This window comes from Sabethes cyaneus, chromosome 2 (assembly GCF_943734655.1).
Source record: "Sabethes cyaneus chromosome 2, idSabCyanKW18_F2, whole genome shotgun sequence".
Taxonomy (NCBI): Eukaryota; Metazoa; Arthropoda; class Insecta; order Diptera; family Culicidae; genus Sabethes; species Sabethes cyaneus.
In genome coordinates, this window is record NC_071354.1 from 197710167 (window position 1) to 197953959 (window position 243793).

General features: G+C 40.5%; 10 protein-coding genes across 12 annotated transcripts; 3 read left to right on the plus strand and 7 right to left on the minus strand.

Moving 5' to 3' along the window:
* Window positions 1-102392: 102392 nt before the first annotated feature.
* Window positions 102393-103707, minus strand: LOC128734143 (signal recognition particle receptor subunit beta). The gene is made up of 4 exons (XM_053828182.1): window positions 103466-103707; window positions 103018-103324; window positions 102834-102959; window positions 102393-102777 (listed from the first exon to the last, which is right to left on the minus strand). The coding sequence occupies exons 1-4, from the start codon at window positions 103569-103571 to the stop codon at window positions 102588-102590; spliced, it is 729 nt and encodes a 242-aa protein (XP_053684157.1). The 5' UTR covers window positions 103572-103707; the 3' UTR covers window positions 102393-102587.
* A 1578-nt stretch (window positions 103708-105285) lies between these two features.
* On the plus strand, window positions 105286-106956 carry LOC128734142 (vacuolar fusion protein CCZ1 homolog). Its single transcript, XM_053828181.1, has 3 exons — window positions 105286-105462; window positions 105529-105626; window positions 105693-106956. The coding sequence occupies exons 1-3, from the start codon at window positions 105379-105381 to the stop codon at window positions 106840-106842; spliced, it is 1332 nt and encodes a 443-aa protein (XP_053684156.1). The 5' UTR covers window positions 105286-105378; the 3' UTR covers window positions 106843-106956.
* Window positions 106957-112870: 5914 nt separating this feature from the next.
* Window positions 112871-141082, minus strand: LOC128738003 (spectrin alpha chain). 2 transcript variants are annotated; one of them, XM_053832800.1, is made up of 8 exons: window positions 140959-141082; window positions 128877-129005; window positions 124710-128751; window positions 124382-124423; window positions 115476-117399; window positions 114809-115412; window positions 113578-114178; window positions 112871-113512 (listed from the first exon to the last, which is right to left on the minus strand). In XM_053832800.1, exons 3-8 carry the CDS (start codon window positions 128694-128696, stop codon window positions 113384-113386), a joined length of 7287 nt encoding a protein of 2428 aa, XP_053688775.1. In that variant the 5' UTR covers window positions 128697-128751; window positions 128877-129005; window positions 140959-141082; the 3' UTR covers window positions 112871-113383. The 2 variants fall into 2 exon arrangements, with proteins under 2 accessions (XP_053688775.1, XP_053688776.1); XM_053832801.1 differs by lacking the exon at window positions 124382-124423.
* On the minus strand, window positions 131295-132059 carry LOC128736526 (protein sarah). The gene has a single exon (XM_053831009.1). It carries the CDS (start codon window positions 132057-132059, stop codon window positions 131295-131297), a length of 765 nt encoding a protein of 254 aa, XP_053686984.1.
* Window positions 141083-141274: 192 nt separating the features above from the next.
* On the plus strand, window positions 141275-142140 carry LOC128734855 (ragulator complex protein LAMTOR4 homolog). 2 transcript variants are annotated; one of them, XM_053829233.1, is made up of 3 exons: window positions 141275-141402; window positions 141575-141882; window positions 141935-142140. In XM_053829233.1, exons 2-3 carry the CDS (start codon window positions 141734-141736, stop codon window positions 142110-142112), a joined length of 327 nt encoding a protein of 108 aa, XP_053685208.1. In that variant the 5' UTR covers window positions 141275-141402; window positions 141575-141733; the 3' UTR covers window positions 142113-142140. The 2 variants fall into 2 exon arrangements, with proteins under 2 accessions (XP_053685208.1, XP_053685207.1); XM_053829232.1 differs by having other exon boundaries at window positions 141303-141402; window positions 141580-141882.
* Window positions 142141-142151: 11 nt separating this feature from the next.
* Window positions 142152-143057, minus strand: LOC128734854 (39S ribosomal protein L46, mitochondrial). Its single transcript, XM_053829231.1, has 2 exons — window positions 142860-143057; window positions 142152-142798 (listed from the first exon to the last, which is right to left on the minus strand). Exons 1-2 carry the CDS (start codon window positions 143040-143042, stop codon window positions 142181-142183), a joined length of 801 nt encoding a protein of 266 aa, XP_053685206.1. The 5' UTR covers window positions 143043-143057; the 3' UTR covers window positions 142152-142180.
* Window positions 143058-150259: 7202 nt separating this feature from the next.
* On the plus strand, window positions 150260-152769 carry LOC128736892 (exocyst complex component 7). The gene is made up of 5 exons (XM_053831392.1): window positions 150260-150372; window positions 150430-150595; window positions 150653-151241; window positions 151300-152523; window positions 152580-152769. The coding sequence occupies exons 1-5, from the start codon at window positions 150325-150327 to the stop codon at window positions 152680-152682; spliced, it is 2130 nt and encodes a 709-aa protein (XP_053687367.1). The 5' UTR covers window positions 150260-150324; the 3' UTR covers window positions 152683-152769.
* A 4957-nt stretch (window positions 152770-157726) lies between these two features.
* Window positions 157727-159398, minus strand: LOC128737083 (isovaleryl-CoA dehydrogenase, mitochondrial). The gene is made up of 3 exons (XM_053831640.1): window positions 159125-159398; window positions 158983-159062; window positions 157727-158921 (listed from the first exon to the last, which is right to left on the minus strand). The coding sequence occupies exons 1-3, from the start codon at window positions 159272-159274 to the stop codon at window positions 157877-157879; spliced, it is 1275 nt and encodes a 424-aa protein (XP_053687615.1). The 5' UTR covers window positions 159275-159398; the 3' UTR covers window positions 157727-157876.
* A 672-nt stretch (window positions 159399-160070) lies between these two features.
* On the minus strand, window positions 160071-161554 carry LOC128737718 (uncharacterized). Its single transcript, XM_053832414.1, has 3 exons — window positions 161367-161554; window positions 160766-161310; window positions 160071-160703 (listed from the first exon to the last, which is right to left on the minus strand). The coding sequence occupies exons 1-3, from the start codon at window positions 161530-161532 to the stop codon at window positions 160575-160577; spliced, it is 840 nt and encodes a 279-aa protein (XP_053688389.1). The 5' UTR covers window positions 161533-161554; the 3' UTR covers window positions 160071-160574.
* A 5610-nt stretch (window positions 161555-167164) lies between these two features.
* LOC128734164 (bromodomain-containing protein 4) lies at window positions 167165-237356 on the minus strand. The gene is made up of 9 exons (XM_053828207.1): window positions 237240-237356; window positions 210860-211182; window positions 210612-210795; window positions 179334-179483; window positions 179109-179165; window positions 178538-178638; window positions 178231-178275; window positions 167770-167911; window positions 167165-167699 (listed from the first exon to the last, which is right to left on the minus strand). The coding sequence occupies exons 1-9, from the start codon at window positions 237354-237356 to the stop codon at window positions 167559-167561; spliced, it is 1260 nt and encodes a 419-aa protein (XP_053684182.1). The 3' UTR covers window positions 167165-167558.
* Between the last annotated feature and the right edge of the window lie 6437 nt (window positions 237357-243793).

The window sequence follows — 243793 nt, forward strand, 5'->3', positions numbered from 1 at the left end:
TTCGCGCCTTGGACTTTTCGGCGTTCCGAATTTATCATCCGTTTTGGGGCGATCATAAATGAAATTTTTATTCTAAACGTCGGTATCAGTGACGGTACGGCTGCGGGAACAATAGAAACCAAGGTGTCAAGCTGACGGCTATGAGGCGGCTGTTTTGTTTTTGAGGTCCAAACGTGGGAAATAGCGGCCATTTCGAGAGGTGTAATTTTGTCACTTTATGTTACTAACCATGGGCATTCGGGCAGAGATAATTTACAGCTCAATTTTCGGCTGATGTGATGAATGAGCACCGAGCAGTAACAATAAACCGTAGCCAACTCGTAAAAAAATCGGCAAAGAAATTTATTATTCAAAAATACAATTTAAGGAAAATTGCGCCGCTCCATGCGAAGGCCGAAGAAACGGAACCGTGTCAATTATTTACGAAGCAAGCAGAACGGATGTAGTTTTCTGGTGGTTTAGATTAGGATGCAGTCGGCTGAAGATGAAGCAAACTAACCAGTCCTAGAAGGTCTTGACCTTCTGGTGTAAATCGAAATAAAAAATAATAATTACGCTTCCTTATGGTTAGCAGCGTTGTGGTTAGCGGCGGCATTGAGTTAACCATACACTTAGAAGCATCGTGTTAAAGTTATGAAAGCATTATGTGCCAAAATTATTACCAAGGATTCAAATTAAAAAAAAAACTCTGTGCTCCATCGTTTGAGACTATTACCGATGCCGAAAGTGAGTATTATTATGTTTTCATGTACCGTATAAGAATTAAATAAAATAACTTCTTGGTGAGCGTAAGTCTTAATAAGCAAAGCTGATCTCATAAAAAAAAGTTCACTCAAAAGACCTTCGCGGAATTATCAAATATGTATAATCCTATGCTGTAAACATTCGCATAATCCATTCGCCAGATTTTCCCACAACCTTTTTTTACGGCAGAACATCAAATGCCCATATATCATTGGATCCCTCAATCGACAACCGGATAGTGCACGACGTCGGACGGCTCCAGTCGACCTGAATACGGAACAGATTGAGATAACACCACACGCAGTTAACATGTGTCACGAATCCATCGAATCACGACTCGACCCGAACCAGCCATAAACTATCACGCTAAAACGCTATCGACTTTGACGGATTTATTATGGCGAAACCAATAAATTTGTTCAAATGTTCCCATATATTCTCATAAATCAAGCTAAGGCTAACCTCTCCCGGCTCGACTGTGTCCAGTGTCTGCTGCACCTGTCTGTCTGCCAAACATACAAGCTAAATAATAATAATAATCGGTCTCTTTTCCATGCGCGCACTCGAACTAAAAGCGCGCGCGCAACTCACTACCGCTACCTTACGACGATCTCTGGCGAGGCGGGTCGCAAGTCTACACTAGCTAGCGGATACACATGCTCTTTGCCGTTTTGATCTTGCGCTTGCCAAACCAGAAAGGCGCACATAAGTCTAGCATGAATTCATTGCTCGACACCCGCTTCCTCGGGTATCGCCTATCCGGCTGCTGGCTGGTGTGTTCCATTACAGCGAAAAGGCGGTAAAAACCGCGGCTTCCACAGATTCGCCAAACCGCCGCGCCAACCACCTTCTGTTCTGCTGGTTGAAATTGAAAATAAAGCTCGATGAATTAAATTTATACTACAAATTATTTTTCTATTGCTTTATTTATGGTGTACAGCTTTTTCACACCTCTCTCGCATCCGCCAGGGCAGCGCAGCGCAGCGCCAGCAGCGATTAGATCTGTCTGGTACGGAGAACCAGCAAACGCGCGCGTGAGGAAGCTTGGCCCGGATCCAAAGACGAAATAAATGAAATCACGTAACCTATAAATCTATATGGCAGAGGTGATGTTTTGTGCGTATTTATATCCGAAAGGTCTCGCTTGGTTCACCTAGTAGTGGAAGATTTTTTATTGTATATCATTTGATAAGAAGATCGTTATCATTGTTATTTGTATATTATTTTATTAGAGTTAAGAGGTAAAATAACAACAAGCATATAAGACGTAATAGATTTCGTCATAGGCATATTAGCGTTATATGGAATAGCCGAATAGTTTAGTCTGTTCCAGTATAGCCGTCTCACACGTTGGACCTCTCTCTTCTTGGTGCCGGTAAGGTTGTTAAAGAGAGCTGTTTTCGTCGCACAATCTTCTATCATCTTTACGTCATATCCGACCCACAATAGCCTACCGACCGTCTTACACCAATCAGCAAAGGTTTCCAACAGCGCTTGCAATCGGTAGCAATCAGCGATAAATTTGACAACGAGGTAGATCCTTAGATCGTCGGCATATACCAGTGCGCATCCGGAACCAAGCAGAATGGTCATGTCGTTGAAGTACAAGGCGAATAGCAAAGGCCCCACGTTACTGCCTTGTGGAACACCAGAAGTATTACAAAATGCACGTAAAACTGTGGAATACAGCTTGACACGTAAAATACGATCTGTAAGATACAAACTCAACCATGAAATCAATCTATCAGATACACCGAGTTTAGAGAGCTTGTGCAAGAGTATTCGATGATCTAGTGTGTCGAAAGCGGCCTTAATTTCTGTGTACACATCATCAATTTCAATGATCAATCAATGATTTCAAAGAGCTTTGACCGGGCAGAAAGACTAGTAATGCCTCTGTAGTTCCTTACATCTCACTTTTCTCCTTTTTTAAATACGGGAAACATATAAACTGTTTCCACAGCGTGGGAAACTTCCGTTGCTCAAACGATTTGGTGAAAATTTGACTGAGATGCACAGCAAGAGCAGTAGTGCAGCTACAGAAAATATTAGCCGGAACACCATCGGGACCAGCTGAGTAGGAGCTCTTCAATTTCTTTGCACCAGAAATGACCATCTCGGGCGTGATGTCAAAAATGTCAACATCAACAGCACCATCGGGGACACTTGACGCAGCTATTTCAGCTTCAGACTGCGTGGTACATCCACTGGCGAACACAGAAGAAAAATGATCAGCAAACAATTTACAAGATTCAGCAACAGTTCTGCCGTTCTACCCAAGAACACACTACAAGGAATAGAAGATCCTTTCTACTTAAAGTTTATGAATGTCCAAAAGCTTTTTGGATTAGTTCGCAATCTGAATTGTGTCCGCAGTACGTGTGATTTGTAGAGAGAACTCTTTAGCCTACGGTAGGCATCGCTGGCAAATTGGAACGCGCGTTTATTCTGCGGTGTTCGTTGCTTACGAAGTAGTCTCTGCTTTGCGTTTCGATGCCGTTTCAATCTGTGAAACTCACTATTACTCCAGACAGGTTTAGAAGGAGGTCTAATTCTGGGAAGATTCTCGTTCAGCCAAGTGCAAATAGCACGTTCAGCCAAGTGCAAAACGACAGTTTAGAGGCGCAATCCCGAAAGTGAAGGCTGGAACTTCAGCGGGGCATGCCAGTATAGGCAAAAATAAATCCTGTGGAGGATGGGGAAGGTCAACAAGAAGATCACTTGTTCAGGAAGGTAGTAATCGAGGTCCAGTGTTTCAAGTTCAGGAATTCCAATCCATCGACCACAGCAGCGCCAGCAGCAGCAAGCGGAGAGAATTGTCGTAGTGTACTCCATCCTTCTCATTAAACCAAGAAATTTGCGATTGGTTATAATTACCGCAAATGAGAATTATTTCGTCTGATGACCCTTTGTCACGTAATTCACGGATTGAGAGAATATGCTCATCGATTAACTTGACAACTTTACTTCTGTCAGGTGGGATGTAAACAGTAGCAAGCAAAAACTTCATTCTTTTGATGACAGCAGAAACACAGACTTGTTCGAGACCATTTCCATGTCTTAAGTTGTCCAGCGAACTAGGGAACTGTTGAGCAACGGCAATCAATACGCCACCAAAACTACTTTTGTCACTATTCTTCGAGCTACGATCACAACGATACACATTGAAAGCAGATCCAAACAGCTAAAGAGAATCGATGCAGCCATCCAAACCGGTTTCAGTGTGCATGGTTACATCGTAGTTGCAGTCATTAGATGTAAGGAATAGGTCGTCCACATTAGTCCTTAAACCTCGCACATTCTGATAGTATGCACAATTGGCGTGTGCAGAAAGCTCCGAAACAAAACTCTCTGCACGTGGAGATTCCAAGCTGGAAGCAAGAAATACATCAGCGGAAGGAATGTTCGGATTACAATTCACTTGCCTGCATAACTGGGTTGGAAGACCCTGTCACCACACCAGCACACAGGGTAGGGACGATTACTGGTCTCTGGCAGGAATTGCACAACTGTGGCTGAGGGATCGAGGTCTTCTTTAATACCAACTTCAATGTGTCCCGCGTGACATTCAGGTTATAATCGACGAGGACAAACTAATTGAGACAAACTGGCAGCAATCGATAGATCAGGAGAAGTCAAATTCAAGACAGCGTCATACTTGCCCGAGAGTGATTGTCGGGAGTTTCCGTCATCAACCACGACCGAAGGGCCAGGACGACTTTGTTGGCAGGAACTATCGGAAGATTGTCGAACTATCAGCAAGCACAACTTGGTCGGATTCCTCAGGGACTCCCTTAGTACCGTAGGCGAAGCGTCCTGACGGCGTAGATAATCTCACGTTGTCAGTAATTGGAAGTGTGGAGGTCGTTGGAGCGGCAGGAGCTTTCCGGTCTTCTGTTGGATTAGTAACTGCGTCGAATTGTCTTGATAAAGTAAATGGTCCATTGCACTCGTCGTACTCAACCGCCGGTCCAGAGTTGACATCAATCCACGGTGAAGTTTCAACTGATTGTTATGCAGCCTAGTCAAATTTGAACTTTGATTTCTTGAGACGCTTTTGATACAGTGCAAATGCTCCAGGATGTATGATTTACATCTAGCTGTTCACAAGCGAAAGATATTACTGTTCATTTGGAGTAACGCAATTAGTGCATTTTTCGGTGTTTGCTTCACATTGGCCGGCAGGATGGCCTTCAGCACACTTAGGGCAGCACACAGTTTGTAGCCCACTAAATATTCGAACTCGACAAATGCGCGTATGGCCTCCGTGAGCAGCATCAGAGTTTTAAGTCCATAAAGAACTACAGATCTAATGAATATTTAGAACATTGTGGTCGATAAACAACATGGATTTATGCCAAGGCGTTCAACATCTACCAATCTACTAACACTCACTACTTACGTAACGGATTGGTTTGACGACCGTTCTCAAAAAACGTCATCTGCACAATCCTCTCCGCTACTTTCGCCAAGCTGAATCATCAAATCACCGCCGCAAAACTGGACAAACTGGGCATTGGAGAGCCGCTGCTCCGGTGGCTTAGCTCGTATCTGTCGAATCGTCTTATTCACCGCTTTTTCCGGAGTTCCACAAGGTAACCATCTCGGACCGTTGGTTTTCCTTAATTATTTCAACGGCGTCAACTTAATGCTTAAAGGTCAGCTTGTGGTCGCCGACGACTTCAAACTGTTTTCGAAAATCAACAACTCATCGAACATCTCGCACTCCATGGATGGTTACAATCGTTTGGTACTAAACCCCGACAAGTGTGAATCGTCAAAAACTTCAATGATATTTATTGTTTGAAATCACTCTTATGTGCATTGTAGTTCGGTCGAACCTCAAATACTGTGCAGCCCGCATTTTCAAACCGTATGTCCATATTTTCAAAACGGTGTCAGCCGTATAGAGTCGGTGCAACAGAGTTTCATTCGCTTTGCCCTCCGTAGGTTACCATGAAACGTTCCGCTCCGGTTACCGAACTATGAACAGCGCTGAAGATTAATCAACTTGGACACTTTGCAAACACGTCGGGACGTAACTATTGCTGGTTTCATATCAAATATTTATCTAGATATCCTTTTTCTTCTAAAGTAAAAAAGAGAATATTCGCACCATAATTTTTTTTTTCGGAATTTTCCGGAAATTTTCTTTTCGAGAGATGATAACTTTTGATCGCATGGTCAGAATGTTGTGATATTAATATCAAAATGTCAGGAAATCTGTTCTAAACATATTTTTCATGTTGTCAATTCAAGATAAATTTCGTATGTGGCTCTGGAGTTCCAAAAGCGAAGGCCGTCTACAGACAGTCTTACCCGTTAGAGGGTTAAGTATTCAGTAGGATAGAGCAATCTATTGACAATACAATAAACAATTGTCAGCTTCGTTCGGAGGTGTATGCTTCTTGATCGTAGCGTTTCGTAGCGAAATCCAAAGTATTCTTCTAATTTCAAACTTAAATTCACCACTAATTCCTCTTACTAGTGCCTGTGGTCGCACTCAACAATTACTGTCCGTGGTAAGCACACGTTTGTTTCCTTTGAGCGTTTTCCTTTCACGAATTTAGTCTTTGACGTATTTATTTTAAACCCAATCATGCTGGATTTCGCTTTCCTGACTATGATATCAAAGTTATCTGCGAAGGCTAGGAGTTAGCAACCATTGGAGAAAATCGTGTTTCTCGTTTCGATGCCCGCTCATCGGATCAGCCTCTCAAGAGCAATGTTGAACAGCTTGCAAGACCTGGTCTCAATATTCGACGCGTCTTGAAGGGACTCGAAAGTGTCCCGGTGTGCGCCGGAAACATACCACTCGATCCAATATACCTCTGATAAGCCGCGTCAGTTTGTTCGGTAAACCGTTTTCGTGGATTATCTGCCATAGCTGGTTTTGATCGACTGTATCGCATGCTCCTTTGAAGTCAATAGAGGTCTTATGTGTTTAGTGCGTAGTGCCGCGAGCTCCTGAAGCCTGCCTGTTAATTCCCTACGAGAGCTTATACTATCAGTGACAACCCGAGTTACAGGATCTAAGAGAGTAACTTGTAGGCTTCGTTTACCAGCGTTATGCGACAATAGTTGCAGTAGGCAATGCGATCAGCCATTTTGTAGATGAGATAAACAACTCCTTCCATTCATTCTTCAGGTAGCTTCTTCTCCTCTCTTACTTACTTCTCCGGGTGCGATGTCCTCTAAGATTTTATCTGTATAACCATGTTCTCGGTATAACCAACAAACTCGGTATCGATCTCCAATTTCTCGAATTTCCCACGCTTTCCAGATCTTGCTCCTCTTGGCCTAATCAACGAGCACGCTACGCTCCTCGGTACCAACCGGATTCGAGGCGAACACCATTTTCACGAGGTTATCCGGTTGTTGTCAGGCATTCTCACAAAACGCCTCGTCCATTGTATCCTTCCAGCTTTAGCAACTTTCTGGATTCTGGGTTCGCTGAAAAACTGCGCCAGCTCGTGGTTTGTCCTTCTGCTCTTTATACCGTTCTTACATACACCACCAAAGATGGTCCTAAGCACAAGACTCTCAGAAACGGCCAGTGCTTTTAAGTCCCTGTCGAGTATTATCCACATTCCGTGCCCGTAGAGGACTACCGGTCTTATTAGCGTTTTATACATGGTACATTTGGTATATGGTACAAGACCTTTAGGGTCTTCTGGAGTCCGTAGTAAGCACGACTTCCAGCAAGAATACGTCTGCGTATTTCTCTGCTGCAGTTGTTATCCGACGTCATCAACGACCCAAGGTATACAAATTCGTCCTCCACCTCGAACTCATCCCTGTCGTCTACCACACTACTGCCTACGCGAGCTCGATCGCACTCTGTTACTCCTGCACCTTTTAGCACTTGGTTTCAGACGTATCCACAGTCTGGTATACTCCTCAGCAACTGGTTTGTACGTCCTTCCGACAATGTCCACGACGTCAGCGAAACAGATAAATCGGCTAGATTTATTGAAGATCACGCCTCACATGTTAAAACCCGCACGTTTCATAACACCTTTAAGCGCGATGTTGAACAGGAGACAGGAAATGCCATCGCCTTGTCGAAGTTCCCTGCGTGTTTCAAAAGTGGTTTGTATAATGCGTCCGATATCCTCACACTGAACTGTACACCATGCATCGTGGCCTTAATCAGTCTTGTCAACTTCCCGGAATAGCCGTTTTCGTCTATAATTTTCCAAAACTCTTCACGGTCCGTCGTAGGTGGCTTTGAAATCTATGAAGGGATAGAGTGATTCTTGGTATTCGCGACAATGGATCTGAAGAATCGGCCGCAGCACACAGATTGGTCTGTTGTCGATTGCCCGTCCACAAAACCGGCATCTACCAAATCTACTTGCTAGCAGCGATAAACGGCCAAAGATGCTCTGAAAAAGGACTTTATAGGCGGCGTTGAGAATATTAATCGCTCGATAGTTCTCAGATAGTTCCAACTTGCCGCGCTTCTTGTACATGGGGCATATTGCTCCCTTCTTCCACTCGTTCAGTAGTTATTCTGTTTCCCAGATCTTGACTATTACCCGGTGGCAGGCAGGTAGCCGACCTTATCCGGGCTCATCTTGATTAACTACGCTGCGTGGTCATCTTTGCAAACTACCTTCTTGCTCTTGAGCTTTTTTACGAGTAGGTAAATCTCCTATCAGACACCTGGGAAGACCAACACAGGTAGTGTGGGGTTGGCTAGATGCCGACCCACTAAAACCCTACTCGAGTCTCCACCCTCATTCCTCCCTGGCACCGCCTTATCGGTATTGCTTCAGAGAGGGGCTGTTGTGCTTAACGCACCCTCTTAGATAACTACTGGACTATGGTAGTTATGTTATCTACTCGCCGTTGATCGTCTCTCCAGCGGTTTTGTAGCTCAAGTACAATCTGCCCAAGCACCACAGTTTTATCATTTCTGGTTGCTGCAACCTATTTATGATTAAAATTAGTTATTAATCGGTTGCCGCAACTAGTTTATAACAACTGTGCTAGTAGGGTGGGTATCAGCCACATTGGCCGCTCCCCAGACGTCCGAGCTAGAACACATCCTTTGGACTAAATTATCCGGAGTAGTGTCCTGTCTGCTCACTGCCATCATGTTGCTTCAGGGGCCACAAAACGAGGGCATATGACGAAAGCAGGTTCTGCAGTTTCCTCTTCATCCACGCATTCAGGACACACGGGGGACTCCGCATGCCCGAATTTGTGCAGATACTGTCTAAAACAACCATGCCCTGACAGAATCTGTGTCAGGTGGAAGTTGACTTCACCGTGGCGCCTGTCGACCCACCCGGATATTTCCGGAATAAGTCGATGTGTCCACCGGCCGTTTGTGGAATTAGACCATGCCCGCTGCCATGTGATCATCGAGGCCGATCTTATGCTACTCCGTATGCCTTGGTTGAAGCACTCTACGTCCTCGCTGATGATGACTTCGTATTCCTTCTCGGCACCATTCAAGTACTCATTGTAGTACATTTCCACCTTTCGATCACCTCACGTTTATCCGGCACGATAATCCGCTGCGCTGTTGATGGCTTGAACGCTATCCCAGCAGTCCTCAAGAGGTGCTTCGTTTATCTCTCTCTCTCACTAGGCAGCGAATCTTCAAGACATTGCTCGTACTCGGTAGCTACTTCAGGTTACTTGAGTAGTACTAGATTGTACCGTGGCGGGCGATGGTACCGAATGTTGGTAACAACGGAAAGTCTTTGGCGCAATTTTGCTTAAATTTTTTATTTTTTTTGTGAAATATGGTCAAATTTTAGACGAATTGGTGACAAAACTGATATAGCAAACTTGTGTTAATGAAAAAATTGAAACCTCAAAAAAACTTTTAGTTGTCGCAGTATTAAAATGAGCCCTTGTTTTTATTCTAACTGATTGTACAATGTTTCTCCTCATTCAATAGAAAAATATTTAAAACTTCTAGCGTAGCGAGGGGAACGCGATAGTTCAATCGTAAATGCAATAGACAGATGTAAGTCACGAACGATACCCTGCCTATTGGCTATAGTCAAGATCTTTATGTGAGGTTTGCGTTACTGAAGCGAACGAGTAACTATAGTATTATACAGCTCCCGTGAGCAAAACTTTTCGAAATGGGTTTCACGTTACGACTGCAATTTATCTACCAGAAATCGTTACTTCGCTGTGATGGATATTAATTGTTCTTAATTGGTGTTGATGGAAGTGCAAAAAATAACACCATTGAACATATTAAATAAATGGTTCGTTTTCTGCACTCTGCGTAAGACGAAAGTTCGTAAAAAAATGACCCACCATTGGTAAAGTTTAGTGTGAATATCCCAAGTAACAATTTGTGTTTTATTATGCTCTTACTGGAGATATTTAAATAACTATGCAACAAACAGTATTATAACCAGCTTGAATTCTCAGTTAGTAAGGCCATATACAACGTTATGATCAGACTCTCAGTTGTCTGAGTTGACAAGTCTTGATTGATGAATCATTTAAAATCGCCGAAGAATATCTAGACAGAAAATGTTGCAAAATTATTACGAAAAGAAATAAACCTAAATCGCAACATTGCCAGCCAGCATTATTGTTTCGAAACTTTACGCAACAATCTTTTTCGCCATATGGGTCCGGCCGCAGCTACACCGTCAAGGCGTGCCCCGATAGGTCGTTCAATTTTGCGCAGCCCATCGAGATAGGTCAAAAGGCCCTGCCTGGTTCATGTAAAACCCAATCAAGCCAACCACAAATTCAACCTGCCCGAGCAGAGCTGACTCGTTCGTGGCCTCCCGCATGAGACTCGTTCCGATACATCGTTATTCATCGTTTATGACAGCATTTCAACAGGCTCGCCGCACGACGACGTTCCCCAACCTGCTGCTGCTGTCCCTGTCAGGCTTCAAGAAATGACCACAGCATAGGTGAGCGATGTGGTGCTTCGCACCATGCGAGCGCATAAGTCACCACCCCAAGTAGGGCCAGCGACCCTTTAATCCTCGCCGTGCAGCAGAGCTCTACGCCTGATTACGTCCAAGGTAGCCCGCGCAGTAGAAAAGGAACACGCACAACCGAACGGCTCAGCTCAATAAATAATATAACAGTTGAATCTTACTTTAATAGCAATTTTTCATGCCGAATGTCTCGTTATTATTACTACGCTCGCTCCGGTGGATTCGAGCCGGCAATGGCTAAAGTCAATCCGACACACTTGGAAGAAATAACTTGGCAGGCAGGCACGCGCGCCTGACACTTGAAGCAGCTAGCGAGGGGCTTGCCTATGGCAAAAGTTTACTACTTTCCCACAAAATCGTTTGCCTGCCGTCCATCGCCCGCGTGGAGGTTTATTGCAACCGACAGCAATTACAGTAGTTCAACCAACATTGAAAAGTTGCTTCGAGGGTGGGTGGGCCGATTCTCCGAACAGCAACAACAACCACAACAACGTGCCTTGCCCCAACGTGTACCTAATACCTACGACGACTAAATTGCAGTCATTGTGCAGAAACATGCGATAATCTTCGAATAGAAGTTAAACGCGATTTGTCTACGAGCCACAGATTTGTGTTGGAATTGAACTACAGATTTGGTGCTGGGTAACCTTTGAATTTGAGTTCTCGAGTGTGTTTTTTTTGTCATTGTAGCGAACAAAGACTTAATTCATATTTCGAATTACATGTACATTTCAACAAACTTTAAAACGATCAAACAAACTTGAAAACTTTAAAGTGATCAAACGTCCTGCCTGATGTTACTTAAAAATGTTCGAGTAAGAACATTGGCATGTCTAGGCTGGGCACACTGGTGCACGTGCCCCACCTTCCCTTTATAATTTAACATAGAAAACAAATTAATTTCTGTAACTCAAAAGTCCACAGTTTTTTAATTTAATTTGCCATTATTTTTCCGAGAAATAAATTAATTGTGTAAGAATAGTTCTTGTTCCAGTTTCAAGTTCATTTTTAAGTGCAGTTATAAATCAAATTTCAAGTTAAGTTTCAAACCTAATTTAGGCGCAATTTCAAGTCTAATATCAAGTTCAATTTCAATATTGATTTCCACTGACTTGGACTTCAGTCAGTTTTAAGTTTAGCTTTAAATTTGAAAATTTGAAGTGCAATTTGAAGCCAATTTACATCCAATTTTAAATGCAATTTCAATACGACACCACCTCTAGTTTTCTGATAATAAAAAACAGAAGTTGGCACTAGTGTTTCATCATGCGCCATGCGTGAGAGTATGCTTGCAACTATCAATGTTTCCCTGTTGTATACAACAGATGTCGTTACTCTGTAACGCATATTGTACATTTCGGAAACAGCTCAATTTTGCGCGACAATAAATTTACTCAACGCAGCAACATTACTCTCTCGTGCATCTCAGTTTCTTTTGTGTTTATCGCTAGTCGCAATATAACGTTTGACACCTGAACCAATAAATAGTTGGTAAACATTGTTTTTATTTAGGCCATTACAAATATTTTATAAAGTTTTTGTCCTTCCAGTGTTTGGCCACTTAAGGGAGGGAGGGCGAAAAAATAAAGAGATTTTTTCAATCGAAAGAAAAAAATGCGTTTCAAGTTTAAACGTGAAAACCAAATCAATTCTTTCTTTTCACAAACACGTTATTATTTCCCATGCAAAATCCGACAAAGAGGAAGACAAAAATGATAGAAAAAAATTTCTGTCGATTTTCGGAAATTCCATTTTTCGAATGTCCATTTCTGTTTCGTGTTAGAAGCGTTAACTCCACTCGTACACTCTTTTTTCGAGTTTTTAGGCTGCAGAGCCCACCGGCAATTGATTTTATAAAAATTTCACGGATATCATAGAAATTATATTTTTGCCCCCCGATTTTTCAAGCCAATGTCCAAGGACAATGACAATGAGCCAAGTGACAAAAACTTTAAAAATAATTTGCAATAGCCTTATTGCGTTCATGGTGCGATATTTAATTATTTCAAATTAAAATATCGCAAACATATTCAGCTCCTGGCTCTCGTACGGTATCAAATCACTTTTACGGGCTCTGGGGTAAATGGTAGTAAGATGCTATAGAGAGGTATAGGGAAAGATTGTATTGTATAAAATAAGTACCCAGGTAACCAATAAGCATTTCCAATGCACTTTAAAAGCAAGCCAATAAGCATTTAAGTTGCCTTAAATGCTACTTAAATGCTATTTTGGCAAAATTTGCGGCTACTTTACTGCTAGCCCTCTTATAGTGCTGACAATGCTTATTTGCAGCTAGTTACCAACAAGAAGAATTTAAATAGAATTTTGGATGCCAATTTGCAACAGTTATGCAGTCAAAAAGCTGATAAACAACAACCTGCAGTATAAAACGCTGGGAATGCTAATAAACGACTGATTTACTGCTTATTTTAATGCTTAATGGTTACCTGGGTAACTTTGTCGAAGATAACAACTATCTATCTCTTATGGTTGTCGAAATATAATGATTTGTATGTAAAAAGCACTTAAAAAGCACTTTTTAAAATAACTAACTTTTCAAGTTAGAATCAGATGATATAATCGGGAGTAGATAAAATCGGGTGTAGATGTAATCGGGGGCTGATATAATCGGAACCATACTGTATTAGGCAGAAGTCATGAAAATTAAGTATAACAGAGTAACTGTACCACAAATAAAATATGATTAGTGATTGTTTTTCAGGTAGGTAAACATAGATAAGTGAGAAACTTTGATTTCTACCACTAAGAAAGCGCCAACTCTTGAAAAGCAACGGTTCGAATGGTGTCCTATTCAAAGCAGCGTAGAACAAACAGTTTCTTATGAAAATGTAAGTAAATTTCTTAACTTATCTCCAGATGGATCTAGAGACAGTTCTTTTGCTGCGGAAAAAGCGCGGAAGAAAACGTAAAAAAAACTTAACAAATAGGATTAAAAAAGAGGAGAAAAAGAAAGATAACTGGCTTGTAAAACGAAAGAAAAATCGTGACACAATAAGAGGGAAAACGGGACGTAAAAAGAGAAAAAAAAGCCGAACAGAAGAAAACGATAGATAAAAAAAGGAAACTGGACAGAAATACAGGAAAATCGAGAAGGAAAATGCAGACAAGCTGGGCAGAAAAGGAGAAAAAAAACGGAACTAAAAGGCAAAAAATGGGGTAGAAAAGTAGGAAAACAAAGGAAAAAACAAAAAAAGAGGAAAATGGAGGGAGAAAAATAAAAACGGATGACAAACTTAAATTAAAAATTTAAAACGCAAACATAAAAACGAAATGCGTAACAAAAAATGTAAAATTAGGACTGAGAACGGCGAAATACGGGACAAGAAATTAGGCCATTGCAAATCGTTTTAAAAGTTTTTGTCACCCCCTTGGAAATGGGCTTAAAAAATCGAGGTGCAAAAAAATAATTTGTAGGATATGAGTTAAATTTATTTTATAAAATCAATTGTCTGTGAGCTCTACAGCCTGAAAAGCTTGAAAAATGAGTATACGAGTTGAGTTAACGCTTCTAGCATGGAATTGAAACGGAAATTCAAACAGCGGAATTCTCGAAACTCGGCCAAAAAAATTTTTTTTCGGTTTTGTCTTTTTTTCGTAGATTTTTGCATGGAAATTAACAACGTATATATTAAAAGCAAGAATAGATTTGGCTTTCACGTTTAAACTTAAAATAAAAATGCCTAAAATCCATTTTTTTGCTCGATTAAAAAATTCTCTTTGTTTTTTTTGCCCCCCCCCCCTTTCAGTGGCCCAACACCGCAGGGACAAAAACTTTTTAAAATATTTGTAATGGTCTTAACAAAAATGATTCAAAAAACGCAAGAAACGTGACAGAATGGAAGGAAAAACGATGCATGAAATAAGAAATAATATAGAAAAGAAGAAAGAAATAGGAGAAAAAAGAGGTAAGAAAGGAGACTGGATAGAAAAAGAAGGAGAACGGAATAGAAAAGAATGAAAAACGATAAATAAATCGAGGAAAACGAGAAAGAAAGGGTCTTCCCTTTCTTCTTTGACAGAAAAGGAAAAAACAAGATAGAAAAAAATCAAACAAAAAGAGAAAATCAGGAGAACCAGGAGAACACCAGGAGAACAGAAAAAAAGAAAGTGAAGCGAAAAAACGGCCTACAGAACAGATAAAACGAAAGAGAGAAACATAACGTGACAGAATAAAAGGACATAATAAGAAGAAAAACGGAACAGACGAAAACGAAAAAATAGAAAACGAGGTAAAAAGAGAGAAGAGCAAAAACTACGAATGAAAAAAAGACGAAACAGGACAAAAATGACAAGGCGAAAATCGGGGTAGAAAAAGAAGAAAAAGACGAAACAGCAGGCATAAAACACAAACCAAACGGATTACCTTCGAATGGCCGAAACACAAATGGCCGAGTTACGAATGACCGAAAAACAAATGGCATAATATATCTAATGGCCGAATCACGAATGGTCGAATCACAAAAGGCCGAAACACAAATGGCCGAACGTCATATCCGGCCGAAAATATTCACGGCCTGCAACCTGCAAAAACGTTGGGTACATGCTGTCCCTACTCGCTGTCGCTCGTTCGGACTTAACTAAGGAATAATCTCTACTAGTCAGTAAACCTAGGAAAATGCATGCACCTAAATAGAAGTGGTTTCTACAGGGAACTGCCCCCCGCAGTGGTCGGTGCTCCCGACGGCGGGTCATCGGCGTACACTCGCGGCCTACGGCCGTCTTTCCCTGAACCATCTAGGAAATAATTGCTACTAACAAGGTAAATAGGTCCCGCACCTTATAATGAACGACGTTCACTTGCCCTTAAGGAAACAAAGAACTATCAATCATCTATACTGCCGTGAATCGCATATCAGTCCCATATGGAAATTCATCAATCGGAGAAAACAGTGATGAAAGCTGTGATCATGTTTATCAAGATAAGAAAAATATCGCATAACATATCGTTATTAACTTGACTCAAGAATATGTATTACAATGTTTTTAATACTTTTGTAGTACTATACAATAAAATTATAATATTTTTGTATAAAAAAACAACAATGGGACTGATATGCCATTATTTTGCATGACAGACTGCAAAATAATTGCATATCAGTCCCGCTATGACCGGTTTCTATTTACGGTGTAACTGTCAAAGTTGATTGTTTCGCTTAAAGTGTTGTTTATTTAAAAGTTTTAATAACTCCTGAAAAATGTCCTCGTTAAGTTTGCGGTACGAAATGCCAAAAACAACGTTGAAATTATGGATATGCTTCCCGACAGTTTTTTTTACAAATGTTTTCAGCGTATCTCAATATGTTTTAAATAAGTTGAAGCCTCGACCCTATATCGACAACATCAGATACGTAGTTGTAAAAAAGGATCATACGAATTCCATTACAGCAACTCTGTGAATGGGCTAAACTAAAACCATTGTAAGATTTTTACAACGAAGCAAGAAAAAATAGTCATATCTGATGAATTTGATATTGAAAATCATTTAAAAAGACAAAATCAACCAAAATTTTGATGGATGATTGACGATGGAAGGAAAAAATCATTGATTAAAACCATCGTTCCATTAGTAGACGAAACTAAAAAACAATTTTGGATTGAATTACCAGAACAAAACCAGTGAACGCATATTTGACGAACGATCTGTGGTGTTTGCTAACATTTTATCTATAATAAGAGTAAATATGAGTAAATAAAGTACGTAAGAGTTGATAAAATTTTGTTATCATTCATTTGAGCTTTAAAGTATGGGATATACTATATCATCTTCCTGCGGCCACCGCTGTGGGACTGATATGCGATTACTTTTAAGATGGGACAAACTGACCTGATATTTTTTTTATATTTTTTGAAATGAAACTAGCTATGTTTTTCTTACAACCTAAAGAACAATGATAACTAATACTGTTTAGCGATTAAACTCAAAATCACAAAAAATACATATGGGACTGATATGCGATTCACGGCAGTATACTCTATAGTAAATAGTTGTGTTGCTTATTTTGTTTTTTGTTTGATTAAAGTTATTTGTTAACTACTGGCCAATTCAAGTTTTTTATTGAATAATTATTTAGGCATCCCGAAAAAAGTCGGCCTTTCGTGATTCGGCTATTCGTGATTCGGCCTTTAGTGATTCGGCCTTCTGTGACTGTTGTTGAAATTCGGCCATTTGAATTTCGGCTATTCGTGATTCGGTCATTTGTGTTTCGGCCATTCGGTACCAGCCCTTAAAATTATCCTATTATAACCTAATCATAGCCCAAAATAAAATACACAGTTGAAACCACGTTATCGCAAAGAGACAATTTGATTAAAACTGCACAATAACCACAGCCGACAAAATCGAAATTTATTACCTAGGGAACTAAACGTAGGTGATTTGTATATCATGCTAAATATCTGATATGGATAACAGAAACAGAAATATCTGATATGGATAACAGAAACAGAAACAGATAGTATATAAGCTTTCTTCTTAATATTAATTCATTTGTACATTTATTTACCCCAGGAAAATTATATTCTCTCACGCATTTGGCGCTATTTTCCCTACGACCTGGGATCAACATAAACAGCGTTTTATTTGTTGAGAATATCGTTCTGGAAACCATTCCCCCGTTGACTAAAATCAACATTCGTAGTTACATGCTAAAGAGATTTTCGAACACTCGACTACGGATACGAAAAACCAGTGTTATTTTTTGTTTCTGAGTTATGGGCAAAAATGTTGCGACTAACGATGACACATAACCGGCCAAGATTTTCGGCCATTACTCAGAAACGAAATATAACACCATCCTGAAATTTTTACTACTAAAAGATTAGGAATCGGCGCTCAAAAAAAAAGAATATTTTCAAAAGTTGCCATAAATATTTTTACCGAGTTACTTCTGCAGTTTTCCACAACTCTGGAGCTTCTTGGTTAAAGAGCAATGAATCTTTAAAATAAGTATTATTCATGAAAAACATAAAATATTTATTGGCAGGACCTGTGATAATTAAAAAAAATTCCTGCTGTCAAAATCGGAAACCATCAGCTATATAAAACAAATTTTGAAAGGTAGTCCAACAAATTTCGAATCCCACCGTTAATCGTTCTAGTCTTCTTTTGCCAAACTAAATACGATGTCCCTCATGGCTCTCATTTGGGAACCCTTCTCTTTGTTCTATGCTTTCACGGAAATCCAGTGTGCTGAGTACATGGAGTGCTGTTTGCATATTACCGTTGTCTTCATAAAACTATTTTCCAGACTGACAACCACAGGTTATGCGTGTGATGTCAAACGAAGTTCGAATTTACATTAGTAAGTGATTCTATTATAATTTCCATGGTCCATGGAAACAAGACCATGAGCTAGGTAGTTCTTCCCTTCTTTCAAAACTGTTCGTACATGTATTTTTACAAATCTACCAGAGTATCAAATAATTTTTGATATTGTTTGGTACTATTTACAAAGATCGTACACACAGTTCATGATCTTTCGTGTACGTCGTTGCCATATGCCTGGAAATTACTATCGAATGAATCCGAAACATTGTTTTTTTTCGAAAATGTTCATTCCTCTGTGGAACAGTAAAGTATGAACAGTAATCCAGTATCTGGCTGTCGCGTATTGGCCGACTAATTTCAAAACATTATCGAAACACTAAGCTTCATTTGCATTACAAAAATCAGCACCCGGTCGTTTTAGGCGAGCGCGCGCTGTCGGCAACTTCAACGAGAATGGTTCCCCAACGGGGCACCCAGCTATACAGGAACAAAAAAAAATGGAAATGATTCACCGCCTTCGGTTGGACAAATCCCGGCCGAACGAGCAGACATTATCATACAAGATTATTAACACAATGCGTAAAGCTTTGTCCATATATATTAATGAAATCGCCATACACCACTGATTGTGTTGTGGGAAGTTGAAGAAATTTTAATTTGTCAATCCTCGAATGTGTTAAGAAGCTTAGCTTTAGGCCTACATTTGAAACAAAAGTTGGGATTTTTTTCTGAAACCTTAAATTATGTTTTTGTATCTTGCATGGAGCTTAAAACAGATTTTTATGGTTTTTGCATGAAAAAAAGGATCGATTTTTTCAATACTTCATTAGACTAACATGGAAACCGTGGATTTTTCCAATTCCCATATTCATCCTATCACATCCAACGAAATCGGCTGAAACCCAACATAAGCAGACAATCCATTCGAACTATTATTGACTGACATCTTCGCGCATATTCTCGTCACCCAGTGCCTTCGGGAATGACACCGGGATGGGAAGAACAAAAGCTGCGCAGTGACATTTAAAATTGGCACTGCCAAGGAAAAAAGCATTTCACAGCGGCAAAGCTGTGCAGCTGCATACCCCGGAACGTTAAAATATTTCTCCCATTTCCCGTAACGACGACGACGACAGCGACGAGGACGACGACGATGCGATTGTCTTCTTCGATGGGTTTTGGGGTGCATCGAGGTACCGCACTAAATCACGAAGTCTTTCGGTCACGATGCACTGGACGGGACGGAATGGGTACCGTACCGGGCAGTGCAGCGGGCGTGTGCGTTTTGCTGTCGCTGACACGCGGTTCTGAAAATTCTTACAGGTTCAGGAAAGGATAGTGTGATAAACTCAAATGAAAAGGTCAGAATCCGTCCGGCCAAATCCACCAAAACGGACAAAGGGTTTATTTTATTTCGAACTCGAACTGCATTTTGTCAAATTATCTTCAACAGACCAATGTGAGCTTATCATTTCTCAAAAGGAAGCCAGTGCACAAGGGTCAAACAAAACGATAGTTTTTTATTACCGTCATATATCTATCCCAAGAATGGAAGCAGCACAAACTTTGAGCGACTCTCCTTCCATCGACCGGACTGTCGCCCTGAGTTTGCACAAAAAAAAATCTATACGTTAGGATCACTCTTCTGACTGGTGCTGGTGGTTCGCGTCGTCTCCCGTCATCATCGGCAGCTTCCCGAAGGGTTCGCGCAAGAATCGCGCGCGATCCGTGGCATTTCGAATCGTTTAATATCCCTTTCGTTTCCCTTGATAGTTGTTCGTTTTCGTCGTCGTTGTTCCGCCGTCACCGCATCCCGAGCGTGAATTGCATTTTAAATTCTTACCTTTTCGATTGCACAAAATCGCAGGTATTTATGACTATGTTCTTTTGCACTCGCTTGACTGTGGGACGATAGCGGTCATACACGCGCGCCCGGACCGAGGCACACGTTACCCAAAAGAGCGCTGCCGTAGCAAGTCACCGGGGCGGCGGACTGTAAGAAAGGGATTTTCAAGACCCAAAAATCCACTCCGTTGTTACCCAACGAACGAGTGCCGAGTGCGCAACATCGACCGGCGTGAGAAGCAAGAACGAACAACAAAAAAAAAAATTTATCGCAAGACGCAAGCTGCACATTCCATGATCCTGCGCGGTTGAATTATGAAATGTTTTTTGACAAAACGATCGTTTACTGATTGCTGTTTAATTGCGTTAATTTCAATTTGTACCGGTCGACCTCGATGGCATAATGGGCACAGTAATGCTACACGGCTTTCGGAATGCGCGAGAAAGGTTTGTTCAGTTATCGAAGGGATTATCTGTGCACAAAGTTTTTGTATCTGTATTGTATCTTCAAATTGTAAATCAAATTTTACTAGAAATCGGACTTGAATTTGGACTTAAATTTGACCTAAATTAGAATTAAATTAGACTTGAAATTCGGCATTGGACATCGGACATGCAATTTAACTTGAAATTAAACTTCACATTGGATATTGGATTAAACTTGAATTTGGACATGACCTCGAAATTAGACACGAAGTTTCGCCTGAAATCAGGATTGAGAGAATTACGCCTTACTCGCTCATGCGTTTTATTCCTTTTCTATTTCATTCACATTACACTTTTCTCTTTTCCAATCTTTTATTCCAGATTTTGTCCCGTTTTTTCTTCGGTATAAATTTCTTGGTTTGTACTTTCACTTTTCTTCTTTTTCCTGAAGTTAAATAAAAGAAAACTTTTTCCAAATTAAACTTTTCGTTTCTTTTCTTTTTCATTTCGTTTTTTTTTTCTCTGCTTTTGTCTCGTTTTTCTTTATTTTCTATCCGTTTTCCGTCTCATTGTTTCTTATTTTCTGTCCTGTTTTTTTCTTACTTTTCAATCATTTCTTCAATTTTTCTTCCTTTTTTCGTTTCAAGTTTTCGTCTTTTATTAGTTTTCCTCCTTCATATTTTTTGTTTTCTTCTATATACATTCTATAGATAGTTTTCCCTTTTTTAGATGCTCCGTTTTTTCTTCTTTTCAGTCACGTTTATTCATTCAGTCTGCTGTGGTTCAAAGATTCACCAATGCAATCCACAGGAGAGAGGAGAAGTGGGTTCGAAGCCGGTTATAATTGGCTCCGATCATAACTCGTTTCAATCCGCGGATCTTCCAGCTTAGGTAAATAGGAACGATACATAACCGCTCTACAGTGATCCTCCCGTCTTCTGTCTCCCGTTTTCCTCGTTTCTTTAACTGTTTAATTCCGGCTCCCACATTATCTACTTTTCTTTTCCTACTTTTCTTTACCGGTTTTTTCCTTTTGTCATCCTGTTGTTTCTCCTTTATTATTTATTTACTAGCTGACCCGACAAACTTCGTATTGCCACAAATTAAACTATGTTGTACATTAATCGTGAATCTCAGATGACCTTTGTCACAATCTCGAATTTTGCAAGTTTCTGAGGAGTTCATGGGTGTTTTAATATACAAATTTTCCTCATAGTAAAGTAGAAAACAACTCCCCCCATCGCTCAGCCTGATAAAATAAAGTGGATAGCATTTAAATATTCGCCTTCATTACGAACCATTTCGCCGAATACCATTTTGCGGAACACCGATTCTCTGTTGACCATAACCATAGAGTTTCGCAGAATACCATTTCGCGAAAAACCTTACGCGGGATGTACCATTTCACGGAAAATCTTTTCGTAGAAAGTACCATTTCGCAGGGGTGACCCAACTGAAGGAAAGTAATAGAGGTCAGTAGATCTAGGAAAATAAATAAACCTAGATTGAGGTGATCTCTAGGGGGGGCTGCCCCCCGCAGCGGCCGGCGCTTCCGACGGCAGGTCGCCGGCAACACTCGCGGCCTATGGCCGACTCGCGCTGAATTATCTAATGTTACTATTGATAGTTTTTGGTGGTCTTGTTATTGATTAATGTTTTATGAGTCTAAAATTTCTCGAGTTTGATTAGTTTTTGAGTTACGCAAAAATTTCTGTTTTATTTGTATGAGAGTCCTTATCCCCCTACCACAGTGGTGAGGGGTCTCAAACAATCATTAAAAAATTCCTGCCTCCAAACCCCCCACATGCCAAATTTGGTTTCATTTGCTTGATTACTTCTAGAGTTATGAGGAAATTTGTATTCCATTTGTATAGGAGTCCCCCCCCCTCCCCTAATGTAGGGAGAGGTTTCAATTCACCACAGAAAACATTCTTGTCTCCAAAAACACCCACATGTCAAATTTGGTTCCATTTGCTTGATTAGTTCTCGAGTTATGAGGAAATTTGTATTGCATTTGTACAGGAGCCCCCCCCCCCTCCTAAAGTGGGGAGAGGTTTCAATTTACCATAGAAAAAATTCTTGTTTCCAAAAACACCCACATGCTAAATTTGGTTCCATTTGCTTGATTAGTTCTGGAGTTATGAGGAAATTTGTATTTCATTTGTATGGGAGCCCCCCCCCCATCTAAAGTGGGGAGGGGTCTTAATTCACCATAGAAAAAATTCTTGCCTCCAAAAACACCCACCTGTTAATTTTGTTCCATTTGCTTGATTAGTTCTCGCGTTATGCAGAAATTTATGTTTCATTTGTATGGGAGCCGCCCCTCTTAGTGGGGGGAGGGGTCTCTAACCATCATAAGAACCTTCCCTGGCCCCAAAAACCCCTACATGCAAATTTTCACTCCGATCGGTTCAGTAGTTTTCGATTCTATAAGGAACATAGAGCAGACAAAAATCCATTCTTATAGGCATAGATTTGTATGGGAGCCCCCCCTCATAGTGGGGGGAGGAGTCTTTTGCCATCGAGAGAACCTTCCCTAGCCCCAAAAACCTCTACATGCAAATTTTCACGCCGATCGGTTCAGTAGTTTTCGATTCTATAAGGAACATACGGACAGACAGACAGACAGAAATCCTTTTTTAAAGGTATAGATTTCTGTTCAGTTTGCCATCATTTTCTTTTACGTTTTCTCTGGTTTTCTAACTCATCTTCCTTTTTTCTCTCGTTTTTTTCTGTTTATTTTTTCCTCGTTTTACGTCCTCCTACTGTGTCACAATTTTTCTTTCGTCTTGCTATTTTCATGTCAGTTTTTCTTCTTATGCTCTTCTTTTTCAGCCCTGTTAGTCCAATTTTTACGCGTTTACGCGTTCATTTCTCGTCTTCTCTGTAGAGCTTTACCCTTTCCTTTTTCCGTTTTTTTTTTGGTATTTTTCTGTTAAATTTTCTTAGTCTATCCCCAGTTTGTCCATTCTTTCATCTTTTATTTTCCGTTTGACTAGTTTTCACCATATTCCTCGTTTCCTTACTTGATTTTCTCTCTCTCTCTCTCTCTCTCTCTCTCTCTCTCTCTCTCACACACACACACACACACACACACACACACACACACACACACACACACACACGATTTCTGTTTGGTTTATCTTGTTTTTTGTTCCATTTTGCCAATATTGTTTTCCTCTTTTTCCTTACGTTTTTTTCCGTCGTCTCTCGATTTGTCCCCTTTACATTTTGTGTTTGTTTGGTTGGGCTGGTACCGAATGGCCGAAACACAAATGGCCGAATCACGATTGGCCGAAATCCAAATGGCAGAATTTTAACAGCAGTCACAGAAGGCCGAATTATGAAAGGCCGAATCACGAATAGCCGAGTCACGAATGACCAAGTCACGAAAGACCGATTTTTTTCGGAATGCCTAAATAACTATTCAAAAAAAATCTGAATGGCAATTAGCTTTAATCAAATAACTTTAATCAATCAAAAAACAAAATAGGCAACACAACTATTTACTATAGAGTATAGATGATAGATACTTCTTTGTTCCCCTAAGCGCAAATAAACTTCGTCCATTATAATGTACAAGACCTATTTACCGTGTTAGTAGCAAATGTTTCCTAGATGATTTAGAGAGAGACGGCCGCAGGCCGCGAGTGTGCGCCGGTGACCAGCCGTCGGAAGTGCCGGCCACTGCGGGGGGCAGCCCCCTGCAGAAACCACTTCTTTCCCTTAGTTAACTCCGAACGAGCGACAGCGAGTAAGGACAGCATGTACCCCACGGTTTTGCAGGTCGAAGGCCGTGAATATTTTTGGCCGAACATGACCTTCGGCCTTTTGTGTTTCGGCCATTCATGATTCGGCCATTTGTGTTTCGGCCATTCGTAGGTAATCCGTTTCAAATGTGCTAGTAACTCCGTAAACAATTGAACGGATTGACATGACATTTTCTTAACATATTTCTTAAACATATGTACACTGCAATCATGATATAAAAAACCAATCGATGCTTTGAAAATTCTAACTCTAAATAACCCCTTAAACATTGTTCTAACAGCGAAACAGTAGAAAATATTCTCGCATGCCAATCAATCGTTTCTCCTGTTTTGTTTAGAACCAAAACGTTCAGCCGAAACAACACCGATTTTATGACTCACAAAAATTAACGATTCAAATTGTCAAATTGTCGATTCGTTGATGATATTCAACAGCAACAAATTATTCCGACATCTTACAAACATCTTCTAAACTTAATATGAATAGCCCTATCGTAAAAAACAGGCTCATCTGCGGATCAATTCACAGCATCCGTCGCTTCCTAATTAGCTGAAAGAGCGTAGGTACCGAGGGACACACGAATCTTTTCCAACTGTACGGTAAATCGAATGCTTCCCATTAATGGGGCTCGTGAATGATTCACTCGCACCCACATTTTCTGGCTTCGAGAAATACTCCACGAGATCGATCAATCATACTTTTTGAATTTCAAGACCTTTAATTGCTTAAACATAAATTGGCACTTTCTCTCATTTTCTCCAATTTGGAAACTTCAGTTTTAAGAGCTGAAGTAGGTGGAAGCCCCCGCAAGCGCCACAAATTGCACCTACATGTTCTCGCTATTGAATGCAGAATCCCCTTACCCCAATCTTCGACCAAACTTAATTACTGACCCGCTGTGCCATATGCATAAAGAAATAAAGTCACACTTCCAAGCACCGCCAACCGAACGGCACTAATGCGGGAGTGTGGATTCCGGCTCCGGGGCATCGAAACTGCAGCGCAGCAATATTATGGGCTGCGCTCGAACCGCCCCGCTTCCTGCGGTGAGCCTGTCACATTAGAGGGCAATGGATGATGGGGTCCTCCAATTGAGCCGACGCCCGACTGTGTCCCGCCGATGGGAACCAAAGTTGTCATATTTTTCGGATTATCATAATGCTGTGTCCAGCAGCTGCAACGGAATAGCGGCCCGGCTTACCGAGTTCATTACGAAAATGAAAGCCATGAACCCGTCTGCGCGTGGAGCAGATCAACGGGGCAATAATGCAGTGCTTGGCATTCCATGTCCGAGGTCCGAAGTCTTTCGAGATAAGACGCGATATTCAACCTGCCATGTGCGTTTATGTTGTACGATATATCACCATAAAATGAAGAAAATCAAAACAGCCATAAAACGCGCAGCATCCCGCGTTCGCATCGCAACCTCGTGACCATATTTCATCAAGTCACTCCTAATCGTGGCAGTATATTGTTTTGCTGAGGTTTCTCGAAATATTGAATCCGTGTAGGATGACAGGTTTAAGCTACACAGCGACCGGCCAGAAATGATCGGAGACATTAGGCGACCGTCAACAAAAAGGTGAGAAACTGCAGCCCGACCGTAAAACTAGTTCACACGCAGCGCAGTAATGATTTAATCTCGGCATGAGACGCGGCACACGGTCAAATTCCGAATCGAAATCATCCGTAAAAGCCGTATCGCACACCAGGGGGGCACTGGGATTCACCGGGCCCCGCCAGAGGATAATAAATATGCCGAAAAATTTGTCACCGGCCAAAATTTGTGGTTCGCTTTCTGTATGTGATTACTGGCTCATTAAAAACTAGAAATGAAACTAGTTTCGGAGGGACTCGTCGGGGAAGAATATTAAAATTTTTCTTAATTTAATTTGCTTAACACATTCAACAATCCATAAATTCCGAAATTTATTGCGCTCGATGCTGAAAATTATTATGACTATTTTCTGAAGCCAAGCCGCGTGCTGAGTTTCGCTACACCATGCCGTGGATACGCACTAAAATACGATTCCGGGGCGTTGATTGGGTCCTTCGCGTGAAGAACTAGTGCCGCATCGAAATTTATTACAGCCAAAACTAATCCAACGATACGGCTGGCCAGCTGCTGCTGGTCTAGTAGTATCATTTTAGCAAATTAATGATTCCGATGCCTCCTAAATGTTTGTCATATTTAGGTCGTGAATTGAATTAGCTGCTAATTTTATAACCAAGGATACAAAATAATCACGCAACATTATGCGAAAATATATTAGCTTGGTAGTTGATATAATGGCTCCTCTGAAGTTGACAATTGTTTTCGAATAATTCAATTGACTTGGAAATACCAGCAACCAGCTAATATTTTCCACAGGCATCTATCTTGCCATCATATTAGTGAGAGTTTAAATCACAATCTTTTGTCGTTTTTTATGATTACGGAATTTCCTATGAGTTTCGTCATTTTGTTCAACCGCAGCGCAGCTGCATGCTGCTCCACAGTAAGTGCAACCGGAGATAAATTAACCTAGCCAATGCACGGTACCTGCTCTCCGAAGGTGGTTTCCACGCGAAACTGTTTTATCCTAAAACAAATCGTCGTCGTACATCGGCGCCCCTGCCTGCCATCGGACAACATGGAGAACATGGACAGCACTTAACACAGTCTCATCGTACAAGCCAATAAAATGGAAATAAACATAAATATAAACGAATTAAACCTTTATACAATTACAGTATTATCATAATCATGATCGCAATCATGGCCATTTTTTCCCGCTGCAATACATGACCCATAGAATGGGGCCTACCGCATTCGATCGGCACGATCCCTCCCGAAAGCGCCGGCGACGTCCGCTGGGAATTGCGCAGGAGCTCACTCACTCGCATATAGCGGTCGCTATCAGTTAGTATAAATCTTTTATTGACTATTTGAGTTAATTATTTCGTCTTTCGGTCTCATTGTACAACCGTGTATTTGAAAATCCTTGGAGGTCTTAGCGGTGCGTCCTTCTGCTACGCGAGGGGAGCCACGGAACAACGGTCGAACGAGCGCGCGGTGAGCTTCTTTGACGCGAATGGTTGCTCTCGAACGACAGCGAATGGTCACACGAATCGGGCGTGTGCAAGTTTCGAGTTTGGCCATTTACCCACGTGTAGGATGGCGCAGGAGGAGGAGGAGGCATTGTGGAGTGAGCTGCGGAAGGAATCGTTGATTGCTGGCGGACCACCGGAGTCGTCGTTCCCAGCGGAGACTGCCAGAAGTCGCGCAATCCGATTTTACGGTGCAATTCTGCGTTCATAAATAGCCGGAATTAATTCGAGCGAGAGGTAAAACAAAGCCGGACGGTAAAACAGCCGCCATGGTGACGTCGACATTCGAAGAAAACATGTCGCCGGGGAGCTGGCGAAGATGTACGTTTTTGTCACATCTGGCAGATCTCGCAAAACCAGCGCAGGATGGGCGTTTATTGTTTTGTAAAATGAATTAAATAATTTGAGTAGAACCAATTTCCTGAAACGCCCTGTGCTACCCAAATTGGCAAAAATAATTTCGATCATTCTTGATGATACACGTATTATACACTTATTAATTGCTGCTAATCTAGAATAAATAGTAAAAGTAAACCTATAAACTTTCAAATCAATAATCCGAATGATTAATATTTCCCCAGGTAGTGACGAATTCTGCGTACGTTGTAACGTCATACCATTTTATTCCTCAAAGAAGCGTTTTTGCACCTAATTTGTAACGAAAATCATAAACTTCTTTCTTTGGAAAGGAAGGAAGTGTCTGATGCAAAGAATGATCAATTGGGCGAACTGAAAATATGCGATATAGACCAAAAATATATCGGGGCAATGGTAGGTGGGACTCGCACCCACGATCTCTCGGTTGGTACCCGTGTGTTTTACTAAACTAAACTACCGCCTCTCTATATATTAGGTTGTCTACTGTCCAAGTAACAATAAGACCAATGAAGACCCTCATAAGAGTACAATAAAACTCACATTGTTGCGACTGCGAAGAAATAGATCAAGAACTGTCATGTCGAATTTCAAGTGAAATTATGAAAGTAGACTTAAATTTGGAATAAAAAATATTTAGATTCAGTTTACAGTCCAGTTAACTTTAAGTAAACTTTACTTTAAATTCTATTACATGTCAAATTTCTTGCAAACTTTCGTGTCTAATTCCGAGTTCAATTTCCGACCCAATTTAAGTTCAATTTCATGTCCATTTTCATAACTAATTTCATTTTTAATTTTAAGTCCAATTTCAAGTCAAATATTTGTAGTAAAACTTCTAACTTAAATTAATCGAAAGGTCGAGCATTTAATTAATATTTTATAACGGTAGTTTTTTTACAATTGACGAGCAGAACGGAAGAAGAAAGAGGTGACAAGGCGTGAAGGGAAACTTACAAAAATGAGGTAAACGGTGGTTATTGAAGCAACGCTTATTAAATTTGTATAACGTTCCTCTTTACCCAGACAGGAAATCCCCGAGCCAAACCAAACAAGGGAGCCAATTATAATTACATTCGAACCTAAATTTTGGACTGGATAAAAAAGAAACTCTAACAGGCACTTGCTATTTACAAAGCACTGCACATGGCGTTGTTCGTCTGCTAGTTTTTAAGTTGATAAAGCTGGTTGACTAGTTGTCGTATTGCCACAAATTAAACTGTGTTGTACATAAATCGTGAAACTCGGATGACCTTTGTCACAATCTCGAGTTTTGCAACTTCTGGGGTGTTCATGGGTGTTTTAATACACAAATTTTCCTCACAGTAAAGTAGAAAACAACTTTCCCCATTGGTTACCCTGATAAAATAAAGCGGATAGCATTTAAATATTCGCCATCATTACAAACCATTTCGCCGAATACCATTTTGCGGAACACCAATTCTCGGTTGACCATAACGCGGAATATAGAGTTTCGCAGAATACCATTTCGCGAAAAACCTTACGCGGGATGTACCATTTCACGGAAAATCTTTTCATAGAAAGTACCATTTCGCAGCGGTGACCCAACTGAAAGAAAGTAATAGAAGTCAGTAGATCTAGGAAAATAAATAAACCAAGATAGAGGTGATCTCTACGGGGGGCTGTTCTCAAGTTCAATTAGTTTTTAAGTTACGCAAAAATTTTTGTTTTATTTGTATGAGAGTCCTTATCCCCCTACCACAGGGGTGAGGGGTCTCAAACAATCATAAAAAAATCCTGCCTCCAAAACTCCCCACATGCCAAATTTGGTTCCATTTGCTTGATTAGTTCTCTAGTTATGAGGAAATTCGTCTTTCATTTGTATAGAAGTCCCCCCCCCTCCTAAAGTGGAGAGAGGTCCTAATTCACCATAGAAAAAATTTTTGCCTCCAAAAACCTTCAGATGCTAAATTTGGTTCCATTTGCTTGATTTTTTTTCCTGTATGGACTCATCACTGCGACCAGTATGGTTAGATCTATTGTGATATCGCCCGGGTGTTTGTTGTATAACCCGCACTGCATTTATTTTGGCTATAGTCGCTATTGATTGAGCGGTATGCTTATTGAATTTTTTATGCGTGCTTGTGTGTAATTGGGTACCCTTCTTTCAATGCTTTACTCTACTTTACCCACCTCGTTCCACATGACAGCGAGCAGTCCCCAATTATAGTCATCCCTGGCGTAGCAAACCAGTGCATTTTTACTATAAGGGTCTCATTTTTGCACTGTCAATAGGCCATATCGGGATAATATAGAACTCAGCATGAAGGAAGGGCGATGAGGGGCCTGAGAATAAACCCATGCTAAAGTCACTTTGACATCGAATGGCCTGATTCTACTAAGATTCGAACCCATGACCATTCGCTTGTCAAAGCAGACTCGGTAACCTTGCGGCTACAGAGCCCCCCATTTGCTTGATTAGTTCTCGAGTTATGCAGAAATTTGTGTTTCATTTGTATGGGAGCCCCCCCCCATCTTAGTGGAGGAATGGGTCTCTAACCATCATAAGAACCTTCCCTGACCCCAAAAACCCCTATATGCAAATTTTCACACCGATCGGTTCAGTAGTTTTCGATTCTATAAGGAACATACGGACAGACAGACAGACAGAAATCAATTTTTATAGGTATAGATAGCTTTGTAACACAAAAAGAAAAGCTACATTGTGTTATTGCGGTTGCAGTCATGCAGCGAAAAGCATAATCGGTTTTATTGCTGCTTTCAGCGGAGCGTAACAAAACTGCTGGAGCCTATAACCTTACTTTTAAAGAGATTATAAAAAGCTACTTAAGAAAGAGCCACTAGGCCCGTAGGCAGTTTTATAGCGGCCATCAGAAGGTTCTAGAGGACCACTAGGCAAATGTAATAAAATTTAAATTGTTACTTGAAAAGCCAAAGAAACCAAAAGCCAGAAAAGTCAGAAAAGCCCGAAAAATCAGAGAAGCCAATGAAGCTAGAAACCAGAAAGCCAAAAACCAAAATAACAAAAAAGCTTAAAAAGCAAGAAAAGGCAGAAGCCAGAGGCCACAGACAGAGAAACCATGAGCTAAAGCAGCTAGAAAGCAGAGAAGCAAAAAGCACGAGAAGTCAGCCCAGGTAGCAATTTAAATTTTATTACGTTCCTCTAGTGGTTTTCCTGACCAAATTCAAAAGACCACTAATAAAACTGTGAGCTCCACTAGAACCGTCTATAAAACTACCATCCTACCAAATGGGCCACTCTTCATAAGGTTTTGATAACCAATGAAGTAGCCTTATCATGCAGCAATAAACCCGATTATGCTTTTCGTTGCTTGACAGCCACCGCCATAATTTAAAGATACTTTTTGCTTTGTGTTACAAACCTATAAAGCATAACGCCTGCACTGGTAAAAAGCTGAATCAGTCAGCCAACTCGAACTTAAAATAAAATCCGTTTTTAAAAAAGTTGAATTTTTACAGTCATATCATCCTGATCTAGTTAGTTTATAGCGGCTATAATAAAATATCCGATAGAAAACAATAATAATAATAATAAATAATAAATTCTTCGCAGTTTCCGTAGTTGTGTAACATATGCGCATTAAATTTTATCGTACATATTGGTGGTGGATAAAATCAACGCGCCATCGAAATTTTGCAATTTTTTTGAAAACTAGTTGTTTTAATTAAATAATTATATTCAATTATTCAATCTCAATTTTTCGTAAAATCATTCTAGGTGCTTTCTGAGACATGAAAACCAATTGATACCTAATAACTTTCTTTCCATAACTCACAATTTGTATTGATAAATTTTTGTTTGCGGGCTAAAATAATACTAGTGTTCGGAACAGGAACTGACGAAAACAATAGCGGTTATCGACTCTATAGCCGATCAAAGCTAAAATATATTTTGATATGCGTTATTTTTTGTTCTACTTTCCATGTGTGATCAGTACTTACATTATTGTTTTCCTTTTGTATTTCCTATCCAAGCTTCTCTTCCTTCCTTCTACAACTGTACTCTTCTGCTTCATCTATTTACCATAAAACGCAATTGTGAATCATTTTTGATGAGATTTCAGATAATTTTAATTACACACAGTTACGGTCATAATGGGTGGCAACTTACTTTTGGAGTTTATTTCTCAGGCTGTCAAAAAAAAACTACTGGAATTAAATATACATTGACCATTGTAGAAAAAAATAGACATTTGTAAAAAAGTAAAGTAGAAAAAGTACACATTTGAAAACGGTCTGTAATCGGCTGTTCGGTGAAGCTTTCGTTGGATGTCGGAACCGGAGCATTATACGGCCGTCATGTCAACTTTCCCAATGCTTCTCTTGATTCTATCAATCAACTGTTTGCAATTCGTGGCTCTCCAGCTATTTTTGCACACCGTGGAACTCAAAATCCCGAAGAAATCTTCGATTGGGCGACACTGAGGCAGATTTGTTGGGTCGTGGTTTTTGGGTACAAATGGGCTCGAGTCGGTATTCAGGAACATTCCAAATTTTTGGCGTAATGCGATGATGCTTGATCCAGCCAAAACACGTATTGTCCATCTGCATGATGATCAAAATCTTCTTCAAAATTTTCTTCAAATATTCGTTCTGGTACACATCTTAATTGATAACCAAACCGCAGGGCTTGAACCATGGCTTGGAAATACCTCTCTCGGAAATGGCAATGTACAGCATCACTTTCTTTTCAAGCGCATTTTCCGGAATATTTTTTTTTTTTTTCAACCAGTGGCATTGGGATTTCAGCGTCGAAATCTGTCCCTCAGTGTATTTCACAGGCATTGTCTTCTTTCAGCACTTTATTTCGACTCTTTTTAATATCTTGCAGATGTACAGGTGGGAACAGTTGAACTTTTTTGCTGCATCCCATTGGCTCACGGAATCCTTGTTGTTGAAGGCACTAGAAAGATAACGAACTCCTTCTGCGTCCTTAATTTTTGCTGGTCTTCCTCTACCTTGCTTGCGAGTAGTTGTTTGGGATCTTAGGATATGGGAAATAGTCGAAGCAGCAACATTTTCGCTTTTAAAATGCTGTACCGTATACTTTTTACCGAGATCTTTGTGCAATTCGTAAGAGCGTACAACGCGCTCGCGAAATGCTTCTTGTTTGGACACCATTTTGAGCAAAACTTGGCAAGCAGAAACAAAACGAAAAATACTGTCAGAAAGAGAGAGAGACTCTCTACACATACACAGTCTCATTTCGCTCTGAGCTTGTTTGTTGTTGTGCATAGACGTCTCGAAAACTTTCCAAATTTTAGTTGCCACAGACTTGTTATAAACACCGCCCGGTGCGACACGGTTGCCACCCGTCCACATACGCACGGCAATGGGTGCTTTCGATAATAGAACGCACTGGCGTTGCTACATACTGGCACGCTCCCCGACAACGCGAAAACCCGATCGAAGTGCCTTGCCTTCGGTTAGGCACCAACGAGCACGGTACTAACGATGGGCCATCCCATATGACGGCTTGCATGATTTCGTTTTTTGCTTTCTTTCTCATTCGTTCATATTCGGTGTACGTCACTGAGTTGTCAGGACGTTCGGGTACCGTTCTCTTGCCGTGCTCTAGCAAGTGTCGGCTGGTGTACTGGCACGCCGTTTCGCTCGCAAACTAAAAAACCTTGGAACATTTAGAAACAAGTTAATTTTTCGATTTAAGGACAGTTTTTTCTAACTAATTGTTAATTCGTTTATACAAAGCATCAGATTGTGTTTTGTTCCGGAATATTTAATGTGCGAACCTGCATGTCCCATGCGGGTTAAAAGCTATCCTACTTTCTTTTATAAATCTTGATTTGGTTGCGCATTTCAATCGAAAACGGGGTTTCAATTGAGAGATGTGAATATAATATTCAAATAAAGTATGGTTTAAAAATTCGTTAATTTAATCTTTAATCGTTTTAACTTTCATGTCCATATTATTCGCTAAACGAAATGTACAGAATGTTTTCGGATAGGTAGATAATATAGTTACTATATATATAGTTCGGCGGATAGAAAACCAGGCGAATTGGCATCCCTGATTTATGAAATTAAATTTGAAATTATGGTGAAATGTGCAGGTTTTTACGAAAAATAATCACTGGCGGGTGTTGAAAATGACTAGTTCTATGAAAATAAAGTGTGTTTTTTTAACATTACTCCTGCATTTTGGATTTTGAAAAGCTTTTGGCTCCGCTTTTGACGTTTATTTGGCTCCCGATTTTCTATCCGCCGAACTATATATATAGTAACTATAGTAGATAAGTGCGCAGCGCAGCACGAAAGAAAGAAAAAAAGCAGAATATGAGTGGGGTGCTCGGCAGTCGGTGTTTCGCCCGGTGCCGCTCGGTGCCCACTCAACACATATAAAACCGAACCTAACAAAAAAAATTGGCACCGATGTGGGGAGTCATATTTGTTCGTACGAGAGTCGGCGAAGTGCACTGAAACCGGGTGCGTATGACGTATGAACGAATGAGAATGTTTTAGCACGGCGTGCGGAGCGGCGCGTGCTTTCACATGTCTTGCCACCCGTTACGCGTCTGGTAGTACGTATGGACCTAACCTCAGATTGCAGTTCACACCTAAATGATTTTATTTTATGAACTTATATAGCTCTTTTTAATTTTATCTTACACTTACTTTATTTTCTTTAGTAAAGTAATACTTTGAGTCTGATACTAAGTTTACTTTCACTACTATCTTTTATCAAATTCAACTATCAATTTCGCTTCTAAATTTTACTTCTATTCTATCCACTGACTTGTAATCTTATGACCGATCTTCTACTATCCCTTCCGGTTTGTCATTTTGACTATCGCTCGTCAGAATTTATATCGCCGCATCGGCCAAACGACAACAGCGTTAGCGGCCACAGCTGTCCGCAACAACTAGAATATGGTAATATGGTCTCGCATAAAAAATGACTTCAGTATTGTAATATACTTCACGATAGCAGTAATATATCTATTTGGTCAGGTTACCATATTAATAGCACTATAAAATTAACAGATTTGTTGCAGTTTGATAAGAAACCTCAATAAGATTTGTGTTGGTTCGCCATAATGTATTGCTACGCCTCACTTATTATGAGTTTATAAGAAAATGTGGTGCATGCAACTAGTTTTATCGTAGTAATAAAAGCAACCAAAGTAAATTTGCTTCAGTTTTATTATGGTTGTATTGCTAGCTACAATTATATTTTGACTGGTATCGATTTGATAGTGCGTAATACCATAATAAAACGGTAATGATCATTACCGCAAGAAGGGGGCACTGTAACCGCAATGTTACCGAGTCTGCTTGGACAAGCGAATGGGTTCAAATCTTAGTAGAATCAGGCCATTCGATGTCAAAGTGACTCAGGCCCCTCATCACGCTTCTTTCATACTGAATTCTATATTTTCCCGATATGGTCTATTGACAGTGCAAAAATGGCTCTTATTGTTAAATACACTGGTTTAGCTGCGCCAGAGATGGTTATAATTGGGGACAGCGCTGTCATGTGGAACGAGGTGGGTAAAGTAGAGAAAGCACCGAAGGAAGGGTACTCAATTATACACAAGCACGCATAAAATTCAGTAAGCATATCCCTAACTCAATACCGATATTAGCAAAATAAATGCAATGCAGGTTATACAGCAAACACCTGGGCGTTATCATAATAGATCAACGATGTTGGTCGCAGTGATGAGTCCAAGAAAAAAATTACCGCAAGAAAACCTTTATAAAATACAAATAAAACTAAGTGATTCTGGAATTGATAGTTGGGATACGACGACTGACCTCGAGACCAACTGGAAGGCTATAACATGCATTGCTGAATTTTTCATATGTAATGTGGGAAGCCGTCAGTAGACTGGCAATGGGTATTTGTAGCACCTACTTTCACGTTTAAATATTCGGAAGCACGCCTGGTGGCATCTCTCAGATATTTCATGTCTTGATTGACGGTCGACACTTTTCGGATGTCATCGATGTACGGTCTTTTATTGATCTACTAGAACAGTGATGGCCAAACTGCGGCCCGCGGACTGATTTGAGAAACGGTGGACTATATGAGTAAATGACACAGGGGTCACTCAGTTTAGTCCTAATGACTCGTGCATGTTGTGGATGCTTTCCGGCTCAAACCTTTCCTAAATTCCTTTCTGATGGTGATTCCTAAATGGTTTTCGCTGCAGCATATTTTATATTTTGTTATGCGCAGAAATAGTCAGAGGTCGTTGCGGCCCGCGGCACTCATGGGACGATCAGATTTGGCCCGCACCATGCCTATGCCTGGGCACCACTGTATTATAAAGTTGTCGGATCAAATATCGACTCCGACAATTATCTAGTAGAACGTGTCGCCTAAGCCACCCTTACTGATCTCGTCGCGTGTAAGACTCGAGCAAAGTTGTCGAACGCGATGAATACTCCCACTGAGAGGACGCTACGTTTCAACATCTATCTGTTGACTGCAGATGGCGTGACAGCGGAATACAGATTTGGTCAACTAATCATAGAACAGCATGAAGAAAGGGAAGGTATAAGTGGGCTGTGGAGGAACCTGCGTCAGTTACTAGACAAGTTCCGGGAGCACAACTTGTAGGCTCATCATCTGTTTGAGGAGTTTAAGGCGGCGTACGATTCAGTAAAACGAAATAAGGTGTGGCAGATATTGCTAGAATGGATGGGTCAAAATCATGCGTCGGAATAGCGAGTGAGATCTCAGCCGCTTTCGTTACGTTCGATGGACTGAAGCAAGAGAATGCATCATTTAACCTGCTATTCAACAACTTTTAATTTTAAAAGTAATTTTTCAGATGGAAGTGCTGCTTCTCTCGTTTTCCCATGTGTTGCTCCGGCCGTGGTTCTTCCGTTTTACCTATGATTTTGCTTGTTTTTTATCAGTTTTGTTTTCTTCTGCTCGTTCGTGTTTCTCAAGAATATTTACTATTTCTTGTTGGTTATTTTTATTCTACCATATCATCTTTTTTAAAGCCGGAGTAGAAACAAACTGTTGTTTTGGGTCCTATTTGATACTGTTTGTCACATTTACTTTTGTCACTTCTCAATTTTAATTACGTTTTCTGTATTTTTTTTTCTTATTCTCATTTTATTTTCTTTATTCTATGGTTTTATAATTTCAAAGTTGCTTTTGTTTTATTCAATATTTTCTTCTTTATTCATTTCATTTTCCCGATTCATTTCCCTTTTTTGTGATTTGTTCCACCCTGATTGCTCCGTTTTTGTTCCTGTTTTCCATACGTTCGATTTGTTTCTGCATGCTTTCCATTTTTGTTTTCCATCTTTCATCATTCAAACTTTTTTTTTGGAAATTTGCTCAAACTCTCTTAAACCGTTTATGGCGTCTTTGTGTTGCTTCTTTACTTACTTCATGTGCTCTTTTCGTTCCCTCTTTGTTTAGCTGTGTGGCTCTTTTGGTACTATTCTACTATTCTGATTAATTATGAACTGTGAAGTTTTCTGAGCGCTAGTCAAACCAACCAAGTTTACCAGCTCGCTAGAAATGGTAAACTTACAATAAAAAATCACTTTATTTGAAATTCATTTTACCTGACAAAATAACATCTTACAATAACCGGAGGTCGCTTCTTTGGCACGCAACGAAAGCAGATTTGTCATGCGCCTGGCATCTCTCGCTTTCACGGTTTTCATCCGTTACTTGCCAATCAGGGATCGTTTGCAATCAGGCTGTTTACTCTAATTTACATCGAACACGTTTGGCGATCATCTTGATCACCGGCGTCACATCATCGCATCGCACCGATGACATAATATTGACGACAGCTGCTCACGCGAGACCGAGAAAAAGAGTTTACTAAAAGTTTCTTCAAATCAAGCGCAAAATTTACATCGGATACAACCCATTCGGAACCGTTTTTCAAGTTGAATGTGTGCATGTCACGTACATTTCAACCCACATGTACTTAATCCGGTAATGTTTTTTTGCTAGATTCAACAAATAAACGCATAGTTCGTCACAAAAAGGTAGCATCATTATGCACAATATTGCGTTCGATGAATATTAGATAGGCAGTACGCATAATAGTATTAGCATACTTTTAACCCAAAATAGGTGCATTGTGTAAAATTTTAATTCGGCGTCACGATATCACTCGTTCAACGCAAATTTGCTTGAAATTTTCCGATACCTTGATAAGCCAAGCCTTTTATTGCTTTTTTATGCTCCGCGTAACTTGAACGTGACCTTGAAAAGGGGCGAAGTGCTAATCAAACTAACAATAAACTCCACCGCCAATGAATTATGCTATAGTTGCCAGGAAAAGCAACAACATATCAACAGACTAGCCTTCCACGGAGCAACTATAGTAATTGTGTCGTAAATGTTACCAGCAAAGTTTACAGCGGCAATTTTCAAATCACATACTTTACGAACAATATAAAAGAAATAAATAAACATGTAATGCTAATATGGGCAATTAACTTGAGGCAAACTTGGGTTTTGTATGGATAATAAAACTTCAACGCAGGCAATTCAAGGCACATGGCACGATCGGCCGTTGCATAACGGCGGAAAACTTACCATTGCCGGCGCTTAATGACACTTTTACTATCAACCTGCTATTAATTGAGTTCACTAATGTAGAACGAGCATAGCCTCTCGATCAATGGCACTTCAAATTTGACGAGGTTATTCCTCCTTCAGCTTTATAAGATATTATCAACAGGACAGCAGAAATTTCACGCCATAATTCCGTGACCAACAAACGCGCTCCACCGGTGCACCGGTAGCAAATTAACACTTCAGCAGGCCTGATTAAAAAAGCAGTTCAACAAGATTATATTTTAATTACCACTATCATTCATCATAACGCGACCGTTCAATTGCATGCCAGCCAAAATGCAGGCGAACTCACGCGAAAGAATATCCTTCGTGCGAGCGTGACTTCCCTCGACTCGAATGACCGAGCAAACCGTTTCAAAACACTAAAACGCATTGCCGGAACCTTTCTGCCGAAAATGGCTGTCGTCACGAGGGGCAACTTCCAGAGCCCCGAACGCACACACCCGAACCCGAACGAATCCCCACAAAAAATGATTTATCTCCGATCATTTCACCTCTTTCGCGGTCAAATTGAATTTTGGGCTGCCCGTCAATGCGATGGGCCAACAGCGCGAAGCGAAAAAAAGTCCCTCCGGTCAAGCGGCGGCAGACGTGTGGGATTAGGAGCACACGGAGTTTTTGCACACGGAAAAAGGTCCAAGCGGATTTATCGACTTATATGGCCACTTTCATAAATTGAATGAAGAACTATAAATCTTTGCGAAAGATCTAATTTGGATTTATGTTCGCGTTTTTTTTTCTTCGTATGTATTTATTTTTGATGTCCTACGGGGCCATTGGCGGGATGAAGGTGCCGCAAAATGCAATATCCTGTTGTTCTGAGCTGCTTTGCCGGAATGCCGTGCAACAACGAGAGTGAGCCTAGAACGGGAGATAATCTACTGCCGAGCGATGTTTACAAGTTCTCACATTATGAACAAGCAAAATTGACCAAATTTACGCTGCTTGTGAACCCTTTAATTTGGAAAAGGATTTGAAAATTATAAAATTATATATGGGCTTATAATTTTGTGTAGAAATTACAGCTCTGAGACTACGAATCAGAGAATTAGACAACAGGAATTAAAATAACAAGTGAAAAATTCAAAACGAAAACAAAAATAGAGTTGAGTCAGACAGCATAAAAATATTAAAAGAAGCCAAAATGTATATTCACAACATGAGAAAATAAACAAGAGAAAAGAATAGTATATAGGAGGCAAGTAATACCAACTAAGAAATTGAAAAAAAAAATCATAAATGTACAACATTAAAATCTTGAACAATAAATTTTGCATTTTGCAGTTTAACTATTTTAACTATGAATTTTAAATATAAAAATAAATTCAACTTTCATTAATCAAATCTCAGGACTCTGCGCTTTTCTTTTTTTGTTTTTTTTCTCCGTTCTCCATTTTCCGTTCTCCGTTCTCCGTTCTCCGTTCTCCGTTCTCCGTTCTCCGTTCTCCGTTCTCCGTTCTCCGTTCTCCGTTCTCCGATCACCGTTCTCTGTTCTCCGTTCTCCGTTCTCCGTTCTCCGTTCTCCGTTCTCCGTTCTCCGTTCTCCGTTCTCCGTTCTCCGTTCTCCGTTCTTCGTTCTCCGTTCTCCGTTCTCCGTTCTCCGTTCTCCGTTCTCCGTTCTCCGTTCTCCGTTCTCCGTTCTCCGTTCTCCGTTCTCCGTTCTCCGTTCTCCGTTCTCCGTTCTCCGTTCTCCGTTCTCCGTTCTCCGTTCTCCGTTCTCCGTTCTCCGTTCTCCGTTCTCCGTTCTCCGTTCTCCGTTCTCCGTTCTCCGTTCTCCGTTCTCCGTTCTCCGTTCTCCGTTCTCCGTTCTCCGTTCTCCGTTCTCCGTTCTCCGTTCTCCGTTCTCCGTTCTCCGTTCTCCGTTCTCCGTTCTCCGTTCTCCGTTCTCCGTTCTCCGTTCTCCGTTCTCCGTCCTCCGTTCTCCGTTCTCCGTTCTCCGTTCTCCGTTCTCCGTTCTCCGTTCTCCGTTCTCCGTTCTCCGTTCTCCGTTCTCCGTTCTCCGTTCTCCGTTCTCCGTTCTCCGTTCTCCGTTCTCCATTCTCCATTCTCCGTTCTCCGTTCTCCGTTCTCCGTTCTCCGTTCTCCGTTCTCCGTTCTCCGTTCTCCGTTCTCCGTTCTCCGTTCTCCGTTCTCCGTTCTCCGTTCTCCGTTCTCCGTTCTCCGTTCTCCGTTCTCCGTTCTCCGTTCTCCGTTACCCGTTCTCCGTATTTTGTATTTTGTATTTTGTATTTTGTATTTTGTATTTTGTATTTTGTATTTTGTATTTTGTATTTTGTATTTTGTATTTTGTATTTTGTATTTTGTATTTTGTATTTTGTATTTTGTATTTTGTATTTTGTATTTTGTATTTTGTATTTTGTATTTTGTATTTTGTATTTTGTATTTTGTATTTTGTATTTTGTATTTTGTATTTTGTATTTTGTATTTTGTATTTTGTATTTTGTATTTTGTATTTTGTATTTTGTATTTTGTATTTTGTATTTTGTATTTTGTATTTTGTATTTTGTATTTTGTATTTTTTATTTTGTATTTTTAATGTTGAAGTGTGATCGTTTCCGTTGCCTCAGCGAGTTGATTTATCCAATCGGAAAAAAAAACTTCAGGATGAATTACTCAAAAATACAATTTATTACTTCTTTATTCGACAATTTTGTGTAAACAGGCAATCGGCCAACAGGAAGCACATCAGTTAATCGTGTTATTCAATGCAGTCTCCGGCTGAAATGACTCACCTGCGCGTTCTCAGGCAAACATGACCAATCACGTTTTTTTTTTTCGTCCGCACACATCTCTCCCAGATCAGCCACAAACCGTGCAGTACAACAAATGCCGATCGTGGTGGGTGCATTATTTGCTTTCAGCCCGACGTAGATTTTCGCCAACCGATATACTAAATTTAAATTGAATTAAATTTTCAATCTCCCGAGGCTTCGGAGTCGATTGCCATGTGCGGTCAGAACGCGTGTGGTACCAGCAAAGGATGAATATGGGATAAACTGCAACAGATCGCATTATGGATGTCTCGACGGATGAGGTTGCAACATGAGATAATGGTTTAAGCAAATAATATTCCTCTGGATGCCGCGAAAGGGCGCATCTCTTTCATACCAGGCCAATCTTCCCGAGTTTGACGGTAAGTAAATTGATTTAAGTTGTTAGCCTCAAGGCAAAAATATGGAATAAAATTTGGATGTTTACTGAAGCTGCAGACTGAAGACGAAATTACTTGGCGATTTGTTTTAATACAGCAGATATTAAATTAATATGGCTTATCCCGCCTGATGGCAAACGAAGCAGGTGGCTATGCTGAATCCTTGCAGATAATTGAAAATAAAGCATCTCGTAAAATATGAAAGCTTCTTCAACTGTTTCGCATTTTTTCATCCTTCACTGTCCATTTCCAGCTCCCACTCATATCCAGTATATTACCACGACATCAAAAATGATCTTCAATCTTGACCAAAACGAAAAAAGCAACCACTCAACCGCCGCCAGGTGCATTTTGCCAACTGATTGAATTAGTTGCAATGACTGCATTCGACCGATCGATGCCAGAAGACGTCGTTCTCGCGCGTACACCTACGATTGTTGACTTTTACTTTGCAGTTGCCCATCGCATCGGTATTGAGTCCACAGGACTACTTTCCAAAAACAATCGGCTTTCGGCGGCCGTTACCATTATCGGCATCATCAACATCATCGTTGTCGTCGTCGTTGTCGGGAATGGCAGCCACTGCACACGATCTTGTAAATCGCCAATCGAATTTGCAAATCTGAGTCCGAGACAGGCTGACGTAAGTGACTTTCCAAATGATCCTACCATTGCATTGCATTGCTCGGTATGGAAGCTTGCTTCTCACGGGGCGTTCTCGGCTGCCAAGTTGTCCAGGATCCGACCAGACCTACACTTGCCGCCTCCTCCCTCCGTTCGCGCGTAGGAACCTTTATTTAGAGTTTCTAAATCTGATTTACTGCCTCATCCTTGAAGTTATCCATTCATCTTGGGCCCCCGATGAACGGCTCAGTGCAGATGCAACCGGAGATTAAAGATTATAAAAAGCTTTCGCTGCTGGTGAGACTGTCTGCAACCTTCTGCGACTGCGACTCCAACAACTGGCTTTTGCCTGACGCGCGAAGCAAATAAAACACATATCCCGAACTGGCGCGGCGCAGCGGCACACGCGGTGCCATAATTCAGAGGGATCGAGGCCAAGCCACCGATCGCGGCTGAACCGACTGAAACCATAAACATTTCAACACTCTTCACAGCCTGGTCCGGCAGGACTAGCGGCGACCAGCAGTGGCAGTGGCAGTGGGGAACCCCCGGCTAATGGTGCTTTGTTTTGGGTCAGAAAATGTTGCATCCTATCTGAAGAATGCGAATCTTCTGCGAATTTGGATCGACCACTACAGCGGGAATGAATCATCTAGGCTTCACTGTTTTGGTTTCAATGGAGGAAAAGAAAAAAGGAACCAACGCACTACTAGAATTTAGATAATAAATCCTGAAAATATGAATGAGGTTGGCAAACCCTTTGCAATTTTACAATTCCCAATTCGGTTCTGAATTCAATGGAACGATAATTTCTGCGATTTTTTGCGTCCCACCAAGCAGGTGAGGTAATTTGAAACAACCGAACAGTTGGGCAAGTTTTCAAATTTTATGCTTCATTGTGTTTGGAGTTTCGGATTTATTCCTCAACATCCGCATTGCAAGTGCATGTGCAATGTGCATGCAACCTGACGTTTTCGAAACACAAACTCGAAACACAGTTTCAACAAGTTATGGTCTTCATTAACTGGAATACATGAAATTCATCCGACGTTTAATAGCTTTGGCAACATGATCATGATCGTATGAACATAAAATTATTATTTCATTTCAATTGTGGTTGGTTCGCTTGAAAATATTTGGCAATGGGCAACATTTAGACCGTTTGTTAGTGTACCGGCACAACATAGCCGAACGATAATTAAAAATAATTGAGTTGTAAAAGAAGCTTTCATTTTCATTCTTTTCATTTCGTTGCGTCGGTACACAAACCCAAGATAAATTTCGTCCAACCATTTTGACTTCAACTCTCTATAACGTGTTAGGCAGTCTGTAGACGGACTTCAGTTTTAGAGAAACAGAGTCATCTATGAAACCTATCGAAAACGGACAATATGAAAAATGTGTTCAGAACAGATTTTTTCCATTCTGGTACCAACATTACAAAACATTATAACCATGCTTTCAAAAAAGCAGGATGGAGAAAAATTACGATGAAATTAAATTTTTGAATTAAAAGGACTTTATAAAATTTACTTTATTTGAGTTTTGTAATATATCCGACTTGAAAAAATATCTGGATCTGGAAGGATTTTTTGCATAATTCTGCGTACCCCACATATCAGTCAAAACCTCCGAGTTCCTGCAAATTTTTATCTGAATAACCAGTTCTAGAAAAATATGTCGACATAGAAGTATTCATTTGAGGATACTATGATTTTTAAGTAAAATATGCGGTGCGCAGAATTAGGAACCCTGCGCACCATTAGGTACGTTTGCGGTACTTGCTGAAGCTGCTTGATAGCTGCTTCTAGCTTGATCACATCATTTTTACGATATTGCCTGGTAGAGAGTTAACAGAGAAAAGTTTTTATGTATATTCGAGAAAATTTCTGATGAATCAGCGCTTTTCGGTAAAGCCTATTGAGGCCTATTAAAGTTCCTTAAAACGTTAATCGACATCGACAACCATTAGAAATTATTTATCGATATTATTTTTCATTACTTCACATTTTCATAATTCATTTTCAGTCACTCTTTGCCTACAAGCAAAGTAGATAGAAGTCTACCTGAACTGTCTTTCCTGCCTTATACCTTTTCCGGCTGTTACCCTTTCTATCTTCTTCCTTTTTTGAATTGTGCCTTTCCTACCTTCTGCCTTAACTTTTTCTGCCTTACCAATGCTCTGAATGCCTTATCTGGTTTCTATGTTCTTGTCTTGTGTCTTTTGATTTTCTGCTTTCTGTTTTTTTGCCTTCTGTTTTCTGCTTTTCCTGCATTCTGCCTTTCCAGCTTTCTATATCTTTGGCATTTTTCAAAATCATCTTAAAAGAGAATTTTTTTTAAATTTTATATGTGGGCATAAATAATGAACTAATGTATGGAGATAATGTTTAAATTATCTCAATAAATTAGAAATATATTGTACGAAAAAAAAATCTGGCTCCTCTGGCTTCACTGGCTTTACTGGCTTCCCTGGCTTTTCTAGCTTCCCTGGCTTCTCTGGCCGGGCAAACCAGCGAAGCCAGAACAGCCAAAAATGCCAAAGAAGCCAGATAATCCAAAACAGCCGGAAAAGCCAAAAAAGCCAGAGAAGCCAGAAAAGCAAGAGAAACCAGCGAAGCCAGGGCTTGTCTGGCTTCTCTGGGTTCTCTTGCTTCTCTGGCTTTTCTGGCTATTCCGGTTGTTTTGGATTATCTGACTTCTTTGGCTTTTTACGTTGTTCTGGCTTCGCTGGTTTGCCCGGCTTTTCAGGCCTCCTTAACTTCTGTGGCTTCGCTGGCTTTTCTGGCTTCTCTGGCATCTCTGGCTATGCTTGCCATTCTGGCTGTTCTGGTTTCTCTGATTTCTCTGGTTTCTGTAGCTTCTCTGGCTTCCCTGGCTTTTCTGGCTTCCCTGACTTTTCTGCTTTCTCTGATTTCTCTAGTTTCTCTGGCTTCTCTGGCTTCCATGGCTTCTCTGATTTCTCTGGCTTCTCTGGCTGCCCTGGCTTCTCTGACTTCTCAGGCTTCTTTGGCTTCTCTGACTTTTCTGGCTTTTCTGGTTTCTCTGACTTCGCTGGTTGTTTTGGTTTTTCTGGCTTCTCTTACTTTTTTGGCTGTTCTGGGTTATCTGGCTTTTTTGGCTTCGCTAGTTTGCTCGGCTTTTCTGGCTTTTCTGGTTTTTCTGGCATCTCTGGCTTTTTTATTTTTTTTTTTTTTGCTTTTCTGCTCAAGCAACAATGTGAGTTTTATAGTACTCTTATGGTGCTTAAATGCTATCAAAAGAGTGTAATAAAACCCAAATTGTTACTAGGGCTGGCTTTTCTGGCTTCGCTGGTTTCCCTGGCTTTTCTGGCTTCTTTTGCTTCACTGGCTTTTCTGGCTTTTCTAGCTGTTCTGAGTTATCTGACATCTCTGGCTTTTCTGGCTTTTTTTGCTTCTCTGGCTTACCTGACTTCTCTTGTATATCTGGTTTTTCTGGCTATTCTGAGTTATCTGGGTTTTCTGGCTTCGCTGGCTTCCCCGGGTTTTCTGGCTTTCCTAGCTTCTCTGGTTTTTCTGACTTCGCTGGCTCCTCTGATTTCACTGGCTTTTCTGCCTGTACTGGCTTTTCTGGCTTCGCTTGTTTTCCCGGCCTTTCTAGCTTTCCTAGCTTCTCTGGCTTGGTTGGCTTTTCTGGCTTTTCTGGTGTCTCTGGCTTCTCTTGCTTCTCTTAGTTTTCTGGCTTCGCTGGCTTCCCCGGCTTTTCTGACTTTTCTGGCTTCTTTGGCTTTTCTGGCTTCTCTGATTTCTTTTACTTCTCTGGCTTCTCTGGCTTTTTCTGGCTTTTCTGGCTTCTCTGGCTACTCTGGCTTATCTGACTTCTCTTGTATATCTGGCTTTTCCGGCTGTTCTGAGTGCTCTGGCTTTTCTGGCTTCCCTGAGTTCTCTGGATTCCCAGGCTTCTCTAGCTTCTCTGGTTTCTCTGGTATCTGGCTTTCGCTGTAGTACAACAGGTAGCTCTTGGTAGTAGGCCCTCGAAAACTAATTGCCATTATCCTACTGAAGATATCATATGTTGCAACAGCACTGCAATACGATCAACATGTCTAAAGTCCCATTAGAAAGCTGCACTTGGCGACTAAATTCAATCTTTTATAATTTTTATGTTACTCTCGTAATCTAAAAATCCATTAAATTTGATTCATTTGGCTGGGTCTACAGAAAATCTTTAAAAATGCCTAATTTCAAGATAAAAGCAAAGACTTTTCGTAGTGCTACGTAAGGCCCGCGGTCGTGCTCCTTGGTGAAGTCCTTCCTAGTGTTCGCTTAGACTTAGATGCACTATGGCCAAAAACGAGCCAAAAAACGGACACAATTAAGATACAGCCTACAGGCTCATATAACAAAGGTGATCTTATGTAAAATTTTCCGGAAAATCGCGTGGTGCCCACTTCTTTCCAGTATGCCATCGGAAAGTGCCCACCCTCCCAAGTAGCACACTTTAGGTCCATCTAGTAGAGGTAACCGGATTACAACTGAAATTAGCCATATTTCGGTTACCATAACAACTTTGTAACAACCGTGCTAGTAGGGCTACTAGCACGGTTGTTACAAAGCTGTTGTGGCAACCGATATATGACTAATTTTGGTCGTAATCCGGTTGCTTCAACTCAATGGACCTAATGTGCGCTACTTGGGCATTTTGCTCATTTTTCCTTACTTTTACACTTTTGTGACGTAGGTCTACGTCTTTGTTCACTGTACTGGAACTGGGTTACACTTTGTGAGAACAAAAATTGAAGTGTAACGTTTGAATGAAAGATTTCAAATTCTAATAACTACTAAAATACTGAACGAAAGTGAACAATTTATATGTCGTTTGATAGATAAAATGACCAGCAATTTTAAGGAGGGCGTAAGAGGGAGGGCTCCCATACAAATGAAATACAAATTCTCCCATAACTCGAGAACTAATCAAGCAAATGGAACCAAATTTGACATGTGGGGGTTTTTGGCGGCATGAATTTATTTTATGGTGGTTTGAGAGCTCTCACCCCTGTGGTAGGAGGATAAGGACACTCATACAGATAAAAAAGAAATTTTTGCGTATGTGCCATACTTTCTTCTATGTAACAAGCGGTAAGCTATGAAAGTAAACTAGTAAAACCTTCTCGGAGCAAAAGACAGTGAATCGACACCGCTAACCTACGTACCTGTTGCCCTTCATGTCAAAAGAGAAGGACATTCGAATGGCACATCATATTTGCGATGAAAGTGCTTTGACTTTAATGTTATTTGTAAATAATGGCTCTTTTAAAGGCCACAAGCGAGTTAAAGTAAGATTTTTGAAACATGTCAAGCTACGCATAATCTTACTTAATACAATAATCTGTGGACTGGTCATTCATTACTATTTCAACCTTTACGATATACACAAGTGATTTTTAAATGAAATCTCTGTCTCAATGGTTGCAGGTATTGTACTTATGGACCCCCGTCCACGTATTTTCAAAGTCACCATTATTGCAATCAATGAAGAATTGAAACTGAATATTTCACTCTTCTCTTTCGAACATTCACTTAAACAATGGCACTCACAGATTCTTATAAACATACATATGCCAGAAAAGCAGTTTACATTAGTCTTTGATCTAATGATATGATATAGTCCTACGTCACCCTTTCGTACAACCCTTAGGGTAGAATACCTTGTAGTTTTTTACCCTTATTGAAGATTATCAAACAAGTCTTTAAGAAAACTAAACTAAAATACTTAATAATATTGTGTAAAGAAGTCCGCAGAATCGAATAGGGTTGAAAGACGGTGCCCAAGATACGCGCAAGTTTGCTCGACGTAGGATTACGAAAGCTTTGCTTGATTTTATCTTTTTTTAGTCATCTCAGTTCATAATTTCAAAACAAACAGTCGCTGTCTACTGAGAGGAAACCAGTGAGCCTCGCTGTGTCAACTTCTCTTCAAGGTAGCACAATTCTCACTGCATTCGGTAGTGTATAACCGATGTCGTTGTTAGTGCTCGAAAAAACTAGCAGCCCTGCATGAAGGCGAATATAAAGCTAATTCAGTGCATACAGTTTTACCTCTGGTAGTATTCTTTTATCCGTCAACCAATGGACATGACTACTGAACTGCTGACAGTGTTAGTCTTCCACAGTTTTCTATCCTTCAAAAGAATTCATTTAGCAATTGCAGTTCTAAATGATTGCTCGACTAATCTGCCAGTCAATTTTCGTACTCTTGACTGATATTTTAGATCCCAAAGTTTAGTTTTTTAACCCGCCTACCAAAACCTGACTGAAAGAAAATTAAATAAAACTTCGGAGCAATGTTTACGTTTATTGCAACTTCGTTTGCCGTTGTCGCTAGTTGGTTGCTGCATTATCTCCTGCCGGCCGGCTGCTGGATGATCTTCAAAATAACGGAATCACATTCAATCCGCTTCTACCACATAGTAAATTTGATACGAATTTATTGTGAAAAGCATATTAAGAGCAAAAACCGAAACTAACTGCGATTGGTTGCGTTATTAGTTTACCCGGAACGATATCAATTAAAGTACAAATTGAACCTTTATTGAAAGTAAAATCATATATTTTGTTTTCGCGTTGATAATAGGAGCATAAAAAAGATCGTTTCTGTCGGTCGTTGCTGAACATCTGCTTCATGTTTCAGTCATTTTGCACTATGAATGCGTTAACCAACCTCAGACAGTATTCATTACTGCGTTTTTTTTCGTAAGGGTTGTGACAAGGAAAACCTCATAATTGAAATTTGTTATTTTCATGAATAAATTTTGCATCCTCATTTCAGAATCGCGACCAACTACCTTTTATATTGTTCCCATCAAATCGATACTAACGCCAAGCCGTTCAATGTTCGGTTTCAAAGGGGATGGTTATTGATTTTTGGACTCCTAAGATTAATGAATCAAATCGAATGCGGTCCCCTGCTAGAAGCTTGAGGTTCCCCGCTTAAATGATGAATGACGATTGCATGACTTCGATCTGTTTTCTTCAATCGTTCGTTCGTTCGTTCGGCTCGGATTCCGTTACGTTTTGCACTTATCTACGGGGCATTATGCAGATCGTGCATCTAAAAAGCCTCATCATTAGTGTCAACGCTGTTTCATTATAAATTTTCAGCCCCCCTACCTAGAGCTTAGCTGAACAACCCTTTGCCACGTTGATTAATGGGGTGAAATTTGCATGCTCATGTACTAGCTCGGATGCTCTGCTCTGCTCTGGTGTGGTGACAAACCACCTGGAAGCTGGGATTCATGGGAAGCACATACTCAGAGCTGAAATCGTTAGCTTCGCACAACTTGGGCACAGGCACAGGCCCAGACCCAGGCCGACAGCGAATGAATGGATGATCGCACCAAACTGTTTTGCATAAATTATTAGCACCTGAAACGAGGCTTACACAGGCTCAACAAGCCACTAACAATGCTCGGCTGCCTGCTTGCCTGCTCTCGGGGTATGGATTTGTTTGTTTGTTTACAAACTGTTGTTACTTAAATACCCGATTTGTTTGCACAATCTGCTTTCCGGAAAAAATGCATCCCGAGATTTTTGCATATATTATTATTAGGGTGACCTTTTTGGGTGTTGTTCATCCGCCAAAACCTGACGATCATGAACTGCTTATAACTTACTGAACCAAAAAACAACGGTCTTTCCTGGCAGAACACGTCAAGAAGTGCTTCAACCACCCTAGCCCAACCAAAGCGGTCCAGCGTTATGCTGCCCAACATGAAGTGACACCGTAAATAAGCGACTGAGAGGGAAAAACCAGACGAAGACTTGATCCCGGTGGGAAAAAGTCAATAAACTAAATAAAGACCGAAGCAGTAATTTGCATAATTGCGACCGTTTAATCATGATTAATAAAGTGGTTGTTGGGTACGTTTTATTGCATGCACTTTTCATTCCTCTAAATGGAGTGGTCCTTTGTGGCAGTGCGAGTGCGACCTCACTGGCTCCCATACCGGGCAGGAGGCGTGGGGCTGACACGTACTGTGAAATCAATTCGAGAAATGATGCGCCGGCCGTGAAAGCGTAAACACGATGCGTGTCTTCTTATTACGAATTAATTTGCAATTAACGCTAACGAACTGACGGTCATCATCACCATCATACGAGCACGGGTACATGACAGCCGATGCGACGTTTCCTAGAGCCGACAGCATCCTTGTGGCTGATTTTGGACATACGCCCCCGTGCAATTCTGGGGTAGGTTTCATTGTCCGAGTGGTGATCAGTAGAGAGAGAGCGCATGAGTGGGACACTTTGTCGTACCTTCTTGGCCATGATTTTAATTAGTTTTCATCATTCACATTCAATGAGAGGTGAACATCTTCTGGGTTTTCAGTTAGATACTAGCAATATATTTTAGGCTTAATGTTCGTTTCCTTACGAGTTTGACGGAAATATAGCTTCTAAATAAAGACACGATCAGATCAAAGTTTTTATTGATCGATTAATACTAATCTCAAAATATCCGAACATCAAATTGAAAAATTACTTTATTGAATAGTCAAAGCAAATCCATCGCGACAGCCATAGCCTTGACCTTGAACCGCTTCGTTAAGAGCAAGAAAAAAGGCACAACCGGCAGCTGCAATTCATGCCCGCGGAACGGCACATTCTGCCGAAGCCGAAGCATTCTATCTGCGCTCGCGCAGCGACGCAACTCGGAACACGCACATAAATAATCGCGTTTTATAAATTCCAAGATTTATAACCCTATCAGTCGATAATGATGACACAAATTATGATTGTATAATTCATAAAAATCAATAAAATCAAACATAAATTTTTAGTTCGTCTGCCGGTGGAAAGCAAACGGAGGGCTTAATGGTAGCGAGCGAGCGAGCGAGAAAAAAATGACAAGAATCGCGCTACCATTTGGGCTTAAGACCACAGCAGATCATCAAAAAATCACATTTTGTTGCACACCGACCACGATCAGCAGCATCAGCAGGCCATCGGCTCACAAAGGCACACGAGCACCAGGAGCGGAAGCCAACACTCACGACGACGACGGTCATCAAATTAGAGCTCAAAATATGACAGTCTTTATGTCGAAGGCCTTTGGAAATGCGTGCAGCCAGGAATCAGCGTTCGGTCGACCATTATTTCATATTTGAAATTGAACTGAAAAAATTATCCCTCCTATCAGTGGCAACAAACCACGTTAATTTCGAAATGAATAAATGTGTATTTATTTATTTTAAGTGCTTCTTTAAAAAATTCATTTCAAACGGCTTCAAGCTGTAATGAACATTTTAATGCCTATTTTCTGATTATTGCTTTGCTACATTTCGACTTCAGTCAAATATCGATGAAAGCCTTTTGAAAGGCGTTTGTATTGAATCCATCAATATATAAGTACTCCCGGAATGGCAGCATCAAATTTCTAATTTGTGTTTAAGCTTAAGGAATTTCGTACCAACGTGAAAGAAGCCTTATTCTTTCTTTTGTTTTTTTCACATTTTTTTGGTATATAAAGGTGGCTTTCTTGACATAATCCTCGTACCAGCTCCTCTCAGGAAGAACAAGCCGAAGAAAAATCAAAAAGGCAAACAACAAACAGTAATTAGTCAATGACGAACCAGAAGCCCAAGCCCTTAACGGAACGGATCCTAATGCGAAGGTCTCGTTTGTTACTAGATTCTAGCTGGGAGATTTAATCCCAGCGATAAGAGGTGACCTCCTGTGGGCTCTGTTCGGTCCTCGGCAGAACGAGCAAAAAGTTTGTTTTCTTGACTGATTATCTCCGCAAGCGTCGGGGATCAATCTAACCAAACATGAATGAGTCTTTCGGTGGCTAGACAAGCCATTAGTGTGGCAGCAAAAAAAACCTCCTTCAGGTGCCTTGTTGATCGTAGACTGCAGCCTAAGAGAAATCTGTTTCAATTTATCTCCGTCCGTACGCATCCTTTCGAGCAGTGAGTGGTTCCTTTCCGTTTCGTGTAGAAAGATAAACGCTGCGACCAATTTGGGCTGCTGTTATCTGCACACCGTAGCACGATATAGACCTGCCTAAATGTTTACAAAATACTCAACCTACCACACCGCCGGCAGGCCAGCCGAAATCCGGGCCAACTTTTTTGCCAACGGGTCAGGGCGCGTGGGGGCACACGCTGCGCCGTCGGTGTCGCCTACAGGCGAAGGCAACGACGACGGCGACGACGACGACTGACGGCATCAGTGCCAGACAGACAGTGCCGTGTGTCTGGCCGCCCGCCACAGCACCGGGCGAGTGCATCACTGTTTCTGGGTCGACCCGTTGTTGCCGGATGGCAGAGACTGAAGTGGCACCCGGTAACTGAGCTGAACGTTTATTGTAGTGTGTAGTAGGCGCAGGTGATGCGTGTCCATGCGAGTCCACGCTCGAGAATCCCATCAGTGAGCCGTTAAGGAATTTGCGTTGCACGCCAAGCCGATTGTTCGGCTTTGACTGGATGACTTTGGCTGGCCTGGTTGGTTGGCTTGGCTGGCTGCGCGAAATCAGCAACGGTTAATTGAGTTAACCATAATTGGCATCCGGAGATCGTGCTGTGACAAGTCTGGCAAATATATGACAAATGGAACAGGAAATTTCAAACAACGGATTGCGTGTTAATGGCTTTTCACGTTTTTGGTAAATGGTCATAAGCTGTTGATAATAAAATATCATCCAAAAACTTTAAAGATATTGGAATGGATGTGAATGTTATGCTAGAAACAGGCGGAGAATTTTATGTCGGCCTCAAATGGAGGTGTGACCTATTCCAATTCACTTGAACATTCCCACATATCCCAATTTAAATGTTTTTTTCACAAACATTTTAACTAAAAAATAAGAAACTAATTTTTGGTCTCAATCGCTATAAAAGAAAAAATGTTTTACTTTACACTTGTTTTAGACATGTGCGCCGCCGCGCCGCGCCGCCGCCGCCGCCGACACTTTTGCATGCGCCGCTGCCGCCGATGATTTAGAACCGGCGCGCCGTCTAGGTCCTGTTTCCCACGCCGCCGAGGCCATTTTCCCACGCCGACGATATAACCCAACATTGACAAAAATGCGGGTCAAAATGTTGACAGCACATAGTGAACCCGTTTTGTGAATTCATTCTTATATTGTACCTTTAATTTAGATTCAATTTAACTGCCGCGTAGATGTACCCTGAGTATTGCCGTGCATCCAACTGAGAGCGAATCGAAAATACCTAACTTAAATAAACTTCAGTATGACGTTTTCCGACAAACTTCTGTCTTGCTTCCCGGTGTTAATTTTTTTTTAAAAATTGCTTTTCGTTTGGGAGGTATGATTACTTTCCTTGGCCGTGAGGGTAATAACGGCAACTCTTACTTTTACTAGAATAGTATCAATTGTGTTTTTATACACTGAACTTGTTAGTATTCATTACTTTAGACATTTTAAGACGTCATGACCGATATGAATCGTCAAATATCGAAATATAAACCAAAATAATGCGAGTGCCGCCGACTGGATGTACGCGAAATGGACCCGACTGAATGGACTCGCGAGTACGTTTTAACCTCTAATTCTTGAATGATCTGCAACTCGTTTACAGTCTTTTTGTAGAGAAAACAGATGTTATTCAATGTTACGGCTGTTATGGCTACCACTTATATACCGTATATACAACTACTAGCTGACCCGACAAACTTCGTATTGCCAAAAATTAAACTGTGCTGTACATAAATCCTGGGGGCTACCCTCCGCAGTGGACGGCACTTCCGACGGCAGGTCGCTGACAACACTCGCGGCCGTCTCGCCCTGAATCATCTAGTGTTACTATAGGTAGTTTCTAGTGGTCTTGTTATTGACTAATGTTTTATCACAGACAAACAGATATAACTCTTGGAAGAAAAATCAACAAAAATTATCGTACCTCACATTTAGCCTGAACACCAGCACCATCTATGATCGACATTCCCAAATATCAAATAGCAACATGGGTATCCCTCGAAGTAGCAAGTATTTTTTTATGGGGAATTCCCCTTCTGTTGTCAAAAAGCGCCACTTTGACCAAAACGTAGACATTACCAACTAAGCCCAATTTTGAAATAACGGTTTAATCGGTACGAAGAATGGAAAACGAGTGTTATGTCTGATTGACTGTGGTTTTAAGGAAGAGCCTAAAATTTCTCCAATTCGATTAGTTTTTAAGTTACGCAAAAATTTCTGTTTCATTTGCATGAGAGTCCGCCCCCACTACTACAGGGGTGAGGGGTCTCAAACCTTCATAAAATAAATTCATGCCTCTAAAATCCCCCACATGCCAAATTTGGTTTCATTTGCTTGATTAGTTCTCGAATTATGAGGAAATTTGTATTTCATGTGTATGGGAGCCCTTCTCTTATAGGTGGGAGAGATCATAATTCCCCTCCTAAAAAGGGGAGGAGTTAGATTTGCTCGATTAGTTCTCCAGTTAAGCAGAAATTTGTGTTTCATTTGTATGGGAGCCCCCCTTCTTAGTGGGGGAGGGGTCTCTTACCATCATAAGAACTTTCCCCGACCCCAAAAATTCCTACATGCAAATTTTCATGCCGATCGGTTAAGTAGTTTTCGATTCTATAAGGAACATACTGACAGACGGACAGAAATCCATTTTTATAGGTACAGATTGTCCGGTCACCAAGCCATTTCTTCAAAAGTATCCGGGACATGTTTAGATCTAGCCAATGTTATCCCAGCTTTATTCTAGATAAACTTCTATTGAACCAATTGTTGCATCTTGGTGTGACTTGAGGTCGCATAACCCACCATGCGTTTTGAAGTCAAAGGACTGGTCACTTTCTCGGTGGATACGGAACTTACTCGGTCATTGAAACTCAAGTACATGATTTGACTTTTGTCGTGCCTGTAAACTGGCTGACAAACTTAGGTGCCAGTCTTACTCTGATACTGATTTCCAGTGTTGCAAGCCCGCACTCGTGGGGTCTAATTTTCTTACACGCGCGTTTTTGTTCTAACGAACACGCCGACATGAGCATCTCCTTGGGATTCTCGCTCTTATTTTTTCATGCCCTGCGACAAGTTTTTGCGAGTGTGTATTCAACTATCGGCCACGGTTGCCGCCTTCGCTCGTAATTGCAGTCCGAGCAGCTGACACCGATCACTCGCGAGGGCTCGCAGTCTTATCCGCGTGTGTAAATGAGGGCGCAAGGTGAACAAAAAGGAAAAAAACGCAAAATATGTATCCATATATCCTAGTATGCCGCCTGCCCACACAGGTTGTTGGCTTCTCACGAGTTGCTGGCTTTATGAGTGGGCTGTGCAGAAAGACACTTTGAAGCTATGCGCTCACTAGTAAGTAGGTAGTAGGATGCATGCACGCAGCATCGACGGTTGTGTATCGTGCGCTTGCGTCGTTGCGTAAACGTTGGATGCTACTTATACTCGCTCGCATGAGACTGCGCATACTTTAATTCTCGCTCGATTTGCAACATTGCCGATTTCACCCGCAAAGTTTTAGGTGTCGTCTATTATACGCAATGCATGTAATATCCCTTAATTAAAAAAAACACAGGCAGAAAGCAGAAATTTAAATTCGATCTATAGCAATAGGACGTTAATATGTATGGCATAAAATCGAAAGATGGGGGGCGTATCCAAACCTTTCCTGCCCTTTACGTACCCGTACCTACCATATTGCGTATTCACAAACATACAAATAAAAAATAAATCACAGATTAAAGTGTCATTAACAATCATTCACAAAATAAGCATTATTAAGATTTGTTTTACTTGTCAACTTTAGTTCGGTTTTTAAAAAGATTTTGTTTAAACTAATACGAAATGCGGTATTTTAACGGTGTGAAATACTCGCACGCCGATGCACGCCGCCGCCGCCGCCGATAGTAACGAACGGCGTCACGCCGGCGACGCCGCCGCCGCCGAATAAAAATTATTCCTGCGCCGCCGCCGCCGATAATCTGACCGGCGCACACCTCTAACTTGTTTTGATTTTACTTTAGCTAGTCTGTATTTACGTTATATGTTATCATTATAGCCTCCCAGTTGGCCTCGAGGTATGATGCTGGTCTAACAAGCCAGTCGTCGTAGGTTCGAATCTCTGCTGAGAGAGGCAGTTAGAGTCAATAGAATCGTAGCACTAGCCCCGCAATTGTCCTGTATTCTAACAGCTGGCTGCGACGTCTGTCGTATTAAAACAGAAGGTCAAGTAACGATAACGGAATGTAGCAACTAGGCATTTCTTTGTTATCATTATTCCCTAAATTCTGACGTACTATGTGGATCTGTGATTATCATCGCTTATCTCATATCATTTTATTGTAAAACAACATTAACTAACTAACTAACTACGCTAACACTGTTCCTCAGCCTTTGCACCGACTGTTTTGGAATGATTTTGGTTTTAGGATACTTTCTCAGTCTTTTCAAAAAGTTTCAGTCCCTGTTCTAACTATCATCTTTCCGGAGCGTCGGGGTGGCTCTTGTCATATCATTCCTCTCCATTGTACTCGGACTCGGACTCGTCGCCAATTCGTTGCGCGTCTCGACACACGCAAGTCGGCTTCAACCTGGCCCAGCCACCTAGCATGTTGGGCCCATCTATTGCTGGTGCCGGTGGAGTTCTTCAAGAGAACTGATTCCACTCCACAGTCATCCGGCATCCTTACGACGTGACCAGCCCATCGTAGCCTCCCTACTTACGCCAAGTGTACGATGAGAATCTCCCCAAGTTGTGCTTGCAACTCGTGGTTCATACGCCTACGCCACTCTCCGCTATCCGATTGTACTCCGCCAAAAATTGTCCGTATGCCTTCCGTAAGCATTGTTGCTGTCTCAAGTCCGTAGAGGACTACCGGCCTGATTGGCGTTTTGTACATCGTCAGCTTCGTACGGCGGCGAATGCTCGAGAGAAGTGTCTTGCGGAGGGAAAAGTAGACTCGATTTCCAGCTTGAATGCGTCGTTGAATCTCTTTACTCGTTTTAAAGGGTGTCCCACATCAAATTGCACCACGGAGGAAACGCTGTAGAAAATTACCCATTGGGTAATTTCTCTTGAAAATTTGAGTGTAAGTAGTTTAGAGTGTATTGTTTTCAATCTTTTTTTATCGGGGTCAGTTTTTTGAAAATTGGAAAAAATGGCGGCACCCGAAAAGCAACGTCGCGAATTTAATTTGCGCAAGTACCTGGAAAATCCTCAACTCTCTCATCATGGATGATAAGACTTATGTCAAGGCAGACTTACGGCAGCTTCCGGGGCTACTGTACTTCACCGCTTAGCACAAGTTTGATGTTCCGGAGGAAGTAGGGATGCAGAAACTTTCATAGTTTGTAAAGAAATACATGATTTTGGCCAAGAAATAGATCTCGTGGCAAACGGAGTGCGCCGTTCGTGACTACCGGGACTGTAAACGGGCAGAACTACCTCAAGGAGTGTCCACAGAAGCATCTGCTTCCTCTGTCGAAGCAACATGAGGGCCCTACGATCTTCTGACCGGATCTACCTTCGTGTCAATATTCAAAGGGTGTATTGGAGTGGTACGAAGCCAACGAAGTCACTTTCGTACCCAAGAATATAAACGCCTCCAACGTGTTGCAACGCACCGGAACTAAGGCCCATCGAAAAATACTAGGCTATTATGAAGCAGGCACTACAGAAGCATCCCGAGGAGGTCAAGTCTGAGGAAGACATGTTGAGTTGAGTGAAACAAATATACCAAAAGCTTATGAATTATATTTTGTTGTATGAAAGTTTGAAAAGGATCGGGCAATTAGGTAAATTTCTAGAGCGTTTTTTTCCGTGGCGCAATTTGATGTGGGACACCCTTTACAGTCGGCGGTGGCCAGAGATCCCAAATATACGAACTCATCAACCACTTCCAGTTCATCGCCGCATATAGTCATTGTCCGTGGGACGCTGCAGACGCTACTTTCTCTGTAGCCTCTTCCTAGCATATTTTTGGTTTTCGACATATTGTTTTGATAACTCTATCCTTCTAGCCTCCGTTTTTAGTCTGGCGCAGATTGCCTTCGCCGTCCCAAGGTTTCTAGTAATGATGTCGATGTCGTCTAGGAGTTGGCTACTCTTGCAGAGGATCGTTCCTCTCGTTTCGATGCCCGCTAGCCGGATCACGCTTGTATGTATGTGTATGACAAAGCCCTGGGGATGGGGATGTGTATGACAAGCGATCCAACCCTGGGGACAGTTTGGAGGGTTAATCGTCTTCAGTACGAATTTGACTCCATTGGTTTTGTACCACATATTGTTCACATAAGTATTATCATTCATGATCGCACAGCAGTTTATCGAATAACTTACAGGCTCTTGGTTTGACAGGTGCGGTTTATGTTGAACTTCGTTTCGGCTTCTTCTATTTCTTATATGAGTTTAGACCATTTCGTGCTTTGACACGACCAGCGTTACTCTTGAATACTCCCGCTAGTTTGACCACATCTCGAACGGTAGCACTCTTCATACGGATGACAGATTGTATTGGTTCAGTATTTGATCCAGAAGACCCAGATCATACCAAGATTTTTCTTAAGAAACGAACTCCTTTTCCCATTTCAACCTTCCTCCCTCTTGTAATAGACCATCTCCCTCTTTTGTCAACCCCCCTGCGCTGATTCACGCTCAATAAAAATGCTGAAAAACATTTGTTCGACAAACGACTTTTGACGAAGAATCGTCGAATCACCTCCCTTCCTAGTCAGGTCACCCTTCTGTCACGTTTATGCTAATTGTGCACCGGTTTACTCTATGAATCTATGAAAATTCCTATAACGAAAACGAAACAAAGGTTTCTTTCATATATCCCTCCTTTGTGGAACCCCCTCTTTTCTCACAATCACTTGCACAACTGCAATCGGTAAATGCAAGAGACACGCAACCCCTTATTTGGGCCTTCCCTCTTGTTAGTCAACCCGCGAGTGCTAAAAAATTCCCTAATGTTAAAGAACATGTGTGTAAAGTTTGATGAAGAATCGTCCAGGCGTATCGAAATTATGGTTTCTCCCCCCTCCCTTATTAGCCCCCTCTTTTGTCTACCCCCAAGTGTGCATTCCCTTATGTCAAGGAAGATGTATGCCAAGTTTGGTGAAGAACGGGCAAGGGGTTCTAGAGTTATGGCGGAAGTTCTAAACTTGGTTCCGAACTTGGTTCTCTGCTTGATGCACTTTAGCCACTGGTTTTCTTCCAATGAAAGTAGACAATCAGCATCCCCCCGCAAATGACGATTATTTGACACAAAATCAGACGTTTTAATACAACCAATAGTGTATGATACCAAAACGAAATCACCACCAGATTACCAGACCAGACCATAGTATACCAGATGAGCGTGAGCTTGGTTCATGACGTTTTACATGTGTATAAGTCATCCAGCTGGAGCCATGTATTGACATACAGCGGAAGCTTAGTTGCACACCTAATATCATTTTTAAATAACGCTTGACTCATTTTTTATGTCATTTTACTATGTCCTATATATTTTTTTATTTTGTTTCTTTTTTACATCATTATTGTGTTATATCTTGTATAACTTTGTAAAATTTTTGTAACATTTTTAATTAATTTTTCTATCGTTTATATATCATTTTGGCGCTATTTTTTAAATCTACTATTTAATCTTTATTTTGACAGACATGACTAATTATAAACAGAAACTCATTAGCTCCAACGTTTCATTTACCAAGTATTACTCATAGGTAGCACTCTCAATTTGATCAATCAATAGGTAATATTTAAATATAGATCAGCAGTTAAAGTTAAAATGACCCACAATTGTGTGTGACTAATGTTTTGACTGCATTCAATATTCAACCAAAGTAATCGTTTAGAACAACACATCACTGCTCACGCTCAGCGATAACTTTTTAACGACATTTCCCAAGCAACAACGTAAGTTTTATTATACTCTTATGGCAGTTTTGATTACCAGTTTTGGTCTTAAATGCCATCATAAGAATGTAATAACGGGTGACAACTAAAATTTTGGAATTTTTTTCTCAAGCTGTTAAAAAAAAGACAAAGATACATGAAGAAGATCTGATTTACCAAAATGAAAGATACATTATCCATTGTTGAAAAAAAACTAGTGTACATTTGAAAACGGTCCGTAATCGGCTGTTCAGCGAAGCTTTCGTTTGACGTCGAAACAGGAGCGATGTACGGCCGTCAGGTCAACTTTGCGAATGCATCTCTTGATTCCACCAGTCAACTGTTTGCAATTCGTGGCTCTCCAGTTATTTTTGTACACCAAGGAACTCAAAATCCCGAAGAAATCCTCGATTGGGCGCACTGAGACAGATTTTACGGGTCGTGGTCTTCGGGTAAAAATGAGATCGAATGGGTATTCAGAAACGATTGTGTTTTTTGGCGTAATGCGATGGTTCTCTATCCGGCCAAAACACGTATTGTCCATCTGCATGATGCTTTTGTAGAAACGGGGTCAAAATTTTCTTCAAACATTCGTCTGGTGCATCTTAATTGATAGCCAAACCAGAGGGCTTGTTGTTGAAGAAACGAGAAAGAGACAAAGGTGTCCTTCTGCGTCCATAATTTTGGCTGGTCTTCCACTACCTTGCTTGCGAATAGTTGTTGGGCATCTTAGGAAACAGTCGAAGCCGCAACATATTCGCTTTTTAAAGGTTGTACCGTAAACTTTTTCCCGAGATTTCTGTGGAAGTTCGTAGAAGTGTACAACGCGCACGCGGAGTGCTTCTTGTTTTGACGCCATTTTTAGCAAAACAAGGCAAGCATAAACAAAACAAAAAATACTGACAGAAAGAGGAGAGAAAGAGCTAACACATACACACTCTCATTTCTCCCTGAGCTCGTTTGTTGTTGAGTATAGGGGTTCGAAAAAAATTTAAAATTTTAGTTGTCACCCGTTAAAACCGTAATAAAAATTCTATTTCACCTCAAAAATGTGGCTTATTACACCAAACAACGTATTAATCCACATGCAGTTACTATTACTAACTTCTCTGAATTACATGTTATTGTGTTGATCACAATCGTCTGCCGTGTCCACTACCGGCGATGATATTGTTCGCACAGGACGAATAGTTTCCGCTGTTCCAATCCGTCAATCGCAATCGAATCAGTTCCATGCTAGGAGGAACCTGATGTCTGTTTGGTATTCACCCGGCATAGGTCTGAATACAAGATCACACGCCGAACGTTGGGTGCATGCAAGAAGTCACCAGGCCACGCCACGCCACGCCACGCCACGTCGTCCGTCGGTCAGAGCCGACCATCACACGGTGGTGATGGCGACTATGTTCGTCGTATGCTTTGCGCCTAGAATATCGCTGGCAGTAATAAAAACAAATACAAGCGGCCGGCCGGCCGATCGGGTCTTGGGCTGCGTGACGTGTTGGTGCAATAAAAATCCCCGCTCGCATCAGTCCCACCAGAAAACTTGAGAACGAGAATGTCAAATTAAATAAAAATAAATAAAAAGCACCGCGCAACCGCGCGTCGAAATCCGAGGCAGATGGTTGGTCACTCTTTTGGTCTGTCTGTCTGTCTGTCCGCCGCGGCGGTTCTTAGTTTCTGTTCACCGAACGGAATAGGCTTGGGCTATCTTGGTGTACATGGGGTCAGTTCCTCAGATTTATTATGGTTCGATTCGTTTATTCTCGCCTTGTCTCGCCTCGGAAGAGGGCTGTAAAATAACGAAGCATGCATACGATACTGACGAGAATCTGTATTCCACGTAGCACATCCTTAATCCAACAGACGAGATCGAAATCGTGCACGCTATCCATTTATTTTCAAAAGACCTGTTTCATGGTCCACCGATGGTACCAAAAGCAGTCTATTCTGAAGCTCGGTTTGGATTGGACCTCATCAAGAAGAAAAAAATCATTGCGCCACTGAAGCTTTGTCCGGTAAAAAGAAATGCATTTGGTCTTGTTTATGGTTTTACTGTATGCTGTTTGCTGTATCTCCTACACAGAAATGTGGTCACCAGTTCGGCGCCGCGCTCCTTTCCAAAAATGCCAAGCTCATAATACAAATTGGGAGGCATCGTAGCTAAGCGCTAGGTCGCTCAGCGCAACCCGAACTCGTGATGGTCCTTTTGAACCCGGCAATCAACGAATCATATCAAATGGTACCGATCTTTCCCATCGACGGACGACGCGAGCGGCTAAAATGTGGGTGGATTTATTGTGCCCCCTTCATCATGCCGTAAATTTCGATGATGTTTCCCACCGCCGCCATGCCGTCGATGGAGAACAAGGGGCGCGGGTTCCAATAATACAAGTCAGAGTTTAAAAAGTGTTAACACTAAATTCTCACTGGCCTCTGAAATCCGGCGGGCCGCAAGCTCACGGATAATTATGGTACATTTTGAATGAGAAATCTCGATCGCAAAAAAAACGAAATAATTCAACGCCTGTAAATCATTTGTTGATAATCATCTACTTGATTATTATTATCGCTTCTTTGCTTTCTATCGTCCGCATCCACCCTCGTCAGCTTTAAACGCCGTCAGGCAGGAGGGAAACTCCTTTTTTTACTGCTGGCTTTTTGCCGGTCGAGCTGCTTCGGTAGTAGGATGGTATTCAATAAAATAGCATCAAACGATTAGAGGCTGATTGAATTTATCAGTCACGATTTTTGAATTCACACCGCCAGCAACGGACCGAACGACTGCTCAAGTGCCACGTGCACATCTCGCCTGTTTATGGGCCGCGCACAATGATGAGACTGAGGCCTAGACTCCGGGTGGAGTCTACCCCCGCCTCCCCGGCATAAGAAGACAAGGGGGTCAACCTTCAACCTAAAGTGAACCCGACGGAATCCAGGACAGGGCTAAATGGGCGTTCAAAATTGGCTGCAAACTATGGGAAAACGATGTGAAATAATAAGTTTAATCCGATACAATTTCGTGAAGCATGTTGTACGAATGAAGAAGCTGAAAGAAAGGAGTATGATTGATCAATTGACTGCACATTCAATATTATCGCAAAAAAATAAATCTTAGAAAGGATAAGAGTGCTTTGTTCCAGCTTTCTGTGCCATTCGACGACGATTATACGACTTGTTTCATCCTACTCGGAGCGTGGGTTTCGCGACATCGTCGATCGAACTATTCAATTGCCGGTTGCTTTCTTCTTCTTGACCTGGAAGACTCTGTAACTCGGTCATAAAAATGGCAAGCTAAAATCCGCCGAGACATTAAGTGAAACTAATTGCAATTCTTAACACGGATTGGTTATTTATTGCGCTCTCGTACCGAGGAGGCCGCACCAAACTTGCACTCAAAATGAAGTCATGTTCGATCAGTGTCCGAGCCTCGGACGGGCGGACGCAACTCCACGCACGTCGTCTTTATTACGTGTAAAAGATGGCTTTCGTTTCCGTTTGCTGGGGTTGATCGCTTTCAAGCCACGAAACAATGACTAATGAGTTAAAACTCGTCACTATTAGTGCTCTGGCTGGTACTGCACTTGAGCAACGACCGCGCCACAAACGGAGCCGCCAACTGAATGCATACACGCACTTAATTTATTCCCTGAGGGAATGGTTGTTGGAGCCGACCCAGTCGCATACGCGGAGTCAAGCGATGCAAGCTGCGGCATTAAAACATGCTTGACCAGCTACTATGCACTTCTGGTGCTGGCTGGCTTGTCGAGATGCGCGCACCATTCTTTTAATTGATGTCCTTCCTGACAACGCCAATTTGTCTCATAAAATTCGATGCATCCAAGTGCGCGTTCAAATTAAAAATGAATTTGATTTTAACTGCAACTGACTAAACTGTTTTTACTTGTAATGAAATTGAAATGGAAATGCTTTTAAGCATTACGACTCCCCGGTATGGACTGATGTAATGACCAGTAAATTAAGGAATTGAGTGATAAGCGAATAACAGCCTTGGTTCTTCTTGAATTCGATAAAAACTTTAAAAACAAAACATAAAACTCTCCTTTAAGTAACATTGTGTAACAACACACTACATATCCGCATCTTATGTTCATACTTATAACGATGTTTACGATACAATTAATAAACATAATCGATGTACCTTCCAAAACTTGGTGAATTCTGACCTCATTAAAATTATGGTCATCCCAAGCCCTTACCTAGCGCCTACACGTAGCCATACCTGGAAATATTTCAATTGGTACAATTGAGTAGCTAAGCTGGGAGGTGCGATGTTGTGCGGTTCCGACTGCCTAATCTTACAATTGTGAATCAGGAGCCCCTAAGTAAATGTGTAACTCCGTGCCGATGACGGTATGACTAGAGGGGTTAAAACATGTAAGTCGGCCCCACTGTACCATGCACGGCTCTGATACGGTCGATCTTTGTTGTCACTTGCTTCTCATTGGAAACAACATATACAGGGTGAGTAGTATTAACTGTCAGTAATGTAAATAGTCACAAAAATAAGACGCTTGCCTAAATTTTCATTTTGAGTGTATTTCGTATAAAGTATAACGATAACAGTTGTCTTAAATTCAAATCTTTCTCCCTTTGCGACTGGTAATTAAGTCGCAATCGCAGTTGAAAAGTGTTGCAGCTGGCACACACGATATCCTGAGACATTTCATCCCAAATCTTCTCCAGACGTTGCTTGAAAGTATCCACAGTCAATCCTTTGATGCTCCCTAGTTTATCTTGCATGTAACCCCACGCAGAGACGTCGAGAGAATTCACTTCAGGTGAAGAGGCTGCACCTTCGAAAGTATGAAGAAATAAAATCCGGAAAATTGTTCTGCCACCAAGTCTGTGTGGCTTTCGCCTAGTGAGACGATGTAGAATCTTGTTGGAATCAGTGTGCAATAGCAAATGATTCTTCAAAACATTATCGATGTAATATTTAGTGTTGATTTTAACACGATGTTCAATGCACAGCAATGGAACCTTAGAATTGTTGGAGAAACATCCCCATACCATCACCCTGGAAACATTCTAGAACCTTTGAACAACCAGTTTGAACCAGTTTGTGCCGAGGAATATCAAAAATATCCGATCATTTTGTTGGTTGTGGTGATCCTGTAGGGCTGGTAAATGGCTGGGTGCGTTACATTGGTGTAGCTTAAACTGTATGTAGATCGAAAAAGGGCAAAAGATGGGTGTGTAGAAGTTTATTACTAAAACTAAAATCACTATCTTTCTACATTTTGAAGCTGAATCACTCGTTTCTACATTGTGAATCACACTCTCAACTCCTACATTTTGGATCTGAATCTAGCCCCCACCGGGGGATAAACTTTCTGCACTTTTCACTTGAGTTCTCCCCTCCCGTGGCGTTGCCGCCTGTATTTATAACAGCTTTTAATTGTTCGTAGCAAGAAGTACTAGAACAGCTGCTGAGAAAAACAAAGAGAGAGTAGAGCGGAACTTAAGTTCTATGAGAGTTTCAGTTGGCGCGCGAAACCTCTCACACATCTACTAAGCTAACTCCCATCGCACGTTCGACGTACAATGTTTGTTATTTTCCATGTGCAAACGTTTGCGCTTGCCCCTGAAACTGTCATAGAAATAAACTTTACAGCCGCACCGAAAGGTAAAACTTTCGCTGTCGCGGAAGCTTCGGTCAATGTTAACCGTCAATGCTACCGTTTGTCAATGTTACCCGTACTGAGCACTGACGCTGCATTGGTACCTCGCGTCTCTAAATTTCCTCGGAAGTACCCACGTGCTTTCTAAAGAAGTGAAGAGCCGCAAATTCGACATCGTAGCGCTGCAGGAGGTATGCTGGAAAGGAACGATGGTACGTACGTATAGAGATGGTCATACCATCTACCAGAGCTGCGGCAATACACACGAGCTGGGCACAGCTTTTATAGTGATGGGCGAGATGCAGAAGCGGGTGATCGGGTGGTGGCCGATCAACCCCCGAATGTGCAGATTAAGAATCAAGGGCCGATTCTTCAATATAAGCATAATTAACGTGCACAGCCCTCACATCGGAAGTACCGATGATGACAAAGACGAATTCTACGCGCAGTTGGAGCGTGAATACGACCGCTGCCCAAGACATGATGTCAAAATTATCATCGGGGACTGTAATGCTCAGGTTGGTCAGGAGGAGGAATTCAAACCGATGATTAGACGGTTCAGCGCCCACCCGCAAACGAACGAAAACGGCCTAAGACTTGTCGACTTCGCCACCTCCAAGAACATGGCCATACGTAGTACCTTCTTCCAGCATAACCTCTACCATCGGTACACCTGGAGATCACCCAACCAGACAGAATCACAAATCGACCACGTTCTGATAGATGGTCGGCACTTTTCAGACATTATCGACGTCAGAACCTATCCGGGCGCTAACATTGATTCGGATCACTACCTAGTGATGGTAAGGATACGTCAAAAACTATCTGTTGTGAACAACATACGATACCGCCGCCCGCCACGGTATAATCTAGCGCGACTGAAGCAACCGGAGGTCGCCGAAAACTACGCGTTGTCTCTCGAAACCGCGCTGCCGGAAGAGGGTGAGCTGGATGAAGCCCCTCTTGAGGACTGTTGGAATGCCGTGAAAACAGCCATTAACAGCGTAGCGAAGAACGTCCTAGGCAGTGTGGCACCGAATCGACGTAACGAATGGTTTGACGAGGAATGCCAGCAGATATTGGCTGAGAAGAACGCTGCGTAGAGTGACCCGTCAGAGTGTGGAGCGATACAAACAGAAGCGGAGACAGCAAACCGGACTCTTCAAGGAGAAGAAGTGCCACCAAGAGGAGAAGAAGTGCGAAGAACTCGAACAGCTGTACCGCTTTCACGACACACGGAAGTTCTATCAGAGACTCAACGAATCTCGCAAAGGCTTTGTGCCGCGGGCCGAAATGTGCAGAGATAAAGATGGAGGTATCTTGACTGACGACCGTGCGGTGATCGAAAGGTAGAAGCAGCACTACGATGAACACCTGAATGGCGTGCATGCGGAAGACCATGATAGCGGAGGAAGTGACCACATTGGTGCAGCAAGCGACGAAGATATGCCACCCCCATCGATAAGGGAAGTTAAAGAAGCCATCCAGCGGCTGAAGAACAACAAAGCAGCGGGAAAGGATGGCATTGGAGCGGAACTTATTCAAATGGGCCCGGACAAGTTGGTCGGCTGTCTGCATCAACTGATTGTCAAGATTTGGGATACGGAACAACTACCGGAGGAGTGGAAAGACGGGGTTATCTGCCCTATCTACAAGAAAGGTGATAAGCTGGATTGTGAGAACTACCGAGCCATCACTATCCTGAATGCTGCCTACAAAGTGCTGTCCCAAGCCCTCTTTCATCGACTATCGCCAATAGCCAATAGATTTGTGAAAAGTTACCATGCCGGCTTCATGGAGGGTCGGTCTACAACGGACCAAATCTTCACCCTGCGGCAGATCATCCAGAAGTGCCGCGGATTCCGAGTCCCCACCTGTCCATCGATTTCAAAGCCGCATATGATAGTGTAAATCGACAAGAGCTATGGAAAATTTTGGACGAAAACGGCTTTCCGGGTAAGCTTACTAGACTTATCATGGCTACGATGGATGGGATTCAGTGCTGTGTGAGAATCTCGGGTGGATTGTTGGACCCATTCGAATCTCGCAGGGGACTTCGACAAGGAGATGGTCTTTCCTGCCTGCTATTCCACATTGCGCTTGAAGGTGTTATAAGGCGAGCGGCGATCGAAATGCGGGGCACGATTTTCAATAAATCCAGTCAATGTATCTGCTTTGCTAACGACGTGGATGCTGTCGGCAGAACATTTGAGGCGGTGGAAGATCAGTACACCAGACTGAAACGCGAAGCAGAGAAGATTGGACTGAAGATAAATACGTCTAAAACGAAGTATATGCTGGCGGGCGGGACCGAGCGCGATAGGGCTCGCTTGGGCAGTACCGTGGTAATCGACGGGGATGAGTTCGAGATAGTCGACGAATTCGTATACCTTGGATCACTGGCAACAGAGGACAACAATACCAGCCGTGAGATTAAAAGACGTATTATCAGCGGAAGTCGGGCCTACTACGGACTCCACAAACACTTGCGGTCGAACAATTTGAGCCCCCGTACAAAGTGCACACTGTACAAAACGCTAATTAGACCGGTTGTCCTCTACGGGCACGAAACGTGAACACTGCTAAAAGAGGACCTACGAGCACTCGAAGTTTTCGAACGGCGGGTGCTAAGAACCATCTTTGGCGGAGTGCAAGAGAACGGTGTATGGAGGCGAAGAATGAACCACGAGCTCACGCGTCTCTACGCCGAACCAAGTGTTCTGAAAGTGGTTGAAGCTGGACGGATACGTTGGATAGGACATGTTGCTAGAATTCCGGACAACTATCCTGCAAAAATGGTTTTCGCATCAAATCCGGTAGTAAAAAGACGAAGAGGGGCACAGCGAGCGAGGTGGCAAGACCAGGTGAAGCGAGATCTGGCGAGCACTGGGTGCCCGCGGAACTGCAGATCAGTTGCCATGGACCGAAACAGATGGAGAAATTATACTGCGCAGGCCTTGTCATAAGACGTTAGGTCAATTAAGTAAGTGGTACCTCGCGTACCTGTAGTTGTAAAATAGACCCCACAATGGTCATCAACCTCTTATCCAGCAACTCCTGTCCCTACCTCCTCGTGGTACCAGCCGGAATACAAGCAACCTTAGTGGAGATCGGGTAATCAACTCTGTTGGTCGTGTACCGACGGGGAAGGAGACACTCATGCATCTGCTGAGTGTTGGCAAAAGGAACAGCCTTGCCAGCCGTGAGCGTCTGACTCCAGGTTAGAAGCGGTCCACGACGGTGATCCCACTGCTCGGTGAATCGCCATTTTCGTACCAAGTATGCGGCTGTATCCCAGGTTAGGGGCGACATACAACAGCGACTGATCCGAAGCGAGCGGCTGACCAATGAAACGCTGTGTCTCGCCAGCTATACCCAAGAGAACAGCCGTGTCCGCGAGACTAGGCATCGCCGCCCCAGTAAGGCGGTATGCTTAAAAAAAGTCAGAGGAATGGTTATCTGTAGTACCCATTTTGCACGATGGAACATTCGAAAGCACATCCGGGACCACCCTAATGGAGAGGCCTGCTCTGCGATCGACCACGTTCTGGTTGATGGTCGGCACTTTTCTGTTGTCATAGACGTGCGATCCTTCCGGCGACCAAACGTCGACTCGGACCACTATCTCGTAGTAAGCAAGATCCGCGTCCGGTCCAACGTGTTTAAATCGAAACCAACGAGGAAGAAACGACTGGACATTTGGCGGTTGTTAGACTGAATACTGGGAAAATTTCGATCTGCAGCTAAAAATATTAGGTAGTTTGTGGTAGTGGGACTCCAACCCACAATGGCGGTTATCAGCGGAAGGAGTTGCTGCAAAGTGCCTTCGGAAGACTGATGAACGGATTGGTGAACAACTCGGAGAGAACCTGAACGAACATTCGAGGCACATCCACGACGCGTTCAGTACTACAGTGCGGGAAATGTTGGGTACTACTGCTGCAGCCACTTCTAGTGAGTGGTTTGACGGACAGTACCAGCGAGTGACTGATGAGAAGAATCGAGCCAGAGGTCACATATTGGCTGCAACTCTGACACGCCAGGGCAGAGAGAGATACCGAGATGCTAGAGCTGCCGAAAAAAGACTTCACCGTCTTAAGAGACGCCAGCACTGGGATCGCGTGCTTGCGGAGGTAGAGAATTGCTTCGAGAGGCACGATACGAGAAGCTTCTTTAATACGATCAACGGAATCAGGAACCGGACCGTGCCAACTCCTGTTTTGTGCAACGACAAGGAGGGGAACCTGATTACCGGAAGATCGTAGGTGGCCAGGCGTTGGAAATAACATTTCGATGCATTGTTGAATGGTGAACAAGATGGAGTGTTCAACAGAAAGAGGAAAACGATTGAGGATGATGGACAAGCTGTGGATCCGCCAACTTTGGACGAGGTTAGGAAAGCAGCGAGAGAGCTGAAAACGGCAAAGCAGTTGGCACTTTTGAAAGTCGAGAGCGAACGGCTGTATTGCGCAATCCATCAGGTTATAGTAAAGGTATGGACTGAGGAGGAATTACCTACGGACTGGTTGGAAGGTCTCATATGCCCTATTTACAAAAAGGGCCATCGACTCGAATGCAGCAATTATCAAGGCATTACTCTCCTCAACTCTGCATACAAAATTCTCTCCCGCATCCTGTTTCTCAGACTGAGGCCGTTGCAGGCAACCTTTGTTGGCGAATACCAGTGCGGTTTTCGAGAGGGACGCTCCAAGATGGACCAAATGTTTACCTTGCGACAGATCTTCGAGAATGTTCGGGAATTCAACTTGCAGACTCACCATTTGTTAATAGACTTCAAGGCGGCGTACGATTCAGTTAAACGAAATGAGCTGTGGCAGATTATGCTTGAACATGGTTTTCCAACAAAACTGAAGAGGCTGATACGTGCTACCCTTGGTGATTCAAAATCAAGCGTCAAGATAGCGGGTGAGACATCGGACTCGTTAGTGACGTTAGATGGTTTGAAGCAAGGTGACGGACTATCGAACTTGCTGTTCAACATTGCATTGGAATGCTCCTAGGGTTTGCGGGCGACATCGACATCATCGGTGTTAACCGTAGAGTTGTGGAAGAGGTGTACACGCATCTTAAGAAGGAAGCTGCGAGGATAGGGCTTGTCATAAACTCTACCAAAACGAAGTATATGGTGGCTGATAGAGAGCGTGGTAGCCCTTCGTGTGTTGGAACTGTGCTGGTGATAAATAGTGATACTTTTGAAGTGGTCGACGAATTTGTTTACCTTGGTACGTTAGTGACATGTGACAACGATGTGAGTTGTGAATTAATGGCTGCCAATAGGGCCTTCTGCGAATTATGTTGCCAACTGAGGTCCCGTAGCCTGCAGCTTCGTACGAAACTCCGTACAAAAACTTTCCGTACGAAAGTGACTCCTGATGAAGATGAGGTTAAAGTGAAGGACGATTTGGGATATTTATGGTCACCACCGACAACAATGCGGGTAAGGAGATTCTACGGCGCATTCAAGCTTGCAATCTGATCTATCACCGCAAGACGTTCCAATCCAAACGATACAGCTAATTTTGCCGTTTGTACTCCATGGCCTTGAGACAGTAATCATGTTTACGGGAGACATACCTACACCCCAAGTAGCAAACTTTTTGTCATTTCTGGTTGCTGCAACCTATTTATTGTATGTTACAAACTATTTTTGACGGAGTAAAATAGGAACGACTAGGCATTTGGAGAGATTCCCATTGTACACCTGGTGAAAGTCGAAAAGATACGATGGGCCGACCCAGTCGCAAGGATGACGGACAACAGTACGGTGAAATTTCTTCTCTTCAAAAAATCCATTGGTACCGGGAATAGAGGAACCGAAAGACGCTTCCCCAGACGACAAAAAGCCAAGTGATCATAAATTTAGCTCAAAATCATCAATTTTGTTCAAAAACGGTACTGGAAATCTAGAAATGAATAGATACAGATTAAAGGAGCCAAAAACATGCTGCTTCAAAATAACACACCTCGTGAGAATAATTGAAACGCCTTCTATGCGATATATCCTAAGACCTGTACTGTATACTGTGTAGGAGCGTTCGAAAGTGACGTTGCTTATTGTACTACCGTAAAAATGCGTGGAAAATCCTTGCATGCACGTTTGTTCTTAGAATGCTCCGTAAATACCCCCACCAAGCGAAATTAAATGCACCACAGTCGCGTCGGAAGCATTGTTTAGCCATACCCATATCGACGGAGAGCATTAATTAAATTACACCGATCGATGCGGGCGCTGGCCGTAGCCGGAGAAAAAGAAGAACACATCGATCCAAAACAAAAACGTTTCATAATTGTCTGAGAAACGAAACATATCCCACGATCAGCGAGCGCACTCAGCGCGGTCGGTCGGTCGCTTCAAAACCAACGCGTCCCAAGAAGCGTCCGAAGAGCACGAAGAGGCGCGCGCGTTAAAATAGAGAAGCATGATCACGATCAGCGAGACCGCGCTCAGCACTCTTTCCCACTACCATCCAACGACGACCGACCGCCTAGGCAGCCACCCGCCGAGAGCAGTGTGCCGGTAAATTGCTGCTGCTGCTGCTGCTGCTGCTGGTGCTGGTGCCATGCCTCTACACTGCCACATCAGACGAACAGTGAGTCTGAGCGCGCACTTGTGGCACGATCGATCGTGTGGCCAACAAGCAACACGCGGACCACGCGAGTTCTCATCCCGACCCCGGTCCGATTCGTCGCTTTGCGTCTTCTCCCTTTTCCCTGGCACAGCCAACGGCGCGACGATCCGTTGTTGATTGCGCGCAATGGGTCTAGTCTTGCTGCAGGAACAAATTCATGTGTCGCGTGGCGTGGGAACGAAACATGATGTGCAGTGCAGCAGACAGGCCTGCCTGGTACAATGGCAGCGCAATTGGAGGATATCGTCTTCGCGTTTTTCGAGTGAATGACTGTTGGATTGAGCCTGCCAGACAGATCTCACTGAACTCTGAAGTGCATGTGCACATGCAGACTGAATGTCCGCATCTTAGGCCACAAGTGCGCAGTTAGTGGGCTCGTTGTTGTTGCTGTTACTGATGCTGTCGCTGGTGGTGGTAGCGGCAGTTGATGGTACATCATCATCGGCTCCCTCCCGAGACCCTCATCCGTGTGCTCATGTAGGTAGGTAATTTGAGATGCATCGCTTCCATACATGAACGCTCTCAGGAGGCCAAAATGCAAGCTGACAATAAGCCAATATACACTGCCGGGCCGATCCGATCCTACACCGCCCGCCAACAGTCCGGCGGGAACCGAAGGAGTGAAAAACGAACCACGATTTAGTTTCGCTCAACTTGGTTTAATGCTGGCTGTCGAATGTAAATCTCTTATTTATTTATTCAATTTAGTGCACATGGATGACGGGTTCAAGCGCGGTACCGGCGCGAGTGAATGCACGCATATTTATGCGCATAATGAGAACTGGACAGAACTCGTCACGGATTGTAAAGGGAATTCTTATTCGTGGTAAATTTTGCACACGCCAAATAATTCAATTTTGATTAATGGTTCGGATTCGGTGTCATGTAAATTGAAATGTATTTTAACTGAAACTGTTCCTCATTAATTTTTTTCTTTAGTGGCAAATAAGCATATTATGGTACCTAATAACAGCCAGCAGCCGTCGTGCTTGCCATGATGATACGTGTTATTCGATCCAGTTACGCATCATATGATTGGTTACAAAAACAAAACACCAGACAGATTGGCAAGTAACCAATTTAAACAAATTTTCTTCGCCAGCGTAACGGCACCCCAAATCTCCACACTTTTATAGACAGAAAACATAAAAAACGAGATTCATTGCCATATACAGTAATGTTCCGATTTTGTCAGCTCCCGATTTTGTCTACCCCCGATTTTGTCTACCTCCCATTTTGTCTACCCCCAATTTTATCAGCTTTATATCCCGATTTTGTCAGCCTATAATTTTTGTTTAACTTTTGTGCTTTTCAACATGATTTATAAAACTTTTCAGCTTGCTTCAAACTATTCTGATTCTCTGGGGAAAGTTTTTGAATAAAATGATGCCTCCTAGCGAGTAATTCGAGGTCAAAATTAGGGTATTTTCATAGTAAAAGTTCCACAGTTCCTAAACAAGCAAAGATAAAAGAATACTATATTCAGCAATGTTGTGTATTTTTACTATTTATATAACTTTGTAAAACAGGAAAAAGTCATACAACAACTACAAAAACAGCTAGAACAGAAAAACTGATTTTAACAATTTTTCAAGTATGAGAAATAGGATTTTTCTATCTTTGCTGAAGAGATTGAAGGTTACTGTCTTCAGCAAAATTTCTTGTAATAATAAGTTGTAAAATTTTGCAGAACACATCAATGTGTTATATTGAAACTGAAGAAAAATAAATTTTTATTGCACTTTTAGGGGGATGAATAACAATTTGAATTCCTCTGGACGATAGAACTTTTAATTTTCAGAAACTCTTCCAAAGGTTCCATAAACCTAAAACCAAGTTGTCCCGCTCAAAGCTAATGCGCACCAAAAAAGGTTCCGAGCCAGTGTGCTGTGCCCGGCTCATTAAGCTTTCGGTTGACCAATTGAGGGTTAAAATTTAATTTTTAGTAGAAATCTTCGATATTGCATGGTCTTAAGTCTTAAATTTTGTTAAAATTTTCGAAAAAAAAATCCCGATTTTATCAGTTTCCCCATTTTGTCAGCCCAAAATTCAACATGGGGCTGACAAAATCGGAACATTACTGTAGTTACATATCGATGAGCAGTGTTTAACAGAATCATTTTTGCTACCTTTTTAATAACAGTAGTTTTTACAATCGACAGAGGGGATGGTAGAAGAACGAAATGAAATAACGGTTTTTATAGTATCCCAATAGAGTGGGACAAGGCGTGAAAGGGACAGAGCGGAGAACACAGGACAAAAAAATGAAACTCACATTCGACGTGAACTGAAATCCGATATTTTCCTCATTAAATAAATCGTAAATAGCCTAAACAGTTTTTAAAGATATATTTTTATATCAAGCCAAACGTAATAAATAAGCCTATAAGTGAAATAACACGTAATTTTATATGATTTGTGATGTTTCAGTTATGTGCATGTCAGAAAACGTAAAATTACAAGCTTTTTTCGAAGTGTGAACGCTCATTAAAGTATGTGTACCATTCCTATTTATCCAACCTGGGAGATCCGCTGATCGATCCAAGTTCAGCAAAACACTTGTGAACCGCTGGGGTGACGAAAACTGGTGCCGTTACCCTGTTTGTGCCACCACACCACCTGCTAGGTTTCATACTTTGCCAAAAAAAAAACTGTTTGCAAAGCATGCATTCAGTGAACTGATAGATTTTTCAATTGGCGCCCTACCTATATGGTTCAGGAGCTTTCTTCTTATGGGTAGGTGCCATTCCACTATTACTTTCTCATAAGTAATCCTTACTTGGACTCAAAATGTTTTGTATGCTTATTTTTTGCAGCAGAACTATAAAATATGGTAAGAGATATGATGACCGTAGTCTGATTAACATTAAACACAGTGAAAAGATTCAGTTCGCTGATCTTCAGGTCTGCCCGAAGTTTTTGGAGCGTCTCAGTAGAATACGAAACCTGGAAATTAAATAAAAAGAAAACTTATCCAATTTAATTCTACTATGTATATTTTATTCTTGACAGATACGTATTTCGCTTACGACATGCAAGCTTCCTCAGTGTCTGTTTTCGAACTAAATTAACCAAAGCAAAGTCTGCCGTGACCAATCACTGATCCACCAAGAACACTGTATTTTAACTTACAGTGTTGCATAAGAAATTTTGCCACCTTGTCATCAATGTTGCGAATCGAGCGGGAAGTCAACCATGCCTACTCACATGCGAAAAAGTATGAGAAACATGGCATTCAACGCTTACGCCGCACACGCAGACGTAACAGAAACAGCCGCTGGTGCTGCGTGCAGACATTCTGCTACCCACACACTCGCGCACGCACATTCTCACATCATCTTCCTGCATAGCTTATTTCCGAGTAAAAAAACTCGCGTGGAATCAGCTGCCCGTGAGGCTGGTGGCGCACTGGGATACAAATTTTGCATTACATCTTCTTCTTCTTCATCTTCGCCCTCGATGCTACTCACGGGCGGGAGCTTTAAAGGGATGCTTATGCTGGTGTGTTCGTTAGAAGCAGTACGCGTGTGTGAAAAAAAATAGACCACACGAGTGTGCGATTTGCAACACTGCCTCTCACAAGGTTTAACAATGAACCATTTCATTTGACGACATGTTTTGAGATTTTTCCAATAACGTTCAGGTTCCAATGTTACCACGCGACCTTCGTATAAGAAACCATCGGTATAACAGAGTACATAGTCGGAAATTCGTGATAACCACTCTTTTCAAGAAGGAAAATTGCTTGAGAGTCGTATACGAAAATGTACGCATGAACGTCAGATCGCTAGGAGCAAAAGCAAACTTGTCCTCTGCAACAATTTACGATCAAAATCGAGTATGACTATCAGAGCCATCAAAAGATTGCTAAAGGCCAATCGCGCACAACTTTTCCCCTCTGCCACCATACAAATACAAAACAACCATTCACCAGTACTTGTCTGACAACAACCGTGTACAACCAGTGGTATGTATTTGGGTTTATGCCCCCAAACAGGGATGGAAAAAATCGCTTCTAGCGAGCAAGATCATAGGAGCGATCAGATTCAGATTCATTGACATCACTACTTGTAAGCGACAAACACTTTGTCGCGCTCCGTACAGATTATGACAAACCTCATGTCAGATCATGTTCATTGCATGATTGCGTTGAGAAATATAACAGATACAGACGATTGGTTGTGTGCATCGTATGAATCGCAATACAAACAACATGTGTGACCTTTTTTCTCGCAGCTAGGTAAAATGTAACACTATGATCGACTGCTGAGACTGTTTAGAGAACAAAATCTTGTGATCAACGCTAAAGATTCACTGTTTGTCATGATCTGTACGGATCGTGATCTGTGCGTGTGGCGATAACTTACAGATTTTATCAAAATCACTGATCTTCCATCCCTGCCCCCAAGAGTTACCAACTGCTCGACTATCATCGCTCAAAGTCTCCAAAATGAAGGTGAAAAATTAGTTACCAAGCGCTTTCAATAACAGAAGAGTTGACCAAACTCGTGACTTTAGTCATGACCTTGAAATGCGGTCAGGCATATATTAATATTTTTTTGAAACGATGATTCTACAATTGATGAAGGGACGGTAAGGGAAAGTAATGAAGAAGGATTTTTTTTCCGTGACGCCCTGGCAGCAGGGATGCCACATATAATTCTGTCTTTTTTGTTGAAAAAATCTGACAATCTGTACGGCGAGGAAAAATATCTGTGCAAAAATCTGTCCAATGCAAAACAATAAGAGTGAAAGGGATAGAGAGTCATTTTGCTGACTATTTCCGTCTCTTTCACTCTCATGTAAAAGCTCAAAAATCTGTTTAATCTGTGTAATTTGGCAAAAATCTGTATTCTATGCATACAGATTCTGTACAGGCGATTTCTTTCAAATATCTGTTAAACACAGAATAATCTGTGCATGTGGCAACCCTGCCTGGCAGGTGTTGGGGTTCAAATCCGGTTATAATCTCTGATTACAGCTTGGTTCGACTCATGCACCTTCCAGCATTGGACAAAAGATAAGAGTCACAACGACAACTTGTTAAGCATAGCTACCTATTACCCCCCCCCCCCCTTCCTTTCCACCCTTCCCCTTCAGTCCCGGAAAAAAATCCTTCTTCATTACTTTCCCTTACCGTCCCTTCATCAATTGTAGAATCATCGTTTCAAAAAAATAACAGAAGAGTTCCCAAGCACGATTCCTTTCGTGAAAAAGCAATCTCAATTGTATTTGTCACACTATGCAATAAAGAGGGGTCTCTGAGCCGCAAGGTTACCGATCCGAGTCTGCCGTGGCTGTGGATTCGAAGATTTGGAGAATCTCTAGCATAGGTTTATTCTCAGGCACCTTATTACCCTTACTTCTTGCTGAATTCTATCTTAGGTACCCCCAAAGAAGCCTCTTGACAGTACACGAAATCATTCATATAGTTAAATGTACTGGTCCGCCCCGCCAGGGATAGCTGATTAGGGACAGTACTGTCAAGAAGTACGAGGTGGGTAAAGTAGAGCAAACATTGAAGGAAGGGTACCAAATACACATACATTGATAGGCATAAAAAAGCCCGCCTTGCATATTTAGAAACTTTTTCCGACTTCTGCACAATTTCATCAAAAACTACCACCGCAATTTTTTAAAATTGTATATTAACTAGGGTATTTTGCCTATCATTGAACGATTCCAATGATTGGACAGCGTCCAATAAAACGCTAATTCTAGAATACATATACACTAAAATCCTATCAAAGTGCACGAATTACTCATTTTGATCAGTTGTGGATAATTTCTTGTAACAATAGCGTAACATAAGGTATGATTTAATAACAAAAATTCAAGTTGAACATTGTCATATACAATATGGGCTATAACCTTGAATTTTATTAGCATTTCAGATAAAAAACATGTCTCACTAATTAACGTTTAAAATAATTATATTACTATATCATGCTGTTCATAGCTAATGATATTCATCTATGTACTATTTGTCAACATTTTCAAGCAAAATAAAAAATTATTTATAGTTTTTAAAGTATTAAAATTTGACTGTTTAAGCATTGGACAATAAAGCAACGATGGTCCTAAGCTTATACAAGAACTGACATAGTTTGAAAAAACCGCATTACTTCGCATTATGCATGTGTATTGGACAGTTTTTATGTTTATGGCACTGTTTACAAATGGTTTTCATTTGTACGCAAAAATCTTCCGTTGAAAATTTATGTAATAGTATTAATTTTGATTTTATATACATGCTTTAGGTTTTTTTTTTTTTTTAACGTAGGACTACGTCTTACGTCAAGTTTTGAAATAGGGTGTCATTCCAAAAAATCTAAAAACGCGAGCGTCACGAAAAATGAAAGGTTTGAGCGCTAATAGCTCAGCGGTTTTCCAATCGATTTTCAATATTCTTGCACCAATCGATCGGAAAATCTTCTAAGAATTGACCCAAATGAAGAAAAGTATGGACTCTTGATGTTGAACTATTCAAAAATTGAAAATAATGAACCTATATTGTACCAGAATTCTCGCTTCGTGATTGGTTGGAAGATTCTTTACGATGATCTAAACCTATACCAATTTGATATCTGTGCTTGGGAAGTAAGCCAAAACAAGTGACCAAGTTTCCTCATTTCAACAAGATTTCTTAACACCGCGGTTCAACCTAGACCATTTTGATGTCCTTGCTTGGGAAGTACGCCAGAGAGAGTAACAGAGCCCCCTCGTACCAACAGATTTTTTACGAACGCGTTTAAATCTAATCCAATTTGATGTCTGTGTTAGGGAAGTGTGCCAGAAAAAATGACGCAAGTTCGTCGTCTCAACAGATCGCAAATTCTTTACTGCAAGACGATTAAACTTCGGCGAACTTGATATCTGTGTTGGAAAAATATGCTACAACTGTACTGTTCGATTATAATACGACTCTGTATGAATACGCATGCTTGCCGTTTCATTAGAAGTGTAGTGAAAAGATGTGCTGTTGATAAAATAGGATTGAATTGGTAAAATCCCTTCAACGTGGGAAACCATGGATAATAAAAACAATCTTTAATTTCAGTAAGGTAGCAGGAAAGCAATAGTTTGTGTTCTTGATTTTGTTAAATTGTTTTCAAATGCACAATCTTTTGAGAATTGAACGTATGCAATGTTACTACTTTGATAAATGTTACATACAACGCATGTAGCATGTATATATGTTGCATATAGCATGTATACATGAAGAATCGAATGATTACAAGCATGAATACATGCCACTATCACTACAAAGAGACTTACGTAGTCCTGCGTCACCTATATATGCGGTCGTGTCTTGTACACAACCCCTCTGATTTTTTTTTTGTTTTAATACAACAATTCCACGAAAAATAGTCCTATCGCGAATTAAAGCTACTCCAGATTTGTTTAAACTATGTGTACTTGAAGCTTATCTGAAAAAAATTGTTATCGTGTATTTGATTTGGTCTGCTCCTGAATTAGGGTACTCACACCAAAGACTAAAGTAAAAATTAAGAAGTTTGAATCACCGAATCGTTCCGGTGTTAATGGTACTGACAGCAAATGTTAGATACTTCTATGAATATTGTAGAATAATATTGGGTTGAAACAATTCTTTTATATAACGTTGAAAATATTTTGTTTTCTAAATTCGCGCCAACGAGCTAGATTTTTATATTTTTTGAGAGCTAAATAATTTTTTATCATTACTTTTGAAAAATTCTAAATATTATAATTTGATTTCTTTTATAAATAAAGTTTCGATGATGAGACTAAGATGAATGCTGCATTTTTTCAACTGCAAGGAAAAGGATATTCGCAATTTTTCAGATTATTATCTTGCTAACAAATTTGTTTCGAGTAACCAAGAGAGAAACAAACATACATTCCCTTGTAAAAAACAGATCTTCTCATTCGGCCGCAGGAAATATTGAGATTGCTGACAGCTACCGTACGCACACTATGCCGCGTATACGTACACGCGATTTGTTGCTGCTGCTGTTGGTTTTTCCATGACGTTTTTCAAACTGGGGGAAAACAAACCACCTACACAACCTCAAATTAGCAAACTCTATAAGTATGCTTTGAGGGAACCGAAAGAGAGAAAAATTTGCGGGAAAGCAACAGAAATGAAGGATAAGAACATCCTAGATTAGAAGGGGAAATTAACATCCCTTAAGAAATATATTGTAATTAGTAACACGTTAACTAATTGCTAATTATTTTTAATGAATATCGGCACCAACTTTTCGAAAGGGCCAAACTGCAAAATGTAAACAAACCGAGTGAGGGTTATTTTCTGCTGGGCTAGGATAGGGAAAGAAACCCTCACTCGGTTTGTTTACATTTTGCAGACTGGTCGTTTTAATTAGTTGGTGCCGATATATCTTAAAACATTCATTCTTAATAGTAAGCTATCAAAATAACTTTAAGGTCGATGCAATATATTGCATGTCCAACCATTGGACAATAAGTGTCCAACTATAGGACAATACGGTTTCAGAAGTGTTCAACGATTGGGCATACAAGCGTTGTCAAAAAATCGCATGTTTTTCCACGAAAAGCTTATTTATTTCGTGAAAATGGCCATGTAATGTGAACATATTTTGTATCTGATTCAGATTTTCATATTTCTGTCTATTTGTAATTATTTGTTTCGAAAATATCGTTAAAACTAAAAACACAGGGGCTTAGCTGTGCGATCATTGGCAAATTACCCTATTACTCTATCAAGTAATTAACAAGTTTTGCCATTTTTGTTTTGTTTTTTTACATGACTTCTTTAAAGTGTGCAAATATGCGATGACAAAAACAAAAGCCCACCCCTAAAAAATAAGATAAAAATCATTCGAAACCTTTGAGTTACCCCTCGTTTTCACATGCTATGACAGCTGGGGCTGTGCGATATTATTTACAACCTTTCAATGATTCAGTTGACGCGATATAAACAAATTGTTGTTTACGTTGGCACATAAAAGTCTATTTCTGTTGGCTACACAAAGAGTTTTCAGCCAAATTAAAACCAAATCAAAAGTCCGAAACCTTGTTGTTCAGGATCATTAGCAGCAGATTTCACAGCGGAAGATTGCAGAAAAGTTCGGAATAAGCCGGGGAACAGTGTATGAAATTGTGCACAAGCACAATTCTTACGGTTCGCTTGCCGTCAGCTCCGGAAGAGGCCGTCGTCGGAAGACCGATTGCCGGACGGATTAACGAATCATCCAGGAGGTGAAGAAATCTCCAAAGGTATCAGTTAAAGGCATTCAGAAAAACTCTCGTTGGCAGTATCGGCCAGAACATCGGCCGCCGACTAGCTGGACATGGCCTCCAGAGCAGATTCACAAAAAAAAACTTCCGTTTATCAAGGAGAAAAATAAACAAGGAGAAAAAAAAACATGAAACATGTTAGCAAACCCAAAAACTTTTGGGAAAAAGTACATTGGACTGAAGAATCTAAATTTGAGTTTTTCAACAAAACGCGGCACGAAAGAGTGTGGCGGGAGGATGATGAAGAATTGCAGGAACGTCATTTGCAGGCTACAGTCAAACATGGAGGAGTCAATGCAATGATGTGGCGATGCTTTTCCTGGGCTGGTATTGGAAATCTGGTACGAATTCACGGAATCATGACAGCAGATGTCTACATTGACATGCTTAAGGACAACTTGAAGGAATCGCTTCAAAAAACCGACCAACAGCTTCGTTTTCCAACATGACCTCAAAGCATACTACTAAGAGGCCCGAAGCCTATTCACGCAAAATAAAACTCCTTGAATGGCCTACACAAAGTCCTGATCTCAACACGATTGCGAACCTGTGGGCCATTCTCGAACAACGAAATGATGAAAGATGGTGTCACTTATAATGACATTTATTTCACGGCTCTCCAGAAGGTGTGAAACGAAATCGACCCTTCCCAGAACTTGGTCGATAATATGCCCAAACGTCTTCAACAGGTCATTGAAGCTTGGGGAGACCACACTTAATATTGATACTTTTAATTTTTGCACTTTTACTGTATGATTTGTTATTTCTCGATCTCGGGCTTTTATACTTGTTTTCTATTTTTATTTTGCGTACACCACTGAAATAAAATGTTTGATTAAATTTTATGAATAGAATCCTGCTAAATATGATGGAAATGCAATGAAAAATGTTGTTTTTATAACAATGACTCATGAAATTACTATTTTTACTTCACAAAAATGTTTTTTATTTAAACAAAATTGAGAAAAATTTTAGCTAATGCTTTTTATAATGCAATGTGAACATCACTTTATTTATATCACTTCAATACCGATAGCTAATAATACCGCACAGCTCTAACTGTCATAACAAGTGAAAACGAGGGGTTACTCAAAGGATTTGAGTAATTTGAATATTATTTTTTGGGGGCGGGCTTTTATTTTTGTCAACGCATATTTGCACACATTAAAGAAGTCATGTAAGGGAGTAAACAAAATCTGACAAAAATGACTAAACTTGTTAGTAACTAAGAGTTAGTAAGACTTAGTAACGAAATTTTTTTTTGACCCTATCACTGTAAGTGTTATTTTCATAACGATTGTCTTAGGGTAGGGAATCTGTTCTAAGCAGTCTAAATGGATTACTGATTATTCTAAGCAATGGGTTGTCTAACTGGGGGTATCAACATACCCATCTTTTACTTAACTTTAGTACGTCAGGGGGTTACCACTGCAAGTCCTTATTATTAGGCTAAGGTTCTGATTTTTTACAAACTGAAGTGCTGAAGCTAATTTTAATCAGCCGGAACACATTTTAATCACCATGGTGCTTTGTAAAGCAATCATGAATCTTACTGATGTATTGCAAACCTATCCCGAATTATCACCGTTATAAGCGCACATAAGTCTACTACCGTGGGCCCCCGTTCGTTTGACCGTTTTTAATCTGAACACTTTTTAATTTGCACCCCGTTGGTTTGCACGACGTGCAAATTAAAAATGGTTCAAATGTCATTCTCAACATGACATCATTTGATTATGCAGACAATGCGTATAAACGCGATTTGTTTGTATTGATCTAGCGTGTTTAATCTGTTGCACATTGCGTTTTCCCAACGATTATGATAGAAATCCGATCGGAGAATGAAATATTCGCTGCTTCCAACTTCCAACTGAATCAAACCACCAAAACAATAACAAAGAGTAGGGTGACCACTTCACACAATTTTCTGCATATTTAGGGTTGCCAGTTGTTCAAATTAAAAACTAACCTTTAAAACGTTAGTTTGCATGAGCAATCGTTCAAACGAACGGGGGTCCACTGTATACCCAAGTAACACACTTGGTTTTAAATAAGAATTGACAACGGATTTAAAACAAATCGAATTGCTAACATTTCGTTTCCACATACTTAATTACGACCGGATTAACACTGAAACAGCGCAAGAAACGAGCTAAAATGTAACATGTTTGTGAAATATTTCAAAGTGACGCCTATGCGTTGCATGGTTTTTGTACTACCAACTGAAAAGCTTAATCGCACTGTTGACAGGAATTTTTTTTTCTGATATTTCCCTGAAGTTATATTTACATTTACAAGCAAATAATGACAGACATTTTTCGCAAGATAAAATGGCTAAAGTTATATTTCGGTAATTCATCAATCACTCAAAGCAACATTGTAGCCTTCAAATAACCCAAACTAAAGTGCAATTTTAAATTTATCGTGAACTTTGCCATTCTACTTCCGAAAAATTGATGCGCTCAAGATTTACTTTTATAAGCAAAAGTTGAGTGGAATCGAAATAAATATCATTTTTTGACAATCTCACAAAACATGCTAATCTCTTTGAAACCCGGTGGGATATTTTATATTAATTATGTTATATGTCCCTTGTATATATAAAATCATCCTACAACACAAAAATAATGATCTATTACATTATATTTTGGCGCAGTCATCGGCCATGTTTATACAAGATTGCGTTCAAATGAGCACACCGATAACTGAAAAATTCGAAACCATAAAAAGCTTTACTGTATGCATTTTGTTTCGCGTTAACTTACAACTGATTCACAGTTAATTTTTATTTATGAAAGAACTTAAATTGCGATCAAAAAATACCCAGAATACTCATAAATTGGAGCATTTAAGCTCAATAAAATATTGCAATGTTGCGAAAATGTGTCAAAATTATGGATCTGTGCTGTACTCATTGTCATCGCTTCGCCGCTGTTCAATGCCGGCAATTCGCCACTACGAAGTTGCTGATATTGGTTTGATTTTTGTGTGAGAAAAAAAGAGAAGGAAGTATTTTTGCTTTTGTTTTCACGTAAGTTTTGACAATTCGGCTTGGAGTTTCGTGTGAGTGCGAACAGGCTTAGAAATCTCTTTTACTTTCGTAGTCGCGAATACTCAGTTGTAAATGTTCAATAAAAACTTAGCTTTACAACCGAAATGCAACTTTAACCTGTCATTCTGGCTGAAAACATCGGCGTTAGAAATAAAACATTTTTATAACATCTTGTTTTCCATGAAACTTATTTATAATTTAAATGCAACTGTTTTCTGAATATTTTTCTAAAAATCATGTTGCAAGTGTTACTTGGGTAATATGGTATGTAAAAATTTAATGCTTGACTCTTTGAAATGTTATAGCCAGTGGTTAATGTAGAAAGATGGCGATTTGCTTGAGCAGTAGCGAGGTGGCGATTCTATTCGACAGCTGAAACAATGTATGTTTTTTGACATCAATTTTTAATTCATAATTTTTCTTTTCCCAAACACAGTAAACTGTATTTGTATGAATCACATCTATGGTTAAGTGATTCACCGTTTTTAAAGATACTCTTTTTAAGATATTAAGTTAATTTTTACGTCTAGTGAGACATATTTACTATAATATAACGAAATTTAGCAATATTTAACATTAACCTTTTTTGTGTTTGACCATTGTAACAATAATTTTAGATCGTGTTGCCTGTTTAATTCTAATTCTTCGAGGGCTCTTTCCTAATAGACTTGAAACTGTATTAGAAATCGGACTTGGAAAAATTTAAAATAAGATATCAAAGCGAACGTGAAATTATACCTGAAGTTGCATTTAAAATCCAAGTTGAACTTGGACATGAAATCAAACTTGGAATTGAATTTTAAGTAACAATTGAAATTAGACTTGAAATTGTATTGAAAATGCACTTCAAATTGTATTTGGCCTCGAAAAAAAGCAAAGCCTTGGATATAACCGTCTATTGACTTTACGATTTTTTATCGACTTCGCAGTCGGTTTTATTAGAGCACAAAACAATTACGGGGCTAGTGCAACGACCCTGTCCTGCTAACTCTAGCAGCACTGCTTAGTGGAGTTGGTGCATGTGCCCATTTTGCCCCAGCTTGGGCAAGTGAAGATGAAAGTAAGCCATAGGATTTAGAATCAGGAATCAGGTTAGAATGTTTTGGGTTGTTGATTTTACAGACGCACATTTTATGTCTACGAAAAATATTCGAATTACCTAATTGTGTTTGAAATTATTGAAAAGGAATCAATCTGTCTTCATAAAAGGTTTCACGACTAAAGAAAACTCCAGTTTTTAGGAAGTACTTGTGCTTGTTTTCCCGACAATAACTCCTATAGTCCTGCGGGTACCACTTTGCAGAGGATAACGTTTCCTTCAGAACCCTTATGATTGTTATTGCAATCTACCGAGAACCCACTATAACCAACAGCAAATAATTTATAGTAATAATGATCATTCTGAAAACATGACGTTTTCTCATTACATTAAACAGCATGATTTCTTCTGCTAGAAGCTCCCTGAGACGGAGGACGGTTTGGTTCTGTTCTCAGATGTGATGCGGTGTGAGCAGTCAGTGTGACCACAGCACCAAACGAAGATTAGCAGCTTGCAACCCATCCCCAACCATGCCTAATAGCCAATTAGCAAAAACATCGAACTAATTTTAAAACAATTTCCCCGAGAATGGCCCCGAAGCGAGTGTCTGGTTTATATGTGGTCTCCGTAAAATTAACACTCGGACTCGCTTGCTCGCTCGCTCGCTGAGACAGAAGAATGTCATTTTCGTTTATTGAGTTACGACCGCGGCCGAACAATTATTATCCGACCGGGGATAGAGGCTGCGGATAGTTACGCCAAATCAGCACAATTTACGCCCTTTCCCAGGCCTTGAAAACTTAATGTTCCTGAGCTTCTTCATTACCCATTGTTTCAACCCGCAGGGGCACGGTTTCGCAATGCTCTCGGTTGGGCACGCCAGGACACTTGGGCTTAAGTTTAATTCGTGTGTCAACTCTCGCCATTCGCAATAATTTTCCGAAGGCTCCCACCTGGCCCTTTATCGCCACGGTAGGCCGGACCGACTGGAGCCTGCGACAAATTTAGCAGAGAATATAAATTAGTAAATTATTTTTTCGTTCGTATTTTACGTAATTACAATTACCCTTTCAATTGGGGCGTGTGCAACGCATAAATGCGACACACTCACTGGTTTTCCCCCGAGCGGTATAGGAGAGTACGCCTCGGTTGCTTGCGATGCATTGCATGTTGCACTGTGAGATTAGTTGGCGCGCGAATGCCCTCCAGGGCTTACAGGACTAACGAGTGCTTGTGAAGCACCCGGGAGAAATTTCCTTTCAACGGGGCTCACTGGTTTTGACTCAGCAGAAGTTCAGCTGTACCTACAAGGGCAATGAAAAATGAAAGACTGAGGTTCATAGCATATTGCATTTTTTATTGACATGACCTGTTTACTAGTACCTAACTTTAAGCTTTCAAGATGGTGAAATGCGTGACTGCGAATGGTGAAATGGACTCTCGACACGTACAATCTCATCATAATTTGATTGTCCTTTGTTGTTACAAATTCGTTTAACAAAAATAAGCTTGTTAGCTTTCCAAAAACATGCCTACAGCTACTGATCAAGCGACTTTTACGTGAAATGTGGTAAGTTCATAATTTGGTATTTACAAAAAGGGCCATCAACTCGAATGCAGCAATTATCGAGGCATTATTCGTATACCAGAGCGGATTTCGAGAGGGACGCTCCATGACAGACCAAATGTGGCGACAGATCCTGGATTAATTCCGGGAATTCAACTTGCAGACTCACGATTTGTTTTTAGACTTCAAGGCAGCGTACGATTCAGCTAAACGAAATGAGCTGAAACGAAACGAAACGAACTGGTTAGGCTGACACGTGCTACCCTTGACGGTTCAACATCAAGCGTCACGATAGCGGGTGAGACATCGGAGTCGTTTGTGATGTTAGATGGTTTGAAGCAAGATGACGGACTAACGAATTTACTGTTCAACATTGACAGATTTTACGCCAACTCGTCTGTGGGGTTGGCAGCGCCCTCTCAGATTTCAATGAAACTTTTTGTGTGTAAAGAGTTCATGTAAACAAACAACTTTGCATACTTAATTTTTCGAAAATTGGTCTAGACAAACTTTTGGAAAGGGCTTAATTTTTTTCTCTTTTTTATTATAAAAAATATAACTCGAAAATTATAGCCTACAAAACATGATCTGTGGGGGACTGTGGGGGAAAATCTGAAATCTTCTGAATTTTCATAAAAAAATACTGAAAAAAATAAAAATTAATTTCTACACTGAGAAAAAAGCATTTTAAAAACTAAAAATCGATTTTCCAAAAAAGGCCATCTCAGAAATTTTTTTTTAAGATAGATAATTATATGGCCTACAATTCTTGCATACATCGTAAAATGGGCATATCTAAGGGAAAAAAGTTTTTCTAACAAGAACTTTTTCCGGAATAAAGTATTTCGAAAATTATTGCACTTACAAAAAATGATCTATGAACGATATTTAGAAAATCTTGTGACATTTCATTAAAAAATACTGAAAAAATAAAAATCATTTCTACACTGAAAAAAAAAAGCATTTTAAAAACTAAAATTCGATTTTCCCATAAATCGTTCTTGCAGACGACATCAATACCATCGGTATTACCCGTAGAGCTATGGAAGAAGCGTACACGCATCTTATAAGGAGAAAGCTGCGAGGATAGGACTTATCATAAATTCTACCAAAACAAAGTGACATGTGACAACGATGTGAGCCGTGAAGTAAAAAGGCGGATAGCGGCTGCCAACAGGGCCTTCTACGGATTAAGTAGTCAGCTGAGGTCCCGTGGAGTGTGGCGCAGGCGCATGAATCCTGAAATATACCAAGTATACAAAGATACGGATATTGTGAAGCGATTAACATACGGCAGGCTACAATGGGCTGGTCACGTAGAAAGGATGCCGGATGAGAGACCAGCGAAAACAATATTTAGCAGAAAACTCGACTTCTAGACAGACTCCGTACCCGTTGAATGAGCGCTGTTGATGAGGATGCTGGAACAGCGGGTGTTAGGGGCGACTGGAGAGTGGTAGCTCAAGACCAAGTAATGTGCAGACGGCTCCTGAATTCGGCATGGATTCGATAAGCAGATTGTCGCCGAAAAAATGAAAGTAAGTAAGTAAGTAAGTGGTATAAGTTCAATTTTAAGTAAATGATGGTGAAAAACTACAAAGAAAAATCGGAAAATTATGTTCTGTCAGATGGATATTTTTTGAAATATTTTTTTCTTGTTTGTCAGTTTATTTATGTTAAAATTCAAGTTTTTGATGATAAAATTTTCACAACATTTTTTGTTGTTCCTGAATTATAGCCGAAAAACTCGGTTTTTCTGAATAGTTACTTAAAAAGAAGTAAAAAAAGGAAACAGAAGAAGCGAAAACTAAAAAGAGTAGGAGAAAAAATGAGAAAAATTGGACAAACAGGTTAAAATAGGAGAAAAGACAATAGATAGCAAGAAGAAAAACTGGCATAAGTAAGAAAAACGATAAAAAAAGCGTGATAGAGTAGGTTGAACAACAAAACATAAGAAGAGAAACAAAGTAAAAGAGGAAAAAAGTGAAAAATATTAGGAACCTGCACAGAAAAGAAGGAAGAACGGGAGATAATAGAAGAAAAATGAGAGAAAAGAGAAACGGAACAGAAAAGTGGTAAAATGTGTGAGGATGTAAAACGACAAATGCCAGTCCTAATTTCAAGTAAAACTTTGTCTCTAATCTCGTGTCTACGTCCAATAGACGCAAAAGCAGTACAATGTGTTGCGGACCGTCTCACTGAGTCTGACATAATTCTATCAATTGGGAATTTTAATTTACCTAACTTGAGGTGGCAAATCGACGATGACATTAACGGATATATCCTTTCGCACGTCCCAGCAATACTTCACACACCCAATATTTGGCAAGGGCTTGAGACAAATTAATCATTTTGTTAACGTGAATGGCAGGCTCTTAGATCTTATATTTACCAGTCTCCCGGAATGCTTTAACATAATCTTCTCCGTTGTTGCCTGTCGATTGTCACCACGCACCATTTATTTTACTAATTGACGAGGTGGACGCACCGATTTCGGGCGACCGAAGTGAACAAATCAAATTCGACTACTCTTCATGTGACTACGACATACTGAATTCAATTATTGCAGACGTGGGTTGGAGTAACCATCCTTCTGCTATTGGTTCAGTTGACCAGATGCTTTTAGATTTTTATGATTTGCTTTTAGACGTTGTTGCTCGACACGTACCCAAAAAAAAGACAAAGATTAACCTCTAATTTCAAGCAGCCGTGGTGGACTCCTGAACTTCGAAACCTGCGTAACAACCTTCGCAAAATGCGCAACCAATACTTCTGTCTGTCTGTCTGTCTGTCTGTCTGTCTGTCTGTCTGTCTGTCTGTCTGTCTGTCTGTCTGTCTGTCTGTCTGTCTGTCTGTCTGTCTGTCTGTCTGTCTGTCTGTCTGTCTGTCTGTCTGTCTGTCTGTCTGTCTGTCTGTCTGTCTGTCTGTCTGTCTGTCTGTCTGTCTGTCTGTCTGTCTGTCTGTCTGTCTGTCTGTCTGTCTGTCTGTCTGTCTGTCTGTCTGTCTGTCTGTCTGTCTGTCTGTCTGTCTGTCTGTCTGTCTGTCTGTCTGTCTGTCTGTCTGTCTGTCTGTCTGTCTGTCTGTCTGTCTGTCTGTCTGTCTGTCTGTCTGTCTGTCTGTCTGTCTGTCTGTCTGTCTGTCTGTCTGTCTGTCTGTCTGTCTGTCTGTCTGTCTGTCTGTCTGTCTGTCTGTCTGTCTGTCTGTCTGTCTGTCTGTCTGTCTGTCTGTCTGTCTGTCTGTCTGTCTGTCTGTCTGTCTGTCTGTCTGTCTGTCTGTCTGTCTGTCTGTCTGTCTGTCTGTCTGTCTGTCTGTCTGTCTGTCTGTCTGTCTGTCTGTCTGTCTGTCTGTCTGTCTGTCTGTCTGTCTGTCTGTCTGTCTGTCTGTCTGTCTGTCTGTCTGTCTGTCTGTCTGTCTGTCTGTCTGTCTGTCTGTCTGTCTGTCTGTCTGTCTGTCTGTCTGTCTGTCTGTCTGTCTGTCTGTCTGTCTGTCTGTCTGTCTGTCTGTCTGTCTGTCTGTCTGTCTGTCTGTCTGTCTGTCTGTCTGTCTGTCTGTCTGTCTGTCTGTCTGTCTGTCTGTCTGTCTGTCTGTCTGTCTGTCTGTCTGTCTGTCTGTCTGTCTGTCTGTCTGTCTGTCTGTCTGTCTGTCTGTCTGTCTGTCTGTCTGTCTGTCTGTCTGTCTGTCTGTCTGTCTGTCTGTCTGTCTGTCTGTCTGTCTGTCTGTCTGTCTGTCTGTCTGTCTGTCTGTCTGTCTGTCTGTCTGTCTGTCTGTCTGTCTGTCTGTCTGTCTGTCTGTCTGTCTGTCTGTCTGTCTGTCTGTCTGTCTGTCTGTCTGTCTGTCTGTCTGTCTGTCTGTCTGTCTGTCTGTCTGTCTGTCTGTCTGTCTGTCTGTCTGTCTGTCTGTCTGTCTGTCTGTCTGTCTGTCTGTCTGTCTGTCTGTCTGTCTGTCTGTCTGTCTGTCTGTCTGTCTGTCTGTCTGTCTGTCTGTCTGTCTGTCTGTCTGTCTGTCTGTCTGTCTGTCTGTCTGTCTGTCTGTCTGTCTGTCTGTCTGTCTGTCTGTCTGTCTGTCTGTCTGTCTGTCTGTCTGTCTGTCTGTCTGTCTGTCTGTCTGTCTGTCTGTCTGTCTGTCTGTCTGTCTGTCTGTCTGTCTGTCTGTCTGTCTGTCTGTCTGTCTGTCTGTCTGTCTGTCTGTCTGTCTGTCTGTCTGTCTGTCTGTCTGTCTGTCTGTCTGTCTGTCTGTCTGTCTGTCTGTCTGTCTGTCTGTCTGTCTGTCTGTCTGTCTGTCTGTCTGTCTGTCTGTCTGTCTGTCTGTCTGTCTGTCTGTCTGTCTGTCTGTCTGTCTGTCTGTCTGTCTGTCTGTCTGTCTGTCTGTCTGTCTGTCTGTCTGTCTGTCTGTCTGTCTGTCTGTCTGTCTGTCTGTCTGTCTGTCTGTCTGTCTGTCTGTCTGTCTGTCTGTCTGTCTGTCTGTCTGTCTGTCTGTCTGTCTGTCTGTCTGTCTGTCTGTCTGTCTGTCTGTCTGTCTGTCTGTCTGTCTGTCTGTCTGTCTGTCTGTCTGTCTGTCTGTCTGTCTGTCTGTCTGTCTGTCTGTCCCTATGTTGCTTATAGAATCGAAAACTACTGAACCGATCGGCGTGAAAATTTGCATATAGGGGTTTTGGGGCCAGGGAAGGTTCTCATGATGGTTAAAGACCCTTCCGCCCACTAAGAGGGGGGGCTCCCATACAAATGAAACACAAATTTCTGCATAACTCGAGAACTAATCAAGCAAATGGAACCAAAATTTGTGTATTTAAACACCCATGAACTCCCCAGAAACCAGCAAAACTCGAGATTGTGACAAAGGTCATCCGAGATTCGCGATTTATGTACAACACCGTTTAATTTGCGGCAATACGAAGTTTGTCGGGTCTTTAATATAGTTTAATATAAATAGAGCGAATATTATTTATTTACAAGGGCAATTTCATAAGAATAAACGCCAGAATATCTTTTTATGCACATATTATAAACAATGGACAGCTTTTTAGCACAGTACCTAAAATTAGACAAAATTTGGATCATTATCAAATTTTTATAACATAAATCGAGCGTCCTTGTATGGTGTTAGACTTTACCAACTACAAACATTCTCGAATCGGTTAGTTACTTAATGATTCTTTAAATTCATCTCTAAATAATTATCAACATATTTCGTAAGCTCACCCGACTTTGCGAGGCCCAAATTGGAGTCCAAACGATTCCCTCCGGACACATGTCTGGCGAGACTGCCTGCACTGCACAAGCGCCAACGATAGGCGAAAGTGACCATGTTCTGTGTTTTAAGCTAGTCGTCGCTCGAAAACCCTTCCAGGAACCGTTTTTATAACCTAATTGAAATTCAAACGATTCTCCCGGAAATCAGAATAGACTGAAAGAGGAATACATCAACCGAACATGGAAAATTGGCCTCAGTAGCCTCAGGGTGTGGCGCTTCGGCTGACGTCGCTGTCGCTCGGCGGATCTTCTGCCCTTCGGGCAGTATCGCCCTAGCTTAGGTTTTAGGGTTTCCCCCTGTTGATTGCTCCTTCTGATAAGGTACGATCGTTATATTTATAGCGAATAATTGAATCGTTTTACTGTAAAAGTTTGCTCATGCCAGACGAACTATTTATATTTAAACAAATATTTCTAACTGATTGAGAGAGTTTATCTTTGGTTCTAAGCATTATTATTGAGAGATTTTTTTATGTATACTATCGATTTGATCTTTAAATTTCCATGATAGTTTTGTCTGATTTAGTATGTTAGCTACTTTTCTTCTGTTCGTGGAATATTTCAACATACACAATACTGTGTATTGCGTAACCGTGGGACCGAATTGTGAACCGCTCGCTAGTAACAACTTCCACTTCATATATTTCGCGATAAATCTGTTATCCCCCGCTAAAATGCCGCATCATAAATTTCTTCTCATATCCTCCGCCCTTTGGCGGTTTCTGCGTTTGAATTTTAGAAAATGATCCCGAAAAGTATTAGTAATTTGGCAGACCGGAAGTATAAATCATTTTTTAAATCGATTTCCACTGGCTGGCGGAGATGTCGCAAGTCAAGCTCACAAAAATGAAAAATTTCTTAATCAACTCGCCAGATCTTCCAGCGAGCCAGGCAGAAGCTGCCACAAGGTCGTAAATTGCCTCATATATTTGTGACACTTTTTGCTGCGTATGCGACGACCCGAACCGACTCTTCCGCACCTTTTAGCAGAATCATTCATCCTTTCAACCGCTTCAGTCCTGTTCCAAACCAGACAGTAATCTTTTATCACGATCCTCACGATGAATGTAAAGACTCGCGATCAACCGGACCGATTTCGAAAAAAAACGAAAAGTGAAATAAATAAAACTGACCACTAATACGGTCGCAACTCGGAAATTTGAAATTCAATAAGCCAAACTTTGTGAAAAGGGTAAAAAATATTCTCGCCAAACCGACGAGCATCGTGAGAAAATCCGTCATAAAGATGACCGAACTGCTGCGCGCCGTTGGTTGTGAAGCCGCTTGGATTTTGTTGCAGTTGATATTCTCTACCTATACAGTTCCCGAAAACTCAAGCATCCAAAAGAAGCTAATAAATTTTAGATTTGTCCCTTGTCCTCGGGATGTGCGACGACGTCGACATTTGTGAATACATTTGGGCTTTGGAGTTGTTGAAACGAAGGTGACCAAAACACAGTTGATTCCATTTCGAAGGGATAGTTACTCAAAGTCATGAAGCTTCTTTCCATGGAAAAGAAAAGAGTAAAAAACTTTTCTCAGAATGAACTCAGAACTTTGCCAGAGCTGACCGCTGTAAACGTATAGGACTATCTGCAGCGTGCTCCATCCAGGCACTGGATATGGATTAGTCTTGTCACGTAGTTTGAAACGATTACAAAGTATAGCAATTTAACGACCGTCAAAATAATTGCTCGCTGTGTTTTGTTTGATTTTATTAGCCAACTGTGTTTCCTCCCGGCGTTGCTGGCATCCCCGGCATCCGAAGCGGACCGGAAATGAACGACGCCACACTACCGAAAGCCATTTGTGAAGGTAAATTAATTTCCAATTGACATTTTATTGCTTCTGCAGCCATCGAACGCATCGGCGTTTTTCAAATAATTCATGGGAAGGAGACTTTCGGTTGTAAAACACTTGATTTGTGTTGTGTAAAAGTGATTTAACTAAATTTCACTTTCTATTAAAATGTTGTTTATTTTCTATGAAGAGCTTTTGACGTTATTCTTAGTCTTTCATACAATGGGAACTAGTGTGCACGGATATAAACTAATGCTGGGGAATCCAACTTTTCAGAAGAATGTTTTGACCTGGAAAATCAATTAATCATAGCGTTCTTTTATTAGATTACTTATTGCGAAAAAAATCGGCGATTATGTTGAAAACTTCGGACGTTCGGGTACATTAGGATTTAACATCACAGTTGAAATTAGTGCAGAAATTGGACGTGGAACTGGATCCGAAATCGGAATTGACATAGGGCGTTAAATTAGACTCGAGTTTGAACTAATTTCTAGATAGAATTAACAAAAGGGCGAATGTCGCAAATGTAAACAAAACGAGTGAGAGTTATTTTTTGCTGGACCAGCATAGGAAAATCAACCCTCACTCGGTTTGTTTACGCTTGCGACATTCGCCCTTTTGTTAATTCTATCTTCATTTGAGCATGAAGCTTTATTTCAAATGAAACCGAAGATTGGATTAGAAATTGGAATTGGAAATTGGAAATTTGAAGTAATTTAGACTGCAAGTATTACTTGCACGCAGGGATGGTTCGATCACTCTGACTCAATTTTGATTCATTTGACAGTACCGTCTTAACGGGACCAAATGTGACAAAGTTAGGTATGAGACATTTGTAGAACAGATAATTATCTATGATTTTGCCGAAAAAAGTTTTGCTGTATCTTTTGTAGGTACGGCGCTACAATGCTAGTATCTTATTAGTGACTAAATGAACGTTCATGAACATAACACCAGAAGATTAAACGTAGGGTTTATTTCTAATTCCCGTCGTAGTAAGGAAAACCAGTATAATCAATATATATAGAATGCCAGTGTCGGTGCAGTGTGCGTGGTCAACATCACACACGTTCAGATAATGTATTTACATTATATATGGATATGTGTGTGTGCCTAAGATTCATCAAAAGGGGAATCTCATTGTCAAACTTTGACAACCAGTTGAAAATTTCAAATGTGGTTGCCAAGTAATGTGATTGGAAACTTCACTTGCTTCAAATTTCTGAAAAAACGGTGCAAAAAAGCTCAGTTGTGGGATTCAATTCATTCGGACGAAAGAAAAAGAATGTTTAAAAACATTTCACTGGCATGAAAACACAGCGATGAGCGTACTGATGACAGCACCAACCAGCTCACAGATAAAGAACAGATAAATAACAATGAGCAACTTTGACAATGAAGTTCCCGATTCACAGACTTGATACAGATTGTTAGCATCATGTTTACCGCAATGAGTCCGGTAGAAAAACAGCGACTCTGGCATTCTATATATATTGATTCTACTGGAAAACCACTCTAATTTTCATCATTTCTTAGGTGGTGTTCGGGAGTGAGCACGAACCGTACGAAGGGAGGCATCACTGTAGTACGTGCGTGAGTGACCAGCGGTTAAGCAGCGCCGGCTTAGCGCACTAACTCTCAATATGGCTTTAGCTGGTATTGATTTCGAATATGATGCCCTGAATTTGAATATGCTTTATGAAAGCGACAATGGTATATTGTCCGCTAAAGTTTATATAAGTCCGCTAAACGATAGGCTTAATCAGTTCGCGCAATTAATCCGCCAGCAGCCGTCGTGCTGTCTGTGCATGTATATAATGTTCAGTGTGTACCTATATTTGTATAGTCTGTAGTGTGAAATGTTGTGTGTCATCGTAGGGGAACATCCGAACGTCCCTACAGCTGGCTGGCTGTGACTAGGAAGAAATATATTGGACCATATTTGCCACGGATAGGCAAAGACCCTCCCAGGAAAATGGAAATAACTCAACGTTAATCTGCGCTGATAGGAAACCCCAATACAGTCCACCCACTCCCAACCGTGCTATCGAACATTGGTTCTTCGAACCGGATTGGGAGCCGGATCGAGGTTCAGGATAGGGTTAAAATGCCTAAGTTAAATCAGCACAAAAAGGGACACACATCAACGTCGAGTGATTCAAGCTGTGACAAATACCGCGCGAAAGAGTACTTTCTCCATGATAAGGAAAGGTTGGATAATTAGCACGAACGCACACCAAATAGCGCACGATTGCATTTAGCCACCCGTCCCAATTGCATATCATGTTTCCGTAAAGGTTCACAGTGAATATGCAGTCCACGTTGCTCTAAATCCAATTGCCATTCGCTTCAAATAACACAATACGTATATCGCAATTATTACATTATCGCGCTAGAAGGGAATCAAATTAACCAGGTTCTAATCACAATACGCTCTACTCTTCACATACGCGATCGCTAAATTAGGAAGCGAGGAGATCTTCTTTCGATGCTCATTTCCTTAACATGCCGTAAATCGGAATAGTTTCGCATATCAAGTTGGCAGCCTCCGATCGCACTTATCGTGATCTACTCTGGAATATACTTACACTCCGCTCTACTCCCAATACCGATCAGCAGAGAGCCGATCGATCCCCAATCATCGCTCTCTTTACGGGGAGGTAAGGATAGTTGAAAAACGATGAAACAATTATCAGCCGGTAGAAAAATATGTGGAACAGGTTTAAAAGGTGCCCGCGGTGAATTAAAGAAAACAGTATTCAAAACCAAACAAAATGGTTGGTGAATACTACTAGTATGCTCAAGTGCAAGGCCTCGGAAGGAAAGAAATTTACTTTGGCTTATATTGGTTTTACAACTATTCAATTCCGATTCGAGTGAACTAAGTATTTAGAGTGTAACTGAAACTGACACTAAAAGAAGAGAATAGTCGTTCACATATCATCACCCCGCTGTCACAAATGTCATTCCCATACATTTTTCGTGTAGCCAACATCTCATCTAGCCCACAACAAACTTTGCCTCGGACAAAATGTATTTGTGAGTAGCCCGCTCTAACTTCAGCCTCGGATGAATCTGTATTGGTAAGCTCCCGAACAAAGTTACTTTTTTGCTTTTTTTCTTTTTGTGTCGGACGTGTAGGAAGCGTAAAAAGATGTTAGCTACTTCTTTACCCTTCAGTTTCATACGCCTGCATATCATACAAGGAAATTTCGGTAGCCGGCACTTCGGCAGTTTAGATTTTACCGTCATGGAGTAACCAGCGCTGCCAGATCAGCGGCTTCCCGCTAGATTTAGCGGGATTTCAAGTCGGATAACGGGACTTAATAACCATAATAACAGCGGCTAGCGGGAATCTAGAGGTTTTCTTAAAAAACTCAGCGGGATTTTAGCGGGATCTCGAGTTAGCGATATTTGGTAGGCCAGAAGAATGCTGAAAGAAAGGTTGACAGCAAAACACTTCGTTTAGTGACATTCTAATGTATGCTCATGCATTGGCAGAGGGTTTAGTATATTCTGTTGATTAGAAAACTCCGTGATTTTTGCCTAGAATGGGATGAGTTCTGACAAATACTCATTAGAACTTTCTGAAAAAGTAGACCACCAAACCAATCCGTTTTGCGTATTCCTAATTTTTCCACTATCTAATAAGTTGTCAATGGCAAAATCTAACTGATTCATGAATTGGAAACAAAGCAACACTTACATCATAGTTTGCTATATACCGCAGCATTTGTGTGATAACAGTTCCAAAACAAATCGGTACATCAGGCTTGCCATACACTTTTCTTTTCGATTTTGCTATCTCAGCCAAGCAAGATTTGAAAAAGTGATGTATGGGGCTTTTGAAGCATTAGTTATCTACAATATTGCTAAAGTGCTATGCCTATTACTATGCCTTTTGTATTTATGGCGCTCTTTTTGCCACCAACGGCATTACAGCCCTACAGCGTCGTAAATACTAAAGATAAAACTTTACTTTCTTCGGCAATATTATAGATAATTACTAGCTCTACAAATGTCCCATACACCCCTTTTTCAAATTCTGCTTGGCTGAAGTGCAGTATTCAGAAGAGCAAAATCGAAGCGAACAGTGAATGCCAAGCCTGGGAACATTTTTCCTAAAACAAAATATCAGCGAGAACAAAGAGCCGATGCGCTTTAGAGATATTTTTGATTTTTGGGTGCTTATAAAGATTGAAACATATCTTCTTTTGTCACGAAAACCCATAACCATTTGCCAGCGTTGCTGGAATTTTGCATGATTTTTATCGTAGCTAAACACAGAAAAAGAAGTTGTGCTAAAAGCTTTTTTCGAAATTTTTGCATATGTTCTTAGACTCCTTAATCGAAATTTCGTAGTAAACTTTCATTATATGAGGGATAACAAGATATTTCTTTTCTGTTTCCTGAAGCCAAAAACCTCGTCAAAATGAATGCAGCCAATTTGCATAATGTTCATTTATTCGCAACCACTCAATTTCAAATCATCTTAATTTCAAATACAAGCCTACACTGAAATAAATATTTTTTATTTTGCACCAAAAACGAAAGAATAATATGACTTTTGATTCAGCGGGATTTCTAGCGGGAAATAGACTCTAGACAGCGGGATTTCAGCGGGAAATCAACCTCTGGGCAGCGGGAAAATAGGCAGTCGACCTGGTAACACTGGGAGTAACCACTCTCATCTCAGACATGTGGAACACTTTACAAATTCATGGACTACTGTAAGGCCATACCAAAGGCCACTGGTTTAAAGGATCTGGACATACTCCAAATCAGGACGGTACTACTAACGTCATACAATGGATAAAGGACGAAGCATCCGTTGCCTAATCGTTTCAGGATTGGATTTATGAAGTCAGAATCGACCGTGATAAATTTCTATGACAACGATGTGTGAAAGCAGCGGAAGGAAAATGATTAGATTGGACAGTGAGATCAATACTGTGTAGTGCAGTGGAATAAATGATGCAAAAAATAAAGGAAATAGGCAGTTACGTGATTTATTTTGTGCTACTTCATGATCCTTTGTAAAGTGGTTGAAAAATGATCTATCTGAGATGGCGGTTCGCTTTGTTTCCGCAAGGATAATGAATAGGTATTGATAAGGTATTGTTTCTGCCAAGGTGTATTCAATGTATGAGCTATAATGCGAATGAATGTCGACGAATGAAAGGGCGAATAATTAACAAATTACTGTAAATCGGTGCAATTACATGATAGTTAGAGCGGCATGATGAGGTTTATAGCATTGAATTGGTTATTCCTGATAGCGGGTATGAAATGGGGAAGGCAAATGAAGAGCGTCCAATATAGCTCTAGCCATCCCAAGCCCCTACCTAGCGCCTCCACGTGGTCATACCTGGTAATGCTCTATTGAGTAGCCAAGCTAGGAGGTGCGTTGCTGGGTGGTTCCCGGCTGCCTGGTCTCAAAACCGCGGTTTTGGGCAGACGGCGAAGCCACACGGCCTAGCTAACAGGTAAGCCTAATAAGTTATTATAATTATTTTTTTCGTTTTAGCTTATGAAGCATCTCCTGCTATATAGTAAAAACCTTGGCCAAAACGAGTTTTAATACTGCACATGGATACCAGAATGAAAAATTAAATTAACTATTAGAAGCATTTATGGAACCTTGAAGGACGCTACTCTATTCCATACGAAGGACTGCTGGTGAGATTGTTCTATTATTTTTACCATATATACCACATTTCATCTTAATATCAAATTATTAACAGTATTATTATTGATTTCATAAATGCGGAAGGCTGGATGACGGAGTGGATTGCCAACCTGAATCCTTAAGGTCTGAAGCAAATATGGCACTTCTCAATTCAAAACAAACAAATCATCACGTGGGTTAAAGTTGGTACAGCGAAATTGATTATTACATGGAAGGATCCTAATGCTGGAAGGCGACTCTTATAACCCCGGAATGCGCACAAGTGCCTCTGCTTGTGGGTCCGCCCAATCCCTTTTGGCCCTTCTGTAACAACATTAGTGTGAAATTCATTTGATAATCAAATTTGGATCTACTGTAATTCTACCCACATACATTGGCAAGTCCTTGAAATGATGGTGGCTTTCCCCTACTACTACTACTACTACTACTACTACTACTACTACTACTACTACTACTTGAATTGGTTATTCCTGATAGCGGTATGATTTATTCGGAAGGAAATAAGGCAAAAAGGGCAATTGAAGGGCAAAGATTTGGAATGGCATAAAGACGGGTGCGCTTTTGGTTTAGACAATTGGTGAAGGATTACATTTGAAAGACACACTTGATAAGCATAACTGGTATATTTTAAAGAGTAAACGGAGGTGAGCAATGATGCTGTGGTATGCGCAACCATAGGAAGGCAAAGTATGTTTAAAGGGTGCAATTGGTTATAGTTTGCTTTTGGATCGACTCGACTTAACATAAGGCATGGGCAACGGGCAGCGGGGTGCTATCCTTATCTTAACGAACGGTGTTTGACAGTCGACTTAACGAAGGGCGCTATTTGCAGGAAATGCAGGAAATAGCGCCCGTCTGACAGATAAATTTGCTGCCAACCTTGTCGAGATGTGCTGAGGATGTTGGCAACAAAAACATGGCATCCATCGCAAGCCCCTGGCAACGGGTTAAACGCCAGGGCGGCGGACCACAAGTCAAGGTAGTTAGGCGGTTCCGATCGAGGAAGACATTTAGGGGTAGTGCATTATGGTCAAGCTGGCGACCAGACTGCCACCCCACCACACCTCTCAGTTAAGTATTCTGAATTAATCTGATGGGAATTTGGAATTTACGCGGTCAACGCTTTCAGTCTTCAATGCGTTGCTGATGCACCAAACGGCTGGTGCAGGTTGCATGCTGGGTTTGGTAATACGGTGGTAATTTACGTTTAGCAGTAACGAGGTAGCACAATCAACGTCTGTGGCCGAAACGGATTATCCACAGCAATCAGCATCGCCATCAATGGATAGTTGTCTTAGGGCGGGCAGCAACGTTCGGCAGCTGCTGCAGCGCAACATCTTCACCTGGCAGGGCAGGTGAATTTCGGAAACGAACGAAGGGTTTCGGAATAGCGTACTCAGAGCTGACTGCGAAGCTTCGGACACTAACTAGGATGCCACATGTTAGAAGTGGTCGGCGGGTTCCAGCGAGTAATGCAATTAGGAGTTGCGCGTTCTGGTCAACTTGGCGACCGAACTGTACCCCACCACATCCCCAAGATAAGTACCATCTAGTAAACGGTAAACCAGTCTTTAGGCGGTTAATGTTTTTCAGCGACAATTGGGCTCGTTGAAGGCGACAGTGTATGCAAAGGTGTATCAAATAAGCGGACGAAATGGTTCGTCTGCCTGAATCAGCTGAAAACGGCAGGTAGTTGATTCATGGTGGGCCAACAATGTTCGACAAGAGCGGACATTACAGCTACGGGCAACATAGGAAGCCGCATTGGAAGGCAAGGCAGTGACGGAACTGCAATTCGTTGGCAATCATTTAGGATCACCGAAACGGAAGTCGGTATATGGTTCACTCAGCTTGTGAGGAGATAGGTTCTCCCACGAATTGTTTATTGGAAAATACAACTGCAAGGAAAGCAGTTACTCGTTCACCGAAGACACAGCGTTCATCCCCTAGTTGGCGGGGGCTTAAGCCGGCAAGCGAGTCAAGGGACTCCACGCCCGGCGGTGGCATTACCCAGATCAAGGGATTTGGTTTGCAGCGGCGGTGCTAACATGGGAGCACTCTGATGGTCAGGAATTCTTCAAGGGACGAATTCCCAAGCATGCAGCGGTATCGCAGGGAATACCGAAGGGCATGTTGGTCATAACAGAGACCGGTGTGGAACCTACCACTACCGGTAAGGGTGAACTTAAGGTTACGAGGACTAATCGGAGTCAAGGGACTCCACATACGGGAAGCTGCATCATTAAGGTGCATGGTGCAGCAACAATCAACATAGTACACGCTTGGGGGTACCGCAAGGGCGTACCAAATGCGTGCAGGAGCAAGGGCTGCAAGGAAGGGTAGCAACAACCAACAACCAACCAACCAAGTATGGCAGGCGAGCCTCAAGGAGACGATATGGTACAACACGGAGCATCAGCCATAAGTTCGACAAGTCCAATCCGTTTGGCTTCAGCTTTCAGTCCGATGTACGTTTCCACCATCCTCTCAAAGGTACGTGTAATGATGTCAACGTCGTCAGCGAAACCAAGAAGCTGGACGGACTTCGTGAATATCGTGCTACTCGTGTCGATCCCCGCTCTACTTATCACACCCACCAAAGCGATGTTGAACAGCAAACATGGAACTAAAAACCGGGCGCCCCCATATTAATGCATACGTTACACCGTCTAACGCCCGTGAAGCACCAAACGTAGTCAACATTTAGGCGTAAAAGTAAAGATTTTTACAAGCATCTTTTCTTGTTGTCCATATTTCCCAAACAATGCATAGTTTTTACCGCTTTATTAAAAAATACAAAACCGCTGGTACCATAAAAAATAATAATAGAAGGGGAACACTGGTTGAAAATTCAAAAAAAAAAACAAGATCCTTCGATTCAATCATTACTCTCCTGGTGAGAGTACACAAATACGGTGTCACTCGTTACACTATGCATGCTAAGCCCTTATAAGGTATCCAAAAATGCAGTCAAATCATCCAACTCATCTTTCTGCGTTGAACAAGGAATAAACTTCACTTCTTGTGAAAGCTGGCTGAAATCAAAATCTCGATCCGACCGCCCGAGAAAGACGGCATCAGTGCTGTGCTTATCTACCGATTGCAGCTCGCTAGTCCGAGTTTGACGCACCAAATTACTAGAATAAATCGCCTGTGAGAAAAAATTAAATGAAATTTCAGAATTATAACTTACATTTCCTTCTCCAACAAGCTTTTAATCACTGCATCTCCCTTGGCCAATGCTTCATCTTGCTTGTTGCACAAAATAACCACTGGCAAATTAGCTATAGCTTTGTCGGCCAAGATGGTGTACAGAAAACTACAAAACGACTGGAATTTAGTGAACTGTATGACCGATAACCCTCAACCAAACTTACTCGGCAACATCCCGTACATCCTTCTGCACTGTAACACTATCGACAAAGAACACGATCGCTTTGGCCAAATTTTTATACTGATCGAAGAATTTTCCCCGCAGCCGTTCGTGCCCAGGAACATCCACCAGACGCAGCTCACCGCGGGACGTCTGCAGGTAGCCTAGATTTTCCTTGATCGAAGTAAAGGTTTCTTTCTTTTCGTCCAACAGTAAACTCGTAAATAGAACCGTTTTTCCCGAATCACACAATCCCATCAGCAGCACATCCGTACGGGCGGAACGTTTCTTTTTCCAAACAAACAACAGTGCTTAAAATAACGGTCAAAGAAAAGCGAGAGCTAATTACATTCCGCTGGCCGCGCGGGCGGTCTTAACGTAACGGGCGAAAGTTGTGACCTCTTGACGAACCACAGCCACTGACTGCTGCGTCAGACAAGATGTTCACTTACCTAGTGTAACCAGGACCACAATACATGCCAACAATATCGGGGTGTAGTCCATTTCGTCCAGCTGGATGGATGCTCTAGCGGAAGATTTACGGTTTATCTTCTCCATCGTAACGGAAACAAAGGTTTACAGACTAAAAAATGCAAAACTTGGAACAGGTGCTCGAAAGTGGTGCAAATAGAAGAAAAACCCCAACGCACCAGAATCTTAACAACTGAAGCAGCAATCGAAGAAGTCGAAGCTGTTTGATTGAAGCACGCACACGTCCACTGACAGACAACTCTTGCGTTGCAACGTCAGCTGAGCCAAAGCCTCTTGAAGAGGCTTTTTGAAACCAGTTTTGCAGTCCGCAGCCAGCAGAGGGGTCGATCACACTATGCAAGAATAGGCTAAAAATTAAATAAGCAGAAAATATTTTAAAAATGGTGGCATATATTTTTTAAATATTACATATTACAAATATTACACGCGCTAGTTTTTGTTGTGTACATTGAAACTTATGATAAAAATCCGTAGAATACAGTAATTTACTATTTCAAAATTCTTTTGAAGAGTGAGAAGGTGTGTGATACCGTGTACCCCCGCTGACCTGAAATGACCTTTCTTAATCTGAACCCCGTTGGTATAGTGATTAAAATTGTTCAATTTTTTTTTCTTTATTATAGTCACTTTAACCAGCTTGAACCCGGGTCCTCGGCATGAGAGGCGTGAATGCTAACCACTACGCCGGGACTGACCCTTGAAATTGTTTTATCATGCAATAAACATCCGAAAACCTGCTATTTTGTTTGCAAAATTTACCTTAAATTTCATTGTAAGACCGCATAGACCGCAAACTTCACAATTTTTGGTTTCTACATATGAAAAAAAGTCAAAAAAAATTAGTGTACGTGCACCTCATCACTCCATTATTTGTTGTTAAATCCGCGATAAACATTAAAATATGTTGTGAAAACTACAATATTTGTAGTAATATTGTAGTAACTTTTATACGCTTTTACGAGGGGCCTGCGATGGGTGCCATGTTTTTGTCGCCAACATCTCAGCACATGCGAGAAAGAAACAGCAATTTACTGCATACGTTTCACTCGACAAGGTTGGCAGCAAATTTACTTGTCAGGCGGGCGCTTTTGGACTGTCAAACACCGTTCTATAATATAGGGATATCACCCCGCTGGCTTTTAATATTGCAATGTGGTTTTAAAATTGTAAAAAATTGTAACAGTGAATTACAGTGTTTGGTCGTTATTGCAAGGATACCTCGATATAAGACAACCTCGTTATAAAGCAACCTCGACAATTTTTACCTCGATATAAGACAAATTCCTTAGATATAGTTGGTAACGGCACCAGAGCTAATTTTTCCATTCTAAAAGCGGCGCCATGAAGATGCACATTATTTTAAAATATTCCTAAAAATTGTAGAAAACTAATAGCTTAAATAATTATAAATAGTTCAGAACATGTAAACACACAACACAGACCTAACTGTTGACCACTACCGCAATTTTTTTTGAAAAAATCATGTTTCGATATAAGACAATTTCGATATAAGACAACTTTTTGAAATTATAAATTGTCTTATATCGAGGTATCCCTGTATACATTTTCATTCGGGACTTTGGCTGATTTACATACTTTGAAAATTCGAAATAATCCGTAATTTGTTTTTTTTATTAGGTATCCTACGAAAGAAAAAGCCTATTCGAATGGTCACACCCCCTGTCACATCAAATAATTTTGGAAATAATGCACTCATACTAACCTTCGGTATATACAGGTATACTGTGAACCATGCAGTGTGTCAACAAAGTCGGGAAAACAGCTGATAAGATAATAATATTTCACGATCAGCTTTCCAATACATAATTTAAATTTATGTCGCTAAAATAGGACGTGAACAACTCGAATAACAATGTCAATCCCAGTTATGAAGGCCAGCCTTTCATTGCGAAGTTTTTTCATTTTTAATTCACAGTTTGGTCCCAAAGAGGGAGAGGTAAGTTCAGTACTTCCCAATTCATACTTGTTTTACTTATGGCTTAGATTGCATTACTACTTACAGGAAGAAAAAAAGATTCTGTTTTATCATCCACAAGAAACAGACATTGATTCCAAGGTGAAAGATGTGGGACTCTGTGAAGCAATCATCAAATTTAGCAGGTATCTTTCTAAAATTTAAACCAACCAGGAAAAGTTATACACTTACAATACTCTATATTTCCGCAGCACATTCACCAACGACGAAAGTGTCCACGCGTTGCACACCCAAAAAACCTGCCAGTTATATCATCAGCCAGAACCGGGCTACTGGATGGTAATGATACTGAACGTCCCTTTTGAGCGAAAAACCCGTGAAACAGGAGATTACAACGAGTATCATGGTGACGATATTCACGACACGATTTTTCAAGCCGTACTGAAGCAATCCTACCGAATGTTTCGGCTCTTCAATGGAACTTTTGAGGAAAATCTACGACCAGCGGAGGACTTGGTTGCGGTCGCCAATCTGATTGGACAACTGGAACAATTCTTCACCAAGTACATTCAGCATTTAAAACTGAGGGAATGTGACGTTTTAGACGCACTTGGTACCGTGCAGTATCTTCCTCTGAACCAATTGCTATTTCTAAGGGTTCAGAATTTCATCAACATGATCGAAGCCACATTCGAACCGATTCGGCAATGCATATTCCTCTACGATGACCACATTATATGGAGCGGGATAAGCCCGGAAGATTTGTATACAATTTATCAGTACTTGAACGGACCGTTTTACCAAGAAGCAACGGGCCTGCAACGTTCAAGGAGAATTTACATCAAAGAAGCAGGCCAAGAAAAGGTTTTCAACTTCATGGTTTGTCGAAAGGTGCAGAATATTACGCTTTGCTTGTTCCTGGACGAAGTCGAAAACGAGCAGGCTTTGTATCACGAATTGAATGCAGTGATAAATCCTCAGCTTACCAGCATTTGCTCGGATATAACACAGCATCTATCGCAGTCCACCGCTGAAAATGGTTTCAATAAAGATGCGGATGCTGCCGGCAGTCCTAAGTTCATATATTTTAACGAACTTAACTTACACCATCGAAGTTCGATTCGGTTGGGTGTTCAGAAGAAGAACAAAAACGGCAGCAGCACCATTCCAGATGATGTTCAGAACCTAATCGTCGACTTGCTCGATGGCTCAAGGCGATCTGATGAGAAAGACATTGGGGAGGAAACCATCGTTAAAACACACGACGACTATTGGATTGTGCAACGTAGCTGCAATTCGAGACATATATTTGTAGTGCTGAACAAAAGCTCGACGTTGATCGAAGTTAGCGAAGAAACGAAAAAGATTGTGGATCAAAATATGAAGGGCGTGTTCTTTTGAAGATACTGTTCCAGCGAGTTGCCTTTACGTACTGAGTTTGTGACGAAATAACATACTATTTAACTGTATACATTACTATCTGCATTGTGTATCGTATAGCAATAGCATTGAAATATAACCAATTTTTCTGATATTTATTCAGCAGTGTTTTAATTGTTGAGAACTTACAAATTAAGGAGAAAAAATTCAGCAGAATCGCCCAGTTCGCTTCGAGATACGATGTTGATCTAACAAACCAGCCGTCATATGTTCGAATCCCGACTATAGGCGGCGCTGCTATAATCAATAGGATTGTTGCACTAGCCCCGTAATTGTCCTGTATTCTAATAACCGGCTGCGAAGTCTGTACATAAAGAAGGGTCAAGTTTTAAAGACGTTTATTTCACGGTTGATTCGTTTCGCGATTCTACTATGTTGCCATCCAACCGGCTGTTGAACAGACGGTGCGACGTTCAGCACTATAACATCTACGTCTATTATAGACTGTCTAATCCATTTAATATGCCTCGCCACCGTCGTCGTTATCAGCTTAGAGCTAGGGTGGCTCATGCTGTTTCAAGCTGTCGTCTATTCAGCGAGATCTTGGACCATTCGTCGCCAATTCCAAAGGTGTTTCAAAAGTCACACGGCACTTTCGACCTGATAGAGCCATCTTGCTTGTCGGGCCGCTCTTTTCCTGGTGCCGGTGGGTTGCTGAAGAGAACCATTCTCGTTGCACTGTCGTCCGGCCTCCTTACGACGTGTCCAGCCCACCATAGCATACCGACTTTTGCCTGACGTACGATAGGAATCTCTCCAACCAGTACCCGTAGCTCGTGGTTCATATCCTTCCGCCACTCTTTCAGTTTGTACTGCATCAAATGTCCTCCGCTTGAACACGGATGTCTTCCGTAAGTGTGACGCTTCAAGTCCATAAAGAACTACCGGTCTAATAAAGGTTTCGTATACTGTCAGATGCGTACGGCGATGTATGCTTCTTGCTCGTAGCGCTTTGCGAAGGGCAAAGAAGGCCCAATTTCCCCGCTTGAATGCGCCGTTGCATCTCCCTACTGATGTTGTCCGCGGTCACCAAAGCAAAGCCTAGGTGCTACATTCCATTATCGAAACTTGACCTTCTGTTTTTATACGACAGACTTCGCAGCCAGCTGTTAGACTACAGGACAATTGCAGGGCCAGTTGCTACGATCCTATTGACCCTAACAACCTCTCCCAGCCGAGATTCGAACATACGATGACTGATTTATTAGGCCAGCATCTCACCTCGAGGCCAACTGGGAAGTTGCCCGCGGTCACCAGTGATCCCAAAAACACGCACTCCACCTGTCGACCACCTTGCGCTCGTTTGTGATTAGATTTCCTCCTTCGTTCCTACAAGTTTCAGTGTGGTGACCCTTACGAGATTGATTTATCTTTTCGTAAAAACTTCGCATATCATTAGCATAGAATAGTTGTTTTAATTTTTCACGATGCCTGTCCTCTTTTTGACGTTTCTCACTCCCCAGGATCGTTGTCAACTGATTCCTTGCTCGTCGGTATTTGCCCAAGTTCTCTCTAGAGGCAATGCTCCGATAATTTTTCCAAGCAATTTTTTTCGTGACGGTGTGCAGGCCACAAGTTTCTATCACCGGTCTGTACATTTCATTCCTACCAACTTAGACGTTCATATCCCCGATGATTATTTATTTATTTTTATTATTATTTATCAGCGGGCTCGATTTGGCCCCAATGATTATCAGGTTAACATAAAAATAGTCAAGTCGAATTAAGTGAGTAAAATTCTATCAAACGTATACAAACAGATCTTAAAATAACTGTATCTTCTTCGAGGTTTACCTCTCCCGAAAAAAGCGAGTGAATCTGCCCTGTAGTATCCGTCGTGGCAGATGAAAGTCGAATAACGACGATACTTGATTAAAGGCCCGCTGCAGACCGTCGATAGCGCCGTTCATACTGTAGTTAGTGCGACGAGGTGGCAATCTCAACATTGCATTGTTCCGCAATGCTCGTGGTTAGCAGTCAATACTCCCTTGTAAGCTATCCTCGATAAACAGTGCTCTGGAGCTAGCCCGACGAACACGGAGAGGTTCTAGATCGATCAGTTGCCAGCGGCGTTCATAGCTAGGAAGACGGGACGGGTTACTCCATGACAATTTTCGCAAAGCGAATCTAAGAAATCGACGCTGAACGGACCCGATTCTCAGCGCTGTTGTTGTAGTTAGGATTCCAAACAGACGAACAGTATACCAGAACTGACCGCACCAGCGAACAGTATAGCGATTTGAGGCAGTATATGTCAGAAAAATTTTTCGCGATCCTAAAGATAAAGCCTAAGGACCTTGAGGCTTTAGCGACAACATACGAGATATGATGTTTGTACGTTGACTGCGAATCTAAGATAACGCCCAAGTCTTTAATATGCGAAACACGTTCAATTACTGTGCCCTCGAGCGTATAACAAAAAAGGATCGGATCTTTCTTACGGGAAAATGTGATTGCTGAGCACTTCTCCGGGTTCACTATCATACAGTTCACGTCGCACCAAGTGGCAAAGGCCTCGAGTTGATTTTGAAGAAAGTGACAGTCGTCAGTCGAGCGGATCCGGATGTACATTTTAAGATCATCTGCATACGAGAGTCGTGGGCCCTTAATGACCAAATGAACGTCGTTGAAATAAAGCAGACAAATCAGAGGACCTAGATAGCTTCCTTGAGGTATATATATACCTGATGAGGCTGGATAGCTATCGGATCAACAATCTCCAACAGCAACCACCAGTTGTCGATCGGTGAGATACAAGCGAAACCATTGCAAAAGTTTACCGTTAACAGCCAGCTTTGCAATTGTGATGGCGTGGTTTATCTTGTCAAAAGCTGCCGACAGGTCGGTGTACAAAACATCTGTTTGAGCTCATTGATTATCTTATCGTTGATTATCGTTGATTATCTTATCTTGATTATCTTGTCTACTTTCGTGTATTCGTTGATGATGCTGTAACTGAAAAAACGGCACTTTATACCGATGGCCCTCAATAGACACATTCCCTCGTTGACCACCTTCCAATCTACCACGCGATCCACACTACAAAGCCCGTTCCTAGTTCGTTGGTAGTACCACCGCTCTGGTGAAACTAGGTCTTTTCACCGCGGTCTCTTCCAAACCTTCTGTCCTTTGCGGCAGATTTCCTGTAGACTGCGATTCCGAGTTTTCTGAGTTCAAACTGTTCGAGCAGCACCGGATGTCCACGTGCGAAATTCAGCGATCTGCAGTTTCAAGTACCGATTTTCCTTTCATCGCCTAGGTCGATGTAGAAAACTCCGATCCGTATTTGCTTGAATGTTCGCAGTAAGATGGGTTCAGGCAGATAGCCTTACTAGGGCCACGCTTCCGAGTCTCGTGATGGAGCTGCCATCTTAGGTGTAGTGCAGAGACAACACATTTCATAATGCAGACGCCCGCTCCGGATCAAACGCTGTCGTAAGCTACTCCCAACCTGGAGTACAACCGCGCATTAGCCTGCAAAGGCATATCAAGTCATTGAGAACCGCCCCCGATCATGGAAACAGACTCTCGCCTCAAGGCTGACAACCCAAGCAACAATTTGGGTTTTATTACATCCTTATGATGGTATTTAAGACCAAAAATGGTCTTGAAGACCACCATAAGAGTACAATAAATCTCACATTGTTACTTGGGAAAGCTATTCCTCATTCCTTTTCTGTCGGTACACGATCTTAGTTTTCACCGGGGTTGGTTATCCTATCTCCGATAAGTCGTTTTCCGGCTGGTACCACAAAGAGGTAGGGATTCGAGTTTCTGTATAGGTGCTAAGAAGCACCTTGGGGGGGCTATCTTACACTTACAGGTACGCGAAGCACCGATGTTACGCATTATCAACTCGTTTACTATCCTCTACAACTGGATGGTAAATGGTTGAATAATGCGCTCCAGAACCACCATGATATTCCACAGCCTCTTATTCAGCAACTCCTATCTCTACCTCGTGGTACCATCCGTAATACGTTCCTTAATGGAAATCGGACAACCGGGGGAAACTAGGGTCGTATGCGGACAGAGAAGGGGGCACTCATGCGATGGCTGAAGTGGAAACTCTCCGCCTGCAGGACGATTCTTCTTGACTCCCAGGAACCAAAGCAGAGGGTCCAAAGCTCCTAAAGGAGATAGTTGTAATAGCTGTTATCCATGGCTATTAAGTAAAAACTTAAATGGATAAACCCCTAATCCAAGGACGATTGCCATAATGTATGTTTGCCATAATAGACGGGAGCCATACAGACGAATGCCATAATGTATGTTTGCCATAATGGACGGGAGCCATAATGTGCGTTTGCCATACTTCATATTTTTGGTATGGAGGCCCAGAACTACACTTCGACCAGTTCAAAACTTAAAGGACCAGTGCGACCAAGTCATAAGAGGCCTAGAGGTCATAGGGCCCTATTCTGTAAGTCACGTCGAGAAACTCGGCTCGACTCAGTCACTTTCGAGTGTCGAATGCAAGAAAAACGGGCAGCATAGCGGCTCAATGCACGACCAAAACAAAGCTAACTCAGGCGTCACTTGCTAACCGTTTAGTCACTAGCTTTTTGGCGGTAGACTCAGTCGAGTTACTCGATAAAGTCGGGTCGCGTGTGACTTACATAATACCAAAAGTCGACTAGTCGAGCAAAGTGACACTCGACGTGACTTACAGAATAGGGCCCATAAGAGCTTTTCATCTTATAAAGGGTATCTCGATGCGAGGACTAGGGAAAACTAACTAGAGGACGATAAACCTAGGGAAACGAATAGACCTAGACAGATGTGATTTCTGCGGGGGGTCCGTATGGCTATCGTATTTATGGCTCTCGTCCGGACACCTGTTTGCTGGAGGGTGGGCGGAAACAAAGGAGACCCGAACAGTTATGGCCAGTAGGATGGCTGTACAATCGCTCAAACAATCTAAAAATATTTAACGTCGAGTAAGAGGGTTACTCAAAAGTTGCTGAGTCTCAATAAAAGAGATCTCAGCAAGCTTACCAGTCCGATTGATATTTACCATCTTCGGAATATCGGTTTCGTACCTCGTATATTTAACCTCGGAACACTTGCTCTGCAATCGTGGAGCACAAATAGTACGCAGACTGCAGTATCTCAAAAAGGGGAGATCTGGTTGGCGTCGCCGATCAGGGTACTAGGTTCATAAACCTGGTCATCTCTGATTGGCACATGTCTCGTTCCAGCTACCAGCCTGTCACTTCCTCAATCAGTGATAGGTAAGCTTGAAGCGTATAGTATAATAATAAAATGGGGCATACCACCACCAAATTAGGAGAATTCAACGCACCATTTGTTTATAGATTTCAAGGCAGCGTACGATTCAGTAAATAGCAATCACCCTTATTCTGCGAGGCGAGTGACGTGACTATGTTGCAGTCACCGCGAATCAGGTGACAATTGTCACCTAGGTGACTCGCCTTGTCACTTAGGTGACAAGGGTTTCTTACCTAGATGACACGATTGTCACTTAGGTGACTCGACTCGCCGTGGCGAGTCACGGCGAGTGACAATTGTCGTATTGAGTCATGTGACTCGCAAAATAAGGGTAAATAAGTTATACCAAACTATGGCCACGAAGTGTGAACACTGGTGCACAACGATCGACGAGCTCTTGGTATCTTTAAGTGTAAGATCTTGCGATTGACTCTTGGTGCAGAACGCGAACTTGTTGGAAGTTGAAGTGTGGTGCAGGCGCATAGACTACGAGTTGAACCAGATGTAGATGTTCACCGCTATTCTATATTTCGAACGGATTGGTATTTCAAACGAAATACCACCGTTGCACCGTTGGTGAGGATGCTCGAGTAGCAGGTGTTCGGAGACATTAGAGAACGTCAGTCCAAGAGCGAGTGATATGCGAGAAGACTTCTGGATTTGATCAGGATCGATACTTCACTCAAGCAATTTTAGCTTCGATTGTCGCAGTGTGCTTCTAGTAAAAGAAACTTCATTTTCAGACATTTATAGCTTTATTTATTACCGATGAAATAGAGAAAGGCATTATAGCATATATTTCTTTCAACCATCACTATTACAGCTGGATGATCTACATTCCGAAAGCCATTTTACATCAAACCATTAACGATTTTATCGGATTGTTTTATTGGTGTCGATCGTTTATTTTCTCGGGTATGTAATCGAGTGCAGAATATTCAAAGCCAATTTCTTTTATAGCAGAAATTGATTAGAATAAGATCGAAATAAAAAAGAATACATTTTCGGAGCTGCATATCGTGATCGCTTCATATAATCTAGATTATGCGTGTGATTTAGGTACTGCATGCTAGAACGTCGAAAGCATTCAACTATATCTCTATAGGATAATGTAAAAGCAGTTTTGCTCATAAATACTTATTTGCTAAGCGCTGGTTTGTTTATAGGGCAGAGTCAACAGGGTTAAATATATATGCGAAATACTTTGTTTTGCGCTTAAAATGAACGTACAACGACGGTGTACTTTATTTGTTAAATAGTTAAAATGTTTTTAATTCTGAAATAGGGTTCGAGTGAATTCCACGTAATCGAGAGCGCCCGTGATTGGATGACCCGTTTTCGGATCGTTGTACGGTTTCATCCTCTGGGCACAGTAGTCCGCCATGTCCTTTGTGAGGTTCTGTAAGTACACGATTGAGTTAATAATATTATATTAAACAAAGCGATAAGAAAGCCAAAACTTACGGAATAAAGTTCATCCTTGGTGACGTAAGGACGATCGGAAGCGGTAATGGCGCGGAAGGCATTTTCGATCTCTTCGTAGCTTTGGACATTTTCCGTTTCCTTGGAAATCATGAAGGCTATGTATTCCTGCAGAGAAACCTGTCCATCGCGGTTCGGATCGACAACGTTCAGGATCTCTTCGAACTCCGGATCGGGTTGACCTTCCTCCACCATCGGCAGATCGTAACCGAGAGCGCGCAGACAAGATTTGAACTCCTGGTGGTTCAGCTTGCCGCTCTTGTCCTTGTCGAAATGCTTGAACATCATCGAGAATTCTTTGAGGGAATCCTCCGATACACCCGACTGGTTGCGGGCCTGTATTTGCTGTTTGAGATTGTGCTGCATTCGCATAGCCAGCTGATCGAGCTGATCCCACTGCTGGGCGAGCCCGACAGTGGAGTGCTCGGTGTAACGATTGTCCAAAATGAGATGCTCCTCCAAAGTTGCGCCCAGCTCTTCAATTTTCTTCAAATCTCCACGACGGGCCCGGATTTCGTTGGCTTTGTGGCACAAGGCCTCGAATTGTTCCTCCAGCGAGCCGGAACCTTCCATCAGGGAAGTTCTGTGAAGAGGATAACTGGGTTAGCTATCTAATAAAAGCGATTTTTATCAAGACACAATCAAACATTCGTTATTATTACAGCAGTTAGTGCAATTTTGAACAGAATTGAGTCTGTTTTCTTATAAGGAAATCATCATACCGGGTCAGGTTACTTTGCTTAAGCTTCATATATGTACATTATAATTATTAGTTAAATCGGTAAAAACGAGCAACTTGAAATGGATTGGGTATGTCCATTGCAGGAAGTAAATTTAGTTTCATAAATTGCCGTATCGAAAGATAAAAAAATATAACTTTAGATTCTATCAATTCCCATTCCACCATTCCATTGATTAGGTAATATAAAATATTAAAGCCGTAGGTTTATGGCAGATTATGCTCTTATATTACACGCAGCGCTTCGAATAGATATGTACATCATTAATAAAAGAGTATGAGCATACACTGTTATTGCGCAACCAGAAACCCAACATTACCCATATTTATCCCAGCCCAGAATATTGTATCTATCAACGGTTTTGGTGTGCGTTGTATCAAGGCGTTGCAGAACATTTCGGGGTAGATGGGAAATACAAGAAATATATAACTGAATCGTTCAATTTGAAGCACTTCGATCCGAGCTTAACTCACCTGGTTTCGGTTAGCCACTGATGGAACAGGTTGGCATGCTTGGCAAACTCCTTCCGGAGTTTGTCGTTCTCTTCCTGACGGTGAACTTCCTTAGCCAGTTCGGCATCGCGTTCTTCGATAATCTTCTGCAAGTTGCGCCAAGTATCCTCCAGAGCTTCCATTGTGAACCATGTGTACGGATTGGGTCCCACGTTGAAGCTCTTGATCTTACGATCCAAGTCGGCTAAGGCCTGGAAGTCATACTGAGCCGATGACAGCGAAGCCTGGAATTGGGCATGGGCCGCTCGGAGCGCAGTGATTTCCTCGATCGAGTTACAACGGACCGGGTCGGTCAGATCTTCTTCGGCGTTCTCGAACCACGAGTTGAACGCGGAAGCCTTCTTGGCAAAGGTCAAATATAGGTCCTCGATTTGACGGAACTGCTCCTGCATAGCCAGCAGTCGGTATTTGCGGGCTTCCGAATCGGCGCGCAGCTTCTGCCAGCGAGTAAGCACGTCCTCGTGACGTTTCAGAATGGCTGCCGATTGGGCATGGTTAGCGTTGATCAGTTGGTCCTTCAAAGCTGTGATGTTATGAATTCCTTCCTGTTCAAATGCAGAGAGACCTGCGTAAAGGGGAAAAATGTTAACAAAAAAGTAAATTTAACATTTCTCGTATTATTACTTACCCGCATCGAATGTCTCCTGTTTAGTCAGCAAGGTTTGAACAGTGGACAGATCACGTCCAAACTCCTCCGACTTGACGTGATTTTCCTTGTCAGCAATCCAACTTTCAACGACATCGGCCTTCCACATGAACTGCAAGTAAGCAAAGTTGTCCAACAGGGCATTCTTGCGGCGTGTTGCCAAGGACTGCAAGTTTTCCAATTTTTTATCCAGTTGAGCACAACGCTGCGAAATGCTCTCTCCATGGTGATTATTGTTGGTCACCAGCGTTTGACCATTGTCTCTGATGTCCGAGCAACGATCACGATGAGCAGCAAAGTCCGTTTCGAAAGCGTCATGCTTCTTAAGCAAACCTTGAACAGCGGCCATCGAATCGCCGTAGTCTTCAACCGACAACAGCTGCTGCTTCTCGGTAATCCAGGCTTCCTCTTCTTCCACCTTAGCCAAGAACTGTTGATAGATCAGTGACTCATCCAACTTCTGACCACGTGTAGCAGCCAATCCCTTCAACTCGGCCCAGGCCTGGTTCAAAGCCTTCAACCGCTGCTCAATCTCCGGCACACCCAAATTAGAAACGTCCATCAGCTTCTCCCCAGCTTCCTGAACGGCTTGAATAGCTGGCTCGTGAGAAGCCAGCTCTGCCTCTAGACGCTTATGCTTCTTCTTCAAGTTCTGCACACCGGTCAAATCACGACCATAGTCATCGGAGCCAACCAGCAGTTTTTTCTCCTTGATCCACGATTCTTCATCAGCAATATCACGGAAGAACTGATGCAACGTGTTGGCCTCATTCAAACGAGCCTGACGATGGGCAGCCAAGTTACAAATGCGCTCATAACGCTCATTAATGGACTGACGTTTCTCCTGAATTCCAGCACTGTCGAATTGACCGCTCTCGACCAACGAATCTGCTTGGGCATTCATGTCCTTGATACGGTCCTCGTGAGCATGAATATCGGCCTCTACCAATTGATGCTTCTTCATTAGATTCTGCACGGAAGCCAAATCCTTACCAGCATCCTCCGACGTTAGCAAACTCTCAACCTCACCCAGCCAGAAGTCCAAATCCTTAACCGCAGCAATGTATGTACGCTGCTTGTTGGCTTCCTTCAGTTTCAGCGATTTCTCCGTCGTCTTCTGTGTCAAGTATTCCCACTGGTCGGCAATCTGAGTCAGACGCTTCTGAACGGCATCTTCCGAACCACTGCACTGATTTTTGTCAATCAAATTACTGCCCATAGCCAAGACACTTGAAATACGATCAGCATTGGCTGCCAGTTCGGCTTCAAATGCCTGATGCTTTTGATGCTTCGATTGAATGTTGGCCGGGTCCTTGTAGCTTTCCTCGGTAGCCAACTGCAGCTTCTCCGCAATCCAATTTTCGATTTCATCCGCATCACGCGAGAATTGCTGCAGCGTTTGTTCATCACCAAGTCGAGAGCGCTTCTCAATCAAATCTTCCTTCAAATGACGCCAGCGGTCAAGTACTTCCGAACGCTTATCATCGATCAACTTTCCGGCATAATGTTCCTGTGCAATCAATTGATCAGCCAAAACCTGCAGAGCAGCAATCTTCTCCTCATGTCCATTGATGGCCTTATCAAAATCTTCATGCTTCTTGATCAACGCCTCCACATTATCTCCCTTAGAATCAACCTCCTCAGCGTTCAAGAACGCCTCACGAGCACTCATCCAGTTCTCAGCCTGTTCGCAGTCACGCAGATACAGCTGCAAATCTAGATTCTGGTCCAGCTGCAGCCGACGGGCAGTCCACGCCCGTTCCAGCTCTTCGCGGGCCTTGGCCAGATTTTCAATCTTCTCCTGAATCTCCGGCGATGCATAATGGTTGGCCTGCAGCAGTTCGGCTCCGAACTGCTCGAAGGCGGCGAACGTTCCGGCGCGGGCATCGACCTCGGTGCGGTGTTCCTGTGTTGGTTTTAACATAGCATATAGGTAGCGTACAAAAAAAAAACCGAAAGCGACGGGGACAAAGACAAAACATAAAAACACAATATTAGCTTTAACTGGCCGGAACCTTTCGGGTGTAAAAGGCAGAAAATTAAACGAAGGTTAGAACACTACTGCGGTTCGGTGGAACCGAACCACGTTATATTAGGAACGAAGGAACGAACGAACGTGATTTGGAATTAAAAATTCAAAGTTTTATGGCGGACACAATGGAAACGGTAAACACATACACACAGAAAAAAATCAAAGAAGCGTGGAATAATAAGCGACGACATTAGAAAAGCGAAATGCTGGTCCCAACAAACAATTTTTTTGAATAGTAGCTTGTTCAACCATTATACAGCTTATTACTAAGTAACAAGCGCTTGAGAAGCTGTTATTCAACAAAAGTGTTTATTGGGGTGGTAAGATGGAAATTGGGGATGACAAGTGAACGCAACAAAAACTGGTAGTTTGGCTGCTTTTAGTTGTGTTTAAATATTTTAATGAAGGTTGAGTTTATATTTTTTAAATTGTTTTTCATATATGGCTTCCTTTTCCCCTCTGTTACAGTCACGTGAAGCATGAACTGTGAAACCTTCACTATGATAAAATGGTGACAAAATGGGAATTAGTATGCATAATGGACAATGACTGTATTCAAATGAAAACAGTTTATGTAAACAGAATGTCATTTTGTGATTATCGAGGCAGGTCAATTTGATTTGGTGTATTAATCGAATGTATCTTCGCTATTGTTAACTATTGTTTCTTCTAGATGTTCGCGGAACAAACATTGAAAACTTAGCCCTTCTTCTGTTCATGGATGGACAGAATATAATAGACAGAGGTGGAAGTTCGAACAACAATTTCGATTTTGCCTTTCTTTTGGTAGGTTTTCGCATTGAAAGGAATAACGGCAACATGACTAGAACGCTCATTGCCAAATGTTTTCGTGTATGCTTTCGTGAAAAAGGCCTACCGCCAAGTTCGTTAGTACACACGATACACGTACATGCGTGTTTGACTTTTAACTTTCACTTCTGTGTTCTGTGTGTGTGTATTCATAAACTTTCACTTTAGAATCTACAGGATTTTAGCGTTAGCCCCGCAACTGTCCTATAGTCTAAAAGCTGACTCTGAAGTCAATCGAATAAAAAACAGAAGTTCTAAAAGCAGAATATAGCATTCACGTTATACTGTGGATAACTATTTTTAACCAGACAAAATTAGAAAATCACGAAATTGATGAAAAGATGGGATTCTAACCGGCAATCTAACTTTTTTTTTTGCTAGTAACAGTTCCTCAATAGTGTAACTTGAATAAAACTAGCAAACTTACTTCCAGACAGCGTTTGATTTAGTAAAAAAAAATATGCATTTCAACATTTCAACATGCAGCATTAGGATGCCGGACCGATTCACACTGAAGTCTGATATGCGTAGAGATGAGGATGGAAACTTGTTCATGTAATATACCTTTCCAATCACAAAAATACTTTGATGTATATACCCATCAGTCGACCTAATATCCAAACCCTTTCGGGGGAATTACATAGTAAACAAATATATAAGACAGCTTAGCTGTTCAGCAAACGTATGCAATAGCTAAATAAAAATTAAGCATTCGAACTTAGAACGTTAGCGAAGAACGGCGTGTTTGTTTTATAGTGAAAACTACCGAAAGTCCGTTTAGTGTTAACAAAGTTACAGTTCACAAACGAGCGCACATGTGGTCGACAGGTAGAAGCAGTTTTTCGATCGACATCTCAATGGCGATATAACAGAAAGAGATGGTACGGAAGTTAACAGAGGAGTGCCTACATTGCGTCGTGCTGGCTCCCGATCTCGAAGTGATCCGACGAGCAATCAGACAACTAAAGACTAATAGAAGCGCCAGAAGGGACTGACACTCGTCAGAAACCTATAAAAACATTTGCAACGGGACTTCGCTGGATATTTTCAAGTATTTGGGAGGCGGAAAAACTACTACGGAGAGTAGTAGATGGAAAGTGTGGCTTGTCCTGTCTGCAAAAATGGATCGCCGGCTCGATTGCTTATAGCAGTTTATCTTGTAACGTCGTCTACCCACAATAGCAAGAGATTTTGTAAAGCTACATCCGCCGAGCTTGGCGTGATCAAGTTTTCACACTTCGACAAATGTCCCAGAAAAGCCAGGAGTACAACGTGCACATTAGAGTGTCCCAAAATAGCACTATGTCAGAAAACCCGGGGGCTCACCCCTCAAATGATAGCTTAGGGTGTCACAACAAAACTTTTATATGACGTCAACATTGGTTGCCGCGATTTAGGGGTCGCACATTTGAGTTTTATGAAAAAATGGCATTATTCAGGAGTTAATTCAGAAAAATATTTTTAGAAACGTTAAAGTAGGTGAAAAAAGGTACTTAACTATTTTTTTCACAATCATTGGGATCTGATACATTCTTAAAAAAATTATGGTGGCATGTCTGGATTCATATTTGGTTACAAAAATTTATTGAATTTGGCAAAAATTTAAAATTTTTGAAATTTCATTTAAATAAACGTCAAAACAGGGTATCGAACAGTATCTCAGAGTTACGTACGTATACTGTATAGATGGGAAATTTTATGACGAACAACTTTGCCGAAGAAAGTATGGATGTATCTTCAAATCTCGCTGAGGTATTCACGTTTTTCTGAAGGCAGGACCAAACATATTTTCGCAATTTTCAAATTTTAGTAGTTCCACGTGAAAAAGGTAAATGATAAAACTTGAAGTATGTCTTCTAAACGTTACCTACGTGTTGGATAGGAAGAAATATGCACCTTCCACAGAATTTGGCACCATTTAGGCTCAAGAATCACTTTAAAAAAGGGCGTATTTATTTTAATAGGTACTATGTTTGAAAAATCGTATCTCCCGAAACTAGGGTTGCTCCAAAATGATGCATAAGCGTGAGTTGTAGAAAATTGATTTTTCAACCTGAAAAAATAAACACTGAAATTTTTTTTGACCCTTTTTGTACTATCAGTAGATGGTAGAATCAGCAAGGTGTATTCAGACAAATATTAATTCTAGTAATATTTATTCTAGTTGCTAACATGGTAATATAACGCGGATAACATGAAAACGGCACGTTTATAATAAATATATAAAATATATTAAACTTTTTTTTAATATCTTAAATACGGATGCATTTAGAAGCTAATTATTATTTTGAACACGTGTTGTCAAGCACATATGAAGTTGTTTTTCAAATTCAAATTACATATATGTATAACGAGAAATATAAGAATAATAATAAGAAATATAATAATAATCTTAGGTTACAAAATATTCATAAAAGTCGTTGTTCTACAAAATCCTTTGATAAATGTTGCACCATTTCAGAAAAAGTCTCAAAATGTATCCAATCACCACTATTTTTCCAAAAAAAATCGAGGTTACCATTCCCTGTATATTTTAATTTTACATTTTTTCCTGACTTTGGAGCATAGTGAATTTTTTTCAGTATTTATTTTTTCATGTTTAAAACTCAATATTCAAAAACCCACGCTTAGGCTTCATTATGGAGCAAACCTAGTTGCAGGAGATACAATTTCTCAAACATAGTACCTATTAAAATAAATACGCCCTTATTAGAAGTGATTCTTGAGCCTAAATGGTGCCAAATTTTTTGGAAGGTGCATGTTTCCTCTTATCAAAAACGTAAGTGACGTTTAGAGTAAACAGTTCAAGTTTTTTCATTTACCTCTTTCACCTGAAACTGCTAAAATTTGAAAATTACAGAAATGTGTTTTGTTCCGCCTTCAGAAAACGGTGAATATCTCAGCGAGATTTAAAGATACATCTTTACTTTCTTCGGCAAAGTTGTTCGTCATAAAATTTCCCATCTATACAGTATAGCTACGTTGCTCTAAAACACTGTTCAATACCCTGTTTTGACGTTTATTTAAATGAAAATTCGAAAATTTTAAATTTTTCCCCAATTCAATAAATTTTTGTAACCAAATATGACTCCAGACATGCCACCATAACTTTTTTATGAATGTATGAGATCCCAATGATTGTGAAAAAAATAGTTAGGTACCTTGTTTCATCTATTATAATATTTCTAAATTATTTTTTTGAGTTTACTCCTGAAAAATGCCACTTTTTCATAAAACTCAAATGTGCGACCCCTAAATCGCGGCAACCAATGTTGACGCCATATAAAAGTTTTGTTGTGACACCCTAAGCTATCATTTGAGGGGTGAGCCCCCGGGTTTTCTGACATAGTGCTATTTTGGGACACTCTAGTGCACATGCATCATATTTTTGTGGATTTCAGGCCAGCGTACGATACAATCGAACGCGAACAGCTATGGCAGATAAAATGCATGAGAACGGTTTCCCGGACAAATTTAAGCGGTCCACCAAAGCTACCCTGGAGCGAGTGCTGTTTTACGTGCGTGTTTTTTGGAGGCACTTTGGAATCCTTTGAAATCACGCAGTGATCCGGCGAGGCCATTGAAACAACAGAAATGATTTTAAGTAAAAGTAGCCAACTCCAAGTCATCTCAGCCGATCTTGAAATCATTACTAGAAACCTTTGGATTGACGAAAATACAAAAAACAGTCTTATGAAACCACACACAGTACGGCGAGCCGTGCTAAGATGTTCTACTCCGTTCATAGCTAACACGCTCTTGGGTTTGGTGCATTTTGTTCGCCACAAAAGCAATTTATTCATTTGTGGATTATCAACCGCCCAGTTAGCCTCGATGGTGCAATACTGGTCTAACAAGCCAGCCGTCGTATGTTCACCAAATCTTTGAAAGATGCTTAAGCCCAAGGCTTTGCTTTATGTGAAAGACAGGCATACGTGTGAGGTTGTTACCATATGGCACCAATGATCAAGTTTACCGAGCCAAAATACGCGGCCCGAGTACGGAGCATGATTGCCGAGCCTAAGTTTTCTAGCAGCTCAGTCGTGTACACGGAATACAAATGTATAAGCAAGGTTCACTGGTATCGTGCTATTCAGTGGCGAGCCAAAGACCGAAGCACCACGTTCGGTTTTTTTCTTTCTCAAGCACCGATACTCAGGGTTGCCACATGCACAGATTATTCTGTGTTTAACAGATATTTGAAAGAAATCGCCTGTACAGAATCTGTATGCATAGAATACAGATTTTCGCCAAATTACACAGATTAAACAGATTTTTAAGCTTATACATGAGAGTGAAAGAGACGAAAATAATCAGCAAAATGACTCTATCACTTTCACTCTCATTGTTTTGCATTGGACAGATTTTTGCACAGATATTTTTCCTCGTCGTACAGATTATCAGATTTTTCCAACAAAAAACACAGAACTATATGTGGCATCCCTGCCGATACTGCGTTCAACTATCAAAAATGCCTGGTGCCGGTGCGGTGCATACATTAGTCGGTAGCAACCATGTATGTATGTCTATAAGGTGCACTCCCGTATCCTGTTCTTCAGACTGAGACCGTTAGCGGAGTCCTTCGTTGGCGAGTACCAAGCTGGTTTTCGTGAGGGTCGCTCCACGACGGATCAGATGTTTACCCTGTGTACAACAACAGCTGATGTGCTGTTTGTGGACTTTAAGGCGGTGTACGATTCAGTCAAACGAAATGAGCTGTGGCGGATACTGATAGAACATGGTATTCCGACACAACTAGTTACACTGATTCGTGCAATGCTGAATGGGTCCAAAGCATGCGTTAGAATAGCAGCTGAGACCTCAGCCGCTTTCATGACGTTGGATGGATTGAAGCAAAGGGATGCACTCTCTTACCTGCTATTTAACATCGCCTTGCAAGGTGCAATACGAAGAGCAAATGTGGAAAGGAATGGAACTATCATCACGAAATCTCACACGCTTCTTGGCTATGCGGATGACGTCGATATCATCGGAATCAACCGTAGAGCAGGGGAGGAGGCCTTCAGGCCTTTTAAAAGGCAAACGGCGAGATTGGGGCTTACCAATAACTCCGCCAAAATGAAGTACATGATTGCTGACAGGGAACGTGGAAGACAAAGTGGTGTTGGTGCCGAGGTGGAGTCAACGCAATCCACAACATTTTAATCAATGCTGGATCATTCCAATCATGATTATTCGGTAACACCGATACGTTCGTTATTAATGAACAACATAAAAAGCAGTGGTCGCAAGTTACCACCTTGTAACGTTCCTGAGCGCTCCGTCAATCAATACCGTAGTCTACAGTCACTTTACGAGACATTAGGTTTTCTTTTCGAGCTGGCAGTACCTAAACGTTGATCGTATAACTGAAGATAATCATGTTTTGCAATGCACTTCAAAATTTCAGTGCGTAGAGCCGTAAATGACACATTACAGCGTTAAATTTGTTTTTTATCAAGGCAAACACAAATTACTACAGTTTTGTTATTCAGGGGTCTTTTGTCGAAGGAATATTCTATTTTGTTAGTCGACTTATGGTGAATTTGTAAATTAACCTGACTCAAGTAGATAAGCACGAATTTTAACTGAATTTGAAATGATCAAATGGATAACACAACATTGAAAAAAAACTACAACATAAGTTCAGATCACTCACAGTACGGCACGATGACAATATGATGGTGTAAGTATAAATGTGACCGTGTATGTCAGTACATAATGGACGAGTAAAGTTTCGCTTTCGCTTGGTTAGAACACTAGGACAGTTTAAAAAATCAAAGATATAAAAATGCGTTTCGAAAATTTTAGCCAGCCAATTATCATGTAAAAATTACTGAACGGAAGAACTTCAATTTTGCAACTTAAAAAACTCTATTTTTGCGCCAATCTTGTAAGAAAAAGTTAAGTGAAACGAATAATGAATTGGATTAGAAAACGAAAACTAAGACTTCGAAGCGTTTCCTGTGTTAATTACAACAAAATATTACGATAAAATAGTTACGATTGAAAGCGTTTAGCTTTAATCTTTACTCGAACTCTATACCTGTGGGATACCGTAACGAAAATCAATTTCAGCACGATGGTTCTAAATGGGAAATCAAAAGGGATAATTTAGAATGATGGTTCGAATTTGATTATTATCTACAATCTAGAGAAGGAGAAAAAACAGAAGTTATCTACTACTTTTAGGTAGATACAAAACAGTCTGTAAAACAAAGTGATGTGTTCTGTTTCTGTGTGATTTCGGACGAAACACAGAAGACTTATGAATACAACAACGGTATGAAAACACTGACAAAGGAAATATCTCTAAGACAAAATCACGGATGGAATCATTGAAACCGTTATAAAATGGTAACCAAACAACTCACCTGGTGTCGCTCGATCAACGCTTCCGCCCCGGTGACATCGTTGGCCAGCTCCTCGGACGTAACCAAACCCATCATCGAGCTGATCCAAGCCATCAGATCGCGGTAATCGCTGGAGAAACGCTGCAGATCGTACGAATCGAGCAGCTTTTCCTTACGCTGCTGGGCCTTCGCCACCACCTGTTGCCACTCCTCGTTGATTTCCTTCTGCTTAGCGTACGTCTGTTCGGCCGTGTCCGGATGGGATTGCATCAGCCGATTAGCGGTTTCGTCCAACTGACGAATCTTGTCGCGCAGCGCGGCCAAATCACGCTCCAGACCCTCGTGCTTGCGCTGAAGCGTCTGCACACCGCGCAGATCCTTGCCCAAGTCATCGTTGGTTAGGGCATTGTCCTTCTCGGCAATCCAGTCCTTAGTTTCGTCGACATCCCGATGGAAACGTTGAACCTCGTGAGCGGATCCCAGCTGGCTTGCCCGCTCGTGAGTGATGGTTTGCAGCGTTGCCCATTCTTCGTTCAGGGTTTTAATTTGCGTTTTGATCTTCAATGCTGCCTCAGTTTGACCGAGCGAGGTTAGTTGGACGGCAATTTCGTTCAGCTTCGCCAGGCGGACCTCGTTGGCTTTAAGATCATCGTTGAAGTCATCGAACTTCTTCTGCATAACCTCAACCTCTTCCAAATCTTCACCTACATCCTTGATCTGGGCATGGCTTTCCTTATCCTTGATCCAAGCGGACAAGTCAGCTGCCTCACGAACCAGTACGTAAGCTTTAACGGTTTCGTTCAACTTATTTTGACGTTCACGGGCCAATGCTAGCAGGTTGTCATACTGGCTGTTGATTTGCGATTGGCGTTTGGCAATCGAATGACCATCGACCAGATTTTGCTGGCTGGCGCTTAGACCAGGGTCGATCTTTTTGATGTATGCAGCTGGAACGAAACCCTGTCGGTCGTTTACCTCTACCTTCCACCAATCCTTGTTGTTCGAATTCAACAGAGTCAAAACGTCACTCTTCTTCATGGAAACTTCACGAGGAGACTTTTCGGTGTAATCGTACAAAGCAATGACGCACTCCTTTCCGGTGATGTCCACGACTGGCGTCTCCTGCTGACGACAGTTTTTGGCCTGCTCCTGCAGAGCCTGAATGGTGTTGCCGAAGGCTTCCAAATCCGAAACTAGAGCTTCATGTTTCTTCAACAAAGCTTCCGAAGAATCTTCGTCTTTACCGTAGTCCTGGTTCGAAACGATCGGTTCCTTCTCACGCATCCAAGACTCGGCCTCGTTTGCGTCGGCAAAGTATTGATGGGCTTGCAGTGAATCTTCCAAATCTTGCTTACGTTGATTCGACTTTTCCTTGAGGGAATTCCATTGATCTTTCAGGGCATCCAGTCGCAACTTGATGTCTTCGGTGGCAAACGGTTGTTCGGTCAACATCTGTTCCCCATTTCCAATGACGGCGACTACGCGGTTTTCATGGTTGTTGATTTCAGCCAGTACGGCTTGATGTTTTTTGATCAGGTTCTGAACACCAATCAAATCGCGACCACGGTTAGTCGATGCAGCGACCGGTTCTTTCTCTCTAATCCAAGCGGCTTCATCTTCAAGATCACGGAATAGTTGCTGAACTTGTAAGGAGTCCAACAGGCGCTGTTTCCGTTCGGACATCGGAGAAGCCAAAGCTCCATAACGTTTCGAAAGAGCAGATTCCTTGTTGCGGATGTTATCGGCATCAAAGTGACCACTTTCGACGAACTTATTGGCGGCTACCTTGATTCCCTCGATGCGGTCCTGATGAGCCATCACGTCGGCCTCCAACAGGGCGTGTTTCTTCTGAAGGTTTTGAACACTGGTCAGATCTTTACCGTAGTCTTCGGACATCAGTTGGCCTTCAACTTCACTGAGCCACAGCTCAATGTCCTCAACGGTTCGGTTGAACTGTTGCTGCTGCGAAGCTTCCTGCAGCTTGCAACCCTTTTTGTCCGACGCTTGAACCAGTGACTCCCATAAGGTTACAATTTCCTGCATGCGCGAGTTGATTTGATCGGCAGCGTAGTGCTGTTTCTCAATCAAATTTTGTCCGTTCGTGGTGATGTCTTCAATGCGACTCTTGTTGGCCGTCAGTTCATGCTCGAAGTTGGTGTGTTTCTGAACCTTTCCGTTCAGATTGGTCGGATCCAGATAGCTATCGTCGGTGGCAAACTTTAGTTTCTCACTGATCCACCCCTTGGTTTCGTCGCAATCACGTTCGAACTGCTGCAGAGCGCTGGAGTCCTCCAGCAGTTGACGTCGGATGGAGGATTTCTCCAGTAGAGCAGAACGACGAGCCAAAAGCATCGAGCGACGCTGAGCAACGTCATCCGCTGCGTAGTGTTGACCGTCAATCAGTTTGGTGGCAAAGACGTCCAGTGCCTTGATTTTCTCTTCCTGAGCGGCCAAACTCTTCTCGAAGTCTTCATGTTTCTTGATCAGCGCTTCAACCGAATCCAGTGAATCACCCAAGTCTTCATTGGCGAGGAAAGCTTCCTGCTTGGCCATCCAAGTATCAGCCTGCTCAGTGTCACGGTAGAACAGCTGTAAGTCCATGCACTGTTCATACAAAATGCGACGATCTTCCCACAGCGACAGTAGCGAGCTCTTGTCGCTTTCCAAAGCCGCTAGTTTTTCCTGAACTTCGGCGGCAGCATAGTGCTCACGTTCCAACAGCTGGCGTCCCGCTTCGGTGGTAACTTTGAAACTATCGACTCGAGCATCAATTTCACCCTTATGCTCCTGGTGACGTTCCAACAAAGCTTCCGCACCGGCAACGTCCTTGGCTAGCTCATCAGCCGAAATGATAGCCTTCATTCCGTTGATCCACGAAACCAAATCGCGGTAGTCGGCCAAGAAACGATGCAAGAAGTACGACTCATCCAGCTTTTGTTTGCGTTCCTTGGCTTTCGCGGTAAGCGACTGCCAGTAGGCAGCAATTTCCGCTTGCTTTTCGCGGATCTGATCACTATGATCGGCATGAATGCTACACAATCGACCAGCTTCGGCACCCAGCGTTGCAACCTTATCTTCCAAAGCAGCCAAATCGCGCTCAACACCTTCATGCTTGCGCTGCAGCGCCTGCACACTGGCCAAGTCGCGACCATAGTCATCGGACGAAAGGACAACGTCCTTTTCAGCGATCCAAGCAACGGTTTCGTCAGCATCACGGTTAAAGCGCTGAATCTCGTGAGCTCCGAAGAGTTTTTCCTGGCGCAAAATAGCCAATTGCTTCAAGCGCTGCCAAGCTTCATTCAACTCCTCCTTCTTACGAGTGATGGTTTCGCGTTCCGGATGACCGTTGGAAAGCAACTTATCGGCCAACTCGTTCACCTCGGTGACACGATACTCCTGCGAAGCCATATCCTTCTGGAATTCGTCGAACTTTCTCTGCAACACTTCCACATGCTCCAGATCCTGACCGAACTCATCGGCCGTAACAAAGGCCTCTTTGTCCTTGATCCAGAACATTACCTCCTCACAGTGGCGCAAGAATTGCACCAACACCAGCGCCTGTTGCAGCTTCATACCCTTCTCGGCCAACCGCGAAAGCAGCAACTCCCAAAGCCGATGCAGCTCATCCAGCCGACGCTGGATGATATCCGAAGCAAAGTGCTGCTGGTTAATCATCTCCTGACCGGTGTTGTCCAGCACAACAATCGCGTTGCTGTGAGCGGACACCTCGGCCTCGAATGCCTGATGCTTCTGGATCTTGGCCTGCAGATTGGTCGGATCGCGATAGCTCTCCTCGGAAGCGGCCTGCAGCTTCTCGTGGATCCAGCTTTCCAGCTCGTCCGAGTCACGCTTGAAGTACTGGAAACGACGCGAGTCCTCCAGCTTCTCGCGCTTGTGGCGCGTTTCCACCTTGAACTCATTGTAGCGGTTCAGCACCTGCTCACGGCGCTCCTGGATATCCTCGGCACTTTCGAGGATTTTTACCTCCTTCGGGGTAAATTGTTCCATGTTTGTTCAAGTCAGTCGACAGTCGACGGTGTTTTATGTTGAGTTAATTTTTAGCCTGCAAACAAAACTGTGACGGTGAGTAACTGAGGCACAAAAAAGAAGCTGATAACCGCCGTTATCACTTCCGTGCTTAATGGAATTTAATGGAATTCGGTTATGCAATATGTACTAGGTACCTACCTCTCGTTTTCACTAGTTTTCAACTTTATCTCGAATGGGTGTTTGTCCAATTTGTCGTCCTCTCTTTCTCTCGTATAGGTTACTGGTTATTTCTATTCCTCGCGTTTGTTCACAGACTATGAATCGACCCTGTGGACGTGCATAAAAAGGTAAGCAATATGTGTGTGCTGGCTGGTTGGTATGTTCAATTGGCAAAGCGAGCTTTATGTGGCTTTGTATCACTCTGGCGGCGCACGGACAGACCGAATGAAACTCGATACCTTTATATACCTACATTTTTAGAAGCTCTCTTTAAATATGTGCTTGTTGCTATACGTTTACTTGCTATCCAAACCTCGCGACTGTTACCATTGAGGCTAGTAGTAGATATACCTACTAAAAAATGTTTCTTTTGGCGTAGGAAAGGGGGTCATTCCAAAACAACCTAGGTGGACAAGTTTAAACGCTAAAAACTCGGACGTTTCTCAACCAATTCCAAGATAACGATTCGATCAGTAATCTTTGTAAGAATTGAACAATAGAGTGAAAACAAATTATTTTTTTTAAATGCACTATTTATTGATGCATAAGCATTGTCATAATTGATAAATCAACCAATCATATGTAAGCATGTTTTTGCTTCTCAAGTCCGGGACAACTACATATACCTGAAATGTCATTCCTAGAAAAGTTCCGGAAGTATAACTTGTACACTCATTGTCTGTTTGTAGATTTTAAAGCGGCGTACGATACAATCACTCGAAATCAGCTGCGGCAGACAATGCTAATGATGATTTTCCGACGAAACTGAGGTTACACTGATTCGTGCCACGCTGGATGGGTCAAAATCATGCATCAGAATAGCGGGTGAGACCTCCGCCGCATTCGTGACGCTCGATGGATTGAAGCAAGGGGATGCACTCTCCCCTTGCTACACGGAGGAAACGGAAAAATTTACACGGTAAAAAGCAAAACAATTGTTCAGGATTGAATGTCTGTTCACTGTGCTTAATAGGTATTGATAAAATAGTAATAGATGGTCCAACGTCAACTTCTCATACATCTCATGTGAATGAACACCTTTAATTTTTTTAATGCTGTCATTTACTCCCATTTTTGTATGTCCATCTGGAAGGCTTAAAAACGCTGCTTCCTGGACACAATAATCAGTGTTTCGCATGGCATGATATAATTCTGAGAATTCAAATAGATTGAACAATTTCCCACTCGAAAGTATCGTTCGGAAGACTGTAAAAGCTGGCGGGTTTATCTATATCAAACTTTATTGACAAATATGTGGTATATCATTCAGTAGTTTTAGGTTTCATATATTTTTTTTTTATTGTTGAATATTTTATTTCTGTTTCAATATATCAGCATCTGAGAACTTATCTTAAAAGATTATTACTGTAAAATTTCACATTCAGTGGTTGTTTGTGTCACTACACATTTCTGCTTTTTTCAGTGTATTTTGTCAACGCTATGCACTGCATTTGCATTATTAGTTGTGGTCATCAATAAAACGACTTCCTTTTTATTTTTCGCTTTAGATTTTCTTCTAGTTGCTAGGTTTTGGATTTCATTCTACAAACTACTTTTTTTTTCTAAGAGGCAAACCGAATTCCGTTCACAACTATGTAATCTCACTAAGGTATCTGCTGCCACTTCAGATTAAGTTTCATATAGGTATCAATGCTACAGTTTTCCTCTACTGCGCTCGCGTGCAATCGGCTGACCTACTTTTTTTACTGAATTATTTTTAGGGTGTACCTTTTTATGTATAGGCTATTTTTGATTCATTGTGCAAACTGTACATTACATAGTACAGAAAAGGAGGATTGAAATTACTGGATGTTTAAAACTGAAAGTTCTGCCGTTATTTCTGACTGCTGCAAAACAAACAACCATAAAACCGACAATTTTAAGATTCATCAACGAAAAATTTGAGCTTTAAGCAGCTGTTTATACAAAAAAAAAACCTTCTTTTCCTGTACTACGTATTGTTTTTCTGCAACTACAAGTGGCAACAATACGGTGGCTCGCGCATGAAATGTTGGCGCCCATGCGTGTTACTCAACGTTTTTCAGCAAACTAATACCTTGACAAACTATTAGGCTTCCGAAAAGTATAATTCGATTACAGCCACAAAATCAGCATATTTACAAATGAAAAAAACCAGAGGCATATATATTTTACACGCATTCGAATATGTACAAACATTAACAACTAATTATCGAAACTACTTCGGCTCTAACTAATGGACCTTCTTTTTTTTTATCAAATAGCTAAAAACTCACAGCGAGTAATGATGATGGTTGGACAACGAACAAAACAAAAAAATTATTTGCAACATAGAAACGCTCCCTCCTCTTGTTTGCTTTGTCTTTGCTCCCCCCTTGCCCAGTTCCAAACAGTAACGCCTTTGCTTTTTAGATTCTCTTAGGTCGAGTTCTTCCGCTCCGGACAGCGGGTCTGCACGATGCGACCCTTCCGCGGTACCATATTGCCATCTTCGTCTTCCTCGAAGCTGCTACCGCCGGATTTACTGGTTAGGTCGTCCGTCCCGAAGCCAAGCTGGGCCGTGTGCAGCACAATACCGGGATGGTTGTCCGATTGGGCATGGATTTCGTGAATTTCGCCCGGAGTTAAACTTGCCAGCGCCGCCAGCAGATCGTGATTGACCAGTGGTTCGTTTTCTTCTGCCGGCTCCCAACCGGCCGGTGGAGAAGCGGGCGGGGAAATGAGAAACTGCTTGAAGGGCTTCGGTGGCTTCAAGTTGGGATTTGAAACCGGTGTCACCGGTTGAGCCAAGTAGCAGGTTATGATGGACTTTCCGAAAGGATACTGATGCAACTGAATGCGAGCGTTCGCAGCAGCTATCGCTGAGTCATAGTTAACCCGCAGCCGGCGAAAACTCTTCAACCACTGGAACGTTGCGGTATCGGAGAACGTTTTGAACAGTTCTTCCATTCGGGCCTTCAGCTCTTCGCTGGCGAACACCTCCGAGTGAATGTTGGTGACGATAATTGACGTTGGCAGATCATCCAGCAAATCATCGTCCACCGGATTGGATTCGTTGTCCGAGTCGTAGGCGCTCGGCAGGGCCGGATGTTCGTTCGGTAGGCCATCGGTCGGATTTATGAACAGGTTCTCGTCTGGCGTGCTGGCATCCAGCTCGCTAGCAGCGGCTAATTGCTGTGACATGATTACACCGAACGAGCAGCTGCAATCCCCAGCGGATGCGTGCGGTTATGTTCTTGAGTTCTAAATGGTTGAAAGGTATCGAAGTTCGCGAAAGGCAAGAGAAAGAGAGATAAAGGATCCAGAGTCAGTTACAAAAACTAATCGCGTCTGCGTTTTTAGTGTTAAGTAAAAAAGAAAAACAGGTACGATATTAGGTGTAGGTGTCAGACCGGCTAATATTGATGAAACACATTTGCGTTCTAAACAACTAAATAACAAGAGGTCTAATTTAAATTAAATGTTATCCGTGTGAACCATTTCTTCACTCGTGCACAGAGTTGCAAAACGTGATGACTTCTTAAACTGAGTAATTTGATTTCATGACTTTGCACTTTAACGTTCGTTCGTAACTATTTGGTTTTCAAGCAAAACTAATTTTAATTCAAACAACTGCGAATGAATTGTTTCAGAACGTATTAGCTTTTCTACAGTGAAGATAAGGGAAAAGTGAACAACAGTGAGGGCGATAATGATTTCTCCGACTTTCGATCACGGCTAAATTTTGTAATAAATGTATTCCGATTGTATTACCACAACGATTAGCTAGTTTAAAAAATTCGACGCAAAAAATATTGTACGCGCAATAGCCGATGATACCGCCGACGAGCGTTTGCTTCGACAAATAACAGGCACGGCTCTGGTCACCAAGATTGGTCACCCCGTTGTTGGTGGGGTACAGTTACAATGTAATGTCATTTATGCAGTATTTATTGATCGATAGTAGTTTGTACAAGGTCATTTACGGAAAGACAGAAAGAAGGAGAACTATAACTAACGAGCTGGTCTTGCAGACATTGGAAAAAAAACCTGCACCGCATTCGAACGTCATCGTGATATCATCATCATCGCCATCACTCACTGTGCGTTATTTGAATTTTTTGAATTACGGAGACGACCATCCAGCACGATAGCCATGCCATGCTTATGTTTCCATCGATTCATTTAAATAAAACTGGCTGAAGACGCGCAGGCTATCGGGACGAGTAGCACAGTTTACGCTCCAACATAAAGTGGTTAAATTACGCCCAATGTGAATCATTCATTCAACCAGCGAGTTAAGTTTTGTCTGCCCGATTGCTCTCGAGATGATGTAATCTATGTCATCGTATCTATAGGTTTGGTTCGCTTCCGCTGATGTGAATTTGGTCGGTAAAGCACGGGCGTGGTTTGAATATTTTAGCTAATTTTTGTCTTCTTAGATGTTATCATTAAATAGTTTTAAATCTGTTGAGTTAAAACCTTAAGCAACTTTAGTTTTTATTAACATAGTCGAACGATTTTTCCGATGAAAAGTTTACCAACTTGCTAACTTCTCTATATTTCTATACCATATTTTTAAATTTACTCAGTAATCTATCTGAATCTGAATAGTTAATCTCAATCTACCATGCGTCACTTATGCATCTTGATTTGATTTAGATTTATAGATAAGACTTATTAAAAGCTTTCAATTACTACATATTAATGTTTTAGAACTTTTGATTTAGCTTATCTGGCGATTGCCATTGTGAGTTATAGTCAAAACTTCAGTACAATTGTAGACTCCACTTGAATCTTAACGAGCGCACACACCCAAAAATATGTCCGTTGAGCAATGTCGCGTTCGGCGCTCGTTTCCAATTGCCCAGTCGACATTTATGCAACAAATAAACAATAAAAAAAATTCCAACAAAACTTTACTTTACTTTACTGGTTTACAACAATGCAAGAAACATTTGTTGCATTTATTGAAAATAACAAGTAGAAATATTTGTTGGCCTCCCTTGGCTTAGACATCCCTGCGTGATGAGAGTTAATTCTTCTTCTTCGAAGTTTTAGAGCCGGAGTGTTTTTAAGATATCGCCCTATGAACAAAATTTCTCCAAATTCACTCGGTTGTGGAGTGCCGCTCTCCGATTTTTAGTCACCGTGTATTTGTCGCTAAAATCACTCCACCTGGTTTAATCTTCGTATTCGGTAGTATTCGTATTAGCTCCTCTTCAGGCTTAGAGAGAATAGCGAAAGTTGGGAGACTACGGTGGGCCGACCACGTCACAAGGAGGCCGGACGACCCTTCCGGCACCAGGAATAGATTAGCTCAACGTGCTAGATAACTCTATCACAGCGGTGGCCACGGTATAAGCATGATGCGGGTCAAATCAAATCTCTTCATAAGATCCACGGGCCGGAATTACTTGAAACATTAACGAATTTACCCCAGAGTTTTCATCAACTATCCATCAAATCAGTCCGCGGGCTGCAAGGGCCATATCCAAGTGTCGCATGCGGCCATCACTGCTCTATCAAGTTAAAGCCGAGTTTCGAGACGTTTAATGAATTGGCGACGGCCAGTCAAGGACCGAGTACAGTGAAAAGTAGTTGTTGATACGGCAAGAGCCACTCCGGCTCCATGCTATTAGAAGTAAATATGCCAATTTGAATAGACGCATGCCCCAGCTGCGATAACTCTGCCGTTTCGTGCCATTTGAGATAGAAATTCAGAATATCTATGTTCAACGCATCGCAGTTAAAAATCTTCGCATTTGGAGGGGGAGTATGTTGCGGCTCAAAACTATAATATAGTTTCTTACATTCAACAGACAATTACTATTATACTGAAGCGTACGTGTAGACAAAAAGCTGCATGAATGAATTATAAATTGCCTTTATGATTGTAATGGAAGTATGGATGCCCCGAAAAAAATTTACATTAAATTTTGTAGTAGAAACAATGCATCTACAGCAGTTTTTATTGTGAACATTGAAACTTATGGTAAATTTATTGTAAAAGAGCCTTTAATTCAAAATTTGTATTTTTGTTTCTTATTTTATGCTATAGAATTGGCCATATTTGGCATATTTGCTGCATTTTTTAATTATATTTTGTTTTTTTCACCTAAAAAAATTACTATTCAAGGACGATAACTTACTATAAATGAAAATTTTTGTTCGCGAAAAACTAGATTTTTTCATTGTTAAGATACTTAACAACCCGTCATTTTTATGGTAGAATCTCTGAAAACCATGAAAGTTATGGTGGACAACAATAAGTTTAATGGTTTGGTTATCTTTCCTAACAATAAATTTTGTTTTTACTGTATTTTGTATCCTACTGTTACAATAATTTTTATCTTCGAGCTCTGGTTATTTTTTTCCGGGTCGATATCCTACTGTATTTTTATAGCAACTGACTGATTCGAAGCAGCAAATGAAATGCTCATAATCTATTTTTCGATAAAGCTGTCCCTAGTCTTGGAGTGAGATTGATTCTTCACTTTGCGTTACATCACTCATCACAAGAACGAATATTCCGTCTACCTCGTATTCCTGCAAGACATCAGTTTCGAATAAATTACTTTAGCATATCAAAATAATCGGTTGATAAGGTTGGTAATTTTTACAAACACATTTTACGTTCAGAACATCAGGTTGGTGTAGGTTTAATCTAGGCTGACCAGACGTCCCGGATTGTGCGGGACTGTCCCGGATTTGGATGGCTTGTCCCGGATTACCAAGCGTCCCGAAAAGTGTCCCGTATTGATAATTTTTTAATCGTGCCAGTCGAATGTTGAAACGCTCAGAGGAATGGTTTCCTATTTATGAATTATTGTTGAAACAAGTGCATTCAACTGAAAAATTTATGTATATTTTGTATTAATTTGCCTCAAAATAGTTTTGGTATACCGTGGACCGTCGTTCATTTGAACGATTGCTCAGGAAACTAACGGTTTTTTTTAATTTGAATAACTGGCGACCTTAAATATGCTGCACTTATATGTATTGGCGGCCCTGTTATCTGATTAACTGTTATTTGATTTGATTTGATAAGTCATTCAATATGTCCTGCCGTCGGTCGTCGTCCTCAGCATAACGTCGGGGTGGTTCGTGCTGTTTTAAATAATCATCGTCATACAATTTGATCTTGAGTCTCTCGTCGCCTGTTTCCCAGGCGTCTTAGAAGTCTCAAACTGCTTTCGACCTGGTCGAGCCATCTGGCACGTATGTCCCCCTGTGGATGTCCCCACGTTTGGCATGCTCGTAGACGACGTGTCCGGCTCATCGTAGCCTACCGACTTTCGTCAAATGTACGAACAATCCTTATCCTTAAGCAATAACTCATCATTTATACGCATCCGCCACTCTCCGTTTTCACTTTGTACTCCACCAAATATTGTCCGCAGCACATACTTCAAACACGGCAAGGGCGCGTATGTCCTCCGTGAACAGCATCACAGTTTTAAGTTCATGAAGAACTACTGGTCTAATAAAGGTTTTGTACATTGTCAGCTTCGAACGGTGGCATATGCTTCTTGATCGTAGCGTTTTGCAAAGAGCAAAATAAGCCGGCTTTCCCGCGTGCATGCGGTGCTGGATCTTTTGAATAGTGTTGTTGTCCGCGGTCACAAGTTATCCCAACTATGCGAACTAACTACCACTTCTAGTTCGACGCCATACCGGGCTACCGTCCATGGGAGTCGCGAACTTGTCAGTTTGAGCCTCATCTTATTATGTATTTGCCCTTCGATGCATTTATTTTTAACCTAAAATCTTTGTTTTCAGTCCAGGGTAGATTGCCTTTGCCGTCCCGCATTCATCCAAAAAAAATCTGGTCACTTTAGTTTAATCTGAGATAGAGAGGTCAACTCAGTAACAGATTGGTTATTTTCGTTTTCTTCTAGTTTTGAAGCAGAAAATTTAAATGATATCATTTAAATCAAGTCAACATGGCAGGGTTTGAGAAGTTTGAAATTTTATCTGTTTTGTTCAGTCAAGTGGGTCCGCTTTACAGTAACAGTTCGTACCCGGTTCGCGTTGACAGTTCGGTGCATAAAAACAATCCCAGCTCTCCTTTCTCTCTCAAGGTTTAATGTTTAAACGATAAAATCGATTGAAGAAATGAGGTAACAGTACACTTTTCTATAATTATTCACATTTAGAGCATATGACCGTGGTCTAGATACAATCGAAATAAATAATCCCTAATCTGTGGGACTTTTTTTTCTAAAATCTAGGTAGTCGAGGCTGTAGCATGCCTCGACAGCAAAATCGTGCTTACATGTGATTGGTTAATTACTTCTTAACAATGCTTATATTTATGCTTATTGAATAGTGACCTGACAAATTCTTTTTATACTCTACATACATTATCGAGTGCTCAGCAAAACATGATCGATTCATGTAACTATCTCCAAAGTCCACTGAAAATGCCGGAATTATAAACGTGCAAAACGTAACCACTTTTTGTTACATGCTCATTTCTCGTACTTCTAATCCAAAGTGCACTCCAATATAGAAAACAAAAGTAATTTTGTAGATATAGAAAACAAACGTAGTTTTCCGTACCAGCCTTTTTTATTTATAGCTCGACAAATTGGCTTGTAACAAGTTTGGTGACAAACTTCAAAAATAATGACAGTACACGAATCGTAGCACTAGTATCCTTTTTTAAATGGGTTGAATAAAACTATTTTTTCGTCATTCGTTAATGTCCTTCCCTTGAAACTAAATATTACAATTAAAAATGATATCCGAACATCTCTTACATGGACATTTTCGATTCTCAAATTTTAAACGGAATAGTTATACAACTAAAAACCAAGACACAATGCTACTGATCCGTAAAGGAGAATGTCGTCGTGGCTGGGCCACGTTTTGGAATTCGCCCATAACTTTCGTTTCAAAAGGAATATTGGCGATCTAAATAAGATATAAGAATAAGTATTGAACTGATTGCTTGAAAAATAAAAAAAATTATAGGCATTTACGTGAAGACAAAAAATGTTAGCATAGTCGGGCCATGTTGTACAGGTTGGGCCACCGCAGAAAATCTAAGATATACGTATTGAAATTCTATAGACAAAAAGAATGAATTCCGTGAACAACGGCTCATATAGGTACAAATACCCTATTTTTAATTGCATTTTTGCGAAATGTTGGCGATCTTGCAAAATCAATATTGCTACAATCGCCTTTTCCGTGTGCAACTTTAATGAAAAAATCAGAAAGGTTGTTTGTAATTTTTAAACTCAAAAGTTCAATAGAATTTTGACATTCAAGTTGGAGCATGGCCCAATTAACGAACCGTATCTCCCTCACGCACCCAGCTATTAACAAAATTCTCTCGTTAACACTATTCAAACCAGAGATGCCAGAAGTGAAGACATGTCTTCATTTTGAAGACATTTTTGTTACAAAAAGTGAAATGTCTTCACTTGAAGACATGTGAAGACATGTCTTCACCATGCAATTTAAATGGGCGGAAAGCCGAAAGCAGACAAATGAAGACATTTTTCCTTGATTCGTGAAGACTTTTCAAAAAATCACCTGGCATCTCTGATTCAAACACTATTTACATATATATGTATTTTGATACCAAAAAATTGTTATATTAAAACGGCTTGACTGTGCTACAGGTTGAGAAATCCAAATTTTAGCAAGTCGATAATTTTTCAGATCGTTTTACACATTTTGATGATTGAAGGCTACTAAGTACACTCAAGTCTTTTTTTACACGGTTTGTTTTTTTCGATTACTCGAAAACGGTGCAGCTAAGGAACTATTTACAACCTACGTGAGAAATGTCGAGCTACTCCCAAATGTATTGAGAAATAAATGAATGGTCTCTAAGTTACCCCGTTCTTAATACTCAAAAAACTAAACCGTGTAAAAAAAGTACTTGAGTGTAAGTTAAAGTTTTTTGCAAAATGTTTTGTATCTTACTACCTTATACTGAGTTGACAGTCAAATAAACGTGAGCCGTGTTTCCTTGTAAGATAACAGTTCCAAAAAAATTCTTGCATTACCTATTCGCGACTGCGAAAGCTAAAGAGATTTAGATTTACACGAAAACCCATCGTCAAAACTTGCGTGAAAACAAAAGCAAATACAAGCAGAAGCAATACTTCCTTCTTTTTTCTCACGCAAAAACCAAACAAATATTAGCAACTGCGTCGTCGCGAAAGTGGATACAATCTGGCAAAAGGAAAGGATTGCTGCTCGCTTTTCTGTGACTTTTTACCTTCAGGACATCAATTTAGACTAGATTCAATGTTTAAAAATGTACTAGGTTGAAAGGAATGGGTGGTCTTATGCTTTAACAAAATTGTTTACTTTCAAGACATCAAACTGGACTAGTTTGTCGCAGTTCTAAGAAATCTTGTTGGGACGAGAGGCCTCCTTTCACTCTTTCTGGCATACTTCCCAAGCACAGATATCAAATTAGTATGAGTCTAAGCGTCGTACAATCTTCGACTTATTGGGACGAGGGAGTTTTGTTGCTTTTTTCTAAACATAAAGTAATCGGAATCACAGATAGTATATGTAACTGTCGTCCCTGCCTATGGAGCAAGGTAATTCGGTTATTTTTATTAATTATTGATTGAAAAAGAATGTTACAATAGAAATCACATAATTCCTACATCTTTTATGAGGCGACCGGTATCTAGACCATGAAAATCCATTCATAATTGGCAGAGCTATTAGCGTTCAAAATCTTTCATTCTTTCGTGACGCTGGGTTGAATCCAAATTTTGGATTGACACCCTGCGGTAAAACGTAGTTCTACGTCAAAAACAGCAAAAATCTAGGTTTTTATCGTATTAATTTCGCTTTATTTCATCACATTTTACGTGACTGACACTGTCTAGCGATTATTGCGCTTCTGCGCTTAAAATTATGGTGGCCCAACCATGACTACTCAAACGGTCCGACCTTTACAAATAGCGATTTTCTAGTATTTCACCTTAGTCTTCCCAAACACCTTACTGGAGGGGTGAAAAGTTAATTATCACAGTAACAATGGTTGTATCATAAATATCATGAGTTACTAAAACTGTAAAATCGTGAAGGCCCTACCATAACAGTGGCCCGACGATAACGGCAATACCCTAAGTATGCATTGTGTCTGGGTCTTAACGCAACTATTCAAAAATGTTTGGGATATAAACCACCAAACGAAATTGGGAAAACTAAATCCAAAACTAAACTAAATTGCACAAACAAGTGTAGAAAGTAACTTTTTTTAAAACTTTACACTATCGTTCACGACTAATATAGCCCTATATTTAAGCCTACATTAAATTTTAAGTCGTGCTGCTGTGCATCTTCACCAGTAAAGCAACAACCAGCCACATTGAAAACTCATTTTCCAGTTAGAAAGTTTGCATCTCCCTTTCCCATCATTCAAACTAACGACGGAACCATAACATCGATCAAAACTCTTCTTCATTCACGGAATTTGTTTTTATTCCTATCTTCATTCTACTTCCGAGCCTTTCCAACGCAACGGCAAAGAACGCAAACGATTGGCTGTCTCTTTCGCACTTCAACTAATCATTGTATGCAGCGTTGAAGGAAAACACCGTAATGGCCTAAAAATAGCTCACCCATAGGAAGTTGATGACGTAATCGATTGCGGTTTGTAAGCCACAGTTCTAACTATCGCATTTTTTCACGATTTTTCAATTTAATTTTCTTTTGGATAGCTTTAATCAATCGTTTTTCTTTCGCCTATACATTGACGGTCCGCAGCTAATACCCGTTGACAGTACTAAACTTTCACATTATCGATTTTTCACCCATTTTGACTGGACGGAAAAATTCCATTCCAGTACCAACGAAAAACGCAACGATCGACGGTATCATCAGCGATAGACATTTTCTCACCAGAAATCTAATAATTGTAATCGAACTGCTACATTTTTCACATATTTGTCAGCATTCCACTTGGGATTGACCCGGAAAAATGTAATCCAATTTCTTTTCCAACTGGGTGTGTCACCATTTTTGTCTGCAAGCAATTTTTTCACCGCGACCGAAATTCGAAGATACAAGGCCAAAACAAGCATTAAACCAGCAAAATTGCATTTGTAGGTTTACTTACGGGATCTGTTGGTCAATTTTCGCTAATTTTCCTTAAGTTTCTGATAGATTTTCACACAAAATTTTCACTTTTTTCACAAAAATGTTTCACTACGAAACAAACGAACGAACTTTTCACTCCAATGGCTAACGACGAACTGTAATGGCTGCCAGCCGAGAGAGTTGGTCTTGGTCGACCAAATTTTCGTACTGTTTTTCGACCTATTCGACACAATACCAATAAGATGTCAAATACGTCAAATAGGAAACGGCTCACATCCTTTTCTATTATTAACTTCTTTTTCGACTTTTTCAAGGTTTTCAAATTGGATTGACATTTAGAAATACAGGAAAAGTGAAAAATACGAAAAACATTGCGTCGCCATCATCATCCAGTGATCTCATCGTTTATGGAGCAAAACAAATCGCAGGAAAATCGATCTGTCTAGACGGAAATTGTGGCCAGGTAACTGTGCTTCCTGCTGATACTCTTGACATCGTACCAGTTTGCGGTGAAAAGTGTTGTTCTAGCAATCGTAATCGTTCCAAATTTGATGAGTTCACTAAAATATTGGCTTCTGCTAGCGGTTCGATTGTTTACACATTTTTTTATTTGACAATTTAATCGCATTGGTCAGCTTAGTTTGGAAAGTGCCTCGGTAACTAGCAGTGATAGCGGTAGTGACTTCAATCGGCTACGCCCACAACAACAGACAGATTTGGTCCAGGTATACTGCTGTAACGGAACCAGCGGAACTACTAGCGTTGCTCAGATTAAACGTAAGGAATTTTCAAAAATGCTGGATCTTGATAATCGCCCGATTGCCGATCAGATCGGGTACCTTATTATGTCGGAAGACGGAGCGGTTCTAGCTTCCGGTGGAGAAATGGAAAACGACGAACGGAGTGCTGGAATTGTTAGTGGCTTGTTGACCCTAACAGAAAGGTATTTTATGATAATTCACAGTAACTGAATTCATGACTTTTTTCGATTCTAGTGTGGACCCGGCCGTGTTTAAAAAACGCTCATGCAAGAAAATCTCGATTGTGTACGAAGAACACAGTTACACGATTTGCGTTTCAAACAAGAAAATTTACGTTGTGAAGCGACGAAACGCTTCGAGCACCAACGGTGGAAGTTCGGGCGATTCGGAAGGAAGAACTATTCTAGCCTAAGTTTGCATACATTGAATAAAAAAGTTCGAATTCCTAAATAATTCTGTTACACATTTATTAGTTTACCACTACAACAAAAACTGAGAAACACTTTGATAGTACGGTCCGATTAATACTTTCTCTAGTTCCGATTGATCTAACCATTGGAATTTGGTTTTATCGCTGGAGACGTTCGAACTTTCCGGTTTTACTACACAGCGAAAGAAGAAAACTTTCGCTCCCAATGTGTTTTTCCCAGCGGTCGGTGGATATTTGTACTTATAAAAACCAACGGGAGCATTTCCGTAGAATATAACTTTTGGGGAATCGCCGACGCATTCCCGCAAAACCCGTTCAGCAGTTTGTCGTAGCGATTCTCCCGGCGTGTGTAAACCTTGAGGTAACAGATAGTAGTTTTTGTCGCCCAACTTTTGCTCTGTCAATAGAATTAGAGTGTGCTCTAATTTTCTCTGCAGGGATCGTACATCGTTCTTTTTGTCTGCTTCGGTGACACGTGAGGCTGGTTTAAACTTATTAAATTCTTCATTGTACAGATCCTCTAAATCCTGAGCCGTTTGTTTGAGTGCTTCCGAATCTAAATCGATTTTACCCGCTTTGAGCAGCTCCGTTTGGCGCTTTTCCATTTCTTTACGCATTTCGTGGTCTGATTTGAGACTGTTTTCGAATTCGATTTGAGCCAGTGTCGCCTGCAAGGATAAAATGCGAATATTTTATGAGTTTTAAAAAAATTGAACAGAATTTATCTACCTTAAATTTTGCTTCGAGCGGAGTCATGGTTTTTGTAATGACCGGGAGGCGCTCTACGAGGACACCGGCTAAGATATCCCATTTTTCTTTTGCAGCACTCGCAGTGGCTGGAGATTTTGACGAAAGTTGTCGAAGAAACAGCACCTGGTTGGATTTTATCACCGAATTTCTTAAAATATTCATGTTGTGGGCAAAATAACACGCCGCCACCAAAAATATTTTTTTTAATTTTGAATTTTGATGGATGAGGTATGACGGAATATTGACATTTTCAAAACAGCTGATCGTCGGTCGCCTCGCATCTCTCATCACTTTTTGAAACCAGAGCTGCCAAATTCTCCATTCCTGGTCAAATACTACACTGAAGCAAAGATCATGGTAACTGTTACCATATTAAGGGGTAAAATCACCCCATCGACATCTCTATCCAGCTTTTTACGCGCTGTAATTTATCCAGCTTTTTACGAGCCATAATGGCGGACGTGTTCGTAATATTTGAGCAGCATTTTTGACATTTCCCTAATACATCGCACGTTTTCTTTCCGCGCGTTCACGGTAAAACTAAAGGAATGCACGGAAAGGAAACGTGCGATGTATTAGGGAAATGTCAAAAATGCTGTTCAAATATCACGAACACGTCCGCCATTATGGCTCGTAAAAAGCTAGATAGCGGACACATAAATTGTGTTCGTGATATGCGAACAATCTTTTTGACAACTCTGCATACATCAAATCTGGCACTCTTCCACAGAACAGAAGTGGAAGTAGAAATCCAAACACGTACATGCTACTTTCTACAGATACTAGCGAACCTGGCGGTAGCGAATCACTTTTTCCCACGAAAACACACGAATGCACACGAAAGCATGTGAAATCTGCTATGCGATTGGCAGCGAGCGTTCTGCTTATATTGCTGTTATTCGCTTCTATGCGAAAACCTTCCCTAAGAAAAGAAACACCAAACTGTCTCTGTTACCAGTTTTGATCGCCGAATCGTTCGGACTTCCACTTCTGTTCTGTGACTCTTCTCTTGCAACACTTCCGTGCTCTTTCTTTCGTTTACGCCAAAGAAGGAGAGCAAAAATGTGCGAAATGTAAACAAAACTATTGCTCTCCTTCTTTTGCGTAAACGAAAGAAGGAGCAACACTACGGTACAGGAGAAGAGTGCCCAGTTTTGACGTATGCAGAGTTGCCAAAAAGATTGTTCGCATATTACGAACACAATTTATCCAGCTTTTTGCGAGCCATAATGGCGGACGTGTTCGTAATATTTGAACAGCATTTTTGACATTTCCCCAATACATCGCACATTTTCTTTCCGCGCGTTCACGGTAAAACTAAAGGAATGTACGGAAAGAAAACGTGCGATGTATTGAGGAAATGTCAAAAATGCTGTTCAAATATTACGAACACGTCCGCCATTATGGCTCGCAAAAAGCTGGATAAATTGTGTTCGTAATACAGGTGGCAGGTGAGTGAAACGCAGTGCTGAAATGCTATCTTATTTTCGCACACACGAAATGTTGGCGGCGAAAACATGGTTGCCTGCCGATGGGGTGGGTAAAATTAAAAATGATGCAACATCATATAGTACACTCAAAATAATATTCATGTCGAAATTACGGGAAAAGTTACTTTTCCCATACTATTTACGTGATTTTAACGTAGATTGCATTAGTATGCGTGCATTTACGTGGAAATCAAATACAGCACTCGTTCGCTAATTGCACGAATGAGACGATGCGATGCGAATTTCGTTTTTTAATTGCACTATGGTTGCCAATAATTATTGTAAAACGTGATAGTTATCACTGTAAAGAACTCTTCACATGCATTCACACGTACGCTAAATTTTGGGGAAAACATTTAAATTTTTACAAACGAACTAAAAGCTTAATGTGTTCAATTAGTCAAAGTTTAGCCAAATTTGCATGAATTTGTTTGTAATGTATCTATGTAATGCAGAGATAGAGAGTTTGCACTCGGCAACGCTGCATTTTTGTTTATAGCAACCACCTGGGTGTAGTTTGACAGATAACTGCTTTTTAATTGCACGATCGTGCAGTTAGCGGACGTCAAGGGGTCGGTCACTCGGCACAGCCGTTTTTATGTTATGGGACTTGAAACGAGCCGAACTGTGCCGATGCTGTACCGAAAGTGCCGAACTGCAAGATTTGTTAAATTCGTTAAAATCTGATAGATCTGGCAACCGTGCGAGATGATTTTGACAACTGGCAGTGCTCCCATTTCATATGTAAAATTGAACCGGAGGTGTGTAAAGCCCTATAAATGTTATTTTTATAAGGCTTTAGAGGTGTGCCGTTTGATATCTCTGCAGTGCCGGGGCACTATGTGCTGAGTGTCCGACCCCTTGGCGGACGTACAATTAAAAGACGGTGCGATTAGAGGACGTGCAATTAGCGCACGAGTGCTGTAGATGTTATTGTGTTTCCCAATAATGTTCAACTGAAAGTCACGTAACTCCCTGTTCCTGTATAGAAATTTACGTGATTTTTCACGTGGAAAGAACATGTGGATTATTTTGCGTGTATTATTGCTGATTGCAAGGAAAATTGTACCATCCAAAGTGCGATATCGCTCATAAAATTGCTATTTTGCATTAAATCGTTTCGGTATCTTCGGCGCACTTTTTCGTTATATTCCAAGCAACAAGTGCGCTGAAGAGACCGAAACGATTTGATGCAAAATAGCACTTTTATGAGCGATACCGCACTTTGGATGGTACAATTTTCCTTGCAATTGACAATACAGCAAAGTTTCGTTAATTGGTGGTTCGTTAATTGGGCGGTTCGTTAATTGGGCGTTCGCTAATTGGGCTATGTGACAACTTGAATGTCAAAATTGTATGGAATTTTCGAGTTTAGAATTTTCTAACAACTGTCAGTCGGCCCAATTAGCGAATCAGCTGGAGTGCAGTCGTGGCCCAATTAACGAATTCAGGCTGTATAATGGTATATTTCTAGATAGAATTAACAAAAGGGCGAATGTCGCAAATGTAAACAAAACGGATGAGAGTTATTTTTTGCTGGAACAGCATAGGAAAATCAACCCTCACTCGGTTTGTTTACGCTTGCGACATTCGCCCTTTTGTTAATTCTATCTTCATTTTATCATGGTATATTAATATTGAATGGTAATATTGTCAATTGCAAGGAAAATTGTACCATCCAAAGTGCGATATCGCTCATAAAAGTGCTATTTTGCATCAAATCGTTTCGGTCTCTTCGGCGCACTTATTGCTTGGAATATAACGAAAAAGTGCGCCGAAGATGCCGAAGATACCGAAACGATTTAATGCAAAATAGCACTTTTATGAGCGATATCGCACTTTGGATGGTACAATTTTCCTTGCAATCAGCAATAACAACCATGAATATGGTAATTTTAAACCGAGGGGCAAGGCAGTATAATCTATATATAGAATGCCAATGTCGCTGCAGTGCGCGTGGTAAACATCACACATGTTCAGATAATGTATTTACATTATATATGCATTTGTGTGTGTGCCTGAGATTCATAAAAAGGGGAATCTCATTGTCAAACTTTGACAATCAGTTTAAAATTTGAAATATGGCGGCCAAGTAATGTGATGGAAAACTTCGCTTGCTTCAAATTTCTGAAAAAATCGGTGCAAAAAGACTCAGTTGAGGGGTTCAATTCATCCGGACGAAAAGAAAATGAGCGTTTAAAAACCTTTCACTGGCATGAAACACAGCGATGAGCGCTCTGATGACAGCACCAACCAGCGCACAGATAAAGAACAGATAAATAACAACAAGCAACTTTGACAATGAAGTCCCGATTCACAGACTTGATACAGATTGTTAGCATCATGTTTACCACAATGAGTCCTGTAGAAAAACAGCGACACTGGCATTCTGTATCTATATTGATTCTACTGGATTAAGATATGTTTCTATAACAGCGAATTTGTTTATTCGATCCAGGTTGGCATTAGATGAATTTTTGGTGTTCATTGTTCGTGGCTCGTAAAAATCTGGATAAAATACCGCATTTGACGTTTGTTTTCATTTCTATCACCATCGCAGCAGGTAGCGCCACGGCGGCAGTTGTTACTCAAAAAGATCAATAAATGAAACCCTGATTCAGCTTGTTTACATATAGAGATTGCTGCCATTTACCGCACGCACACTGCACAGTTCGCCGGGTACACTCAAAATAATCCGCACATAACTAATCCTTATGATTATTATGTGCCACATATAAACACAATCCGCCCAGAAGTACACATGAAAATTATATGCATATGAGTAGCATGTGCAAATTTTAAAGGTAAATTTTAAAAACACATGAATGGTAACTGTTTGGCACATAAAGTTCATTTACTGGGCACATGGAAAAAATCTATGTGTGAAACACATAGAAACTATACGAAAAGTTTTCTCAGTGTACGCGGTTTGTTTGCATCCTCAATTTTTTTTTCGCTGCGAAAAATTTTTCACAATGCCCACAAACCACACTGAAACAAAAATCATGGTAATTGTTACCATATTAGAGGGTAAAATTAAGAGGACACACCAGTGAATTTTTGCAGAAAAGATTTCTGTTTAGCTTAAACAGTGTTCTGATGGTCAAAATTACTATGCGTTACTTTTGGCGTTACCCCGATACACAACAAAAATAACCGAATCGTAGTCAAAATTCCTAGACGTGACCATGAAAGGTGGTAAAATTATCTGAGAACATATTACTTGTACAATAATCATGGTAAATTTGAATAGCTTTTTCATGCTACTTACAAAAAGCATGCGTTTTCTGTAAAATTGTGCGAGATATTGCGCTCTTCGCACTCAATTGGACTGCACAGTTATAAAGTGCAACCTTCAAAACTGTGATGAAAAGTGTGCTACTGATAATATCGCTAGTAATCTTATATCGATAATACCATCAAACTTTATCGTCACGGAAAAGTATCGGAAATTGGAGGGTTTAAAATGAAATCTTCTTCTTGGCTTGTTATTATTTTAACATTTTTGTTCTATTTCTTACGTATTTTTGCTTATACTGTCATATTATCGTTTTCAATTATTAACGATAAGAAAACTTTATCAATAATCGTTATAGATTTTGATCGGCATTTCCCATCATTACAACTCTCCCATCTGAGCTGACATTTGATTTAGCAGTGGCGCCAGTACCAGTTGTAGGAAAAGCAAATAGTATTTAATTTTTCATTTATGTATTTCATATATGCTGCATATTTGTTCAAATTATGAATTATGCGCGGAATTATGTATTTAGAAACTATTTTTATATTATTCGTAGCGTCGATAACAACTCTACGTAAGCATTAGAATAACGTACGCCTCGTTAGTGTGGTGGCCAAAAACAAAAGAAGTTACCGCCGAAGCAAAACTTGCAAAACTCCAACGACTTGCGAGCATTGCAATAACGGGAGCGATGCGTAGCACTCCATCGAAAGCCCTAAATGCAATTCTCAATCTGCTGCCTTTGCATGAATTCGTACAAATAGAAGCGGAAAAAAGTGCTCTAAGGCTTAAAAGGTTCAGGCATATTTCGGATCTTTCTGGTCACATGAATATTCTGAAACTTTTCAAAATCGGGCCCGTGCTAAGTATGAACGGAGATTGGATGAATCCGGAGGATAACTATGATACTCCCTACAAGGTGTGTGAAACTTCACGCTCCGACTGGGAGAGGGGAGTTTCTATGGTTCGTCAAGGCTCAACGATATTTTTCACGGATGGCTCAAAAATTGGTTCAAAAACTGGTGCTGGAATCTATGGCCCTGGAACAAAAATATCAGTGGCTATGGGACTATGGCCAACTGTGTTTCAGGCGGAGATCTTTGCAATAATTGAATGTGTGAATGTTTGCTTGAGAAGAAGATATAAGCATGCAAATATATGCATTTTCTCTGACAGTCAAGCAGCATTGAAAGCGATAAGCGCTTGCAAATGCACATCAAAAATAGTCTGGGATTGCATTCTTTCATTACGGCAGCTATGCCAAATGAATACAGTAAATCTATACTGGGTTCCAGGGCATTGTGGCATTGAAGGCAATGAAATAGCAGACGAGCTAGCAAAAGCGGGCTCCAATTCGGAATTCATCGGTCCGGAGCCTTTTTGCGGTATATCAAAATGCACAATCAAAATGGAACTTAAACGCTGGGAAGAACAAAAGGTGACGGCCAATTGGATGGCTGTCAGAGGTTGTAACCAGTCAAAAAGATTCATTAATCCAAACGTAAAAACTACTAAAAAGCTCATAGAGCTCAACAAGAGAGCTCTGTGTACATACACCGGCCTAGTAACAGGGCACTGTCCGAGTAGACATCATTTAAAGAACATGGGTCGTGTTGAAAATGATGTCTGTCGCTTCTGCAATCTTGAAAGCGAAACGTCGGAGCACCTGCTCTGCAGTTGTAGTGCGCTTTACACGAGCAGAGCTAAATTTCTTGACAAGAGATGCTTATCTCCTAGTGAAATTTGGTCTGCCAATCCCGGGAAGGTTATCGGTTTCATAAACCATATTATACCTGACTGGGAGCGTGCAGGAGCAAATGACTAGTTGTCTATAATGGCAATTGGCTTGCATGGCACGTACGGTAAACAGGGATATACCGTGGACCCCCGTTCGTTTGACCGTTTTTAATCTGAACACTTTTTAATTTGAACCCCGTTGGTTTGCACGACGTGCAAATTAAAAATGGTTCAAATGTCATTCTCAACACGACATCATTTGCTTATGCAGACAATGCACATAAACACGATTTGTTTGTACTAACCTAGCGTGTTTATTTTGTTTCACATTCCGTTTTCCCAACGATTATGACAGAAATCCGATCGAAGAATGAAATATTCATTGCTTGCAAGTGCGAACTAAATCAAACCGCCAAAACAATAACAAAGAGCAGGGCGGCCAATTTATACAAGTTTCAACATATTTAGGGTTGCCAGTTGTTCAAATTAAAAACTAACCCCGTTAGTTTGCATGAGCAATCGTTCAAACGAACGGGGGTCCACTGTACTACAAAAGTTCAAATTAATGGACAAAGTAGTCAAATCCCATTCTAAAAAAAAAAAAAAAAAGCATTAGAATTCAAATAGGAATCAACCAAGATTCATGGGTTTTTACCACGAAATTTTGGCAACTTTTCTCACCTACAAAATGTGTGACTGAACAAGTGTGCTCAAAATCCAACTTTCAATGCAAAGGGCAATACCATGGTTTTTGTTTCAGAGCACTAATACAATACAGTCGAACATTAGCAATCCTTATTGCAGTTAAGCCCTTTTGAAAAGTCGGCGCCGAAATAATCAAAAATAATAATACAATATCGTCTCACATCTTTATTCTTGTTAGAAATTTGCTCTGCCCTCTGCGGATTCCGCTGTTGATTCCGTAATTTTCATAAAAAAAATCTTTGAAACTGAAAGAGATTAGAAATAAATCAGTATGACCAACTTGGAAAATACTCTTCAAATAGAAACAAAGCTAGAAAAGGTAAGGTTTTGGTTATTTTCTGTTTCGTGGCAACTTACATAGATACTTACCTTATAGGAAAAAACCAACCAAGCCCTGTTGAAGGATCGTGTTGAAAAATATTCGGAGTTGACTCGTTCGATGAATAAGATATTAAACTCTTTCGAGCAACGTTTAGGCAAGCTTGAGCAAACGATCCTACCCGTTTATAATGTAACCAAAAATCTTCAAAAGCAACAGCAAAGTATTTTTAATCCTTTGTGAATCTTAGTTATGGTAGAATAAATGATTGGTTTTTCAGATTTGGACTCGACACTAACTTGTTTGGAGCAAGTTCTTGCCCACTACGATGCGTCGCAGGAAGTATGCAATCTGATTCACCAAGGACCATCCGAAGGAAATATTGCTGCCTTTCTTGATGGGTTGAATAAATTGAAAAAGGCAAAGGATTACTTCTTAAATAACAATCCGCAGAGTGTTGAGCTCGAGAATGTAACCAGTCTCTTCAACAATGGATGCGAAACGTTGAACAACCATCTCAAATCGTTGCTGAAGAAACACAGCACTCCAATGAGACCGGTCGATTTGCTAGACTTAATCTATATTGAAGAAGACTCATCCAATGAGGACTGTCCTTCGATCAAGCAACTTCCGACCACTACCCGAGAGGAGCTGAATGTGATTGCCCAGTGGTTGGACAATAATCTGCGTCGAGAGTACGTTCAAATTTATGGGGACGAGCGGTCGGAAGTGATAATGCGTTCGCTGCAGAATCTGAAAGATCATCAGAAGAGCGGAAGCTGGGGAAATGAACCGCTCAAGTCCAGGTATCATGGACGTCAGTCTGATGTAGGACTAAAGAAGTCAACGTCGGCAAGATTGCAACAAATGTGAGTATTGTTTTATTGGTCTATGTATGTATCTAGATCTAATGTTAACATTTTTCAGCTTTGAACGTAAGGCAAACAAAATGCTCATGAAAGCTTCCCAGACTCTTGGTCAATCTGCTGGGTTGGCAATGCGCAAAAACTCTTCCTTTGGTGATATTCTTGCTGCTGAAGAATATGGCAACGATAACGACCAAGAGCTGGAAAAGTATTTGGTTTTACTGCTGGGTTTGCAGAAGCTGCTCGTTTGGGAACGGCAGTTACTGAACGATATCATTCCAACGTCCCGTCATAACGAGGTATTCTCGCGACTTTCTCAACCGTCGATTGAAATGGTGGTGAAGGATGCTGAAGCAATCACTGGTCGCGTTCTGCGCAGCATTAGTCGCAAAGAGTGGTCAGCGGCGCTGGGAATCTTCTCTGCCTTAAAACACGTTCAAATTTTGCAACCAGATATTGACAAAATTTGCGACACTGCCCAGCGACAACAGCTCAGTGGAGTACTGAGCAAACTGCAGCAGACAGGTTCCAAGGCTTTAGAACAATTTATTGACGCTGTCAAGAATGACGCGGGAAGCGGTGGAATGGTCAGTATGAGTTCCAGCACTATAAGCTATGGCGGAGGATCAAATGTTCCGAAGGATGCCACCGTGTATGAGTTGACTTCCAACACAATTTGGTTTCTGGAACAACTTCAGGAGCATTGCGATACTATTGGAAGTATTTTGCACAACGAACCAATTTATACGAGCGATCTAGATCGCATTGCATCCCATAAAACTGTTTCGGTGGAACAAAAGAACAAAGCACTTCTAGGGATCTATGTACGGAAGGTCCTGGGCGAGTTGAACTACACAATTGCTACGAAATCGGAACAGTATGGAGATCTAGCAACAAAACAACTTTTCAAATTAAATAATACTCACTACATTTTGAAGTCTCTCCAACGTTCGAATCTTATCGATATCGTTGCACTAACGGAACATGACTGCGAAAAACGCTACCAGAAGATGATTCAGGATCTCAAAAAAGCTTACCTCAGTTCGTGGTCTAAGCTGCTGGCCAACATTACACCTTTGGAGGACATTCCCAGACCGGTTAACGGGCGCGTTAAAGATAAGGAACGAGCGATCATCAAGGAACGTTTTTCCTGCTTTAACAAAGAGCTGGAGGAAGCCATGCGTACGCAGCGAGCCGTTTCCGTTCCGGATGTGCTGCTGCGCGAGGGTATTAAACGGGACAATACCGAACACATCGTGCCGCAGTATAATGCATTCTTTGAAGTGTAAGTCTCTTGCGGTCGTGAATTGAATTTAGATTTAACATACCTTTTCTTTACAGGTATTCTGAAGTGCAATTCAGCAAGAATCCGGAAAAGTACGTCAAATACCGTCCTACGGATGTGACGGCTATGCTGAATAGCTTTTTCGATGATACTGTTTAAGTTAATAATATTTTGACGTCAAATTAATTGTTGATCGATTTACTATTAGGTCTTTGATTAGGTGCTTTAAGTTCACCGATTTATTTATGTAGCTTCATAAGCAGTATTCTTATTAATAAAAACATTCGCTAACAGAACACCAGCTTCGATGGTATATTGATGGCCTCCGTCGAAATGAATGCAAAGCCAGCAGCATGTGAAATATCATGATGTACCCTACCTCCTTTGACACTCACCTTTATAAAGAACCTTCCACTGCGCTTTACTGAATCATACGTTGCCTTAGAATCTGTAATAACTGTAAATCTGTAACCGCTGCCTGAACCTCTGTTTCTTTTCAACACAAGATGCCGCACCATTCCTCTCAACAGCTCCACTGCCTTTAGTTAAAGATGTACCTCTTCATCCTCCGTTAATCATCTCTGTGGATGACATGTGGGATAACACGATTAGCGATCATGTCGCCGATACTGCCGCCCAAATCATTTCAAACGTTTTGTCGTATGTCATTGATAGACATGTCCCGAAAAAAGTAAGTCGTTCCGGATCACGTGCTCCTTGGCAAACGAGTGAATGGCGAAATCACTGAAAAGAGCCGCTCTGCGAAAGTTTTCCAGACAAGCTCTCACTACAGTATCACTACGTTAGCGTAAATCACGAGTTCAAGCGAGTTACTCGCGTTTGTTTTCAGCAATATTAACGTAGGATTCAGAGGAAACCCAGGTCGCACCCCAAAGCTTTCTGGAAGTTTGTGAACGAGCAACTCAAGGAATGCGGGCTGCACTCCTTTATGATCTATCGCGATGAAACTGCCTCAAATTCTACAGGATGCAGCATATTCGCTGAAAAGTTTTCAAGCGTGTTTAGTCATGAAAGTTTAACCAGCGACGATGTCGACTGCGCTGCAAGAAACGTCCCATCGTACGGTCAAGCTCTAAGTAATCTGGGGATAAACACCGAGATGATCTCCATTGCCGCTACGCAACTGACGTCCTTCAACCCCGGGCCTGATGGAATTCCGTCCGCTCTCCTGGAGAAGCACATCTCTTGTTTGGCTGACCACTACAGCTCGTATTCCAGAAGTCCATCTGCAGCGGTATTTTTCCGTCTCGCTCAAAATCGGCTTATATGTTTTCTGTGCACAAAAAAGGCAACAAGCGAGATGTGGACAATTACCGAGGAATTACATCGTTGCGTGCCATCTCGAAATTGCTCGAGCTAATCGTCTTGGAGCTACTTTTGTCACATTGCAAGCAATATTCGAGCGCGGATCAGCATGGTCGATCCACTACTACTAATTTGCTGTGCCTTACTGCGCACATCATCTACAACATGTCTGCAATGACGCAAACCGACGTGTCAGCCGCCTTTGATAAGCTCAATCAGGAATCGCAATCGCTAAACTCGAAAGGCTTGGGATAGGCGGAACTTTCCTGCGATGGTTTCGTTCTTATCTAACAGATCGTCAGCTGATGGTTGCCATCGGTGATTGTCAATCCAGCACAGTACCTTTAAACAGAATGGTTGTAAATCCACCAAAATACTCTGTAATATCCTTCTCACGTAAAATAGATGCTGTTATTTTCAACTACACGCTGCTATCGAGCACTATCGAGCGAGTCGATCATATCAAAGACCTAAGTGTAATCTTCGATACTAAGCTAACATTCAGACAGCATGTATCTTATATCGGTAACAAATCCTCTAGGACTATGGGATTCATTTTTAGAATCGCCAAAAGTTTTACCGACGTCTACTGCTTAAAAGCATTATATTGCTCCCTGATCAGATTGACTCTGGAGTACTGTTCTGCGGTTTGGAACCCGAACTACCACAACAGTTCTGAACGAATCGAATCCGTCCAGCACCGCTTTCTGCTTTTTGCCCTTCGTCGGCTGCCCTTGCCAAATCCGTATCACTTACCAAGCTACGAAAATCGATGTTTGATGATCCACCTAGATACTCTCTTTACACGGAGAGATACATACATCTAAAGCCCTGCTAGTCGCTGATACTCTGCGAGGTAAAACAGATTACCCTCAACTTCTAGAGCGAATCGACCTGTGCAGTCTAGATCCCTTCGCAATACTGCTACGCTGAGGACGTCATACCACCGTACGGACTACAGCAAATATGGGGCCCTCAGCGGTCTCCAGAGGACGTTTGACAAAGTAGCATTTATAATCGATTTCCATCTATCGCGCCAAACTCTTCGTAAACGATTCAACCGCTTCTTCAGCCGGTCCAATTTACTTATCTATCCGTTTAGTTATATTTATGTGAATTTATTACTATTTATACACTTGACCACTAATTTTAAGAAGTTAGACCATCATTAGGACCATGTAAAGTCTGTTGATGTAATAAATAAATAAGAAATAAGAATCTGTAATCAGAGAACGCATCTGTATTTTCGGTTCTAGAAATTTATCGACCTGTCCCAAGCTTGCTCGTAAGGTAACCCATTTGGTGTTGCAGTCTGTCGCAGTTTTATCGCACTTTTGAGCAGTCGCAATTTCTGCCTTTCGGAAGTGCGGTATAATTACGACCAAGATTACGACCTTTTGATACGTTGCTTTATCGCTTCGATTTTCGAGTAGTCACAATTTATAAAATTTAATGTTTCATATTGTAAATTTAATGTTCAATTTCTGGCATCACTGCCTTGTATACTATTTTTCAAGAATCGTTCAGTTCGACTGAATGGCTGGATTTTGTGTTTAGTTCAGGGATACCAGATTTGCAGATTTATCTGCAAATTGCAGATTTTTGGAACGGTCTTGCAGATCATTATAAATTTGCAGATATTTGCAGTTTTTATGACTTTTATTGTTTTGTTGCAGATTTTTGTTCGAAGCTCTTTAAACTTTCACAGACTTCTTAAAAAAGTGTGCAGATTTTCGCAGATTATTTGCAAACCAGAAAATTCGAGTAGCCGGAAAACTGCTCGATTTTTCCGGTTTTCGAGCAGTTGCAGACATTTTTTTAGAAAATATGGCATCCCTGGTTTAGTTTTTTACTTGATCCGTCCGGTTGAGTTTTCTTATCGTAACCGATTATTGTAGGTACTTAATTTCGCGTTGATATCTGCCGAGTTTGCAGCACGAGTGCATTTTATTGCTTTATATTTAAATATAGCAAATGCCTGTTTAGAATATTGTGAATTATGCAGCAGCCACGAATTTACAACTGCAACGGATGTTCCGGATATTATAACAGGTTATAACCAGAGAGTTATAACGAAGCGAGTGAATGGTGATAACCGAGGTTAGTTGAACAAGTTAGTTCTTATATGTTTTCTCATTCATAAAAAGTCATTGGTAAAAACTGATTAATCAGTTTAGTAAAATTCCAATTCATAGCCGTAGACCTTGCCGTAAACAGACCAAAAAAATTGATGTAGTGTAACCCAGTCTTAATCACTGTACCGGTAAAAAGGGTAAAAATGATCTACCTATTTTTTGATTGCGATTTTTTATGCTTATCACAGTTCAGGTTATGTAGGTTTTACGCATAAGTATATTATTTTATACTTTCATCAGTGCATTTATTAAAACGTTAAACAGGTACCAATCCAAGATCAAGACCTACACCACAGAACAGAAGTGGAAGTCCGAACGATTCGGCGATCAAAAATGATAACAAAGTCTTTTTTGTTTTTCTTTTTCTTTGGGAAGATTTTCGCATAGAAGCGAATAACAGCAGTATAAGCAGAACGCTCGCTGCCAGTCGCATAGCAGCTTTCACATGCTTTCGCGTGCATTCGTATATGCGTTCGTGTGTTTTCATGGAAAAAAGTGACTCGCTACCGCCAGGTTCGCTAGTATCTGTAGAAAGTAGCATGGTACGTGTTTGGATTTCTACTTCCACTTCTGTTCTGTGCCTACACTATACTAAAACCACTGCGAGCAGACTTATTGTGCAGATCTATTGTGGGAGGCTAAATATATTGAAACCCCAGAATTCAATCCATAACGCGGGTTTGAACATAAAACAATAAGGCAAACTGGAAGATATCGCTTTTGTAGACAAGAAAAAACGGAACATCTGCTTTTTAACTGCGTAGCACTCTAATCATAGGATAAATAAATTCATTGGTGAGGACTTAATACAACCCTCAGTTGTAAGGACAAGTTCTACCAACAAAGCAATAAACTTTATTCATTATATAACACCTTATTGAGACAACATCATTTGCTAACTAATATATAATGATAGGGTTATAATCATTAAGGTGTTATATAATGAATAAAGTTGAAATCTTTCATATCAATAGTGATTCGATACTGCGGCGTGACTTACAGTAAATAGAGGCCCGTGTACCATCCGTACTCTACTCTAGCCATGCACAACATCATGTAAATAAATATTATGCAACAAGCAAAACAAAACAGACAACTCCGATCGTATTGAGACACACGGCGGGCACCGAACGCAAGCACCAGCGCCATGCATACACTTCACAAGTGCACGCATTTTGCTGAGCTAGCTCTCCGACCTGTCGTTGGCCTATGTGACTCGGTGTAAGGACTCGAATTACAATTCCAGAACCGAATGTATCGAACAAAGAATCTTTCTGTCCCAGTAGTCTATCTCTTTTTAACTTTAAGAATGCATTTAGAATAAGGAAAATATCGATATGCATTACCGATATTTTCCACCAAAATTTAGCTATAAAAGCAAACCTTTCGGATAATAAACCAAGCCATTTCGACTTCAGACTTTGTGCGTTTAATGCGACCCCAATCGGGCTATCGCTAACAAAAGAACTTAGTCCCGCAAGCAACCCCGAGATCAGTTGATCTACCACGGGCTATTGCTTAAAGTCCAAAGGCTAAAGTATACTTCAATAAACCGTCCGCGCCAACAGTGCTGTTATACCCGCCACAATAGATCAAATAACTGGTCGCAGTAACTGGTCAAAACAAAGACAAACTTATCCTTGTTTAAAAACTAAAGCACGATTACACAAACAATGCTTGGTCATAGTTTCGGATACGCATTATTTTGTCAAAATAAGCGTTCGAAGAATAAATCACTTTTATTTCATTAACACTTTGAAGTTAGCGTAGTAAAATTTGCACGGAATTCCTAATAAATGCACATTCGTTACAATCCACGTTTCGTGAATATTTCTGAGTTAAGTTTGATCACCTTATTACCTGTAATAGTTTGTTCTGGATTATTTGTCGTATTACTTGTATTCGCTGTTAAGAGCACGTCCAATAATCATGCGGCGAACTTCCGAAGTTCCAGCACCGATTTCGTATAGCTTAGCGTCACGCATAATTCTTCCTGCCGGGTAATCGTTGATATACCCGTTTCCGCCAAGAATCTGAATAGCATCCAGTGCTATTTGAGTTGCTTTCTCTGCGCAGTACAAGATTACTCCTGCGCAATCTTTCGGATTCGCTTTACCAGCGTCACAAGATCGAGCTACAGAATAGAGATACGCTCGACAAGCGTTCATCGTCGTGTACATATCGGCCATTTTGCCCTGAATTAGTTGAAATTCGCCGATCCTCTTGTTGAACTGCTTGCGGTTATGTGCGTACTCAAAGGCAACGTCGCAAGCAGCCTGCATTAGTCCAACCGGTCCGGCAGCCAATACCAGACGTTCGTAGTCTAAGCCAGACATCAGCACGTAGACGCCTTTGTTGGTTTGTCCCAGCACGTTTTTCTCTGGAACCTTGACATCTTCAAAGATCAACTCACATGTTCCGCTGCCTCTAATTCCTAACTTATCCAGTTTAGGACCCTGTGTGAATCCAGGACTGTCCCGCTCGACAATGAAAGCCGTAATGCCATGCTGAGCCTTTCCACCAAAGTCGGTCTTGGCATATATGATGTACGTATCCGCATCTGGTCCGTTAGTGATCCAGAACTTGTTGCCATTCAGCACGTAGTAATCTCCCTTCTTCTCGGCTTTCGTTTTCATGGACACTACATCACTGCCGGAACCAGGCTCAGACATCGCAAGTGCTCCAATATGCTCCCCGCTAATCAACTTTGGCAGATAAGTTTGCTTCTGTTCTTCCGTTCCGTTCCTGTGGATTTGGTTGACGCAAAGATTGGAATGCGCACCGTAGGACAGAGAAATCGCCCCGGATGCTCGTGATAATTCCTCATTGATAATGCAGTGATCCAGATAGGTTCCACCCAGGCCACCGTATTCCGGCTTGGCAGTGGGACCCAACAAGCCCAAACTGCCCATTTTCTTCCAGAAGTTACGAAGGTCCCTGAATCACAAAAGAACAATTACGTCTCAAGCAAAGAAATTTATCTTAGTTTGTCACTTACTTGAACTCATTCTGTTTGTCGATCTCCTGCGCAAATGGAGCCAATTCTTTCTGCGCAAAATTGAACACCGTCTGACGTAACTGTATGGAATTATGTTGTGGGAGATTAGCAATTTAAGTTGAAATATGTAATGAATGTGTACCTGTTGCTGTTCCTCGGTCAATCCGAATAGGCTTTCATCGATTGGGTAGTGGGACATGTACCGACTTCCTGGCAGAACCACCCTGGCAGGACTAGATTTAAGCACCCTAGCCAACACACTTCCGGCCGTCGTCAAGCTGCTTATCGACATGATTGTTCACTGGGGGGAAATCTAATCGTACATACAATCACGATCGTCAGTTGGAAACTAAGCCGTGCGGCTTCTTTAAGGTGTGATAAGTCGAAATAAGCGAAAATAACTTGGAAAATAATAATTGTCGGATGACGAGTAACACTTGCACTTTCGTTTCTTGTTGGTTGGTGAAAATCGCACTGAACTGATAGCTGGCAGTACGAATACGGCAGTCGCACACGTTGCTGAGCCACTTAAACATCTGACTTACACATAGCTGTTTTATCAGGCGCCTATTCAGAACTGCACCATTTTTGTATTGATGTTATTTTAACAAGTCTTATGAATGCTTATAACTGGCTTCAGTAATTATAATGCTTATTCTCCTGAGAACCATTTGCAATATTTCAATAATTTTAAAACAATTTAAATGTTGGATTGGTTGAATATACAAACTGTTCACCTTTACCTAAATTTGAAATTATTTCAATTACATTGTGGCGTTATTGGGGCGAAAAAACAAAGACGCAAGCAATGTGTTTGACATTGAAAAAAATGTCTATTAATACTTATACATAATCGGAGGCTCGGCTCACTGAACTTTCGACACCTTCACAGTTTTGACTTGTAAGTGTGTTTATATACCGGTTTATTTCATTAAACAAGTTTTAAAGTTATAGGTTCTATGAAAATTTTATGTCAATTTCTCAACCACCAATAACAATTATTTCAACAGTGCTCTTTTAAATAATATTTTTTATTAGATAAATAAAAATTTGGTTTAAAAAACAAAGTTTAAAAATAATGGCTTAGAAGTAAAAAGTCCATCAATCTGACCGTACCTAATATATAATCGACTAAGTTTAAACTGCATAGGAAACGCCAGTCGGTAACTGTTATTCACCGCTATTCTATATTTCGAACGACTTGGTATTTCGAACGATTGCCGCCAGCAGAATCAAATGGGCAAAACATCTCGTTCGAAGCAAGTCGAACGAAATAAAGACTTGTTCGAAATACAGAATAGGAGTGATTATCATTAAACTGGAGGTATACTAAAATTTGAACGATGCAGAAAAACGGTACACTACAATTTACTATGCAGCACGTTTAGCATACTTATTAATGTATTCGAATTAAAGACGGTCCTCTGCTACGAGGATATAGAGGTTGTACGAGTCAGTATTCAAAGATCGACAGGACCACAGTTTTGCCACAGTTCAATGCCGTTAGTTTACAACGCATAGTTTGTGAACAGTTAAATTTTTCATACAAAATCAAAGTACGGGATAAGGTAACCTGCGGCCAATGTCTGATTTTATATTGGAGCCGCCACACCGCTGCCGATGGCCAGTGCTTTTTTACTGATTTTTTGATTGATGAATCTAGAGTAGAGAGAACCGCCAGGATTCCGCCTTGCCGGTCCCCGTGGAATGTGATATGTATTCTGAAAATAATTACAAACTTATTCAATTACTCATTGTAATAACATTAAGTCATAGTCCATACCTTATTCTCATGCGGAAAAAGCGTCGTGATGCAACGTGCGTAGTTCTCCAGCTGCATAGCTGTGATTTTGAGATCATACTCCATATGGTAATCTATTACGATGGCCGTCAGCTGACTCTGGAAAGCTTTTTCCAAACTACCAAGCTCGCCCGATTGCAGTATAAGCCGACCCATAGTGCAACTCGACAGTATATCCTTTAGGATTTCCGGCGTCATAGGCCACGGAAACGTGTTGTATTGAATTTTAGGAACCGATTTCGACTTATAACCATCGGATGCTGTAGTTGTGCTGTTAACATTAGCAGAATCAATGCCATTGTTACTGTTCAAAGCTCGAACCGAGCGGATGGGCTGTATTTCCTGTTCCGCCGGTCGCTTACGACCGGACATCATCCGGAGACTTTTCATCGGCAGTCCAATTTCGGTTCGCCAAGCTATCAGTGCTTCTCGAAAATGAATTTTCGGCCCCAAAAGTCGTCCTTCAAATAAAGCATCCACATCTTCGAAGCGCATCTTTTTCAAACAATCGATGTCGATTTTTTGAGCTGGAAAAATTGGATGTTAGTATTCAGCGGGGTTTGGTTTATCGATCCGTAGTCACCTTCCAACAGGGTCATAGTTTCCTCACAAATTCCGAATCGTGTCAGACAGAGTATTCTTAAATCCGCATCCTGATGTAGACCAGCGATACCATTGAGGAGTTCGGTGTCTTCTATTGCGTAAAATGGTTCACTTTTTATTATTAGGTTGTCTATTTTTTCTACCATTATAAAATCTGGTTTGTTTTCTTGTCCATCCGATTCGATGCAAACGAAACAAACACAAATAGAAATAGAACTGTTATTTTTTGCTTTGGCTTGATGATGGTTGCGCTGTTTACACTTTGTTTGTCAAAACGTAATCAAAGAACATAAAATTGAGGTAACCAATTTTTGCTTTTGTATGGGGCATTTTTCAAAATTATCGTACAAAATGAGTCGAAGGGTTTTAGAATTTTATATAAACACCCATATTTTGTATTTCGAACGAGTTGAAATATTTCGATCGACTTGGTGAATATTTCGTTCGAGTTGTTTTTTCATATGAAGATCTTTCGTTCGAACCGCTGTTTTTTCGAACGAAATGTCAGCACAGAGAACAGACTACCAGGTAATTGACAAAAAGTGTGTAAAAGGTTTTTATGTAATCTACGAGTAATCCTTCAATAGAGCACCCCTCGAGCACTAAGTGGCAAACTAAATCTTGATGTCGCTGCCATCGCTGCCATGAAACTCCAGCACAAAGAAATATTGATAAAGGTACATGGATATTTTTTGATGCGTTTGGCAAACTATTTCTGGAGGGCGCTACCGACAGGTTTTACACACAAAAAATCGATTGCTTCCTTCGAGCCTGTTAATCTGTTCTCTGTGATGTCAGTTTCGATCGCAACATAAACTCGTTCGAAATACAGAATAGGGGTGAAAGTATTGCTAAAGGTATCGCTAATAGAATTATGAAAGAAAACAATATATTAAAAACACAATTTTCCGACTTCTTCGGACATCGGACACCATTTCAGACCAATTGAGTTTGCGGACCAAAAGATCTAATTTCACAGACAATAAAAAATTTTCAAAACAAGCACAATTGTACAACTGTGCTTTGGAATTTTTCACTCCTGTAAAACATTTTATGAAGCCAAGGGTAAGTCGCTGAGAACATTCCGTTCACCTCATTGATAGAAATTTCGTTCAGTCTGTGCCTTACCGTGCCGCCGATGTGCTGATGGTGTGAAACCTGTTAAACTCGCTTGCGCCCAGCCAGACTGTTTTGAGCGTTTTGACAATAACAAACATTGGCAGGGTTGCCAATTTCTATCATTTCAAAATTTAAATGTCTAAAAGGTGGGCCACAGTGTGCCATAAATTGTGAAATGAATGTACCACAATTGCAATTAACGAGGTAAGCTGTTCCCTAAATTGAGCCTGCCACAATGTTCTAAGCGACTTACCCTTGTATGAAACCCTTTTTGCCATAAAACTTTCCTTGACTTGAGTAAAAGCGATGTAGCTGACAGGTTTTCGTCATATTAGTGCTAATAAATTACAAAATTACAAAATAAAAGCGCCTTGAAGCTTTCTAGATCTTTGAACTTTTTCAATATTGTTTTACATATTGTTAATGACCCTGTGATATATAATTGAGGGAGTTTGGAAACGGTAAAAAAATTACTGGACCTTATCTGTCTCCTCCTCTTAGAATTGTGCAAACTATGGCGACGAATTCGCTTCCGATCATTCCAATTCAAGTTCATCACGAATGGAATCCAACTGACTGACAACATAACCTGAAGCCACAGAGAACAGACTACCAGGTAATTGACAAAAAGTGTGTAAAAGGTTTTTATGTAATCTACGAGTAATCCTTCAATAGAGCACCCCTCGAGCACTAAGTAGCAAACTAAATCTTGATGTCGCTGCCATCGCTGCCATGTAACTCCAGCACAAAGAAATATTGATAAAGGTACATGGATATTTTTTGATGCGTTTGGCAAACTATTTCTGGAGGGCGCTACCGACAGGTTTTACACACAAAAAATCGATTGCTTCCTTCGAGCCTGTTAATCTGTTCTCTGTGCTGAAGCTACCAACGATTATAGTATCGGTGCGAGCGCCATTCATACTGTGAACTACGGCAATTCTCTCCAAACATCTTCTCTTCCTGCTCATTTATTTATCCTCCGCCTCAGAATGCGTGTCTGAAAATTTAATAATGATCAGTGTCAATAAAAATAACTGGAAAACATTTCGATTACGTTGTACCGTGCGTCCCAGTTTGCCAGAAATGTCAGTATGAATAGAGCTTTAAAGAAATTAGCTGTAAGATAATTTGTCCACCTGGACCACTGGATCAAAGAATTTGGCTTAACACCAATTGTATACAGATGACAGTCTTGCCAGCATGTTGATGGAATCCTATAGTTCCAGCGAGCAGTGATCTTACTTACCTTTTTTAACCCGACGCAGGGGTCCCACAATATCAACTGTATGGAGACTCTAATTCCCCCACCAATTCCCGCAAGCATGGTTGTCGTTTCAGCACTGAGCGCGGTTGCGGAGAATTTGCTTACTTAGTTGGTCTCTCGTCTTATTGAGCTTGCTGACGTTTATCGTACGCACACATCGCCGCGCGATGAGCTCTATAGAGCTTGCTAATCCCAGTGCAAAAGGCTACAAAAACTTATCGTTTATCACTCAAACGTATGTTTTTTACCGGGGTATAACTGGGGGAAAACAAAAACAAACGTGTAAAATCAATGTAAAATCTAACAACAGCAACAACAAATCGCGCGTCGATGTGTGCGTACGATAAACGTCTGCAAGCTCAATTGAGTTGGTAGATATTGGACGTTACTTTTTGTTTTCCCCCAGTTATACCCCGGCAAAAAATATACGTTTCGATGAAAAACGATAAGTTTTTATAGCCCTTTGCACTGGGCAGCAAGCTCTATGACAAGGCTTGCATAACTTAATTCTCTATCTCGGTCCATGACAGCTAGCATTTTTGCACGATATTTATCCGGCATTCTAACAACTTGTGCTGCCCAATGTATCCGTTCAGCTTTAGTCACTTTCTAAATACTGAATTCGTTAAGACGCACGACTCACGCGGTTGTTTTACATGTTTTTTTTACGCGACTATTTTTACGCGAAATTCGGAATTTACGCGGTTTTTTTTACACGAATTTCGGAATTTACGAGGTTTTTTTGTGCGATTTTCGAAATTTACGCGGTTTTTAACGCGATTTTCGGAATTTACGCGGTGTTTTACGCGAATTTCGAAATTTACGGCGTTTTTTTACGCGAATTTGTGAATTTACGCGGTTTTGATCTATGCGGGACGTATTCTTCGCGTAAAAAGAGACTTGAGTGCACTTCAAAATTATATTCGTTGGTGCCTAAGTGGATCCTGTCACACTTGGTCCCACCCGTCAACGTTTAGACGTATTTATCTACCCAATCTTTTCTGTTTCGCATATTAGTCTGATGTGTTGATCTTCCACCACCTTAAATGTTCTACCGACCGACTGTGCCTCTACGTTGTCGATCAAGCAAATAAATTGACTGGAATTATTAGAATTCGTGCCCCGTGTGCCGATCGTCGCTTTTCTTATAACATCTTCAAACGTAATATTGAATACCAGGCTCGAAGTTGTCGAAGTCCCCTGCTAGATTCGAATGGGTCCGACAATCCACCCGAAATTTTCACACAGCACTTAATCCCATCTATCGTAGCCATGATAAGGCTAGTAAGCTTCCCATGAAAATCGTTTTCGTCCAGGACTTTGCATAGCGCCTGTCGTTTTACACTATCATATGCGGCTTTGAACAAGTGGAAAGGTGGAAGCAGTTTTTCGATGAGCATCTCAACGGCGATATAACAGAAGGAGACGCAACGGAAGTTAACCTAGGAGTGCTACAAACGACAACAGCATGATGGCTCCCAATCTCGAAGAGATCCGGCGAGAGATCGGCCAACTGAAAAATAATAGAGCCGCCGGAAAGGACCGAGTCCCGGCAGATTTCTAACCGCTAGCAACGGCACTTCACTGAATAATTTCAAAAATTTTGGAGGAGGAGAAACTCCCGGAAGAGTGGATGGAAGGTGCAGTCTGTCCCATCTACAAAAAGGGCGACCGGGCAGATTGCTGTAGCTACCGCGGCATTACGCTCTTCAACGCCGCCTGCAAGGTGCTCTCCCAGATTTTGATGCGTCTATCCTCAATAGCAAAAGAATTCGTTGGGCAGTATCAGGCGGGTTTTATGGGGGCCCGTGCTACTACGGATAAAATTTTTACTCCCCGACAATTTCTCCACAAATGTCAAGAGTACGTGTCCACGCATCGTATTTTCGTGGATTGCAGAGCAGCATACGATACAGTTGAACGCGAGCAGCTATGGCAGATAATACACGAGTACGGTTTTTCGGACAAACTGACGCGGCTGATTAAAGCTACCTTGAAACGAGTGATATGCTACATGCACGTTTTGGGGACACTCTCGAGTCCTTTCGAATCGGGCAGAGGGTTGTGGCAAAGGGATAGACTGCCCTGTATGTTATTCAATATTGCTATTGAAGGTGTAACGTGTAATCCGGCAATCGGGCATCGAAACGAGAGGAACGATCTTCAGCAAGAGTAGTCAACTCCTAGCCTTCACAGACGAGCTTGACATCATTACTAGAAACCTTGGGACAGCGGAGGCAATCTACGCCAGACTAAAAACGGAGCCTAGGAGGAAAGGGTTACAAATCAATGTGTCGACAACCAAATATATGGTAGGAAAAGGCTCCAGAGAAAGTATCATTTGCTTCCCACGGACAGTGACTATTGACGGCGATGAACTGGAAGTGGTTGATGAATTTGTGTATTTGCAATCTCTGGTCACCGCCGACAATAATACGAGTAAGGACACGCACTAATTCTCTGTCCAATCCTTTCAGTCTGGCGAAGATTACCTCCGCCATCACAAAGTTCCTGGTAAAGTCATCTGCGAAGCCTAGGAGTTGGCTTTCTTTGGCGAAAATCGTTCCTCTCGTTTCGATGGCTGTTCGCCATCGACTGTATCGTATGCTGCTTTAAAGTCAATAAACATGTGATCCGTGAGCACGGTGTACCCTTGACATTTTTGCAAGATCCTTTGGTACGCAGTTGCGTGAGTCCCCATTGGTAATTCCCTACGAAACCTTGTACTATCTTGGAGAGTTGGGACCAGAGGTATTTTAGGGCTTACGGATTTCGGGGATAACAAATTGCAATGTGCCTTCAATAAACTGTTTTATTCGCTTGCTTAGCTTGTCACAAAAGCCTTCGTAGTAGTTTTACATCTGTACTAAAGTTAAAGCCATCTTTTTCGTCTCAGCTTATAAACATAAACTGAATTTCCGTGCGACCCTGTTGATTGTATTGCTAACTGCACACGGGTTGTTTTTTTTTGTGTTTAACAGTGCTACGTTTCGAATAAGTTAATTCATACAACAGAAGCTAGTGTCGTGTAATTTGAATTAAAACTATGTGTAATATATGGTTTCGCTATTTTTTCTTTCTCTCTCGAGCAAAGTAAAAGCAGTCGTCGCACCAGTAATGGGATTTCATCTTTTTTCGATGGTATACAGTGTACGAAAACTGCTTCATTTGTCGTCTAAGAGTTATAGCTTTGACTAGAACATTGACTCAACCTCAATTTCCTCATCGTTCAAACAACTGCCATCACAGTGAACTGTTCCGTTAATTGCACCTACTGATCGCTGAGATATTGAGAAAAAATTATTTTTTTTTAAATATATAAATAAGAAACAGAAAATAATCTAACAAAAATATATTGTTAACATTTATTTTTTAAATATTAATAGCTTAGATAGGTTACTTGATGAAACTGTATGAATCATTCGTTATCCGTTACTGGTATCGTTGAAAAACTATAAATTTGTCATCAACGCATACTAATGATCAACAAGTGGAAGTAGTTTATTTACATCATCGGTACGAGCAAATTTCCAAAATTAAAATACGGTAATAAATTTTTCAACAATAGTTCGACTGTGACATTTGAAAATATATAGATATTTCTACTAAACTATACAAAATCTATTGCTCATCGCTAGCAGGGGGTTAACCGTGTGCAAACAAGTGTTGTATCTGTTGGTTCATAAAAGCGCTTTCTTGTCTCAAAGAAGTATGTAAATGAACTTTGGTTCCTTTTCCTGTTTTTGGCTTAAACCTAAAACAACGCTACACAGTGCAATAATTGCTTCAGTAGTCAGTTTCGGACAGTACGTGGTACATCAGACGTCTGAAAGATCCACTCTGGTGGATCTTCTCGTACGATTCTCCCATCGAGTTAACCTGCTGAGCGTACTCGGGCTGAGGAGCTGGATGATTCGCGTTTGGTTTCTGAAAGCAGAGGAAGGATTCTTGCGTGGTTAGGTTGCTCTTCCCTGGAGCCAGCAAACGAGGAGCTTACCTTTCCTGGTACTAAACGGTTCGGCTGAAAGGTTCGTGGCTGGATGGGCGTGGTAACCTCCTGAAGTCCCTCACCAGCTCCCTCCTGCAGTGCACGGTAGGTTTCGCTCTTGCTCGGATCGAAGACTACGGTTTTCTTGTAGCTATTGTTGTTGTTGTTGTTGTTGTTGTTGTTGTTGTTGTTGTTGTTGTTGGTTGTGATGATTCAGTATGTTGTTTACGCACGCAGCGGAGGTGTGTGGTTGGTATATAATTTTGGGTAGTTGCGGATTAGGATTTTTGGTTTATTTATATAGAGGATGTTCGGGAGAATAAAACAGATGATGACAACACGCGCAGATTACGGTCAGTAAAATATATATAAAAACATATGAACAGAAAGAAAACTTTAGTAAGAAATGGTCCTTTAGATACTGATCTGTACTGCAAGATAAGGGATTCCAAATAAACATACGATGGTTCAAAAACGTTAATTTGAGCACACAAGCTATGGTTTATTATCGAGTTTTGTTGTAACATTGGACTTTTTTGTAGGTATTTTTTAGTTGCTTTAATATCATAAAGTTGACGAAGAGAAACGACAGTTCTAACATGCGACATAAAAATCAGAACAGTGTGTTACGTTCTAGATGAAAATAACCAGCTCTAGTTTTGAGCTAACTCAGGTTGATGAGCAGTTTATTTGGCATATTTCTATTTTTGACCTACCCTCTGTTCTTTAATAAAAAACTCACATTGTCACTTGGAATGTCCTATTACATAAATCAGAAGAATGAAAGTTTTGAAAGTATATAATTAAAACAAACTTTTTCGAGTTCAACGTTATGTTATGAAGTTCGTTTTAGCCTTTAATCTGAATAGATGCCTTTTTTGCAGGTAAGTACATTTCGTGGGGTTACGTTTTTCACCAAAGGCAGCCACCTCATAGACGTCACAGATGACTTTGATATCATAGCCATGAATTTTGCGACGACGGAGGCAATTTACACTGAACTGACTGAAGGCGGAGTCTAGGAGTATTGGGCTAAAGAAAGGTGCGTCGAAACGTAACCGTTAACGAACTAGAAGTGGTAGATGCCCAAGCAACAATGTGAGTTTTATGGTGGTCTTCAAGACCATTTTTGGTCTTAAATACCATCATAAAAGTGTAATAAAACCCAAATTGTTACTTGGGTGAGTTTGTGTATTTGGGATTGTTGGTGACTGCAGACAACAACACTAGTAAGGAGATCCAGCAGGCCTTTCGCAAAACGCTGCGAACAAGAAACGTACACCGTCGTACGAGGCTGACATTGTACAAACCCCTTATTAGACGGGTAGTTTTTTATGGAGTTGAAGCTGTGACGCAGTTCACGGGGGATATTCGCCCCCTGCACTACACATATTCCTGGTTTCTGTAGCGAGAAGAGTGGTGAAGCAATAAAACTCTTGCTATTTTTGAAATTTTGAATAGTGGACATTTTCCAACATTCCTAACGTATTTAGAAGATCCAGAACGCTGCCCTGAATGATCCGACTCTCAGCCGCTCATTCTAGTGATCCGATTTGCCCATCTCTTGTTCACTCTGCGAAAGTTCTCCTAGATAAGTTCCGGAAGCACAACCCGTAGACTGATTACCTGTTTGTGGATTTCAAGCATCATTAACATGCGCAGCCCACACCGAAGTACCGATCAGAAGTACCGATTACGACAGTGATGAATTCTACGCGCAGTTGGAAAATGAATACGACCGCTGCTCAAACATGATATCAAGATCGTCATCGGGGATTTCAATGCTCCTGGCCAACCGGAGGAGGAATACAAATCGGTGATTGGAGGTTTCAGCGCACACCAGCTGACCAATGAAATGGGCCTAAGACTTATCGACTTTGCCGCCTCAAAGAGCATGGCCGTACGTAGTACCTTTTTCCAGCACAGAATGCTACCCAAGTACATCAGGAGGTCTCCAAATCAGATAGAATCACAGATCGACCACTTTTTGATCGACGGTCGGCACTTCTCAGACATTATCGACGTCAGATCCTATCGTAGCGCTAACGTTGACTCGGACCACTACCTAGTGATGGTTAAGATGCGCTCAAAACTCTCCGTTGTGAACCACATCTAGTACCGACGCCAGCCTCGATTAGATCTCGCGCAGCTGAAGCATCCAGACGTCGCCGCAAACTACGCGCATTCACTCGAAGCTGCGCGTAGTTTGCGGACGAAACCCCTCTCGAGGAATGTTGGAACACCATGTGACACGGAACCAGCGGAACGAATGGTTTGACGATGACTGTAGGAGGGTGTTGGAGTGAGGAGAACGCTGCGCGGGCGGCCAAGATGCGCAGTGCCAAGGGTTGCCAGATGCACAGATTATTATGTGTTTAACAGATATTTAATCGTCGTCGATAATCGTCTGTACAGAATCTGTATGCATAGAATACAGATTTCCACCAATTGCACAGATTTTTGAGCTTTTACAATAAGAGCGAAAGAAACGGAAACAGTCAGCAAAATGAGTCTCCGTCTCTTTCACTCTCATTGCTTTGCACTGGACAGTTTTTTGCACAGATATTTTTCCTCGCTGTACAGCACAGAGTACAGAGTTCCCACGCACCATTTGTTCGTTGACTTCAAAGCTGCATATGATACTATCGACCGGAAAGACCTCTGGAAAATCATAGACGAGAAGAGCTTCCCCAGGAAGCTCATCATACTGATTAAATCTACGATGGATGGTACACAGTGCCACCTGTGTTCGGATTGCGGGAGGATTGCCAAGTTCATTTGAATCACTCATAGGACTTCGTCGAGGCGATGGTCTCTCATGCCTGCTTTTCAACGTAGCGCTACAAAGTGTCATGAACCGAGCGGATATCAAATATCCATGCGTCTGCCTTGCTGATGACATGGATGAATATTATCGGCAGAAAATCTGTGGCGGTGGCTGAACAGTACACCAGACTTCACAAGCAATTGCGGTCTGGCAGACTAAATCCCCGTACAAAGTGTACCCTGCACAGGACGCTTATTAGACCGGTTGTTCTCTACGGAAACATGGACAATGCTCGAGGAGGACCTGCGAGTGCTCGAAATTTTCGAGTGCTAAGAACGATCTTCGCCGGTGTATAGGAGAACGGAGTATGGAGGCGGAGGATGAACCATGAACTCGCACAGCTCTTTGGCAAACCCAGTATCCAAAAGGTGGTTTAAGCTGGACGGATACAATGGGTAGTGCATGTTGCAAGAATGCCAGACAACTACCCTGCAACGACGGGGTTTGCCCACCTGTAGGAACAAGACATCCAGGAGTGCAACGAACAAGATGGTTAGACCAAGAGGAAGTGAAATTTGGCGGAGAGTACTTGGTGTCTAAAGAATCGGAGAGCGATAACCCATAACCAAATTAAGTGGAGAAACCTTGTTCAACAGGTTTTGTCTTAGGACGGCAAGGCACTTAAATAAGTAAGTAAGGATTTCAAGGCTGTGCATTGTTCAATTAAACAAAATGAGCTGTGGCTGTTATTGTCATAGTTTTTGTTGTTTTCTTGCGAGATGGATAAAACTGATTCGAATGACGCCTATAATGAGGACTAGATTGCGTAAGCTTGATCAGTTAGACCTCAGACTTCTTGGTTTTGTGGATGATCTGCATCGACAACAGAAGTGTAAAAGCGGCCTTAGGCATTCTAAGAGAGTACTTGCAACACTGAGACTTATTGTAAACTAAGCAAAAACGAAGTACAACTACCAACCAGGGAAGAATCGTTGTAGTGCTAGTAGTGCTGTAGCTGAGGTAAAGCTGAATGGGAAATGGTTGAAAGTAGTCGAGAAATTCATATACCTTGGTACTACTGACGAATCGACAAGACACGTAGAAGAAAATCCTTTAAAACCATCGTCCTATACATTTTGCTTGCACAGTAGCATCACGCTCTGTTATGCATGTTGCGGAGTAGCTTGCATTTGCAGGGTTTTATACTGTAGGATTTTTACATTTGAATGGTTTTATACTGAAAACTTGAAGCACCACACGCGCGCCGCGACGTGGCCATGTTGCGAAACATGCTTTTTTGAAAAATGAGTAGTTTTTGGTTGGACGATGGAAATAAAGCGAGTGTCTCGTCTGTTTGTCTGTGTTGCTACGCTCGTGATAACAATATAATATGAATCATGAAATCAAACGACGTGTTGCGGTTGTATGGATTATGTTAAATGTTACCAGCTGGAATTTCGTAGTTTGCAGACTAGCGCAGAACGTACGTACGCTTAAGGAAGCTGATCTGAGAATGTTTGGCATTTTTGAGCATCGGAAGCTGTGTTCTTATGGCCAGAATATTTGACCAAAGAAACGTTATACCTATCTTCAGGAGCAAACCAAAAAATGGTTAGCGACTCCGGGATAGCCCAAGCCTGATGGTTGTGCGCTGTAGAAGAAGACATACAAATAGCTAGTATTCAAGGTGATCGGTAAGCGCTTGATTAATCTAACGATCCTGGATAACCATAATCCATTCGGCACTGGGTCCGCAAAGATCCGATGTCGCAAAAGCGAAAGTTGGCAAAAAAAGCTGCTAAAATTGATTTTTTGTCGCTGATTAAAATTCTACTGACACACGACGTAGCGTGCAATTGGCCAGACTAGCTCTAGAGGCGCCAAAAATGGCTTGAAGGCACTCTCAAGTGTAGCAAAGTACCAGATACTGGGAGTTGTACGACTCATGCCTGAAAGTGTATATCTAAATAATATTTAACTTCAAAGGAACGAAACAAGGGGGCGCCAAATCGGGTCTTCGCCAAGGCCGCCACAATGTCACGCCATGGTTCTGGAACCAGGTCTAGAATCTGGATCCAAAATCTAATAAAAAATGTGGTTCAACACATGGTCCATAATCTAGTCCAAATTTCTTTCAAAATCTGGAATAAAATTTAATAAAATATAGTCCAGATCTAAAATCTCGGTTACTTTTTCATATCGACGTATCTGCAAATGAGATGATTCCCTTGGTGTCTCCTCTCTTCCGCTGTTTACGGCGATACTAATGTATTTTGACACATCCAGCTTTGCATGAATCGGTTGCCGGAGTTACTAGCTAGCCAAATGTTTTGAAAATTTTCTTTTTAATGCATTAGTATCGCCGTAAAAAGCGAAAGACAGGAGACACGAAGAGAAGCTCTCATTTGCAGATACATCGAAATGAAAAAGTAGGGTAGACGCACCATTATTGGTGGTAGTACCAGTAGTGGCGGAAACTTGAATTATTCCATTATTTTTGCAGATATTGGTACAAGTTTGATAAGTATCGAACTACCAGTAACAGTATTATTTGATAAGTATCAAACTTGTACCAAAATCTGCAAAAATAATGGAATAATTCGAGTTTCCACCACTACTGGTACTACCACCACTAATGGTGCGTCTACCCTACCCGGGAAATATGGTCCCGGTCTACAATCTGGTTTAAAATCTGATCCAAAGTCTGGTTGCTGGTTTAAAATTTAATCAAAAATGTTGCTCAAAATCGGCTCAGGTCCAAAATTTGGTCAAAAATGTTGTCTAAAATCTGACCCAGTTTGAGAATCTGGTCCAAAATCTGATAAAAATGCGGCCCAGAACCTGATCTTGGACCAGAATGTGGTTCACAATCATGTTTCACATCTGATCCGAAATCTGATCAAAAATGGGATCCAAAATATCCAAAACCTGGTCCAAATTTGATAAAAATGTGCCCCAAATACTGAAATCTGCTGAAGGCCCAACATCTGGTTCAGGTCCAGAGTCTGGTTCAAACGCTGATCCAAAATCTAGTTTATTTTCTGGTTCAGTTCCAGAATCTAGACCTAAATTTGATTCAAAATCTGATAAAAAATGTGGTCCAAAATCAAGGTGAGGACCACAACGAGCAAGGTCCAGAATGCGGTCCATGTCCAGAATCTGGTCTAAAATTTGATCAAAAATGTGGTCCAAAATATTATCCAAAATCCGGTGCAAATCCGTCAAGTCTGTTGCAGGTCTCTCTGGAATATGGGTCCAAAATATGATAAAAAATGTGGTTCAAAATTTGGTCCAGAATCTAATCCACAACTGTTCCAAAATCTGAAGCAAAAGTTAATTAGAAATGTGGTCTGCGGTATAGTCCAGGTCCGGAATCTGGTTCTAAACCTGCTCCAAACTCTGGTTAGTGGTTTGCCAACTAGATTACTGGTTTATAACCTGGTCCAATTCCAGAGTTTGGTCTAAAAATTGTTCCTAAATCCTCAATCTGATAAAAAAATCAGAGGGGTTGTGTACAAGACACGACCGCATATATAGGTGACGCAGGACTACGTAAGTCTCTTTATAATGATAGTAGCATGTATTCATGCTTGTTATCATTCGATTCTTCATGTATACATGCTATATGCAACATATATACATGCTACATGCGTTGTATGTAACATTTATCAAAGTAGTAACATTGCATACGTTCAATTCTCAAAAGATTGTGCATTTGAAAACAATTTAACAAAATCAAGAACACAAACTATTGCTTTCCTGCTACTTTACTGAAATTAAAGATTGTTTTTATTATCCATGGTTTCCCACGTTGAAGGGATTTTACCAATTCAATCCTATTTTATCAACAGCACATCTTTCCACTACACTTCTAATGGCAAGCATGCGTATTCATACAGAGTCGTATTATAACCGAACAGTACAGGTGCAGCACATTTTTCCAACACAGATATCAAATTCGCCGAGGTTTAATCGTCTCGCAGTAAAGAATTTGCGATTTGTTGGGACAACGAACTTGTCATTTTTTCTGGCACACTTCCCTAACACAGACATCAAATTGGACTAGGTTTAATCGCGTTCGTAAGAAATCTGTTGGCACGAGGGGGCTTTGTTACTCTCTCTGGCGTACTTCCCAAGCAAGGACATCAAAATGATCTAGGTTGAACCGCGGTGTTAAGAAATCTTGTTGAAATGAGGAAACTTGGTCACTTGTTTTGGCTTACTTCCCAAGCACAGATATCAAATTGGTATAGGTTTAGATCATCGTAAAGAATCTTCCAACCAATCACGAAGCGCGAATTCTGGTGAAACATAGGTTCATTATTTTCAATTTTTCAATAGTTCAACATCAAGAATCCATACTTTTCTTCATTTGGGTCAATTCTTAGAAGATTTTCCGATCGATTGGTGTAAGAATATTGAAAATCGATCGGAAAACCGCTGAGCTATTAGCGCTCAAAACCTTTCATTTTTCGTGACACTCGCATTTTTCGATTTTTTGGAATGACACCCTATCTCAAAACTTGCCGTAAGACGTAGTCCTACGTCAAAATGAACCAAAATGTGGTCTAGGTCCGAAATCTGTTTTTGGTCCAGAATTTGATCCATATCTAAACAAAAATCTGGCCAATATTTGATCAAAAATGTGATTGAAAATCTGCTCCAGAATCTAGTCCAAATCTGATCACATCTGATCCGCAATCTGATCAAAAACGGGATCCAAAATATCCAAAACCTGGTCCAAATTTGATAAAAATGTGGCCCAAAATTTGATGAAGGTCCCACAACTGGTTCAGGTCCAGAGTCTGGTTCATACCCTGATCCAAAATCTAGTTTATTTTCTGGTTCAGTTCCAGAATCTAGACTCAAATTTCATTCAAAATCTGATAAAACCACATTTGGACCACATTCAAAATCAAGGCAAGGACCGCAACGAGCAAGGCCCAGAATGCGGTCCATGTCCAAAATCTGGTCTAAAATTTGATCAGTTAAATCTGTTAAAGATGTGATCAAAAATCTGTTGCAGGTCTCTCTGGAATATAGGTCCAAAATCTCTTCCAAAATATGATAAAAAATGTGGTTTAAAATTTGGTTCAGAATTTAATCCAAATCTTTTCCAAAATCTGAAGCAAAAGTTAATTAAAAATATGGTCTGCGCTATAGTCCAGGTCCGGAATCTGGTTCTAAACCTGATCCAAAATCTGTTTAGTGGTTTAACAACAAGATTTCTGGTTTATAACCTGGTTCAATTCCAGAAAATCCAGAAATTGGTCCTAAATCTGGTCCGCAATCTGATAAAAAAAAATGAACCAAAATGTGGTCCAGGTCCGAAATCTGTTTTTGGTCCAGCATGTGGTCAATATCTGAACCAAAATCTGTCCCAAAATGTGATTAAGAATGAGATCCAAAATCTGCTCCAGAATCTAGTCCAAATCTGTACCAAAATTTGGAACAAAGTTTGATTAAAAATGTGGTCCAGAATTTAGTGCAAGTTCAGTTGGCGGTTTAAAATCTTATCGAAAATAATAAACAGAAACGAGGGAGTGCTGAAACGGGTCTTCGCCAAGGGCGTCACAATGTCACGCTACGGCTCTGCTACCGACCTTCGCTGGAATATGCCCCGATAAGTTAAAGACTAGGGGGCTAAAAACGACGGAGCAATTGTTTGTTTTGCGGCAGTTCCTCCATAAACTCTGGAAAATTAACATTTTCACCCAGCATCTATTCAAAGATTTCAAGGCGACTTATGATTTAGTAATGCAAAATTATGTATTTAAAATTGACGCCATTTTTCAAATTCGAAAATTGGCTGGAAAGTAGGATGGATAACCTCAAAAGACGAAAGTTTTTTTTCTAAAAAGAATACGAAAATTACCTGATAAATGGTAAAAACTGATAGCAAGCGATGGACAATACTTGTTGACTCATTTTGATTGTGAGATAAATGAGATTTTGACCCTAGAGAAATGTGAATCGAATTAATTTTAATCTCAATTTCATTGGATTTGGTCGTAGAGCTGTGGAATAGACTTTCAGGCCTCTCAAGAGGAAAATTGTGAGACTTTGCTTCATCAGAAACTCTGCTGTAATGCACTACATGATAGAGTTCTAGTAGCTGTTGGACCTTGGCCATGGGCAGACAAGCATTTCAGTAGCAGTTAGCAGACCATGGACGTTTCAACGACACTTCTCACAAAGCGCGAGTGAACTAAGAATAACTGAAAAAAAACTGAAGAAAATTTTATCATTAAATGTTGTTGTTCATTTTCTGCCGACAATTGATATGAAGGACATAATATTATTGTTTTGGCAAGTCTTTTTCACTGTCAATTCTCTTCATCAACTTTTTGTACACGTCAGTCGCACATATTTCGATACTGTTATTACTACAGAAATAACACCAAAACGAGTAACGTAAATTAACTAACACACACTCACACAGCCAATTGTTTTCGATAGTAGATAGTAGTAGTAGATACTAACAATAATTTTGCGAAAAATTCAGTCGATAGTAGTAGCTTTATTTTCTAAAATTAGTAATCTAGTAGCTAGTGATATGTTGTCCCGTTGTTGTGTCCGTTCGGGGTTACTCGGGTTGTTCTCTCGTCCTTATGGTTTATCGTTCTTCGTTTGATAGTGGACGTCTTTTATTGTAAAAGAGCTCGGCTGCAGTAGATGTGGTCGCTGCTTTAGTAATAAATAGTGGTCGCAGCAGGAAAATATACAAAGAAAGCTTGGGATTAGTAAAAGCGTATGTGTTTGTAGGTGTATGTGTACGCTTCAGTAAAGCTTTGCTCAAGGGACGGACGGATTCGAGTTGTTTTTTTTAAAGAGTTTGGATCGTTGTTGGTATGTGAAAGCGCAAGTGGTTTAGTAATTATGCGGATGACGTTGTTGTGATGGGTGCTGGTGCGGGTGCGGCTGCTGCTGTAGCTGCGTTGGTGGTTGGAAATAATCGCTCGGCAGTGGTGGAACTGGCGGTGGGCTTAGCGTTTGCTGCCTTGGGAGTTGCTGGTGGTACTGTTGATGCTGTTGCTGCTGCTGCTGCTGCTGAGCATATGGCGATGGCGATGAATGACCGGAACTGGATGAGTGAAGCGATGACGATGACGCGTACGATTGGAAGGGATATTTGTTCTTGAGCTGGTTTTCCTGCTCTAAGCGCCTTTGCTCCTCCAGAATTGTTCGTTTTTGTTTCAGGAAAGAAAGATCAATGAAAATTCTAATATTAACAGTGCAGCAATGATCGGCTTGCGGTGGGGCAGTGTTGGCATTATGATTGGTTCTTTGTTCCATTGCGAGGGGCGTGAGTTTATAAATTTTTGCAAACCATTCCGGAGTAGTACTGACAATTACGCTGCACAACATCGAAAGCCTAGTCCCTGTAGTAATTTGGAAAAATTGTTCTTTGTGAAGTGTACATGTGTCTTTTGGTGTACTTTTTTTTAAATGAGAATCAGCAGCACATCTGAGCTGCAGTGACTGTCTCAAGTCAGATCGCAAACGACAGTAATCTGTATAGTTTACATTGGTTTGTTAGCGTTTTTAATAGTAAGAAGCTTTTTGTTTGCAAGTGCCAGCCACATCAACATCAACTTATTGTTTGAAGGATTAGGATTTCAGTCGAATGATATATGACAGCGAAGAAAAACTAAAGTAGCGCTTGTCGACAAGTATACTAAATACTTTCAAGCAAATATTACCCTTCGATTTTGGTGGGCAGATGGCGGTTTGTGTATCCATTCGATCTAATCGTGCGTATACAAAAATTTATAAATTTGTTATGAGTTATGGATTTCCTATTAGGTTTGAAAGAAAGCAATATTTTCCATCACAGCTCGAAAACTCGCTTAGAAAAAAAATTTTTTAATTCAGTGAAAATATTGCTTTTTGTTATGACGTTAAAAAATTGATCGAAACATCATAATAAAGTAATCAAAAGGTGTTTCGATCAATTTTACCCATTGGAAGAAACATTGTTAGCGGTCTTCAATCGAAACGATAACTTACGGTACGGCCTGGTTCTGCTGTGGGGCGGCATTTCTGAGAGTGTTTTCGATGTTGCTATCCGAGTACAGTCCGATCGGTGAGTTAAATTGTTTGTGAACAACCTGTGGATAATTCATTAATTTGCAGATCAAAGAAAAAAGAATTTAAAATAACAATTCAACGGGTTGATTCGTAGAAACACGAAAGCGAAACCGAACCGGTACGAAAGATTTACAATTTTACGATTGTTGTATTGTAAGAGTTGAAAACCAGTGTCGAAACAAACACGTAAATCAACAAACACAAATTGGAACAATTAGAAACAAACAGAAATAAACTCAGTAATTTAAAAGCAGTAGTGAAAGCAAAAGGTAGAAGTTCGAAACAGAGTAACGAACGAGTAAATTCCACTCTGTAAAACAGTTGGCTGCTTTCCACTTTCGTAGCATGGTGGATCAGTTTACGGCGATAGTTGTTGAGGTTTCGAAACTGTAGAGCAGTAAGCATTTTTCAGTGGAAAAGAGAAAACTTTGCCGTAAATAGTAACCAAAATTCAAAACCAATCGGCGATAATAATAAACAAAATGAAAACCTTTGGACCGCTGGGAGGCTCTTCTCCTATGATTCGGTGAATCATTGTTTCTGCAACCTAAATTTGGTAAGATAGTTTTTTTTGAGGGGGGTAGGATTTGTGGGTGTTTTGTGCGGGAAGATTTTGAGAAAAGAGTTGGAATTATTTTCTGTGCAGATTCAGGACTGTGTTTTGTGACGAATTATTCCGAGTGAGAAATCGGGTGGTGGGTTAACTGTTGATTACCTTCTGTTTCATCAGCGTGTCTGCGATGTCATGAGCTGGTGGTGCGCGCATTGCTGGATTTGGATGGTGTCTGAGGTAGGATTCTGTTGGTAGAACATCCTTTTTCGGTACTTTGGCACCGGGTAGGACTAGTGGTGTCGTACGATATGGCTGCAATGGGAGGATGCAGAAAAAAAAGAACACAAAACACAAAAATTTTAAATCACACAATGTTATTTTCCGACCGTAAGTCACATTTGGCTGTGATTTTGCGGTGACGAAATTAGTTTTTCTTTTTTCATGTCCGAGATGGTGTGATGATGGTCACTTGTTCTGGAATGTTTCTTCTCCTTCTGGTGACCAAAATAACCTTTCAGTGGTCAACTGTGTATTGGCAGAGATCGCGAGCGCGGCGGAGGTTGAACGGTCCGAGCAGAACGTGAGTGGAGTTTTGGCGTTTTATTTTTTGCATCGGACGCGATGTTTGTTTAAATTATCGCTTTCGTTATGTAAAATATTTCGGTTCGAAAATAGACTGACAGACGAACGACCACGGGGCCCGGTGCCGGTGAAAATGGCCGAAAGTGAATGATTCGATAGAACCGTACAACGATCTCAAATGAGCGGAAATAGATTGATATCATTAATATTATTTATTTTCATTCACCTCATGAAATTTGAAACTGTCTAAAAAGTATTTTCAAGGTTACCAAGTTAATTTACAACTTGCATATGATGGCGCTCGTGCGCGAATTGCTGTATTAAAGTGACTATGATGGTACAAACAATATCTAAAAATAATTTGAAATCCCCTTCTACAAAGTAATAAAAAAATATACAGTGAGGTAAATAAAAATCGGCCGTATTATGAAAAATCGAAATATGAACATGATTTTGAACGAAGATTTTGTATACTCTTAAAATTTAATTTTCTTAAATTTACGATGCTCCTGGGAGTAGCGAAAATTGGTGCACAGGAATGGCGAAAACTGGATCTTAAGAGTCGAAAACTGGTGCCTCAACATGAATCACAAATGTTACGTTTACAACGAATTTTTGAAATATGGAACTAAATGGCAATAAATATCAGTTTTCTTGTGTTCTGTCTAAAAAAAAGTTTGAAGTTACTGGTTGCATATAATGTTTATTTCTAATTCCCGTCGTAGTAATGAAAGCCACTTTAATTTTCATCATTTCTTAGGTAGATTTGATGAATACTCCAAAAGTTCTTGTGCTGATTTGACTCAGACACACTTACCTTCCGACCCGTGCACTTTGAATTCACTAAATAGCGATTATTAAAGCATTTTATTGAAATTACGCAACTGACTTCATTACTTAAACTCGTCGTACCGTTTTAAAATCCGTCCATCAAAATTTTTCATCGTCCGAACTAACAATCACAATAATGTTTACGCAGCTAACGCGCATGTATTTGTGTAGGACGGCATGACAAATGTTATTCTGCAAGGTTTCTGCTGGTCATGCAAGTTTTCCCGGCTGGAGAATAACGACAATGCGTTGCGTAAGTTGTTATCATTTTACGAATGACGGGAATTGAAACGATTAGTCTTCGTCGCACGAAAACATGTAGGAAATTTGGCTGCCAGGAATTCTTTAATGAAAAAAAAGCATTTCAATAGGTCTCAGCTCACTTTGATTGATCGCATATGATAGTCAATAAACTAAAATATTAGGGAAAACTAATTTTGCATTGTGTGTCATAAAAATCGCTGATATTTTTAATAATTTATGTTGTATAGGACGAGAATAGGCAATTACGACGAAGCAGCGACATACCTTATGCATGTTTTCGTTTGATCGCATTCTCGGCTTATTGACAGCGATGAACAACGAGTATAAGACAGAGATAACGAGAGAGTATCTGCGCCGACGATTCTTCTTTGTCGAGATTGTCATTTCGCTAATGAAGTGACGATGAGTATTCATCGCGATCAAAGCTAGCAACATTGCATTTTTGTATCTTTTTATGACATTTTTATTATATTATTTTATTATTTACACCGTTTTTTGTGTTATTTATGTGCCATTTCGAAGTAATCTTTATGTCCCTAAAACTGGTAGTACAAAGTTAGCAGAACATTAGTTGCACCATCCAGTTAATTGATGCTCAATTAATGCTAATTAATGCTCCTAACGACGAATTTAATGCTTCATTGTTTCATAGGAAAAAAACAATGCACTGCTAGCTTTAGATAAAGTTTAGATAGAGCTACCCTAGTATGACCACAATTTAATGCTCATTTAATGCTCCAGGAAAAACATAGTTTCGGAAACTTTGGTAGTCTTTTTCCATGAAAAATTGAGCGAAAAATAAAATGTACTGCTAGCTTTAGATAAAGTTAGCAGGACAATGTTCGGAAATGGCACTTCCGGTGCAGATAGAGCTACCCAAGTATGACCATAATTTAATGCTCATTTAATGCTCCAGGAAAAACATAGTTTCGGTAACTTTGGTAGTCATTTGAAAAATTGAGCAACGAAGAAAATGTACTGCTGCTAGCTTTAGAAAGTTACCGAAACTATGTTTTTCCTAGAGAAGTGAATTATTGTCATACATGGGTAGCTCTATCTGCACCGGAAGCGCCATTTCCGAACATTGTCCTGCTAACTTTATCTAAAGCTAGCGGTACATTTTATTTTTCGCTCAATTTTTCATGCAAAAAGAATACCAAAGTTACCGAAACTATGTTTTTCCCGAACATTGTCCTGCTAACTTTATCTAAAGCTAGCAATACATTTTCTTTTTCACTCAATTTTTCATGGAAAATGACGTCCAAAGTTACCGAAACTATGTTTTTCCTAGAGCATTAAATTATGGTCATAATTGGGTGGCTCTATCTGCACCGGAAGTGCCATTTCCGAATATTGTCTTGCTAATTTTATCTAAAGCTAGCAGTACATTTTCTTCGTCGCTCAATTTTTCATGGAAAATGACTACCAAAGTTACCGATATTATGTTTTTCCTGGAGCATTAAATGAGCATTAAATTATGCTCATACTTGGGTAGCTCTATCTGCACCGGAAGTGCCATTTCCGAACATTGTCCTGCTAACTTTATCTAAAGCTAGCAGTAGATTTTCTTTTTCGCTCAATTTTTCATGGAAAATGACGTCCAAAGTTACCGAAACTATGTTTTTCCTAGAGTATTAAATTATGGTCATACTTGGGTAGCTCTATCTGCACCGGAAGTGTCATTTCCGAACATTGTCCTGCTAACTTTATCTAAAGCTAGCAGTACATTTTCTTCGTCGCTCAATTTGTCATGGAAAATGACTACCAAAGTTACCGAAATTATGTTTTTCCTGGAGCATTAACCCTTTATAAGACCGTGGCAATTATTTTGCCACCAACGAAAAATATTTGTTTTGCGTCTATAATGACATCAATATAATTATAGAAGCAAAATAAAAAATTTTTGTTGGTGGCAATATAGTTGCCACTGCCTTATAAAGGGTTAAATGAGCATTAAATTGTGCTCATACTTGGGTAGCTCTATCTGCACCGGAAGTGCCATTTCCGAACATTGTCCTGCTAACTTTATCTAAAGCTAGCAGTAGATTTTCTTTTTCGCTCAATTTTTCATGGAAAATGACGTCCAAAGTTACCGAAACTATGTTTTTCCTAGAGTATTAAATTATGGTCATACTTGGGTAGCTCTATCTGCACCGGAAGTGTCATTTCCGAACATTGTCCTGCTAACTTTATCTAAAGCTAGCAGTACATTTTCTTCGTCGCTCAATTTGTCATGGAAAATGACTACCAAAGTTACCGAAATTATGTTTTTCCTGGAGCATTAACCCTTTATAAGACCGTGGCAATTATTTTGCCACCAACGAAAAATATTTGTTTTGCGTCTATAATGACATCAATATAATTATAGAAGCAAAATAAAAAATTTTTGTTGGTGGCAATATAGTTGCCACTGCCTTATAAAGGGTTAAATGAGCATTAAATTGTGCTCATACTTGGGTAGCTCTATCTGCACCGGAAGTGCCATTTCCGAACATTGTCCTGCTAACTTTATCTAAAGCTAGCAGCGCATTGTTTTTTCCTATGAAACAATGGAGCATTAAATTCGTCGTTAGGAGCATTAATTAGCATTAATTGAGCATCAATTAACTGAATGGTGCAACTAATGTTCTGCTAACTTTGTACTGCCAGCTTTAGGGACATGTAATCTTTATATCATCTGGATCATTTTGGTACTCTTTTTATATATTTTTCACATCCGTGTCATTCTTGTGTTATTTCTGTGCTGGAATTTCCCGTGCCATTTTGTATCCTTGTATTATTTGCGTCAATATTGCGTTATTTTTGTATTACAGTGGTCTTCCGATTATATCTACACCTGGTTTAATCTACACCCGATTTTAGATACCCCCGATTTTGTCTACCATTTTGACCCGGTTTTATATACCTTTTTTTTAAATTGTCATTTCAACCATGCGGCATGAAAATTTGGAAGATTTCATGCATTTATGCATAACAGAGAATATTTTATAGTTTACTATATGGCATCTGTGGTATGTAATTATACACAGAATGGGTATAATAATGCTGAAGTCAAATACGCAAAGTAACTTCCATTTATTTTGTAATGATTATTTTTAAGTTAATTTTTTTAACATTTCATAATGATCCTTTGTGATATTTTTCTATATTGTAACGCTAACGGGCTAACGGGCAACCCCGTCTCCGCTAGAAACTATGGTTATCACCTTTCTTTCCTTAAAAATTCTCATCTTTGAACCATTGAACCGACTTTAATAATTTTATTACCAAATAAAAGAAATTTTTATGAGCTTTTCAGAAAAAAATAATAAACTGACGTTCAAAATTTTTTATGATTGCAAAAACATTTTTTAAAAATCTTAAAGTCATTTAAAATATTGGTTTTTGCCTTATAAATAAATGTATAGTTTTTTGCCGTTTTGCTATATAAATGTATAGTATAAATATATAGCAATCACTCGAAAAACTGGAAATGGAAAGAAGGTTTTATTTTTTCATTGTACTTTCAATGGTAAGCTAGTTGTTTGGTCTACACACCTTGGAAACATAAAAAGGTAATGGTTTCAATGTTTTTGCGATAATAAAAAAAAGTTTGGGCGTTAGCCCAATATTTTTTTTCTGAAAAGCTCATTAAAATGCTTTCCATTTGGCATTAACATAATTTAAATCGGTTCAATGGATCAAAAGTTATGAATTTTTAAAGGTGAGAAAAATGGTAATTTTTGGAACCACATAGACTCAGGAAAGAGAACCCTAAGTACCAAATAAAAATACGGATCTAAAATTTACTGCAAAGGAATAAGTACACAAAATTTGAATAAAATCGGAGCAATTTTGAATTTCGATATGTCTTTTTTCATAATATTGAGTTGACATGCATTATGGCTAATGGTTGATATGAATAAAATGAGCCCTATGCGTAAAATTACGCTAAAATAATACATAATTAAAGAAAATTTTTAAAACCAATTTATTTTTCCCCAAATTTGTCTACTTTCTAAATATATCTACCAAAAATTTTTGGATGGGTAGATAGAATCGGTAAACCACTGTATTTGTTGTATCATTTCGTTCTGTTATTTTGAATTAATTTCTATTACTTTGGAGCATTTTGGTGCAATTTTGTATCGTTTTTCATATCTGTCAGTTTTTTTTTATTTTTATGTCTTCTTTGGTCATTTTCACTCTTTTTATTTTATTTTTTTTGTTTCATTGGAATATTTTTTCGAAAATTTTTCTATTATTTTGTACCGTTTCGTTGTCATTTATGTACCGTTGTGTGTCAATTTTGTTCCATTATTATATCTGTATGTTTCTTTTTATGAGCGTTTAATAGCATTTAGTAGTTTGAGGAAGACGACGCTTTTCCTTTTAAATCCGCTACTTGACTATTTGATTTGACAACACGAGAGAATAGGCCAAAAAATTTTAGATAAAAATAATTAACACGTTCTAAATAAGTAAAAAGTTATATCTCGGGTTACAGTTAGTAATTACACGTTTTAAAAACCCTGAAGAAGATCCATGTTGTGATCGAAACGTTGTACAGTGTCTGCTTGTTTTTAATTTTTTTTTTGAAATTATGTACAGCTTAGCTGTGCTATCAAATTTTAATTTTTTTGCCATTCTATTTTTTCGCAACATGGAATTTTCCTGAGAATATTTTGAAATTTTGGTACTTCACTACTGGTTATGATCAATACATGAATTAATTTTACGACGTGTATACGCAAAATCAATTCATATATTTGAAGCATGCATTGCCTATAACCCTCAATTTCAGTAACCAACCAATCTGACGCAGATGAAAGTCTGCGCTCACATAAGACGCAATTTGATTTTCCTGCACCTGATCATAATCGAGTGCGGATAGACAGGATTTACGATTTACGGCATACTCGTCATCGTTTACCCGCAAACGGTATATATCTGTAGCTGTCTCGCGAAGCGAAAGTAAAAATAAAAACAATCTTCTAATAAAACCGTCGCTAATTTGATGGTGGAAAATCGAAATTTCCTATTCGGTGATGCTTAATTAAGAATGTGCTAATAATGACTCAGAGTAGTAGATCCCACTCTAAAGCAGAAACCACCTCCAAATGCCAATTGATTGACGCAAACCATTCTCATAGGCCACACAATGTGCCGACGGAAGTGCACTTGAGGAAATGCCGTGGCAACCTTGAACCGAACTTGAACGAACGAAATCGCTTGAGCGTGCAAACTTTTCGAAAGGGATTTCGCAAGTTGTTGGCGGTGATGAGTAATAATATTTTTAAATGCTTAGCTCATAGGTAGTAGAAAGGGTGAGCACTAAAGTACAGATTATCACAGAGTGACGTGATTATTATTATTGAACTAAGTACGCAATTAAATTCATTCAGAAATACGAAACAAACTTCACTCGTTTTCTAACTGAATCGAAAAAGATTTTTATGGACGACCTAGTTTTTTTTTCTAAAAATCTAAAAAGCAGATTTATTGGAAATATCCCAACTCACTTAGCTCAGAAAAATACATGAAGAAATAAAATAAACAAACAAACAATTTTGCGACTATACGAAGGTCATGTACGCTTTGTAATAGTGTTTTATCTAGTTTAATATCGTAAATAAACCCCACATCGTAGGGCAATATAAATAAACTCTGTCGGGAACTGTCTAGAAAAATCTGTGTCAAAGTCGTAATCCTTGACGATGACGAGCGTGTAACAGTTGTCATCCACTTGTGAATTCGCGTCTAAATGGACTTTTGTTTTCAATCTTGATGATTTAATATTGAATTTAATAACGGTATCACCACATCTTGTGATATGTTTGTTGAGCAAAATACGACCTACAAAAGTAGCCACGGCCTATAAAATGTATTTTTGATCCATCCTATTGCATCTGTTGAATCTGTTAGTGCGTAATTTTTTCAGGCGTAATAAAAAAAAAATATTTTGGATGCGGTGCTTTTACTCTAACCAGTAAAAGAAAGTAAACAATGATTTGATACTCGAATCGCAGCATTTTTCCATATTCTGGCCGAGCTCTTTGAATGAAAATGCGTAGATCGTCGACAGGTGAGCTCGCTGATGGAGCGAAAATGGTCTGTTTATTCGTTAATGGCTGCATATATTTATGCTGCTATCTTTTCATAAACAAATCCACGGCAGCAAATGCGTAAAATCTATACACATTTCCGAATGCGTGTGCGGAAAAAAGCAGCAAATAGGGAAGAATATTTTAATTGAAATTTAACTCATATGCAGGGTATCTCAGAATCGGTAATTTTAGCAGAGCAAATCGAAGTCTTGGTGCTAAAATCCGTTTTCGGAACTTGACCGTAGCATTCATTAAGGCTTCCTAGCTAGTATTATTAATACTATTAAGTACTATTAAATTAAAATCGCTTTAAAACAAACACAAAATCAAATTTCTTTTGTCCTTTCCACCTATAATTGTCCCCAAATGCTTACTGGAGCTAACACTGAGCTAGCACGTACTTTGTCTAGATAGATTTTGTCTGAAATTCAATCTAAACATTCTTTAAGTGGTTAAATTTTTCGTGAAAAAAATAAAGAAATAACCTCAAATAAAGAAACCGAATGGGTGAAGGTCTAGTGAGACATTTCGAATATCGCAACGTCCATCTAATAGATCGCATGTTTTTCAAACTCGTCGACGCTACACAATTCCCTCAGTCTTAGAGCCAAAGTGAAACGGGCTCATAACACGTTAAAAGCTCGCAATCCGGAACCGTAAACCAGTTAGCAACCTTAAATCATCTGTCTATAAATCAGCGTACAGATGTTTGCAGCCGATATCCAACGGTAAAACGATGTTGCTGAAAACCAGGAAAAAACAATAGTTCCATATTGCTACCTTGCGGAACTCAGTCCTGATGTACTGGTGAAGTGCAAAGAAATGTATCATCACGATATGCTCCTAGGTTTCAAGGACGACATCGATAACATTGCTGTTAACCGTAGAGCTGTGGAAGAAGCGTAGCATATCTTAAGGAGGAAGCTGCGAGGATACGGCTTATCATAAATTCTACCAGAGTAGAAAGCGTGGTAGCCTTTCGGGTGTTGGAACTGCGGTGGTGATAGACGGAGATACTTTTGAAGTGGTCGATGCATTTGTTTACCTTAGTACGTTAGTGACATATGAGGACGATGTGAGTCGAGAAGTGAAAAAGCAGATAGCGGCTACCGGATTACGTAGCCAGTCGAGGTCCCGTAGCCTGCAACTCCGTACGAAACTCGCGCTCTTTAAGACGCTAATTCTCCCGGTGGTACTCTACGGCCACGAAACGTGGACGTTGAAAGAGAGCGACCGACGAGCTCTCGGGGGTTTTGAGCGTAAGATCTTGCGATCAATTTTTGGCAGCATATGAAATATACCAAGTATACAAAGATGCGGATATTATGAAGCGACTAAAACACGGCAGGCTGCAATGGGCTGACCACGTAGCAAGGATGCCGAATGAGAGACATTGCGTGGGGGACCAGGCCCCCTCCAGAATTTTGCAGACCCCCTCCAGAAATTTTCAGGGAGGGAATATAATTACAAACGAGCGAGCGTGAGGTGGTCGACAGGGGGAAGCAGTTCTTCGATGAATACCTCAATGGCGAAGCTGCAGAAGGAGACGGAACGGAAGTTAACCTACACACTTAAAAAAAGTACCAAAGTTGGCAAAATTTTGCCGAGATTTGAACAGCCGAGCGTTCGGTAATTTTTTTTATGATACCAAACGTTAGTAAAATTCGTAAACGTCGATATGCACTACAGAAATTTTAACCGAATGCTCGGTTGTCCAAATCTCGGCAAGTTTTGCTGAGTTTTTTAAGTGTATAGGAGTGCCCAACGGACGGTACTCTCCCAGTTCCCAGACCCCGTTACGCCAGCTGTCACCGACAGCACAAGGTTTCGTAGTGAATTACTAGGCAAGTTTCATGGGGGTTCGCCCCACTAAGGTCCATATTTTTACCAAACCGACAGTTCTTGCAGAAATGGGAGTTTTTTTCAACAACCCCACACGCAGCAGCAATATGGGGCTCAACGTACAGGGTTGAGTTGAATGGAGTAGGCCCCTACCAGCGAAATCTTCTAGCTACGGCCAATGATGACAGACCAGCGAAAACCGTATTGAGCAGAAAACCCGACAGAGGCCAACGTAAAATGTACTGGTTGGTGACAAACATTTGAAGATATTTACCATTCTTTCTTGTTACCAGTCTTGCGACATGTTACTGGTACACAAGCACCGAAAAGAAATGCAAGAACAAGGAAAACATCTCTTGGTCTACGTGTCATACACTCTTCGATATCGGGGAGAACATGTCACCAGTCTTGGAGACACTTTTTTGTATTCTCTTTTGCTGTTGCGCACGTAAACCAAACATACAGCTTTCCCCCAAACAACACGGTTTGAAATAAGAAGGTCCCCAATACAGCTTATTCTCTATCACTGCTCCATACTATTCCAACTACAACTGTAAGCAAAAAGAGACTAAAGCATGTCATTTCTACACGACATTTTGTATGAATGGCCGGCTGACATACGAAAATGTTTGCTTATTATCATGTACGTATTCGGGCTAGTCTCGACACGTGCAAGAGATAGGCATTGTCGATACAGGAACAGTACAGAGCGATGGTATTGGTTAGAGTATGACATGGCATTGCATGCTGGTGAATGTACAGAAAAAATGTACCCATTTCGGTCCTGTACCCCTTAGATGAGCGCTGTTGACGTGGATGCTAGAGCAGCGAGTGTTACGGGCGACTAGAGAGCGGCAGCCCAAGACCGAGAAATGTAGCGATGGCTCCTGAATTCGGCATAGATTTGCTAAACGGATTGACGCCGAATAAGTAAAGTAAGTAATGTAGTCTACAAATCTTCTTCTTCTTCAGCAGCATAGAGCCGGGGTGGCTCGTGCTGTTTCAAGCACTCGTCTCCATTCAACTCGGTCTTGGGCCACTCGTCGCCAATTTCCTAGTCGTCTCAGAAGTCGCAAATCGCTTTCGACCTGGTCGAGCCATCGTGCACGTTGGGCCCCCCTGTTCCTGGTGCCGGTGGGGTTGTTGAAGAGGACCGTTTTCGTCGCACTGTCGTCCGGCATCCTTACGACGTGTCCGGCCCACCGTAGCCTGCTAACTTTCGCTAGATGTACGATGGGGGTCTCCCCAAGCAGTGCCTGTAGCTCGTGATTCATACGCCTCCGCCACTCTCCGCTTTCTGTTTGTACTCCGCCAAATATCGTCCGCAGCACTTTCCGCTCAAACACGGCAAGGGCGCGTATGTCCTCCGTAAGCAGCGTCACGGCTTCAAGTCCATAAAGAACTACCGGTCTAATAATGGTTTTGTACATTGTTAGCTTCGTGCGGCGGCGTATGCTTCCTGATCGCAGCGTTTTACGAAGGGCAAAGTAGGCCCGATTTCCCGCTTGGATGCGCCGCTGGATCTCCTTACTAGTGTTGTTGTCCGCGGTCACCAGCGATCCCAAATACACGAACTCTTCTACCACTTCTAGTTCGTCGCCGTCAACGGTTACCGTCCGTGGGAGGCGCGCATTTGTTTCCTTTGAGCCTCTTCCTTTCATGTATTTGGTCTTCGACGCATTTATTTTTAGCCCAATTCTCCTAGACTCCGCTTTCAGTCTGGCGTAGATTGCCTCCGCCGTCGCAAAGTTCCTGGCAATGATATCGAAGTCATCTGCAAAGCCTAGAAGTTGGCTACTCTTGGTAAAAATCGTGCCTCTCGTTTCAATGCCCGCTCGTAGTCTACAAATGCTTGACGAATAAATGAATAAAAAGATTTGCACATGTTCAATTACACCACCAAGCCATCTATGGAACAAGTAAGGCTAAACATGAATGAGTCCCTTGAAAAATTAATTTGTGACAAATTTGAATCATTGAACTGTTCAGTGTCAGAAATTACTGCGCATCAGAAATTAGCTGCAATGAATAATGCTCGCGGGTTGTCGGGGACGATTCGTTCTGAATCTGACCAAATTGGAAAGAAGCGTAAATTACGAAATTGTAGTGATGATGACAATGTTTTTGCGGACGACGCAACATTTGCGGAAGTCTTTAAAAATCACAGTAAAAGTAAACCTAAAACTATTAGTGATACTAATGTTACCGATACTGGCAACTATAACAATGCCGGTTTTAAACCGGTTAAACGTAAAACTCGACCGGTCATTGTGATTAAACCGAAAGTATCCAAACAAGCTTGCGATGACACTCGTAAGTTTTTAAAGAGAGCTTTAGATCCGAGAACACACAAAATAAGTAATTTCAGGAACGGTAAAGATGGTTCCATTATTGTTGAATGCGCTTCGGGCGAAAATATTGATCAGGTGAAGAATGGTATCGAAAGCAATCTGGGTGAAAATTATAGCGCTGTTGTTCCCATGTCGGTGCCAAGATTAAAGGTAGTGGGCATGAGCGATAAATATTCCTCCGATGTCTTCATTGATTTTTTAAAAAGTCAAAATGATGGTATCGAAATTAATGATGTAAAAGTTATAAATATATATGAAAATCCACGCTTCATGTATAACAAGTTTAGCGCAGTGATTGAAGTCGATTTGGCGACGTATAAGTCTATGCTGTCTGCGAAAAAAGTAAATGTCGAGTTTGATCGGTGCTTTGTTGTTCCCGCGATTAATGTTTTAAGATGCTTCAAGTGTGGGGAATTTGGACACAAGAGTACGGATTGCAAAAATTGTGATACCTGCTCAAAGTGTAGCCAAAAACATAAGACATCAGAGTGCACATCAACTGTATTGAAATGTGTTAATTGTTTGAAAATTAATAAAGAACGAAAAATGAATTTGGAAGTCAACCATGCCGCATTTAGTTCAGAGTGCTCAATTTATAAAAGATTGTTTGAGCAAAAGCAAAGCAGCTTGCGTTTCAACAAATAGCAACAAAGTTCCAAGAAAAGTGTGAATCAAATCGATTTTTTGTATTTGAATATTGCGGGGTTGTCAACAAACTACGTTGCATTACGTCAGATTGTTGAAGAAAAACGTCCACTTATGGTTTTTCTAGCAGAAACTCACATTATTGAAACTGAAGCGTTTGATCAATACACTATTCCGGGATATAATGTTGCTGCTTGTTTATCACATTCTAGACATACTGGCGGTGTTGCTATTTATGTCAAAGAATCAGTTCAATTCAACCTTTGTCTTAACGAAGTGAATGAAGGTAACTGGTTCTTAGGCATTACGGTTGTACGTGGCATAAAGATGGGTAATTATGGTGTTTTGTATCATTCTCCCAGCTCTAGTAACCAGCGTTTTGTTGAAATCTTAGAGAACTGGCTAGGGACATTCCTTGATGCAGGTAAATTAAACATATTGGCTGGAGATTTTAATATGAATTGGCTCGATACCTCAATTTCGCATCGCTTGAAACGTCTTGCTGAATTTTTCAATTTAAGACAAACCGTAGATAATCACACGCGGATTTCCCAGCATAGCAGAACTTTGATTGATCATGTCTATTCCAATTTTGATACTGTTTGCACAGTCACGGATATAAATTTGAAAATAACCGATCATGAAACATTAGTTATTAAAGTTGTGGATAACTTAAATAATAGCGAGGATTTTGTAAAATTGAAATGCTGGAGAAAATATTCGAAACATGCTATTTCGAATCTTGTTGAGAGAAGCGTAGATTTTCCACTCGCGGCCGGAAGTTTAGATGAATCTGCGGCTGTTCTTACGAATGCTTTGAAAACGTGTACGAATCAATTAGTTGAACAAAAATTTGTTTCTTTGAAAAACTCGAACAGCTGGTATAATTTGGATCTCTTGCGTCTTAAACGTGAGAGGGACAAATGGTACAAAAAATTTCGCAGATCGAATAGTCAAAATCATTGGTATGAGTACACGACCGCGCGTAATAAATATTCACAAGAGATTAAGAAAACTCGATGTGAATATATCCAGAGGAAGATTAATCAGCATCAAAATAACAGCAAAGAGTTATGGAAAATTTTAAAAGCTTTATTGAAACCAAGTAATTGTAGATCGCGGTCCATAACTTTTAATGGCACGTTAGAACAGTCAGAACTAGTAATTGCTTCTAAGTTTAACGATTATTTCGTCGAAAGTGTGTCGTTGATCAACCAGTCTATTGAATTGGTCGATGAGCCCAATGAAATAAAACAGCCGATTAATAGTAATTGTAGATTTGAAGGTTTTCAACCAATCACATTAGGTGAACTTAGAAAAATCTGCTTTTCATTAGGAAAAACGGCTGGCGTAGATAACGTAAATGCTAGAGTTATTCAAGATTGCTTTCATGTTATAGGTTATACCGTACTAGACCTGATTAATGAATCATTGCAAACTGGGAACGTTCCTCAAGTATGGAAAGAATCGTTGGTTGTTCCAATTCAAAAGGTTGCTGGAACGATTAAAGCTGAAGAGTTTCGTCCCATCAACATGTTGAACACTTTAGAAAAAATCCTAGAACTTGTTGTTAAAGATCAGCTACTGCAATACTTAAGTAGTAATTCTTTGTTGATTCCGGAACAATCGGGCTATCGAGAAGGTCATTCTTGTGAAACCGCATTGAACTTGGTGTTAGCAAAATGGAAAGACTACTTAGAGCGTAAAGACTCAATAGTTGCTGTTTTCTTGGACCTAAAACGCGCTTTTGAGACAATTTCTAGGCCCAAATTGTTGAAAACAATAAAGCGCTTTGGAATTAGGAATATTGCTTTTAAGTGGTTTGAAAGCTATTTGTCCAACAGAACTCAAAGGACTGCCTTTAATGATTTCGTATCTGATCCTGTGGGTAACAATCTTGGTGTACCCCAGGGAAGTGTATTAGGGCCCCTTTTATTTATTATGTATATAAATGACATGCGGCGAGTTTTGCGTTTTTGTGACATCAATCTTTTTGCAGATGACACCGTATTGTTCATTGCAGCTAAAGATTTAGATGAAGCCGTTTTACACTTGAATGAAGATTTACGTTGTCTAAGTAGATGGTTGAAGTATAAGCAACTGAAATTGAACACAACTAAAACAAAATTTATGGTCATTTCGCGGAATCGATCAAATGAAAATGTCTCAGTGATGATTGATAATGAGACAATTGAACGCGTTCGGGAGATAAAATATCTTGGCGTGACTATTGATGACAAACTAAAGTTCAATACTCACATTGACAATGTCATCAAGAAAATTGCCAAGAAGTATGGAATTTTATGCCGATTGAAAAACGATTTAACTGTTGGTAGTAAAATACAGCTATACAAATCAATCATCTCTCCTCATTTGGACTTTTGCCCTTCCATTTTATTTTTGGCCAATGAAACGCAAATATTGAGACTACAGCGTTTGCAGAATAAAATAATGCGGTTGATTTTAAGATGCGATAGATTCACCTCCTCAACTTTTCTGTTAGACGCGTTGCAATGGTTGTCAGTGAAGCAAAGAATTGTTTATTTAACTATGGTGTTCATTTTCAAAGTAGTCAACGGTATGTTGCCTCAATATTTGTGTAATCGAATTGAAAGAGGACGAGATTTTCATAGATATAACACCAGAAACGCGGATGAAATAAGGACACCGAATTTTTTGTCAGGTGCTTCACAAAATTCATTATTTTACAAAGGAATAAACGTTTTCAATTCAATGCCAAGACACATTAACCGGGCATTAACACTTGCCGAGTTTAAGAGACTATGCATTTCACACGTTAAAACAATTTTTTAAAAACGGAAGAAAATATTTTACTCATTGCTGTAGCATGCATTTGACGAAATTTCAAAATGGATTAATTTATATGTGGATAATTTTATTTTGCATAGCATTACCTATATTTATTCTATTTTTTTTTCTTTTTTAATAATTCGAAGATTGTAACTAACAAAGTTTTTATGAACGGCTCTCATTTCTGTATGTATTGAATATTTTTAACTTGTATTTATATAGAATTTATTTATTTATTTTTATTTTAATTGTATATCACATTAACTGCTGTGTTCACCACGATGGTGATGATGGAATTTTCTTTTAAATTGTAGTAATTAAAAAAAAAAAATAAAGAGTAGTCTACAAAAGTTTGAGCCTCGCGCGCGGAATACAGGTATAAAGGACATTTTTACATTTTGATGAAAAATAATTCATATTGCATGCTTTGAGAGAAATCATAAATGATTAGTGGGTTATCCGGCAGACTGCTGGGCCAACTTGCAAACTTTTGTGGTAGACATCAAAAGCTTTTTTATTAGATCTCAAGTAAACTGTTTTTGAAGGAATTTATACCTGTTTATGAAATCAGTTCGTCTTTTTTGCATAACTGGTTCAAATTGTTATTATATCAATTATCTTATAGATAAACCGTCTTGCTCAAACCTTTGTGGGGGTATGAGGCGGGACCATCATCATCATCATCATCATCTTCTATTTTATAGTGAAGTTTCGTTACGCTCTGCGTTACGCTTTTAAGGCAGCGTACGATTCAGTCAGACGAAGTGACCTGTAGCAGATAATGACTAGATCATTGTTTTCTGACGGTTTTAGTTAGGCAGCCACTTTCGTGACGTTGGATACTCTAACCTGCTATTCAACGATGTCTTTGAAGGTGCAATACGAAGAGCAAACGTGGAAAGAAACGGGATTATCGTCACGAACTAGCACATGCCAGTAAGTAAAACGTCCCCCACCATTGCACAACCCAACAATGTATATTAAATATTTTGGTCTATATCGAAATTTTCCAGATCATCCATTTAATCATTCTTCGCTCAAGACACTTTCTCCCTTTCCAAAATAGTTTACGTCATGAGCGCGTATAGAGTCATATACGAAAAAAGAAAAAACACCTCCGGTGGTGGTTTAATCACGAGACTTGCCGGAGCGACTGTCGGCAACGCATTGCTCGTTTCTATCGTAATGACCGAGTTGATAAAAATCTGTCTTCTTGGCAATAGAAACATAGATCAGTCATACAAATATGGTATCGTAGCTTAGGAATGTGTGGTGCGTATACGGGAATGATAGAATTGGGAGAATAAAACAAAAGTACACGGGAAGAAATTTGATTCCGATGCCATGAATGAAATCATAAAATCATGAAATGTGAGTTCATGTCAAATCATGACTGAACTGCCATATCAGACAGCACAAAATCATGAATAATAGTTCATGATTTTGCGTTGTGTTGTACTGCAAGAAGCTCGTGATATCATGAGTTTTATTCATGGTGTATTTTCATAAATCATGAGCTAGAAACCGGGAATCATGAGTCATTTTTCTCGTTTTGGAGATAAAATTTCTACCCGTGTAGGTATTAGACTACCTAGTATAACGGGCGGCAGTAGTTTAGTGAGTAAAACATTCGGATATCAACCGAAAGATCGTGGGCATAAGCCAATATATTTTTGGTCTATATTGAAATTTTTCAACGAGAAACGAGATTGTGACTTACCATTAACACTGGCTAAACCAAGCACATGTCTGCTGGCAGGGAACGTGGGAGTTCAAAAGCTGTTGGCGCCGAGGTAAGCTAGTTGGAGAACGATATGAAGTGGTGGAGGAACTCAAGTGACGAATTGCAGCCGCAAATCAGACTTTCTAAAGATTACTTATTTAGCTGAAGTCCCGTAGTTTGCAAATTAGCACAAAACTGTCGCTCTACACTCTACAGAATGCTATTCTAACTTTATGGACATGAGTCATGGGTGCTCCAGAATGCTGATCGATACTTGGGGTTTGTGAGCGTAAAGTTCAAGGATCAATACTTGATGACAAAATGGAAAATGGACTGTGGCGCAAATGAAAAACGAGCTGTATGAATCATTTAAAAATGCTGGTATAGTAAAGCAGGCAGACTGGGGTGAGCTGGGCACATGGCCAGAATTTCCAATAAAAGTGTTGTTAAAGTTATCTTTAGCAGAGAACTAGGAAAAGGTCGTAGACTCTAGGACAGAGCCCGCAACTGGAGGGTATGCGCTGTCGAGGTGTGCTGGTGCACGTTCAGCTGGAACGGCCGCCCAGGACCAACAATAATGGAGGATCATAATTCGATCGGCGCTTGATGGATAATGGATTGTAGTCAGTAAAGCAAGTCATTTGTGTATCGATGCATGATTTTGTATTTTTGAACATGATTTTTCGTTTTTCAAGGTGCGTGGCAAATTTTAGCTGAATTTGATGGATGAATCAGTATCTTAGATCCGTAAATATAAACCTAAACAGAACTTTTTCAATTATTTTCATAAATTTATACCTGCTAAGCACAGAAAAAAGTGGATATTGAGTTAGCGATGGCTAGAGAATAAACCCATGCTAAAGTCACTTTAACTTCGAATGGACTGTGTCTACTAAGATTCGAACTCACGACGATTCGCTTGACAAAGCAGTCGCAGTAACCTTACGGTAGAGTCTCTCACCGCTTCTTTTATTTCAAGGTTTCTCAAGGTCGTCATTTGAACTCTATCCTTTTTGTGTTTATTCAAACAAAAATTTTGCTTTCTGATTGAAAATGTATAGTACAAGTCCTTTGTTGAGAGGTTGAGTAAATATGCCATCATTAAGTTTTTGGGCGACGTATTAATTCTCCGTCGAAATGCACTTCTTTATCATTTCGTATAATTATTTATTTCTGATTTTTTGTGAGATAAAAGTATAGAATATAGGTAATGCGTTACTTTGGCCTTCAGTGGTAATTTCCAGAAAAGCTTCTGCGGGTGTCGAAATGCTTAATTTTCCACATTTCATTCATGAAAAAAAAGTTCTTTATTAGTTTACTTAGCTAAACCTATTTCATGAAGTACAATCGAACGATTGTACCAAACGACCTGGATAACTTGAACAGGTTGTCCATTATAGTTCCAGATTAGTGTGTGTTAATATTTTTCACTAAAATACACTTTCAATTTGTTAGGTTTGGTCCACTATGCAGCGTAACAAGTTTCTAAAAGTAATCATCATCGACACCAACTCGATATTGTTCGGAGTTAGACTCCTTAGTCCTTAGTCCGGAGTAAGCCTCCGAACAATTCAATTTCTTACTTGGAAAGCGATTTGTGCTTCATCATAGTTTTCATTTTTGTGTGCAAAATGAATGAAGGACGGCGATCGGATACGTTGCTGGTACATAGTCGCCATGTTTTCCAGAAAAAAAATCCGACTTGGTATCACTGAATTTAGCTAAGCTAGCTAAGCGAGCACCACAACTGCTGTGCGTGCTGTCCGTTCAAATGAAAACCAGTTTCTTCAGATGCTTCTAGAAAATTTCACTCACTCCCACACACTCTTCTTCTATTTTAGTTTTTTTTTACAAGTAACTCGACCGAATATTTGCTTCCTCTGGAAGACCGAAGTCTCGCTCTACTGGTTAAACCGTTTCGCAACGAATCCCGAAAGCAACTGACCAGTGGACTGCAAATTTTCCGACTCTAGCAAACTGGTAATTTCCTTTGGTTGTTAAGATTAGTGCTGCTGGTGGTGATGGTGGTGGTGGTGGCAGATTTTTGCCATATATCCACTAAAAATATCGAAAAAAATATGTGAGTAAACGGTGAAATGTAAAATTTCTCGCGGCCAAGGGGTATTGTTGACCGTTGAAAACTTGGCGATAACGCGAGGAAGGGAAAAGAAATATCTCCTTGTTGGAAAATACATCACCATCTTCTACACACGTATTGAATGCGTGGGTACAGAATCGCGAGAATTGTAAAGGTTTTCCCCGTCCGACATCCGCTGTCGGGTGCCTGGTTTGTACGGAGAAGGTGTGTTTGTAGAAGTAAACAATTACAGCTGCAGAAACAACATGTTTACGTCTGCTTCGAACTGCTGGTTATTGCCGCTCGAGATTGCTCTGTAACGTAATTATTCAGTACGAGTCCTTCAGGGCTAGCAACTTTACGACTGAGACGAGGTGATTCCGGCGAAACAGCTGCCTACGTTCCAATTCTGTCACAAAAAGTCTTTCTTCAGTGAAAGTTCACTTAGTTGGTCACCCTACGCCGCTAGAAAGGCGGCAATTAGGCAATGAGCACAGAACAGAAGTGGAAGTTAAAATCCAAACACGTACATGCTACTTTCTGCAGATACTAGCGAACCTGGCGGTGGCGAGTCACTTTTTTCGACGAAAACACCCGAACGCTTACGAATGCACACGAAAGCATATGAAATCTGCTCTGCGATTGGTAGCGAGCGTTCTGCTTATATTGCTGTTGTTCGCATCTGTGCGAAAACCTTCCCAAAAGAAAAATAAAAGCAAAAAAGACTCTGTTACCAGTTTTGATCGTCGAATCGTTCGGACTTCCACTTCTGTTCTGTGCAATGAGCTCATGTGTAATTGATCTACATTCTCGAGAATGTTACTTGATTGGAAATCTTGGCTTTCGTTTTGCAACAATCACGTGGGAGTGCACTAAGAAATATTTCGCCATCCTTTGGATCAAAGGGAAATGAAATTGGGTTAAAGCTTTGATCAGAGCTCAGTTATTATTATTCACATAACAATAAAACAAAGAAAAGCACAATATCCACTGGTTCACTTTTCATAAATTTTCTCAATCAAAATCAGTTGATGTTGGAACCTCCGTCACACTCAATCGCTTCCTCCTCGCACTTTCCCATTCACCTCTCCAATATTGATAGTGAAAACACAAACAAATTGAAAGCTGACCTTCAAATGCTTAAATGCGGTGTGAAAGATCTGCGGGTGCACGTGTGCGTGACAGAATTTGCAGCCACGGTAGAACACGTTTTCATAATACATCACCCCTTTACCCCCTGCGTCTGCGGTAACAGAGAACAGAGGTGCTGTCCGAGAACATCTTTGGCCTCAGCTCTATCGCAACCGCAAGCCATTACAACGGATCCCGTATTACGACGGTTTTTGATCCCAAGCTGTGTGGTGTAGAAATGTGTCGTGATGACCGTGCGCCAAGGGCACAACATTTGGCGCTGCATTGCTCATCTACCTATATCGATGGTTGCCTTCGCCGCGTCGGTTTGCCAAGCCAAGACAAAAATAGGCCCATGAAACGAAAATAGAACACGCTGTGACGGTGTTTTCAAATGAAATGGAATAAAATTCGTCTCAGGTTGGCGTCCGTCGTCCGATTTCAAGTTCAATCGTTCAGCCTTTCTTCAAACGTCTTGTTTGACCGTGCGACTCCATGAAATGCAAAATTGGTGGAGGCACACGTTTACTTGTTACAAAGCGACTTGGATTTTAGTTTGCAATCGCACTGCGCGGGTAACCACAGTTATCCGCTAGACACACGCATTGATGGTAACGATAGGCAACATGTTTATTGAATCTCTAAAAATACGCAAATGTTTTTTCCCATGTCTCAACCGAACTCACTCGCACATTACCAGGTTCCCATCCGGTCGTATCAGGCGTCGATGTTCTCTGGTGGTCAACCAGCAGCGAGCAACGGCATAGTTGATAAATATATGCGAACTGACAGCTACCACCATCGGTGCTTGACATCAACTTGTCGCGCTTTTCGCGGGGATAAAATTAGTTTGGTCGTCGAAGCATTATAAATGAGGTCACTTTTTACAACAGACCGATTCATAAATATATATGTATATTTTTTTTATTGTAGGTACAAGCTGCAAACTGTTCAGTGGAATTATACCCGAAAACGTAAAATTTATTATGAAATTTATTTATTTTTCCGACCGACATTGATGAGCTTGGACCAATTTGTCCTTTCCAAAGTCGGTTGTCGGTTGATTTTGTGCATGAAAAATCCGTGTAATTTTTTTATGTAGGTATATTTTTGCCATTTTTGTTGACTTGGCCTGCAACACCAAGACCGTGTACTGGACGCCAACCACCCAAAACCGGAGACGATGGTGCTTCTTGGTTTTGTATCAAACCGTTCACCCACATTCGTTTGCTGCCAGCAAATGGTGTGGGCGTTTTTTAAGTTGAATTGCTGTTTTTTTTTTGCACGAGGTTGACAAAATGCTGCAGTTTTTTTTTCGCAAACTGAATGTTTTAATAAAGTCACAACTTTCCAAGGATTATTATGGATTGGTTGATCCTTGACTCAGAAAACGCTGGTAGAAACATATCTTGATTTTACTTTTTGGCATTCTACAAATTGCCATCCAAATCCACGGCTGTATGACAGAAATAAAATTGATGAGTTTATCAGACACATACTGAATTAATACATTAATATTGTGTCGAAAACTTGTGTTTTTTCAGTCGTTCTCTATTATCGTGATCAACAATGGTTTAAAAACAGATAGATCGATGAATGTTATGGTATAATGTGCCGAATATGTCATGATTATTACTTATACGCTTTAAAGCTACGTTAAAAACTAACTATAAATTTTAAAATTTGTTTGTGGCATTACAAAATATGGCTATGCTTACCACCACAGCACTAACTGCAGCACAGTTCTTATAGGTAAAATTCAAATTGAGAAAGCAGACGCGGAGCGGATTGTACCAAAACTCATAACGACGGACGAAGACAGGTGGTCAGTTACATCAGGCTACATCTGGCGATGGTTAAACTCTACAATACGGAACGGTGATCAGAGAAGTAGAAGGAGGTTAATTACCCTATCTATAAAATAATTAAAAATAAATGGTGCGAATAAAACGTTATCTCAGATTGATTTCCTCTAGTTGTAGCTGGTATGAAGTAGGATTGGGTACAACCATCGCACCAGCGTCGTAGGAAGATCGTCTACAGGTTGCAAAATCTTTGGCCAGCGCCAGATTCACCAAAAGTACACAAAAACAAACCCGCTACATCCCATCTATTTGTCGAGCTTAAGACTTGGCTCATTAGTTGTAAATAGTATGGCGCAATTTGGAATCATTCCAAAAAATTCGGAACCAATTTAAAAAAAAGATATAGCTCAAAATGTAAACAAATCGAGTGTGAGCAATATTTCTCTAGACTAACTAGCATAGAGAAAGAAACCTTCACTTACAATTAGTTTGTTTACATTCTGCAGTTAGGCCTCACGATTGCTTCAAGTGATATCATACCATGGATCAACCACGGCGTTTATGCCATCGCAAAGTAACAGATCATACCGATCATACCGTGATGATTGGAATAGACCAACAGTCAACGTACCAGATCATCAAACAGAGTTGGCAGAAACACGGTCCATTACTGACCAGAGAATCCTACACCAAGGCAGCAAAGGATGGAGCAATCTGTCCAGGGAATTTCATCCCAGCTGCTGCTGGCCCGTCCGATTGCAAAGCCGTAAGGGGGTTCTGCATCAACCACCAACCAATAATCGCAAATATAGTTTTTCTTCGAATTTTCGCTTCGGCTTTCTGTCGCCTGCAGCAACCAGCAGACACTCCTGCAAAGCTTAACGAGCCAAGCAAGAACGGCCAGCTCAACAACTAGTGGGCAACCTGGGAGCCTACATCGCACTAATTAATTGTTATACGTAGTCCAAATCGAGCACATAAGGAGATCCAATTTTCTCCCATTACAGAGTTTATCCAACGCGATTCCGTGGCTGTCACTGTTCTCAATGAACACAGGATATAAAAACCTGGTCGTGACGTCTGCGTACTTCTTGGGGGACAAAAACCAGGCTCTGCCATCCGAAGATACTACGCTTGTGTGTGGTATTGCATGACCCTCAATGGTTCGAATTAGCTCGGATGTAAATAACAGGGGTGAGTATCTACTTGAATACTTGACTTCTAACTATATAAATGCATGCATTTTCCCAAGTCTTTCGACAAGATCCCGCACTTGTTAACAATCTAGAAAATGAAGAGCACTGGCCTATCTGAATGGATTACTAATATCTATTGTCGTATTCAACAGAACGCACTACTTGTGAAAATCTAAACGGAACCAAATCGTTCGTTTTCGATATTCCTTCTGGGGTCCCTCAAGGCAGCATTGTAGGACCGTTAATTTTTGAACTATTTGTAAACGATATCTGTGATAAACTGGAATCGGAAAAACTAAAATCTGAAAATCTTTCGCACTATCACCGCTTCTTCCGACAGCGATACTCTACAACGCGATGTGAATATCGTTTCGCATTGGTATCATATAAACGGAATGGAAATAAACATAACTAAATGTAGTGTAATCACTTTCTTCCGACAGCACAATCTTCTACATTTCACGTGTGTCATGAATGGAAATGAATTGAAACGTTCCAGTTCTGTCAAGGATTTGGGTGTTACAATTAACAGTAAGTTAATGTTCGATGAGCACATCAGTATAATAACGTCGAAAGCATATATGCTGTGCTTGGCTTTATTCGACGCAACGCTTCGGCTTTCAGTGATATATATGCTTTAAAATCGCTCTACTGTTCCCTAGTCCGCAGTATCTTGAAATATGCAGCATCAGTGTGAGCGCCGTTTCAAACAGGACAAATTAATAAAATTGAAAGCGTCCAACGTTCTTTTATCCATTTTACTCTACGTCTTGCGTTTGCCATCCTCTACGGCTTCCAGCCTACGAAAATCGGTGTCGATTGATGCAGTGTTACCAGGTCGACTGCCTATTTTCCCGCTGCCCAGAGGTTGATTTCCCGCTGAAATCCCGCTGTCTAGAGTCTATTTCCCGCTAGAAATCCCGCTGAATCAAAAGTCATATTATTCTTTCGTTTTTGGTGCAGAATAAAAAATAAAAAATATTCATTTCAGTGTAGGCTTGTATTTGAAATTAAGATGATCTGACATTGAGTGGTTGCGAATAAATGAACATTATGCAAATTGTTGCATTCATTTTGACGAGGTTTTTGGCTTCAGGAAACAGAAAAAGAAATATCTTGTTATCCCTCATATAATGAAAGTTTACTACGAAATTTCGCAAGAATTATAAGATTAAGGAGTCTAAGAACACATGCAAAAATTTCGAAAAAAGCTTTTAGCACAAATTTTTTTTCTGTGTCTAGCTACGATAAAAATCATGCAAAATTTCAGCAACGCTGGCAAATGGTTATGGGTTTTCGTGACAAAAGAAGATATGTTTCAATCTTCATAAGCACCCAAAAATCAAAAATATCTGTAAAGCGCATCGGTTCTTTGTTCTCGCTGATATTTTGTTTTAGGAAAAATGTTCGCAGGCTTGGCATTCACTCTTCGCTTCGATTTTGCTCTTCTGATTACTGCACCTCAGCCAAGCAGAATTTGAAAAAGGTGTGTATGGGACATTTGTAGAGGTAGTAATTATCTATAATATTGCCGAAGAAAGTAAAGTTTTATTTTTAGTATTTACGACGCTGTATGGCTGTAATGCCGTTGGTGGTAAAAGTGCGCTCTTTTTGCTACCAAGAGGGCAGCCTTATAGCGTCATAAATATAAAAGGCATAGTAATAGGCATAGCACTTCAGCAATATTGTAGATAATAACTAATGCTTCAAAAGCCCCATACATCACTTTTTCAAATTTTGCTTGGCTGAGATGCAGTAATCAAAACAGCAAAATCGAAGAGAAAAGTGTATGGCAAGCCTGATGTACCGATTTGTTTTGGATCTGTTATCACATAAATGCTGCGGTATATAGCAAATTATGATGTATATAGATACATAAGTGTTACTTTGTTTCCAATTCATGAATCAGTTAGATTTTGCCATTGACAACGTATTAGTTAGTGGAAAAATTAGGAATACGCAAAACGGATTGGTGTGGTGGTCTACTTTTTCAGAAAGTTCTAATGAGTATTTGTCAGAACTCATCCCATTCTAGGCAAAACCCACGGAGTTTTCTAATCAACAGAATATACTAAACCCTCTGCCAATGCATGAGCAGACATTAGAATGTCACTAAACGAAGTGTTTTGCTGTCAACCTTTATTTCAGCATTCTTCTGGCCTACCAAATATCGCTAACTCAAGATCCCGCTAAAATCCCGCTGAGTTATTTAAGAAAACCGCTAGATTCCCGCTAGCCGCTGTTTGGTTATTAAGTCCCGCTGTCCGATTTGAAATCCCGCTAAATCTAGCGGGAAAACCGCTGATCTGGCAGCGCAGTTGATAAGTCTGAATACGCTTGCCGAAAGACGACGAACAGAGAATAAACATATACGACCTTTTAATAGGAATAACCGACAACGGTAATCTCTTGGAACACATCCATATATACGTGTCTCGTCGAACTCTCCGGTCTCGAATGCTCCTATGGGCTCCAGCTCACCGAACCCTATATGGACAAAACAATCCCTTACATTCGTGCTGTAGACTATTTAATGAGGTGAATCAGAATTAGTCTGTCCTGCCCCTGTGCTGGAGACTGTAGAACAATAAATAAATAAACAATATAAGGAAAGACTCTGACTGTACTAACGCTAATAGACATCAAGCCAAGGACCTCAAGCTAGGTAGGGTTTCAATAGCAGTAGCTGCGATGATCAAAAACTGGTATGTCTCAGATAAACTCAATTTATAAGATCATTAACACAGCATTTTTGACGGACTTTTGCTGATGGACAGCCACGTGTAGCTACCTAAAAAGAGTGAACAAGTGATGGGGAAATTGGATCGGCACACGAGCTGTCTGTCACAAGCAAGGATAAAAGAAGAGCGGTTTCAATCTTACCGAGAGCTCGCCAAAATCAAAAACAAATACCAAATACCAAAAACATTGAACAACAAGTCGCAAAGTCGAGGGCGATACGAGCGGAACTTCCTTCTGGGAGCGGTCCACCACTACCAAGACAATGCAATTCTACAGCGTTGAGGGCGGAATGTGCGGCACATCCCTCTTAGAGTGCATTAACCATGCTGAGCAAGCTTTACTCTGGAACATATTTCGGAGATCTGGCCGAGAGTCAAGTAGGTGTTCATATACAAACAAAACCATGTCTAATGCATGAGAACGGTTTTCGGACAAACACGCGAGGCTGATCAAAGCTACTCTGGAGCGAGTGCTGTGGTAGGTGCTAATTTCGGAGGCACTATTGAGTCTTATTGAATTCTCGGGTCTACGACGGCAACCTGACACCAAATTAGAAACAAAAGCTAGGAGGATTGGGTTACAAATCAATGTGTGCAACAATCAAATATGTGGTAAGAAGAAGAGGCTCCAGAGGAACAACTAACGAACAGTGATTATTAACGGTGATTAGTTCATATATTTGGGATCTCTGGTCACCGCCAACGATAATACAAGTAAAGAGATTCAACGACGTATTCAAGCTGCCAGTATAGCGTACTTTTCCCTCCGCAAACTTGGTTATGTAAACACAATCAAGCAGATAAAGTGTCGCCTCCAAAGCAATAAAATCAAGCAAACAGGCATAATCGAGGAGAACGATCTTAACTGCCGACTGAGTAGCACTATTGGAAGATAAAAATTTGCAACCAGCGAGTCGCAAAACAAACCCAGTTGAAGTCAATTGTCACATGTAATGATCGATTTCACAGTAAAATTGATCCGCTGTGGTAACCGCTGTAACGGTAGGGTGAAGAAGACAAAACAACCGAGTACAGGCCGGAGTTCCAGAAGAGTGCTAAATACTTTGATCATACGGTAAAAGCTAGTTAATTCCGCGTTTGTCAAAGAAAAAAAATATATAAATTTTTGTGCAAATTTGTCGGTAAAAACAAATTTAAATTTGTTTGGAATATCCCTCCGAGCCGTTGCCAAGTAAAATTTTTGACCTGGTGTTTGCCCGAAGTCAGCCTTGACATAGGGTTCATCGTTCCTCAGAAGACACCCGTCGAACTTGGTTAGCACCCGGTCGTATAGATTTCGAGTACGGATGTTGGCCACACTATTCTGTTTTATGGTTCAGCTGTTTAGCTCGATACGACTTGATTGCTTCCCGGAGTCGAATTGTCCTCACCGTATTATGGGCAGTACCGAATTTTCTGGCCAAATCACGGTCCGACAGATTGGAATTCCTCTTGATGGTCTTTAAAATCTTAATCTTGAGACTGCCGAATCGTCGTCAATGTTTCCTTATACCGTTTGATAACGCACCATACGGTATTTATGGGCAATTTCATCTGTTTAGCTAGCCTAGATGCACACCACAATGGATTTTTCAAATATCTGTGCACAATTTTTTCCCTGCTTTCGGCTTCCATGTTGTTTGTATACAAAATACAGTCGGTTTACGGAATGTCAAAAATACATAGGTAAAACTAATAAAATTTCCAACCAGTGGGCGCCAAGAACTTCCAAGAGTCCAAGAGTCCACCAAGAGCTCACAATATGAGCAAAAGTTTGTTCCAATTCTAAATGAAGCAAGCTTTGGTTTAAATTTTCTGCAGAAGCCACCAAAGAAAAGACGATACGGGGTTCTAACGCTTTGAAAAAGATGTCAAATACATCGAAATGTCTGCCATAGAGAAGGTAAGATGTCGATTTGCCGAAAAAACAAAAGTGCTATAAACAAACACCAAACTGTTCGAATACTTGTTGTAATAAAAGATTGATTTTATCCGTGCGGAATCCAGAGATATTCACTTTTACATTGGTAAAACTAAGGTAAAATGTCGTTTAATGGACCAACACATCAACAAACAACCATGTACTGTAAACATATACTCTATCATTGGATTACTCATGAAAATAGTTGCTTGATGGCAGAAAAAGACCAAATTTATCCCAGCGGAATCCAGAGATATGGACTGATGTAAATTTCATATCCTGAAAACTAGAATAAAATGCTCTTCTTTGGCAAAAACTCCTAGTACATAATAGATGCGCGCCGTGAACAAACATCGCATCATTGGCATGCTTATAAAAATATCTTTCTTTTGGTATCAAAAGATTGAATCTAGCTCAGCAGTATTTTCCCACTATTGTGCAGTTACAGTGCAAACAACAATGTTATTTCAGCGATATCTTATTTAACTATTTATTAGTATAAGTTTTTCCACCAAATAAACCCAATGGGCACGAAAGTCCGTTCGATCCGGATTTTTCTATATCTGCCATATTTTGCTGTATAACAGTGAATATTTTATAACAAGCCATAAACAGTTAATTTGTCTAATAAGTTGAATGAACAAAACTGATTACATTTTTATCCTTTCGATTTTTATTGCAGATTGTACATCAAGCATCCTTCTCCGGTAATCGTTTGGTAAGTCGCATTTCGTATCCGCCTAAATGTATGCTTTTTATATGCTATTGAAAGCTTGTACCTATTTTTCGGTTAGGTTTTCTGCTGATGCAACTTCTCTTTATCATTGACCAGTTGGTTCAAGAGAAAATAGAATCAACCTCAGATATACTTGTAAAATGAAAATAACTTGGAGTTAAATTTTCTACAATTTGAATTGAATTACCTGGGAGGTACAGATAGAAATAGCACCCGTATTTCATTCCATGTATTCGCTAGTAACAAATATTTGAGCATATACCGGATTTACAAGAACATTATTCGACTTTGCTTCGAAGATGGCGAAAAGAAATACTATTCCACGCGGTAATGCAACCAATGATAGTTGCGGGGGCGGTGGAACTTTCGTGAACTCGAACAACCGATAAATTTAATAAATCTCAACTTCCTAATAGAGCCGCAAGTTAGTGCGCTCTGCAGTATTTCGTTATAGTAGGACCTACACTGCGCTGCGGTGGTGGGTTGGGCTTGGAAAGAAAATTGCTTGGAATGCGCTGTGTAAGAAAAACGAAGCGAGTCGCGAAATGTGGGGGGGGGGGAGGTGGGGTTCTAACTTTGTGGCTTCTATACCTCTGCCTTTTAGATAGAGAGAGTCTTGTTTCCGTGCTTCAACCAACCACCCGGCGACTGACTGAAAAGCAGCGAGTGGCTTTCGCTTGCTTTCCAGCAGAAATAATATATTCAAATATAATTAGTTTCTAGCCCGAGGCAAATTCGGAGGAGGGTGGAAGCTTTTCCCTTGCGAAGTTTTCGAACCCTCCGTGCTCTATCCAATAAATATTGTTCGTTATACGCTTCTAACGCTAATCCCTACAGCTGCAGCCATTGCGCGATGTGGAACGAGTGGCTTCTTGAAGCGAAAGGATTCTTTTCCGTGCAGAGAGTCATCTTCCTCGATGGCGGCGTGGAGGACAGGCTAGGAGGATTTGAGTACCGCGCTTTTCTGCTTGTTTGGAAAGGGTTGTAATTTTGCTCCACTCCCCGAGAGCTATGCTAATATCATGCAGTGTTTCTGCTGCTTCGACCGACCGAGCCGGTGACGGTTGTTAATACTTTGAAGAATACACTTTCTCTCTCTACAGATCCTGTTGGCACTTCTTATGCTAAATACGATTTTGCCTGTGTACTAAACTTTCGAGTGCATACACCAACGTCGTAGTCGTCGAGTGTTCGGCATACACAATCTTCCGCTGGGAAACCGTTGCTTGGGTGGGTTCTTCAGGTGGATTTAGCGAAGTCGAAGTGACAATTCATCTGCGCATAAATTTTCGTTGTTAGAAGGGAGGTACACCGTAGGCGTCAATGGTTTTCTCAAATTATTATTAGATTTTTGAATATATGGCAAAAATATGCACAAAATTGGAAGTGAATAGAAGTGCCATTTTCTAAAAATCATGAGCAATGTTACATTTCCTGCAAAATTTAGAGCAAGTCTGTTTTCCACGTGCCACAGCGTAATGTTGACTTTACAACATCCTCGCACATCAACCGGAAGGGGTTGACAAAACATCCTCAGCACGCGTCCATAGTTCTCATCTCTAATTTCCACTCCCTTTGTTGAATTGACAGGAACGGAGTTGGTTTTGGCTCGTGGCTGATCTTCAACCAGTTGGTGGTACCTACATCGTCGATGGCATCGCCATGGGTTGAGAAAAATAAGACTTCCTTCATCTTGCAGCTTCTACTGAAGAAGGCATAATTTATCTTTCCGGCTAACCCTCGAGGGTGCAATTCTGCTTTATATAGTCGTGTGCGTATGTGTGTGTGCCTATGTTTCCGATAGTGATTTTATCCTCGGTATTGTCTAACTTCGTATTCACGATAAGATTTAAGAAGCTTTGTTAAGTCCGTAGAGAATAATCCTTTGAAGTTTGCGTAATATTATCGTTTTGATAATTTTAAACTAGTAATAGTAATTTTTATGGTTGTAAAACGTCTACTATCTTCTATTTTCAACAGTTTTTGCTTAAAAAACTTGTTTCGTTTTCTCTAAACTCGGGTGGATAAACTGCACAATCAAACATTTAATTGCGACCCATAGTGCTATTATTATCAGCCATCTTTTTGCGTACCGGAAAATCCACGATGCGCTGGTGTTTGTGATACAATTAGGGGAACTTTAATGTTTTATTTTTACGCACGGCAGGAGGTGGAGGCTGCGCGTGGCAAATAAGCGGAAACAGTCGACAAAAATGGACACTTTATTTCTGTCTGTTTAATCGACACTTGATAATATAGCAAAATTTTCAGAAAAGGTACCAAATTCCACACACGTTCAACTCACAGTGTGTTGTGCACTTAACCTCTATTTGCATCAAACACATTCCTTCACAAATGCGCGCATAAACTTCAAACCACAATACAGCACCACTAGAAGGACTGCTTTTTAAGATTCTGTTTTTTTGTTTTTGTAGGAATTCAAGCCAATTTCACCAAAAACCTCACTAAAAGTCAAACATTTGCCCGTTAGTTTTAGAGCAAAATGGTGTTCAAATGGTTCGCTGTTTGAGCTTTTACGACTACACTCGATGGGGACGATCTCCCATCTTCCTACACAAAAATGAGGGCACAGGATTTAATCACACTTTACACACACGCATCACGTAAGCTAGTCGCACTTTACGTATGTGATGATTCGTGCTAGATGAGATGGTATGGCAGATGAGTGCCCAATTACCTGATTGGTAATCGCTTCGTTGGCTTCGTCGTAGTTTGGAGCCGCCGGTGGATAGGGAGTCTTGGGTAGCTGATAGGCTCCGCTTGCATCCAGCTTGGGGAAGACGGTGTGAGGCAAAGTTTCCATCGGATGTTCCAGCGCAACTGCATAGGCGTGAGGTCCGTGCGGAAGTGGCGATGCAACCCTAAAATAAATTTAATATCAATTACCGGGAATCTATCAATTTGCCACCACCCCGTCAAACAAACCTTGGCAACAGCGGAGTCGGATCCGGCGGTGGGAAATTCAGATGTGGCTGCGGTTTCTGCTGTGCTTGCGGTTGAGCCGGTGGCGGAATGGGGCTGAGTGCTGGACTGTATGGGGCCGGAGCGCCGACACCGTTCGGCTGGTGGGCACTCTGGTGCAGGGCAATCTGGTCATCGCGACGGATAGTAATTTTGATCTCATTGCCTGCGTTGCGGAAAAGGTTCTGCGCGTCGCTGTGGGTCAGGTCACGGGCATCGTACTGGTCAATTTTTGTGATTATATCGCCTCGCAGCAGTTCCCTCTGTGCTGGACTGTTGACCTGAACCTGGGAAGGGAGAAAGAAAGCGGGCAGCGCCGTCAGTTACCTTTTTCTAGTAGTGCGGGGAAGGAAGCACATTTTGGGACAATATGTAAGGTAAATAGATAATACGTTTTCCCACGGAACCTGTTTCTTAAGAGGTTGGTAAGGGATTGTGCTTATGTTGCTCAATCGTGTTGCGAAAAAGGTTGGAACAAGTTTGGAAACTTTTGACAACGACAGAGTTCCAATTAAACCAGTTTTTAGGTAAAAAATCTCACGGTTCTACATCAGGATAAAAGTATTAATAACACTGTATATTGGGTAGCGCTTGTCTACATTGAATTACAAATGCCTAAATTTTTCAATGCGTTGGTCGATTTGTTTCTATTTTTGTATTAAATTTTTAGTTCTTACTTAATTTCAGTTATAAAAATTACAATTATATTCTCGCACTAGAATGACAATTTTGAATATTATGTCATAAAAAATCCATTTGAACTACTCTTCTCAAACACGCTTTACATTATCGTTATTGTATGGCGATTTTTCAAAATATTCCACAACGAGTTCACGAGTTAAAAAATTGTATTTGCTTCTACTGTAGCTTTGTGGGTAAATATTCTTATTTGGAGAATATGTTGCTTAATAAATTTAAATTTTGGGCAAAATTTCCGTGAGCTCGGTGGGTTAACTTCTTTTGGTACAACAATAACATTGTTATCTCTCTACTACTTTACTCTAACACTGGCCGCGCGTAGTGGCAGAATGTCAGATCCGTTCCGTGAAACAACAGGAAGCAGGCACTTTTTGAGGCAATGGTCTTGATAGATTTGTCTCTTGATGGTACCCGTCGCTATATACAGCTGGTTAATTTTGTCGCACCCACAGTCTGTCAATCCAAGAACTTTTTGGAAATTAAATAAAAAGAAAACTTATCCAATTTAAGTTTACTATGTATATTTTATTGTTGACAGATACGTATTTCGCCTTTCTGAGTTTGAAAACAGACACTGAGGAAGCCTGCAAGTCGTAGGCGAAATACGTATCTGTCAAGAATAAAATATACATAGTAGAATTAAATTGGATACATTTATTTAATTTCCAGGTTTCGTATTCTACTAAGACGCTCCAAAAACTTCAGTCAAAAACTTTTTGCCGAATTTGTCCATGGTTCATCCTTACTTCCTAAAATACGACCGACCGTGATGTGGCACCATAAAACTCTTGCTTTGTGCCTATCTTGATGTAAGCCTCGGGTCCGCCTGCCACTCTCGGTACAGTTTCCAGGTGCGAAATTTGAGCGCCGGATTTTGTTTGTCGTTGCGGTTCGGTCCCTTCCGGATGTGCCTTTAAGATGTGACACTTAGAAACCATAAAGTTTCATCGTTTGTAGGACTAAGATGGAATCCGCCTACTTCACCGCATTGCGAATCGAAAGCTTTGGTCGAAGCTTGAACAGACTTTACCCCTTCGACGACTGATCTGCCGTCGGTTTTCTATGGCAGTATAGCGCCGATGGGTCGTCTGGGTTTTCTTGAATAATTTCACCATCCAGGACATCGACAGTAGAATTTTCCGCGAGGGCGCGCATAGTTTTTTGTCGGATTTGCTGCTGCTCCCATGCTATCTTGATAACTACCTAACAAATTGCAATGAAATTTTGCAAACGTAAACATTACACTCTTAGCGAGTTTCAATGAAAATTTAATCAATTTTTACCCTCACGTTAATAAGTTGTAAATGTGCCTCATTTTTTTGAGTACAGTTTATAGTCAGACTCTACTGTTTACGGTTTGGGAAGTTGAGAAATCGTGAAAAAATTGTCTTCAAAGATTTCAACTAAATTTTCGAAAGCAAGAAATATCAATTCACTTCCGCCGGTGCACACGTTTGTCTGGAGCAGCACTGACAACGATCGAAAATTATAATTTCGTTTCAAAATTGTGTGTAATTAAAGTGTACTTAATCATATTTTAGTTTAAATGAATGTTGAGCCGACATATATGCTTCTTTTGAAGGTTTGTTACTATTGTACTAATGTCTTTTGTGCGATTTTTGTCGCTTTTTGACGATTTTTTTGCATCTTTTTATCATCTAATTGCTGTCTTTTCGTCGTTCTTTTGTCGTCTTATTGCTGCCTTTTCGAAGCCTTTTGTTATATCTCTCTTAAATTTTCGTTGTCTTTTGGTCGTTTGTTGACATCAGCCTTTGGCATTTTTTGTAGATTGTATAAAACAGGCGCCAATTTTTTTGCCGTTTTATCATCTATTTTGTTACTGTTTTGACGTTTTTAAGTCGTCATTTTGTTCATTTTTTGTCATCTTTCCATTGTATTTTTTCGGCATTTTACCATGTTTGTTGTAAAAAGAGTGTTGTATTTTTACTACCTTTTCGTCGTTTTTTCATTAACGTTCTATCGTATATTCGTCATACTTGCGTTGTCTTTTTGGCATGTTTTGCCACCTTTTTAACGCTACGTCTTTTTGCCATTGTTCTGGCGTTTTTCCGTCGCTTTATTTTTATCTTTCTTTTATCGCAGTTTTGTCGCCGTTTCGTCAAGTTTTTATTGCCGGTTTATTGTCATCTCTCAATTGCCTTGTTGTATTTTTTAAAGGTTTAAGCGTTCAACTTTTGAACAATATTTTTTAATTATAACGCAAAAAAGTAAAGTAATTAACACGAATTAGACAAGAATTTCACTTTCACCTACTTGGTTATAAGGAACAGCCTTTCTCGCTTCACATTATTAAAGGAATTTGAAATTTTATCTGTTATTTATTTTTTATTTATTTATTTATTTCGTCAACCGATGTAGACTAGTATAATATATACAATTTTCTCATATAAAAGTCTTATAATTAAATGAAGATTAAAAAGTGTACTTATTCTTTTGTATCGTTCGCTACGCGTTACGATTACGTGTCGACTGAAAGTGATGTTTAAGTCTATGCCGAGACATTGTAAAGTTAATGGTTTCGCAGTATTGATTGTACGAGGCCGTCATACGATTTAATGGACTGAATTTTGCATAATTTGTGCGATAATGGTTTATGGCAAATAAATTTCGATTACGAAGTTGCCGAGTAGGTGTATAAAAGTTCAGTTTTGATAAAAGTGTTGCTGAGTCAATATGCTGCGAAACGATATCGTTTACAAATAAGACCATTGCATATTTACGACGCTCTTTTAATGATTGTATATTTATAAGCATGCAGCGTGCTTCGTATGATGGAAGAGGAAACGTTGTCCAACCTAATTTACGAAGGGCATATAAGAGAAATTGTTTTTGTACTGATTCTATTCTCTCTTCGTGCGTGATGGAAAAAGGTGACCATACAATGTTGCAGTATTCCAGCATTGACCTCACATAGGCAATATATAATGTTTTGATTGTGTATGGATCCAAAAAATTGTAGCTAAAACGTTTAATGAAACCTAGCATGTTATTTGGCTTGTGTATTATTGCGTTATAATGGTCGATAAAATTTAGCTTGGAGTCTAAGATAATTCCTAAATCCCTAACTTTTTCACATTTTTCTACAGTTTGATTTCCTAATCTGATTGAGACCTCTGGTGTAGTTCTTTTTCTGGTAAATGTTATTAGATTGCATTTTTTTATATTAAGTTCTAATAGGCTTTTTTTACACCATGTGTGGAATATGTGTATTTCATTCTGGAATACATTGATGTCTTCTTCATTTCTTACTTCCAAAAAGAGCTTCATGTCATCGGCATATATTAGCACTTTAAGTTTCTTGAGAATGAAGGAAATGTCATTTACATACAGAATAAAAAGAAGAGGTCCCAAATGAGAGCCTTGAGGGACCCCAGAAGTGACTTGAATTGGATTCGAGTTCTTTCCGTTAAATTTAATTATTTGTTGGCGATTAGATAAATACGATTCAAGCCATTTCCGGAGCCCTGGTTGAATTCCAATTTTTTGCAATTTGAAAAGCAGCATTGGTATGTCAATGCGATCAAATGCTTTGCTAAAGTCCGTATAAAGTGCTTCTACATGCTTTCCATTATCCATTGCATTCAATGAATAGTCAATAAATTCCAGTAAATTTGTCGTAGTCGAGCGTCCTTTGAAGAAACCGTGTTGCATTTCTGTAATTCTGTTTTTAATTTGCAGGAATAATTTTTCATTAATAATTGCTTCGAAAAGTTTTGGAATGCAAGAGATTATGGCAATATCACGATAATTACGTACGTCAGATTTCCTACCTGATTTAAAGACAGGTACTAGAAAAGAGCTTTTCCATATTTTTGGAAAGATTCCGGATTCCAGTGATAAGTTAGGCGTGGTACACAAATTACGTAACGCTTGGCATAACCCACCCATTAAATTACGTAACGTTAACCAAACCTCCCCCCCGTACATCAACATTCAATAAAATCGGCTTGAACCGCATATTCTTTATTAATTTTTAAGAAATTCAACCAAATTAGCAAGATTAGCAAATTAGCATATTAAAAACCACAATCAGGCATCGGCCCATGTTAAGGTGAAACGGCACTGAATCTGAACATGGCCGGAAAAATGGCGCCCATGTGAGACAATATCCTCACACAGGCGCCATCTTTCCGGCCATGTTTGGATTCAGTACCGTTTCACCTGCCGAAATGGTAAAAAAGCATAGCCATGGGTATAAACGTCCTGTTGAGAACTTGACCATTCTTTATCGACAGACTTGGCAGACGGCTATTAGAGAACAGGACAATTACGGGGCTAGTGCAACGATCCTACTGGCTCTATAGCAGCACTTTCCAGCCGAGATTCGAACATACGACGGCTTGTTAGGCCAGCATCGTACCCCGGAGCAAAGTGGGTAGTCTGAAATGGTCTTCAGCCGTAATAACTGGAAATTTAGTAAGATTATCTTTAGTAGCTGCAAACCATAATTTTGTATCATAATTTCCATTAGTATAAACCGATTCACTGTTTTCTACCTCCAACAAGTCCTTTCCTCATTTGGCAACTGCCTTTTTGGTATTCATAAATTTGTTACGTAACTATTCTCATGACTCCCCCTCCCCCCTATGTAACAACAAGTAACGCTAACTCGACCCCCCTCCCTCCCCTCTAAGCGTTACGTAATTTGTGTACGAAGCCTTAAAAAGCCAAAACAAAGGAGCTGTAAACTCCATTGCAAGAAAGCCAAAACAAAGAAGCTGTAAACTCTCACTGCAGAACTCATATTGCGAACTGTCAAAATGTATGAAAAAAATAGAAACGCAAATATTTTTTCCGTACTCCAACCAGAAAGATATCAGTATTACTATTATGTATTATTTTCTACGGTCAGTGAGCGAAAGTCTGAAAGTGAGAAAGTTCTGCCATCAACGCATATAGTGGTCCCAAGTAACCAGTAAGCACTTAACACTAGTCCTTGGACAACATTATATAAGCATACAGAACTATGATTAAAAGCATATTTTTCTTTATATACTTCTTTAGAACTCACATAATGCTAAAAAGGCGAAACAGCGGGTTATTAAAATGCTACACCGCAAGCATCAAATCAGTGTTTGTTTGAGGCTTAATCGAAATGTCATTTTGTCTACATTATCGACGTATCGAAAAAGTATCGACGGCATATCGTTTGCTTGATATGGAAAATAAAAATAGATTCGGTCGGGATTTAAAAAACTAAAAAAGCAAGCGATTTTTTTTTGCTGCATCTCAAGGGGAGCAGGATAAACAGAACCATTTTTTGAAATGCTGGATAATGTTACCACCTAGACAGGGCTCAAACCGGGAGTTAGTCATGCAACCTCATTCGTTTCCTTGCACCTTTGCTATCTGAACCATAGCGGATGTGATTGAGTGAGTTGAAATTAGTCGTATTTAAATCTTGGTGATATTCCCTCTCATATCATAGTTACTTGTCCTGCATTACCAATAGGGTAGAAAAAGACGGCATTCGTTAGGTGGAAGAGGACACGAATAGTGGCCGTAGAATAGCAAAATAAGAAGTCAAGTACAAGCCGTTTATCAACACTTACGGCTCATTTTAATGCAATTGACTAAATGCATTATATTGTTACGTTATATGCGCATATATTGCTTTCTTTAATGCTGATTTATGTTAATGCTTCTATGCATCAACAATGTTATTATACGTTTTATAAGCATTAAGATTGCTAATATACTTGTATATATATATATACTAATATTAATGCTTGTGGTTACTTGGGGTGAAGAATTATATCCACCGTCAAAGTGAAAAATGCAAGTTCGTATTAACTACTGACTGTGCGTGATTTCGCGAAATTTTGAGTTTACCGAAGTTTACCCTATATTTTATGGAAGATCACCATTAAACTACAGTTAATGCTATGGTAAATTTCGTCCAGTTTCGTTAGAATTCTGTAAACACTACATTTCGCGAAGTCTCATACAACCTTAGTGTTAACAGGATCGTAGTATTAACGTATATTTTCCTTTTTTAATTCACTGCCCATTACAGCAAAGCCTTATTACTGTTACTTTCCTTCTTACTCTCAGAAGAACTCTATTAGAAATTTTATATCGTTCAACCCTCCGTTGCTCGCGCTGTTATATTTTATACAACGCCTGTGAACCGTTAACTTTATTTCGGTATATCTTGGGATTGCAGCAATAAAGAAAATGATTCTTTTCAGCAAAGTTGATCCACAGACCAAGATCTTTCAAACGGTGGAAAAAGTTTCATAAGTTTTTCACCAAGTGGCATTAGTATTCGAGTGAATTCTGTTAGGTTTAAGCATGCCTATAAATTGAAGTTGGCGCGAGTAACGGAAGGTTAAGACCCAAGGATTATTGTTCACTACTAGTAGCGTACTCGTGATTTTTGAAAGTGAAAGAAGCTCAACCTTTTCGTAAAGTTTATGAAAATAGATATGAGCACTTAATCAACAAGTCCGTAGAAAATTTCTGAATCCGTAGAACTATGGATAAACCCGTAGATCTGAGAGTGCTTGAGAAGTTGATATATTGTGGAGAAAACGACTACAAAGAAGTCAAGCTTTTAAAAGCGAGAACAAATTAATTTGCTATTCCCCTACCAAACGTTAGTTTGCAGCTGCAGTGGCAAAAAAACAAACTGAAATCTGCGCTAATAACGCACCCCGTTTTCTTAGTAACTGTACTGAAAATGAGAAAAAAAAACGGGTCATGGCGAGACATTTGGCAATTTGGCAATGGCACGCGATTGAAAATCAATCATTTTCCTTCACTGGAGTCGATGCGTGAAAGATTGTCTGATTATTTGGTACAAACATTATGAAAAATGATGACGTTCGCATTTTTAGATCTTTTGGAATGATTTCGTGAGGGTTAGTTAGTTATACGGCAAAAAAACAAAAGGTCCCATACTGCTGCCTTGAGGAACGCCAGGTTTATCGATGAACACCGATGAAAAACAGTGTCAAATTTTCAAACGTAGTGCTCTACCGCTGAATTATGAGTACGATCATTCAATAATTTGATGGAAAGCAACCGGTCGAGATAGTTTCCACGCAAACAATTGCGTGGTCAATTCGACCGAATGCTGTATCCCAATCAGTGTAAATGACATCAACTTGTTTCTTGACTTCCTGTTGCAAAATACACATCGTTGTGAAAGACAATAAATTAGTAAAGACAGATCGACTAGGGATGAAACCTTCTGATGAGCAGTTGAAATGTATTAAAAAGAAGTAATCCTATTTTTGCGCAGTTCGATAAATAGATCGACAAGATCAGATCAGATAGATCACAATAATTCTTTCGATTTATGTCGAATACTTGATGGTAAGGAAAATTTCGTCGTAGTAAAGTTCTCTAAATTATGAGGGAATTCAGAAATAAGTAGGGTTGTGTTCCACACACCAGATGGTTCATGTAGAACTATATAAGGCGCTAAAACCTTGAATGTTAATGCAAACCCGTTTCGTTACAGAAGCCAGTCTTCATCAATAAGTGAGCAAGCTCGAAGCGTAGTAGATTAAGCAGGAGGATATCACTTTACAATAGTTCAAAATAATAGCAGTAGAAAAAAAAATTTAAACAATCGGCACTCTTGTCTTTTGTTCATGTTTGTTAGTTTCTGTGTAATTTTATACACATACTAAATAAGATTAGCTGTCTGCCGTATTTCTAGGAGGTGAGCTCTTTTATTTTGCCGAAAAAGAACAGTTTTGCCAATGTCAAATGCGGGACATGTAAGAATCGAAATACCATTCCGTATTCATTCCATTAAACAACCGGAGACGGACACTGCTCACTTTCCAAAAAAGAGTTTACGTCTTGACCGCGTACTAATTTAGATACAAGTGAAAAATAACACTTGGGTGGTAGAATAACTAAAACTGCCGTAGCGATGTCCGGCAACAGACTGCCTGTTTCTGTCGCACTGACTGAGTAGATAACAGTTTATCTTCTCGGCGGCAGAAACAAAGAGCAGTCATATAACAACCGTCATATATAACCGTCGCAAAAGAATGTGTGATGCGCATACGGGATGATAGATTCGAGAAAATAGTAACAAAATCAGGTATTCGACTACCTGAAATAATGGGTGGCGGTAGTTTAGTTAGTAACACAGTCGAGTACCAATCGAAAGATCGTGGGTGCGAACTCCACCGGCCATTGCATAACCCGAAATATTTTTGCTCTATATCGAAATTTTCCAGTTCGCTCAATTAATCATTCTTCGCATCAGACATTCCTCCGTTCACAAAAAAGAGAAATACAGTCATGGTAGCGCATAGTGTCATATACAAGTACATGAAAAAATCTAAATAACTGAAACTTTTTAACCTTTTAATAGAGATAATTTGCATATGAAACTTTTGTGAAGTGAATATTTTACGAATTCCGTATAGTAACAGAATTGAACTAAAAAAATCTCTCATTTACTCATATTTGAGACACTACTATGACGTTCAAAAACTCTTGAAGTTTTAGGCATTTTAGTATAAGTTTTCTTTTTGCAGGCTTTTGAATTGTCATTTTTACTAGTTCTTGCATCAACTTGCAAAGCTCAACTTCACTTTCACTACACAGCAAAAGTGTAAATCATAAGTAATAGGGTAAATGATTTTGAAATGGACCTAGTCGAATTCTGATCTTGAATGGACCTATTTTTAAATAACAATTTTAGGATATAATTATCAAGTCTTTGTACTGTATTTAGTTTTTATGTTTATCTTTAATCATTTCTGAACGTAAATATACTAAAATTAAATTAAAATCATAGCCAAAACCACTTTACTGCCGCTTATTTAAAAGTAGCTGGTTTTCAGCGTTTTGGCAGTCACCATAGAGCATTTTCAAACTGTTACTACCCGGAACCCTTCTGGTTTGAAATAAAACAATACTCTTAAAATGATGCTAAAATATGTGTAATTTCAATTTAGGTATTTAAAAGTTCAGTAAAACCAGTAAAATCTTCAAATTCCTTAAAAATGTTAACCCCCTTTTTTGATCTTGAATGGACCTAGTATTGATTTTAGAATGGACCTAGTTTTGCGCTCCGAGACATCACTGGCGGTAGCTATCATTGCCTACCACTAATGAACACGCCGTTGTATATTCCATAAAACTGTTTGTTGTCACTATAGTATCTCCGTTTATAATTAATCTATAAGCACGGGATATTGAAAGTAGGCTTGATTTATAGCCTAAATAAAAACTTAATTATATTGATAAAACTAACTATCACTCATCCTTTTTCGTAGTTGCTTCATAGTGTTTGTACATTGTAGCCTCTAGTTTTGAAACTAAAAAGTCTTCCTAATTAGTTAGCTAACATATGTCATTTTATGCTTAAAACAATATAAACTTAATTTATTCTCAGTATTGTACAAAAATTTTAACCATCATTGATTAAAAGATAAGATGGATCAAAAGATAAGAGTGATACTAACTGCCTTCTGTTAAGGGGGCATAGTACCTTTTCAATTTTTTAAAATCTAAATATTTTTATTGATTATTTCGAAAGATTAACATTTTGACCATATGTGTTTGAAGTCGTTTGCATGAATTCCTAATATTGACAAAGTTACAGCTATTTGTACCGCGCATGTCTGGAGCGATTAAGCAACGAGTAAAAACTTCATCGTCGTTTTTCTCGAAACCAGGTTTTGAAAGTCAGTACCATAAATATCTCAAGAACGGCTCAAGCAATTCTTATGATTCTTTTTTTGTTTGAAAGTCAACAAAATTATCTAGTGTTTGACCCATCCTTTTCTTGATATTGTAATTTTTGAATTTTTTAGAAATGTTTAAAGTCAATTTTTTCGCTTAAAAACCATACTTTTATGTTTCAATGTCCGCCATTTTGTTATGTGTTCGAATTCTAAAAAAGGATGGATCAAACACGAGATAATTTAATGTTCTTTCATGTCGTTTTGGAATTTTTCAATTCGGATAAACCCCCCAGCGCCAATCCATGGTACCGCAATTCATGGTTTTTTTGAACGACTATCTTCAAGGAGCCGTAGGGGCAAGGGGAAGAGGTTCCCTTATGAAAACAAAATTGCAAATATTAGTATAAAATGCAATGTTTCGAATGCAAAAAAACCCGATTCAATTTGCCTTTCGCGTTATCGAGAAAAAATTATTTGAAATTAGGCAAAAAATATGGTGTAAAACGTACTATGCCCCTTAAAAAAGAGCTATTTTTGCTTCATTTGCATTTGCATTTAGCACAAAACCAGTTACACTTAAATTTTTCAATTGAATTTTACGTATTTGTTTTAGCACGAAGCAAAAGTGTAATCTATATAATCTATATAAGTAATCTATATAAGTAGAGTAAAATTTTCCCAATTTGTTCGCCCTATGTAAAAAAAAATCCCAATTTATGCTAAACGGGACAATTCTTGTATCATTAAAAGTAATGCACAGAAGAATGAAACAAGTTATTTGAGAATACAATTCTGAAGATTTATATATAGCTTTATTGTATAGGAAACTCTAATATTGGAACTTCGAATTGAGTTACGAAACTAATATTCCAAACTCTATTTAAAGTGGTTATCCCTGCTTAACTATCTACAGGCAACATCGTAAAAATGGTTGGAATCAAAATTTTTTTCATGGACAAATAACGTCCTGTATTTTCCATATAAATACAGCAAAAAGTTTTGCTGTAAGTTTAAGTTTTGACAAAACTCAGATGAGAAATAGTTTAAACACGTTAATCAAGCATATACCAAAGCTTCAAAACACATTTAGCGCGCTGACCGAAAACCCTAAGGCCAATAAAATTCAACCGGATCCTGTAGTCACAAAATCAGACTCGTCTGAGTAAAAAGAAGCAGCTACTTCTGATGGTTAAGAACGCCAACTTCCTCACCCTCGTGAAACTTTGTGATGCCCAACCGCCCTACAAAATTACCCGGTTTGGCAATAAAATCATCTGTGCGTCAATGGAGGATTCAGAAATTAGGTAAAGGCCTTGATAATGATATGGTGCAAAAAATATAAAATTTGGATCAATATCTGGACCATTTTCGAACTGGATCCTAAAAAAATAATATTGTATTTGATAATTTTCTAGTTTAGTTAAAATAATTATGAGGCTCAGAATAAAAAAGTGAATTTTTTAATCGAGCAAAAAACATGGGTTTGAAGCATTTTTATTTAAAGTTTAAGCGTGAAAACCAAATCTGTTCTTGCTTTTAATATATACGTTATTATTTTCCATGCAAAAATGTACGAAAAGAGAAATTTTTTTTGACGATTTTCGGAAACTCCGAATTCGAATTTCCATTTCTGTTTCGTGCCAGAATTGTTAAGTACAGTCATTTTTCGAGTTTTTCAGGCTGTAGAGCCCACGGACAATTGATTCTATACTCATATCCTCTAAATTTTTTTTAGCCCCCCGATTTTTCAAGCCAATTTCCAAAGGGGGGGGGGGGGGTGACAAAAACTTAAAAAATATTTTGCAAAGGCTTTATATTCCGCCGATAAGTAAGCAGGTTGACTTCACATCACCTTTTGGTCGATTGACAGATAGATTAAAAATCAGTTTAGTAAAATATTCAAAATCATGCAACCGGACTAACGTTGTACTACGTCATACGTGGTCGTATCTTATACACAACCCCTTTGATTTTTTTCTTGGGGGATGTAAAGTTTTCTTTAAGCACCTCTCCCCTCTGACTTGTGACAAAATTAATACCTCCTTGTCCACCGAAATTAAGTGACTCTGAGATCTAAAGTATTCATTTTTGAAACTTCCTATTTTCTATCTGGTACAGTTCTTCATAGACTATCATTTAAAATTAAAACCTAGTATCTAAGCTTACCTTTAAACCTAGTAGAATTACCAAGTCTAATTTTTTCAAGCACCATTTACAGTATGATTTCGAATTTGACAACAAATGCGTGTCGCCTATGTTGCCAAAATCGAAACCGTGGCAAAATCTAGACCATTTTTCAACTGATAAAATTGCATATAAATGTGTCAAAAATTGAATAATTACCACTAATTAACGAATTTTTCACAATTGCAACGGTTTTATATTCAAAATGTTCGACAGGGGCTGTCGCAAACCTTTAGATGCTTTGCAGTAAGACGTAGTCCTACGTCAGTAAAAGTCTGACCTTTCGAAATATGTAGTCACTAAATAAAAACTCGAACCCCACTGTACTTGATAAACTACGTTTAATGCAAGTTATATTACATATTTTAATGAATGGTTTAAATTTTTGAAACTAATAGGCGACATAATTTATTTATGACGTGGAAGTCGTTTCAACCATATCTGAACAACAGGTAATAATAAATTCCCAATATACAAATGTCACACACAGATACATACACAACGCATATCAAGTCACTGAAACATTGTTCAATTGTTGGGCTGACATAAAAACAAGACCCTCGGTGACTGTGACCGATTTCAAATTTTTCAACCGACTTTCATACCTTTCTAACAGAGTATAAGAAAGGTAAAAGCTGTTCAACCTTGTGTGCTATTAATAAATAACAGTAGTATAGTTGTACTATTAAAAAAAATTCTTTGTTATTATTTTGTTCATTTACATGGAAGAAACTATGACAATCCTAATTTAGGTCCATTTCAAAATCAAAAATAGGTCCAATTCAAGATCATGTTGGGTCCATTCAAGATCAAAAAAAGGCTTTGGCAAAAAACGATATATTTAATAAAAGTTTCATCAATTATACATTTTTAAAGTACTGATAATGTAGAAAAAAGGTGGTACTTTCCAACAAATAGTAACATCACCACATATTATTTATAAATGACGAGTAAATTGAGCAGGAGTGCGAGTGGTGGTGTTAAAAAGCGCTAAATAGGTCCATTCAAGATCAATTACCCTACTCTTATCTAATTTCCATTTGAAGCTAATTTATACAGGAAGAAAAGTTTTCCCGGCGCATTAGAGTGAGGCTCCGGCCCCGGTTCTGCCATCGCCATCGTATCGGAAGGATGGAACCGAAACAGTCGTGAGTCAAACCAAGATAAGCAGATAAAAGTTGGCTTCTTTTACATTTTACACCGGTCGGTGGGTGTTGATGGCGCAATGCTACAACTCCTGTACGGAAAGCCAAAATGGAACCATTCGTTTTGCCGACTTTTATAATTCATTTTGTGTCTAAAAGCCATCCCCGCGCATCCACTCTCCAGCCGTTCGTTGGTTGGTCTTTAGTTTGTTGAGATAAAAGAAATTTGCCCGGCCAACACAGTTCTGGCGACTAGCTTCGGTCGGAGTTGACGACAAACACGCAATCTTCGGTAAGTAGTTTTCCTTGCTACGGAGAAGTTTTTCCATATATAAATTACCGAAAAAGATACCTTCTTGTCTTTGCGCTTTTGATGGTTTAGGGTGGCAAAGGACTGCTTTCAGAAACATTTTTAATTAATGCGACAATCTTAATTAGATTTTCATTTATATTAAATTTTAGGAGATAATTTATTATTCCAGACGACAGTGTAACTCCGTTGTTGGGTTGTACGAGGACAAGAAAAGGGTGGCCCCCGCTTTTGTCCTGATTTCACCTTTTCAGTACCGCCTTGAATGTCAACGAGCTTATCAAAGACGCAGAGGCGACGCAGCAACAACCTCTAAGATCGGTTCCACCACCACCACCACCACCATAGCCATCGCCATTTGCCATTTGCCATCATTTTAATTTTCTTTTCGTCCCATTGCTGCAAGCAAGCAGGATGGTTTCTTATCTCAAGTTGCCTGCCATGGCGCGTCCCGAAATATGCAAAGTATATGTAAAGTAGAGAGTAGAAATTTTGATAAAACTCACTCCTCCCCGTACGTCGCCATAACCCCACTAAAATTCGTACAGATTCTCGAGAAAACATTATCTAAATATTTGAAAGTCGCTTCGCAGAGCAGCATCCTTGTGTAAGCAATTTTCGTTCGAGCAATAAAAAGCTTCCCTTGTTTGCAGTTTCGCTGTTAGTAGAAATTCGCATCCCACCACTACCATTTTCTTCTGCTTCCTCCTCGGTTTCTTGCCGAAAAAGACGTACGTACGTAATTATGATCATCAACGGCTTCCTTGCTTCGGCAGCGGTGCTGTGGCCATAGAGTGGCTGCTGGAAAATGTTCTCTAAATTTTGTCTTACATAATTTTTCAAAGACGTTTCTTCAGGTTATTTCAGTTTTATAAATATTATAAGTATGAGCCAATTCCAAACACATCATGTATCGCCAACATTAGTGAAAAACTAAATCAGTAAAATAATTTATCGGCCACCCTATCCGCTGCGCGCCGGGACCGAACGCCCTGCAAATAAAGAGGACGGAAGTTTGTGCCGAAAAATTTTCAAGACGCTGAGATTGCGCCCCATCCCAGGCTCAGCCCATCCCAAAGCCCCGCGCCCGCCACACCGGTTGCCACCGATGAATCCTTTCTTCCGAACTTATATAACTTACGCTACGCGAGAGGAGCAACTTTCTCGGTTCGTTCTTTCGTGGATTGTTGGCGTCGTTGTCGTCGTCGTCGTCGTCGTTACGTGCCTTTAGTTTTTTACCCTTGCTCGGTTTGCCGTCCGTGATCTTGCGTCTTCGCTAGTGCGACACAAAACCACACCCAATTTTTTCGTCCCGTGAATAGAGGAAAGCATCCCGAGGACAGCAAACAGGGGGTAGGGTGTACACAGGCACAGGGGGAGGTGCCGCGAAACCGGCGGTGGCTGTACGAGAAAGGGAGTTACCCTCGTATGAAACTTCTCCCTTCAATATTAGCATATTTTTATGCGTTGCGAAACTGTCGTTGTGGTTGTGTACACTGCCGGAGTGGCCTGTTTTCAGATACCGAGGAATTGCACGGCATGAGAGTGTGAGAGAGAGGGTATTCACCACCGTGGAAAAGGATCACCCGGCGAACGGCTATGGATTATGTTCTAAGGAAGAAGCTTTTGTCTTTTGTCATAAAACTGGTTAAGATTTTCTTAGAAATTGGATCTGTTAGAACATTAAAACCTGATGAATATTTACGAGGGTTACCAAGATTATCCCGCTGGTAGTTGCTACGTTGGGTACGTTCATCAATTTTAATTTGATTTTTAGATTATACTCTGTTGTCATTGTTACAATGACATTAATTTTAGAAAACTAGGCTGTGGAATACTCATATTTCACCCTGACCCATACTAAATCACATACGCAATAGGTTTTGATTTCGTACATGCCCATGCGATGTAATCTTCTCGTTTAAGATCTATCTATTTAATTTGCAGGATTAATTAACGATAACATCGTGTGTGAGGGATGCCAATTTCTAGCGATACTTTCGTAGATAGAACCCGTCATGAACCAGATTTTACGATCGACCGACCGGAGGCAGTCAATGCCGCCAGCCTGTCTTGATCTAGTTGGAATCGCAAGGCCATTGATCTTCATTTCGGGTTTAAAATTTGATTGCAGCTATTTAATCCACCAGCACCTCCCGCAGGCAGGCGGACAGAAAACCATCGTTCGCTGTGCGTTGCCACGGCTTTCTTCCTGTGAAATTATTTTTCTTATGACGTATTTGTCTCATTAGGAACAGCAATCGAACCGACAGCGCGTGTCAAATTAGTCGTCCGGCTGGGTGCTGAAATGGTGGTAGAGAAACAACATTCGTCAACTATCAATCACCGCGGTTAAAGCCGAAGCGATCATCTGAAAGAACGGTGTGTAAACACAGGGCACTCACCACCAGGCCAGGCCGGCAGTCATTACACACCACAGTCATGCAAAGTTTACAGTTTTTCTGTACGAAATACCTGTCTTAACTTTCAGAGAGACGTACATTATATTTATGTTTCCCCCCTCCCCCCCATCCATCACCACGGTCGAAAACAAGCGCCTGATCATGATATGATCATGATGAGTGGTGCGCTTATGGTGAGTGTTTTTGTAAATGCATCAGTTTGGTGCCAAAAAATAGTCTGTAACTCTTAGGATGATACCGAAATAAAATTGCACCAAGTGTTGAGCAATATGTTTTCATTTCATGCTCGGACAAATGTAGGACCACCAAAAATACTAGGGCAGGTGTTCCAGTGAAAGTGAAAAGAAACATTTCGAAAATGATGGGTATGTTATGATAGTGAAATTTTAATTTCCGCTAGGAGTGATTGCTTCATAAGATTAATCGATATAACATTAGAAATATGAATATTACACAAATTGGCATCCACGATTCCAGCAACCGGTGATTGCGCATTTGCACTGAACTCTAAAAAATATATTTACGATTATTTATTGCGTAAGTTCAACATATGTTTTGTCTAGTGACGCAGACGCTTTCGCGTAACTCAGTTCATCGTTCAGTTTTTTTTTGGTTTTTCCCACATGCATTTACGAGCGAGCATCAAATGCCAGCGGTTCGCCTGTCAAGGTCAGCTTTGGGAAAAAATGTGAAAGTCACTTTCCCGACCGAAGCTAAATGTCTCAAGTGACAATCAGAATGCTTGAAGAATTTATTTTTGTTTTATATGGGTAGTTCGGCAGTTTGTTAAATCATTAATAAGTTAAGAGAATAAAATTCAAGAACGAGTTCTTCCGAACGGCTTAGCGAATTATAATTCTATTTGAAACATACGTATTTAGTTTTATAATAGATCAATTCAATTTAAATCGGTTTTTTTTAGCTTTAATGGTCAGGCGCAAAAGTTTGGTGAAGGCTTCGCACCTGACACGCCATTTTGTGGTGCATATATTGTTTCAAATCTTCAATTGAGCTATAATTACATCCAAATTTTTTCCTTCAGTACTGGCGTGTGCCTAATACAAAGTAATCCATTGGCATAGGATCCTGTAAAAATATTGCTGGTCATTCTTTAGAGGATAGGAAATGTGGTAAATTCGCCTGACACCACACCTGAGTAAAGAGTAGAATATGCCTCATGGGATTGCGCATCCTATTGAAAGCAAAATTCACTATTGCCATTCAATTTCCTACTCTACAAAGCGTAGAGTAGTAAATGGTGACCGGTACTTCTTTATGGACTTGAATCTATGGCGCTGCTCACGGACAACATACACACCCTTGCCGTCTTCGAGCGGAAGGTACTACGGACGATATTTAGCGGAGTACAAACTTAAGACAGAGAGTGAAGAAGAAAAATAGATGCCTGAAAAAATAAAATTTTATCTTCTTTTTCTTTTTTCTCTGGCTGTGTTTCGTTTACAAACCTTAAAAGTTATAAAAGTCTTTGCCAAGTTCCTACCAACAAAACAAAACAAAATTTGTCCCAATACGTTGTGTAGTTTCTGAGAAAAAGGTACATAAAGTTTGAAAATCGTGGTTTTCCAGGAGCGGCGTTTTATTCTGCTGAAGTTGTTCCACGCGCACTAGAATGCTTATGTGTATGATCGTTTTTTGGCCACTTCCTGTGGTCGGATCATTACAAATTTAGTATCAAAATAAGCGAAAAAGACTGCAGAATCAAAATCTGAGATAAAAAAAATGATTTTTTCAAAATTTTTAGTCGTTCATGTCCCCTTAATAGCTGTCATTCATGGCTATTACGTAAAGACCTGAATGGATGAACCCCTAACCCAAAGTGTAACGCGACTCGCGCCGAGGGATGAATGGAGGAATAAGCAACCTCGGTGTTCAGGCAATTTACCCCGGTGGAAACCAAGGTCGTATACTGACACTTTCGAACAAGGTTGGTCGCAAGCCTTGCAAGCCCGCACCACTACGAAGCGACGATGATGACCCTTCCCCAGTAGCGATTTCGTTCGGTTTGATCAGGTCATAATCGGCTCCCGATCTCGAACAGATCCAGCGAGAAATCAGTCAGCGAAGAATAATAGAGCCGCCGGAAAGGACCGACTCCCGGTAGAACAAAAATGACCAAGAACCGCTAGCAACGGCACTTAACTGGATAATTTCAAGGATTTGGGTGCTCTCCCAGATTTTGTTGTGTCGTCTATCCCCAGGAGCAAAAGAATACGTAGGGCAGTATCACGTGGCCTTCTTGGGGACCCGTGCTACTATGGAATTTTTGCTTTCCGAAAAATCCTCCAGAAATATCGGGAGTACAACGTGCCCACGCATCGTATTTTCGTGGATTACAGGGCAGCATACGATACAGTTGAACGGGAACAGCTATGGCAGATAATACACGAGTACGGTTTTCCGGACAAACTAATGCGGCTGGTCAAAGCTACCCTGGAGCGAGTGACGTGCTACGTGCGCGTTTCGGGGACACTCTCGAGTCCTTTCGAATCGCGCAGAGGATTGCGGCAAGGGGACGGTCTGTATGTTATTAAATATTGCTATTGAAGGTGTGATCCGGTGAGCGGGCATCAAAAAGAGAGGAACGATCTTCAGCCAGAGTAGCTAACTCCTAGCCTTCGCAGACGACTTCGACATCATTACTAGAAACCTTGGGACGGCGAAAGCAATTTATGCTAGACTAAAAACGGAGGCTCTTGATGAGCATATAAAATCATCATATTTAGTTAAAAACCCCTTGAGCAAATATCAATTTGCATATCTAGAAGGTAAATCTTCAGTAACAGCATTACATACGGTTGTAAGGAAACTAGAAAAGTCTTTTGAAGCGAAAGAAATATCACTAGCAGCCTTCCTAGATATAGAAGGCGCATTTGATAACTCATCCCATAGTTCAATGATTGCGGCTATGATGAAACGTGGTTTCGATGTATCCGTTATCCACTGGATTGGCGAAATGTTATCAAAACGAGATATATCAGCAAGACTTGGAAGTACATCCATTAGCGTTAGAGCAATGAAAGGGTGCCCACAAGGAGGCGTAATATCACCTCTATTGTGGTCTTTAATAGTTGATGATCTTCTTCAACAGATGACAGCCTTAGGCTTTGAAATAATTGGCTACGCAGATGATACAGTCGTAATTGTTCGTGGGAAATTTGATTCTATCATCGCTAACCGAATGCAAATTGCTTTGAATTTTATTTCATCATGGTGTGATAGGCAGGGCCTCAACATTAATGCCAATAAAACTACTATCATACCATTTACGAGAAGAAAAAAAGTTACATTGTGTAACATAATTTTGAAAGGAACACTCTTGAAACTTTCAGACACTGTCAAATACCTTGGAGTATTTCTTGACAGACAACTCAATTGGAATACACATCTAGAGCAAGCTGTAAACAAAGCAACAAATGCTCTATGGATATGTAAAAGAACTTTTGGTAAGCAATGGGGACTGAAACCGAAGATGATCCAGTGGATCTATTCGGCTATTGTGACACCCAGGATTACCTATGCCTCGTTGGTCTGGTGGCCAAAAACAAAAGAGAAAGCTTCTCAGAAAAAGCTAGAAAGACTTCAAAGGCTAGCCACTCTCTCAATAACAGGTGCAATGAGAAGTACACCGTCGAAGGCATTGGATGCTTTACTTTATATGCTTCCACTGCATCAGTTCATACAATTAGAAGCTGAAAAGAGTGCTCTGAGGATCAAAAGATCTATGAACCTCTTTGATGGTGATCTTACAGGTCATCTCAGTATTCTAAAGACTATTAGTATTAATCCTCTGGTAATCAATAATGAAGACTGGATGGCGAAAAAATACAACTTTGACCGAATTTTTCGTGTATTCCTGGGAAGACGGTGGTCCCGATCTTCGCCAAGGCTCGACAGTTTTTTACACAGATGGTTCAAAAATGGACAACCAAGTGGGAGCAGGAGTAACTGGCCCAGGAATAGACATGTCAATTTCTATGGGTAGATGGCCAACTGTGTTCCAAGCTGAAATTCAAGCAATTCTAGAGTGTTCTACTGTGTGCTTGCGCAGAAACTATAGACATTCAAATATATGCATCATGTCCGATAGTCAAGCAGCTCTAAATGCTTTAAAGTCGGCGATATGCACATCAAAACACGTCTGGGAATGTATTCAATCACTCCAAAAATTATCTTGCCGTATCCAAGTCAACTTATATTGGGTCCCAGGTCACTGTGGAATTGATGGAAATGAAAGGGCTGATGCGCTTGCAAGATTCGGATCTTCTCATCAATTTATAGGACCTGAGCCCTTTTGCGACCTATCTGCTTCTGCTTTAAAAATAGAGCTGAAGGCAGGGAATGTAGGAAAGTGGAATCAAATTGGAATAACACTTTCAATGCTAGGCAGTCGAAACGGTTTATCTCTCCAAACATTTCTATGACTCGCAAAATACTGGAGCTTTCAAAGAAAGATCTAAGCATCTATACTGGTCTAATAACAGGACATTGTCCGAGCCGCTATCATCTGAAGCAAATGGGAAAACTTCAAGATGATATATGTCGCTTCCGGGTGGCATAGAAAAGGAAGACTCGGAACACCTGTTATGCCGATGTCTGGCAATTTTTAATAAAAGATTAAGGTTCTTCGACAGAGGGTTGTTAGAACCCTTTGATATTTGAAGAACAATTCCCAGTACGGTAGTGCACTTTATCCGAAATGTATCACCGGACTGGACAAATTCTATTAGTCAAACAATGACGGTCGCTTCTAATAGTGGTGCGTCATCTTGACAACATAGCTATAGTGAAATGGGGGTATATCACAATAGATCAAACAAATGGTCGCAGTGATAAAAATACCCAACACGAAAAAAAAAGCGGAGGCTAGGAGGTTGGGGTTACAAATTAATGCATCGAAAATCAAATACGTGGTAGGAAGAGGCTCCAGAGACAGCAACGTTTACTTCCACGGACAGTGACTTTTGCCGGCGATAAAGTGGAAGTGGTGAATGTTTTCATATATATGAGATCTCTGGTCACCGCCGGCAACAATATGAGTACTTACTTACTTACTTAAGTGGCTTGCCATCCTAAGACAAAGCCTGTTGAACAAGGCTTCACCAATTAACTCGACTGTGGGCTACCGCCCTCCAATTCCTTTGACACCAAGTACTCTCCGCCAGATCTCGCTCCACTTGGTCTAACCATCTTGCTCGTTGTATCGTAGGAACAAGATGCTGGTGCTAGATTGCTTGACCAGGTCGAAGCCGACTTGCGTGTGGCGAGACGTGCAACGAATTAGCGAAGAGTACCCCAAGACCGGATACATTGGCTCTCGGTTGGTAAAAGTAAGTAATTATTTGTGCTTTAACTGAACCCTAAAAATCAATAAAGCGGATGTGTATGTAAAGTAATATCTATTAGCAGAAATAGTATTAGTTTTTCTACAGAATAAGGAGAATAGAGGATAGGATCAAAATCGAAACAGCGTATTACCTACGAATGGCCGAAACACAAATGGCCGAAATAACAAATGGCAAAATATATTTAATGTCCGAATCACGAACGGCCGAATCACAAACGGCCGAATCACGAATGGCCGAATCACCATATTCGGCCTTCAGCCTGCACAAATGTTGGGTATACGCTGTCCTTACTCGCTGCCGCTCGGCGGGTTACCGGCGCACACTCGCGGCCTGTGGCCGTCTCGCCCTGAATCATCTAGGAAATATTTGCTACTAACACGATCAACAGGGTGTGAACCCTATAATAAACGTAAATCATTGGCAACTATCAATCATCTATACTATATCTACCAAAATAAAAACGCAGAGTATGTCTTGTTTTTCTGAAACTAAGGTACAGAATTTTACGAAAAGCTTTTTTCCTTCTATCACCACGCTGATCATTACAGAGCTGCGAGTGGAACAAAAGGTAATAGAGGGGAAAATTTTTGAAGGATTTTCGAGGGGATGTTTTGAATTCGCGGAGAGAAATTGATGTAAAAATGTATTCAAAATGTGTAAGGTTTAACAAAATGAGCAATAAAATTTTTTGTTGATTTGGGTATTCCGGGAAAATTCGGCTATTCGTGATTCGGCCTTTTGTGATTCGGCCTTTCGTGATTCGGCCTTCTCTGACTCTTATTGGAATTCGGCCGTTTGGATTTCGGCCATTTGTGTTTCGGTCATTCGGTACCAGCCCGAAATAGTTGGTCTTCATATGAAGGCAGGTTTGTTGTATCGGTCCAGCTAAGATTCCGGAGAGTGCATCGAATAAACTGCCTTTACAATCGTTCGATTCTACTGTTGTGAACTGCGTGATATGGTGCCCACATTGTGCACAATTCAGTAGTATAGAGCCGGTAAAGCAGTAAATCGGTAAAACGCTTCGTATTTCTCTGTAAGAAACCTAATATTGCAAATGCTGTAACCAAAACTCCAGGTATACGTTCCATAAAATTTAAATTGCTGTCAATTAGACAGCAATTTTAATTCTTCGGTGTTGTCTAACGCTCCAGAATCGTTTGTGCCTTTGGGTAATCAAAAACAATAGTGGGTAGGGGTACGTGGCCGAGTGACATTGACATTGGCTTCCATTCCATTCATGCTGGATCATTCCGTAAGTTTGTTGATGTCCATTTGAATTGCACAACAGTCTGTCAGCGTCTTCAGCATATAATGTTATCGAAGAATTAAATTTTCCAACAATATTGTTGATGAATAGAACGAAAAGCAAGAAGCCCCAAAACACTGCGTTGAGGTACTCCGCACTGAATTTGAAATTAAATAGAGCAAGCTCCGCCAACTTTCATTGAGAATCTCCTGTAAAGTAAGACAGTATTCACAGTGTCGGTCTGTCTGGCAGCACTATTCTACTGAACTTCTCAACTGCTAGAAGGTATGGAACCCTGCTGAAAATTCTGTCAAGATCAATATACACAGCGTTGATTTATTGTCGGTGCAAACCAAGGAACCAGTAATGGAACGATTGCGAACCCCATGATAACGAATGCCGGCATGTTATCTGAAATGCAAAGCGAGAATCAGGGAAGACCATCGTGAATGGCATTAGCAAGGAGCAGACCCCAGCTGACATTTAATACCATGTCAATTCTACGGACGGCAAGTGACATTACCCTTCGATTTTAAAATCGGTCCACGCGCGACACAAACACGGTGGCAAAAGCACTAAGTAATTATTTCGCAGATATGTCATTGATCGATAATTGCCCTCTGAATTTTGTCAAGCAAAACCGGACCACACAAGCACATTAACATACCTTGTCCGCCCATTCAAAACCCGTTAGAAACTCTGCAAGAAGCGACAAGGTTGGGGAGGAATATTTGTTAGAACTAACTAATGAATCGCTAATGGACAAGAAGCGTTCATCCTAGAAAATTGAAGGTACAGCCTTGTAAGACAACTTTGCAAGCCGAACTGCAGCAACATGTTCTTTGATACTGACCTATCTCACTAACCAACTGCATCTGCGAACCAATGGAGAGATGGTAAACCGAAGACTAACACACTTTATGAAGATTGGTAATCTCCTTGACAGATGTCAATACGCATTCAGATCGCCATTGGCGAAACACTTAGGCAGGCAAAGGATGCAATCCTGCATGCAAATCTCGTCGCCATGAACTACACGAAGGCGGCATACCTATAATCAGGAATGGAAATGGAAGGCGATCGAGCAGCTGGCAGCTAATCCTTTCCATAGAGGAAACGATATTCTAAGAGACACAACAGACGGGCAGAAGCTTTCAGCAATGACTCAAGTGTGCTAGACTGAAAACAAGGACTTGGGTGCAGACCTAAATGTGTGGATTACTTAATCAATCACATAATTCTGTAGACTAGAGCATTCAGAAACAAATAAGACTTATAGTACGAACAAGAATGGTTGCTTTATGAATTCTTTTGTTGTTTTCTATCACGAAAATCAATCTTGAACATTTTGTGCATATAAACGAGAGTGTATTATGCTTCGTATGTTATAAAAGCTTATGAATGTTATGAAAGCATACAATAAAAATTATGTTATACCGATACGTATTGGAAAATAGCGAAATCACTTTTTTCCAAAAAAGAAAGCTGACATGAATCGACAAGGGAATCGCAGTTGAACTGATTTGTCATATTATTGTAAAAACAGTCGACAACGACGCATGCCACAGAACCACGACGACTGTATATGAAACAGATCATAATTGCACAACTATATTTTCTCTTCTATACAATCTTCGCAGCCTGATAACGATGCCAGACACAAACTGTGCATCAAATACGTTCTGGTGCAAAATGTTCTACGAATATACTCTCATACCAAATACGAACCATTCGAAATAATAACATTTGCGGTAGAAAATTACCCTTACGGGTGTTTTTAAATGGTATGAATTTTTTTAGCTACGAATATAATAAGTTTTACGAATATTTTGTCTTTAAAAACGATACTATGTTTTCAGTGCTTATGGTTGACGTTAGAAGCGTTCTTTCAAAAGTTTGACAGTGTGCCAGATTTTGTTGGATTTTTGTTCCCTTTGCTGTACAGAAGTGTTTGTTTTATACATTTATCCCACACACGACAGTTTAATTTTTGTCGGACTTGTTTATGTTCATTTTGTCAGATCTGAGAAACGTCTCTTGGCAACCCTAATAACACAACAAAGGAACTTTGTCAACAACTGTTACGACTTAACTATCTAAATCACATAGATAATACGTCATCGTATCCAGTCACCACCGGATGTTTTTCGATATTGGATTTGTTTAGTAACCTTGATCATTTCGCTTCGCACGAGATGCTGTCAGGATGGTCATTAGTTAACCCGTAGTCCATTTTGGTTGACACGAGTGTGCTCATTTCAGCGCACACTTACGCATCTGTAAATAAAATTTTACAGCTTACAGGGCGATCTGTCAAATTTCCAAAGACACTCATTAATTTCAGGTTTAAGTTAACTTGAACTGAGATCAAAACCCGAATCCGCTATTAGTTTCCTGTACGCTTATTAACTTTATTAACTGATGAGAAGATTATTAATCTAGTTACTAGACAATAGAACGTCTCGGTGGTATTCTTAATAATACAGATGTGATGAAAATGATAGACTTATCAAATAATTTGCTTGTTTGTTGATTGGGAACAGGATTAAAGAATGTAGCTTGGTAAATTCACAAGTGTTGCTTAATTTGTTTGCAAAGTGAAAAATAGCATCGTCTAAAAGCAAGATTTGAGGTTGCAGTCAGTTGATATTCTGATATTCTGATCTGAAGGATTACATTTTTGTTAAGATTATTAATTATCCAATCGCATCACTGAAAATGCCTGCGCTAGGTAACCGTTAATCACCCTGAGCTGTAACCCATAAACGGGGAAATTGGCTAACACTGCATGTAAACAATTCTTTGCACGTTTCTTGGCACTGACTTCTGATGTAACGCAATCAGCTGTAAGCGGATGCGATTGTTCAAGATCATCGAATCCTGACGGTGCAGATGGGTTCATTCGTTTCATTCGGTTTTATTACACTACAGTCTGCTGTTGCTCGGATTAAGTAAGCTTGATTTACGCCTTTTGCAGGCAAAAGTTTGCTGTTTCTTTCTTACTTATGGTCGATTAACGAAAATTTTCTTCAATAATAGAAGTGAAATTAAACACAATTTTATTCATTCTGCCTGCGCGTCGTACATTGAGACACTTCCGCCGTTCGTCCTCAATGCAGCGGTTAGACATTTCGAAATGCGCATTTTCTCGAACCACTATCACCTTCAGCGCAAATCATTGCATCCGACGAATGTCACGGTCGTATTACGCCATGATTGTCTTGAAATTTGCAACAAAATTGCTCCCTACGGACGCGTGACTTATTCGGACTTCAGCAATAAACCTACCCGGGTGATAATAAGCGGCGCATTCAGATCCGTTCCACCGACCAGCCGAATGCCCCAGGGTATTTGCGGAGAATTTCTTCGCAGCGTTACCAGGAAATCATGCGGCTTTGGACTCATTGTCAAATTGAACACTTTTCACTAGTTAAATTTAACGCTCAATTTAATGACACACTAACGAAAAAAAATCGTATTTTCAATCAGTCGAAAAAGAATCGGAATTCGCACCCACGGACACGCAAAATCGTTTCGTTTTGCAGATTTCGGGGAAAAAATAAAAACAACCCAAAATATCACAGCGTTTTTCTCGATTTTTCCTGGCACTCGGTATGTACACTCTTATATCACACTGATGTCGAGTTTTGATTTCCACCACTAAATCGTAGATTATTTTTTTCGTTTGTCGAATAGAAGAAAAAGTGCCTTCCACCGTATGGTACACACTAGAATGTTTTCGTTTTCTTTTCAAATCAATCAAACTCGGAAATCGATAAATGAAAGTATTCGCGACACACTAAATATCCGTTATATTTTTTCCGCTTTCCTGCGAGACCCGTCCGATCGGCCGAAGAAAAAACCACCGTTTGAGTGTAAGAAATTCTCTTTTATCTTTCGGCACGGCACTACACGGATTGCTGGCTTACACTCACAGCTTTTGAGCGGACCGAAGGAAAAATAATTCTATTTATTTTAATCGTCAGAAAAGCCACTCATGTACTAAAGTCCGTTTGTCGGCGTGCGCCCTGCTCGGACTGGCTACCGGCTTGCTTGCTTGCTTGCATGGTGGTACCTCGGAGCGCGCGCGATCATCCCGCATCATTGGGGGAGGATTTTTCCTCTTGGTCTGTGAAAAACGTGAGAAGATAATGCTGATCGTCATCACAGTTTGGTCGGTGGTGAGTGCAGCAGCCAGCAGCGTCGAGAGTGCACGAATAATAAACTCTCGGCTGGCGTTGAAAAAATACGCCGAGGGTGCTGCCAAGAAATGATCGTCCGTGCAGTCAGTCTCAGTGTCGTTTGGCCTGGCCGCTCGTCTGTTGGAAGCGTTAGGACAATTTAAGTGGCCGCAGATTGTGTGCGGTAGCATTTGCGGTGGGGAATTTTGTTGGCTGTGAAAGTTCATAACAAAAATTGGTGGAATCATTGACACTTTCAGTACTTGGACAAGATTTATTAGACTACCGAACGTGCCCAGCGATTTTATGGGCTAATTATTTTGGCGAAAATTTCCAATCATTAGTAAAATATGACATGGGAATATAAAATTGAAACAGGATTTCTGGTTTGCTTCTTATTTTATTACCTATGCTGATTGGCGGTACATTTTGTATTAGTGATAAAATAACCCACAAATTTAGAAAACATGCAAAAAAATCAGAAGGGTTGTATACAAGACACGACGGCATAGGTGAAGTAGGACTACGCACGTCTCTTTGTAGCGATAGTAGCATGTATCCGTGCAAGAAATAGTCCTACGTCAAAAACAATTTTTTTTGGTTTCAACAGTACTTTTTGGAATACTAGTTGATATCAGGCTCGTGTAGGTATAATTAGCATGCGGAAAAATACATCTGTTACTGGTAGTACGACTGTAGATCCGAATTTGTCAATTTGTCGAATATTGAACTTTGTGTCATATTATGTAGAATATTTTGCGCAAATATTGGCATTCATCACATTAATAATTAAATTGCTACATACGTATGTTTAGTAAATTTCACATGGGTAATAAATGGCTTGCACGTTTGGAAGTAATTACTGGTGAAAATTGTATGATTTTTACAAGAAAATATTAACTTTCTTTTCAAATAATGACGATAACAAGTTACTGTTATCCAGAAAATTAGATTGTTTGAAAATATTTGTCGAACATGTCAAATGTGTAAAAACACTGTAGAAAGAACTATGATCAAAACGCTATTTTTGTAGAGTTTGCATAAAAGGTGTTTCTTATTGCTACAACTATAATAGCTAGAAGGTTGCTTTCTTTGGCAAAGTTTTTTATAATAACCTCAAACTCTTTGCAGAGCATCGCTAAGCTCTATTTCCTATCTTTTATAAAATACATTTCCTATAAGACTTTTAGGGGGATTGATTATAAAATCGTTCATACCATAAGAAAGAGTTTTTCGAGAATTCGAGAAAAAAATATTATTTGAATCGCTGAACATCTCTCATTAACAAAATACACTATTCGCCTGCCTCACCTGTAATGCATGCATCGGCTTTGACTTTTATCACGAACATAACCTCAATGTGAACATCGGAGTTCGTACAAAAATTGAATATTGAACATTGAGTGTGATCGATTTAGCAGGTATAGGATGCCCGGGGACGCCAGAAAGTATTCAATATAATATCACCATGAAAAGAAAATAATGTAAAGTACTGTTAGTTGCTACGCACATTCAAGCAAACGCGGATCGGACTATTTGACATCGACCTAGGCGACAAAACAAGTATGTACGACGAAGGGAACCTCGGTGCTTGGATGGAACTGCAAATTGTAGTACTTCGTAGATGGCGATCGTGTGCTACCTGAACAGCTTGAACCCCATAAACTCGGTGATATAGCTCTGCACTGCAGGAAATTTATCGTAAAGTAGAGAAGATTTACGATAAATTTCTGCGCCGGAAAGGCCCAGTTTAAACAAAGGTGTGGAGCTACCAACGAACTGGAAACGGGCTTTGCACTGTTAATATTTTTTGAAAAATTAAATGTCATGGAAAATGAACCTTTGCGTGGCTTTTTGGGATAGAAACGCTTTTTTTCTGGTTCTAGGAACGAGATTGGTAATGTAAAGGGTGTCTCACATCAAATTGCACCACGGAAGAAACGGTGTAGAAAATTACCAAATTGACCGATCTTTTTCAAACTTTTAGTCAACAAAATATAGCTTTTGGCATATTTGTTTCATTCAACTTCAAAACCATAACCATATGATCGAACCTTACGCTTAACTCCACTCAAAATTATTTGTATAACCTAGCTGGCCCTTCATCTGTACGGAAATCCACTTTTTATTCATGTCTTCCTCAGTGTTGAAAAATTCGAGCAGCAAAAAACTCAATGAGATTTCAAGCACATGATATTTCAACCTTGATCACAAGCGCCAAACTCACATATGACTTTCTCTCGCTATTATACGCGATGTCCTTTTTGCTATGCGATGTGAACCAAATTCAACTGTGAGCATTTTGCTTAATTCTTCCACAGCTGGCATTTCATACAACGAACCAGAGAGCGAAAGTGAATCTACTGTCAAAAAAAAAAAAAACGTCAGCAACGACAAATACCGCACACATTTACGCGGTTTTCGGAATTTACGCGGTTTTCGGAATTTACGCGGTTTTTTACGCGGTTCTCGGAATTTACGCGCTTTTCGGAATTTACGCGGTTTTCGGAATTAACGCGGTTTTTTTACGCGGTTTTCGGAATTTACGCGGGACGTATCCTTCGCGTAAAAAGCGACTTGAGTGTATATGTTATTGTAGCAAAGCAGAATGTGTGTGAGTTTTGTGCTTCTTGCTATGAAAACAGAGAAAACTCACGCGTGAGTTTTTCTACATAGGATCAAGTTGACATGATTCACAGTTGATTTTGATTTTTGATGCGTTTTGAGAATTTGACTTTTAACCATCACTGCCTCAGATTTGACCTCCTTGGGATGCTTCCGTAGTGCTTGCTTCATAATAGCTTAGTATTTTTCGATGGGCCTTAGTTCCGGTGCGTTGGAAGCGCTCATGTCCTTGCGTACGAAAGTGACTCCGTTGGCTTCGTACCACTCCAATACATCCTTTGAATATTGGCACGAAGGTAGATCCGGCCAGAAGATCATAGGGCCATCGTGTTGCTTCAACAGAGAAGGCAGATGCTTCTGTAAACACTCCTTGAGGTAGATCTGTCGTTCACAGTCCCGGTAGTCTTCCGAAACATCAAACTTGTGCTGGGTGGTAAAGTACAGTAGCCCCGGAAGCTGTCCGCCTTGACGTAAGTTTCATCATTCATGATGAGAGAGTTGAGGATTTTACAGGTGCTTGCGCAAAATAAATCCCCGACGTTCCTTTTCGGATGACGCCATTTTATTGAATTTACACAATAAACAATACAATGTAAACTACTTCTACTCAAATTTTCAAGAGAAAATAACCAATGGATAATTTTCTACAGCGTTTCTTCCGAGGTGCAATTTGATGTGGAACACCCTTTAAAATAGCAAAGGAAAAACATAAACACACATGACTAACTAAATTTTCTTTATTAAGTGTCTCAATAGAATCTAAAGATAAATAACAATTAAATTTTTTCCGCATTAAATTTTTCTATCTTTATATATAAAAGTGAACGTGAGTATATGTAAATGTTCCGCCACTACTCCAGAACACCTCGACCGTTCTCCACCAAATTTGGTACAGATGTTACATGACATAAGGGTATCAGCGCTGGGGGGTAAAAAGGGGGGGGGGGTCCCCAACACGGCAGGCACGCCCAAATAAGTAAAAGTGGCTACGTTTCTCTTGCATTTAGATCGATTGCATTCGCGCAAGTGGCTGAGATGCAAGAAGATGAGAAGTATGGAGGATGGCGTGCTATGGAGGGGGTGGGTCACCGAAGAAGGATATATGGAAAAAGGGTCTGTTTCTCTTCCGTTATCATTTATCATTTATCATTTATCATGGGTAGGAATAATGAGGGGCTGATTCGATGGGAACCAATAGGAGGAGGGGAAGAGACACGGGAATATGAATGAGTAAAATTTTGAAAATGTATGAAGTGTGTTATACTGCACACGAAGACTATAGAAAATCCCCTCAAGTAAGGTGTTTGGGAAGGCTAAGGTGATATACTAGAAAAGCGCTATTTGTAAAGGTCGGGCCACTTGAGTAGTCATGGTTGGGCCACCATAATTTTAAGCGCAGAAGTGCAATAATCGCTAGAGAATGTCAGTCACGTTAAATGTGATGAAATAAAGCAAAATTAATACGATAAAAACCTAGACCTTTGTTGTTTTTTTATTGTAGTTGTACACTTCGGAAAAGGCGATTGTAGCAATATTGATTTTACAAGATCGCCAAAATTTCGCAACAATGCAATAAAAACAGGGTATTTAGACCTATATGAGCCGTTGTTCACGGAATTCATTCTTTTCATGTCTCTATATAGAATTTCAATACGTATGTCTTAGATTTTCTGCGGTGGCCCAACCTGCACAACATGCCCCGACTTTGACAACATTTTTTGCCTTCACGTAAATGCCTATAACATTTTTATTTTTCAAGCAATCAGTTCAAAACTTTCCGGAAATATACTTTATTCTTAGACATTTCCAATGATGTATTTAGATTTCCAAAATTCGTTTTGAAACGAAAACTATGGGGGAATTCCAAAACGTGTCCCAACCACGATGACACTCCCCTACATAAACAACATGGTTCTATTTTCAGACTTCTCCGCTTTAGATTTGTGCTGAAGTCTGCCTGACCGATGATGAAGCTTCTTGTGGGGTCAGTTATGAGAATAGTATAAGCGCGGATAATGAGTATTTCGCTTAATTCATAGTAATACTGCAAAGAACGAAGTGCGGAATACAGAAAAACATTTGAGTCTTTGACGAAAGCAAAGCAAAGCCGTGGGCGTAAACATCTTTCTAAAGCCCCAAACACAATGCATACGGATTTTACTACGTTGCGGCAATTTGATAGTTTTTCCATGGGTTTTCTGTCAAATTTCCGCAACGTAGTAAAATCCGTATGCATTGTGTCTGGGCCTTAAGGCTTGATCCTTCTTTATCGACATCGACATTTATCTTGTTAGACCAGCATTGTACCTCGAAGCTAACTGGGCGGTTCAAATTAAAATAGTGGTCGAAGTGATAATGTCCATGAAGAGAAAAAGGTTTTGTCATAGTGGAAAATTTCAGACTCGCACCTAGGTACCTATGTATTTCGTCTGTTTTTTGTCAATGCTCACTTCAAAATAATCAATTATTCACCGGATACTCGACTTTACCGTCGATGTTCTTCGATTTCTTGCCCTTCGTGTTACCGTAATGGATCTCTCTGTGACATTCAAGTGCCACGGCGTATGTATTAGTTAGCCATCTGTCGTAAATATTCGAATTCGATTGTTACAATGGTGATAATGTTGTAATTTATTAGTTAGGAAAAACATCAGCTTAAGGTCACGAAAGTAGCAAACTGACTCAATCAGTTGAAATTACACTTGAACCGATAAATTGAATTGATTTTCACCCACAGTTTTATTTTTGGGTATCAGATTCATCGATCATCGGTCGATTGGCTCTGAATCACCATTAGTACTTGCGTTAATAGTCCGGTTGTAACGTGAAAAATCCACCATCAAATCAATTAGTTGCATTTTTTTCTTGTATCCGAGTAGAAACCAATAAAATCACTTGGCTCTTCCTTAGTTTTTTTTTCTTTTTACTGACAGGTCAGACTGAAACTTATGACGACGAGAACTCATTTTCTCATGAGTAACTGAGCAACTTCGAGAGTCAGTCAGTATAGGTACTGATGCTGACAATTGATCGCGT

What these genes read in the sequence shown, in the direction of transcription:
- LOC128737718 (XM_053832414.1), bottom strand. Translation starts at nt 161,532, where the DNA reads ATGGTAGAAAAAATAGACAACCTAATAATAAAAAGTGAACCATTTTAC. An exon ending in AACTATGACCCTGTTGGAAG is followed by an intron (nt 161,311 to 161,366) that starts GTGACTACGGAT and finishes CAATTTTTCCAG; the next exon opens with CTCAAAAAATCGACATCGAT. An exon ending in TTTTTCCGCATGAGAATAAG is followed by an intron (nt 160,704 to 160,765) that starts GTATGGACTATG and finishes AATTATTTTCAG; the next exon opens with AATACATATCACATTCCACG.
- LOC128736526 (XM_053831009.1), bottom strand. Translation starts at nt 132,059, where the DNA reads ATGTCACAGCAATTAGCCGCTGCTAGCGAGCTGGATGCCAGCACGCCA.
- LOC128738003 (XM_053832800.1), bottom strand. Translation starts at nt 128,696, where the DNA reads ATGGAACAATTTACCCCGAAGGAGGTAAAAATCCTCGAAAGTGCCGAG. An exon ending in CGTTGATCGAGCGACACCAG is followed by an intron (nt 124,424 to 124,709) that starts GTGAGTTGTTTG and finishes TTTCCCATTTAG; the next exon opens with AACCATCGTGCTGAAATTGA. An exon ending in CCAAGGATGAACTTTATTCC is followed by an intron (nt 113,513 to 113,577) that starts GTAAGTTTTGGC and finishes GTGTACTTACAG; the next exon opens with AACCTCACAAAGGACATGGC.
- LOC128734143 (XM_053828182.1), bottom strand. Translation starts at nt 103,571, where the DNA reads ATGGAGAAGATAAACCGTAAATCTTCCGCTAGAGCATCCATCCAGCTG. An exon ending in TGTGGTCCTGGTTACACTAG is followed by an intron (nt 103,325 to 103,465) that starts GTAAGTGAACAT and finishes CGTTATTTTAAG; the next exon opens with CACTGTTGTTTGTTTGGAAA. An exon ending in GATGTACGGGATGTTGCCGA is followed by an intron (nt 102,960 to 103,017) that starts GTAAGTTTGGTT and finishes GTCGTTTTGTAG; the next exon opens with TTTTCTGTACACCATCTTGG.
- LOC128734142 (XM_053828181.1), top strand. Translation starts at nt 105,379, where the DNA reads ATGTCAATCCCAGTTATGAAGGCCAGCCTTTCATTGCGAAGTTTTTTC. An exon ending in TTGGTCCCAAAGAGGGAGAG is followed by an intron (nt 105,463 to 105,528) that starts GTAAGTTCAGTA and finishes TACTACTTACAG; the next exon opens with GAAGAAAAAAAGATTCTGTT. An exon ending in GCAATCATCAAATTTAGCAG is followed by an intron (nt 105,627 to 105,692) that starts GTATCTTTCTAA and finishes ATATTTCCGCAG; the next exon opens with CACATTCACCAACGACGAAA.
- LOC128734855 (XM_053829233.1), top strand. Translation starts at nt 141,734, where the DNA reads ATGCTGGATCTTGATAATCGCCCGATTGCCGATCAGATCGGGTACCTT. An exon ending in TTGTTGACCCTAACAGAAAG is followed by an intron (nt 141,883 to 141,934) that starts GTATTTTATGAT and finishes TTTCGATTCTAG; the next exon opens with TGTGGACCCGGCCGTGTTTA.
- LOC128736892 (XM_053831392.1), top strand. Translation starts at nt 150,325, where the DNA reads ATGACCAACTTGGAAAATACTCTTCAAATAGAAACAAAGCTAGAAAAG. An exon ending in TAGAAACAAAGCTAGAAAAG is followed by an intron (nt 150,373 to 150,429) that starts GTAAGGTTTTGG and finishes CTTACCTTATAG; the next exon opens with GAAAAAACCAACCAAGCCCT. An exon ending in TATAATGCATTCTTTGAAGT is followed by an intron (nt 152,524 to 152,579) that starts GTAAGTCTCTTG and finishes TTTTCTTTACAG; the next exon opens with GTATTCTGAAGTGCAATTCA.
- LOC128734854 (XM_053829231.1), bottom strand. Translation starts at nt 143,042, where the DNA reads ATGAATATTTTAAGAAATTCGGTGATAAAATCCAACCAGGTGCTGTTT. An exon ending in CGCTCGAAGCAAAATTTAAG is followed by an intron (nt 142,799 to 142,859) that starts GTAGATAAATTC and finishes TTATCCTTGCAG; the next exon opens with GCGACACTGGCTCAAATCGA.
- LOC128737083 (XM_053831640.1), bottom strand. Translation starts at nt 159,274, where the DNA reads ATGTCGATAAGCAGCTTGACGACGGCCGGAAGTGTGTTGGCTAGGGTG. An exon ending in TGACCGAGGAACAGCAACAG is followed by an intron (nt 159,063 to 159,124) that starts GTACACATTCAT and finishes AATTCCATACAG; the next exon opens with TTACGTCAGACGGTGTTCAA. An exon ending in GACAAACAGAATGAGTTCAA is followed by an intron (nt 158,922 to 158,982) that starts GTAAGTGACAAA and finishes TTTGTGATTCAG; the next exon opens with GGACCTTCGTAACTTCTGGA.
- LOC128734164 (XM_053828207.1), bottom strand. Translation starts at nt 237,356, where the DNA reads ATGAGTCCAAAGCCGCATGATTTCCTGGTAACGCTGCGAAGAAATTCT. An exon ending in ACGAAGCGATTACCAATCAG is followed by an intron (nt 179,484 to 210,611) that starts GTAATTGGGCAC and finishes CTCCCATTGCAG; the next exon opens with CCATATCGTACGACACCACT. An exon ending in CTGCCCACCAAAATCGAAGG is followed by an intron (nt 167,912 to 178,230) that starts GTAATATTTGCT and finishes CAACAACAATAG; the next exon opens with CTACAAGAAAACCGTAGTCT.